The sequence below is a fragment of the Magnolia sinica genome, chromosome 10 (assembly GCF_029962835.1).
Source record: "Magnolia sinica isolate HGM2019 chromosome 10, MsV1, whole genome shotgun sequence".
NCBI lineage: Eukaryota > Viridiplantae > Streptophyta > Magnoliopsida > Magnoliales > Magnoliaceae > Magnolia > Magnolia sinica.
Genome location: NC_080582.1, coordinates 14,523,797 through 14,812,154, shown reverse-complemented (window position 1 = coordinate 14,812,154; position 288,358 = coordinate 14,523,797). Strand labels below are relative to the sequence as shown.

The window sequence follows — 288,358 nt, the reverse complement described above, 5'->3', positions numbered from 1 at the left end:
GTTGTTGGGCTGGGTGTTTTGAAGAAGCGACCATAACTTGCTGATGCAAACTGCAAGAGTTTTTTTTTTTTTTTTTTTTTTTAAATTATTTGTATTAATGAATGTAAATAAAGAAAATGATAAAAACGGAAACTCTCTTTTTTTGTAGCCAGACTTGTCTTATGAGCATGGTTTATGTTTTACTGCTTTGGTCGACAGGGATCAGACACTTGACTTTTCCATTGTTTATCCTATACGACTTTTGAATTGATTTTTGAAGATTTTTGAAAATCCTTAAGAGTACGTAGTGGGAATCAATGTCTCTTAGCTTGGGCTATGCTTGATAATTCTAAAAACATCGCGGTCTTCACGTCTTTGACTTCGGATACGAATTTGTTGCCGTGATTGGAGTGTCTTGTTGTTTGTTTTTTTTTTTCTTTTCTTGCCGTTCTTACCTGTAACGCTCTTGCGAGTTTTCGTTACGTCTGACTTAGCCCGTCATTTTTGCTTGTGGCGCCCTTTTAGGTTTTCACCATGTCCCGGGTATTTGCTCTTGCTTGCCCCTTGGCAGCTGTGCCTTTTTGCCCCTGGCACCCTTGCAGGTTTTCAACAGGTCCGCCATGTATCCGCTGTTTTTACCTGAGGCGCCCTTGCGGGTTTTCACCTCATCCATTTTGCTTAGCCACTTTTTTTTTTTTTTTAAATTATTATTTATTTTTTGATCTGAAAACTCTCTATGTTGGCCGATAATGATTTCTTGGGCAATGAGAGGCTTTGGAATGCTTTCTAAGATCAATTTAAAAAAAAAAAAAACCAGGGAGCAAGGCTGATGGTTTTTTTTTTTTTTGGGCAATTTGATTTGTTATATGTACATACGTCTTTTTTGTGTCCTATTTTATTGCTAAGGGTAATTGGGTAGGGAATTGTAAGATTCGATCTCAAGAAACCTTTCCTTAGCTTACTCGTTATCCGTAGTGTATTTTGACATGATCGGCATTGATGGGCTCAGCTAAATCCTCTCCTTCCATGTTAGTGAGGCGAAGTGCACCTCCAAGGAGCACTTCCCTACAACGAACGGGCCTTCCCAGGTGGGTTTGAATTTGCCTCTTGGGTTAGGTAGATGAGGAGGTAGAATCTTCTTCATTACCACGTCTCCTATTCTGAATGTTTTTGTACGGACTTGTTTGTTGTAAGCTTGTGCTATCCTTGTTTGGTAAGCTTGGGAATGACATAAAGCTCACATGCGTTTTTCGTTTGCCAGATGCAACTGATCATAACGATCTTGTAGCCACTCTCCCTCTTCCATTTCACTTTCTAATAGAATACGTAATGAGGGAATTTCGACTTCAATCGGTAGAACATCCTTCATTCCATATGAGAGTTCGTATGGAGTGTGGCCCGTTGCGGTGTGTATGGATGTTCGATAAGCCCAAAGTGCATATGGGAGCATTTCTGACCAGTCGTGATATGTTTTCACCATTTTTTCGAGGATACGAACGAGTGTTTTGTTGGCTGCTTCCACCCCTCCATTCATTTGCGGGCAATAGGGGCTGGATCGATGCCTTTTGACTTTAAATTGCTCGAGGAAGTTCTCCACCTTTCGGTTCACAAAAGGCGTCCCGTTGTCTGTGATAATGGCGTGTGGGATTCCATATCGGCTGATGATGTTGTTCTTTAGGAACCGTACCACGTGAGGTGTTGATGGTGGTAAAAGATACTGCTTCCACCCACTTGGTAAAATAGGCGACTGCTACCAGGTTGTAGTCGTAGCCGTTGGATGCTTTGGGGCTGATTTTGCCAATGATGTCGATGCCCCACATTGAAAACTGCTAGGGTGTGGTCGGGTTATATAACTTCGAAGCAGGCGCATTGATTCGATTTGCATGTTCTTGGCATTTAAAACATGTCCTAACGTGTTGGCAACAGTCGGACTCCATAGTTAGCTAGTAGTATTGTAATCGTAGGATTTTCTTGGCCATCATGTGTCCGTTCATATGTGGGCCGCAGATTCTGTCGTGGATCTCAGACATGATTTTTGTGGCTTCTGCCTCGTTCACACATCGCAATAAGACCTGGTTAAAGGATCGTTTGTATAAGATGCCACTGTTAATAGTAAACTATGTGGCTAATCGTTGGATCGTACGACAGTCCGTTGGCGTGGCGCTTTCCGGGTATACCCAATCTTTCATGTATTTCTTGATATCGGTATACCAAGGTTGCTTGTCAGGTGCGTTTTAGCTTCTTCATTCTGCAGGTAGAACGCTGGATCTTCTTGTACTTCGACTGTAAGTTCCCATTGTGTTGCTCCCTTGGGAATGTCTAGCATAGATGCTAATGTGGCCAAGGCATCGGCAAATTGGTTCTTGGCACGTGGCATGTATGTAAAAGTGACTTTACAAAATTTGTCGATGAGATTCTCGAGATAAATGTGGTACGGAATCAGCTTCTCGTCCTTCGTCTTCCAGTCACCGTTCGTTTGATTGATGATGAGCTGAGAGTCACCGAAGACCCTTAGCTTTTTCATCCCCAAAATGATTGCTTCTTTTAAGCCTGCTATGCATGCCTTGTACTCGACTATGTTGTTTGTGCACCCTAAGGATAACCTTCTCGAAACAGGGATGGGGATGTCATCTGAAGAGTAGAGGATTGCCTCTATTTCGCTTCCTTTAGCGTTAGTTGCACCGTCGAAGTATAAGGTCCATTCATCTGCCTCTGCTCCTTCTCCCTCAAGGAATAGGATGTCCTCATCAGGGAAGAAGGTCTTCAATGGCTGATAGTCGGGTAGGGAGTGTGCTGCGAGATGGTCGGCCAAAGCTTGCCCCTTGATTGCTTTCTGAGTGACATAAGTGATGTCAAACTCGGAAAGTAACAATTGCCACTTTGCGATTTTTCCAGTTAGAGCCGGTTTCTTGAACAGGTACTTCAATGGATCCATTCGTGCGAGTTGGAGGATTGGATAAGCGATCATGTATTGACGAAGGCGTTGGGTGGCCCAAACGAGGGCAAGGCATGTCTTTTCGATTTACGAGTATCGGGACTCATAATTAGTGAATCGACGGCAATGATAGTGGATTGCTCGCTTCTTTCTTCCCGTGTCGTCATGTTGGCCAAGGACGGCGTTTGAGATATATAGTAGTAGGGGCCGTCCGGGCACTGGTGGGACTAGCACTGGTAGGTCTAGCAAATACTTCTTGATTCTGTCGAAGGCTTCTTGACAATCTTCGTTCCATTCATTTGGCGTGTTTTTGCGGAGCAGCTTGAATATGGGCTCGCATATGGGTGTAAGCTGGGCAATGAAGCGACTGATATTCTGGACTCTGCCCAAGAATCCCCGAATTTCTTTCTCATTTTTGGAGGTGACATCTTCAGAATTGCTTTTGTCTTTGATTCGTCGACTCGGATGCCATCTTCGCTGACGATGAAACCGAGCAACTTGCCACTGGTTTCCTCGAAGACACTTTTGCGGATTAAGGTGGAGCTTGAACTTTTCCAAATGGTTGAAGAGTTTTTCAAGGTCCTTGAAATGCCCCTCAGTGCTTTGAGACTTGATCATATCATCCACATAGACTTCCAGCTCCTTGTTCATCACGTCGTGGAATAGTGCCGTCATGGCTCGCTGGTATGTTGCTTCGGCATTTTTCAACCCGAATGGCATGACTCGGTAGCAAAAGGTTCCCCACGATGTGATGAATGATGTCTTTTCACAGTCTTCTGCGGCTATTTTGATTTAGTTGTAGCTAGAGAAACAGTCCATGAAAGAGAAGATTTTGTAACCTGCCGTCCTTTTGACTAGAGTGTCAATGTGGGGCAGTGGGAAGTCATCCTTCGGACTGGCTTTATTGAGGTCGTGGAAGTCGATGCACATCTGAACCTTGCCGTCTTTCTTGGGAACAAAAACAATGTTGGCTAGCCATTCCGGATAGTTGGATACTACCAGGAAACTGGCGTTGTATTGCTTGATTACTTATTCATGTATTTTCAGGATCCTCTTAGGTCGCATTCTCCTTAATTTCTGCTTGACCGGCTTGATTTTGGGCTTCGTGGGTAGACGATGTACTACCAGATCTTCATCGAGTCCAGACATATTTTCGCAGGTGAAGGTAAAGTTTGATAACCGTGGTTTTAAAAACTCGATCATCCTCTTCTTGTAGCTCGGAGATAAAGATTTCCCAATGTGTACTTCCCAAGGATTCTCGAGGGTTCGGAGATTGACCACCTCGAAATCGTTAGGTGCAACGTTGGCTTTTGAATCGAACTTATTGAGGAGATCCTCAAGTTCGGGAGTCGGATCATCATTTCCCTTGTCCTTGACCTCTTCTAAACCTATGAGTTCGAAGTCTAGCTCTATGTCAAAGTCATAGATGTCAACTTCGACTTCATGCAGCTCTTCGGATGAGTCTGGCACTTTATTGCTTGTGGTTTTTGAAAAGTTATCTGATTTTTGGCTATTTTGAATATTTTTTTATGTTTATGGTTTTTGTAAATTTTCTTCTGTTTTTAGGTTTTGTGGATTATCTATTGTTTTTCGCTTTTGATGGTTTTCTATTGTTTTTGGTTTTTGAGGATTTTCTATTGTTTTTTGTTTTTGAAGGTTTTTCAGATTTTTTGGTGTTTTAATTTTTTCAAACATTGAGCAAGCATGCGTTTTGAACCAATGTCTATCCTGGTCTTGCTCGGGGTGCAAATGTCTATTTACAAGGACGTTTTTTTTTTCCAGACCGGCACTCTGAGAAGATTGACCGGCCGATTCAAATGTCATGGGAGTGGTGAACCAGTTGGAGCCTTGCACACTCTCTCCTTGAGAGGCGGGGTTTTGGGATGTAGTGGGTTGATTTTCTCTATTGTGCCCAATCATCATGATGTAGCGAGGGCTGGGTTCTGACTCGGTGTCAGATTCATTGGACCTTCCTTCATTCCCTGTGTCATGGAGCTCTTCGAGTTGTTGTAACTCTAGTGGGACCATCGTTGTGGTCCAATCAAGAGAGGGTAGTTCATGCCCCTTGCCCAGTTGTTGCTTGGGCAACTCAGTGAGGGTGAGACTATTGTCGTGACCTGGTGGGTCTGACTGGATTTTGACTTGGATGGATGACTCCGGCGCTAACAAATTGGATTGGTGTGAAATGGGAGGGATGTCTCATCTCTTGGCCCTTCCGCCTCCTCTCGGTATCTACCTCCTTTGGTTTTTCTGGTGAAGGAGACTCATATCCTAGTCCTGCCTTTTCTACTCTTTCTTGAACCTCAATTACCTTGGCGGTATCTTTGTGTTCAAGCTGGTAGTTCAGGATTTGACACTCGGCTGGAGTGAAAATATAGTTTGATTTTAAAGGACATACTGTTGGGACGTGATTTACCGCTTCGAACTGAAAGCTGCAATATAGGTTGTCTCTGTCCGATTTCCATGTGTCAATAAATGGGATGTTAGGTTCCCCCTGAAGATTTGTTTCAGTGGGAAAAAGTGGTTCAGGATCTGCCAGAATGCATAGCAGCTTATTCCCATGGATGTACTTGACCCTCTAGTGAAGAGTTGATGGTACGACCCCAACTTCGTGAAGCCAAGGTTGACCAAGGAGAAGATTGAATGGTGAAGGACGTCCGAAACCTGAAAGGAAATGGTGGACGTATTGGGGCCAATTTGTAGTCCAAGATTAGCTTCTCTTTGTGCTTGTCTTCAGGAATTATCGAATGCTCTCACATTCATATCGCTTGGCCTGAACATAGATGGATTTAGTCCCAAATACAAGGCAGTCCAAAGTGGACAAACATTCAAACTTGAACCATTATCAATCAATACCAGTGGGATGCTTTTGTCCTTATGACGAACGGTTATATTTAATGACCTGGCATGGTCGTGGCCTTCTAGTGGCAACTCGTCATCTGAGAAAGTTATGGCTCGGGGCGCAAGGAGTTGCCCTATCATGTGCGCGACCATTTCAGGTGGAGCTTCTCGGGAGATATGCACATCGTTTAGAGTTTTAACAAAAATCTCCAGGTGTGTTTGCGATGTACAAAGGAGTTCCCAAATGGATATTTGTGCTGGGATGGTTTTCAGCTGGGTCGCTATATCGTATGCGGTGTTGACCTCGTGTATCGTTCCAGCCAAAGGTCCCTTAGGATCTCCTCTGAGTTCTTTTCGAAAGCATCTCCCATTAGGATGCATGTTTCCCACCTCAGAGCATTTTGGGTAACACTAGAGGACTGCCTTGTTGTCTGAGACCAGTTCCATCCTTCCTTGAAGAATCAAAGGAGGTAAAGATTTTAGAGGAGTAGAGGGTTAGCGATAACAGATGTGTGGTTCAATTGAGAAGCCAACGATGCCCTTATGAATATTAGGGGTTATGAAAGAGGGCCTTCCTGGATTGTCTAGCCGGATCTAGCGAGTTTGTGTGGCATGTAAAACGGGGGAGGATGTCGTTTTTGTGCAGCAATGGGTAGATGGTATGGGACATGACTGGGCATGGGCAATGGAGCCTTCCCCATAAGGACGACTGGTTGGTGGACCCCTGACTGGTGGGGGTTGTTGGCTTGTGTTGACGTAGGGGCTCTTCCTTGTAGGACCAATGGTTGATCCCATTTTTGTTCCACGTGATGAGGAGGACTGGGATGAGGTTCAGGAGCCTTCCCTTGAAGGACCAACAGAGGAGGGGGTAATGCCCCTTGCAGAATGAGTGGAGGAATCTCAATGTCATAGCTTTTGGCTGAGAATACTTGGAAAACATGGGGGGAATATTCTCCCTGGATGGCATTGACGGTGGGGGTGCTAGAAGTATTAGGGCATGCTTGATGCTGTGGCAGAGGATTTTGGAGTATATTATTGCTGTTAGCAGCAGCTGTTTCAGGGGGCGTGATCGTGATCGTGATCGTGATCTGGTTTTGATTGATCAAGTTTTGGACGTGTTTCAAGGAGAAACAAAGTTCTGTGGCATGACCCCGCCCTTGATGAAATGCGCAATACTCATTTTCTTTGTAATTTGGAGGCAACAGGTTTGGCGGTGGTTTAGGTTGGAGAGGTGCTAAGAGTTGCCTTTAGATGAGTGTGGTGAGAATGTTCGTGTATGATTGGGCCAATGGTGTAAATTGCCTAGACACCCGCGCCGCACCCGTTTGCCTGTTCTGGTTTGTGTATCGCGGATTCCACCTAGGTTGCTGCTGCTGAGGTTGGTATTGTTGTTCCTACGAAGGATTTCTTGGCATTCCTTGTGCGGAGGCAACGACATTGTTAGTTTCCGCTGGATGAGGAGCGGCCATATCTCTTTTTCTTACACTGTATTTGCCTGTCTTTTCTTCAAGTTTCTTTTTTTTTTTTTTTTCCTGTACTGAGGTAGACTGGTGGGGCCATGGTGCAATTGTGCCGGTTCCTATTCCGGTCTCCACTTGTTCCCCTGCACGGATTAGCCGAGTAAAATTGGCATACGGGTATGAAATCAGATATCCTGATATATTTGGATTGGCCGAATGGACAATCATAGAGATCTGTTCTTCTTCGTCGATTGGTGTTTTCATTCGTGCGGCCATGGCTCCCCATCGCCCTGCGTATGTAAACAATGTTTCGTCACTCCTTTGCCTAAGGGCTGCCAAGTCTGACCTTCGGGGTGCTACATTTAGATTGTACACCAAACGATCTACAAAGGCATGGGACAATTGTTCCAATGTTCGAATCTTGTGATAGTCCAAAGACGTGTACTAATATAATGCATCACCCCTTAGGGATTTTTGGAACAGATGGATTAATGCCCCATCATCTTCTGCTATGGCATCAAGTTCACTATAGAAAGCCTTTAAATGTGCAGCGGGCATCCCATGCCGTTGTATCGTTGAAACTTGGATACCTCGAAGTTTGCAGGTACCCTAGCATCGGGAAATGGGCAAAGATCCCTAAATTTTGTGGATGGGAGTTCCACCTCATGTTGTTTTTGAAGTTCATTTTGCATGCCCCTTAGCTGAATCTCGAAGTGTTCTCGAAGTTGATCAAATTCATTTGGTTGAGACAAAGGAGGTCGTGTCCCTTCTGGCATTCGATTAGCCTCTTCTTCATAATGGTCGACTTCTTCGATGTTCCTGTGTTCCTCGGTCAGAGGGATTAAATGCATGGTTGGGTGAGGGAATTGAAATGCGGTGTCGCCTAGAGGGCGAGCTTGGTTGGATGGATATCCATGAACAGTAGGAATTTGCTGCTGTTGAAACAAATTCCCACTGGGGGAAGGTTGTTGGAATTGACTAGACTGTGATTGACTAGAATGAGCCGGTTGACTCCTGTCAGGGGGAGGGTATTCTGGAGTTTGAATTGCTGTGACAGGTGGGTTTTGAAAGTGAACCCGCTTTCCATTAAGGGGAACGGGTTGAAATTGATTGATGGTTGGGGCTGACAGACTTACATAGATGCTTGGTGGACGCATGTTGTGAATGAGTGGTAAAATTTCCGCATGAATGCGGTTCACAATGTTCTCTACCTTATTCAAGCCGCGAGCGAGATCAGTCATCGAGGGAGTGGATGTGGCCGATTGAGAGGCTAATGGCCTTGGTGAATCTGGAGGAGTTGGGGGATTGTCACCTTGAGTTGACATTGCTGCTTGTGCACGGGTTCGGATGATGCTTCGAAAAGCACGTGATGATTGTGCCGAAAATACGCCCGTCCAATATATGAAATCGGTTGTTTGCAATTTGACCAATGGTCTGCTTTTGATGATATTAGGATAATTGGAAACGTCGTCTGATAAACTTTTCATTGCAACTGAAATCATCTCAATTAGATCCCGTTTGACTAGTTTAAAGCGCGGCCAAAGTTTTTTCGATTTTAGTCACTCGGTAATGCATGATTTTGATAAATGGGCCAGATCTTCCTTATCATGACTCGGATTGGAGGAAACTTAAGTTTGTTAGGAAGATCATTTAACCACCTTTCCAATGAATCACAAATCATCCTAATCAATCAGGATTTGCCTCCAATAATACAATGGCTATTCTATATATCAGGACGACTGTAGTTTTCCCTGATTTTGAAGATATGACCTCTTATACCTCATCACAACACTATTCGGAAAGACTAAACGACACAAAGAGTGATCCATGGGTAGAGAGTATTCGTTTTATCCATTTTTGCATGTCGGTTGTGTCATAAAGAGAGTTTCAGGGGTTTTGGAGTTTGGATGCTTGGTCATGACTCAATCGCTACTGGATTTGGTGTTAGCTGATCGGGTCCGTTGGTTGTCTTTGGCACGTGCCGAGTTTGCTCCCAGTTTGCTCCCAAGTGGGGTGTCTACAATAATATATTACACTTTAAACGTTCGAAGGTGGGCACCCACAATCCAGGGCGGGTGCTCACAGCATGGCCTGATATAGTGGGTCATCCGCAACAGATGCCAATGCTATATAAGGCACCCGGGTCACACAGACAGAAGAGGATAGAGAGACAGGGCACAGAGAATTAAGTAGAAATAAGGATGGAGAGAGAGAGAAACAGAGAGTGAGAAGAGAGAAAATAGAGAGTAGAAAGAGAGAAAATTACAGAGAGGGTCTGAGGGTTGGAGTTTTCCTGGAGATATTACTCAAAGTGCCTTAAAAATTTCCAACGTGTTGATATGCTGCCCAACACAGGAGACAAAAATGGCCATCAAATGAGTCAAAAAAGCTATGAATTTGTCCATCTCTATTTAATTTGTATTCCACTTCACATTTCAACTGCATTAATTACATCCACATTTTATTCTGCACTATTTTCCATTTTCTATTTTTCACTTTATTTGCCTGCTTTGGATCTTAAATTCTGTGAAGTAAGGCTAGTTAACATTTTATCTCATTTACTGCATTTTACTTTATTTGCCTACCCAGGGCCACTTGGCTCTATGATATAAGGCTAGATAAATTTTTTTCCTATCTCTGCCTGCCCTGCCCACCTGGGTTATGCGAAGCATGGCCAAGTATAAAATGTCGAAATTCCATTAAAGCCCCAAAAACTGCAAATCTTGTGAAGTAGAGACCGCACATGGTGCGGGCGGAAAAGGGTGCTTAAACCCTTCCTCTTCTGTCACCGAGGCCCTTACTCAGAATCTACTGCCGCAGACCAACCACGGGAGTCACTTGAGTTGGAAAATCATAAGATTCCCCGACTCCTAAGCGATTCTACAGTTCCTAGCCTGCCGTAGATTTTATGATTCATTTGGCTAGTGGCGACTCCAAATCAAATGTTTTTTTACACACGAGTCAATAGCACACATCTCCTATAGTAACAAAATCAATATGAAAGCCAACAAAATGAGGGCACTGCCAAACTCGTGCGCGCGTGTGGGGGGAGGCGGCGTTCACAGCCCCACTTTGACATACATGCCCTTTCTGATAAACAATTGTGCTGGATGTATTCGAGTGTTGACTTTTGGAATAAGCATGATTCTGTGAAGTTGCTGGTTTTTCCAGTAGCCCTTTGCTCTCTCGATTGTTTGTAATGTTGGCAACAAGTTTGCCTTTGACTTGCACTATGCTGTCACCACCTTGGTTTTAGATATCAGTTTTGGAGTGCGACTCATCCAGTTTAGAAACCCATACAACTTGCTGAAACTGATGTGGCTCGTCTGGTTTTGGACAAGTTTCTTGACTGATGCTGAAATTGATACAACATGTTCAGTTTTGAATGAATACGCAATTGGTAATGGTTGTACATCTCTTACAGAGTTGGTACTATGAACGGTCCCATCAACTGGTGGAGGGTGTCAATGGGGCGAGGAAATGAGCTTCTATTGAAAAAGAAACTAAAAACCTATGCATCTGGTGGGTGTATCCCATCCAGGTTCTTCAAAGTCATCTTCAGAAGTGCCTGGCATGCTACTTTAAGCTGGGCGACTGGTTGGACGTGTTTCCTGGATCTACATAGGTGTAGGTACCCCAGCCTAGCTAGCAATGCTCTAGGGTCAAGGAACTGGGTCCATTACCATTTTAATGCCCTGTAATAAGAGGTAGACGGAGAAAGACGGGGGTTGTGATCATCGAATTGTGTTTTACTGATTGGTGAGCGAATCTTCTCTAGTCTCTAATTCTGTCTCTACAAATCTAGTAAATCTGCTGCTCCTTTGAGCCTCTGCTACATAGAATGCTACAGTAGCAGACTACAATATAGAATGCTACAGTAGTAGACTACAATACTTATTCAGGGTTTATTTAGTGTTTTCCACTCGTAAAAGATATATGGCTTTGATTAGAATAAACGAAGGTCTAAGTTTTTTTTGTTTTTGTTTTTGTTTTTTTTTTTTAAAAATTATTCTGTAATTGCTGGATTTTGAAGATATATGGAGAATTCCCCCTTTCTTGTGAGTTGGGTTAATTTATGATTGGTTTTCTTTCTCGACTATCCATTTCAGTTGTGATTTTGTTTTGAGGGATCATGGGTGAATCTGAGGATAATTTGAACAATCAGCCCTAGTTTGCACCTGAAAATTCTCTTATTAGCTTTGCTTGTTGTGTAAGATGTGATTGAGGAAACAAGTTTTATGTTTTCTTGCGATATTTGGTTTTACACTTGGGTTATGATATGCACTTGCACAGCTGTAAACGTTTATTTTTGGGTATTTACCAAAGCCCTTTGTTTGGTGCATGCATGGGTTTGTTCTTTTCTTTACTAGATAATAGTCTACTTTCATGAAAGCAAAGCACAATGATGAGCTTTACTCTCTGCATTTGATGTGGAAGGACAAAATGGTTTTTAAAGTTCTTGATTGCTTTGCTTAATGATTATCATGCCTCTGTGGATGTGGGCCATATGATTGTGCGGCCAACCTGGTCTTTAGTTTTATCCATGTGTCCCTTATTTATTATTAAGTGCATTTAATATGCATATGTCATATTATAAATGGGTGAGGGGTATTATTTGGCATTTTTGCTTTTTTGACAATATAAAAAGGGAAAGAGTTTGGACTTACAACCCTAGTGTGTTTTTTTTTTGGCATCCTCTTTTTCCCATCTCATTTCTTTCTCTTTTCTTTTCCTTTTATTTTACATAACTCTACATAGTATTAGAGCGGGTTTCATTATGATTTACACCACTTTTTTTTTTTTTCTTTTATCTCATAAATGCTTTCTTTTCTTTTCCTCTTTGCTCTTTTAAGGTTTATTCTTTTTTTGTGTGGCAGGCCTTCATTGTGGTCTACATGTGAGAGTGTGAATGGTATGTTTGTGATCATCGCTTTTGTGTTCGATTGAAATGTGTGAGTTGATTGTTCGTCAGGTGTGGTGTGTACAACGTGTGGAGCATGCAATTGGAGAGTTCTTAGATGTGGAAGAGTTAGCTTGCATCCATGTAAGCACTTTCTTATTCTCTTTAATTTTTCTAATTGAAATAAAGTGTGATTGAAGATTTGGGTTTCTAAATCCATATGATTTTCTAGAGTTTCAAATAACTTGCTATAAAACTTTAAATAACTTATCATAAAACTAAATGAAGCAAATTATCTCTAGTGGTCTAAATCTATCCGAGTGTTTTTTGCGACCAAAGGCAAATTAAAATATTTGATTGTGGAGAAACCAAGTTGAAAGTGATAGCACGTACAGTTAGTGGATTTAGGAAAATGCTCAAATAATGACGTGGTTGTGGAATAGTATGGAAACATCTGTTAGTGAAAATGTGATGTTTTCAAATACGGCAAATGAGGTGTGTGATGCGTTACAAGAGATGTATTCATCCGATAAAAAAAATCTCTCATACATATCAGTTGTTTGAAGAGATTTTTGCACTTCAACAAGGGGATAAGTATCTTGGTGAAATATTATTTGAAACTCAAAGTAATGTGGGAGGAGATGAATGTGTATCAACTACTTGCTAATGATTTGGAGAAACAACGTTGACAACGTGAGGAGTTTCATGTGGCTAAATTCATATTTGGCTTGAAACCAAAACATGAGCTAGTGTGTGTGCATATCTTGGGTGGCAAAGTATGTTCCATCCTTAAAAGGAGCTTATGTTCACCTTCAACGTGTATCACTTGGCTCTATGGGTAGAGCCAGTGATAATTTTGCTTTGAAATTATTTGTTAGACGAGGTAGAGGTGGTTATTGTGGTGGCTAAGGTAATTGATCAAGGAGGTGGCAAAGGTAATCAAGGTGGTCGTGGTGATGCAACAAGAGGTCGTGTTAGAGGTCATGGACCTAAAAAGTGTACTCACCGCGAGCTTATAAATCACATTGTTAATAAATGGGACATGGGAAGTCAGTTGGGCAAATGAGGCATCGTATTTTGAAGAGAGTAGTGGGTCTCATTCTGTTGATTCTACTCCTACAACTCGATAGACAAGTACATTTGATGACATAGACATGCTTACCAAAGATGAATACTTTAAGTTAGTGACAAATCAACCCATCTCTATCGCTACTTCCACAACCACATTCATGAACTAAGGTATGACTTGTTTAGGGTTCTAGTCCTCTACTCCATGAATTATTGACTTTGGAGCTTCTAATCATATGATAGGTAGTCTAGTGCCCTTTACTTTATTAATACATTATTGCCAAGTTCATTAGTCTCTTTGGGAGACGGTGCCTAGTCTAAAGTGTGTGAAATGGGTATTGTTCATCCAAATTCCTTTCTTTCATTGTCATCAATTCTGTATGTACTTAAATTTAATTTTAGCTTCATGTATGTTAGTAAACTCATAAAATCACTTAACTGCTCTATGATATTCTATCCTTCACATCGTATTTTCCAAGATGTAAAGACGATGAAGTTGATTGGTGGAGGACATGAACATTGTGTGTTTTACTATCTTGACTGTGAAGTCATTGGAGTAGTAGTTCAAAACAACATTTCTCCTCAATGAGTGATATTGTCGTCTTGGTCACCCACTTTTTAAGATTCTCAAAACTGTCATTCCTTTATTATTGCAATATTGCCTATGTCAGCTTTAGAATGTCAAGTGTTTGAGTTTGGTAAGCATCATCCTTTGGTTCATTCAGATATTTGGGGACTTGTTCGAGTTTTAGTGTGTTAGGGTATAAGTATTTTGTAACATTTGTTGATGATTTTTCAAGAATGATTTGGCTTTATTTAATGAAAAGTTAGATATGAATTGGTCTATATTTTTAAGATCTTTCGTATGGAAGTAGATAATCAATTTAACTCCAGAGCGTGTGTGTTTCATTTAGATAATGCTAATGAGAATATATCCATTCTTTTAGCTTTTATTTATTTGAAAATGGTTGCATCAAACATTATGTGCCTCCACAACAAAATGGTGTTGTAGAATGGAAAAACTGTCATTTGCTTGAGATGTCATGTGCCCTGTTGATTCATATAAATGTCCAAAAAGTTTTTGAAGTGATGCAGTTTTAAGCGTGCTATTTGATCAATAGAATGCCCTCTATTATCTTGACGAGTCAATCCCCTCGTGCAAATTTGTTTTCAGGCCATTGGCGACGTCATATCAATACATTGGCAATATTATCGAAATATCATCGATACACTGGCGATATGACACCTGGAATTTATACAATTGAAAATATTGGTAATATCGATACATTGGCAATACAAGCAACATCTAGAATTTACACAGTAAAAAATATTAACGATATCAATACATCGATGATACTCAGCGATACATTACCAATACCTGGAATTCCTGATACTACCAGTGATATTGGTATCGCTACCAGTGTTATTAGTATCGTCGAGCTAGAGATACAAATAATATTGGGGATTTTTCGATAATATCGGGGATACTTCAAACAATGACCGCAATTGCATTGCTAAAGGGATTTCGACCAATTCTTTTCATTTTTTTGGACTGAAAAGGCGATTTAGGTGTTGAAATCGAGATAGGGGAGCGTGTGGTGAGTTTTTGCTAATTTAAATTATTTTTTCTTGTTTAAATTTGTTGGAAGTTGTGGAATTAAGTTAGTTATTCATGATTTTACATGTTTCGCACATTCAATCATGGATTTTGACCTTCGATTTTTTGAATTTGGAGAAAATAGGAACCCATTTAACTTGCAATTAGAGTGTAAAAATATCATGTGAGAGTGCTTAAAGGCTGATTTACAGATTGACGGAACTTTTTGGAACTTTCAAAAGATTATTTTTTAATTAAAAATAATCGGAAAAAAATAAATAAATTACTCATGCCTCGGTGGTGGATTCACACGAGTTTCAACACGAGGTTATGGGTTCGAGTACCCACTGTGGTATGAGTGCGTGGGTGTGTAAAATAAATAAATAAATTGTTTGAAAAAAAATTACATTGATCAAATGTTACTTATGTACATATGAGTGCTGATCTTAACATCAGCTGCACTCATTTATTTACTTCAAAAAAATTATTATTTTTAAATTATAAATATAATTTTAAAAATATATATATTAAATATATGCACTGTATGTTGAAGGACAAATTTGGTTTTTGAATGTATTGATTGTGATTTCATACATGTCGTTTATGATTTATTTTATATGAACTGATTTTGAATATAGTCGCGTCACTTTTGTCAAACAGTGCAGAGTTTAGGACCCTATACAAAGGAACTTAGGATGTGTAGTACTGGTTTTTTATGATCTTTTGAGTTCTAAGCATGTATTAATAGCTATTATAATATCTCCTGAAGTTTCATTGAAAAATTCGAGCAATATTCTGATGTTTCCCAAAGACAACAATACATTAAGCGATACACCTGATATTTCCCCTGCAATGCCTAATATGTTTCCATATCCCAAGGCTGTGATATATGCATTGATACTGACATGGAAACACTGCTCATATCTATTAGATATAACAGGAGTAAAGAGGGGCAAATTTTCCAGCATTTAGTTTCCTGAGAGACTAAAAAGCTTGTTTTACTTAAGGACATGAAAAGGGTTTTAGACTGAAACGATGGGCATGCTGGTAATTTGGAGAAGCTATTTGGCTGTTAGAAGATGCTTCCTCTCTTTACAATGAGAAAAGCTTTGATAATCTGGCAAAGTATGATAGTTGATACAATGGCATTAATAAATTTGTGCAAGTGGCATGTAATGAACTCAAAATAAACCATACAATCGTGGGTCCATTTGAATCTCTTAAACAGAGGATTGCATTGATTTGATTTCTGTTTGGTGGATGTTGAATGAACAGTTGAAATAAAAACAATTAACGGCACAATATTCAAGAAATAGATGTTTATGGTGAGCTATTTAAAGTGGGTCTTGGACGGTTTGAACTACTACTATGTAAAAACTGCCCCTTCACCAATTCCCACTTTTTTTACACCCCACTCCGTCTATTTATTACACCCGCACTCTCTTTACCATTACGTGATACGGACTGATATGGGGCTGATACATTAATTTTCCTTTAAAGGAAACTTTGACCATTACAAGGCCGCATGGCCTGCATGGTATCTGTCATACAGCTGGTTGTTACCATTTCTGAATACCTTGCTCACATGCACGGTATGTGCTATATCTTCTATTATCTTTTAAGGTTACTCCACAATATTTGTTGATCAAGAAGTTTTATGTTTCTAATTCTCATCGATCTTGTTTCTGTTCTTTGTTTTTGGAAAATTATGATTTTGTTTGCAACTCAACTCCTGCCATTGTTATGTAATAATGTGATGCATTTTCTCACAGAAAAGATTGTCAGGGGCAGTGACACGTCCAACTTCAGCTTCTAATGCATCCATTTGGAATAAAATGCTTGGTTACTTGCCTGTAGCCAAAAACCATAGAGCATCAGAGCCATCAATTCCATTCGTGCCCCTCAATTCTCAAAACAAGAGAAATCAAAAGAGACAGCTAAGATGGTAGGGATTGAAACCAACAAAACAGCTAGTATCAGAAATGCAACAGAAGCGAGCAGTCAGGTCTAGTTTCAGCAGCTGGTGAATCCTTTTGCAAATGCATCTAACAGCGATCAAAAGTTGAAAGAGAAGATGAAGGCAGGACGAGAGAAGATGGAATCGAATACAACTGCCAGTGAGGGGAGTGTTAAGGAAGATACAGTTTCAACGGCTTACGAATCCTTTCAAAAAGGAAAAACTAGGGAGGAAACTAGGAGCGGGCCGGTTTAGCACCTTTGCCACAAAAGAACCAGCCCTGAGAAAGAATGGATATGCCTTGCATTGCACACCGCACTCGAGCTTCATGCAATTGTTGAGTTTCTGCTATTGCCACGAAGTAACAAAATCGTGATATGATTAAGATCATTGACATGAATGATGGCAGATATTTCAATGGTGATGATGTAAAGTTTGCTATGTTTAGCCATTCATTGTATGACTGGAAATCTACTGTTAGATGTGCTTGTATGGGTGCAGCTCATGTAATGAAATGCTTGAGAAATAACAAAGAAAAATGCTGTTGTCCCATCATTCCCAGAGCTTTTAAGTAACACTTGAGATAGAAATGTAAAATCTGCATTTGTTCCTCAGTCATTATTGACCGGTCATGATGCAAAGATCGAACTGAGCTGATGATCCCAACCATCTGATTTAAGAGCTTGAAAGTTAGGAACCCTAGATCAAAGGTTGTAAATCTAGTACAAGCACTGTAAGACTTGTCCGAGTTGACTCAGACCTGATTAGAACAGATCCCTTTTGACACTTCGATTCAGCAATGAAAACAGGGGTGACTTGGTGGTGTGTTGACGTCACCAAGTTCTGTGGGCCCGATCATGAGGTATGTGTTATATCCAAACTGTCCATTTCGTGAGATTGTTGCAAGGCTCGAGCCCAAAAATAAGACAGATCCAAAGATCAAGTGGACCACACTATAGAAAGCAGTGAGAGATTGAACGGATACCATTGAAACCTTCATGGGGTCACCGAAGTATTGGATCAATCTGAGATTTGTTTTTTCTCCCTTCATCCACGTCTGTGTTACCTTATGAGCAGATTGGATGGAAAATAAATATCATTGTGGGCCCTACGAATGCTTTAACACCGGAATAATTGTCCCCACTGCTATTTGTGGTGTGGTCCACTTGATCTTTGGATATGACTCATTTTTGGGTTTATGCTCTAAAATGATCTCGCCAAATGGATGGATGGTGTGGATATAATAAATACATCATTGTGGGGCTCACATAAATTTGATTTTCTTTCCATCCTCAGCTTTGCACGCCACGTACACACACCATTGAGGTCGGTGGTGTGTGGTACACCAGCCAATCCACAACTAGGATGAGGTGAGTGTGTCATGGAATGGCCAGCTCCACTCAGCTCTCAGACCTAACAAGTTGAGTCAGTCCTTTACTGAGTCACCCCTGACTTTGACTTAAGACCCGATGACTCAGTTTGAGTCAACGAGTCTTGAAACAACGGTCAATATCGAGTAGAGATACAAAATACATCCAATCATCATGTTGAAACGTCCAATGGGACCTAACTTGTCTTGCTTATGATTTCTAAGCACCTTTATAATTTTGAGAATTTGGGGTCAAGATCCGGTAATCCAGACCGTTGGTCTGTGATTGGCTCCAATAGTCTCTACGAATTCAAGATCCAGATACCACTGTTTTGATTCTCTTCCTAACCATCCGGTAATCCAGACCGTTGGTCTGTTTTGTTTCTCTTCCTAACCATCCAGATACCACTGTTTTGTTTCTCTTCCTAAAGGAAAACATTCTTCTTTTGAAGAGTCTATCCATGGTGAGAAAGCACTGTAGCTTGCGTATGCAAAAAATAAGGTGGCCACAGTAGTTTGCTCCTCCGATTGATTCTATTGAAAAGGGTAATTTGGTCATTTAGATAAATTCCAGGGGTTGAAATAAATCTGGCCACGCATAAGGTAGGGCGCGGATTGTTCCCAACTCCACCGGTACCTAGCCAGGGACGCTGATTAGATACTGACAATGTCAGTAGGGAGATTGGGTGCTGAAGTGACGTCACTAAGTTGTGTGGACCCTACCATGATGTATGCGTGGGACCAACACCGTACATCTATTTGAAGAGATCATTTTATGGAATGAGACAAATAATGAGGCAGATCCAAAGCTCAAGTGGATCCCACCATAGAAAACACTGGGGACAGTAACATCCACCGTTCAAAAGTTCTTAGGGGTTATAGAAGTTTCTGATCAAGCTTATATTTGTGTTTTAACTTCCTCTATCTCTATCTTAACTTATGAACAGGTTGGATCTCAAAAATAAATCATGGTGGGCCTTAGAAATGTTTCAACAGTGAGTGTCACTGCCCCCACTGTTTTCTGTGGTGGGTGCACTTGAGATTTAGATCTACCTCATTCTTTGTTTCATGCCATAAAATGATCTCTTTCTGTGGTGGGTGCACTTGAGATTTAGATCTACCTCATTCTTTGTTTCATGCCATATAAAATGATCTCTCCAAATGGATGTACGGTATGGATATAACACATACATCATGGTGGGGCCACCGAGCTTGGTGACGTCACTTCAGTAGCCATTTGGCTACCGATATTGTCAGTATCTAATCTGCGTCCCGGTCCTGTCAGTGGCTCAGTGGAGTCCGCCATTATGTATATGTTTCATACACCCCATCCATCCGTTTCTACGGACCTAGAAAAGGGGCAAATTCAAGTGGACCACACCATAGGAAGCAGTTGGGATTGAATTCCAATTACTGAAAACTTCTTTTAAGGCCCACCCTAATATTTATTTGCCATCCAACATGTTCATAAGGTCGTCACATATACTTGTATGAAGGAAAAACATAAATATTAGCTTGATGGGAAATTTCTGTGCACCCCATGAAAATTTTAATGATAAGCTTTCAATCTACACTACTTCATATGGTGTGGTCCACTTGAGTACTAAATATATCTATATTTTGGGCTCATGCCTTAAAATGATATGTTGAATGGATGGATGGTGTGGATAAAACATATATATCATGGTAACCCCATGGAGACCCCGACAGGGACTTCTTTCTATCTCTGGCTAGGTCCTGATGGGAAGTGGTTTGTGTCCAGCTAGAGGTGGGCATCGAGCCGAGTCGAGTCGAGGTGGGCCAAGCTTGGCTTGGCTTGTCCATGATGTACTCGAGTTCGAGCTCGAGCTCGAGCTTAGCCTCGAGCTCAACATTGAAGCTTGGCTTGTTTGCCAAAGCTGTCGAGTCGAGTTCGAGTCAAGCTAGTGGTTCGAGTCGAGCTCGAGCTCGAGCTTGTTGGGTGAGAGAGTAATGGATTCTGTTCTTGATCCTCCTCCATTGATGAAAAATTTAAAAATCTTAAGGGAATCAAAGCAAAACCCGATGAAAAAACCAAACAAAGCTTCAAATCGGATGAGGAAACTTGTAAGAATTGATCTGTTCTTGATCTTCTTCTACCAGCAGAAATCCAAATACTAGAAAAGAAACAGAGCAAAACACAGATCAGAAATCTAAGTAAAGAGATCTAGCCAATCAGATCATTGGATTTCCTTGAAGCTCTAACAAATCTGAGAAGAACCCATCTCGAATTTTTTGGGCTTCTCGCCTAAGAAGTAAATCTCAAGAGATTGAAATCATAATATTGTGGAGCTGAAATGAAAATCAGTGGTGGTGGTCAGGGCAAGAGTGCGGCTGGCAGTGGGCAGAGAAAGAGAAGAAAGGGAAAGGGAATGGGGTGCGTGCGATCGGGTAAAGACTCTAGGGTTTGTTTTTTATTTTTTTATTTTTAAGTTTAAACTTGAAACTTATATTAATATTTTATATATATATATATATATATATATATAATATTTAATATTTAATATATTTATTAATCGAGTCGAGTCGAGCTCGAGTTCGAGCTTCGAGTCGAGTCGAGTTCGAGTCGAGTTGAGTTGAAATAGCCCCTGGTCGAACTTGGCTTGAACTCAACTCGAGCTTCAAATAATTAGCTTGGCATGGCTTGAATCGGCCATTCAAGCCGAGTCAATCCGAGCTGACTCGGGCCGAGTCGAGCGAGTTTTTCGAGCTAGCTTTACTTGTGAACAGCCCTATGTCCAGCCCCCGACTCTACATAAATCAGTTCTGGCAGGGCTATGTTGTCCACTATGATGTATTGTATTTTTGTTGTTTATAGATCATTTTATATTATCAGCTGAAAATTGAAACAGATCTAAAGCTCAATTGGACCTTGTTGTTTATTTGCCATCCAAATTGTTCATGAAATCACATGGAGCTGAATGAAGAAAAAATAATAATTTCTCAACTTTATCCAAAACTTCCGCAGACCCACGGAGTTTTAATGATGTGCCATGAATCCCCACCATATGTTTAACTTGTGCCTTGGATATTTGTCTCAACTTTAATCTCTTATGTGAAAATGATCTTGAAAAATTGATGAACACCATGAATAAATTCCATAGAGGACCCCACAGAGACATTGCCTAGGCTGATTCCGTCAAGGTGGGGCAGGACGCAATCCACTCTCAAATAAATTCTCACAGCTTATTGACTCCCAAGTCTCCCCTGGGACGATTTTCTACTATTTCAGGCGGTTTGTTGGAAGGGGATTTGACTGGTGGCCTTATTTAGCTTTGAAACTCACGTGGGGTTTTTGGTCAATGTGAGGTGGTTGTGAAAGGAACCTGTAAGGATGAGAATAAGGAATTTTAATTATTGAATCCATTTTTTTCATTTTTCGGTTGATGAAAATACTTATCAACTATATCTGCTCTTGGTACGGCTTTCCGTATACATGACCTTATCTAGAACCCGATGGCTAATCTAATTCGTTCATTTTAATTGGACTGTCGTGAATTCACAGGTGAGTTTTCTTTATATATATATTAAAGATGTCTTTTGCCCACGAGTATACTAATTTTTGTGCATTAATACCGAAAATTTTCCTTCAGTGTGGTCCATCTATGATGAAATTTGATATCAATCTTGAGCTGAGGCCGTGAAATTAAAACTCTCTACTTATGAACAGGTTGAATTTGACTCAAGACAACCAAGTTGGCCCCACATTAGACGTAGATAGGTTTAAAAACGTGAGATGCTTGCCGCACAAAGCCAAATGACCGTTTCTTCTTCTTCTTCTTCTTTAAAAAAAAAAAAAAAAATTTTTTGGTTTTTTTTGCCACTCCCTCCCTAGGACCACAAGAAGCCAAAGTTTCTTCAACAGTTGGTAATCCTACATTTTCATATGTTTGGAGTGCTGCAAGCATCGATTTCACACAAGGGGTTTTGCCACTCCCTAGGACCACAAGAAGCCAAAGTTTCTTCAACAGTTGGTAATCCTACATTTTCATATGTTTGGAGTGCTGCAAGCATCGATTTCACACAAGGGGGAAGACGGTTGTCGTAGCTGGGCACTACTAGTGATGTAGCATCCCTCCAACTTTGACAGGTGGGTCCCACTCCTCATGTGAATGCTTGTCTTAAGTATGGTTTGGCTGCTGGTGCTTTGAATTTTGAATGGGCATAAATTTGAGCTTCAGTTGGGCCCATCTTTGATTTGGACTTTACTCGGTGAGATTATTGAGCTGGCTAAGTAAGTTAACTGGGTGAGTTGACTCATTGGATTGACTCAATAGATTGACTCGTAGTTTGGTTTTAAGGTTAGATTTGAACTTGGGAATTAAGGTTTTCGGGTTTTAAGTTAGGCTTGGATTAGGGTTTAACATTTTAGGTTAGACTTGGATTAAAGTTTAGGGTTTAGGGTTCGGCTTGCATTAGGGTTTAGGATTTCCGTCCATCTATCGTAGGTACGGTTTCATTTCCTAACATTAGCTGTTGAAATGAATGGCTAGCGTGAATGTAGGGAACATACTTCTCAGATCCACCCATTACCACGCGGTAGACCGAGTCAGTTTCAAATCCAAGATCACGGATAAATTGCCACGTGGCATGTGTGTATTAAAAAAACGAAGAAAGAAGCGTGCCGTGTAGCACGGCTGCTTTAGCAACCAGATTCTACGATAATACCATCTCAACCAAAGCTTGCTTTCTCTCAGGAGGTTGACCACGACACCCTGGATTCGATTTTAAAAGGACGCGGATTTTCAGCAATTGGGCTACATATAAGAAAAAAGTGAGAAGAGATACTTACAATTGAAATCTTTTTCTTTTGTTTTTTCACACGCACACAGTTAGGCCGTACTGGGATTTCACCACCTATTGGCAATTGAACCCTTGACCAGGTGGTCTACCCCCAGAGCAAGAGCAAGGACCCACTTACAATTGAAATCTTATCCTCAAGGTCCATGGTGATGTTTATATGTCATTTATAGAGTTAAAAGGCTATTTCTACATAGATATATTCAAAATACAAAAATATTAAACTGATTCAGAACTTCTTACTGGCCCATGAATGCCCCCACAGTGGATAGTCAATCTTTGTTATTTCCTGTCATGCGACTCAATTGAATTTTGGATTTGCCTCATTTTTTTGAGAACGGATTGGCTACTTCCCTGCCACTATAGGCCGGTGGTAGGTGCTCGTGGGCCCACAATGATGTATGTGGATCATCCATGCCGTCCATCTATTGTTATAAATCATCTTCGGGTATCTAACAAAAAATGAGGTATATTCCAATCTCAAATGGACCACATTACAGGAGACAAAAACTTTTATCACCCCCTAAAAGTTTTGGATCAAGCTGATCTTTGTTTTTTCCCTTTATCTAGGTTTGTATGACCTAATCAACAGATTGGATGTCAAATAAACAATACAATGGGCCATAGGAGTATTTTAATGGTGGATATCCACTCACTATTGTTTTCTCGTGGTGTGGTCCACCGGAGACTTATATCCCTCTCATTTTTGGGATCAATAAAATGATCTATAAAAATGGATGAACGGCATGAATGAAATACATACATCGTAGTCGGGTCTACATAGAACCGACCACCACCACCTGGCTGGTAGCAGGGGGAGTAGCCAATCCGTTCCCCATTTTTTGGGCCTATATTGTAAGTATGAGCGCGTGGATTAGGTGCTATCCCCTTGTGTTTCGAGCTCAGGACAGGGGAAGGCTCTGGGGCCACTGAGGGGCCACTACGATGTATGAACTTTATCCACACTGTCTATTCATTTTTTAATATTATTTAAGAATATTATCTAAAAGTTATTTATTTTTTAATATTGTTTAAGAATATTATCTAAAAATTAGCGAAGATCGAAGTCTCAAATGAGCCACATGGTAGTGGTTAAATTACTACAGTTGAAAAATTCTTAAGGACCACGGAAGTTTTAGATCAAGATGATATTTATTTTTTTCACTTCATACAGGTGTATATAACCATATCAAGGGGTTAGATGGAAAATAAACAAGACAATGGGCCGTAGGAGGGTTTCATTGATGGGCAACCTTAGCACCGCTTCTTCCTATGGTGTAGTCCACTTAAGCCTTGGATCTGCCTTATTTTTTATTTAATACTGTAGAATGGTATGAAAAAAGGGATGGACAGTGTGGATAGGATTCATAGATAACGGTGGCCTCTCACTGACCCTGGGAGCCTCCACTGTAGTATGAACCTAATCCGTGCCCGTAGTATGATATAAAATAATATCTTACCAGACTCTGTGGATTTCTCACGAACATCATGGTGGGGCGATTTAGCTTAAGGCCTGTTTGATTTTTCAATGCAAGTGTAGATACCGGTAAATGGCTAATTAGGACACTCAATGTTTAAAAAGTTTTGAGAATTCCTACCTCGAAAACCGGTTCAAAAGTGTTAGTTAATTTTTTTTTTTTTGACCTCACAGTGATGTACGTCACATATCTGCTCCGTACATCTGTTTTACCACAACATTTTGACATATTAACCGAAAAATTATGTAAATCCAATACTCAAGTAGCCCACATCAAAAGAAACAGTAGCCCTTATTGTCTGAGTGTTTAAGAAAATTATTACCCCCTTTGCAGGGTATGGAAAATCAAGCAAGCCCTTGTTGTCAAAGGCATCTGACTGTTTAAGAAAATGAGGTAGATGGAAAACTCACATTCTCCGCACAACTAGAAAAAGTAGTCATGGAAGACATAGGTCCCAGAAATATGGGATTTTTTCCTCCCTTCGCGTGGGGATCACCTTAACAATGGTTTAGATGACATATACGATTGGCCCCAATAACATGTTGGAATATTTGGTTGAATTAAATAGACTATTAAAATCGAGAACCAAAAAAGGAAAATAAAATTTTGAGAAAGAAGAACTTATTGAATTGAGTCGAGGCGTGACTGAGTCACTCCGCTTGAAATCGAATTTGCTCCCCTTGGACAGCGTCCCAAGTGCAACAGGTTTCCAGAGCAATCGACCTCCAGGATACAATGACTATGACCCGGTCTCAGCGGTGCATTCACTGTACACGGGCTCAAACCATTTGCAGTTTAATCCGAAAGTGTTGAGTTGACTCAGCGATGAACTCAGTAGAAAAATGCTTAAAACCGAATATCAGAGAGCGTTTTATAAGAGAAGAATTTTTTGTATTTTTGAAACTGGAATCGGTAGTCTTTATATAGACTCCGAAGTGGTGCATAAGCATTCTTTACAAAAGGTTAGGTCCGTTGGGTTTAAACCTAACAGGGGTGACCAACCGGAAGGGATGCATCTCTCTAGTTTAAAACGAAAAAGCGCAAGTGCGAGTACCCATACACACACCCACGCGAGTACACTCACACCGCACCCGCACCCGCACGCGCGCCCACACTCAGCCCAGTCTATCCCGTTGTCTCGCATCGCGTTGCGCTCGCGCACGCTGACACGGACACGGACACGGACTCGGACTCGGACTCGGCTTAGCACGGCACGGCTCGGCTCGGCACGCTCGCATGTGTGGTTAATGACATATATTAAAGCTATTGGCATAGCCCCCCCCACAGGAACAAATTCACATGCTATAAGACCCGTGTCCTAGTCCGTACCGTTCTGTTAACTTCCGGGTCCTTCCGGTCGAATTTCGGCAACCTTCGCACCGTATCCGACAATTGCCTACAATCCTAAGCCGAGTCCTGCATACCGAAGACGGCTTGACCCGAAACTTGTACCTTAGCGACTGTGCCGTCGTCGCGGTTTCAACGCCGCGACTCGCGCATTGAACCAATACCCAGGCCAGGAGATGTAGGCCAGCGTTTGTTTCGAAGAAACGCCGTGCGTTGCGAATATCGAGGGAATCTCTATGATATGTCCCATCAATCAATCAATTAATCTCTGCAGAGAGCACGCAGGCGCAGGCGGCGGACGGTTGGGCTAGCCCTCACGACCCCAATTGTGGGCCCCACTGTGATGCGTTTTGAACATCGACACCATGCATTTGATGGGTCACCTCGAACCAGGAGGCCACCCTAAAAATCAGCCGTATACGGAACTCAGGTGGGCCACACCATCTAAAATCATGTGAAGACATGCCTAAAACATATAAAATCACTTGGTGGGGCCTACCTAAAATTTGGATGCGGTTGAAACTTGGTCTGAACCCTCAACCAAGTGGGACGCACCAAATGAGTGGGTTGGATTTGTGAACCGGTGGGCTCCCTGTCCACGTGATATAAAAAAAAAATCACGGTGGGGTCCCTGACCGTGTGACCCTGTCAATAGGTTGCATGGCAAATAAACTTTACGGTGGGCCCCAGTCCCACCCAGGTCCACGTGGCCTTGTGAACAAATTGGATGTAAATAAACGTTATGGTGGGCCATGGTCCACGTGACCTTATGTACAGGTTGGATGTAAATAAACATTAAGGTGGGTCCTGGTCCACGTGACCTTATGCACAGATTGGATGTAAATAAACATTACAGTGGGCCCAGGTTGGGTGGAAAATAAACATTACTATGGGCCCTAGGTCTGAGTGACCTTATCAATGGGTTGGATGGAAAATAAACATTATGGTAGGCCCCACATGGGACCCACTTGTGTATGTATTGTGATCCACATCCTCTATTAGTGTGGGCTCCATCATGATGCATGTGTTTCATCCAAACCGTCCAACCATTTTGGAGATAATTTAAGGCTCATTGTTGAGGCCCATCTTGATGTATTGGTGGTCCTTATTGAGGCCCACCTTAAATTGTAAAAGGCCCATATTATGAGGCCCATTGTGACGTATGCAAGGCTCATGTGATTAGGCCCAGCTTGATGTATTTGTGGCCCGCCCACTAAGGCCCACTTGAGATATATGAATCCATGGTTTGAGGCCCATTTGATGTATTTGGGCTCACGGTTCGAGGCCCAATAAGATGTATATAAGGCCTATTGTAGTGTGATTCCTCCACGGTATAAGTGTTGATTTTATAGCGGGCTATACCTTGGGAGCAATGATGGTTTGATGTCCACATTGCAATGATGATGTTGGTTGAATGTCCGCATTATCACTCTCTCCCTAGGGCCTATTAATAGGCCATACCTATAGCATATAGGCCGTCTAGGCCCATCTTCATTTTGATCAGAGCCCATCACCACATAACATGTATAGTATAGATCCATGATTTATGATCATACGCTTTATATGTATGCCTGATATGAGAAGTGACTGATCATAGCATATGCCTTCGGGCAGATCGTTTATGGGCTCCCTGACAAGTGGAGTTGCCCCACATGAGCGCTCGGTACGCGCAGGATTGTTGCATGTCTGATAGTATGATTCATGTACTTGCATTAGTGTAATTGTGATTACTATATACCCTAGTGACATCAGGGCCATAGCCTCCACAGACACATCGTGGGTGGCTGGATTGGATACCGAAAATATTATTACTAAGCATCGGGGTGCCATAGATGTTCCTGGATAAAAATTTCTAAACCCGATGGTACCAAAGGATGACTCCAATGTCGAGACCGAGTGGATATATGAGCGCACGAGGGCCGAATACCAGGAGGCCACGTCTCCCACTGTGTCGTGGTCGGTTGGAAATGAGTGTGGCCTTACTCGCCCGAGGGTAGGGGGTAATACTAGGCTGAGTTTGACTAGCTCGTAAATGAGTCCGTTATCGACGTGCCGAATAGGTATTGACAGACTATTGGGTAGGCGGATAGTGAGATTTTTTACGCTCACTTGGACTGTGCGGCTAGGAGAGCGATATTGCCATTTGGAGTGTACTGAACCTCGGTGATTATCCAAAATGAGAACTGTACTGATACATGATGAAGATTGGCATGCTTGAGTTGCATCTCGCATCGCATGGCCGTGTTATGGCCGATAGCATTCATATCTTGCACCGCATAGCCTTGGTACGGCTGATTGCATTCATGTACTCATCGCCATGATTCCGCATTACTCTGACCTTGCATTCTGAGCACGCTTATATTGTGCACACACTTACACCACCCTCTAAGCTTTATATAAGCTTATGCACGATTGATGCGTGCAGGTGACGCCAGGACGCACCCGTAGCCTTGTTGCAGCAGGAGCGTGCAGTGGAGCTTTTGGAGTTTCCGTTATTTTTATTATATTGTATTCCCCTTTCATACGCCTTGTACTTAAAAGTTTTTTTTATCATAGTGGATTTTGTGATGGTGTTCTTGTGGTTATTGTTCGTGGGTTATGCTTATGGTGAATCAGAATGATGATTATACATCCTCCTTGTAGCATCCCAGGATCGGAACCTGGTGTATGGGTACCGAGAGTCGAGAATGGGGTACTACGGAGGCTGTCAGCGCCGGATTCGGCGATCGAGAATTTTGTGAGCCCGATTTTCGAGTTCGAGGAGTGACACATGCCCCCTGAAAGGGGCTCAAGCCTTAGGTAAAAAGACTATCTTATATACAAGATAGTTTACTTTGTCAAAATCCGATGTGGGACAAAACCCACAACTCAAAAGTACTACAACTTTTAAAAAATGGGGGAAATCACCGAAAATTTGAAAATTTAAATTTTAATATTATTTTAAAACAAAATATAACAATCCCCCACATGTTTTAAAATAAAACTTTTTCGGATTAAAGCGTAATAGTTGTGCAATGGTGCCGGTGTCATCATAGACTTGAACCGACATTAGAGTAAGCAAGACAGGTCTACAGGAATCAGGTAACACCGTAGTCTTGAACCTGAATCCTTTTAATGTAGATCGCAAGTACATGCCACTCACACAACTCTTCTTCTGCAAGTGATTCTGTGGTTCAGTGCGTTTCGGTCATACACCATTACCTGAATTTCATGAGTGCTCTAGAGAATTCGCCTAGATTCTCATAGGAAGCGGCCTCCACCTCCACAACCATATAGGTGAATTCCATCAAGTGTATTCAGCAACTGTATACACCACCAAATATATGACTATGGATTCATTAAGAGTTCTAAAAACTCATCCTTCTGTGTTGCTGCTCGCACTGTACACCATAGAAGGAGCTCATATAACTCAGTGCAATCATCTACCTCGTGTCTTGTTGTTTACCCATTGAACCTATCTCATGGGATCTCCACTTGTATAGGTTGGGTTGTCGACACTGACAACTCATATATTAGGCTCAGCCTCATTCCCTTCGACGTATCATTGACTAACCTTTTAGATAGTTCTTTGGTTAGAGGATCTGCTAGATTCTTTTCTGATCTCACAAAGTTAATGGATATGACTCCATCACGCAACATGTGTTTCATTATGTTGTGTCTAAGTCTAATATGTCTGCCTTTTCCATTATATATTTTACTCTTTGCTTTTGCTATAGCTGCTTGACAGTCACAATGAATAGACACGGCCGATACAGGCTTTGGCCACAATGGATATCAGCTAAGAGATTTCTAAGCCACTCGGCTTCTGTTCCAGCCTTTTCTAAGGCAATAAACTCGGATTCTATACTCGACCGAGCGATACATGTCTGCTTGGTAGACTTCCAAGAGACTGCTCCTCCACCCAAAGTGAAGACATATTTACTTGTAGATTTTGTCTCATCTGAATCACTGATCCAGTTAGCATCACTATATCCTTCTAATACAGCAGGATAACCGATATAATGTAAACCATAGGTCATACTGCCTTTTAGGTATCTTAAAATCCTAGATAAGGCATTCCAATGCACTTTTTCAGGGTTATATGTATATCTACTTAGCCTTCCTACTGCAAAAGATATGTCTGGTCTAGTGCAGTTTGTTAGATACATAAAGCTACCAATTATTCTGGAATATTCCAATTGAGACACACTATTTTCTGTATTCTTCATGAGAGTCATACTATAATAATAAGGAGTACTAACAGGTAAACAGTCCAAATGGTTAAACTTTCTCAATATCTTTTCAATGTAATGAGATTGTGATAATATAATAATACTATTTTTTCTGGTTACTTCAATACCTAAGATTACACTAGCCTCTCCTAAGTATTTCATGTCAAACTTAGATAACAAGAATTTCTTAGTTGCATTAACTAATTTAATATTAGTTCCAAAAATAAACATATTATCAACATAAAAACATATAATAACATAATCATTTCCAGAAATTTTACTATATACACATCTATCTACATCATTTCTACGATAACCATTTGATTTCAAAACACCATCAAATTTTTCATGCCATTGTTTATGATTCTGTTTTAAACCATATATTGATTTAATTAGTTTACATACTTTATTTTCTTTACCTGATATTTTATAATCCCCAGGTTGCTCCATATATATTTCTTCTTCTAAGTCTCCATTTAGGAAAGCTGTCTTAACGTCCATCTGGTGTACCACTAGTTTATATATAGAGGCTATCGCTATTAAGACTCTAATAGTTGTAATCCTAGTTACAGGGGAATATGTATCAAAGTAATCTATTATTTCCTTTTGTTTAAAGCTTTTCTCTACCAACATAGCCTTAAACTTATCAATAGTTTCATCTGGTTTTAGTTTCTTTCTGAACACCCATTTACAGCCTATTGGTTTGTTTCCAGGTGGTAGGTCTACAAGTTCCCATGTGTTATTAGATATAATAGATTCTAACTCATCATTTATTGCTTCCTTCCAAAAGGTTACATCTGGAGAGTTAATTACTTCTATATAAGTTGTAGGATCATCTTCTACTAAGAAGGTGAAAAAACCATTTCATAGGTTAGTTTCTCTTCTAACCCTAATACTTTTTCTTGGTTGTATCTCTTCTACTACTTTCTCGTAAGTATTTTTACTAGTAGACGCAATATCTGATTCATTAACTTCTTCTATTCCTATAGATTTAGATTTCATAGGGAATACGTTCTCAAAAAACTCTGCATCCCTAGCTTCTATGATTGTATTAGGATCTAGAATATTATCCTTAGTTTTTAAAACAGAAAACCTATAAGCCGCACTGTTTTGTGCGTACCCTATAAATACACAGTCGGTCGTTTTAGGACCTAACTTTCTTTTCTTAGTTTCAGGCAATCCTACTTTACTAAGACACCCCATACTTTAATATATTTATAACTAGGAACATGATTCTTCCAAAGTTCATATGGTGTTAGTTCAGAAGATTTAGAAGGAATCCTATTTAAGATATAACAAGTAGATAAAATTACTTCTCCCCACATATTTGAGGGTAAGCCTGAACTGTTTAACATGACATTCATCATCTCTTTTAGAGTTCGATTCTTACGTTCTACTATTCCATTCTGTTCTGGTGTATAAGGAGCTGTAGTTTCGTGAACTATTCCATTCTTTTCACATAATTCTTTAAATTGAGAAGATTCATATTCACCTCCTCTATCTGTTCTAAGTCTTTTAATTTTTATATTTAACTGATTTTCAACTTCAAGTTTGTATTTAGAAAAAGCATCTAAAGCTTCATCTTTATTTCTTAACAAATATAGTCTAGTGAACCTAGAGTAGTCATCTATAAAAGTTATATAATATCTTTTTCCACCTCTAGACATGTGATTTCTAAAATCACCTAAGTACTGTGTATTAACTCTAATAGAATAGATGATCTTTCTATTTGTTTAAAGGATTTTCTAATGAATTTTGATTCGACACATGTTTTACATTTATTGAATCCTTCATTAGATATATTAGGTAATAAACCTAATCTTTTCATTTTCTTTAAAGATACTATATTAACATGACCTAATCTACTATGCCATAGATAAAAAGGTTTAATGATATAAACAGAACTGAATGTCTTCTTATTATTATCATTGGATACATTTATAATGAATAAACCATCACTATAGTACCCCTTACCAACAAAGGTTCCATTCTTAGTTATTATAAGCTTATCTGAATCAAATACTAACTTAACACCAGCCTTATTGAGGAGTGAATCAGAGACCAAGTTTCTTCTAATGTCAGGCACATGTAAGACATCATTCAACATTAGAGTCTTTCCAGAAGTGAGTTTCAGAAGTACTTTCCATTTCCCTATAACTGGAGATGTTCTTGCATTACTCATGAACACCTGTTCATCATCTCCTGATACTTGGTAGGAGGTAAACATGCTACGATCCTTACACACGTGCCTAGTTGCACCAGTGTCTAGCACCCACTCCAAGTTGTTTACAAGGAAGACTTCTAACACCACAGCTACTACCATGTTAGACTCATTGCCTGTTTCTGTAAGATTAACCTGCGGTTTATCTTTATTTTTCTTAAGCCTACAGGTTTTGACATGATGCTCAGGCTTTCCACAGTTGTAGCAGTTTCCTTTTTTCTTGAATTGATTGTTTGCATTCTTCTTTTTGAGCCTGCATTCATTTGCATAATGTTCAGGTTTGCCACAGTTATGACAGTTGCCATTTTTCTTATTATTTGCCCGACTTGATTTCACAAGATTCGCCTTTGAATCTATCTCATTTTTATTTTCTTTTTGGTCCCTGATTCTATTGGCCTCCTCTATTCGTATGTGTACGATAGTGGTTTCTAAAGAAACACCGTTCTTTTTATGTTTAATTCTATTCTTATATTCTTTCCAGGAGGGCGGTAACTTTTCTATTAGCGCTCCTGATAGAAACACTTCATCCAACTTAATTCTCTCTGTCGATAGTTCGTGAACTAGACTTTGAAAATCGTGAATCTGATTTGTGACAGGTATATCATCTGTCATTTCATAATGAAGGAAATTAGCAATTGCATGTTTCTTAGCGCTTGCATCTTCTAATATGTATTTTTTTTCCAAAGCAGTCCATATGTTTTTAGTAGACACGTAAGAAGCATACACATCATATAGTTCGTTGGATAAAGAGTTTAGAATATAGTTTTTACAATTATTTTCATCTGTTACTTCAGTTTGATTTGCTGGATCTATAGTAAATGATTCAGATAAAATGTATGAAACTTCTAGGGTGGACAGAGCGAACATCAGTTTTTGTTTCCGCCGTTTAAATGATTGTTCAGCGAACAGTTCGATTTTGGCTAACTCATTAGAAGCATTTATTGTTACTGTAGCCATAGTCTATATAATTCAACAATTTCGATTTCAAGATTGTTGGAATATTTGGTTGAATTAAATAGACTATTAAAATCGAGAACCAAAAAAGGAAAATAAAATTTTGAGAAAGAAGAACTTATTGAATTGAGTCGAGGCGTGACTGAGTCACTCGGCTTGAAATCGAATTTGCTCCCATTGGACAGCGTCCCAAGTGCAACAGGTTTCTAGAGCAATCGACCTCCAGGATACAATGACTATGACTCGATCCCAGTGGTGGACTCACTGTACACAGGCTCGAACCACTTGTAGTTTAATCCAAAAGTTCTGAGTTGACTCAACGATGAACTTAGTAGGAAAATGTTTAAAACCGAATATCAGAGAGCGTTTTATAAGAGAAGAATTTTTTATATTTTTAAAACTGGAATTGGTAGTCTTTATATAGACTCCGAAGTGGTGCATAAGCACCCTTTACAAAAGGTTAGGTCCGTTGGGTTTAAACCCAACAGGGGCAACCAACTGGAAGGGACACATCTCTCTGATTTAAAATGAAAAAGCGCAAGTGCGAGTACCCATACACACACCCACGCGAGTACACTCACATCACACCCGCACCCGCACCCACACCCAGCCCAGCCCATCCCGTCCCGTCCCGTCCCGTCGCGTCGCGTCGCGCACACGGACGCAGACTCGGACTCGGCTCGGCTTGGCATGGCACGGCTCGACTCGGCTCGGCGCGCGCGCGTGTGTGGTCAATGGCATAAATTAGAGCTATTGGCATAGCCCCCTACAGGATCAAATTCACATGCCCCTAAAAGGGGCTCAAGCCTTAGGCAAAAAGACTATCTTATATACAAGATAGTTTGCTTTGTCAAATCCGATGTGGGACAAAACCCACAACTCAAAAGTACCACAACTTTTAAAAAATGAAGGGAAATCACTGAAAATTTGAAAATTCAAATTTTAATATTATTTTAAAACAAAATATAACATAACATTTCAACGGTGGGCGTCCTATCCCACTGTTTCTTATGGTGTGCTCCGCATGCGTCCAGTAGGTCACTTTCCGTCCGTTTTACAATGAAGATGGATTACACATAAATGAAGAATGGGATTATTAAAAATAATAACCAATGGCCAGAATTGGACTTACATGCGTTGATAACAAGATGAGTGGTAGCTATTCATTTCTAACATTTAGATAGATAGATTGTGTGTCCCACGGGGCGGTGGACGCACTCCATCCATCGCGCATTGCATATGCAGTGACACTATACGCGTTCCAGCCTTTTTGCGGATTGCGTACTAGAGTTGGGCATTTCATACCCGAACCGGTGGATCTGGCCCGATCAGACCCGATCCGACCCAATTCGAACAGAACTGATGGTCAGGATCGATTAGGATCGGGTAGCGTAATCCAGATCCAAATTCTTTTCAGGTCAAATCTTGATAGGCCCTGCTCCGAAGCGACCCGATCCGATTGAATCCGATTCGGACCGACTTGATCTGGACCGTGTGTGTATATATATATATATATATATATATATATATATATTACTTTTATCGCCTGGGTTTTACGTTCGGCTCCAAAAAACCCCGCCCAATCCCGTCAACTCTATCTCTCTATCTCTCTCTATCTCAATATATCTGTGATTCTCTCTCCATATCTGGCTCTCTATTTCTGTTGAAGAAGAAGGCGAGAAGAAGGTTTTGGCAAAAATGAGGTTGGATGGATTGTGCCAGGCAAATGCAACAAATGCCATTAATGGCATTGCCCCACCTCCCATCTCGGGCAGCTCATGGGCACTGCTTCCCAAAGAGAGAGTAGAGAGAGTAGATGAGAGAGATTGCATGGAGATATAGTAGGTGAAGTTCGTTTTTTCTCCGTTGCGACTTAGCAGGTGAAGCGAGATAGTCATGGTTTGTCGATTTGGGATGAGAGCCCAAAAGAGAGCGGTTGGATTTCTCTGCTGGAGAGAGATATACACGAGGTATGTTTTATATCTAAACCATCCATCCATTTGGCGAGCTCATTTTAAGGTTTTGGATATGCATCAATTTTAGGTTCAACCACTAAAATGATATGAAAAAACGAATGGACGGCGTGGATAAATCACATGCATTCGAGGTGGGCCCCAATAGAGTTTACTCAGTATAATATGACGATTCGCCGGTGTACCACACAACGCTTTATAGCTAGCTGGAATCGGATTGCGTACTAAGTTACTCAGTACGCTCTTATCATACTGAGTAAACTTTGTTGGGCCCATCGTGAATGCATGTAGTTTATCCATGCCGTCCATCTGTTTTTCCAAATCATTTTAGGGGTTGAGACCAAAATTTAAATATATCAAAAGCTCAAGTGGACCATACCACAGGAAACAGTGGAAGTATTGATTTCCACCATTGAAACATTCCTAAGGCCCACTGTGGTGTTTATTTGTCATCCAACCAGTTAATGAGATCATAAAGACATGGATGAAGGGAAAAAACAAATATAAGGTTGATCTAAAACTTCTATGGCCCCTAAGAACTTTTCAATGGTAGATGGTCAATTCACACTTTTTCATGCGGTGTGTTGCTTTTTTGATATCCTTCATTTTTGGGCTGAGCTCTTAAAATTATTTGGTAAAATGGATAGACAGAGCGGATGAAATGCATGAATGACAGTAGGGCCCACAAGGTTTACTCAGCGTACTGAGTTACTCAGTACGCAATCCGCTTCCATAGCTAGCTATAGCTAGCTGTAGGTATGTGTCGTGCCAAGACGGATGCAGATTTCCTGCAAAAGGAAGTTGCTACGCTGGGAACCCATGTGGGAACCACTGCAATGTTTGTGCAAAATCCTCTCCATCCATACGTTTTGTGAGTTCATTTCAGTACATGAGGCTAAAAATGAACCGTATCCAATGCGCAAGTGGGCCGAAAAGGTGATAATTGAACGTCCATAGTTAAAATATTCGTGGGGCCACAAACGTTTTGAATCATGCTAATATTTGTTTTTTCAGTTCATCCCAGTGGGAATGACGTTATTAACGGTATGAATGTCATGTAAACATCACCGTCGAACCCAGGGAGGTTTCAACTGTAGGAATTTACCTAACCACCTTTTCCTTTAATATGGCCCACTTAAGTCTTGGATTCTGTTCACTTTTGGTCTCATGTTCTAAAATGATCTTAAAAAACGGATGAACGGAGTGGATTCCTGAAAAACATCACAGTGGGCCCCACCTACGATCCCAGCACAGGAACTGTATGCGAAAGGCTTCCATAGGAAATCCGCATCCCTGCTAGCGTGCCGTGCACGTAAATACAGGCCAGCTGTACTCTCAAGCTCCAAGTTATACGAACGGCTCAAATGAAATCTACATTACATGGGCCCCACAATGATGTATTTATTATATTTATACCGTTTATTCATTTTTTGTGATCATTTTAAAGTATTTGGAGAAAAAATGAATCATATCTAAAGCTCAAATGGACCACATCGAGAATAGCAGCAAGGATAATGATTTTCACCGTTGAAAAATTCGATCCTTACCCAATCCGATCCGACTCGGTTTCCTTGACCGAGTCGGAGTCGGTTCGGGTCAGGCCAAGCACATAACGGATCTGTTCGGGTAAGGTGTTCCGGACTCGGTCCCGGATCGGATCGGATTCAGATCAGTCCAGGCAGCTTTCGGACCCAACCGAGTTGGACCAAATCCGATCCGACTCGGTCTGATGCCCAGCTCTATTGCATACTGACAATGTCAGTAGCAAGGTGTCTACTGACAATGTTCCGTGAGCCCTGTGTGATATATATGTGTTTTATCCAAGCCGTTTATCTATTTTTGAAGATCATTACATACGGTGATCCAAAAAATGAGGGACATCCAAATCTCGAGTCTACCACACTACAAGAAAACAACAGCCTATCTCAAAGTAATGTGTATTTGTCATCTAACCCGCATACCTAGATGAAGAGTAAAAAAAAATATATCAATTTAATTCAAAACTTTTGTGGGCCCTAAAAAGTTTTTAACGGTGAGTGTTCAATCACATCTCTTTAATGTGGGGTGGTGCATATGAGATTCATTTTTGGGCTCATGCTATCAGTCTTGGGAAAGCATCCATTCTTCCTAGGCAAGTTTGACACAGATTGTGTACTACCCCTGCCGGTCTCTAGCTCCGAATGGGTAGTTTTGTGGGTGGGCCCATCGTGTTGTATCTATACATCCAAGCTGTCTATCCCTTTTCTCAGATTATTTTAAGGCATCAAAACAAAATTGAAGCAGATCCAATGGTCAGATGGACCACACCACAGATGACTATTGCATTTAATGCAATTGGCATTTAATTCTTTGTGCATTATAATGCAACCAAGCTTATTATTTCATGTGGTCCACTTGAGCGTTAGATATGCCTCATTTTTATGTTCATGCCTTAAAATAATATGAGAAAAGAGATTGATAGCTTGGATGTACAGATACATTACGGTGGGCCCATCCATAGAACTATCTGTTCGGAGCTAGGGACGGGCAGGGTAGTACGCAATCCATGTCCAGGACGCAGATTGCGGACGGGCACTACCTCCGCCGGGCCCTACCTCCGACATGGGTTGTTTTGTGGGTGGCCCAACTTGATGTATTTGTACATCCAAGCTTTCAATCCCTTTTCTCATGTTATTTTAAGGCATCAACACAAAATAAGCCAGATCCAATGCCCACGTAGACCACACCAAATAATAAGCTTGGTTGCATTAAAATGCACGTTGGGAGCTAGGGACGGCGGGGGTAGTACGCAATCCGCGTCCGGCGAGATAAGAAACCGAACAGCCACGTGGATGCTTTTTGCCCGTAGGAAAGGCATTGGTTAGTGGCAGGATTTGACAGGGTATGCAGAATGGTTCATCTGATGACTTAACTAGCGAGGATTTTTGGACAAAACATTTACTGCGAGGCCACCTGATGAACGGTCAGATGTTGCACAGACATTTCATGTCAGCACGTGTGAGGCAATTGCGTTTGTTCGGTACTAAAAAAAACATTCCTCTGCTTTAATTATTGAAACCAAGAAGAAAAAGTCGGCACTCGGCAGTCATGTCTATCAGCGTTCATGCGGGAGGGACACGGTGTAGTGTGGACATCCCTAAGTTCTGTGGCCCCACCATGATGTATATATTATATCCACACCGTCTGTCCATTTTACAGGATATTTTAATTCATGAACCAAAAAATTAGGGAGATCAGGAGCTCAAGTGGACCACACCAAAGAAAGCAGTGGGGAAAATAACTCCCACCGTTGAAACTTTCCTAGGGCTCATCATGATGTTTACTTCTCATCCAGGCCGTTCATAAGGTTACACAGACCTGTACCAAGGAAAAAAAAAAAACAAGTATCAGACCGATCCAAAACTTCAGTGACCCCAGGAAGTTTTCAATAGTATACGTTCAATCCCCATTGCTCTATGTGGTGTGGTCCACTTGAGCCTAAGATCTGTCTATTTTTAGTTTCTCGAAAAATGGATGGACAGTTTGGATGGAACAAATAATTCATGGTGGGCCCAACTTATGTGGGCCCACATGATGTATTGGTGGCACACGACACAGTCACTTAAAAAAATAATATAAGCATCAAATATCAGGGCAAAATAAATATATTAAATTCTGAGAACAGCTGTATCCAAGTCACTGTGTTAAAAAATCACACTGGCAGCCGAGGGACTTAAACAATAGATGAGAGAGGAAGGAAAGAGATGAGAGAGAAAAATGTTAAAAAAGGTTTTATTGGAACGGGAGAAAAGGAGTCGGGTTGAAAATTCCCAAGGTCAACCAAACATTAATAAATGTAAAAACACAATTACCAGCTCCTTTAATACTTATGTAGCTTCGAGAAGCTTTTAATGGTAGGCATTTAATTCTGACTGTTTATTCTATAATGGTATACTTGAGATTTGAATGGTTCAATTCCAACCACATGTTCTAAAATGAGCTAGTAACATAAATGGACAACACATTTGACTGGGTCCTAACTCAGTAGTCACTCAGTCTACCTATAAAGTGTCTTATCCACCCTATCTATATATTTTACTATCTCATTTTAAGGTATGATACCGAAATCTAAAAATATACAAAGCTCAGTGTATCATGCCACAAGATAATGTGAATTAAATACTTACCATTTAAATCTTAACGGGCCACAAAGTTTTGAATCAACTTGATATTTGTGTTTTCCTTTTCCAACCATGCCTGTGTGACATTATTAATAGGTTGGATGACAAGTAACAATATTGTTAGCCTTTTAGGGTTTGTTTGGCACAGTGGATTGGAGGGGATTGGAGGGGGGTTTCAAATCCCCCTAGTTGTTTGGCAGCATAAGGGCTTATTTGGCCAAGTAGATTAGAAGGGATTAGACGATAGATCTCGAGATTGGCCAGGCGTGCCAGACAGACACAAGATCTGATCCCAGGATATAGCGATCCCATGGATCTTAAAACAATCCTTCAAATCAATAATACAACCAACAATTTTTACTTTATATATATATATGGGACATGTGACCGAATTCGACTTGTGAAATCAGCAATATTGGGGATAACATACATACAATTTCACAATTGCCAAACAATTCAAACAATACATGCATCAACTTGATCCAAAACTTTTACGGACCCACGAAGTTTTAATGATGTGCGTTGAATCCACACCATATGCTTAAATTGTGCCTTGAATATTTGTCTCAACTTTAATCTCATATGTGACAACGATCTTGAAAAATTGATGAACACCATGAATAAATTCCATAGAGGGCCCCACAAAGACATTGCCTAAACTGATTCCGTCTAGGTGGGGCAGGACGCAATCCATTCTCTAATAAATTCTTGCAGCTTTTCCTACTGCAAGCGGATCGGCTGTTGCTCGAAGACGAGCGCTGACGCTCCTCAAACTCGGAGTTTACGAACGGTTCAAAAGAGATCAAAGTTACATGGGCCCCACAGTTATATATTTATTATATCCACAACGTTCATCCATATTTCGAGATCATTTCGGAGAATTATCAAAAAAAAATAAAAAAAATCATATCCATAGATCAACTGGACCACACCACAAAGAGCAGTGGGAAAATTGATTTTCACCATTAAAAATTTTGTAGGGCCCACCATAACATTTATTTTCCATCCAATCTATTCATAAGGTCATAAAGACCTGGATGAAAAGTAAAAACAAATTTCATAATGATCCAAAACTTCTATGACCCTTAAAATGGTTTCAATGGTAGACGTTCAATCCCCCACTGTCTTTTATAATGTGGCCTACTTGATTGTTAGATATGTCTTATGTTTCGTCTCAAGCCTTAATACGGGCTCGCCAAATAGATGGGAACGGATTGGTTACTCCCCCTGAACACCAGCCAATGGCTGGTGGTCGGTGCTCTGTGGGGCCCACCATGATGTATGTGTTTCATCCATGCTGTCCCTCTATTTTTACAGATCATTTTACGGTATGAGACAAAAAAAAATGAGGTATATCCCAATCTCAATTGGACCACATTACAAGAAACAGTGTTGAATGTGCGTCGACCATTAAAAACATTTTGAGGACCGTAAAAGTTTTGGATCAAGCTGATTTTTGTTTTTTCGTTTCATTTGGGCCTGTATGACCTAATCAACAGATTAGATTTCAAATAAACAGTACAATGGGCCTTAAGAGGATTTTAATGGTGGATATCCAATCACTATTGTTTTCATGTGGTGTGGTCCACCTGAGATTTATATACCTGTATTAAGCTTTTAGATATTTAAAAATGGATGAAACAAATACATCACCGTCGGGCTCAAAGAGCACCGACCACCAGCCCCAGGGCTAGTGTCAGGGGGAGTAGCCAATCCGTTCCCAAATAGATGGACCGTTTGGATATAACACATACCTCGTGATGGGACCCACAAAAGCAGTGGGGACTGCACCAGGAGAAAGTAAAAAAAAAAAAGGTTGGAGGGCTGGACCAGTGTACTCATTCCGAAGCCCAAGAAAATCCCCTAGTCAGCATATGGGACCCACATTGCCATCCATCCGTTTCCCCAGTCCAAGTCTCAGGTGGACCAATCCACATGAAACAGTGGTGATTGAGTACCTCACCGTTAAAAATTCCAAAGGACCCACTGTAAGGTTTTCATGATGTTTATTTGCAATCCAACCGGTTGATAGTATAAATAAGATCTGGATGAAGTGAAAAATGCAAAGATTAGCTTGATCCAAAACTTTCTTGATTCACAAAGATTTTAATGGTCATTCATCACTATTTCTAATGGTATGGTCCACTTGATATTTGGATCTTCTTAAGGATTGGAATCCATTCCTTAAATGATATGGAAAAACAGATGGACAGCATGATTATACAAAATATACATCAAGGTGGGCCCCACATGGTTAGGATAACACCCACTGACTTGTTACCTGGGTAACAGCTAATCCTCCCGAGAATTTTTTTTTTAAAAAAATGGATGGTTGTAAGAAGAGAACCTTCTTTTGATGGGACCCACTTTTCTTTCTTTCTTTCCTTTTTTTTTTTTTTTTTTCAATTCCTTCAACCGCGAGCATCCAAAGTTTCTTCAACAGTTGATAATTTTACATTTTCATACGTTTGGATACGGGTGCACATTTAACCGGTAGAACCGTGGAACCGGACCGGAACCGTTGGATCGGTCCTGTTTGGTCTGGTTCTGGACAGCACCGGTTCCAGTTCCGGTTCCAAAATTGCAAGAACCTTTGGATACAGTTCGGTTCCAGTCTAGGGGCATGTAGAACCAAACCGAACCGTTAACCGAACCGTGGAACCGATCCGTTGAACCGTGGCCCAGAACCGTGGATCTGAACCTTGGATCGGAACCGTTGATCCAGAACCATTCCATTTTTTATTTCTTATACCTTGCTTCCTCGGCCCATTTACAGCCCTACTAATCCCATCGTTCATGTATGACTATCATAATGGCATTATGATATTGTTATCGCTTTCAACTATAGTTGTTTCTCCTTTATCGCCTTCATTGCTAGTCGCAACACATTTATTGTTGATTATAACATCTTCAAGGTTTTAGAGATGCAGTAGTGTTGCTTGTGACTGGCCTCAAATAACTCTTGAGCAGGAACAGATCGTTGGGTTGAAGCTACGCTGAAGCTACTATGCCACTAACTGCCAGGCCTGCCAGCAACAACACCGTACATAAACACAAACCTGCTTGTAAGTCATTACAGCAAGTTCAAAATTCCAACTTGTTCCCTTTAAGCCCTTATGACACCTACTGCAGTGAACAGCTCCTTAGAGATGCCTGCTGTTGATGCACCAGAAATCAAAGCCATCTTCTAGTGGCCCACCTTTATTTTATAGATGTATATTGAAGCCAACCATCACTGCCTCTATCTGCCTCGGATCCGTCCTGAGCAGCCACTAGTTTTTTGTTTCTTTTTCAAAGACAACAGCAGCACCATCATTCACCTCAAATTAGTACAAACACCAAATCAACCCAGGCACGGAATTACACACACATGAACGATGGGATTTTTTTTTCACCTTTTTTTCTTTTGTTGAATTTTCTAAAAACCCAGAACCATGGAACCGAACCAGTTTTCACGCTCCGGTTCTGGTTTGGTTCTAGTTTGCTAATGGTCCGGGTCCGGTTCCGAAAATCCCAGAACCATTAGGAACAGTTCGGTTCCGATTTTACCTCAGAACTGGACCGAACCGACCCGTGTGCACCCCTACATTTGGAGGGCTATGAACATTGCTTTCACACAAGAGGAAGACAGTTGTCGCAAGCTGGAGTGCCACGTCACCAGTGCTAGATAGGCACTGTTAGTAATGTGGCATCCCTCTTACTTTGACAGGTAGGTCCCACTCCTCGTGTGAAGGCCCTGTATTAAGTGGCGTTTGGTTGCTGCGTGCCCTGAATTTTGAATGGGTTTTGATTGGAGCTTTAGTTGGGTCCATCTTTTGTTTGGACTTTACCAGTGAGATGACTAGATTGGTTAGGTGAGTTGATTGGATGAGTTGACTCGGTGAGTTCACTCATCAGATTGACTCAATAGGTTGACTAGGTTTTTCTTATAGTTTGATTTTAAGGTTAGATTTAACCTTGGGAATCAAGGTTTTTGGGTTTTAAGTTAGGCTTGGATTAGGGTTTAGAGTTTTAGGTTAGACTTGGATTAAAGTTTAGGGTTTTGGGTTAGGCTTGGATTAAAGTTTAGGGTTTTGGGTTAGACTTGGATTAGGGTTTTGGGTTAGGCTTGGATTAGAGTTTAAGATTTCCGTTTATGTTATATGGACCTTCTCAAGAGAGTTCTTCAACTCGCTGGGTGCCCGTTGAAGAGAACTATTATTCATATTGTATTGTAATTATAGTCGTGGTTGTCATGTTATATAGGTCATGGTTGTTGCATGTTTTACTAAGAAGAGAAGCTAAAGCTGCCCTCTTACTTCTCTAGTCAGAATATCGTTCATCTGTTTTTTACCGATCATTTTAAGGCTGACAACCGCGACCCAAAACAATATGAAGAACATTTCTCTTCAATGGGCACCCGGCGAACTGAAAAACTCTGTTGAGAAGGTCCATATAACATGGTCGAAAATTGTCTTCAGAATTTTTTGTGGACGCCGGAGTTTAGAAATTGTCTTCAAAATTTTCTGTGGAGGCTGTTGATCTTCAGGAAGATTGTCAACATCCCTAAGGAAAGGGAATGATTCTGGTTCGAATTAGCTTGTGAAAATAGTTTGAAATCAAGTACCACTTTTATAGGCTACTCAACCAATGGTTAAGATGCTGATTCCGAAGGGATTACGGGGAAGTAGCGACATTAATACGATTTCCTGAAAAAGAATGTGCTACTGATTACAAAGGATCATGCTGATTCCGAAGGGAAGGGTTGTGGTTTTCATACACACGAGGTTGTGGTTCACAACCACGACCCAGTGTGTATGACAACCACGACCTCGTCGTGTGATCGTGGTTAACATACACATTGGATTATAGTTTTTATCCACGTTGGATTGTGAATCAGGGAAAAACGGATTGGCAACCACGACCCGTGAACATGAGAACCATGACCCATGTTATATGGACATTCTCAACAAAGTTTTTCAGCTCGCTGGGTGTCTATTGAAGAGAGTGACAAGGATGATAAAAGTGAGGAGGATGATAATATCTCCATTTGCAAACTTAAGTGGAAGAAACTTGCAGAGTTGTGTGATAGTATTGAAAAACCATCAAAATCTCTTACATGAGTCGTGGTTGTCATGTTATATGGGTGGTGGTTGTCATGTTATATAGGTCGCGGTTATTGCATGTTCACCACAACCCATATAACATGATAACTACGACCCATGACATCCACGACTCATATAACATGACAACCACGACCCATGAGTTTGGTCCTTCCCCATGCGCAAAAAAGGGTTCTCTTCAATGTTGGATGACAACCATGATCCAACATGGATTAAAACCACGATACATCGTGGTTGTCATCCAACGTTGGATCGTGGATCAAGGAAAAACAGAATGGACGATAAAGATCTTACAACCACAACTCTTACCAAAGCTAGCCTGCCATTTTTCAAATATGAGATGACTATTGATAGACTGCAAGAGCAGAAAATGCAGGCTATATGGGTCGTGGTTGTCATGAGGCAAGGGTCATGGTTGTCATGTTATATGGGTTGTAGTTGTCATGGATCGTAGTTATCATGTTATGTGGGTCGTGGTTGTCATGTTATATGGGTCGCGGTTGTCATGTTAAGCCCAAGGCCTATAAAATGAAGACTACGACCCATATAACATGACAACCACGACCCTTGTAAGGGTTGTGGTTGTCATGTTATATGGGTCGTAGTTCTCATTTTAGGGCCAATGCCTATAAAACGAAGGCTACAACCCATATAACATGATGCAACCTATGCGACTATATAGATATCGTTTGCACGACTATGGCGCGACTTGCACTAACTTAGTGACTATATGGGATAAACATACATAAGATCCTTATCGTCCATTAGATGAAATATTTACATCGTGGATACGAAATTTCATTTAAATATAAATCTTAAATGGACTATAACGTAGAAATGACTATTGATAGACTGCAGGAGCAGGAAATGCAGGTTATATGGGTTGTGATTGTCATATTATATGGGTCGTAGTTGTCATGTTATATGGGTTGTGGTTTCACATAGGGTTGTGGTTGTTAATGACGATCCAATATGGATGATAATCAAGATCCAGTACAACTGTGAACCACGACCCATATAAAATGACAATTACGACCCATGACATCTGACAATCACGACCCTTCTAACATGACGTGATTGATCCATATTGGATCGTCATTGACAACCACATCGTGGTTCTCATATTATATGGGTCATGGTTCTCATGTTAAATGGTTGTGGTTGTAATGTGGTAAAGGATAGCCATTGGTACAATAGCCTAAGGACCACAATGGGGTGATCCGTTCCATCCACCTTGTCGGCCAGCTCGTTATGGGCCAAAAAAGTTAGCACACGAGCTCTGGATTATACATATACATCAATGTGGGCCCATATGGGTCGTTGTTTGCATGGGTCGTAGTTGTCATGTTATATAGGTCGTGGTTGTCATGTTGCATGGATCGTGGTATTCACGTGTTCACTTCATCTCTACCAAACCATTGGTACCATAGTTTAAGGCCCACAATGAGGTGATCTGATCCATCTACCTTATCAGCCAGTTCACTATGGGCCAAAAAAGTCTTGACATGGGCAGTGTACACTTCTAAAAACATCACACTGAGCCTGAAAAGTTTCAACAGTCACAATTATTTTTTATTATGTGGGCCACGCGAGGACTAGATCGAGCTGATATTTGGGCCTTAGCCCTAAAATAACATAGCAAGAAGGATGGGCAGCATGGATGAAACACATACATGGTGGTGGGGCCCACAAACCACCGAGCACTCGCCATTGGCTAGTGGTATGGGTAGTAGCCAATTTGTCACTTTCTCGGGTTTTGAAAAAGAAGGTAACTTTTTATTCACTCCAGGACCGTATTACTTCTGAACCAAGGACATGGCATTTTTATCTGAAATAATATCCAGAAGTTGTCAGAAGGCCACTCTTGGGATATATGGAAAGTCGCAGCTTTCTAAGTAATTTTTCCAAACTTCGAGGCCACTTCGGTCAAAATCCCTTCTCACAAACATCACAGTGGGGCGACTTAGCCTTAGAGCTGGGCATTGGTCCGGATCGGATCGGATTGGGTCTAACTCGGTCCAATCCGAAATCTCAGTGGCCTGACTTGAAATTGATCTGATCCAGTACCGAGTCCAGGTCACCTGACTCGGACCGATCCGAAATATGTTTTGTTTGGTCCGATCCGAGTTTGACTCGGTTAGGAAACCGAGTCGGATCGAATTAGGCACGGTTCACATTGGTCAGATTAAAACAAAAGGATACTGTTTCTCTCCATCTCTGTCTGTTCGAGATCATCCTCGAGGAGTTCTTCTTGTGTTTGAGTCATGGCGAGCTTTTGGTTTCACCCGGGCCAAATGTGCATTCTCATTCGGAAAAAAAGGGGGGTTTCGGGCAAACCCGAACACTGACTACCTTTGCCCTCTCTACACAGACAAAACTTCACCAGATCTCATACCTAAGAGAAAGAAAAGAAGGAAAGAAGTGGATTCCATCATCCAGCAGCCAATGTTGGACCTGATCTCAGAGCAAAAAAAGGGATGGAGAGAAACCCTAACTTCACATCTTCCGCTGCCCCTGACTTCCACCACACGGAAATATCGACCTAATGTCGGAGTCGACCGCTACCACGATGGAGATTTTTAAGGGTTTGAAGAAATCTGTCTCTCTACGGGATGTGGGCTTGAGCATCAATCACAGACAGAAGCAACTGTTGTATTACTTATATCTTGGGATGTTGTGTTGATATTACTTATATCCAGTCCGGGTCGGATTGGTCCGAATGGGATCTACTCGGATTGGATTCCGGATCGGGTCAGGTTGGATTAGGGCCAACCTGGACTCGACCCGAAAGAATTCAGATATGAATGGGGCTACCCGATCCGCATCAATCCAGATCGTCTATGTTATGATCGGGTTGGAACGGGTCGGATCCACCGCATGGATCTGTTTTGGAATGCTCTACTTAGCTTACTGTCAAAGACCATCTGACTATTTAAGAAGATGAGGCAGATCGAAAACTCACATGCTCCGCACCACTAGAAAAAGTGGTCATGGAAGACTTAGGTCCCGGAAATCTACGATCAGGCTGACATGTGTTTTTCCCCCTCATCCAAGTGGGGATCACCTTAACAACGGTTTAGATGACATAAACGATTGTCCCCAGTAACATTTCAACGATGGGGTGGGCGTTCAATCCCACTGTTTCTTATGGTGTGCTCCACATGTTTCCAGTAGGTCGCTTCCTGTCCTTTTTACAATGATTTTAGACACGGGAGTTGCTAATTGCGCTGACCAATCACAAGTGCTTCGCACGTGATAATGTGAAATGGGTATATGAAATCGGGCCGTCCATTAGGTGGGCGTCAATGATAACATTTGTAACTTAAAAAATTCTGTGTTAGTTCGATCAAGATGGGTTACACATAAATGAAGAATGGGATTATTAGAAATAATAACCAACGGCCAGAGATCGACTTACATGCGTTGATAACAAGATGAGTGGTAGCTATTCATTTCTAATATTTCGATACATAAACTGCGTGTCCCACGGGGCAGTGGATGCACTCCATCCATTGCTCGGTGCATGTGCAGTAACACCATTAGAGGTGGGCATGTTGGACCCGATCTGACGGATCCGACCTGACTCGGTACCGTTCCGAACAGAACCGATGGCATACATTGACCTGATCGAGTCTGTCCATCCAGATCAAATCGTTTTTTGAATCAGGTTCGGATAGTAGTGTATCCGAACAGAACCGATCCGAAAATCCGGACTGAAAGGGTCCGAACTGACCCGACCAGGGGATATAAATATCCCTTTATTTTACAAAATATCCTTGTATCTTTGGCTTTTCGTTTGGCGCCAAGAAAACCCGCCGAACATACACTTAGCCCCAACTCTCTCTCTATCTCTCTTTATATCTGTCTCTCTCTTTATATTTGTCTCTCCCTTTCTGTTGAAGATGAAGGCGAGTAGAAGACTAGTTAGATTTGCCGTAGATCAAATACCTCTCTTTCTGCCGTTAGATTTTGGAGATTTCTCTGTTGGAGAGATATGCACTGAGATACGATGGATAGCTGTGGACGGAAGAGAGAAAGAGAAAAAGACTGATAGCAAACATTGATCGAAGAAGGTCGGCGTATAGTTGTTTACAGGCGTCGTCTTGACAGCCAGACCCAAAGATGGAAGCGGATTGGCTAGTGTAACATTAGCAAGTTCTGTGGCTCTAATCACGAGGTATGTGTTATATCCAAACCGTCCATCCATTTGGCAATATCATATTAAGGGTTGGGACAAAAATAAAACAGATCTAACCATTAAGTGGACCACATTATGGAAAGCAGCAAGGTATTGAACGTCTACCATTGAAACCCTTTATGGGTTCACAGAAGTTTTGTATCAACATGAAATTTGTTTTTCCACTTCATTCAGGTCTTTGTGACCTTAAGAACAGATTGGATGGAAAAGAAACATTATGGTGGCCCTACAAATTGTTTAACAGTGAAAATCATCATCTCTGCTGCAATTTATGGTGTGGTCCAGATGATCTTTGGATCTGATTCATTTTTTGGATAATGCTCTAAAATGATCTCTAAAAATAGATGAACGGTGTAGATATAGTAAATAGGTCATTGTGGGGCCATGTAACGTGGATCTCCTTTGAACCGTTCGTACAACTCGGAGCTCGAGGAGCGTCAGTGCTCGTCTTCGCATGACACGTGCCTAGATCAGCAAGCTAGCTGGTGCTAGTTGTACTTGGAGGGAGACAGATTTGCTACTCCCCCCTCGTGGCTGATGGTCGGTGCTCTGTGGGCCCCACCATGATGTACGTGTTTCATCCATTCCGTTCATCCATTTTTACAGATCATTTTAGAGCTTGATAAAAAAAGTATAGGGATATAAATCTTAGGTGGGCCACACCACAACAAAACAATAATGAATGGATATTCACCATTAAAATCCTCCAAAGGCCCACGGTACTGTTTATTTGAAATCCAATCGGTGGATTTGGTCATAAAGACCCATATGAAGGGAAAAAATAAATATAAGCTTGATCCAAAACTTTTAGTGCCCCCAAAACATTTTTAATGGTCAAAATTCATTCAACACTGTTTCCTGTAATGTGGTCCACTTAAGATTGAGATATACTTCATTTTTTTTCATATCATAAAATGATATATAAAAATAGATGGACGACATGGATGACACACATACATCATGGTGGGCCCCATAGAACACCGACTACTAGCCACTTGGGAGTTACCATTTACAAAGCTTCTTCAAGAAGTTATCTCTGTTGTGTAAAGCTTCATTGAGAAGCTATCTGTGGTGTAAAGCTTCTTCAATAAGCTAACCATCCAATTTTTTTCCTACTGAGTAAATTATGTGGGGCTCATTTTGAACTTTTTTTAGTTTATCCACACCGTCCATCAGTTTTTATCCGAACCTTACTCAATCCGATCCGACTCGGTTTTTTTGACCGAGTCGGAGTCGGATCGATTCAGTCCATTACGAGTTCGGATCTGTTCGAGTTAAATGACCCGGATCCGGTCCTAAATCGGATCGAGTTCGGGTCGGGACCTACAAATTTCGAACTTGGTCGAGTTGGACCAAATCCGATCCGACTCGGTCCGATGCCCAGCTCTAGACACCATCGGCATCGCCTCTTCGTAGGTAAGAGAAAGAAAAAGGCAGCCAGGTGGATGCTTTTTAGCCATAGGAAGGGCGTTGATTATGTGGATCCGATTAACCAACAACCATCCTGGCAGGATTGTTTTTTAAAATTAGCTGGTTAATACACTCTACTGTCAGTTAACACTCACGTCATTGTTAGCCACCCCCGCTATGGATTGATACCAAGACCTTAGCGTTGAAACGCACTCAGTCTGCCACTTCAGCTATGGATCCGGTGTATCGTGGCAGGATTTGACTGGAAACGGAAGGGCTACTCCCCCTCACACGGCGGTCGGAACCCTGTGGGCCCTACCATGATATATGTGTTTCGTCCATTCGGTTCATCCATTTTTACATATCATTTTATTGCTTGATCCAAAAAATGAGAGGGATATAAATCTTAGGTGGACCACACCACATGAAAACAATAGTGATTGGATATCAACCATTAAAATCCTCTTAAGGCCCACTATACTGTTTATTTGACATCCAATTTGTTGATTAGGTCATACAGGCCCAGATGAAGAGAAAAAACAAATATAAGCTTGATCCAAAACTTTCATGGCCCCCAAGATGTTTTTAATGGTCGACCCTCGTTCAATAGTGTTTTCTGTAATGTGGTCCACTTGATATTTGGGTATACGTCATTTTTGAATCATACCGTAAAATGATCTGTAAAAACGGATGAATAGCATGGATGAAACAAATACATCATGGTGGGGCTCACATAGCATCGACCACCAGCCATTGGCTGGTGTCGGGGGAGTAGCCAATCCGTTCCCGATTTGACTGAGTATGCAGAGCGGCTCACCTGATGAGTTAACTAGCCAGGATTTTTGGACAAAACATTTACTGCGAGGCCCACCTGATGAACGGTCCGATGTTGCACAGACATTTCATGTTAGCACGTGCGAGGCGATTGTGTTTGTTCGGAGCTAAAAAAACATTTCTCTACTTTATTGAAATTCGAGAAGAAAAAGCCGGCAGTCATGTCCGTCAGCGTTCATACGGAAGAGACGCGGTGTGGTGTAACACACGATGTGACCAAGTCCTGTGGGCCCTACCATAATGTATATATTATATCAACACCGTTTATCCATTTTGCAAGATCATTTTAATTTATGAACCAAAACATTAGGCAGATCAAATGCTCAAGGGGGGACCACGCCACAGAAAGCAGTGGGGACAATGATTTCCACCGTTGAAACCTTCCTAGGGCCTTCATAACGTTTACTTTCCATCCAACCCGTTCATAAGGTTACACAGACCTGGATGAAGGGAAAAAACAAATATTAAATTGACCAAAACTTCTGTGACCCCGGGAAGGTTTCAATGGTATACTTTCATTCCCCACTGCTCTATCTGATGTGGGCCACTTGAGCCTAGGATCTGTCTATTTTTAAGCTAAGCACTTAAAAGATCTCAAGAAATGGACAGACAGTTTGGATAGAACACATACGTCCTTGGGCGAACATCCGACCTATGTGGGCCCGCATGATGTAAAGCAGGTACCGGTAGTTTTGTCGCCACACAACACTGTTACTTACAAAAATAATATAAGCAGGTTGGAAAATGTAAAAAGAGGTTTTAATGGAAAGCTAGACAAGGAGTCTAAGTTGAAAACCTAGGCCCTGTTCCCGGACATGAATGAAGGGAAAAATACAGATATCAGCATATTTGAAGTTTTCAATGGTAGGCTTTCATGTTCCACTTTTCTTGTGCTGCGGTGTACTTTTAAGGCCTGTTTGGCCGGACCGATCCTACGGTCTTCGGGCGATGGGATTCAAAAAACATCATTATTACCCATGGCACGGACTGTTCCTATTATCATGGGAAAAGCTAAATTTCCTTTTTTGTTTGTAATACGCCGGTACATTGAAAGGATATACCCACTATCATTTGAAACTTTTGACAATAACACACATGTGTTATATCTAAACCGTTCATTTGTTTTGTAACCTCATTTTATGGCATGGGCCTAAAAATGAGCAAATCCAAAACTTATGTGGCCCAAAAAAAGTTTTCAACGATAAGTATTCAATCCCCATTGCTTTCTATGGTGGGGTCCACTTGAGCTTTAAAGCTACCTGATTTTTTGGCCCATGCTCTAAAATAATCTTGAAAAATGGGTGGGCGGTGTGGATATAGCACACACATCATGGTGGGACTTACACAACTTGCTAACATTGAGTGATATTAGCACGGACCCGATACGATTCCATCTAGCCTACTTCCAAGCTTTTCCACTCTTCCCAAACATGGAGTGGAATTGGCACAGGACCGGATGCAATTCCATGCACCTAACCCCATCTAATCCAGCCGGCCAAACAGGCCCTAGCTTTGGATATGGTTCAATTTAGGTCTCATGTCATAAAATGAGCTTGTAAAATGGATGAACGGCGTGGATAAGACACATACATCATCGTGGACTCTACGAGGTTACTCAGTTCATTGGATTGCCTACATCATGATTCAGTACTCACTCAGTCACCGGATAAACTCTATGGGGCCCACCATGAGTTATGTATCTTATCCACCCCATCTATGCGTTTTAACAGCTCATTTTGGGTTATGAACCCAAAATTGAAGAATATCCAAAGCTCACGTGGACCACACCACTGGTGGCTGTGAATTGAATACCTACCATTGAAATCTTAATAGGGCCCACAAAGTTTTGAATCAAGCTGATATTTGTGTTTTCCCTTCATCCATATTTGTGTGATATTATGAACAGGTTGGATGACAAATAAACATCACTTATGAGCCTTAGGAAGGTTTTTACTGTGGACATCATTATCCCCACTGTTTCCAGTGGTGGGGTCCACTTGAACTTCTGATATGTTTCAATCTCAACCCCTAAAATACGCTTTAAAAACGTATAGACGGCGTGGATAATCCAGTTATATTCATGTTGAGCCCAAAAAGTTTACTCATTACTACAAAATGTAGTGAGTACGCAATCCCGTATTCCCATTTTCCCTCTCATCTTTCCAGAACGTTGCATTGCAGTTGAATAGAGAATTCAAAAGAGAAGGAAGAAAAATATTAAGGATTAAACACCAGCTTTGACTCTATGAATCGAACCTGAAAAGTCTTACCTACCATATACCAAATACCAGCTTGGACTCTATAAATCGAGCATTCTTCTCCTTCTCTGGCAACTCTTTGCCAGATCTGTCTCCTCTTAGAAGCTGATTGATGTCTCGATCACCCCTTCAAGAGGTAAAATCCACTCCACTCAATTTTTGTAACTGTTCTTCAAATTTCATCACAAATCAATAACTAGGGTTTTGATGTTTGCAGGAAGGGGGTTTTCATCGAGATTTAGGAAGTGGTGGGGTCCATGTTCCGGGGCCGTCAGGAAGCCAACGGAACCCCCCACATCTGAACCTTCCACCACCGTCGTTGAAAATGATTATTGAGATCGGCACTATGGTAGGGGCGATCTTTGGGTTCCTCTGGAACTTCAACTATGATAACAAAGTCGTGAACGATTTATTCCATCAGCATCCGAGGACCTACGACTCTATTGTCATTATCGGTGCAGTAATCTTCTTCGTCTGCTTCAATTGGCTTATGATGAGGCTGGGTAGCGTCACGCATCTCATGGACAGATATTTCGCCCTCGCTGTCGCGCTTCTTATATTGCTTGCCATCACATTGATTATGAATGCCATGCTCCCCAACAAGTACAGTTGGATCGTATGGATCTTCTTCGCAGTAACCGTCTGGATCACGTCGGTTATGCAAGGATGGACGGACAAGATTCGCACATTGGTTATGGAAGGGTGTGAGTGTGCTATACGATGGACGGACAAGATTCGCATGTTGGTTATGCAAGGGTGTGAGTGTGCTACCCGATGGAAGGACAGGATTCGCAGGTTGGTTGTGGAAAGGTATAAGCGGGCCACCCAATGGACAGACAAGATTTCCCTCTTTTAACATCTGTTGAATCCTTCAAATTTCTCTCTCAGACTTTAAACGTGTATAGATTGCTAATTTATGATTGTTGCTCTTGTAGAGTGGAACCAGCTAGACGGTCTGAGTGATGCTCATCGTCAAATTCATATGAGATTTCTACGCTGACGGATTGTTAGTACAGGTATGACCCAATTAACCTATTTAAGTTTAGATTTGTTGACAAGTCTAATAATATGATCATCAATGCCAAGTACTAGATAGGTTTTCTTTCTAAAATGTGGAGAAATGTTTTACTCAATTGCAATCTCCGTGCCAAAACCCTTGGACAGGCCCATCCCACGGGATTAGATTGTAATAGGGTGGATTGCATTCAATGATGACTGTGTCAGTGGATTGCAGGGGGATTGCTAAATCCAGGGAATCTACCACCGAGTATGTTTGGCCCGCCTGGTCAATCCCGGGATTACGCCCAGCCAATCCTTTCCAATTTGTTTATCCAAACATGTCTCAGGCAAAAATCATAGGATTAGGTGGGATTAGGAGGAATTGGGTGGATTTCAAGGTAATGATGGTGACGTCAGTGGATTGCTGGCAATCTTGTGGGGTTGCTCCAATCCAGGCAGAATTTCATCGTGCTTGTTTGGCACGCCCGGCCAATCCCAAGATTACTCCTTCCAATCCCTTCTAATACAAGTTAATCCAATCCAGCCTGCCCGACCTAAGGGCCTGTTTGGCCGGCTGGATTAGATGGGCTTAGGTGGGATGGAATTGCATCCGGTCCTGTGCCAATTCCACTCCATGTTTGGGGAGAGTAGAAAAGCTTGGAAGTAGGCTAGATGGAATCGTATCGGTCCCGTGCTAATATCACTCAATGTTAGCAAGTTGTGTAGGTCCCACCATGATGTGTGGGCTATATCCACACCGTCCACCTATTTTTAGAGATCATTTTAGAGCATGGGCTAAAAAATCAGGTAGATCTAAAGCTCAAGTGGATCCCACCATAGAAAGCAATGGGGATTGAATACTTACCGTTGAAAACTTCTTTGGGGCCACATAAGTTTTGGATCTGCCTCATTTTTAGGCCCATGCCATAAAATGAGGTTACAAAACAAATGAACGGTTTAGATATAACACATGTATGTTATTGTCAATAGTTTCAAATGATGGTGGGTATATCCTTTCAATATATCACTGTATTACAAACAAAAAAGGGAATTAAGCTTATCCCATGGCAACAGGGAACAGTCCCTGCCATGGGCAATAATGATGTTTTTTGAATCCCATCCCACCTAATGCCGTGGGATCGGTCTGGCCAAACAGGCCCTAAATAAGTAGGTGATTTTGTTGATCGTAAGAGCGAGAGTAAGAGAAAATTGTAAAGGGAATTTGAAGAAAGATAATTGGATTTATGGGAAGATAGGGCACTTTAAAGATTAGTGAGATGCATAGCATAAAGTAGAGATAGTGGAGGGATGGATTAAGGTTGATATCACGCCCCGAGGTCTGGTGCCCGGGTTGGCTGGACCCCGATCCTGCATCCCAAGACATGACTTGAATATAATATAAACATAAATCTCTATTCATCATATAATATAATTCGACACAACATACACTTCCTTAACATCAATATTAAAATATCTAATCACCACCATTAAAATCTCAATTGTTCTTTCACTATAACTCTTCTTATAATGAATTTGAACCTGAAAAGGGAAACTAGACTAGACAGACACAAATAAAAGGTTAAAACTCTACTCCACTCGCTCCCTTGACTTGATCTTGATCCCGAAATTGAATTCTCCAAAGGGTGAGCTTATACGCACTCAGTAAGAAAATTCTTACAAGTTAAAAAAAATTAATATATTTCAAAAGTAGTACAAGTTCCAAAAAACATTATGTTCTAAAAATGGCAAATTTTCAAATATGACAAGTTTCCAAATATAATAGACTCACAAATATTGTTAGTACACACCCATGTCAGTACACACACTCCATTTTAGCCACCCCCACTAGGGATCGATACCAAGACCTCAAGTGTTGAAACGAGGTATCTGCACTCAGTCTGCCAGTTGAGCTGTGGATCTGGGTATTAAATAATACAATATTGTTAGAATCATGAATAATCGCAAGAAAGAGCTAGAATTCGATGCTAACAGAAATCATCAAATCAAATCAATTAGTGCATGAATGCAGTGTACAAAAAATGTTCCATCATTCACAAGTACGAATCATCAAAACAATGGGGCCTTTTTATCCACAGTAGGTCAAAACTCTCTTAACCGTGAACTTTTGTAGTTTCTATTATGCTCATTCATGTGAACTCATACCGAGGGACACAATCAGTTCGTTCAGGAAAAATGTACCTGCTTTCTTGTGTAAGTGACACACGTTCACTACACTTGGGCCAAGGTAGGCCAAGAAGATCCGATTGGGGTTTAAGGCTGTTTCAATCTTAGGATTCCAAAGCACTTTTATTTTGCTTTATGGGATTTTCAACCTAAGAGACAATATATCGCCCCTGCTATTGGATGGTGTTCCAAAAATTCATGATCAGTCCTCAATATAAGAACTTTTTAAAAATAAAACTTTTCTAAAATGGACTTTTCATAAATAAACTTACCAAAATAGAATTTCCATGATCAAAACTTTCTAAATCCAAGTCTTCCATAAACATACTTTCTAAAGATAGAATTTTCAAAATATTTATTTCATTAATTTATTTTTTCCAAAGCAAACCTTTCATATTCATATATACCATTCCATGATTATTTTCAAATCATGATAAAAATTAACTTCCATCAACATACATGCTTAACCAAGCAAGAATCCAAACCCTTTCAACACATAGACGAAATATGCACGGATTTATAAAAATTCCAGCAAGAAAAGACTTAATAAATCATTGTTGGACTTTAGAGAATTTGAAATAATTTTTTTTTTTACAATTAGGGGTCGTTTGGCATCTCTACTAATAAGACCTTTTTTGCTTGTTTTTTTTTTTTTTTAAAAAAGCTCTTATCTTGAAAATAGATTGTTTGGTAAAGCTCTAATTTTAGAGCTTAATTTTTTAGAAACTAGCAAAAAAGTTTTTAAAAAATAAGTGATGGGGATGTCACTTTTTCTTTAAGAGCTTATTTAGCTCAAGCGGTTAGACATTTTTGATTAATTTATGAACAAGTTTGTTTTTAAACTTTTGAAGTAATTACTATCTTGCTCTCTTCTCTACTCTTTACAATCTCTCTAAAGTGGGCCCACATGATGAACAACCCATATTGAAGCTAGGGCTCCACATGATGAATTTACCACATCAAGGTGGCCCACATAATGCACGGTCACATCAAATGTCGGACCCACATAGTGGATGCCTTACTTTAAAGTGTGGCCCCACATGCAAGGTATTCCGTATCGGTAACGGTGGCCGTAGCGGTCACCACCATTACCGATACAGGGCCACGACCACCGTTACCGATATGGGTATTGGCCATAACGGCCGATACGAGGGCATAACGACCAATACAACCCGTAACGGTTGAAAATTTTCTTTTGCTCATAAAAATCTAAAAAATACATCTAGAAAATCTAGAATAATGTAAATATTCTAAATATATATTCATTTTTTGTTTTGAACATGTTTATGGTAGTGTAATGGTCCACACTTTGGTGAGAGTGTTGTATCGGGTTGTCTAGTGAATTTGTGAACATGATTATATCTCTAATGTTTACACATCACAACTAAGCACTAGAACTAGAAATTAGAAAAAAAGCATAAATACTACTTTTTCAATAATAAAAAAAAGAGGCCCTTGGAGCTTCTATTTGCTCAAATTACTTTAATCTATGATTTTAATATTAAAAACTATAGTAAGAGTGCTCAAAATCTATTGTAAAATGACTTAGGAGAATTTTTGGAATGAGAAAAGTGAAAAAATGAGAAGAAAATTTGATTTAAATAGAAAAAAAAGTGGCCGTTTTTCGACCATTAAGGGAGTAATGGTCGTTATGCCCTGTAATGGCTTATATGGTCCTAAAAAACCAACTGCTCCATTTCACCCCCTATCATGTAATGGTCATATCCATTGCCTATACGTATCAGCCTTTACGGGCGAATCATAACGGATACGGAACGCTTGACCCACATGATAGATGACACATATCAAAGGTGGGAGGACCCACATAATGGATGGTGGATATTGAAGGTGGGACCACAAATGTCACGACCCTAAATCTAGTGTTGGTAATCCAAGATTACTAGACACCAAATTTTGGTTGACAGCCTCCGTATAACTCCGATTTTGGGACTTCCAACTATCACTTACTAAGTCCCATAAGCGGGGTTCCACAAGGAGGATTTCTGAAAATAAAGACAACAAACATGTATCATTTCTCAAATTTCATCATGTTCGACATATGTTACTGTGTACAACTGAGCACATCAAGGCAAAGCTAAAATCTATACCATATTATATTTACTATATCTAATGTACATATTCAGGGTATTATAAAAAAAATATATACACCGATATGTACAAAACAAAAAGGACAACTAGAGTCTGTAGCCTCTACTCCTGTAGCTCTTTACTCTCACCTGTAAAAAAAAATAGAAAGCAAAGCTTGAGCTACTAAGCCCTATGAGTGCGTGGGTGCAGTGAAAACACATGTTTCATGTCATGCTCATATAATGCACAGGCTTTCTGGCTCGATAACAATAAAATAAAGATACAATGAATACTCTTTCAACGTTTTCACAACTTTTCACATTTCTTAATTAGATCACCAGGGTCTAAAACAGAGGTGGGACTCGCATATGATTACTACCCACTTGTGTAGACGTTTCCACCGTGGTCAACTACAAAGGTGGGACTACATAGTGCACGGGCCGAACTAGTCTAACGCACTTGTGTTAAACCTCACTATTTGCCTAATGGCAATAAGTAATAAGTCGCTTGACAAAACGATAGCGGGCAATTTACAAGCTCGTCACACACAACCTATCTTTGCTTGCCCACAAGCAGGTCAAGTTAAACCTCTCAACCAATCGACACACGTCGGTAGGAGTCGCTGCTTACTTTGGTATTTCGGCATTCCAGCGTTCTGTTCTTCCACCCGGTCTAAGCATTGGTCGCTCCCAATGGTACCAATCGGGGTTTATGGACTTTCACCCATGGACCCTCTAATCATGTTCTGTCGAATTACACATTTTCTGTATGGTGTCCAACTCAGGTTATAATAAAGTATGTTTCATCGCATTTACAATCACCATATGCATAAGTCTACACACAAGCACAATATGTCATGGTTTTCAAGGCAAACATAGGACGACATTCCTCATATGGTCTCCTCATACATTGAAGTTCCTTATAGGAGTCTCATGTAATACATCATGTATTTAGATAGTTTACATACTCATCATAGACACATCATGTGTCGTAACACAACCCACTATAATCACCATATCATGATATGAATCATTCACTCTCAATCATACAATGATACAACAATTATGAATCATGCATATGATATGCACATGACTTAGCCAATATAAATTCAATCCAGGATTTATTCTGCTATAAGACTTCATGCCACAAGTATGCTTTTTCTCAAGAATTAACTACATCAAAAGGATGAAAGATATTTCTTTTAAACATTTTGTCAAACAGGTAGCAGGCGAACGTTGTAAGGGACAAAGAGAGAAACCGTTAGAAATACGTATGACTTTAAACAAAACTAAATTATCTCTATCATCTAATCTTCCATTAATAACCTAATCAACTAACTTAGAAAATCCAGCCATAACCTTAAGAAAATCTAGCAATAACCTAACGAATTTAAATTAGAAAAGCTAGTTTTCTATAAGGCTTTGAAAGAAAATCCAACAATAAATTAACTAACTCCATTAGAAATTTTAGCAATAACCTAACCCTAAATCAGAAAATCTCATCTTTTATAGGGCTTTCAAGAAAATTCAGCAATACCTAATTTGAAATCAGAAAATTCAGCAATACCTAACCCTAAAACAGAAAATCCAGCAATTATCTAACCTTAAAACAGAAATTCCAGCATTCTACTAACCCTAAATGAAAATCCAGCGAAAACCTAACCCTAAAACAGAAAATTTAGCAATTATCTAACCTTAAAACAGAAATTCTAGCAATAGGGTTTTGAAGGAAACTCCAATGTACACATATGCGTGCTCCTAATCTATGCACTCACCTGTAACTATGAGAGGATTGGTGTAACGTCTTAAAATTCGGGGGTCGAGTAGAAACCCAACTCCCGAGTTCCAACGCATCACTTATGCAACCTAGATAATGATGATTTACATGTTGTCTGTATTAGCACGTTAAACATGAGTGGGATTAGACCAAAATAGCATATCATACTATAGAGACAGTTTAAATTAGTAAGCGGAAGACTCTGATAAAGGTATAGAGTGGGTATAAATCTCAGAGTATGATCATGTCACCAGGCTAAATGTATATACATGTATAATCTCAAAATACACAAAATGAATATACATGTGCGGTCCAAAATATAAAAATTATTGAGTGTAGTGGCATCTAATCAGCATCCCTGTAGCCTCGATGATCAGGACACGACTCACATGAACCCGCCCGATAACTGCATATAGGAGAATGCCTCCTTATCATCCTCAAAATCTGGCTTCGCCTCATAGGCATCGCCATCACCTGCAGCTAAGACAGAGTCTGGTTGGTGTTTTAAAACACTGTCCCAGAGTGGGAGTGAGTGATCAACTCAGTGGATTTATAAGGCAAAGGTTAACATGCTATCAATTCAGTCAAGCAGTAATGATAAAACAATATAACAACCAAGTCCTAAGTACTCTGGTTAATGCAAGGATGATATGTATTAATGATGCATGCCCTCTCCTGCACTCCCTCTGCGAACTTCATCTCACGGTCACGGCATGCACCACTCTGGACACGTGCAACTTCCTCGCCAAAGCACCGTGTAATGCAATTTATGTTATGGTTGTGTGAATCAAGTAGTTTATTAGGTTTATTCATACAACAGATTGGGAAGCTAAGGTACCTCCCTTTTGTATCACTTACCCAAATGATGATCCATCTAGGGTCGTCAGTCCTAGTTAGTCACATACGATAGATAGTTCCAGGTCGCTACGGAGAGGCTCGTCACCTCAATGCAGACCTAGTTTATACCCGAGATTGCTATGGAAAGGCTCATCATCTTAACGTAGGCCAAGGGTATGCTCGAGGTCACTAAGGCTTCGTCATCTGATCGTAGGCCGACAGCTCGAATACAGTGTCCCATACCACCGTATTCGGCTCACGAGTCTGGGTTACTCACTGGTCACTACGGGGAGGCTCGTCAACCCCAGCGTAAGCCGACAACTCAACTACGGTGTCCCATACCACTATGCCCGGCTCAGGAGTCTTAGCGGATCGAGGTACCATGGTTAAACGGACTTTCCACTGGTAAGTTTTGGTACCTTAGATTTAAGCAGTAGCGTCCTTACATGGTGAACATATATCGGGCCAAACGGGTTACTTGACAAGCTCGACTGGTATGAGCTAGCGAGCTAGCGCACATTGAGTTGATCGACATGAAGTGTGTGAGAACTCCGTGTGGCCTAACCACCGTCGACAACTAAAGTATGACTCAGATTCATCGAGCACGTCTTACATGGCGAAACGACCTCGGCCACTGATTCGAGAGTTGTTACCGATTGCCCAGACTACATCGTAGTCCCAATCACAGTCAGATACAAGAAGTAAACATATATGATAGTCATACGGCATGTAACAACGAGATCCAACATAAACAACATTTGAGCATATGGTTCAACATTCATAACATAATATCCTACATATACATTTGTTACACCAGGCATACAATTTAAATGGAAGCTACCTGAAGGGAAGCATACATATAACTAAGGTGGCTGAGAATCCCATCTCAACAACCCTTGTAAATACAAATCATCAAGCAATTATTCATATAGGCATTTCGTCAAACACTTAGACTACTCCTTTCAACATACATGATGTATGTTGATTTTAACATATATAGGACAATTCCTTCCACCAAGGAGTTGTCACGTATACAACAATCACATATCTACGATGAATAATCATGGAAAGCACGATTTCAAATCCTATATTCAAACAATCATTTCAACAAACACATGGAATGCACCTTTTTTAAACATAGTTCATACATATACATATATATATGTGTAAAGCGAGGGGAACGTCGTATCTAAGAATGTGAGATATCAATCAAGTCAGTCATAAATCATTAACTAACATTGAAAGCCTTGAAAACCATAACCTAAACGTTTATAGTCCGTACCTTACGCCAGTAAACTCGTAACGAACTCAGTTTAAATTCTCAGTTCTCGTCTACAGTACAATGACAACCTATAGTATGAAATAGGTTAGCTATTTCATCATATGTTCTATTTGAATCCCTAAAACGGGTTAGGATTAGGATTTCTTACCCAAGAACGGAGTCGGAATCGCCAGAATAGCGATACAGACAGGCCAATTCAGCACATGGAGCGATGGGATTGGATCCCAAGAACTCTCTCCCACTTTCTCTCTCACTTGCTCTCTCTTTCCTTCTTTCTTTGCTCTCTTCTCTCTCCTAGGGTTGCAAACCCTTATATAGGCCCAGAACTGATGGGAATCGCCCCAGGGCTATGGTATACTCAGGCTATAACCAAATGACGTCCGTTTTGATCCAACGGAGCACTTCTGAAGGCCCCTTTTCTGCATACGGTCTGGGAAAAATTCCTCGACATTGGATCTAGGTCAGGCTAAGGTTTTGGTCCGATTAGAAATATAGATCGACCGTGGCAGACCCGTTTCAATTCAACGGTCACCAGGACTCGATCAGGGCCACAGTACACTGACATGTGTATGAAATTTTTCCTGATCCAAGGGTGTAATTGGGTCAAATTCTGACGGTTTGAATCCTTAGATTTGACCTGCAAGCGAACGGTCCAATTCACTTAAGTTTGGGTTCGTTTTCTAAAGATATTTGCATTTCTCACACACTTTATTCTGGGCTCAAGTTGTGCGTTTCTGGATACTATTAGGACTTGATTTCTGAGATAGTTGTCAAGCCCAGTAAGGCGGTCATATTCGTATAGTTTTGCGGCCATCGGACTTTCAACATGCGGTCCAGGTCCAATACGGAGCTTCAATGTGCTTCCGAGAGCAACCAGATTTAGAGATTGATTCTAGGTTTCAGGATAAAGTAGCGTTAATGATTCTACTCGTTTTGGGTCTTACAGATCGTATTTAAAGTGATTATTGCTAATTTCACAGGTAATCTAGTTTAACACTTAGTTAATTCTCGTCTAATTTCTAAAGGATTTGATCCTGAGTGATTTCTGCCTGAGGTGGTACTCGGGTCTTAGTACGAATTTTTTCAAGACGTTACAATTGGTTCTCAACCTCAGCTTTTATGTCATTTTCTTCTTTTTCTTCTTCTCAACTTCACACTCAACAAGAATGAGTGCTAGAAAATGGAATGTTACAAGAGGGTTTTCATATGTATGGACTTGAAAATGGTTTTAAATTAGCTTTTGTTTAAAAAGGAGGGTTATGGGATGTTTGTGATGATTTTGAAAAGTTTAAGCTTATAGTAGTAATATAATAATGTTATTTAAGTAATTTGAACTAACGTATTTCAAGGAGTTTAAAAACATTGAGGTCATTTAAGTATATTTTCTCAAAATATATATGTACATATCTATGCATAACTTACAATCCGGGTATTCTATTGACATGCCGTTTTCGCCAGTAACTCCGTAACTTGACTATGGCCACAACGGTTAGGTTCTCGGACCTAACGGATTTTGAAAACTCATTGGTGGGGCTCCGTCAGATAAAATAAGGATAAAATTGTTATTTCTCAGATTGTTTAATTTTAAGTCCGTATCTTACCATTCGGACATTGGGTTGAAATACAGCTTGCAGATCGATAACAGAATAACATTATGATCAAGTCAAAACATTCTCGGGGCACATGGACTTACAGCCAACGGCTATTCAGTGTGTGAACTAGATTTCAGGGCCTCGGGTCTTACACTCTCTCCTTCTTAAAAAATTTCATCCTCGAAATTTCAAAACATATCCGGTTATAACCGTACAATACAATAATAACCATATCATATTTATATGTACCTAGGAATCAAATAGATGAGGGTAAACGTATCTTTGCTTCCCGTTCCCAGGTTGCTTTTTCTACAGAATGATAAACCCATTGGACTTTCACTAAGAGAATGACTATAGTACGAAGAACTCGTTCTTTTCAATCCACGATACAAATTGGCTGCTCGATATAGGATGCATCTTCACGAACTGCTAAGGATTGTCAGTCAATAACAGGTACTATTATCTTCAAATCACATTTACGGAACATCGAGACGTGAAAAACATTATGAACTCCAGATAATTGGGGTGACAAAGTGAGACGATAAGCTATGGTGCCAACTCGTTTAACAATATCAAAGGGTCATATAAACCTCAAGGCTAACTTTCCCTTAACACTAAATCATACTACACCTTTCACGGGTGAAACTCAGAGATATACACGGTCTCCCTTGACAAACTTTAAGGGTCTATGCCGACGATCTGCAAAACTCTTCTGCCGACTTTGAGGTGTAAGCATACGTTGTCGAATAAGATCAATCTTTTCAGACATTTTCCGGACAACATCAGGACCTAAAAGACATCGCTCACCAATCTCAGTCCAATAACTTGGGGACCTACAAGGTCTACCATATAACGCCTTATAGGGTGTCATGCCAATAATAGCCTGAAAACTATTTTTATACGCAAATTCTGCTAACGGCAAGTGATCGTCTCAACTACTAGAGATATCTAAGGCACATGATCTAAGCATGTCCTCGAGAATCTGGTTAACTCTTTCAGACTGCCCATCTATTTGTGGATGATATGTTGTGCTAAAGCTTAAAGTCATCCCCATTGCTTTTTGAAAACTATTCCAAAACTTTGATGTAAACCTCAGATCTTGGTCATACAATCGAAACAGGTACACCATTTAATCTAATAATTTCGTTTATAAACAAACTTGTGAGCCGATCTTTAGACCAAGAAATACGAATAGGAAGAAAGTGGGCTATCTTTGTCAAATGGTCTACAATAATCTATATAGCATCATGTCGACGTAAGGTTCTTGGTAAACCCACAATGAAATCCATAGTTACATGTTCCCACTTCCATACTAGTATCTCCAAAGGTTGCAATTCCCCTGCAGGCTTTTGGTGCTCTACCTTTACTCATTTGTAAATGTCACACTCTGATACATGCCTAGCAACTTCACGTTTCATCCAGTCCACCAAAATTGTCTTTTCATGTCCTTATACATCTTCGTAGATCCTAGGTAGATAGTAAATTGAGGCGATGTGCCTCATCCATAATGGTCGTCTTCAATTCTGAGATATCTGGAACATATAACCTGCTCTGAAATCGAAGTCCACCATCCAAACCTATTTGCCACTCCGATTGACTTTTTCCTATTATCACATCTTTACAAAACAACACCCATTAATCAAACTATTGGGCTTCTATTACTTGGGATATCAAAGAGGGCTGAATTGTCAAGTTTGCTAATTATACAACTTAGGACTGTAGAGTCATCTCAAAATCAAATTCAGCTATATCTTCTACCATTTTCCACTCTCGCATCATCAATTGTGTCACTTGAGTCTGTGGTTGATGACTTAAAGCATCTGCCACCACATTAGCTTTTCCTGGGTGGTACTGAAGATCAAAATCATAGTCTTTCATCCATTCCATCCAACGTCTCTGCCTTATATTCAATTCGGCTTGGGAAAAGAGATATTTCAGGCTCTTATGATCTGAAAAGAGTTCGAACCTAACCCCATACAAGTAATGCCTCCATACTTTTAGGGTAAAAACTACCGCTGCTAACTCTAGGTTATGAGCGGGATAATTCTGCTTATAAGGCCTAAGTTGACGAGTTGCATATGCTACTACATTGCCCTGTTGCATTAGGACACACCCCAAACTTATAAGCGAGGCATCTGTATAAACAATGAATCCCTCACTCCCAGATGGAAGAGTGAGAATCGGTGTCGTCGTAAAACGAGTTTTTAATTCCGTGAATGCCCGCTCACAGGCTCCATTCCACACAAACATTGCATCCTTTCGAGTCAATCGAGTCAGTGGGGCAGCTATATGAGAAAATTCTTTAACAAAACGTCTGTAATACCCTGCTAGACCTAAGAAACTCCAAATCTCATATGCATTCTTCGGCTGTTTCCATCGTAAAACTGCTTCAACCTTAGTTGGATCAACTGAAACTCCATTCTTCGAAACTGTGTGCCCTAAAAATTCATTTCTTCCTACCAAAACTCACATTTTTCCAGTTTAGCATATAGCTGGTGGGCACAAAGGGTTTGTAACGTCATCTCTAAGTGACACTCATGATCTTCCCTTGTCTTTGAATATATTAAAATATCATAAATAAAAACAATAATAAACTGGTCCAAATAAAGACGGAATGCCTCATTCATCAACTGCACAAATACTGCAGGTGCATTAGTCAGACCAAATGACATGACCTGAAATTCAAATTGTCCATAACGAGTCACAAAAGCTGTCTTCGGGATATCCTCCTCCCGAGCTCGAATCTAATGATACCCAGACCGTAAATCTATCTTTGAGAAATACTACGCACCACTCAACTGATCGAATAAATCATCTATTCTTGGGATACTTATTTCTAATTGTAACCTTATTAAGTCCTCTATAATCGACACACATCCATAAAGAACCATCATTCTTCTTTACAAAAAGCACAGGCGCTCCCCAAGGTGAAGTACTCAGGCGAATGAACTCCAATCGATATAATTCATCTATCTGTCTTTATAACTCATGCAACTCTAACGGTGCCATACAATAAGGGTCTCTGGATATAGGGGCAGTGCGAAGGATAAGATCTATTCAAAATTCTGTACGTCTAACAGGTGGCAAACCTAGAATTTCCTAAAAAACATCTGAAAAATCACGTAATACCAGCAACTGTTCAATACATACCCCTTTGGACTCTTTATGAATACAGGACATTAAAGTCTCTATAAACTTGTCTTTAGGATCAATCACAAACTGAAATTGAGGTTGGTCAGGTATAAAAAAGGTAACTGTCTTAGTTGTATATTCCAACACTGCATGGTATTTAGATAACCAATCCATTCCCAAAATCACATCATACTCTAACAACTCCAAAATATAACAATCGATTGGAAGGGCATACTCTGTTATGTAAACAGGACAGTCTTGACATATAGAACTCAACACCATTCTTTTCCCTAAAAGAGTCAAGAGCTCTAATCCCTTAGTCATCGATGTTCTCGGCAATTCCAATGACTGACAAAAACTATCTGCTATAAATGAATGTAATGCGCCAGAATAAAAAAGGACGTGTGCAAAAAGGGATGATACTACAAGTATACCTTCTATGACTCCTCCCTTAGTCTGAGAATCTCTCTTCTAGATTGCATAAATATGAGGTTGCATTTGAAGGGGTAAGGGTTGTCTACCTTGCTGCCACTGTGACTGCTGTTAAGATTGTTATTGTTGGGGCCTATATTGTGTCCTATATGGTGGCCTTTGCTATTGGGGCTACTGATGTCTAGGTGGTTGATATGGCTGCTATTTTTGCGGATTGGTATAATCCTTTTTACGGTGCCCTACACCACCACAATTATAAAAGGCTCCGAAAAACTGTCTCTGAGTAACAGACGGTGATACTGGGGATCTGACATTAGGTCTGGCTGCATTATCATATCTAACTATAGGCCTCTTTGGGGATGAAAAGGGCTGAAAACTACTACCACTCTCTGAAATAAATCTCCTCTTCCTTTGCTGATTAGAAGTAGATGGATGCGTACTTTGTTGTTGGTTCCAATTAGACTCAAAAATCTGTGTCTTCGATACTACCTCAAGAGTCGACAACTCAAACCCTCTAACTCGAGATCGCAAACTAGGACGCAAACCATCCTCAAATTTCCTCACCTTTAAATCATCATTGACTACTAAATGTGGAGCAAAACGAGATAATTCTATAAAACGAGCCTCATAGTCAGCAACAGACATCTCACCCCGAACCAAAGAATCAAATTCATGTGCTTTCTGATGACGAACAGCTATGGGAAAAAACTTACAATCGAACTGGTCTTTAAATGCTTCCCATGTCCACACAAATTTTGGATCTACTGAATGAACAACTGACTTCCACCATTGTTCTGCCTCTCATTGCAATTGATAAGTTGCTAAGGTAGCACATTGCTTGGAAGTACAACCCATAACTTGAAAAAGTTTCTCTATTTCTGACTTCCATAACTCAGCTGCCATAAGATCTAGCTTGCTAGAAAAACAAGGTAGATCTAGACGTCTAAAATCCATAAAAAGAGGATTAGCCCGCTCCTGCGCTGATGTCTCAGGAGTATAACCAGATCGCTGCTTTTGATTAGCCGTTATAGTTAACATAGGCTGCAACAGTTGTTGAAGTTGTGTTGCAGGAACAAGTATAATTGGATCTGGAACAGATTTTGACGTAGATTTTGACTTAGACTTCGGTTGCACTGGAGGAGTCTGAATTCTTTCTAAGCGGCATCCTATAGATAAAATACTGAATTAGCCTAAAAAGAACAAGTAAACCTATACAATATAGACAACAATAAATAACCATACAACTCATCTACTTCATAAAGCATGAACCTAGTAACTCTAACACAACAACCTATAGTAAATACATTATGATTTATGCAGATATTTCCCAGATCATGCTCTGATACCATTTTCTGTCACGACCCTAAATCTAGTGTTAGTAATCCATGATTACTAGACACCAAATTTTGGTTGACAGCCTCAGTAGAACTCTGATTTTGGGACTTCCAACTATCACTTACTAAGTCTCATAAGCGAGGTTTCACAAGGAGGATTTCTGAAAATAAAGATGACAAACATGTATCATTTCTCAAATTTCATCATATTCAACATATGTAACTATGTACAACAGAGCACATCAAGGAAAAGCCAAAACATAAACCATATCATATTTACTATACCTAATGTACATATTCAGGGTATTACAAAAAAATATATACACTGATATGTACAAAACAAAAAGGACAACTGAAGTCTGTAGCCTCTACTCTTACAACTCCTTGCTCTCACCTTTAAAAAAAATAGAAAGGAAAGCTTGAGCTACTAAGCCCAGTGAGTGCGTGGGTGCAGTGAAAATGCAAGTTTCATATCATGCTCATATAATGCACAGGCTTTTTGGCTTGATAACAATAAAATAAAGATATAATGCATACTCTTTCAACGTTTCCACAACTTTTCACATTTCTCAATTGGATCACCAGGGTCTAAAACAGAGGTGGGATTCGCATATGATTACTACCTACTTGTGTAGACTTTTTCACTGGGACTGCATAGTTCACAGGCCGAACTAATCTAACCCACTTGCGTTAAACCTCACTATCTGTCTTATGGCAAGAAGTAATAAGTTGTTTGGCAAAACAATAGCACACAGTTTACGACCTTGTCACACACAACCTATCTTTGCTTTCCCATAAGCAGGTCAGGTCAAATCTCTCAACCAATCGACACACGTCAGTGGGAGTCACTGCTTACTTTGGTATTTCGGCATTCCAGCGCTCGGTTCTTCCACCCAATCTAAGCATTGGTCACTCTTAATCGTATCAATCGGGGTTTAGTGACTTTCACCCACGAACCCTCTAATCATGTCCTGTCGAATTACACATTTTCGGTGTGGTGTCCAACTCAAGTTATAACAAAGTATGTTTCATCGCATTTATAATCACCATATGCATAAGTCCACACACAAGCACAATATGTCATGGTTTTCAAGGCAAGCATAGGATGACCTTCCTCATGTGGTCTCCTCATACATTTAAGTTCCTCATAGGGGTCTCATGTAATATATCATGTATCTAGACGGTTTACATACTCATCATATACACATCATGTGTCGCAACACAACCCACTATGATCACCATATCATGATATGAATCATTCACTCTCAATCATACAATGATACAACAACTATGAATCATGCATATGATATGCACATGACTTAGCCAATCTAAATCTAATTCAGGATTTATTCTACCATAAGACTTCATGCCACAAGCATGCTTTTTCTTAAGAATTAACTACATCAAAAGGATGAAGGATATTTGTTTTAAACATTTTGTCAAACAGGTAGCGAGCGGACGTTGTAAGAGATAAAGAGAGAAACCGTTAGAAATACGTATGACTTTAAACAAAACTAAATCAGCTCTATCATCTAATCTTCCATTAATAACCTAATAAACTAACTCAGAAAATCCAGCCATAACCTTAAGAAAATCCAGCAATAACCTAACGAATTTAAATCAGAAAAGCTAGTCTTCTATAAGGCTTTGAAAGAAAATTCAGCAATAAATTAACCAACTCCATCAGAAATTCCAGCAACAACCTAACCCTAAATCAAAAAATCTCATCTTTTATAGGGCTTTCAAGAAAATTCGGCAATACCTAATTCGAAATCAGAAAATTCAGCAATACCTAACGCTAAAACAGAAAATCCAACAATTATCTAACCTCAGAACAGAAATTTCAGCAATCTACTAACCCTAAATGAAAATTCAGCGAAAACCTAACCCTAAAACAAAAAATTCAGCAATTATCTAACCTTACAACAGAAATTTCAGCAATAGGGTTTTGAAGGAAACCCCAACATACACATATGCGTGCTCCTAATCTATGCACTCACCTGTAACTATTAGAGGATTGGCTCTCAACCTCAGCTTCTATTTCCTTTTCTTCTTTTTCTTCTTCTCAACTTCACACTCAACAAGAAAGAGTGCTGGAAAATGGAATGTTACAGGAGGGTTTTTATATGTATGGACTTGAAAATGGTTTTAAATTAGCTTTTGTCTAAAAAGGAGGGTTATGAGATGTTTTGTGATGATTTTGAAAAGTTTAAGCTTATAGTAGCAATATAACAATGTTATTTAAGTAATTTGAACTAACGTATTCCAAGGAGTTTAAAAACATCGACATCATTTGAGTATATTTTCTCAAAATATACATGTACATATCTATGCATAACTTACAATCCGGGTGTCCTATTGACATGCCGTTTTCACCAGTAACTTCGTAACTTGACTACGGCCACAATGGTTAAGATCTCGGACCTAACGAATTTTGAAAACTCAATGGTAGGGCTCCGCCAGATAAAATAAGGATATAATTGTCATTTCTCAGATTATTTAATTTTAAGTCTGTATCTTACAATTCGGAGATTAGGTTGAAATACGGCTTGCGGATCGAAAACAGAACAACATTATGATCAAGTCAAAATATTCTCAGGGCCCACGGACTTACAGCCAACGGCTATCCAGTGTGCAAACCAGATTTTAGGGCTTCGGATCTTACACTCTCCCCTTCTTAAAAAATTTCACCCTCGAAATTTCAAAACATATCCGGTTATAACAATACAATACAACAATAACCATATCATATTTATACGTACTTATGAATCAAATAGATGAGGGTAACGATTGTGTATCTCTGCTTCCCGTTCCTAGGTTACTTCTTCTACAGAATGATAACCCCATTGTACTTTCACTAAGGAAATGACTTTAGTATGAAGAACTTGTTCTTTTCTATCCACGACACAAATTGGTTGCTTGATATAGGATGTATCTTCCCGAACTGCTAAGGATTGTCAGTCAATAACAAGTACTATTATCTTCGGATCACATTTACAGTGCATCGAGACGTGAAAAATATTATGTAAGACCCGTACCCTAGACCATACCATTCCATAGGCTTCCACGGTCCTTCCAGATGAATTTCGATAATCCTTGACCCGTATCCAATGTTTGCGTGTGATCTTAAGCCGAGTCCTGCATACCAAAGTCAGCTTGACTCGAAACTTGTATCTTAGCGACCGCGCCGTCGCCACGGTTCCAACGTCGTGACTCGCACACCGAACTGATACCCGGGCTAGAAGATGTGAGCCCATGTCCATTTTAAGGAAAACATCGCGGTGTGAATTTCGAGAGAATCTCTACAACATATCCCATCAATCAATCAATCAATATCAAGTATAAGCAACCCATTCCTTCCCATTCTCAAAGTTAACTCTCTCTCTCTCTCTCCACCCATCCCTTTCTTACAAACCCATCACTCATCACACATCATCCCATCCCTTTTCACCCGTCACTTCCCTCTTTCTCTCATTCCCTCTCTTCACTCGCAAGAAACCCAAAAATTTTTCATACGTCCAAGCCTCCCTAAGCTCTCTCCCAAATGCTAAGTGTGGCCCATCCTCTCATCTCTCATCCCCACCATCAAAACTCAATCAACCACCATCAAAAGTGAAGGCAAGGAACATAGGAGTCCAAGAGATCTAGGAGAAGGCCTAGAGGTGGGTGATCCACCGTTGATTCTTATTTTAGGGTCCACTTGTTGGTGGGACCCATTTTGATGTATGTAATGTAACCATGAGGGGCCCATAGTGGCGAGGTCCCTCTCTCTCTCTCTCTCTCTTTCTTTGTATGATGAAGATGATGAAGGGGTGTGTGGCCCATCTGGTGTGTGTCCCACCATGAAGTGTATATTTTATCCATGACATTTACCTTCATGGGACCCACCTGACGGATGTGTTGGATCTACACTGTCCAGCCCATTAGCGGGCCTAGATGGAAGGAAAAACACAAATACCATGTTGATCCAAATCGGTGGGCCACATCCATGTGGGACCCACCATGATGCCTGTGTTTATCCACGCCGTCCAGCATCCCTGGACGCTGGACGTGAGGGCGGCTAACATGGAGTGCGTGTACTGACATGGGTACGTACTAACAGCTAACAAAAAAATATAGCTTTTGGGTGGACTACTCATGTAGGCCCCACCTTGATGTATGTATATAATCCACGTCGTCCATCCCATTACTCAACCCATTTTGGGCGTTGAGTCGAAAAATGAGTCCAATCTGATCATCCGGTAGGCCATAGCATAGAAAACAGTGGCCTTACATTAAAATCCACTCCGATGTTTCTACACACCAAAACACATCGCATACTGGGCTCATTTGGTCGATCATGAGCCGTAGAATCCAATGGGTGGAGTAGATCCACCTGATGCGGGCCTTACCACGGAAAAACCGCAGAATAGCAGAAAAAATAAAAAAAAAGCATGCAGCCGTAGGTGCTGTTGCTGTCAGTAGCGTCCTACTCTACTGCGCCATGGACGCAATGGCTTGGGACCGTTGGGTCCCATCCGTGGGCCCCACCATGATGTGTGTAGAACATCTACTCCGTACATTTGGTAGGTCCCCTTTAGTACAGTGGGCCACCCAAAAATCAGCCTTATGTGGAGCTCAAGTGGCCCACGTCACAGGAAATAGTGTTGATTTAACGTCTGCCATTGAAACCCTTTTTGGGCATCACAGAAGTTTTGGTTCACTATGAAATTTGTTTTTCCTCTTCTTCAGGGTACGTGTGACCCTATCAACAGATTGGATGATAGATAAACATTACAGTGGGCCCCAAGTCTGTGTGACCTTATCCACTGGTTGGGTGGAAAATAAACATTACGATAGGCCCCAAATATCTGTGACCTTATCCACAGCTTGGGTGGAAAATAAACATTATGGTGGGCCCCACATGGGACCCACTGATGTATGTATTGTATCCACACCTTTCATCAATGTGGATCTCCACTATGAGGTATGTGATTTATCTATGTTGTCCATCCCAATGGGACCCACCATGATGCATGTATTGCATCCAAACCGTCCAACCATTTTTGAAATAAAATTTTAAGTCTTGAGACTAAAAATAAGACAGATCTAGGATCAGGTGGACCACATTATAGGAACCAGTGGGTTTGAATGTCCACCATTAAAAAAAAAAAACTCTTGGGGCTACCATGTTTAAACCAAAATGGTATTTGTTTTTCCTCTAGATCCAGGCCTTTGTGACCTTATGAATAGGTTGGATGGGAAATAAACCTTATGATGGGGCCCACTAGAATTTAATCATGGAAAAATCATTATCTCCACTATGGTCCAGTTGATCTTTTGATATGATTCATTTTATATATATTGATTCCTAAAAATAGATGAGTCGGGTTCAGCCTATTTGAACTCGGCCCATTCAACTCGGCCCTTTCGACTTGGCCCAGTTGATTTGGCACTTTGTTTCGGCCCATTTGATTAGGCCCGTTGTTAAGGCCCACCTTGATATATACGAGACCCATGTTATGAGGCCCATTTGATGTATTGGAGGCCCATGGGTCGAGGCCCAATGGGATGCACATGAGGCTCATTGTAATGTGATTCCACCATGGTTTATGTGTTGACCTTTATAACGGGCTATGCCTTGGGAGCAATGATGGTTTGACGCCCACATTGTAAGTACAATGTCGGTTAAATGTCCGCATTGTAACTCTCCCTAGGGCCTGATGATAGGTTCATACTTGTTGTGCGTTGGTCGTCTAGGCCCACCTTCATTGTGGAGACAGTTCATCACTATATAACATGCTAGTATAACTTCATGATTCATTTCCATACGCATCATATGTATGCTTGGTATGAGGAGTGACGGATCATAGCACATGTCTTCAGACAAATTGTTTATGGGCTCCCTGATAAGTGGAGTTGCCCTACATGAGCGCGTGGTACAGGCAGGATTGTTGCATGTCTGGTAGGGTGATTCATGCACTTACATTTATGTGATTGTGATTATTGTATGCCCTAGCGACATCAGGGTCATAGCCTCTATAGACACATCGTGAGTGGCTGAATTGGATACTGAAAATTACTGTTTCTAGCATCAGGGTGCCATAGATGTCCCTGGGTGAAAATCCTTAAACCCGATGGTACCAGAGGATGACTCCAACATCGAGACTGAGTGGATACATGAGCGCGCGAGGGCTGTATACCAGTAGGTCACGTCTCCCACTGTGTCGTGGTCGGTTAGAAAGGGGTGTGACCTTATCCGCCTGAGTGAGGGGGCAATTTATAGGTTAAGTTTGACCAGCTTGAGGAATGTGTTTGTTATCGACGAGCCGGGCCCAATATTAGCAGGCGGATAGTGAGGTCTTTTCCACTCTCCCAGTTGTGCATTCGGATAGGGGCGGCAAGCTAGTGTAGAGTGTACTAGACTCCGGTGATTATCCAGAATGAGAACTGTAGTGATATTTGATGAGGATTGGTATGCTTGAGTTGCATCTCGCATCGCATAGTCTGTTATGGCCAATAGCATTCATACCTTACACCGCATAGCCTTGGTACGACTAATTACATTCATATAACCATCAGCATGATTCCGCATTACTCTGGCATTGTATTCTGAGCACGTTCATATTATGCACACACTTACACCGCCCTCTAAGCTTTTTATAAGCTTATGCATGATTGATGCGTGCAGGTGACGCTAGGACATAGCCATAGTCTTGCCGCAGTTAGAGCATACAGTCGAGCTTCTGGAGTTTTTGTTACTTATCTTGTATTTCCTTTTCATACGCATTGTACTCAAAGTTTTTGATCATAGTAGATTTTATGATGGTGTTCTTGTGGTTATTATTCGTGGGTTATGCTTTTGGTTATACTTATATTGAATCAAAATCATATTTAAAATCCTCCTTGTAAGATCTCAGGATTGGAACCTGGTGTATGGGTGCCGGGAGCCGAAAATGGGGTACAACGGAGGCTGTTGGCGCCAGATTCGGTGATCAAAATTTTTATGAGCCCGGTTTCTGAGTTCGGGGCATGACACATTATGAATTCCAGATAATTGGGGTGGCAAAGTGAGACGATAAGCTATGGTGCCAACTCGTTCAACAATATCAAAGGGTCCTATAAACCTCGGGGCTAACTTTCCCTTAACACCAAATTGTACTACAGCTTTCACGGGTGAAACTCGGAGATATACACGGTCTCCCTCGACAAAATCTAAGGGTCTACGTCGGTGATCTGCAAAACTCTTCTGCCAACTTTGAGTTGTAAGCATACGTTGTCGAATAAGATCAATCTTTTCAGACGTTTTCCAGACAACATCAGGACCTAAAAGACATTGCTCACAAATCTCAGTCCAATAACTTGGGGACCTACAAGGTCTACCATATAATGCCTCATAGGGTGTCATGCCAATAGTAGCCTGAAAACTATTGTTATACACAAATTCTGCTAACGGCAAGTGGTCGTCCCAACTACCAGCAAAATCTAAGGCACATGATCTAAGCATGTCCTCGAGAATCTGGTTAGCTCTTTCGGACTGCCCATCTGTTTGTAGATGATATGCTGTGTTAAAGCTTAAAGTCATCCCCATTGCTTTTTGAAAACTGTTCCAAAACTTTGATGTAAACCTCGGATCTTGGTCAGATACAATCGAAATAGGTACACCATGTAATCTAACAATTTTGTTTATAAACAAACTTGTGAGCCTATCTTTAGACCAATAAATACAAATAGGAAGAAAGTGGACTGTCTTTGTCAAACGGTGTACAATAACCCATATAACATCATGTCGACGTAAGGTTCTTTGTAAACCCACAATGAAATCCATATTTACATGTTCCCACTTCCATACTAGTATCTCCAAAGGTTGCAATTCCCCTGCAGGCTTTTGGTGCTCTGCCTTTTCTCGTTTGCAAACGTCACACTCTGACACATGCCTAACAACTTCACATTTCATTCCAGTCCACCAAAATTGTCTTTTCATGTCCTCATATATCTTCGTAGATCCTGGGTGGATAGTAAATTGAGTGCGATGTGCCTCATCCATAATGGTCGTCTTCAATTCTGAGATATCTTAAACATATAACCTGCCCTGAAACCGAAGTCCACCATCCAAACCTATCTGCCACTCCGGTTAACTTTTTCCTATTATCACATCTTTACAAAACAACGCCCATTAATCAAACTATTGGGCTTCTATTACTTGGGATATCAAAGAGGGCTGAATCGTCAAGTTTGCTAATTGTACAATTGAGGACTGTAGAGTCATCTGAAAATCAAATTCAACTATATCTTATACTATTTTTCACTCTCACATCATCAATTATGCCACTTGGGTCTATGTCTGATGACTTAATCCGCCACCACATTAGCTTTTCCTAGGTGGTACTGAGGATCAAAATCATCGTCTTTCATCCATTCCATCCAACGTCTCTGCCTCATATTCAATTTAGCTTAGGAAAAGAGATAGTTCAAGCTCTTATGATCCGAAAAGAGTTCGAACCTAACCCCATACAAGTAATGCTTCCATACTTTTAGGGCAAAAACTACCGCTGGTAACACTAGGTCGTGTGCGGGATAGTTCTGCTCATGAGGCCTAAGTTGACGAGTTGCTATGCTACCACCTCACCTTGTTGCATTAGGATACACCCCAAACCTATAAGCAAGTCATCTGTATAAACAAGGAATCCCTCACTCCTAAATGGAAGAGTGAGAATCGGTGCCATCGTAATACGAGTTTTTAATTCCGCGAATGCCTACTCACAGGCTCCACTCCAAACAAACATTGAATCCTTTCGAGTCAATCGAGTCAGTGGGGCAACTATACGAGAAAATTCTTTAACAAAACATATGTAATACCCTGCTAGACCTAAGAAACTCCAAATCTTAGATGCATTCTTCGGCTGTTTCCATTGTAAAATTGCTTCAACCTTAGCTGGATCAACTGAAACTATATTCATCGAAACTATGTGCCCCAAAAATTTTACTTCTTCCTGCTAAAACTCACATTTTTCCAGTTTAGCATATAGTTGGTGGGCACCAAGGGTTTGCAACATCATCTCTAAGTGACACTCATGATCTTCCCTTGTCTTTGAATATATTAAAATATCATCAATAAAAACAACAATAAACTGGTCCAAATAAGGATGGAATACCTCATTCATCAACTGCATAAATACTGCAGGTGCATTAGTCAGACCAAATGACATGACCTGAAATTCAAATTGTCTATAACGAGTTACAAAAGTTGTCTTCGGGATATCCTCCTCCCGAGCCTGAATCTGATGATACTCAGACTGTAAATCTATCTTCGAGAAATACTATGCACCACTCAACTGATCAAATAAATCATCTATTCTTGGGAGTGGATACTTGTTTCTAATCATAACCTTATTAAGTCCTCTATAATCGACACACAACCGTAAAGAACCATCATTCTTCTTTACAAAAAGAACAGGCGCTCCCTAAGGTGAAGTACTCGGGCGAATAAACTCCAAACGACGTAATTCATCTATCTGTCTTTGCAACTCATGCAACTCTAATGGTGCCATACGATAAGAGGCTCTAGATATAGGGGCAGTGCCAAGGATAAGATCTATTCAAAATTCTATACGTCTAACGGGTGGCAAACCTGAAATTTTCTGAAAAATATCTGAAAAATCACGTACTACCAGCAACTGTTCAATACATACCCCTTTGGACTCTTTATGAATATAGGACATCAAAGTCTCTATAAACTTGTCTTTAAGATCAGCCACAAACTGAAATTGAGGTTGGTCAGGTATAAAAAAGGTGACTGTCTTAGCTGTACAGTCCAACACTACATGGTACTTGGATAACCAGTCCATTCCCAAAATCACATCATACTCTAACAACTCCAAAACATAACAATCAATTGGAAGGGCATACTTTGCTATGTAAACATGACAGTCCTGACATATAGAACTCAACACCATTCTTTTCCCTAAAGGAGTCAAGAGCTCTAATCCCTTGGTCATTGATGTTCTCGGCAATTCCAATGACTGACAAAAACTATCTGCTATAAATGAATGTGATGCACCAGAATAAAAAAGGACACGTGCAAAAAGGGATGATACTACAAGTATACCTTATATGATTCCTCCCTTAGTTTGAGAATTTCTCTTCTGGATTACATAAACTCAAGGTTGCATCTGAAGGGGTAAGGGTTGTCTACCTTGATGCTGTTGTGACTGTTGTTGAGATTGTTGTTGTTGGGGCCTATATTGTGTCCTATATGGTGGCCTTTGCTACTGGGGCTGCTGATGTCTAGGTGGTTGATATGGCTGCTGTTTCTACGGATTGGTACAATCCTTTTTACGGAGCCCTACACCACCACAATTATAACAGGCTCCGAAAAACTGTCGCTGAGTAACAGACGGTGATAATGGGGATCTGACGTTAGGTCTGGCTGCATTATCATATCTAACTATAGGCCTCTTTGGGTATGAAAAGGGCTAAAAACAGCTACCACTCTCTGAAATAAATCTCATCTTCCTTTGCTGATTAGAAGTAGATGGATGCGTACTTTGTTGTTGGTTCCAATTAGACTAAAAAATCCGTGTCTTCGCTACTACCTCAAGAGTCGATAACTCAAACCCTCTAACTCGAGATCGCAAACTAGGACGCAAACCATCCTCAAATTTCCTCACCTTTAAATCATCATTGGCTACTAAATGTGGAGCAAAACGAGATAATTCTATAAAATGAACCTCATAGTCAGCAACAGACATCTCACCCCGAACCAAAGAATCAAATTCATGTGCTTTCTAACGACGAACAGCTATGGGGAAAAACTTACGATCGAACTGGTCTTTAAATGCTTCCCATGTCCACACAAATTTTGGATCTACTGAACGAACAACTGACTTCCACCATTGTTCTGCCTCTCCTTGCAATTGATAAGTTGCTAAGGTAACACATTGCTTGGAAGTACAACCCATAATTAAAAAAGTTTCTCTATTTCTGACTTCCATAACTCAGCTGCCATAAGATCTGACTTGCTAGAAAAACAAGGTAGATATAGACGTCTAAAATCCATAAAAAGAGCACTGGCCCGCTCCTGCGCTGATGTCTCAGGAGTATAACTAGATCGCTGCTTTTGATTAGCCGTTATAGTTGACATAGTCTACAACAGTTGTTGAAGTTGTGTTGCAGGAATAGGTATAATTGGATCTGGAGCAGATTTTGACGTAGATTTTGACTTAAACTTGGGTTTCACTGGAGAAGTCTGAATAAGATTCTTTCTAGGCGGCATCCTATAGATGAAACACCGAATTAGCCTAAAAAGAACAAGTAAAACTATACCATATACACAATAATAAATAACCATACAACTTCTCTACTTCACAAAGCATGAACCTAACAATTCTAACACAACAACCTATAGTAAATACATTTTGATTTATGCAGATATTTCCCAGATCATGCTCTGATACCATTTTCTGTCATGACCCTAAATCTAGTGTTGGTAATCCATGATTACTAGACACCAAATTTTGGTTGACAGCCTTCGTAGAACTCCAATTTTGGGACTTCCAACTATCACTTACTTAGTCCCATAAGCGGGGTTCCATAAGGAAGATTTTTGAAAATAAAGACAACAAACATGTATCATTTCTCAAATTTCATCATATTCCACATATGTTACTATGTACAACTGAGCACATCAAGGCAAAGCCAAAACATAAACCATATCATATTTACTATACCTAATGTACATATTCAGGGTATTACAAAAAAATATATACACTGATATGTACAAAACAAAAAGGACAACTGGAGTCTGTAGCCTCTACTCCTGTAGCTCCTTACTCTCACCTGTAAAAAAAATAAAAAGGAAAGCTTGAGCTACTTAGCCTAGTGAGTGCATGGGTGCAGTGAAAATGCATATTTCATGTCATGCTCATATAATGCACAGGCTTTCTGGCTCGATAACAATAAAATAAAGATACAATGCATACTCTTTCAACGTTTCCACAACTTTTCACATTTTCCAATTGGATCACCATGGTTTAAAACAGAGGTGGGACTCGCATATGATTACTACCCACTTGTGTAGACTTTTCCACCGTGGTCAACTACAAAGGTGAGACTACTAGGGGTGCACATCGAACCATAACCGGACTGAACCGTTGGATCGGTCCGGTTTGGTCCAGTTCTAGGATGCTAACGGTCCGGTTCCGGTTCCCAAATTCCCAAAACCATTGATTACGGATTGGTTCCATTTTAGGGCCCTATAGAACCGAACTGAACTGTGCTACGAACCGTAGATCCGAGCATTCGTTTTTAAAGAAATAATAATAAACCCTAAAGTTCCCATTTTCCTATACCTTCGTTGCATCTCCTCTCCAAAAACCCAAACCCTAGATCTTACCTTCTTTGAATCTACTCTCCAAAACCCCCAACCCTAGACCTCACCTTCTCGTCTCTCCTTTAGGGTTTAAGGTCTTGAATCTCAGAGAGATCGAATGTTGTTGCAGATGGATTGGCAAGGGCAAAAGCTATCAGAGTTGTTGATACATATCATGCTCGTCACCTTTGTTGTAGTCGCATTTGTTGTGGGCTACTCCATCGGTTCTTACCAGACCATGCTACTAATCTATGCCAGTGGTGTCATTCTGACGACACTAGTCATTCCCAACTGGCCATGGTTCAATCATCATCCACTGAATTAGTTGGACCCCATTGAAGAGGAACGGAATCCAAAGCCTCAGCCATTGGCTTCGAAGAAGAAACCATCTTCTAAGCATCATCAAAAGTAGGTCTTGAAATGGAACTTGATTTATTGTGGTTTTCAATTTTATGCAAAGCCGTAGTTGGACTCTCGATCTTTAGTTGTTGTTTTAGTACTATATGATAGCAGAAAGAAACATCTTTGCAATATTATTCGCTTTAATAATTGGAAAGCATATGAAACAGATAGGTTTTGATATATAGAAAAAAAAAACTGTGGAACCGATCCGGAACCGAACCGCTTTTCACGGTCCGGTTCCGGTTCGGTTCTATGGTGCTAACAGTCTGGTTCTAGTTCCAAAAACTGTGGAACCATTAGGAACGGTTCGGTTCTAGTTTCACCCCAGAACCGGACCAAACCGACCCGTGTGCACCCCTAGGGACTACATAATTCATGGGCCGAACTAATCTAACCCACTTGTGTTAAACCTCACTATCTGCCTAACGATGAGAAGTAATAAGTCGTCTAGCAAAATAATAGTGAACAATTTACGAGCTCGTCACACACAACCTATCTTTGCTTGCCCATAAGCAGGTCAAGTCAAACCTCTCAACCAATCGGCACACGTCGGTGGGAGTCGCTACCTACTTTGGTATTTCGGTATTCCAGCACTCTGTTCTTCCACCCGGTTTAAGCATTGGTCGCTCCCAATGGTACCAATCGGGATTTAGGGACTTTCACCCACGGACCCTCTAATCATGTCCTGTCGAATTACACATTTCTGGTGTAGTGTCCAACTCAAGTTATAACAAAGTATGTTTCATGCATTTACAATCACCATATGCATAAGTCCACACACAAGCACAATATGTCATGGTTTTCAAGGCAAACATAGGACGACCTTCCTCATGTGGTCTCCTCATACATTTAAGTTCCTCATAGGGGTCTCATGTAATACATCATGTATCTAGACGGTTTACTTACTCATCATAGACGCATCGTGTGTCACAACACAACCCACTATGATCACCATATCATGATATGAATCATTCACTCTCAATCATACAATGATACAACAACTATGAATCATGCATATGATATGCACATGACTTAGCCAATCTAAATCCAATCCAGGATTTATTCTACTATAAGACTTCATGCCACAAGCATGCTTTTTCTTAAGAATTAACTACATCAAAAGGATGAAGGATATTTTTTTTAAACATTTTTGTCAAACAGGTAACGGGCAGACATTGTCAGGGACAAAGAGAGAAACCATTAGAAATACATATGACTTTAAACAAAACTAAATCATCTCTATCATCTATAATCTTCCATTAATAACCTAATTAACTAACTCAGAAAATCCAGCCATAACCTTAAGAAAATCCAGCAATAACCTAACGAATTTAAATCAGAAAAGCTAGTCTTCTATAGGGCTTTGAAAGAAAATCCAGTAATAAATTAACCAACTCCATCAGAAATTCCGGCAATAACCTAACCCTAAATCAGAAAATCTCATCTTTTACAGGGCTTTCAAGAAAATTCAGCAATACCTAATTCGAAATCAGAAAATTCAGCAATACATAACCCTAAAACAGAAAATCCAGCAATTATCTAACCTTAAAACAAAAATTCCAGCATTCTACTAACCCTAAATAAAAATCCAGCGAAAACCTAACCCTAAAACAGAAAATCCAGCAATTATCTAACCTTAAAACAGAAATTCCAGCAATAGGGTTTGAAGGAAACCCCAACGTACACATATGCGTGCCCCTAATCTATGCACTCACCTGTAACTATCAGAGGATTGACTCTCAACCTCAGCTTCTATGTCCTTTTCTTCTTTTTCTTCTTCTCAACTTCACACTCAACAAGAATGAGTGCTGGAAAATGGAATGTTACAAGAGGGTTTTCATATGTATGGACTTGAAAATGGTTTTAAATTAGTTTTTGTCTAAAAAGGAGGGTTATAGGATGTTTTGTGATGATTTTGAAAAGTTTAAGCTTATAGTAGCAATATAACAATGTTATTTAAGTAATTTGAACTAACATATTTTAAGGAGTTTAAAAACATCGAGGTCATTTGAGTATATTTTCTCAAAATATACATGTACATATCTATGCATAACTTACAATCCGGGTGTCCTATTGACATGCCGTTTTCACCAGTAACTCCGTAACTTAACTACAGCCACAACGGTTAGGCTCTCGGACCTAACGGATTTTGAAAACTCGATGGTGGGGCTCCGCCAGATAAAATAAGGACATAATTGTCATTTCTTAGATTGTTTAATTTTAAGTCTGTATCTTACAATTCGGATATTAGGTTGGAATATGGCTTGCGAATCGATAATAGAACAACATTATGATCAAGTCAAAACATTCTCGGGGCCCACGGACTTACAGCCAACGGCTATCCAGTGTGCGAACTAGATTTCGGAGCCTCAGGTCTTACAACATGATAGAAGGTTGACATCAAAGGTGGCCTCACATGATGAATGGCCCATATTGAAGGTTGGGCCCCACATGATGGATGATTCATAGCAAAGGTGAGACCCACATGATGGATGGTGAGCATCAAAGGTGGATCCCACATGATGGACTATCCACATCAAGGGGGTCCCACATGATGGACGGTCCTTAGCAAAGATGGGTCCCACATGATGAATGGTGGACATCAAAGGTGTGCCTACATGATAAACGACCCATATTGAAGGTGCCCCCACATTATGAGTGGTCCACATCAAGGTAAGCCCACATAATACTCAGTTCACATCCAAGATGTCCCACATGATGGATGACCCACATCAAAGTGTGGCCTAGCATGCTGGACCATCCACATTAAGTGGGCCCCACTTGATGGATGGTCCACATCAAAGGTGGGATCCACATGATGGATGATGGACATCAAAGGTGGGCCCACATGATGGATGGTTGACATCAAAGGTGGGATAACATGATGAATGACCCATATTGAAGGTGGGGCCCTACATAATGAATGGTCCACATCAAGGTGGCCCACATAATGGATGGAGTGGGCCTCACATGATGGATGACCCACATCAAAGTGTGGCCCCCTGTGATGGATTGTCCACATCAAGTGGGCCACCCTAATGGACGTTCCACATCTAAGGTCTTGTATGATGGATGGCCCATATCCAAAGTGGCCTAACATGATGGATGATCCACATAAACGGTGCGCCCCACATGACAGATGGTAGCCATCAAAAGTGGGGCCCACATGATGGACAACTTACTTTGAAGGTGGGGTCCACATGATGGATATATCAAATGTGGATTCCACATCATGAGTAGTGGACATTAAGGGTCCCACATAAAGGAGAATTATCATTGATATTAATAGTGGGCCCCACATGATGGATGACCTACATCAAGGTGGGTCCCATATAATGGACGGTCCACGTCAAAGGTCAACCAAAACAACCATTTGGATTGCTCTTATAATGAAGTTGTTGTAATCTTTAAAAATGATATCAACGATCCCTAAAAAATGCTCTTATTTGAACGTTTTACTAAACATACTTATTTCAAATAAGAGATTTTTATGGTTTTGAAATTGTGATTTACCGAACGAGCTTATTTAAAACAAGAGTTAGAATAAAAAGAGCTTATTAGAGTAGCTCTTATTTGAAAAGCTCTTATTAAATTAGAGTACAGATATCAAACGAGCCCTTAGTATATTTCACATCATAGTTATAAGATCACAATTATTGAACAACACGTCATAGTTTTCAAGTCCGATCACTTGAAAATTGTCCATCACTATCCCTAACCTAATTTGGATTTAAAGAAATTTATTAATTAACCCTAGCTAGAATTCTAGAGAATTGGGGGAAACTTCTTAGGTTTACAGGAAATTGTGCATAATCTCCATATTCAGGTGAATTCGGCATAGCATCCATATATTTATTGTCCACAAATCTAGCACTTAGGGATTTTATAAAAATTTCTCTATTCTAACATGGATTCCAACATGATCGGATAGGTTTAGTGCATGCTTAACAGTTAAAATTGGATTAATTTATGAATGAATGGGTGACTTTATATGCATGAGTGGTGAGAATGAACATATAGACACACATACATATATATTTACACACATAATTATATAATTAACAATCTGCTACATAGATCAATGGCTAACAGTAGACAAGTCTAACATGCATATCAATAGGTCACACCTAACACAATTTGATGGATGCATAGCCGATCATGTATATACATTGATGAATGGATAGATCTATGCATGTGTGCTTGGATGAATGCAAGTGCACGTTTATTCATGTAAATGAATGCATACAAAAATCTTAGGTCATTACATTCTACACCATTTAAAAGAATTTTGTCCTCAAAATTCAAGCATGCTTGCCATGTGAACGAAAGAGGACGCACCTCTCTAATCTACGGTGTGTGTAAGTATCCACTATATTTCATGTGATTTAAGTTTCTGTGTGCACAAGTGTGTATGATTGCCTACAAGAATCTGGGTTATTATAGTTGATGACCTAGTTTGATACTTTGGTTTATGGACCTAGTTATTGTTGTCTGCTTGTTTGGGAAATGGAAGTTCTAATCATTTTCCTCCTGATATTACTGCTACTCTATACTTAACTAAGCCTTAAATGTGTGATTCATGATGTGGATATGCTATAATTGGTTTTCTCCACTCTCCAAGGGGATTCTTCATTAGGGATCGGGTACTAAATACTATCCATAGACCTTGGAGAGATACTGCGCACATGTGGTTCAGTTCCATTGATTACATATAAAATATAACTCTATTGATGCCTCTGATGATGTCTAATGAGTGGAAAGCATGAGTCTGTACAATATACCAACCTTCAACTAATGACATATCCTAATCTTCTTAGAGGATGGGTGTCACCGCCTATGATCTAGATAGCGCTGATGAGAGGACTGATTTTGATTGTATTACTCGATGATACATGTTGAATTACAACTGTGCTGAAATCCCGTAATTGCAAGCCTATATGGATGAACGATATGTTGATCTCTCCCTGATTGTGAGCACCAGGAAGAGATGTTGATCACTTGATGTGATATGGGTACCATTTCTTCCTCTCACTGTCCTTATTTTCCACATATAAATGTTCATTGACATGGACTAACAAACTGTTAAACTGTTCTTTGGGCAGCAGATATGAAGGAAGGAGGAAAGTGAAGGCAAGGTCAAGCGCATATCAGTTAGGAGTGAGGAGGGGTACAGGCTACTAGTATTAATGGAGGATTGGTTTAGGGTTGTTGACTTGTATAATGTTTTAGTTTTTGAACCTTATCCATTTTCTTGATAAATGACATTTTGATTATTATTATGACTGGTTTTTATTATTATTGCTCTTGGTAATTGTTATTTCAATGCACTTTTCTTATATTATGTACATGTGTGTGTGATTCATGTAGTGGATATGAGGTGATTGATTTTTCTCAACTCTTCAAGGGATTCTTGCGTTATGGATCATATTCTGGATTTCATCCATAAAGCTTGAAGAGATACCACAAATCCATCATTCAATTCCATTGATGCCTTTACTTGTATCATTTGGTGATATATGTCGAATCCCAAATGTGTTGGCATTCCACAACCGTGTGTATATGTGAATGAATGACATGTTGATCTTATACTGATTGTAAGCACTGGGGAGAGATGTTGATCAGTTGATGTGATAAGGTTACATTACCAGGTTGGTCGCTTTTCCTACCATGATTGGTTGGATCTAAGGGTTTACTCAAATGAAACCAATTGAGAGTGTTACTTGGGAACACATGTTGAGAGGCAAGTCTTGCTTGCTCACATAGGTTCCCAAAATATACTGATGTACACATGGAAATACTGATAATGGTATGTCTTGGTTAGTAGGAGGAAAAACCACACACCTCAATCACCCTGACCTATGATGGAGGTTGTTCATGTTAGAACAACCTCATGTTTCCACATGAGTGGATGAAGTGCTTCTTGCAATGACATGATGTGACTATAGCATACTTATGTCGCTTGCATGATGATAACGGTCGATCAAGCATGTGACATGCTGGGTAGTTCCATGACGATCCAAGTGTGCTTATCTGGCACAATATTACTCCCTCATTTATCATGGAGTTCTTGGTTGAAATCCTGATCATAAAGGATAAAAAGGCAAGCATGCAAGACAATGATTGAACTAGGTAGCTGCGTTTCTTTGACAGTGAAAGTTAACTTCTGAGAGACTATGTGAACTTTAACAAGATTAGTATGATTCCGTAATCTTCTTGGCTAAGGAGTTCTAGCTCGACATGTATGCTTAACGGATTTGAGCACAGATAGGTTTTAAGGAAAGTGAGAGATTGTTGGAGTACATACCCTAAGAAACCAATGTGAGCCCTAATCCACTAGCCATGTGGATGAGACATGCTATTATACATTAGTGTGTAGCGTTACCTTGTGTGTATGTATATATGGATTAGTTGAGTGAGTCCACTACACCAAAAAAGGCATTTAGAAACAGGTAGTTCTGTGGTTCTAAAACGGATTAAAGTCGCGACAAATGTAGAACTGTTTTAAACACAAATCCCTAATTCCAGCCCCAATCCCCTCACTCCCGACCCTCCCGGACCTCTTGCGCGATCTCTCCCTCTCTCCCGCTCCCCATTCCTGACTCTCCCTCTCGTTATCTCTCCCTCTCGATCTCTCTCCCCATTCGTCTCCCACTCTCTCACGGATGATCTCCCTTCGTCTCGATCTCTCTCCCTCTCTCTTTCGCTCCCTTCTCTCTTTCTCTTTCACTCTCTCTATTTCCCTCTCTCCCTCTCCCTTCAATAGAAATAGCTTCATTGATCCGATTGAGCTTCTGAAGATCAGATTTCACAGGTGTGGAGCGGCTGGAGTTCGGATATGGTCCGTTCTCTAAAGAGTCCTCTTGGTACAAGGCTTCTGCACTTTGGAGAGGTATCATTTCCACACAAGAAGAAGTCCTACAAGGTGTCGACTTTCAGTTAGGTAAGGGGTCCAAAATTCCGTTTTGGAAAGATAGATGGGTGGAGAAAGTCCCGCTTAACGAGAAATTCCCGATAATTCTCTCTTGCCCCTAACCCAGCGGTTACGGTCACTGATTGCTATGTTGTGTCTGCTGGTAAGATAATCTGGTCTGTGGAATGCAGGAGAAACCTCCAAGATTGGGAGATCCAGGAGTTTGAGGACCTCATTGACTGAATTTACAAGGCCTATCCTAACCCATTACTCGATGATATGCTGATGTGGAGGAATTCCAAAACTAGCAGGTTCTCGGTTAGTTCATTCTATCTTCAGCTGGACAGAGTTCCTCTCTCCGTCGACTCTCAGTGTAAGCAAATTTGGAAATACTCGGCCCCGCCCAAGATTATAGCATTCGGTTGATTGGTTAGTAAGAAGAGGATCCTAACGGTGGATAATCTAAGGAAGAAAGGGATGTGTTTGGTTAACATCTGTTTGTGCTGCAGGAAGATGGAGGAATCAGTTGATCACCTTTTACTCCACTATCCCTTTATCTCGTCCATTTGGGCTGACTTTTGTGCTCGTTTTAGTATCAGCTGGTGCTCCCCCGACTTCATTGTCTCCCTTTTCACGCTTGGCATGGGGCGAAGCTAGGCTAACTTTGGTATAGGCTGTGGAGAATGGCCCTTCTTGCCATTTGGTGGTCTGTTTGGGAGGAAAGGAATGGCAGATGTTTTCGTGACTCTGCAAATTCTGCTACCTGTGTTTCGTCTAGAGCTAAGTCTTTAATTATAGAGTGGGCTGGTCATGTAGAATCCCTGAAGGATTCCGATTTACTATTTCTTGGTGTGTATCTCTGTCTGCTCTCTCAGCAGATTAGCTAGCTGCTCCCTTTGTCTCATCTTTTTCTTTTCTTTTCTTTTAATACAATTTGCATCATCTTTCAAAAAAAAAAAAAAAAACTCTTCTTGGTTTTTAATGGTGGGTGTTAAAAGACCACTATTTCTTGTGGTCCATGGGAGATTTAAATCTGTTTCATTTTTTGCCCATGTCTTAAAATGAGCTGGCCAAACAGATAACCAGTGTAGATATACAACACATACATCAAAGTCCCCACGGTCAGGTCCCTCCCACATTGTTGATTCTAGGTCGCAGCCAAGTACCGTCCAAATCTATCCGTTTGTTTTTTTTTTTCTATTATTAAAGGTTGTTCTTTTATTTTCTTACTTTTGGCAAATTTATTCCATCCTTGTTTGGGAGCTTTTCGGTCGCACTGATGGAGGGAATGGATGCTACTCTGGCAGAATCCGGTGAATTGTTCGCGTTCAGCTGCCACTTTGGATGTATGACATAAAGGATCAAATGATTGGATGGCTCCGATTGGTATGAGTGTGACTGTTGAATTTAAACGGCTAGCATTTCTGTTAGTCATTTTGCTGGCCAAATCCAGTGTAATTTGGAGGTTTGTGTTGAGGGTACAGATATGTCACATCTGTAATGGAATTGGATTGGGTGGTGACCCATACTTGCTACGGTTGCAGCTTTTAGCTCTTGTATTTTGACTTGAAAGAAACACGGCTGTGTTTTGTTCTCTCTCTCTCTCTCTCTCTCTTTCTCTTCCCTTTCGACAGTCTTTTGATCTATTTTGGCTATTAGACTGGAATCTTAGATTTAGTTAGTCATGTACAAGTTGTTTATATATTGGATCTAGTCTGTGCCTTAGAGAATGAGATGCTTTTGAGAATACAGAAGCTCAAATATTTTAAAAAAAATACAGGTTGCAATTGAAAAATAAAAATAAAAAATTACTCACCTACACTACGGATTGCACGGCTTTAAACCTAAGCTTATCAAATCTTTGTAACCCTTTGGAAGACCTCTTCCGACGCTTGCATAGATTTTTATCGGCATTTTTCCATTGCTAAAAACCGTGCTTTGAAATAGTTTTACTGGCACTGGGACAAACTTTTGCCTTTTTTTGACTTTTCTAGTTATTACCGGCAGCTAGCAGAATGCGCTGGTAAAAACAGAATAGGCGCCGGTAAAAATCTACTAAATCACGGTGACCTAAAAGCATCAGGAAAGGGTGATTAAGCACTAGTAAAGCATTTACCGACACACCCATTTGCCGGCGCTTTCTGAACGCCGCTAAAAGTTTTACCCGTGCTTTTTTTTTTTTTTTTTGTTGTAGTGTGAGTTTGGATCTAAAATTTTAACCAATTGAATGGGTTTGCATCTAAAAGTTCGACCCAAATTACTATTATTATTAGTCCCTTTAAAATCAATCTGACTTGACCTAACTTGAATCCAAGCTTTTAAAATGAGTTTGAATTGAGTCACACTAAAATGGATTCCAACCCAACTCAAGTTAGACCTAATTCTCAACTCGACCTACTAAAAAATATAAATTACATATATAGGATTCTTTTTTTCTTATGGGCTAGTCGTCCATAGTAATAGTTCACCACCTTTTCTTTCTAAAACATGGTTACCCATTTACTATTTGTAATAATCTAAACATGAAAGATAAAGATTAAACGAAAAACCATGACAGTAGAACTATTTTAAATGTTTAATTTTACCTATTGAATGTGGACCTCTACCTATTTTATTTATTTATTTTATAAAAAAAGATCATCACCCCTAATTGATGGTACAGAACATTATTTGTTTAAAAACTCAATTGTAATTTATATACCTGACTCCAACCTAACTCATGTTATAAATGGGTCGAGTCTAGGTCCAAGAAAACCTTTAATGGGTCTGCTATTTTTTACTTCGACTCCACCTAGACCCAACCCAATTTCTAGGTCTAAAAATCTGTCTAGATTCTTAGATGCGTAGGGTCTGAGCCCATGAATACGACAGGACTTGCACTCTTGCTCTAAAAAATCTTTCTATTTGTAAGCCATGGTCCTATGAAAATTATGCTACAACCAATTTATAATCATCCATCTGCCAATTAATTTAACTAGGTGTTGTTTCAGCTACCATCTGCTCCTCAATTTCTTATATGCAAGTGCACCGTACATGTGGGGCCCATTAGTATTTAACTCACGTTTATTTTTATGTGAGTAGCCCCAAAACTGCGTCAGTGGTGGACAAGCTTTGTGAGCCTGCCATTATCCCCGTTGTCCATTCATTTTGCTAAATCATTTCAAGGGAGCTTAAAAATAAGCAGATCCAAAACCTAAGTGGACTACATTACATGAAATAGTGGGGATTGAACGGCTACAGCTTCTTGGGACCTATCGCATTATTTATTTGCTATCCAATCCATTTATAAAGTCACATAAACCTGGATGAATGGAAAACACAAATATATGTTTCATCTAAAACTTCCATAACCCTCCAGAAGTTCTTAATGGTAAACATTCAGTCTCATTATTTTCTGTAGTGTCGTCCACTTGAGCTTTGAATCTACCTTATTTTTGGGCATAAGATGGTAAAATGACGGGACAGCTATATACACATCAATTCATGGTGGGCCCACAAATAGGAAATTTTTATTTTCCAGCATTGTGATTGGTTCATATCATCATTGACATTGTGGGCGTTGCTGCGTTAAATGTAGTGGCCCAATTATATTACAATTTTCTGTTTGTAACAAACAATGGATCCATATTCGGTCCAAATAAGTTGGCTTTGCGGGGGATAGGGCTAATCATGATGTTGAACCATGTCATAAAGAAGCACGGATTAAGTGAGGCCCTGATCATGGCCCCACCTTGATGTATGTGTTGAATATTCATGTTGTCCATTTGTCTTTGCAGATCATTTTTGGGAATTACAAAAAAATGAAGCAGATCCAAATCTTAGGTGGACCACACTAGAGGAAAACAATGTTGATTGAATGTCCATCGTTAAAAGCTTCCTATGACACACTGTAACGTTTACTTGCCATCCAATCATACGATAACGGCACACTTACCTAGGTGAAGGGAAAGGAGAGATAGATAGCATCTTGATTTAAAACTTTAGCAGCCCAAGAAGTTTTTAATGGTGGGAATTCAATCCCTACTTTGTGGTCCACCTGAGATTTGGATCTACCTCATTTTTAAGACCATACCCTAATATGATGGGGGAAAATGGATGGATGGCATGGATATACAACACATATATCGAGGTGGGCCCGGGACTCAACCATTAAGCTATCATCCTTGCCTCGAAAACTGATTGGCTACTCCTTGCTACTAGCCCGCTGGCTGATGGTCGGTGATCTGTGGGCCCGACCATGATGTTGTATTTCATCCATTTTTACATATCATTATAGGGCTTGATCCCAAAAATTAGAGGGATATAAATCTCAAGTGGACCACACTAAAGGAAAACAATAGTGATTGGATATCCACCATTAAAATTCTCCTAAGGCCCAACGTACTATTTATTTGAAATCCAATCTGTTGATTAGGTTATACAGACCTAGATGAAGGATAAAAACAAAGATCAACTTGATCCAAAACTTTATGGGCCCCAAAAAAAATTTAATGGTCGACGTTCATTCAACATTGTTTCCTTTAATGTGGTCCACTTGAGATTGGGATATACCTCATTTTTTTTTATCATACTCTAAAATGATCTAGAAAAATAGATGGACAGCATGGATGAAACACATACATCATGGTGGGCCCATAGAGCACTGACCATAAGCCATTGGCAGGTGGCGAGGGAGTATCTAATGCGCCTCCCCTGGTCTCACCTAATCCCATCCGTATAGTAAAGGGTCTGTGTGGCCACTATCATGGGCATTGCTATGTGGGCCCACCATTTTGCATTGACATCCAAAGCGGATTGCGTAGTGAGGTCCACCGTGATTTATATATTTTATCCACTCGTTCCATCCATTTTAATGGATAATTTTACGGCCTTAGCCCCCCAAAAAAAAAGCATATATAAAGCTCAAATGTACCACACTATCGGAAACAATGTGAATTGAAAATCTACCGTTGAAAAAATCTTGAGGGCCACGAAAGTTTTGGATCAAGGTTAAATATATGTTTTCTCTTTCATCCATGTTTTTGTGATCTTATGAACAGGTTGGATGACAAACAAACATCACTGTGGGGCCAGAAAGGTTTCAATGATGGAAATCATTATTCCCACTGTTTCCTGTGATATGGTCAACTTCAGCTTTGGATATGGTTAAATTTTGGTCTCAACCCCTTAAATGATCTGGGAAAATGGATGGACGACGTGGATAAACCACATACATTCATGGTGAGCCCAACATAGTTTACTCAGTACGATAAGAGCCTATTGAGTAACGGTACGCAATCCTACGCGAATTAGCTACTAGCGAGACTCGCTAATGAAGTGACGTCACCAAGTTCTGTGGTCCACACCGTGATGTAAGTTTTGAATCTACACCACTCATCCGTTTGGAGAGATCATATTAGGGTAGGATAGGTTAGCTCTAAAGCTCAAGAGGACCCCACCATAGAAAACAATGGGGAGAGTGACACCCACCATTAAAAAGTTATAAGGGCCACAAAAGTTTTCGATCAAAATAATATTTGTGTTTTCCCTTCTTTCATGTCTTCTTTAACACATGAACAGTTCGATCTCAAATAAACATCATAGTGGACCTTCGGAAGGTTTCAACAGTGGGCGTCACTCTCACCACTGTTTTCTGTTGTGGGGTCCACCCCAGCCTTGGATCTGCCTCGTTCTTTGGACCATACCCTAAAATGATCTATCCAAATGTATGGACGGTGAGGATACAACACATACATCATGGTGGGGCCCACAGAACTTGGTGACGTCACTTCAGTAGCGAGTATCGCTACTCAACCTGTCAGCATCCAATCCGCATCCGACTCCTCATTGGACGCGGAGTTCTTGCGAAAGTCTTCGGCAGGGAGTTCCAGCATGGGAAACTTAGGTGGGGCCCACCGTGATGTTTGTGATAAATCTACCTCGTCCATTCGTTTTCCATTTGTGATAAAATTAGGAGATGGGACCAAAAATGAACCCGATCGAAGACTCAATTGATTCGAAAACGCGGGGATTGAATGTCCACTCTTGAAATATTTGTGGAGCCAAATAAGTTTTGAATCAGTATAATATATATATATATATATATATATATATATATTTGAGTTCATCCCAGTAGGAATGACGTTATGAACGGTATGGATGGCTTGTAAACATCACTGTCGATCCCAGACAGGCTTGAACGGTTGAAATTTCCCCAAGTACCTCTTCCATTTGTGCAGCCCACCTGAGTCTTGGATACTGTTCAATCTTTGTCTAAAGTCTTAAAATGAGCTAAAAATTGGATGGATGGAATAGATTTCACACCAACATCATGTTGGGCCCCACCTAGGTTTCCAACACAGGAACTTCTGGGAAATCCGCTTCCCTCTTCTCTCTTTCCGACGCGAATTTACTACAAAAACCTTTCGCATGAAGTTACTTCGCAACGATGCATTGTGAGGTCCACCATGATGTTTACCAGAAATCCAACCCATCCATTAATTTTTTGAGATAATTTTAAGACATGTGACTAAAAATGAGGAGTATCCAAAATTCAGGTGGGCCATACGAGATGAAACATTGGAGGAAGGAACGCCTATCGTTGAGACCTTCCTAGGCTCCACCTTGATGTTTATATGCCATCCAAACCGTTTATTAGGTCATTTTCACCGAGATGAAGTGAAATCACAAAAAACTTAGACATATACAAAACTATTGTGGCCATATAAATGTTTCAATGGTGTTCACTAAATCTCCTCTATTTCCTCTCGTGTGGCCCACTTGAGTTTTGAATCCACCTCACTTTTGGTTTAATTTCCTAAAATGATCTCGAAAAAATGGATGGACGGATTGGATATCTGACACACATGGCAGTGGGTCCCACATCAAGAATCCTTGCGCAGGAACTTCCTGCTAAAGGTTTCGCGCTTCCCTCTTCACTCTCTCAACGCACATTGCACAGTCTATATAAATGTAAAACTACCATATTCTTTTATTAAAACTACCATATTCTTTTATTTTAAAACCATACAATCCAATTACGTGTTTTTTTTACTATGACAATGCTTGCCATATTTTTCATCTTCATCTTCGTCTATTTTCCTTCTCTCTCCCTCTCTCTCCCTTTAGATACCACCATTGTTCCTGGACGCTTCCAACAGCTCGATCTAGGTGGTGGCTGGGCCAGAGAGTATAGCCTTCGATCCATTGGGCCACGGTCCTTATATGGGTGTCTCAGACGGTCGAGTTCTTAAATGGCAAGGCGCAGCAAGCGGCTGGACTGAGTTTGCGGTCACTTCACTGTATAGGTAACATTGGACATTTGTAATTATCAGCAAATGTGTATCTTGATGTTGCACTAGATTTTGTACATGTGGGGCCCATGGTTTGATCATTTAAAACTTTCATCTAATGGGCCACGTTGAGGATGGGGGATGAAAGAAAAAATCAAGTTGATCCAAAACTCAAGTGGGCTACACTACATGAATGGCACGTGGATGCCCACCATTAAGAACCTTCCAGATTGTGTGGGGGATCCACTGTGTTTTCTTACGTGCTATCCAATCCAGGCGCCAAATAGGTGAATTGGGGGTTACAGCTTAGTCCCTGATTGTGGGGCCCACCTTCATATGTGTGTTGTACATCGACGCTGTCCATCCCTTCTTTTAGCTCGCTTTATGCCATGGCCAAAAAATATAGCTGATCCAAATCTCAAGTGGACCACCCCACAGAAAACAGTGTTTGTTGACCATTGAAAATTTCTTGTGGGGCCCAAAAGTTGGCGATCTAAGCTGATATTTGTGTTTCTGCTTCATTCATGTCTCTGTGATCTTATCAACAAATTGGATGGCAAATAAACATTATGATGGGCCTAGGAAATTTTGTTTCGTGGGCATTCAATGACAACCATTTCATGTGGTGTGATCCACTTGAGATTTGGATCTGCTTCATCCATGGACCATCAAATAAACAGTCTAGAACTGTAAGAGCTGGCCCCATTAGTACAATCTGGGAAAATGAGTACATTTGTCGAATCCTAGGGCTAAAGATTATATAGTGCCAAAGAGAACTGGGTTCTTACAAGTGGGCCCGTTGTTCTCTGATCTGGACCTTTGATCTGATTTTCCCTGGCATGGATGGGACATGCATGTACTCATATGGAGGATCATATGCTTTTGTTTTGTTGCGATCAGGAATGAGGAGTGCAATGGCCATGAAAACCCTTGGTTAGAAGACACATGTGGTAGGCCACTAGGCTTGCAATTCAGTAAGGCCACCGGCGATCTGTACATTGCGGATGCTTATCACGGGCTCCTTGTGGTGAGGCCCATTGGAGGATTGGCCACCCAGCTAGCCAGTGGGGCCCAAGGGGTCCCCTTTCGCTTCACCAACGGTCTGGATATTGACCAGGCGACCATGATTGTTTATTTCATGGACTCTAGCATGATATACACAAGGAGGTACTATTCCATCGCTCATACCAATTGCTGCATTTTCTATATCAAGCTTGAAGATTACTTCTTTCTTGCTTGACCGATGCCACATATCTAAGCATTTATCAGCAATTAGAGCAATTTTCATTATTTCTAGTTCTTTACTATCTAGTTCTTGGATTATTATTTCTCTAAAAGCGCTTTGTATTTCACTTCACACTTTCTAAGATCTCTTTCTTCCAATCTTTAATCTTTTCTTTCAAGAGCTTTAGCTTCCGAAATAGCTTGAAACCGGCAAAATTTTCTATTGAGAATGATTCCCCTCACTCTTTTACAAGAACCAAGAAACTTTTAGTTTGGATCCACATTAATTTAAATTGAAATGGGCATGGCCCCCAGTTCTCTTCTTCTAAGGAGGCAACAGGATTGGACAGTACTTATCGAATACTAGACGAGGGAGGCCTCTTTAATGTACTAGAGGGAACTTCTCCACCTAATCCAATGACAATAAAAATTTGTCAAGCTTTGATTTGATAGGATTGCCTAATCATTGGTCTATATGAACATCACCATGTACATGGAAGGAAATTAAATATTACATCTTTTATGATAAAGCAAAAATATTTGGACAATTCTCTACTATTTTTATACTATTTCTTTAGCCCAATAAGATTTTTATAGAGATGCATTACCATATACATGGGATGAAATTGAATATTACATGTATCTCTAGCTATTGATAACTTCAGTTAGACCATAATTCATCAAACCTTTTCTCTTGTAGGGACAACACATTGGTCACAATAAGCAGCGATCAGACAGGAAGATTGTTGAAATACGATCCATGGAGCAAAAAGGTGACTGTGTTGCTTAAAGGCCTCGTCTACCCAAATGGGGTGGCAATTACTAAGGATAGCACATTCCTCCTCATCGAAGGGACCAGCACTCAAAGAATAATGAGGTTTTGGCTTCAGGGTTCTAAAGCCGAAGCTCTTGAAGTTTTCGCCCAGCTATCAGGATACCCAGATAACATCAAAAGGAACCCTAGAGGAGAATTTTGGGTAGCTATCGCATCCATCAACGGTGTGATTGGAATGTGTTTTAATGAGAAGGGTGAGATCATGGAGGTGTTAAATTATAAATTTGGAAAGATTACTTCACGTCTTAGTGAAGTAGGAGAAAACAATGGGAGCTTATGGTTGGGATCTGTGGTCGCGCCCGATGTTGGCATTACAAGCTTTAGACACTTGTATAGTTAATTTCCTAGTAATGTGGTTAATTACAACATTTGTTTATGTTTTCAATGTTGCCATTTACAAGCTTTAAACACTTTAATTTGCTAGTAATGTGGTTAATTATAACATTTGTTTATGTTTTCTTAAAATTATATTTTGTTCAATTTATTGAAATATTGAACCTATGCTCATGGTTTGAGTTAGTTGCATATTAGACTCTAAAACTCACTAACTCGACTTGAAATCAAGTTGAAGTGAGTCGCTCACTTACTCGAGGAGTTGTTCTTGGCAGAGACCTTTGGATGGTTTGAAGAAACTGGAAATCTTATAATTGACTAAGAGGTCAAGAGCTTCAAGAAAATCTTGTAAATGCAATTGCAGAGGCTTATTGGCCAAAGGTGTGACAACTTCTTTTTTTTGACTTCGTGATCTCAAGAATCATGCAGAAGAGAGAGCTACCAAAGGCTTGCAGATTCTCTCTCCCTTTCCATGAACTCGCATACTAAATTAAGAATATCTTCCCCCACAATTTCCTAGAAGAATGTGAAAAAACTGCTCGAGTAGCCATCTAGTCTCGACACACTATCTTGAGGAATAGAAAATGTTGCTGCCTTCATTTATTCCATATCCAGAGCATGCAAAAGGTCTTCATTATATTGGTCTGGAACTAAGCTAGGCATGCTGCTAAGGATATCATATGTTAGACCAATACCTTCTGATGTATAAAGGGAGCTGTAGAACCTGGCTACTTTTGTCTCTATCTTTGACTGAGATTCCAAAGTAACTTCCAATTCTATCTTTATCCTATTTACAAATAATCAATGTTGCTTCTCCATGATGGAGTCGTGAAAGAATCTTCTCCATGACAGAGTCGTGAAAGAATCTATTGTTGAATTCTCCTTCCGACAGCCACTGGTTTCTAGAGTTTTACTTTCAGAAGATATCCTCCTGAAGGAGAGCCATAACCAGCTTGGATTTTGCATCCTCAAGGGCCGTACCTCGTTCCTTTGATCTTGACAATGAGAGATCATGTTCAGCCTTCAAAACTGCATCATTTACGACCCCAACACTTTGGAAAATTTCTCCAAACTCATTGTTCCATTCCCTCAGCTTAGATTCCAACTTCTTCATGTTCTGAAAGACTTTGATGGTCAGTAATGCAAACAACACTATCTCCCATATTTCCTTCACCACCTCTTTAAATCCGATGTGGTTTGTCCACAATATCTGAAATCTAAATGGCTTCGAGGAGCTGTCCACTACTCCCTTCACAGGCACCAGAATAGGAGAGTGATCAGATAAGAGATGAGAGAGGTGAGAGACTTTAAAGGGAGAGATTCCCTTACCCACTCACTCCATGTTAACTAGTGCCCTATCAAGTCTTACTCATGCTCTCCTATGACCTTGTCTGTTATTACACCAAGTAAACCTTGAGCCTTCAAAACCCGCCTCCCTTCAACATCCAATTGACATTAAAATCACTACAAACTAGCCATGGACCCGTGATCCAGCTGCCCAAGGTTTGCATTTCTGCTCTTGCGCCTTGATCGTGGAACTTTGCTCGGAGGCTTCTATCAAATCCCAATTCCTTTGCTGCATAAGGTAAGTTAGAGATATTAACCGTAGGCTCTTGAAGCATAAGAATACAAGCCTTACTATTTCTCACCAAACGTCATATCACCAGCCTACGCTTGCGTTGGTCAATTCCAAATTTTCATCCAATTCCCAATTTTTTCTTCATCAACAGCCTTTTATCTTTATTTCTAGTGCCCCTTGCCGGCTCTAATTCATTCTCTTTTTTATAGTAGAGTTGAAGAGGATATGCTCCAAGGAATCCCCATTATTTGAAAAGCCCAGAAATTAGCCAACCACAACTTGAATTTGAATGTTACTACAGTCGTGCAAGCGCAAAACTCAAATAATATGCCCTTGTACACATCCACCAAAAAAACGCAGGGGGTAGGGGATTGTAACGCCCTGAAAATTGGGGGTCGAGCAAAACTCTACTCCCGAGTTCCAACGCATCACTTATGCAACATAAATAATGATGATTGAATGTTGTCCATATTAGTGCATTTAAACATGAGTGTGATTATACTAAAACAGCATATCATACTCCAGAGTTAATGTAATTTAACAAGCTGTAGACTGAAATATATGCATTTAATTATAAAAACGTTTCACAAATTTTGGAGTATAAGTATGAAACCGGGCTAAATATATACATGTATTGTTTCTAAACATGTAAAATGCAAGAAGTAAATGTGTTAAACTAAACAAGTATCCCAGTAGTCCCTGTGCATCGGTATAAGATCTACATAGATCCGCCCGATAGTTGAACATAGGAGAATTCTTCCTCCTCACATATGAAGTCCAACTTTGCTGTATAGACCTCACCATCACCTGCATCTAAATCAGAGTCTGGGTGATATTTAAAACACCGTCCCAAGTAGGAATGAGTAGCTAATTCAGTGAAACTATAAAAGCAAAGGTTAACATGTTACAATTCAGTCAAGCAGTAATGATAAAGCAGTACAACAATTATGTCCTAAGTACTCTTGTTAATACAAGAATGGTATGTGATAATGATGCATGCCCTCGCCTACACTCCCTCAGCGACTTCATTTCACGTTCGCGCATGGCATCCTCCCGAAACGTGCGCTTCCTCGCCAAAGCACATGCAATGCGGTGCATGATCGTGTTAACCAATACTTAATTAGGTTTATTTATACAGCAGGATTGGGAAGTTAAGGCACCTCCCTTTATATCATTTACTTAAATAATGATCCATCTAGGGTCGTCAATCCTAGTTAATTACATACGATAGGCAGTTCTAGGTCGCTACAGAGAGGCTCGTTACCATCAACGCAGGCCTAGTTTATACTTGAGGTTACTACGGAAAGGCTAGTCACCTTAGTGTAGTCCTAGTGTATACTCAAGGTCACTACGGGCTCGTCACCTGATCGTAAGCCGACAGCTCGAATATAGTGTCCCATACCACTGTATTTGGCTCACGAGTTTGGTTTGCTCACTGGTTACTACTGGGAGGCTCCTTGCCCCAGCGTAGGCCGACATCTCGACCACGGTTCCCATACCACCATGCCCGGCTCATGAGTCTTAGCAGATCATGGTACCAACGTTAAACGGGCTTTTCACTGGTAAGTTTGGTACCTTAAGTTTAAGCAGTAGCATCCATACATGGTGAACATATATTAAGCCAATCGGGTTACTTAACAAGCTCGACTGGTACGAGCATACGTTGAATTAATCGACATGGAGCGCATAAGCACTTCGTATGGCCTAACCACTGTTGATAAGCAGCATATGACTCGGATTCATCGGGCGTATCCATCGTGGCTAAATAGTTTGGCCACCGATCGTGCACCATTACCGATTGCTTGGACTACACTGTAGCCCCAAGCACACTCCGAACACAATAAGCATTCATGTTTGATAGTCAAGATAGCATGTAGCAACCCATTCAAATGTAAATCTTATATAAGCATTTTAACGATCACTTAGAGAACATGTCAACATATATAGGCATTCATCCATAAAGCACATAGTAGTAAGACAGGTTCTATAAAGGAAACTGTAACTATAGATAAGGTCATTGAGAATCTCATCTCAATGCCCTCATTACATGCATTTTCAACAAGCATTTCCTCATTCAAGCATTTTATCAAACACTTAGGCTACACATATCACACATATGTAATAAATTAGTAAAACACATATTACGGCAAATCCTTTCACATAGGAGTTGCCACATGCATAACATTCATGTATTTACAATCAATAATCATGGCGAACACACATCCAAATTCCATATTCATTCAAACCTTTCAACAAACACATGGAATGCATTATAAATCATCATAGTTTATATATAGGCCTGATATACGGAAAACCTCGTATCTAAGCATATGTGATAGCAATCAAGTCAATCATAAATCATTGCTGATATTGAAAGCCTTGAAAACCATAACCTAAACGTTTATAGTCTGCACCTTTCGCCGGTAAACTCTTATCGAACTCAGTTTGTACACTAAGTCTTTGTCTATGACACAACGACAACCTATAGCATGAAATAGGTTAGATATTCCACCATCTGCTTTATTTGAATCCCTAAAACAGGTTAGGGTTAGGATTTCTCACCTAAAAACAGAATCGGAATCGCTAGTATAGCGACACGGAAGCAGTGGTTAGGCACGTGGAGTGGTGGGGTCGAATCCCAGGGACAAACTCCAACTCTCTCTCTCACTTTCTCTCTCTTTCCTTCTCTTTTTGCTCTATTCTCTGTCCTAGGGTTTAAAAATTCTTATGGAATGAGAGAGAGAGAGAGGGTTTAAGGCCCTTATATAGGCCCAGAACTGACCTCAATGGCCTCAGGGCCATGGTATACTTAGGTTATAGCCAAATAGCGACTGTTTCGATCCAACAGAGCTCTTCTGGAGGCCCCTTTCCTGCATACGGTCTGGAAAAAGTTTCCTGACATTGGATCTAAGTCAAGTTAAGTTTTCGGTCTGATCAGATTTACAGATCGATCGCAGAGGACCAGTTTCAGTTCAACGGTCACCGTTACTCGATCAGGGCCACAAGTGCACTGACATGTGTTGAAAATTTTCTCTGATCTGAGGGTGTAGTTGGGTCAGAATCTGACGGTCTGAAACCTTAGATTTGGCCTGCAAGCGAACGACTCAATTCACTTAAGTTTCAGTTCATTTTCTAAAGATATTTGCATTTCTCACACACTTTGCTCTGGGCTCAAGTTATGCGTTTCTGGATATTATTAGGACTTGATTTTTGAGATGGTCGTCAAGCCCAACAAGGCGGTTATAACCGTATAGTTTTGCAGTAATCGAACTTTCGACGCGTGGTCCAGGTCCGATAGGAGTTTCAAGATGCTCCCAAGAGCAACTGGGTTTTGAGATTGCTCCAAGGTTTTTAGGTAATGTAGCGTTAGCGATTCTACTAGTTTTGAGTCTTACAGTTCATATTGAAAGTGGTTCGAGCTAATTTCACAATTAATTTAGTTTAGTACTTAACTAAATTCCATCCAAATTACAACAGAATAAGGTCCTAGGGTAGGAGAGGCTGATCTTTCCAAATAACCTATTTATTTTGTGAGGTTCCATAAGGTTAATGGTCAAAAGCCCATTTTATTTATGTATTTACTATTTACAGTAAGTTTTAGTTTAAGTATTTTTCTTCATCATTTAAACTTTAGGATTTGTGTCTAATGTGAAAGTACTTGGAAAAATCTGAAGAACAAGGTGGTGAAAGGTGAGATTTTGAAGGAAATGGGTTAAAAAGGGATTTTAGACTTTGGGATTGAGTTTTTGAGAAGTAAATAGGGTGTTATGATCGACCCATTGCCTAAGGATGTCTATCTCCAAGTTGGCAAAAATCTGGGATGTTACAATTTACCCCCCCTTAAAAAAATAATTTCATTCTTGAAATTGGCTAAGCGTAATAAGTAAAGATTTTATTATTATATTTGCCTAAGTTTTATTAATTTCAAGTTTATATGCGCGGTAGGGTGTATACTGTCTATTCTAGTCTGGTACATTTTAATCTACCCCCCTTAAAAACTTATCTCTTTATCTTTTGCTTATGCCCTGATGGTTTGCTACAATTTATTTCTTTATCTATTTGGAGTCTTGACGACGATTCCCATCTATTTAGAGTAAGATATATATTTTCAATGGTCGACCAATACGGAGAGACGGTTGTAGTGGGCTTGATCCTGATACATCGATCACTTACCTGACCAGGGTAGAAGGCTCATCGTATCCCTTCCTAGTCCTGGTAGATCCTAGTCTTCTGCTCGGTCAAAGCAGTGAGTCCATTGGTAGTCACCCAGGATTGAGAATTGGGCCAAGCCGCGAATGCTTCGCAGTTGTATATTTTAGTAGCTCCGTAGTCCGATCACTCTAAAAGCTTAGGGAAGGCCCATCACTGAAAGGTTCAAATTTTCTATTTATAAGGTTGCCCTTTAGGTCTTGGTCTAAGAGAGTCCTCGTCTTAATCTATGTCCAAGATAGGGGTTAATAAACACCTTAATAGATCATCCTAAAAGGGTTTCTAATCATATAGAGTTGGCCAAGGCTTCTATTATGTTCGTATTTAACGCGTGGATTTGTGGATACACTGACCTCAGCTCATACCCATTGTTATGAATTATTTTAATACTTAAATCCTAATTGCTGTTATTCCAGTAACTTCATTGTTAACATTCTAAGGAAGGTTCAACTCCTATTTAATGACCATTTAGTGACCTAACCTTTCATCTAACCTGGATCAATTTCCTTCGATCCTGGGCCGGTGGGGCAAGGGCTCCTCACGTTTCTGCTGCGCCACTTTGATCCAATGGATGTACAGACTGACTTAACTAGATTAGGCTCATAATGTTCTACCCCCCTTAAAAATTATTATTATTATTTTTTCTCAAGACTTAAGAATCTATGTCCTGATCCGTATGTCGAAACAAGGTGTAATTTAGGATCCTTGATATAAAATAAGAAACGATCACTCAATACATTGGTTTTCCTTTCATCGATGATGTGTACTATGGCATTGGTACCTATGGTTATAGAAATGAGTTAAAAATGATGGGTGATGTGGTTGATTCAAGGGACGGGTGTGAGTTTGTGGCAAGATGCCTAATTCTACCAAAGGACTCTTACTACGGTCCCGACTTACCCTCTTTAATCATATCTAGTTTAATACCGTAATATAATCTATACATTATTAGTACACAAGGAATTCAGACAAAATAGGTTAACGGGCAGACTATCTTTCTAAATTCATATGCACAATATAGATGCCAGAATTGTCTATGACTCGGGACCCTATTCCTAATTGTCTGTTGCCCATTTGAGAAATTTCTTAGGCCTAAAAAGGAAAAAAATCTCTATCGGTTATATATTCTTAACACTTCTCAAAGGTGAAAAAAATATAAACGTTTGGTTGTAAGTGGTCGGGCCAACACAGAAGGAAAGTTGTGTAGTGGGTCTAAGCCGGTTACTTAGAGAAGCTTATAAGTATCAAGGGGATCCGATGAAGGAATGAGGTCTCCCTCCAACCTAATCAACCCTACTAACTAAGTCTATCCTTTAATCATTTTAGCATAATCAGTCTTTTACATTCCTTAGTATAACCAGTAGCCTAGTCTTAATTTAGGAGTAGCGGTATAGTTGTAATCCGAAGTTTATGCTCATGCACTAGATGATTTCATACCATTTCTAATACAAGAAATTGTTTTATCGCTTAGGGTCAAAAGTTGTCTAATTGAAATTGAGTTGCCTGGACTTGAATTTAACTGTGCTCAAGCACTTCACATATGCCCGTACTAGTTAGAGAGGTCCTAGGGTTCACGTTATTAATTTATCGGATTTCTTATATTGTCAGATTTTATATAATCCTTATTCCTAAGGTCCTAGGGTAGTTCTATACCCTTTTTCGGTACTTTTAGTTAGTATATTATTTTAATTATTTTTATAATTATTCTTCATCAAGTATACTTCATCTCCATCCAATTTCATTTGATTTTGTTTTGTGAAAAAATTCTAAAAATTCTAGAAGCAGCAGCTGTCCAAACTAATGATTTTTGGATAGTTGTCACAACGACCTATTTCTAATTATATTAAAATTTTTACTATATTTTTTACTTATTTTTATATGAAACTAAACTTATCAAGCTTCAATATGAATTTTGAATCACCTAAATCGGAGTTATATTGAGGGAGATATGATTTTTCGAAGTCGGACGAAAAGTGTAGGAAAATTACAGAAAACGGGCCGCCCGACCCGCTGTCCAAAATCGGGGATGCCATCCCCAGTCGCTGGACAGTGGGGGGATGCCTCCCCAAATTGGAGATGTTATCCCCTCCTGGGGACACCGGATGTGAACGGGACCCACCCGGATCCCTCCGATTTGCATCGTTTGGGCCCCCCGAGTCCGTTTGAAGCGTTTTCGGGTCCCATCTCGCTTATATTCACACTTTTCGGGTTCTTTGTATGTGGAATACACCAAATTATTGTCTAAACTCGTCGATTGACGGTCTAGAAAGGAAATAGGATCATCTCATATGAGCACAGACACCTACAGGTCAAATTTCAACGGTCAGTTTCTCATATCAACAGTCAGTTTCATCGACGGGCGAAACCTGGAATCCTATGACTGTTTCTACATTTCATCGCCCCCTCCTAAGTCAGAGTGCATTAGAGTGCATAGTGTTACCATAACCCAAGCCCAGTTTAATCCAAATCATGCTCTAATACCATCTTGTAACGCCCTGAAAATCGAGGGTCGAGAAAAGCTCTACTCTCGAGTTCCAACGCATCACTTATGCAACATAGATAATGATGATTGAATGTTGTCCATATTAGTGTATTTAAACATGAGTGAGATTATACTAAAACAACATATCATACTCCAGAGTTAATGTAATTTGGCAAGCGGAAGACTGAAATATATGCATTTAATTATGAAAACGTTTCATAAATTTTGGAGTATGAGTATGGAACCGGGCTAAATATATACATGTATTGTTTCTAAACATGTAAAATGCAAGAAGTAAATGTGTTCAACTAAACAAGTATCCCAGTAGTCCCTGCGCATCGGTATGAGATCTACATAGATCCGCTCGATAGTTGAACGTGAGAGAATCCTTCCTCCTCGCTTACGAAATCCAACTCTGCTGTATAGACCTCACCATCACCTGCATCTAAACTAGAGTCTGGGTGGTGTTTAAAACATCGTCCCAGGTGGAAATGAGTAGCTAATTCAGTGGAACTATAAAGCAAAGGTTAACATGTTATCAATTCAGTCAAGCAGTAATGATAAAGTAATACAACAATCATGTCCTAAGTACTCTTGTTAATGTAAGAATGGTATGTGATAATGATACATGCCCTCGTCTACACTCCCTGAGCAACTTCATCTCACGTTTGCGCATGACATCCTCCCGAAACATGCGCTTCCTCGCCAAAGCACATGCAATGCGGTGCATGATCGTGTTAGCTAATACTTAATTAGGTTTATTTATACAGTAGGATTAGAAAGCTAAGGCACCTCCCTTTATATCATTTACTCATACAATGATCCATCTAGGGCTGTCAATCCTAGTTAATCGCATACTATAGGCAGTTCTAGGTCACTACGGAGAGGCTCGTCACCATCAGCGCAGGCCTAGTTTATACTCGAGGTTACTACGAAAAGGCTAGTCACCTTAGTGTACTCCTAGTGTATACTCGAGGTCACTACGGGCTCATTACCTGATCGTAGGCCGACAGCTCGAATACAGTGTCCCATACCACTGTATTTGGCTCACAAGTTTGGTTTGCTCACTGGTTACTACGGGGAGGCTCCTCGCCCCAGCGTAGGCTGACATCTCGACCATGGTGTCCCATACCACCATGCCCGGCTCGTGAGTCTTAGCGAATCATGGTACCAAGGTTAAACGGGCTTTTCACTGGTAAGTTTGGTACCTTAGGTTCAAGCAGTAGCGTCCATACATGGTGAACATACATTAGGCCAATCGGGTTACTTGAAAAGCTCGACTGGTACGAGCGTACGTTGAATTAATTGACATGGAGCACATAAGCACTCCGCGTGGCCTAACCACTGTCGACAAGCAGCGTACGACTCGGATTCATCGGGCGTATCCATCGTGGCTAAACAGTTTGGCCACCGATCGTGCACCATTACCGATTGCCTGGACTACACCATAGCCCACGCACACTCCGAACACAATAAGGATTCATGTTTGATAGTCAAGATAGCATGTAGCAACCCATTCAAATGTAAATCTTATATAAGCATTTTAAACGATCACTTAGAGAACATGTCAACATACATACGCATTCATCCATAAAGCATATAGTATTAAGACAGGTTCTATAAAGGAAACTGTAACTATAGATAAGGTCATTGAGAATCCCATCTCAATGCCCTCATTACATGCATTTTCAACAAGCATTTCCTCATTCAAGCATTTTATCAAACACTTAGGCTACACATATCACACATATGTAATAAATTAGTAAAACACATTTACGGCAAATCCTTTCACATAGGAGTTGCCACATGCACAACAGTCATGTATTTACAATAAATAATCATGGCGAACACACATCCAAATTTCATATTCATTCAAACCTTTCAACAAACATATGGAATGCATTATAGATCATTATAGTTTATATATAGGCTTGATATACAGAAAACCTCCTATCTAAGCATATGTGATAGTAATCAAGTCAATAATAAATCATTGCTGACATTGAAAGCCTTGAAAACCATAACCTAAACGTTTATTGTACGCACCTTTCGCCGGTAGACTCGTATCGAACTCAGTTTGTACACCAAGTCTTTATCTACGGCACAACAGCAACCTATAGCATGAAATAGGTTAGCTATTCCACCATCTGCTTTATTTGAATCCCTAAAACAGGTTAGGGTTAGAATTTCTCACTTGAAAACGGAATCGGAATCGCCGGTATAGCGACACGAAAGCAGTGGTTAGGCACGTGGAGTGGTGGGATCGAATCCCAGGGACAAACTCCAACTCTCTCTCTCTCTCTCACTTTCTCTCTCTTTCCTTCTCTTTTTGCTCTATTCTCTGTCCTAAGGTTTAAAAATTCTTATAGAATGAGAGAGAGAGGGTTTAAGGCCCTTATATAGGCCCAGAACTGACCTCAATGGCCCCAGGGCCATGGTATACTTAGGTTATAGCTAAATAGTGACTGTTTCGATCCAACGGAGCTCTTTTGGAGGCCCCTTTCCTGCATACGGTATGGGAAAAGTTTCCTGACATTGGATCTAGGTCAAGTTAAGTTTTCGGTCTGATTGGATTTACAGATCGACCGTGGAGGACTAGTTTTAGTTCAACGGTCACCGTTACTCGATCAGGGCCACAAGTGCACTGACATGTGTTGGAAATTTTTCCTGATCCGAGGGTGTAGTTGGGTCAGAATCTGACGGTCTGAAACCTTAGATTTGGCCTGCAAGCAAATGACTCAATTCACTTAAGTTTCAGTTCATTTTCTAAAGATATTCGTGTTTCTCACACACTTCACTCTGGGCTCAAGTTGTGCGTTTCTGGATATTATTAGGACTTTATTTCCGAGATGGTCGTCAAGCCCAACAAGGCGGTCATAACCATATAGTTTTGCGGTAATCGGACTTTCGACGCACGGTCCAGGTCCGATACGGAGTTTCAAGATACTCCCGAGAGCAACTGGGTTTTGAGATTGCTCCTAGGTTTTCAGGTAATGTAGCGTTAGCGATTCTACTAGTTTTGGGTCTTGCAGTTCATATTTAAAGTGGTTTGAACTAATTTCATAATTAATTTAGTTTAGTACTTAACTAAATTCCATCCTAATTACGACAGAATAAGGTCCTAGGGTAGGAGAGGCTGATCTTTCCAAATAACTTATTCATTTTGTGAGATTTCATAAGGTTAATGGTCAAAAGCCCATTTTATTTATGTATTTACTATTTACAATAAGTTTTAGTTTAAGTATTGTTCTTCATCATTTAAACTTTAGGATTTGTGTCTAATGTGAAAGTACTTAGAAAAATCTGAAGAACAAGGTGGTGAAAGGTGAGATTTTGAAGGAAATGGGTTAAAAATGGATTTTATACTTTGAGATTGAGTTTTTAAGAAGTCAATAGGGTGTTATGATCGACCCATTGCCTAAGGACGTCTATCTCCAAGTTGGCAAAAATTCGGAATGTTACAGGGATGTTATGAAGGACATTCCATCTAGTTAAAGGATCCAAGCATGTTCTTATGACCCATAAGACTAAATGTTCCAAGTCAGCAACTAGTCAATGGCCGTAAATAAATGAAAATCTAACAGACACCAAAATTATTAGGTGATAACCAACTCTCCTCTTCTCTCATGTAATGAAATGCTCACCGAACATATTCATGGGCCCGTGAAACAATATCTCCCTCTGTACACAACAGCCTGTACTCGAAGCTTTCCTGCAAAAATAGACAGAGGAACCAAACCAATCACGTCAGCTGATACTCCAAATAACAGCATAGTTTTACAGAACCAAATAACTCATTAGAATGAAAAAAATTCAAATATGTCTATCCACCCAGTGAACAACAAGCTTAGTAGCAAATTTCTAATAGTTTATATGATTTGTAAAAATCAATGTTCTGCCACCAAATGTTAATGGGATGGTAGACAGTAAAATAGTACATGAGAATCAACAATGACCATAACAAAGCCCAAACGCATAAAGGTGGATAAACTACGTTGAGATTGATCTCTGAAATACAGTTCCCCATTGCATGATAAAAATAAATAGATCGCCAACTTTAATATCTCTATATCATTACTGAATAAAAATAGAAAAAACAATAAAGAATTGAATAGTCTGACATACTCTTTCCCCTTCTTCAGACTTAATCAAGGCTAAAACTGAAAGTATTTCAGTTGGGTATTTCTGCAATTTGTAAAAACAATTATGAGCTTGACCAATGATTTCTAAAAGAAATAGTACGGAATAGAGACACCCAAATAAAGGGCTAGTACCTTCAAATCCGAATCTGCCATTGTTTCATAAAATACTAATGGGAATGAATGAATTTCAGATGCTTTGAAACAGATATTATTGAGCTTGTTGTCACCATAATCATAAGTTAATGTTTGGAATTGTTATATTGCACTGGCAGTTCGATATAGTTCACCTGTTTTATCTAGTGCAATTTGTGGTAATCCTAACGTTTTCAGCAATATTTATGGGGGCCCTTAAGAAGCAATGACCATTGGACTTTTCCGACCTTATGGTTAATAAATAATACAAGGGGCCATAGTAAGAGCAAATATATGATGGTTGGGATCTCAAAATCTAGAAGATTTTTAATTTGCTTATCCCTAATCCACTCTGCATTAAATAACATCGATGGTCTAGATCAATGAAAAATTGGTACCACTAATATGAAATGGGCGCTTAGGATTCTATTCCTATTGTGATTTATTAACACTCTATGGTGTTATTTGGATTTGGGCAAACTTGTGCTGCAACAAGCAGTTAGAATAACTGTACATGTCCATGATTTGTTTAACTCCTTTGACGGGAACTGCATTTTTGGATTAGTTATGGTTATATGACCACTAGACCATGGATTGGGCATCTTTGATGGAGAGTGGAACTACTTGTCAATATCAGTTTATGTTTTGGATGCCCGTGAAGATTTACACTTATTCATGCAGTTATGTGACATGTTCCAAAGTGTCACGTGTACAATCATCCAAGTTCAAGCATCCCAGTGTGCATGTGTCATCATCAATCTTCTTCTTCTTCTTCTTTTTTTTTCCCAAAAAGTGGGGACTAGCCCCCTGTATCTTTGTTAATTTGAAACAAGGATGTACAGATTGAACTTTCGGGTGGGCTACACAATTACATTGGGCCTCACCTATCATTTTGCCTAATTGGCAAATGGAAAAAAGGAGAAAAAGGAAAGAAGGAACTGGAGGAGAAGGAACTGCTTCAAGCGAGGAAAATCTGGATTTCGCTGAAGTCAGGGACCCGCAACTGTCCCATATTAGCATCAATAGGAGGGACTCATGCAACTGGTTGGCCCTGCTGCACAGCACACAGCCAAACACCTACATGCCGCTAGCTGCAAAGCTTCATTCCACCTCAATCTTCAGCCTCAACCAAACTGCCATCAATCATCAGCCTAGTAGCACACCCCCAGTCAAGCATCAGTCCTATTAGAATGTCGTTGCAGCCAGTCATCCCCAGCAATGGCGTCTCAGACAGACAGTCCTGAATCATGTGCAGAAAAACAGGGGCCCATCTGCAGGAAAAATTTAGAGATTCTCAGCCCACTCCCTTCTCAGTTATCTTGCTCATAATCAGTCCTACACCCGCTTTATCCAGCACTAGAGAGCCTCTAATGCTTTTTGGAAGGGCAGCTTTGTTACAATAGAGCTTGTTTGGGCACCTGTCTCTTGCGATCTTCGCCAGACCACCTGCAACCGAATTACCTTCTCGGAGGGTGTGAGAAAAAAGCAGGTTGAGAGGCCGAATCAATCTTTGAATGATGCCCATATGGTACCATATGCTTTAGCATCCTGAGACTCGTGGGTTTGTGGCCGCTTCTACAATGATTCGGGAGTCAGTTTCAACTATGATGTCGGATAAACCCATCGCTTCGCAGTACTTTAGCCTGTCATCATCAATCTTTGAGCACTAAAAAATGTGGCACTTGTGCACATGTGCAAACATGCCACCAACCAATCGAGTTTGACAAACAAGGGATGAAACTACTCCTTATTGAATCAAAAACTCTCTGTCCATCCGAATCCCCCTGTCGAGCAAGACCCTATCCACATCTGGTTATGGTAAGCAAGTCTATTAGTACACTTAACTTGTTTATTTAAGGCGAATAACTTCAACCATAGTGAGAGCGATGCTCTGTCTTTTGGTATGAACTTCATAGAGCTTCTAAGTCATAACTCAAAGCTAGTGCATTAAGCAAGTCCAGTGCTATTGGGTTAGAGAATTCCCTCATCTAAACAAGTATAGACCATGGAAACTTATTGCTATTAGGGTCTGCAACCATTTGATTCATTGCTTCTGTCTTGTAACCTTTAGGCCTGGTAGTAACAACCTGTCCATGACCCTACTAACCTTGACAGCATGCTGTGGATTGCTGATCATACAGAGCTTGCCTAAATCCAAACAGGCCCCATGATTCCTTTTAAATTTGTATGAGAGAATACCAAAATAATTGAGATCTGGTAAGGAAATGAAAGTTTCGAGAATGTTTGTCCTAGTTTAATTGGAGTGGGCCATTCACCTGGTGCATGACCATTGACTGGTAAGAGTACCCAAGGTTCTTGACTGAAGACTTAACATTCGCCTACAACATTCTATGCTTATCTACAAGATCTACAAGCGTGTGGCATTTGTGTTTCATTGGTTAGAATTTTACCTTTTCGTTTTACGATTATCTTTTTATTATAAAAAGTTTCATTGGTTAGATTTTACCTTTTCCTTTTACGATTATCTTTTTATTATAAAAAGTCTACTGTGGTACTGATGAATTTATCCAATTTTTTGGGCATCTTCTTCCACATACTTAAATGCTGCCGTCACTTTTTTCTTAGCAGTGCACACCCACAATAAACGAGCACCGGTATCTTCACTGTTTGGATTAGGTTAGAATTTTTTTTTTTGACACTTCCATCCACTAATAAGGACTTTGATTATTTAATTTCCTATACATATAAGTGTTAACGCAATATCTACTTCTTCATTTACCTCTTCTAGAAGTTTTGGTTTTTCTGCTCAATCGTGGTTAATCCAACTGTCCGGTTGTGATCCACCAAGTTACTAGTATGTATGTGTTAAATGCAACACAATTGTGGTGAAAACAACCTCTTGAGCCTCACAATGATGTGTTGATGACATCCACTTCGGCCATCATGGACACCCTCCCATGTTTGGCTAGGGGCCCAAAATCATGTCAATCCATGACTTGGGCTACACCATAGGGAACTTGAGAGTGCACACCCTCCTCCCAATCATTCTTGCTTGTGTGGCCTGAGTCATGGATTGGCCTGATTTTTGGGCCCATGGCCAAACAAGAGAGAGCATATGTGATGGATAGAGTGAATGTCATTAACACATCATGGTGAGACTCACACAACTCATTTGCACTATAATTATAGTGAAAACATTTGCACTAAACAAAGGTTGAAGGTGTTCTGAGTAATTCCAACTGCTCAAAGTCTCTCTCTCTCTCTCTCTCTCTCTCTCTCTCTCTCTCTCTCTCTCTCTATGCAATGAGATTCAAACCAATTCAGATGTTCTAAAATACATCTATATTAATCCCTTGCAAGCTTTGAAATGCCAGTGAATTGTGCCTTAAACAATGACCATTTTCTCGAAACGACTTGCTTGACACTGCATTCCTCATAATGGCTACAAGTTCTTAGAATGCCTGCTTGTTACCATGGGCAAAGGCTAAAGATGGGGTTCTTACAGATATATGTAATCTGGTTTTGTTTTTTTGAAAATTTCCAATAAATAGCATTATATATATATATATATATATATATAGATCTAAGCCTGATGTTATCAACTTTAGCTTATCGCGTTGTTCAAATGTTGTTTTCTGCCATACCTCTGTTTTGATCTTTGATATCTGAATTAGTTACAAATCTCAGTTGAAATATACACGTAACATGAACACATTCATACATATGTACATTATGTAAAAGACCACCCCAAGTTTTTTACCCCTTTAATGGTTAATTGAATGGTTGACATGTATCTTGACCATATCACTACAAGAGCAAAAGCTTCATGAAGATTTCTATGGTTAGCTAGTCTCATGAGTAGTAGATCAAGCCACAGGTGAGCAGACACAAGTTTCAGACAATCAAATCATATCTGCAATCTTAGATCCATGGATAGAAGTCTCCATCTACTCTTGGATATCATACATAGCCCAAGGAACCAAGAAAAGGTCATCCAAATGTCACCATACATTGACCACTAAAATGGCTCAAAAGCTGGCAAGCAACTGGCCCAGCCACACAACTAAATCTAAGCCACTGGCGTTGGTCACACAACTAGGGCCATGGAGAAAAACATTGGTCACACAGACAGAATCCGAGTAACCAGCTCTGGTCATGCAACCAGAGCTCAAGAGACCAGCCTCGTCATTCAACCCAGGTTGGGCCAGCACGGTCTGATTGTGCTGCTTGACCCCATGATTGCTATTTAGAGGTTGGTTTCCAATGGTTGCAACCACCAAGAACATGGGATTGTGCAATTCCCCTTTTGCTTGCTAACACATCTATTGGAGGGCAATAAACATTCCCTCTTTCAAACAAAAAAAAAAACAAAAAAAAAAAAGGAAGAAGAAAAAGAAGGAGAAAAAATTGCGATGCTTCTGCTTGATTGACAATCTTCGACAGACCACAAATCGCGAATTCTTCAAATCATGTTCCCATTGTGATTTATTACAGTCTATGGTGTTGTTTGGATTTGGGCAAATTTGTGCTGCAACAGGCAGTTAGAATAACGATACATGTTCATGATCTGTCTAACTCCTTTGTACGTGGGAAGTGATGCATTTTTGGAAGTCAGAAGAAGAGAACTATTGGATTGTATGTAAATCCCCTGATTCGTACCCACTGGTAGTATGACTCTCTCTCCCCTTTGATTCTGCTTCATTTATCATCCATTAAAACCATGGAAATATTTTATTATTGATTTATTTATTTTTGCAGGGATCCCAAAGCTAGTTTTTATGCTACTTAGCTTTTCATTTGTAAACTGAGATGAGCTGAAGCTTTTCTGTATTTGAGACAACCCAAAAGGGTTGAATATATAGAGATTACAGTCATCCATACAAGGAAAATAATAAACTCAGAATCCTCTATACAAGGTATACTAGCTATACAAGATATACAAGATATACAAGGCATGTGAGCCTGTCTAACATCCCCCCTCAAACTAATGCTGGTCATCGACAAGTAAAAGTTTGCCAACTAGAAATGAGTGATGTGCAGAAGTGAGGGACTTGGTGAGAATGTCTGCAATCTGATCATGGGATGCAACATGTGGAAGAGAAATGAGCCCAGACTGAAATTTCTCGCGGATAAAGTGACAGTCAACTTCAATATGCTTCGTCTGTTCATGAAAAACCGGGTTAGAGACAATCCGAATGACACTTAAATTATCAACATGGAGTGTAGTAGGATTCTACAGAGGAACACCCGAGTCGGAAAGAAGTCCACGTAACCAGACAAGCTCACTACACGCAGCGGACATCGCCCGATATTCGGCTTCTGTGCTTGATTTGGAAACAGTGGCCTACTTCTTACACTTCCAAGAGATGAGAGAAGTGCCGAGAAAAACACAGTAGCTAGTGGTAGATCATCGTGTGATAGCGCAACCTGCCCAATCAGCATCCGAATAAGCACAAAGATCTAGAGTCGCCGTGGAGGAGAAGAATAGCGATTGATCTAGAGTTCCACGTAAGTACCGTAGGATGCCCAACACCGCAGTTATATGAAGAGTCCGAGGAGCAGAAATAAACTGACTAATGACTTGAACAGCATAGGCAATATCAGGGTGAGTCATGGTTAAGTAAACCAGACTCCCAACCAAACGGCGGTATAAGTCGGGACGTGTAAGCAAATCACCATCATCACGGCCATATTGAACGTTAAGTTCTAAGGGAGTCTGAACTGTCTTCTGATCCGTCAATGATGCCAAGGCGAGAAGATCCTTGGTATATTTACGCTGGCTGACCAGGATCTCACGTTTAAAACGTGAAATTTCAAGCCCAAGAAAATATGTGAGATAGCCGAGGTCCTTCATTTTGAAGGAGGATTGCAGAACTTCCTTTAAAACCAAGATGCTAGTAGCATCACTACGAGTCAGAAGTAGGTCATCAACATAGACAAGGACAATGACAATTCCGCGAGCAGTGGTGCGCAAAAATAAGGATGGGTCATGACCACTTTGAGTAAAGCTGGCACCTGTAACAACATCGTGAAAGTATTGGAACCATGCCCGAGGTGCCCGTTTGAGGCCATACAGGGCTTTCTTCAGGCGACATACCTTATTGTCAGGGATTAAGGAAACAGGAGGAGGTTTCAAATATACTATTTCTTGAAAGTCTCCATGAGGAAAAGCATTTTTCACATCCATCTGAGAAAGTGGCCAAGAGCGGACGGACGATATTGTCAGAAGAGTACGAACAGTTTTCATCTTAGCCACAGGAGCGAATGTCTTATCGTAATCAATTCCGTATTCCTGTTTGTATCCCTGAGTGACAAGTCGAGCCTTGTATCTATCTAATGATCCATCATACTTGAGCTTAATAGAATAAATCCATTTGCTACCAATTAACTGTTGGTCAGCGGGTCGAGTGACAATGTCCCATGTATGATTATCATCTAATGCCACAAGTTCTTCTGTCATAGCCTTCTTCCAACAATCATGAGTGGTTGCCTAAGAGTATGAAGTAGGAATAGAAACAGTATCCAGAGTAGCATTCATGGCAGGCATAGAGCATATCAAGCGATCAGGCGCTTGATGTACACGATCAGAATGACGTACCGAGGTAGGTTCAGGATCTGCAACAGGTACAGTAGGTTCGGGTTGAGTAATAGGTAGCGGATCTGTACATGGTCAACGCGAGTAAACCTGCAACGGACGAGGGAGAGTACTCGAGGCAAAAGGAATATCAGGAAAGGTGGTTAGACCGGGAGATTTTGGGGCGTGTGAAGGAGGAAGAGCTGAATGAAAGGCAATATATTTAAGAAAAACAACATGTCGTGAAACCCGAACACGACATGCGACCTGATCATAACATCGAAAACCCTTCTAAGTTTCTCCAAATCCCAAGTACATACATTTGATCGATTTTGGAGATATTTTATTATGCTCACGTGAAGCCAAGTGAACATAACAAACACAACCAAAAACACGAAATGTGGAATATGTAGGAGGTAAGTCGTTGAGAACAAAGTATGGAGATTTACTGTTCAGAACATTGGTTGGCATTCGGTTAATCAAGTAGATTGAATGTAACATTGCTTCCGCCCAGAAAGAATGAGGAACACTCATAGCTGTCATCAGGGTGTTGGCAGTTTCAACAATATGACAATTTTTTCGTTCAGTCACCCCGTTCTGTTGTGGAGTATCAGAACAGGTGGTTTGATGAATAATCCCATGACTCTGAAGAAATGTACGAAAATCAGTTGAGAGATATTCCCCCCTGAGTCAGAGCGAAGAGTTTGTATTGGAACCCGAAATTGAGTCTTCATCATCGAGTGAAATATCTTAAATTTTTCAAAAACCTGTGACTTCGAGTGCAGAAAGTAAATCCAGGTGTAACGTGTGAAATCATCAATGAATATAACATAGTAACGTAACCCAGAGAGAGACATAATAGGTGAAGAACCCTAGACATCTGTATGCACTAGTTCAAACATAGAAGATGATTTTGTAATACTTAGAGGAAAAGGAATACACTTACTTTTTGAAAGACAACAAGATGAGCAAGAATAATCCAAATCATTTTTATTAAGAAAAACAATCCCTAACATGCCAGAAGAAAATAACTGAATTAATCGATTGGAATATGGATGACCCAGGCAAAAGAGCCACAGTTTCCACAATTTATTTGCCGAACAAATATTTGATGAAGATGCAGAAAAGAAACAATGAGCCAGAGTGACAGATCGATCAAAGTCCAGCACTTACAGACGACCATGCCGCCTACCCATCCCAAGTACCTTTCCCGTTGCCAGATCCTGTACAAAACAACAGTTGGGAAGAAATATGACTAAGCAGTTATTAGCTGTGAGTTGACCAACTGAAATTAAATTGGAGGAGAGGTTTGGAACATGAAACACATCATGAAGGGTGAACTGGCGATGAGCAGAAGGAGAGAAAGTCAATGATCCAACGGACTGAATAGGTAATCTAGTGCCATCTGCAGTAGAAATAGCCTGATTTCCGGTGTACGGACGAATATCACGAAGATGAGATACATCACCAGTTATATGATTGGAAGCACCCGAATCGAAGAACCATGTAGAAGATGATTGGGATATACCTGACATCCCGGCCGCAGAAAGAGCCTGAACGATTTGCTGGAGCATTGCAGGAGTCAAAGGTGATAAAAGACCTTCAACAGAAATAGTAGATGCAGAATCACTAATAGACGGCTCAGAAGAAATAGTGGTAGCAGTAGCAGAAAGATCACGACCACAACCACGACCACAACCACCACGTCCACGGTCAAAAGAAGATGCATAGGCACGTGTACGGCAGTCCTGAATACCATGACCAGTTCGTCGACAATAAGGGCACCATTCTTTATATTGAGCAACAACATGACCCACCTTATTGCAGCCGCGACAAGTCAAAGGAATGGAACCACGTATAGTAGTGGACACAGTAAGCACCATATCAGATGATCCCGGAGTTGAGGAAGGAAGAGAGAGAACTTTCAGTCATTATTCCTCAGCTAATAAATCATTAATAACCGAATTCATGGAAGGAAGAGGGCTACGGTTCAAGAAAGCAGCCCGACAATGCTCAAATTCCGGACGCAGCTTCATAAGAAATTGTCTTACTTGCGCACTCTCGCGCATAGATTGGAATATCTTAAAGTCATGAGGAAATGTTGGATCCATCATAGCCATCTCTGTCCAAATAGTGACAATTTTGGAGTAAAATGATTGAATATTGTCATCACCCTGAGTAAGGTTAACGAGATCTTGTTCCAGGTGATATAAACGGGCCGCATTACTCTATTGATAAATTGTCTGGAGATGCTCCCACATTGCCTTAGCAGTGCGATGAGGTGTGAGGCCAATAGCAATAGACCGATCGACCGAATCGAGAATCCAGGAAAAAATCCGTCCATTGTTCATGTCCCAATCAGCTAATTTGTCGGCATCTGTGGAAGTGGGGATAGGAACAGATCCATCAATGAGTCCCCACAAACTACGAACCTTGAGGAAGTTCTGAAAATGGATGGCCCATAGAGAATAGTTGGTACCATCAAAACTACAACGTGGGGCCTCTGTACGTGATGAGTTCTTGTCCATTGATTGGAAGTAATGTAAAGCACACAAGGAGTTGCAACAGAAGGAAAAAAGTTATAGATGTACCATACAGCAACAACAACAACAACAATAGGTTCTGGATCTGGAGCTGAATTGGGATCTGGAACTGGATCTGAATCTGGTTCTGGATCTGGAGCGAGATGATCAGAGGGGCACTGGAGCGGATCGGATCTGGATCTGGATCGGGACGAACAGAGGATCGGGACCAACAGCAACAGGTTCAGATCTGGATCTGGATTGGGACGACGCAGATGCACAAATGGGTCGAGCAGAGACACCGGACAACGTAGATGCATAGACGCAGATGCACAGATGCAGAGGAATCGAGCAAAGGGACTGGACGATTCAAAGGGCAGAGGGGCCGGATGAGTAGAGGGGTCGTCGGACGACGCAGTAGGGGCCGCCGGACGAGCAAGTACAGTGGCCGGACGCAGCAGGGATGGTCGGACGACACAGCAGGGGTGGCCAGATGACGCAGGGGCGGTTGGACGGGCAGTGACAGTGGCTGGACGCAGCAGGGATGGGGGCCGGACACAGCAGGGGTAGTTACTGGACGACGCAGAGGCGGTTTTGGATCAATGGGGCTTTGATACCATGTAAACTGAGAGGAGCTGAAGCTTTTCTGTATTTGAGACAACCCAAAGGAGTTGAATATATAGAGATTACAGTCATCCATACAAGGAAAATAATAAACTCAGAATCCTCTATACAAGGTATATTAGCTATACAAGATATACAAGGCATGTGAGCCTGTCTAACATCATTTCCCCTTGCATCTTCTGATTTAGGAGCTGAGACTCCCGAAAATGAGTTTATAATGAACTACCTACATCTCTCACAGGTTCATTGTCTGCTTCTCTACTAGATGTGTAATGCTAGCAGTTGATGTGCATCTGCAGACACCAAAGAAATCAGCGCACATGCTGACCTGTCACAACTGCATGAGATTCAAGCCATTCATTAGGATGGCATGCCTTGTCTCAATGATAGACTGGTCAACTCATCAGGTGGGCCACATGAACAAATTACAGTCAGTTACAGAATGGATAACAGATGGTCTACATTCAATGTGCATGTGCTGTTCACATGGGTGCATTCACTGCAGGATCTACCTGATGAGTGGCTTGGAGTTATATACATGTGTCATGTGTGGTGCTTGTTTAGCATTGGGAGATGCATGTGCATGGAGCAAAGCTCTAGCTAAGTTATTAATCTGTTGGGTATTCAAACCACCTCGCAGACTCAAGAGAAAGATTGAAGACAGAAGTAGACACCACAGTACTAGATGATGAGGCTTTCAACATGGAAGCAGCGCTTGACAGATACATCTTAAGGCTTATCCCAGCTGTTGCAACAGTAAGAATTTAAAGATTAAAGATAAAAGATTTCACAATGGAAAATGAATGATCTTTCTAGGCTCATGATATGAAAGCTGTTCTTGACTGGATGAGTTGTTATTTCAGGTGATAAAGTGCTATGGAACTTGCCGGACTACTGTTACAAGTAGCCGAGGGGTGCGATCAAGCTTGTTACTTCCCTGAAGCTTCCGATTTCAGCAGAGTGGTTAAATGGAATACTAGAGGTAGGCATGTCCTTTACTTGTTCATCAGTTCATTATGGAGTAAACCATGACTGATTCTAGCTGCACATTATTATTTCATCTCCATTATATGGAAGGAATGTGATGTCTACCCCCTGGAGTAGGATTTGGATTCCACACTGCATATGTTCCAGTACTGGAATGTCTGACGTCCATGCCATTCATCTGGTGGGTTCTGTCGTCAGGTGGTCACCTGCAGAAATGGATGGCTAATCAGGATGGACCCAACCATGTTCGACAAATCGGTGTTCCCCATGCTGACCAGACCAGCCTAGTACATACCGGGCTCACCTTATAAATGGCTCAGATCTTGCACATGTTTCACATTGGCATGTGTGGGGAGAGTAGGATTTGTTCTCCTATTCCCTTTTCTCATATCCAGTGATTGCAACATTCCCAGTATGGGCTATATATTGGTTAATAATATCGATGTCCAACAGTGCCAATACAAAATTGGGTTGTAGTTGGGGAACTTAGAGTATCGATTAATGTATCGATTATATCTCGATGCATTACGATATTCTAAAATTCGTTGTTATAAGTTTCTTGTTATCATCAATATATATCACACGTATCAGCGATATCGCACTTGCGTCGGTCTTACTGTGAAAAAATTTGAAAACTTCACCAAAAATCCACAAAAAATGATTTTTTCTAAACTTTTTTGCTAGGATTATGTTGTTAAGGAGATCTTGACAAATCCTTTTCATTTGTTTGGAGAGAGAAGAAGATTTGGATTCATAAATCAAAATCGGAGAGCATGTGGTCCCAGAAACTCAATCGATAAGTTTTTTTCTAATTTAAATTGGTTGGAATTTGTGTAGTAAAGTTAGTAATCCATGATTTTGTATGTTTTGCATGTTCAATTATGGATTTTAACCTTTGATTTTTAAATTGGGAAAAATGGGGGAATTCTGATTTCACCCATTTAACTTGTAATTAGAGTGGAAAAAGCAGGTGAGAGTCTTTGAAGGCTGATTTACAGATTACAGGTTGGACATCTTTCCTGGATCTACATAGGTGTAGGCACCCCAGCCTAGCTGTGCTTAGATGCAATTTAGTTCCCAAGCAGCTGCCTCTAGTGATGCTCTAGGGTCAAGTAACTAGGTCAATTACCATTTTAATGCCCTGTAGTAAGAGGTAGATAGAGAAAGGCCAGGGTTGTGATCATCAAATTGTGTTTTACTGATTGGTGAGGAATCTTCTCTAGTCTCTAATTCTGTTTCTACAAATTTAGTAAATCTGCTGATCCTCTGCTACATAGAATGCTACAGTAGCGGACTACAATACTTATTCAGGGCTTATTTAGTGTTTTCCACTTGTAAAAAATATACGGCTTTGATTAGAATAAACAAAGGGCTAAGTTTTTTTTTTTTTTTTTTAAATTCTGTAATTGCTGGATTTATGATTGGTTTTCTTTCTCGACTATCCATTTCAGTTGTGATTTTGTTTTGTGGGATCATGGGTGAATCAGAGGATAATTTGAACAATCAGCCCTAGTTTGCACCTGAAAATTCTCTTATTAGCTTTGCTTGTTGTGTAATTTGTGATTGAGCACACAAGTTTTTTGTTTTCTTGTGATATTTAGTTTTACACTTGGGTTATGATATGCACTCACAGCTGTAAACGTTCATTTTACATTGACCAGATGTTATGTACTTATGAGTGCTGATCTAACATCAGCTGCACTTATTTATTTACTTCAAAAAAAAAAAAAAAATTGTTAAAATTATAAATATAATTTTAAATATATATTTTTTCAATATATGCACTATATAGTGAAGGAAAAATTTGGCTTTTGAATGTATTGATTGTGTTTTCATACATGTCTTTTAAGATTTATATTATATGAACTGATTTTGAATATAATTGCATCACTTTTGTCAAACAGGGCAGAGTTTAGGACCCTATACCAAGGAACTTATGACATGTAGTACTGGTTTTTTATGATCTTTTGAGTTCTAAGCATGTATTAATGTTGATCATGTGTATTAATGCCGATTATAACATCTCCTGAAGTTTCACTGAAATATTCGACCAATTTTCCGATGTTTCCTAAAGACAACAATACATTACGCGATACACATGGTATTTCCCATGCAATGCCTAATATGTTTCCATATCCCAAGGGTGTGATATATGCATTGATACCAACACTGAAAACATTGCTCATATCTACTATATATAACGGGAGTAATCGGGGCCAAAATTTCCAGCATTTAGTTTCCTGAGAGGCTAAAAACATGTGTTACTTAAGTACATGAAAAGGGTTTTAGACTGAAACGATGGGCATGCAGGTAATTTGGAGAAGCTATTTGGCTGTTAGAAGATGCTTCCTTTCTCTTTACAATGAGAAAAGCTTTGATAATCTGGCAAAGTATGATAGTTGATACAATGGCATTAATAAATTTGTGCGAGTGGCATGTAATGAACTCAAAATAAACCATACAAATCGTGGGTCCATTTGAATCTCTTAAACAGAGGATTGCATTGATTTGATTTCTGTTTGGTGGATGTTGAATGAACGGTTGAAATAAAAACAATTAACAGCACAAAATTCAAGAAATAGATGTTTATGGTGAGCTATTTGAAGTGGATCCAACCTGGTGGTCTTGGACAGTTTGAACTATTACTCTTTTAAAACTGCGCCTCCACCAATTCCCACTTTTCTTACACACCACTCCCTCTTTTTATTACCCCTGCACTCTCTCTTTACCATTACGTGATATGGGGCTGTAACACCCGACCTGTAAAAAGGGCCTTTAAAGGACTGATATGAGGCTGATACATTCTATTTCCCTTAAAGGAAGCTTTGACCATTACAAGGCTGCACGGCATTGTATGTGCTACACAATATCTGTCATACAGCTGGCTGTTACCATTTCTGAATACCTTGCTCCACATGCATTGTATGTGCTATATCTACTAGTGTGTTTAACGTAACTCCACAATATTTGTTGATCATGGAGCTTTATGTTTCTAATTCTCATTGATCTTGTTTCTGTTCTTCGTTTTTGGAAATTTTCGATTTTGTTTGCAAGCCAACTCCTGCTATTGTTATGTTGTGTAATAATGTGATGCATTTTCTTACAGGAAAGATTTTCCGGGGCATTGACATGTCCAACTTCAGCTTCTAATCATTGCGTACCATTTCCAAAAACCATAGAGCATCAGAACCTTCGATTCCATTCCTGCCCCTCAATTCTCAAAACGAGAAATCAAAAGAGAAGGCTAAGATGGGAGGGATTGAAACCAACAAAAACAGCTGGTATTGGAAATGCAACAGAAGCGAGCAGTCAGGTCTAGTTTCAGCCACAGTGATGAGAAGTTGAAAGAGAACATGAAATTGAATACGACTGCCAGTGAGGGGAGTGCTAAGGAAGATACAGTTTCAACAGCTTACGAATCCTTTCAAAAAGGCATCTAACAACCAGGAGAAGTTGTCTCTTTTCGAGTCTCTCAAGAAGATGAAGAAGGTCAGCTATGTTAGAAAAAACAAGGGAGGGAAATAGGAGCGGGCCAGTTTAGCACCTTTGCCACAAAAGAACCAGCCCTGAGAAAGAATGGATATGCCTTGCATTGTTCACCGTACTTGAGCTTCATGCAATTGTTGAGTTTCTATTATTGCCATGAAGTAACAAAATGGTGATATGATTGAGATCATCAACGTGAATGATGGCAGATATTTCAATGGTGATTATGTAAAGTTCACTATGTTTAGCCATTCATTGTATGGCTGGAAATCTACTGTTAGATGTGCTTGTATGGGTGCAGCTCATGTAATGAAATGCTTGAGAAATAACAAATAAAAATGCTGTTGTTCCATCATTCCCAGAGCTTTTTAATAACATTTGAGACAGAAATGTCAAATCTACATTTGTTCCTCGTCGTTATTGACTGGTCATGATGCAAAGATCGAACTGAGCTGATGATCTCAACCATCTGATTTAAGAGCATGAAAGTTAGGAACTCTAGATCAAGGTTGTAAGTCTAGTATAAGCATTGTGCAACTTGTCCGAGCTGACTCAGACCTGATTAGAACAGATCCCTTTTGACACTGCGATTCTATAATGAAAACAGGGGTGACTCAGATCAACTTAACCAAGTTACCTCAACTTGGGAAGCGGAGTGGCTCGTGTACCACACACCACCGACCTCAGTGGTGTGTTGAAGTCACTAAGTTCTGTGGGCCCAACCAAGAGGTATGTTTTATATCTAAACTGTCCATCCATTTGGCGAGATTTTTGTAAGGCTTGAACCCAAAATAAGATAGATCTAAAGATCAAGTGGACCACACTGCATAAAGCAATGAGAGATTGAACGTCTACCATTGAAACCTTCGTGTGAAGTCACAGAAGTATTGGATCAATCTTAGATTTATTTTTTTTCCTTCATCCACGTCTCTGTTACCTTATGAACGGATTAGATGGAAAATAAACATCATGGTGGGCCCTACCAATGCTTTAACGCGGGGAATAATTGTCCCACTGCTATTTGTGGTGTGGTCCACTTGATCTTTGGATATAACTCATTTTTGGGTCCGTATTATAAAATAACCTCTCCAAATGGATGGACGGTGCGTATATAATAAATACATCATTGTGAGGCTCATGCAACTTTGATTTCCTTTCCACCGTTAGTACGGGCTCGAGAAGCTCAGGCGTTTGGCTTTGCACGCCACGTACACACACCATTAAGGACGGTGGTGTGTGGTACACCAGCCAATCCGCTTCCCTCAATCAGGATGAGTGGTGAGTGTGTCATGGAAGGGAAATCTCCACTCAGCTCTCAGACCTAACTAGTTGAGTCGATCCTTTACTGAGTTACCCCTCACTTTTGACTTAAGAGTTAATACCCAATGACTCAGTTTTAGTCAACGAGTCTTGAAACAACGGTCTAGATCGAGTAGAGATACAAAATACGTCCAATCATCATATCGAAACGTCCAAAGAGACCAAACTTGTCTTGCTTATGATTTCGAAGCACCTTTATAATTTTGAGAATTGGGGGTCAAGATCCGGTAATCCAGACCGTTGGTATGTAATTTGCTCCAATAGTACTCTCTACAAATTCAAGATCCAGATGCCACTGTTTTGTTTCTCTTCCTAACTATCCATATTTGGGCAAAAAAAGCCAAAGGAAAACATTCTTCGTTTGAAGAGTCTATCCATGGTGAGAAAGCACAGATATATGGTCTAGATTACCAGATCATGGGACCCACTTTTTAGAACTGTAGCTTGTGTTTGCAAAAGTGGGGTGGCCACACTAGTTTTCTCCGATTGATTCTATTGAAAAGGGTACGCCGGTCATTTAGATGAATTCCAGAGGTTGCAATAAATCTGGCCACGCATAGGGTAGGGCCCACCATGATGTATATGTTTTATCCCTGCCATCCATCCATTTCTACAAATTATTTTAGGGAATGAGACTAAAAAGGAAGCAGTTCGAATGATCAAGTGGACCACATCACAAGAAGCAGTGGGGATTGAATTCCTGCCGGTGAAAACTTCCTAGGGCCCGCCATGATTTTTATTTGCCATCTAACATGTTCATAAGGTCATGTAGACCTGTATGAAGGGAAAACATAAATATCAGTTTAATACAAAATTTCTGTGCACCCCATGTAATTTTTAATGATAAGCTTTCAATCTACACTGGTGGTCCACTTGAGTATTAAATATATCTCTATTTTAGAATCGTGCCCTAAAATAATATGTCAAAATGGATGGATGGTGTGAATAAAACATATACATCATAGTGAGCCCCTGACAGAGACGTCTGTCTTGTGTCCAGCCCCGCCTCTAAGTAAATCGGTTCAGGCAGGGCTATGTGGGGGCGGCTATGATGTATTTGGATTCTTGCTGTTCATAAATCATTTTATATTATCAGCTCAAAATTGAGATAGATCTAAGGCTCAATTGGATCTTATGTTTATTAGCCATCCAAACTGTTCATAAAATCACACATAGAGCTGAATGAGGAAAAATAAATAAAAATTTCTCAACTTGATCACCATATGTTTCACTTGTGCCTAACCTCATATGTGAAAATGATCTTGAAAAATTGATGAACACCATGAATAAATTCCATAGAGGGCCCCACAAAGACATTGCCTAGACTGATTCCGTCCAGGTGGGGAGGGACGCAATCCGCTCTTAAATAAATTCTTGCAGCTTATTGACTTTCAAGTCTCCCTTGGGACGATTTTCTACGATTGATTTCAGGCACTGGCCATGTGGCCTTATTTAGTTATGAACCTCACGTGGGGTTTTCGGTCAATGTGAGGTGGTTGTGGTTTCAATTATTGAATTCATTTGTATTTTTTTTTCATTTTTTGATTGACGGAAATACCTATCAACTATATATCTACTTCTGGTATGGCTGTCCGTATACATGACCTCATTTAGAACTAAAATTCTGCTCACCCCATGGCTAATCTAATTCGTTCATTCTAATTGGACTGTCATAAACCCGTGGGGTGAGTTTTCTTAGTATTTTTAAAAAAGATATCTGTGGCCAACTAGCTAGTAAAGTAATTTTGTGTGTTAATGCTGAAAATTTTCCTTTGGTGTGGTCCATTTATGATGAAATTTGATATCATTCTTGAGCGGATGATGTGAAATTAAAACTCTTTACTTGTGGACGGGTTGGATTTAACTCAAGACAACCCAGTTGGTCCCACATTAACTGTAGAAAGGTTAAAAAACATGGGGCCCTCACCACACAAGGCCATATGACCGATTCTTTTTCTTTCTGTTTTTTTTAAATTTTTATTTATTTTTATTTATTTTTTTTTCACTTGACCACAAGAAGCCAAAGATTCTTCGACAGTTGGTGATTCAACATTTTCATACGTTCGGAAGGCTACTAGCGTCAATTTCACACAAGTGGAAGACAGTTGTCGAAAGCTGGAGGAGTGCGACGTTACCAGCGCTTGCTGGGCACTGTTAGTGATGTGGCATTCCTCTTACTTTGATAAGTGGGTCCCACTCCTCACGTGAAGGCCTTGTCTTAAGTGGTTTTTGGTTGCTGCGTGCCCTGAATTTTAAATGAGCTTAGATAGGTGAGTTGGCTTGGTGAGTTCACTCATTCGGATGAGCTTAACTGGTTGATTAGGTTTTTTTTATAGTTTGGTTTTAAGGTTAGATTTAAACTTGGGATCAAGGTTTTTGGGTTTTAAGTTAGACTTGGATTAGAATTTAGGGTTTTAGGTTAGGCTTGGATTAGAATTTAGGATTTTAGGTTAGGCTTGGATTAGGGTTTAGGGTTTTCATCCATCTTTCATCGGATTGTCAACCTTAGGGCCCGTTTGGCCGGGTGGATTGAAAGGGATTGAATGGTATTAGGGTGGATGGCGTGGATTTTTAGGTAATGATGGTGTTGTCAGTGGATTGTCTTGAGCTACGTGAGATAGCTAAATCCCTGGATTGCTATATCCATTCTGTTTGGCACACTTGGCCAATCTCGGGGTTAAACCTTCTCATCCCTTCCAATCCCTCAAACCAAACACAGCCTAGGCAAATTTGAATGGATTAGATGGAATTTAAAGGTAATAATGGTGTTTTCGGTGGATTGTCTTAAGATTCATGGGATTGGGATCAGAACACGGACCTTGTTTGGCACGCCAATCCCAGGATTTAACTTTCAATCCCTTCCAATCCGACCGGCCAAACGGGCCCTTAGGTGGGGTGCCTATGGTTGCATTTCCTAAAATTAGCTGTTGAAAATGGATGGCTAGCGTGGATGTAGGGAACATACATCTCAGTGGCCCCACAGTTAAGGATCCACCTATTGCCACGTGGTAGACCGACTCAGTTTCAAATCAGAGGTCACGGATAAATTGCCACGTGGTGTGTATAAAGAAAAAAAAAGGTTCCTTGCAACGGCTGCTTATTCAACCATAAGATTCTGCTAGATCAGCATCTCAATCAAACTTCCTTTCTTTTCACGCAACAGGCTTTCTGAAAGTTCCTCCTGAGGGTTTTCTCGTACTTGTGACAAAACAACCTCGAAATATCGGAAGATATTGGCAAGAACTCGTGAGGCACGTGCCATTTTGCAGGCTGCACCGCCTCCACGCGTGTCTGACGTTATTGCTGTCTGGGCCGTGTTTCGGTCAAAACGGCTCGTGACGGCGTTAAGTGAAGGCCGTTCCTGGCCGCAGCTCTTGGTGGACAGCGTCTCGAAATCAACAGCAAAACGGTCGCCGTTCACATATGGACCGGAATTCGATTCACTGCAATATGCACCCAAGCTCTGTGGGGACCATTGTCTTGAGCATGACATCCACTCCGTCCATCAGGTGAGATGATCTATTATAGTCCACGAGAACTAAACTCAGGCCGATCAACAACTAACGTGGGCCACACCACACGGATTAATGGTGATGGAGATATTGGCGAGAACTCGTGAGACACGTGTCATGTTGCACCGCGTCCACACGTGTCTGACGTTACTGCTGTCTGGGCCGTGCATTCAGTCAAAACGGTCAGTGACGGCGTTAAGTCAAGGCCGTTGCTAGCCGCAGCTCCTTGTTGACAGCGTCTCCAAACAACAGCAAACCACTGTCTTGGGCGTGAAATCGCGGGGAACACTGTCGTGAGCGTGACGGCAGTCATGTCTGTCAGCGTTCATACAGGAGGGACACCGCCACACGAAATCACAAAGTTCTTTGTGTAGACCCATCATGATGTATGTATTATACCCACACAGTTTGGCCATTTTTCAAGATCATTCCAATGAATGAACCAAAAAAAATTAGGAAGATCAAAATCTCAAGTGGACCACGCCACAGAAGGCAGGGGGACAATGATTCCCACCGTTGAAACCTTCCTAGCCCATCATGATGTTTAAGCCTGAGGCACCGGCCACCCGCTTGAGGTAAACGATGTAGCCCTGTGGAGCCCACCATGATGTATATGTTTTATGGAAACAGATTGGCTACTCCCCCTGCCACAGCCCGGTGGCTGATGGTAAGTGCTCTATGGCCCTACCATGATGTATGTGTTTCATCCATTTTTACATATTATTTTAGGGTTTAATCCGAAAATCGAGAGGGATATAAATCTCAGTGGACCACACCGCAGTAAAACAGTAATGATTGGATATCCACCATTAAAATCCTCCTAAGGCACAATGTACTGTTTATTTGACATCCAATCTGTTGATTAGGTCATACAGGCCCAGATGAAGGGGGAAAACAAATATCAGTTTGATCCAAAGCTTTTATGGCACAGAACATTTTTAATGGTCAACGCTCATTCAATACTGTTTCCTATAATGTGGTGCACTTGAGAGTTGTATACAGTCATTTTTGGCATCAGACCATAAAACGATATATAAAAATAGATGGACGGAATGGATGAAACACATACATCATTTTGGGGCTCACAAAGCACCGACCACCAGCCAATGGCTGGTGGCAGAGGGAGTAGCCAATCCGTCTCCATGTTTTATCTACGCGGTACATCCGTCTCGCCAGCTACAGTGTACCACACCATAGAAAACGGTGAGATTGAACTGCCACCGTTGAAAATTTATCGGGGCCAAGAAGTTTTGGATGAATACCTGGAAGAAGGGAAAAATAAAATATCAGGTTGGATGACAAATAAACACTACTTTGAGGAAGGTTTTTACGGTGGACATAATTATCCCCACTGTTTCCAGTGGTGTGGTCCATTTGAATTTCGGATATGTTTCAATCTTGTAATTAACCCCTAAAATAATCTAAAAAAACGGGATAGACGGTGTGGATAACTCATTTACATTCATGATGGGCCCACTAAAGTTTACTCTGTACGATAGAGCTACTGGATATGCAATCCCATTTAGCTCTCATCTTGCTACAACGTTACAGTTGAACTTAACAGAGTGAAAAAGAGAGGGAAGAAAAGGATTAGGATTAAACAAAGGTCCCACACACACGCTTTCAATTGCCCAATCATTTTTAATCAGTAGAATTGTAAAAACCAAAGATTTCAACAGTAAAATTGACTTTTTGATATGTTGTTTTCATCACAGGAAACATCTTCCAAGAAATTCCATGGAAAATGCTTAAATCTTTCTCCTTATTTCGACTATATAAATCTTAGAAGCTGATTGATGTCTCCTAATTCTTTCTTTCCTTATTCTTCATCAAATCTGTCTCCTCTTAGAAGCTGATTGATGTCTCAATTTCCCCTTCATCAGGTAAAATCCACTCCACTCAATTTTTGTAATTGTTGTTCAAATTTCATCACAGATCAATAACTAGGGTTTTGATGTTTGCAGGAAGGGGGCTCTCATCGAGATTTAGAAAGTGGTGGGGTCCATGTTCCGGGGCCATCAAGAAGCCAATGGAACCCTGCACATCTGAACCTTGCACCACCGTCGTCAGAAATGATTATTACGATCATCTGTATGGTATGGATGATCTTGGGGTTCCTCTTGAACCTCAACTATCCAATCAACGGTGGTGATTTCAACAAAGTCCTGAACGCTTTATTCCATCAGAATCCGATCTCCTTCTACTTTATTGTCATTATCGGTACAGCAGCCTTCTACTTAACGTCGGCGTGGTTGATGATGATAGTGGGTAGATTCCGGCCTCCCATGGCCAGAAATCTCGCCCTCGTTATCCTGCTTCTTGGAGTGCTGTCCGTCACAGTGTTACTGAATGCTCTGCTCTCCAACAAGTTCAGTTGGATTTTATGGATCTTCTTCGCAGTAACCATCTGGATCACGTTGGTTATGGAAGGGTGTGAGCGTGCTATACGATGGACGGACAAGATTCGCATGTTGGTTATGCAAGGGTGTGATCGTGCTACCCGATGGACGGACAAGATTCGCACGTCAGTTGTGGAAGGGTATAAGTGGGCCACCCAGTAGACAGACAAGATTTCGCCCTTTAACATCTGTTGAATCCTTCAAATTTCTCTCTCAGACTTTAAACGTGTATAGATTGCTAATTTGTGATTGTTGCTCTTGTAGAGTGGAACGAGCTAGACAGTCTCAGTGATGCTCATCGTCAAATTCATATGAGATTTCTACGCTGACGGTTCATTTGTACAGGTACAACCTAACCTATTTAAGTTTAGATTTGTTGAGAAGTCTAATAATATGATCATCAATGCCAAGTACTAGATAGACAGGTTTTCTTTCTAAAATGTGGAGAAATGTTTTACTTAATTGCAATCTCCGTGCAAAAACCCTAAATAAGTAGGTGATTTTGTTGATCATAAGAGCAAGAGTAAGAGAAAATTGTAAAGGGAATTTGAAGAAAGACAATTGGCTTTATGGGAAGATAGGGCACTTTAAACATTAGTGAGATGCATAGCATAAAGTAGAGATCGTGGAGGGATGGATTAAGGTTGATATCACGCCCCGAAGTCTGGTGCCCGGGTTGGCCGGACCCCGATCCTGCATCCCAGGACATGACTTGAATATAATATAAACATAAATCTCTATTCATCATATAATATAATTCTACACAACATACGCTTCCTTAATATAAATATTAAAATATCTAATCACCACCATCTAAAATCTCAATTGTTCTTCCACTATAACTCTTCTCATAATGAATTTAAACCTGAGAAGGGAAACTAGACTAGACAGACACAAATAAAAGGTTAAAACTCTACTCCACTCGCTCCCTTGACTTGATCTTGATCCTGAAATTGAATTCTCGAAAGGGTGAGCTTATACGCACTCAATAAGAAAATTCTTACAAGTTTTAAAAAATTAATATATTTCAAAAGTAGTGCGAGTTCAAAAAACATTATGTTCTAAAAATGGCAAGTTTTCAAATGTAGTAACTTTTCAAATATGACAAGTTTCCAAATATGATAGATTCACAAATATGGTTTATTCATTTTTTTTTTTAATATAAAAACTAGCACTTAAACAAAAAAGAATAATACAATATGGTTAGAATCATGAATGTTCGCAAGAAAGAGCTAGAATTCGATGCTAACAGAAATAATCAAATCAAATCAAATAGTGCATGAATGCAGTGTACAAAAAATGTTCCATCATTCACAAGTACGAATCATCAAAACGATGGGGCCTTTTTATCACCAGTAGGTCTCTCTTAACCATGAACTTTTGTAGTTTCTCTTACGCTCATTCATGTGAACTCACAGTGAGGGACACAATCAGTTCGTTCAGGAAAAATCTACCTGCTTTCTTATGTAAGTGACACACGTTCACCACACTTGGGCCAAGGTAGGCCAAGAAGATCCGATTGGGGTTTAAGGCTGTTTCAATCTTAGGATTCCAAAGCACTTTTATTTTGCTTTATGGGATTTTCAACCTAAGAGACAATATGTCGCCCTGATATTTGATGGTGTTCCAAAAATTCATGATCAGTCCTCGATATAAGAACTTTCTAAAAATAAAACTTTTCTAAAATGGACTTTTCATAAATAAACTTACCAAAAATAGAATTTCCATGATCAAAACTTTCTAAATCCAAGTCTTCCATAAACATACTTTCTAAAGATAGAATTTTCAAAATATTTATTTCATTAATTTATTTTTTCCAAAGCAAACCTTTCATATTCATATACCATTCCATGATTATTTTCAAATCATGATAAAAATTAACTTCCATCAACATACATGCTTAACCAAGCAAGAATCCAAACCCTTTCAACACATAGACGAAACATGCATGGATTTATAAAAATTCCAGCAACAAAAGACTTAATAAATCATTGTTGGACTTTAGAGAATTTGAAATAATTTTTTTTATTTTTATTTTTACAATTAGGGGTCATTTTGCATCTCTACTAATAAGAGCTTATTTGCTTATTTTAAAAAAAAATAAGCTCTTATCTTGAAAATAGATTGTTTGGTAAAGCTCTAATTTTAGAGCTTAATTTTTTAGAAACTAGCAAAAAAGTTCTTAAAAAATAAGTGACGGGGATGTCACTTTTTCTTGAAGAGCTTATTTAGCTCAAGCGGTTAGACATTTTTGATTAATTTATGAACAAGTTTGTCTTTAAACTTTTTAAGTATTCCTATCTTGCTCTCTTCTCTACTCTTTACAATCTCTCTAAAGTGGGCCGACATGATGAACAACCCATAGTGAAGCTGGGGCTCCACATGATGAATGTACCACATCAAGGTGGCCCACATACTGCACGGTCACATCAAATGTGGGACCCACATAGTGGATGCCTCACTTTAAAGTGTGGCCCCACATGCAAGGTATTCCGTATCAGTAATGGTGGCCGTAGCAGTCACCACCATTACCGATATGGGTATTGGCCGTAACGGCCGATACGAGGGCGTAACGGCCGATATGAGGGTGTAACGACCTTTACGACCTCCGTAACGGTTGAAAATTTTCTTCTGCCCAGAAAAATCTGAAAAAAATATCTAGAAAATCTAGAATAATGTAAATATTCTAAATATATATATTCATTTTTTGTTTTGAACATGTTTATGGTAGTGTAATGGTCCACTCTTTGGTAAGAGTATTGTATCAGGTTGTCTAGTTACTTTGTGAACATGATTATATCTCTAATGTTTACACATCACAATTAAGCACTAGAACTAGAAATTAGAAAAAAGAAAAAGAAAAAAGAAGCATAAATACTACTTTTTCAATTAAAAAAAGAAAAAGAAAAAGAAGCCATTGGAGCTTCTATTTGCTCAAATTACTTCAATATATGGTTTTAATATTAAAAACTATAGTAAGAGTGCTCAAAATCTATTGTAAAATGACTTAGGAGAATTTTTGGCATGAGAGAAGTGAAAAAATGAGAAGAAAATTTGATTTAAATAGAAACAAAAAAGTGGCCGTTTTTCGACCAGTAAGGGAGAAACGGTCGTTATGCCCTATAATGGCCTATATAGTCCTAAAAAACCAACTGCCCCATTTCACTCCCGTATCATTTAACGGTCATGGCCGTTGCTTATACGTATCGGCCTTTACAGGCGAATCGTAACAGATACGGAACACCTTGCCCACATGATAGATGACACAGATCAAAGGTGGGAGGACCCACATAATGGATGGTGGATATTGAAGGTGGGACCACATGATAGAAGGTTAACATCAAAGGTGGCCTCACATGATGAATGGTCCATATTGAAGGTTGGGCCCCACATGATGGATGATCCATAGCAAAGGTGGGACCCACATGATGGATGGTGAGCATCAAAGGTGGATCCCACATGATGGACTATCCACATCAAGTGGGTCCCACATGATGGACGGTCCTTAGCAAAGGTGGGTCCCACATGATGAATGGTGGACATCAAAGGTGGGCCTACATGATGAACGACCCGTATTGAAGGTGCCCCCACATTATGAGTGGTCCACATCAAGGTAAGCCCACATAATACTCGGTTCACATCCAACGTGTCCCACATGATGGATGATCCACATCAAAGTGTGGCCTAGCATGATGGACCATCCACATTAAGTGGGCCCCACTTGATGGATGGTCAACATCAAAGGTGGGATCCACATGATGGATGATGGACATCAAAGGTGGGCCCACATGATGGATGGTTGACATCAAAGGTGGGATAACATGATGAATGACCCATATTGAAGGTGGGGCCCTACATAATGAATGGTCCAGATCAAGGTGGCCCACATAATGGATAGAGTGGGCCTCACATGATGGATAACCCACATCAAAGAGTGGCCCCCTGTGATGGATTGTCCACATCAAGTGGGCCACCCTAATGGACGTTCCACATCCAAGATCTTGCATGATGGATGGCCCATATCCAAAGTTGCCTAACATGATGGATAATCCACATAAACGGTGCGCCGCACATGACGGATGGTAGCCATCAAAAGTGGGGCCCACTTGATGGACAACTTACTTTGAAGCAGTGTTTCAAATAGCGCCCGTAGCGTAGCGGTAGCGTACGCTACGTAGCGTAGCGTGGCTGTAGCGCTACGTAGCGTCCCAAATAGCGTAAATCCCCTGTAGCGTACGCTACGGGGGTCGTAGCGTACGCTACAGCTATGTAGCGCGTAGTGTCCGTAGCGTAAGCTACAATGTATTTTTTTACTGTTTTATTTTTTTATCCTTTTTTTCACGTTTTCTTTGTTTCTAATGTTGAAGAATGTAACATTTGCATTCTACTTGATACTTTTAATCTATGGGATTTTTATTTCTTTTCATAATTGTGACTTGTGGTTTCAATTAGACATTATTAATTAAAGTGGTTAGCTTAGAAAATTGTTGATGTGATAATTATGTAATTTGGCTTATATATGTGGATTGGCTTTTGATAAATGATAACTAATAACTTTTTTGAACATGCTTATAATTTATAAAATGAATCATCTTTTAGGCATTTTTACATTTTTTTTTCTTTTTTTTTTTCACTATTTATTATATTTGTCCTATTTTTAAATTTAAAAAATAGAAGTATTGTGTAGCTTACGCTACACGCTACGTATTTACGCTACACGCTATAGAGGGCTAAGCGCTACGCATCACGCTACCGCTATTTAAAACACTGCTTTGAAGGTGGGGTCCACATGATGGATACATCAAATGTGGATTCCACATCATGAGTAGTGGACATTGAGGGTCCCACATAAAGGAGAATTATCATTGATATTGATAGTGGGCCCCACATGATGGATGACCTACATCAAGGTGGGTCCCATATAATGGACGGTCCACGTCAAAGGTCAACCAAAACAACCATTTGGATTGCTCTTATAATGAAGTTGTTGTAATCTTTAAAAATGATGTCAACTACCCCTAAAAAAAGCTTTTATTTCAACGTTTTACTAAACATGCTTATTTCAAATAAAAGCCTTTCATGGTTTTGAAATTGCGAACGAGCTTATTTAAAACAAGAGTTAGAATAAAAAGAGCTTATTAGAGTAGCTCTTATTAGATTAGAGTACAGATACCAAATGAGCCCTTAGTATGTTTCACATCATAGTTATAACTTATAAGATCACAACTATTGAACAACTCATCATAGTTTTCAAGTCCAATCACTTGAAAAATGTCCATCACTATCCCTAACCTAATTAGGATTTAAAGCAATTTATTAATTAACCCTAGAATTCTAGAGAATTGGGGGAAAGAACCCTAGACTTCTTAGGTTTACAGGAAATTGTGCATAATCTCCATGTTCAGGTGAATTCGGCATAGCATCCGTATATTTATTGTCCACAAATCTTGCACTTAGGGATTTTATAAAAATTTCTCTATTCTAACATGGATTCCAACATGATCGGGTAGGTTTAGTGCATGCTTAACAGTTAAAATTGGATTAATTTATGAATGAATGGGTGACTTTGTATGCATGAGTGGTGAGAATGAACATATAGACACACATAATTATATAATTAATCAATCTGCTACATAGATCAATGGTTAACAATAGACAGGTCTAACATGCATATCAATAGTCACACCTAGCACAATTTGATAGATGCATAGCCGATCATGTATATACATTGATGAATGGATAGATCTATGCATGTGCGCTTGGATGAATGCAAGTGCACGTTTATGCATGTAAATGAATGCATACAAAAATCTTAGGTCATTACATTCTACCCCATTTAAAAGAATTTTGTCCTCAAAATTCAAGCATGCTTACCATGTGAACAAAAGAGGATGCACTCTCTAATCTACGGTGTGTGTAAGTATCCACTATATTTCATGTGATTTAAGTTTGTGTGTGCACAAGTGTGTATGATTGCCTACAAGAATCTGGGTTATTATAGTTGATGACCTAGTTTGATACTTTGGTTTATGGACCTAGTTATTGTTGTCCGCTTGTTTGAGAAATGGATGTTCTAATCGTTTTCCTCCTGATATTACTGCTACTCTATACTTTAGTAAGCCTTAAATGTGTGATTCATGATGTGGATATGCTATAATTGGTTTTCTCCACTCTCCAAGGGAATTCTTCATCAGGGATCGGGTACTAAATACTATCCATAGCCCTCGGAGAGATACTGCACACATGTGGTTCAATTCCATTGATGACATATAAAATATAACTCTATTGATGCCTCTGATGATGTCTAATGAGTGGAAAGCATGAGTCCGTACAATATACCAACCTTCAACTAATGACATATCCTGATCTTCTTAGAGGAAGGGTGTCACCACCTATGATCTAGATAGCGCTGATGAGAGGACTGATTTTGATTGTATCACTCGATGATACATGTTGAATTACAAGTGTGCTGAAATCCTGTAATTGCAAGCATATATGGATGAACGATATGTTGATCTCACCCTGATTGTGAGCACCAGGAAGCAATGTTGATCACTTGATGTGATATGGGTACCATTTCTTCCTCTCACTGTCCTTATTTTCCACATATAAATGTTCATTGACATGGACTAACAAACTGTTAAACTGTTCTTTGGGCAGCAGATATGAAGGAAGGAGGAAAGTGAAGGCAAGGTCAAGCGCATATCGGTTAGGAGTGAGGAGGGGTACAGGCTACAAGTATAGTGAAGGGTAGTATTAATGGAGGATTGGTTTAGGGTTGTTGACTTGTATAATGTTTTATAATGTGTTAGTTTTTGAACCTTATACATTTTCTTGATAAATGACAGTTTGATTATTATTATGACTGGTTTTTATTATTATTGCTCTTGGTAATTGTTATTTCAATGCACTTTTCTTATATTATGTACATGTGTGTGTGATTCATGTAGTGGATTTGAGGTGATTGATTTTTCTCAACTCTTCAAGAGATTCTTGCGTTATGGATCATATTCTGGATTCCATCCATAAAGCTTGAAGAGATACCACAAATCCATCATTCAATTCCATTGATGCCTTTACTTGTATCATTTGGTGATATATGTTGAATCCCAAATGTGTTGGCATCCCACAACCGTGTGTATATGTGAATGAATGGCATGTTGATCTTATACTGATTGTAAGCACTGGGGAGAGATGTTGATCAGTTGATGTGATAAGGGTACATTACCAGGTTGGTCGCTTTTCCTACCATGATTGGTTGGATCTGAGGCTTTACTCAAATGAAACCAATTGAGAGTGTTACTTGGGAACACATGTTGAAAGGCAAGTCTTGCTTGCTCACATAGGTTCCCAAAATATATTGATGTACACATGGAAATACTGATAATGGTATGTCTTGGTTAGTGGGAGGAAAAACCACACACCTCAATAACCCTGACCTATGATGGAGGTTGTTCATGTTAGAACAAGCTCATGTTTCCACATGAGTGGATGAAGTGCTTCTCGCGATGACATGATGTGACTATAGCATACTTATGTCGCTTGCATGACGATAACGGTCGATCAAGCATGTGACATGCTGGGTAGTTCCATGACGATACAAGTGTGCTTATATGGCACAAGATTACTCCCTCATTTATCATGGAGTTCTTGGTTGAAATCCTGATCATAAAGGATAAAAAGGCAAGCATGTAAGACAATGATTGAACTAGGTATATGTAGCTGCGTTTCTTTGACAGTGAAAGTTACCTTCTAAGAGACTGTGTGAACTTTAACAAGATTAGTATGATTCCGTAATCTTCTTGGCTAAGGAGTTCTAGTTCGACATGTATGAGTGAGTCCACTACACCAAAAAAGCCATTTAGGAACGGGTAGTTCTTTGGTTCTAAAACAGATTAAAGCCGCGCCAAATGTGGAACTATTTTAAACCGTTTCAGAACCAACACAAATCCCTAATTCCAGCCCCAATCCCTAACCCCAGCTCCAATCCCCTCACTCCCGACCCTCCCGGCCCTCTTGCGCGATCTCTCCCTCTCTCCCGCTCCCCATTCCTAACCCTCCCTCTCGATATCTCTCCCTCACTCCGTCACTCCCTCCCTCTCGATATCTCTCCCTCACTCCGTCACTCCCTCCCTCTCGATCTCTCTCCCCATCTATCTCCCGCTCCCTCATAGATGATCTCCCTCCGTCTCGATCTCTTTCCCTCTCTCTATCGCTCCCTTCTTTCTTTCTCTCTCACTCTCTCTATTTCCCTCTCCCTCTCCCTTCAACAGAAACAACTTCATTGATCCGATCGAGCTTCTGAAGATTGGATTTCGCAGGTGTGGAGCAGCTGGAGTTCGGATATGGTCCGTACGCTTAGGGATCTCCATCCATAAGGTGCGCCCGCTTAGGTATTTTCCAGAAATTGATGCAAAATTGTCCAGAGATGATAAGTTTAGGTTCAGGTATGATGGTGCTGAGAATGGAGTTTCAGATGAAGGAATTATTTTGTCCTGATTCTCAGCATCAGGTACGTTTGGACGATGTTATGAACTATTGGCAGTGGGTCCCTGTGGAATCGAGGAAGCTCTGTGAGGAGTCAAAGAACTTCTTGGATTCGGAGTAGTTATCCCATGAGGAAGATGATGATCAACCTCATCACTTCCCTCCCTGTGCCATAGCTCCAAAATATCCATTTATCAGGTGGCTAGGAGTGGCTAGGATCATCAAAGCGGAGCTACATTTGAGCCTAGCAAAACCCCATGTGGGGTCCTCTAGGTGGAAAATCCAAACTGATGATCAGGCTATTTGATTGAAAGAAAATGGTTTCCTAGTGGTGATTTGCAACAGAAAATGTCCAGTGCAAGCTGTTGTACTTAAAATCACACCCTTTTGTTTTTCAATGCATATAATCTTTCCTTAATCTCATATAAATATGAAAAATGATGATTTATAAAATGAGTATTATCGGTTACAAATGAATAGAAGAAGAAGAAAAAAAAAATACATAAATGAATGAATCGAATTTGTAGATTTGTATTTTGGTTTCTCTCTCTAATTCTGCTGGGTGTTGCTGCTTTTGGGAGGAAAGCCTTGTGGAAATCACTCTGAATCGCTGCAGTAGTCATAGATCGTGTAATTCTTCTGCACCCATCTCAGCCTCTCTTCCCCTGTTGAATCTAACTCTTGGTTCAGCCATCCGTTGTCAGTAGATTGAGCCTTTGAATCACACGAAGACACGCCCGATGACCACACACATGCATTGGCGTTGAAATTTCTATAACCTTAGCTTGAATCTATTCTATTCCAAGGATTAGATGACAAGGTATCCAAATTTATAACCTTAGCTCCTAGTTGCTAGAAGGTTATCTTAACTTTGTAAAGAAATCAGAGCAGTCACTTGTATGGAGAATTTGTCTTTGACTATTCTTGGGTTGATGCTACTACAACTATGACGCTTAATATGCCTAATTTGAATTGTAGTCACTTGTAGTTCTAGTTTTCTTCATCAGATATTTGTACACCATATATGTGGCTTGAATTTGTACTTTCTCCATTTTCTTCTCTCTCTCTCTCTCTCTCTCTCTCTCTCTCTTCATATTGCTTCTTAAAGATTAGAGGAAGAGAAAGGGGTTTGAGGAGATTTTCTAGAAACTCGAGCGGAAGAGATAGATCCCTTTCTTGAATTCCTCTATTCTGAAGTTTTGTCGCTAAAAATCTTTGTTTTTTCCAGTTGAACTATGTTGGGATTTGTGCTGCGGAATCACACAGATCTAGATCTAGGATAGCAATACAATGACACCAAGCACACATAAGAGAACACAGATTTAACGTGAAAAACCCTTAAGGGAAAAAAACCATGGCACAAAGCGACAGATCTCCACTATGAAAATAGAAATTACAAAGAGAGAGGACTTACCCGATTCGAACAACCTCGAATCTCACCCTTGCTACACCCTTTGATTTCCCTAGAACCCCTTTAGAAAGCCTTAGAATTATTTCCCATACCCTAGAAAAGCCCTAAGAACACCTATTTATAGTTTAGGCAACTTCCCTTTCGCATCTCAGTTGCGAAAGGACTCAGATTTAAGGCATACCGCAACAATCTCCACCCTGTCTTCAATCTTCAACCGTGTAGCTTCTTGACCTCTTCTCTTATTTCTGCATCATATCATAACTTCTCTTGCACACTCCGTCTTCCTTTTACACCATCGTCAAGCCCAGAGAAGTTTTACAGACCTTGAACTTCTCTACAGGAACGATCTAGGAGAGCATGTCCATTGGATCAGAATCCACATGCCCAACCATCTTTGCTCCTATCTTCTTAAAAGGAAAGACGTAGTCTTCTTACCATCTCACCGCTACCCAATATTGCTTGCCGGGGTACTTGCTCACAACACTGCACTGACAGCCTGTGAAATAACCGGTCTAATCCAGACCATGGCATACACTACCAACCGCATTCGAATAAGGCTAATGAGATATCCTGCTTTTCCTCATCTGTTTTGGGACATGTCCTGAGGAAAACTTGAGGAGAGACATGCAGGGAACACTCTCCGGCTTTACCTGACCCATCACATCCTTGATCAATACCTACACACAAGGTATTTCTCCTGTGATTACCAAAGCCTACTTCTCCTTCAGTCTCAATGCCGAGAACCATCTTTGCAACCCCCTGATCCTTCATCTTGAATGTCCCCTTAACCGAGTCTTCAGTACATTGATTTCAGACATGTCATAATTGATGATCTACATGTCATCAATCCCTGACTCATCATGAAGGAATCAAACCACTGCGTAGACGACAGGTCGAACCACGACCTCCTGCAAAGTCTTTTCTCAGCCCCTTTAATTTCGAACTGCTCTGGTTGCTTCATGTAGATCTGCTCTTCACTTTTTCTTACAGAAGTGCAGACTCCACATCCATCCTTCCAACTCAAGATCACATTGGCCAACCAGCGCCAATCACGGATCAAATAAACACTTGTTATACCATCGGCGCGAATATATCTGAGAAGCCAATCGCTTCTCTCCGAGCATAACCCTTCGCTACCAACCTCGCCCTGTATCTATGTTATATCCTCCTGAAGATCCACCTGCATCCAACCACTCTCCGGCCCACTGGAAGCTCCACCCGCTCCCATATGTCGGTGTGGTACAACGAATCCATCATATCGCCCATAGTCACCTTTCACTTCTCAGCATCAGGCTCACCTAGAGCCATCTGAATAGAAGATAAATCCCCTGCGATATTGGAGTCATCCATGTACCTCGAAGATATCCTGCAATCATGCCGTGTGATTCTTCTCACAGGTGGCTGCTCCACCTGCTCTGTATTCCTGTCCACGCATCTCAGCCTTCTTACCCTGCCCGCTCATATGGCCATGCCCAACATGCCACACACATGCAGAGGTGGAATCCGCTACATCCACTGCAGCTCCACCTTTTGAAGTGCTCCTGATCAACCTGTACAAGTTACCGAGTCGTTGCGCTTTCATGATTACCTATGCCCCCTTAGATACCTTAAGAGCACTATCAATACCTATGTACTTGCATCATTTTGCCTCAAGTACACCAAGAGAAATCAGATTCTATTTCAAATCAAGAACATGTCTGACATCAGTCAAGGTACGCTCCACCCCATCAAACATCCTGATGCGCACCGTACCAACAGCCACAACATTACAGGCAAAGCCATTGCCCATAAACACCTGTCCACCATCGCACTCCCTGTAGCTGGCGAACCAACTCCGATGAGGAGTCATGTGAAAAGATGCCCCTGTGTCTAGCATCCACTCATCCTTACGATTATCGTATGGCCGCCTGATAGTAGACACAGACAAAACATTACCATCACATCCACTCAATCCATCTGACGTGGCAGCGTTGGCCTCCCTGTATGAAGCCTCAGAATCTTCTCTCTTCGATTTTGGATTTTCATAATCCTTCTTTACATGTCCTTCATTCCCACAATTCCAGCACTTTACTTTTCCTTTGCCCTTGCCCTTGGATTTGGATTTAGAATCTGAAGAACCTGTACCTTATTCAGAATTCCTACCCCTTATAAACAGTGCATCAGAAGATGTACCTATGTCACCGTTTATCTTTCTCATAGCCTTCCCTTGAAGGGCTGAGATAACGGTATCGACACTCAGGGTTTTATTCGTGCTGCACATAGTGTCCTTGAATGACTCATACGACGCCGAAAGAGAATTCAGCAACATACATGCCTGTTCTTCATCTTTCATCACTTCCTCCATATCTAACAATTTGCAAACTAATTTATTAAAGTTGCTGATGTGAGCCTCCAGATCTCCACCCTCTGCCATCTTGAAGTTATACCACTACTGCTTCAAGTGTAGACGATTTTTAGAAGATTTTTTCGCATAGACATCCTCTAACTTTGGCCATAACTTAGCCGCAGTTTTCTCCTTCATGACATTGTAGAGAACCTCATCTGTGAGACATAAACGGATCAATGATAAAGCTTTCTTATCAAGAGTATTCCAATCATCATCAGTCATAGTAGACTTTCGCTCCTCGAGAGCACCATCTTCGCCTTACTTGATTAAGGAACTCATCATCTTGATCTTCCATAACTCAAAATTATTTTTCCCTGAGTACTTCTCAATCTCATACCTAGTACTTCCCATTATTACTAATCCTGCAGCTTCAAATCTGTGCCCCAATGATTGCTCTGATACCCCTTGTTGGGATTTGTGCTGCAGAATCACACAGATCTAGATCTAAGATAGCAATACAATGACACCAAGCACACACAAGAGAACACAGATTTAACATGGAAAACCCTTACGAGCCACGGCACAAAGTGACAGATCTCCGCTATGAAAATAGAAATTACAAAGAGAGAGGACTTACCCGATTCGAACAACCTCGAATCTCATCCTTGCTACACCCTTTGATTTCCCTAGAATCCCTTTAGAAAGCCTTAAAATTATTTCTCATACCCTAGAAAAGCCCTAGGAACACTTATTTATAGTTTAGGCAATTTCCCTTTCGCATCCCAGTTGCGAAAGGACTCAGATTTAAGACATACCGCAACAAACTATAGGAGATTCAGGCAAAAAGAGGTCTTCATAACTCTGTATTTCCAGCTGTAAGTAGAGTTTGGAAATTTCTTTCTGTGGAAAATAGGATTTCCGCAATTTTAACTTTCGTGACCAGAGTTCTTTTGGTTCCTCGTTTTCCATTAGAAGTGTAGGAAGAGAAATTTCAAGGAAATTTAGAATTTTGTTTCTTTAGAGAAGCTTGAGGGTTTTGTGATTGATGTCTGAAATGGGAGCAAAATGGGATCGTTTGAGATCAATGACTATGATCGCTAAAAATCTTTATCCAAATGCAGACTTTTCTTTTGCTCCTGTGTATCTCTAAAAACAGGTTCTTGCAAGTGTAATGGCCCAAAAACTCGACATTTGTTTTGACACGGTACCCTATGACCCATCTTGCTAAACATTAGATCAGCTTTCTGTGCCATTTCCTCTTAAGAATGTCCACATGATGGGAAGCCTATGCAGTTTGTGTCAGCAGTTTATGGGCTGCCCAAACAGTTCCCATGGTTTTGGAAATGGGATGTATGCCCAAACATAACCTTTGCACAATCAAACCAGGAACTAGCAGCCTCCTCTCTTGCTATATCTCTAACTTCCCAGTAGCACTATTCTCACTCAATTTTCCAAGGTGAACAGAATTTGGTTGGCCCCATGTCAATACATATCAATATTACGTAGTTTGAAGACTTGCTGGGATGACCCAAATTCGCATCTGTTGAATTTTAAGCTGGTTTACGTTTGTCTTGTTCATTTCTTTTTCATCTCCATTCCCATTTTAGCTTTTGCGAAGTCCAATTATTGGTATTAGTTCAGCTCCATATATCATATCCCCAGTCGTGGTCCTTCAGTCATGGGATAAGAAGTGTAAATCTGTTGGTGCCCCTGTCATGAATATATTTGGGGCTGACATAGCCTGAGTTCTTGCTTATCTTTGTGCTTGCAGTTGGTTGATTTCGTTTTGGCCTTTTGGGCTTCTAAGAATTCTACTCCTTGCTTATCTAAACTATATAATTGTGCCATGCATTGTTTCTTATAAGTCCTATTGTTGTTATGGACTATGGAATAGTCACCGGGCTGCTGTAAGTTTGGTCATTTGTTTTGAAATTAAGAAAGATATAGTTTAAGTTGTTTGTTAACATGCTTAATCAGGTGAACGTCATGGGATGTACAAGCAACCTGGTAATGATGGGCAATGTTCAAAACTCGAAGTTGACTCAGAACTTGGTCTTTCAGTTTCTGAGTTCCACTTAATTGCGTCATTGAAGAACTGATGGAATTTTTATGAATTGCAAGATTCAAAAATCAACCTGTTCATTTCCTTTCTGGTAAGATTGGAGTTTTCACTTGGTACTTGGAACTCGATTGAACCTAGTTGACCTGAGATATTCTAGGTGAATCCATGAGTTTTTAAGCATTGCCTTCAGGACTGTACAAGTGGATAAATACTTTTTGAATATGAAGCACTTACGATTTCTAAGACATGCCTATCAGATCTAGCGAGCTTGGTTTAGCTATGAACAATTTCAACCTTGTTCCCAGAGTGCTATAAATCCTCATGTTTGCCTAGCAATTACCTTTTTGTGATATTAGCTAACACTTGCAACATAGAGCAAAAAATTGGTTAACAAATGAGAATGGGAATGGTTATGTTAGATTTCCTTTTGAATTTTCATTTGGCACTCTCCTAGAATGTCTGCAATGACACATTGCCCATTGCCATGGATTATATCCAGTTCCCCTCCATTTATTCCTTATGTGACTATGTCCCTGGAACATCGTAGATGTCCCACCTCATATGAGTTCCATGCCATTTGTCTCAAGTCTTGATCTTTGTTCCTGCAGGGATGCAGTTTACCCCAAACCAAAACAAAACCCAAATTCCACTCTAATTTGACTAAAAAATCATGCTAATCCCGGTAATTCAGCTTGAAAATGAGGACTATGGGAACCAGCCAGTTTTGGTTTGGGGCCCCACATACACATGTTATGGGTCTCTTCAGCTAGAGAGAACTATTTCCGCTAGCCAAAACGGAATTTTTTATTTGTTTATTGGGAAGCTCTCTAGGTAGTGGAAATACTTTTTCTGCCAGTTTCTCTGGCCTCTAGTACCCAATTGTTGCAATCTTTGGGACTATTTTGAAGTCCCTTAGATAAGCTTTCCAATGAGCCCTAGATCATACCAAAACCGAGGTCCGAGCACGAAGTTATGATCAAAACAGTTGAAGGGTCACATGAATTCTTTGTATTTTAATAGAATTTACTATATTGCCATTGAAAATTTCAGATCCCGAGCTCCTTTCCGTCCAAAATTCTAAATCAATTTCCACCAAAATCACCCTTAGGACTCTTAGTTAGCCACAACCAATCCTCTAAATCACAAAATATACCCCTCTCCTCTCTCTCTCTGAAAGGTGTATGCCTGTAACTACCTAGCCTAGGAAAATTCCAATCTATCCTGTCAAGCAATAAGATCTAGACATTTGACCTCATCTACAAATTCAGATTGTCTTGGAATCTTCCCTATAGCTAAAATTCCCTCCAAACTTCTTCAGATTACCATCTTACCTCCAAATAAACAGCTCCCTTTTAGTTCACTAACCATCTATGTACTAAGACAATCTTCCTTGTAACTAAGGTTCCCTCCGAACTTATTCAGATTTCCATCTTACCTCCAAATAAACAGCTCCCTTTGATGCCACTTACCAACCATCTACGAACTAAATATACTTTAGGGAGCCCCCTATATTCCTTCAAATTACCACCCAGCCATCCTAGATCCCTATAATAGACCCTCCCAACTCAGAAAGAAGGGTCCTTCCTCTTTGAATTCTAAAAATATAGCCTAGGAGATCTTCCCTCACAGCCCTTTTCATCACCCCTTAGAATTCTTGCAAGAACAAGGAGAATTAATAAAAAAATCAGAGAAAATGACAAGGCCTGGGGTTCTGGCCCTAGATCTAGTGGCGTTGGATTAATAAAAAGTCAGAGAAAATGACAAGGCCAGGGGTTTTGGTCCTAAATCTAGTGGCGTTGGAGATTTATAGCTTCAAGAGGGCAATGGAGTATGCCTTAGGCTTTCGACCTTGAGATACAACTTTGGTAACATCTCTCTAGCAAAATCTACTTTATCTCTAGATCTCACCATTCTCCAAGCAAAAAATAAAGAAATCGATGAAAGCAAGAAAAAGACCCTCCGAAGAAGATCAAAGATTGTTGGAATCAGAGCTCGAGAAGACAGCCCCACATCAACAAGCCTTTCTTTTTCTCTTCATTTCCTGCCATTGACACCTCTTTTCTATTAATTTTATTCTTTTCGGCAGTCATCCATCAATATCGCTGGATCCATATGCAAATATGTTTTGTCTTCTGTTGGCTGTTTCAGAAAACAGAACAACCATAATTGACAGGTGGATATTGTCTAGTTGGTATAACATGGCTGGAGTAAGAGATTGTTGTTGACACAGATTCTTAGAAAGATGCAAATTAAAGAAGACTAAGTATCCTTTGATAATTTATTTAAAGTAAAATAAAAGATTTTTCTTTTATTTCTTTCTTATCTGTCAGTACATTAGGTTTATTATTGGAAAAGCTTTATTTAAACTGGAGGATGCATTCTATCATGAAAAATTTCCAGGCAGAAGTGGCTATGAAGCAATTGGAGAACCTTAACCCCACCATTACGAAACAAGTTATGCCTTAGGTTGGGCAACTTTCTCCCCTGTATGTGGATTTAGCTAAGGGAAGAGAAGATTGCATTCCTAGACTAGAAGAAACTCGTCGACTGGTATGTAGAATCTCTAAACTCTATTTAATACATTCAAAATTTCCAAAAATTGGTTGTAGATCTGTTTTAGTTTGTTAAGATGCCATTTTTTCTACATTCAAATGCTTTAAAAAAGGGTTCAGTTTGATCTTATTGAGTTTTGAACAAGAAACTAGGGATGTGAGTCCTTCAAATAATGGTTTCAGAACATGAACATGCTAAAATCCATGTTCCTTGCAGCACACTGGTGAATGCCTATGTTGCATTGTCTAATTGATGAGAGAAGTGATTTGGTCCAATGTTTCTCAATGCAGTCTGACATTGTGAATCCCAGCTTAACTGCTGCACCGAATTTCAGTTTTGTCCATTGCCCCTTTTGATTAGGGGTTGTGCTGCACAAAATTTCAGTTTTGTACCTATTTATGTGAATTAATCTTTTCCCTATTCTCCTGCTTTGATTATATACTATTACATTGCCTTTTCTCATATTTGTGTAATGTCATTGTAACTGGTTCTGAGGCTTATATAGTGGCTAGGTCTTTAAGATTGAAAAAGGCTGGGGGTATGTTTTTTGTGGAGAATCATGCCAATGTCTTCTTCTTCTTCTTTTTTTTTTTTAAATACTTTTCCTGATCTTGAATGAGTGATTTCATTTACACATTAACCAGTCATGTTCAACTTTGCTTTGACGTTATTCGCAGGCTGCTTTGCAGGTATCCATGGAGAGATTGCAGTGTCAAAACATGAACACTGGTCCTTATTAGCACCTCTTCCTCTTGAAATGGTTATATCTGTTGGGCAGAAAGCTAAGGAAGAATCTTGGAACCAAGGCTAGTCATTGCATTTTTATGCATAGTGTCTTTTCACCTTCTCTGAGGGTTTAGAACCAAATTTTATTTCTATTCTGCGATTTCTTTCATGTATAGTGTGCCTTAGCTACAATTATGTTAACTTCTTCATAATTTTATCAATGAACAGGGAATGATGATCCTGAAAGGCAGAATAAACTTGTGTGGGATTTGTCTGATCTTACTGGGGAAGGCAATATCGAGAGCATGCTTTCAGTTGAAAACGGCTTAAGGGAACTTGCCTCTTTGAAGGTCTTTTATCTTCAATGTTTGACATTTTTACCCCCCTATAATTTTGTTTTTATTTGAATGTTAATATTTCTGTTTCCTTTTCTATATTGCTTATAATAACTAGATCTTTTTCTCTTATTTGGGATGCTATTTTCAAGGTTGAAGATGCTGTTGTGCTTGCAATGGCTTACCATCGATGCCCAAATTTGGTTCGACAATCAACCTTAGGTTGGTTTGTCATTTGCAAATGGCATATGTCTAAAAGTATATCTGTAGTTGAAATACTGTCACTCACCAACTTTTTGGACAGCACACGCTTACACCTATCCTATTATAGATGTTTTTTTTTTTTCATTCTTTGAATTGGTTTTGTAGATGTTTTAGCTATGGTGTTGATGTTCATGGTAGTGTTTGATGATTGATGTGGGTGAGTTCTTTTTCATTTTCTTTGCTGATTATTGATCCTCTTTCCTCTTCTTCATGTGTGTTTGGAATGGTTCTATGAATGGAACAGATCATCCTATACACCACACCATCAGGGGTTTTATATTGGTTATAGTTTAGTTAATTTTTGTTTCGAGTTGGAAATTTTTTTATTTACTTCTTTTCATTCTTTAAGCATTCCCAATCTGTCATTCTAATCTCCAGTTTTTGTGTGTTTTGCAGCTAGAAAGTATTTGTGAGAACACAATGGTCATGGACATCAAGCAAAACCAGCCTTCAAACTTTTCTCCTATCATTCGCTCACGGGAGTGGTCCAATATTGGGGGCCGTACATCTATGGAAGACATCAAGCAAAGCCAGCCTTCAAACTTTTCTCCTATCCATGTTGCACGTGTTACAGTTTATTGGCATGACATAGCTCTTGCTGTGAATACAGTGGTCCAAGCAAGGGATCTTTGGCAGGTAACCTTGTATATTCGTACATGCGTACATACATGTGGAATGATACGTTAGAGCTATGTGGGTCCCACTGTGATGTGTGTATGATGGGGATATCATGCGCATGCACGCCTCCCCCCTACGCACGTACCCAAGGAAAAGGAGGGCCCCACCGTCGATCTGCCTCGATAACGACATACAGGGAGGGCCTCCTAATTAGAAGACGGAGTTTTGGTTCAAGAGAGTGGGACCGGTAGTCAAGTAAAGCCCATCATGGGATCTCATGATTGTGGCCCACTAGTCGGATTAAATTCATACTTTAGGTTTTGCTTATTTATATTATTTAGAACATCATGAACGCTTTAGATTTTTTTTTATTGGTTTTTATTTTAATTTACTTCATCGCCAAGTAATAGGTTGTGCACATGAAGCGAGTTTTGGGGTATAGGGTTTTCTTATAAATAGGCACCCCTTGTAGTTCTTTTAATTCAATGAAAATTAATAAAAATTGCTACGTTTTCTTGCTCCTTTCTGAGTTATGAAAACCTAATTGGGTGTGAAGCCCTCCCTTCTTCAAAGGGCTAACTACCGTGGTGCGAAGCCACATCTATCCCGATTTGCCCCCACCTTCTTCCATCCATATTTCTCTTCTTCTACAAGCATTCCATCTGCAAATCCATCAATAGTTGCAGCTGTTTTTCTCTCTACAGCAGATTTTCAGAATCTGGCCCTGCAGGAGGGTTGAAATTTCGGCGGAGCACCACGCACAAACCGTACATTGGATCGAACTGAAATTTGGAGGTTTTGGAGTCCATCCCTGGCTGACCAAGGCCAAGGTGGCCTTTTTCTGAATAGTAGGCCCCACACACGTGCGGCTGTCATCACACATATACATCATGGGTGGGCCCCATCACATGTGCCACAAGAAAGACAAGATTTTTGGCTAAAAATTAATCTGGTCTTCCCAATAGGTGGGTGGTAGAAAATTTCACTCTAGTTTTCCACAGCAGTACATTCGTTTTCTAAACTGTGGCCCACCTGAATAGTGGACTGCCCATTCTCAACATGTGGGGCCCATGGTTCAAGACCATTGTTGTGAAAAATAGTAAATCTATTAGTGCATCTGTCATGAATATATTCTTGTGTCTGTTATGGGTTTTACTATTGTATCTGTTACGAGAATCTGTTTGTAGTTCCGCACAGCAAGTCGATAATATTCTAGGGACTCTTTCTAGCTCTCTGAAATTCATTGGTCCTTTGTTAAATGTCAGTGGATGAACTGGAGGGGTTGGCTACCAGTAGCCATTGCTTTGCCTTGGCAGACGATCAATGGACGCACATGGTTAAGAATTCATCATTTTTGTTTATTTAGTTCTTTCACTACTTTGGCATGTTCATTTATTCAGGACATTCTTTTCCTCATTTTGTTTTTCCTCGAGTAAAACCTTGCATGGATAGTCTTAGACCTTATTTACTGATCTCTTGTGAGTGTTATACTCTGATTAATGTATTATTTTATAATTAATTCATACATGCATACATATTTGTCATTTATGCGGTTGTTTATTTTTGGAGCATAGACTGCATCTTCTACGCTAGTTTGTGCTGAAAGTAGAAAACTAGGACCATATTGTGGCTTATTCTCACCAGGGAAGAAGCGTTAGAATTGGCTACCAATGTTCTAGTTTAGAATATCATATCTTTCATCTTTTTCTCATCTTCCTTGAGAGTTTGCTCCATGTTTTATTATACCCTATTATTTCATTATTTTGAAGTTCTTTTTGTTGTTTCTATTATCATGTACAGGTTTTTTGGTTTAAAACCGTTCCTAAATGAGAAAAAAAATACCGTTCCCAAAAATTAACCATCCCTCATTTTTGCAACGCCATACTTAGCCACGGTTGAAAACCGTTCCTAAATGGTTTAGGAACGCTTTTCAACCATTCCTAAAGAGGGATTTTGGTGTAGTGGTCCTTTAGAGTAGTCCTTGGAAACTAATGATTGGATACTACTATCATTAACCAAGAAGAGTTATGATCCATAGATTTTAGTACCTTGTATAGACCATGGCCATCAACCCTACTTAGAACTTCTGTGGCTAGAATAAATATAGCCCTAAGTTGAGTTTTATATTAGAGTTTTGAACTCAAGATCTCTAATTAAGAGAGAGGTCTTTGACCAACAAGTAAAGCACCACATAATTACATGTTCTTTCATTATTTATATTGGAGAATGTGGCATATGCAGCCCATGTGGAGGGAGGGAGGAAGGAAGAGAGAAATTGAGACTGTCATGTGGAACAAACGTGCATCAGATCCACGCAGTCAGTGGCAGTCACATTTTCACCATGGATCTTGAAATTCAGTAAAATTCAAAAGTTACAAGACTACACTGCAGGGAACAATGTTCATGTAAAATCCACCTCAACCATTAGCTAAGTTACCCAATGCTACACCCAGAGCTCTTAAATCAGCCCCATCAGTGGTTCAGATAGACCGCATGATTAAAAACAATCTGCAAAGAATGCTTACCAACTGTGAGCCTGGTAACAATCAACTAGTGTCGCAAGGAAATCTGCACCGTCAATCATCTTCATCGACGAGCTTGATGCTGTGGGAGGAAAGCATGGTAGAAGTTTCAATGATGAACGAGACCAAACATTAAACCAGGCAATTCTTAACCTTCTACTGTTGATGCACCACCATTTTTTTTTTGGAACATGTTTGAGATCCAGACCATTCATTAGGTGGGCCCCATGTTAATTTTCTGTCGACCAGAAAATTGGCTGATCTGGTCATCAGGTTGGCTGCGTTCGTACATCAGATGTGGAGCGCTGGTCAATTTTCCAATCATCCATTTATTTTGTATACATGTTGCCCACCTTATAACCAGAACAGCCTGATTTTCAGGCCAGGTACAGAACATAAATGCTGGGGCCACATGATGAATGGCCCAGATGTGGCACACACATTGGCAAGAGTAGGATGGAGAAGCCTGCTTTCACAAGTAGCCTCCTAATGTCTCTTTCAAAATTTCTGTCGGTAAACCTCTGTCCTACTATTACAAGTAGCTTTCACATCTATTTGTAATTTGAGTTGGGGAAATGTGTTTGTTTTTCAGTTGCTGACAGAAATGGATGGATTTGAGTCAGACGTGAAGGTGGTTGTTATTGCAGCAACAAATCGACCCGAAGCATTAGATCCAGCTCTCTGCCGGCCCAGCTGCTTCTCTAGGAAGGTGTTTGCAGGAGAACCAGATGCAGATGGAAGGAAAAAGATTTTGGCTATACATTTTAGGGGAGTTCCATTAGAAGAAGACCCACAACTTATTTGCAATTTGGTTGCATCTCTCACCCCAGGCTTTGTAGGTGCTGATCTAGCAAACATCGTCAATGAAGCGGCTTTGCTCGCTGCTCTCAGAGGTGAGTTTGAAACCTTAATAACCTCATTTTTGGAAATTAATCAGATTATCGGTGGTCTATTGGTTTTCTTAAAGGTATTGTATGGAGCTCAAAAGAAACTGTGTTTTTGTCTGACCAACAATGCTAAAGTGGTGCCTGCCTTTTGGCAACTGGCGGGCGGATCATGATGTGCATGCCCTAATTTCTCTCCTATCAGATGATTAGATCCTTCGATGGTGACTAGAAAATCAACAATTATGACCAATGATCTACATTTAATGTGGACATTATCGGATGGTTACAATCATCCAATGGGGGAGACTTGTAGAGTATCGTTTCACATCCATGATGTGGCCCATCATGTGAATGGTTTGGATCACCAAAAAGGTAGGCATCATAGGTACAGTTTGTAGATAGAAAATTGTATTGTTCTTCTTTATGTAGCTGCAGTGCTGTCTGCTTGATTCACTCGTGGAACCTCAGAGAATTTTCTTGTTGCCGCTTGCGCAAGAATCATAGTTTGCCTATAACTGTGGTTGAATTGACTTATGAAACATCATTTTTAGTCCTTAGTTGCACGAAATGTGAGGGAATCATAGTGGATTCAAGAGCAATTAATGGGGAAGCGTTTGTTTCAAAATGTTAGAAAGCGCCGACACCTAAGAAATGGGAGCAGCACCTTAGGAAGAAGGTTTTCACGAGTACTCTAGTCATAAGACCAGGTAGGTGAATTATACTCAACGAATAAATCTGACCACTTTTAGATTTTGGTGCTTGAACATGCCAACACTAATATTTTCATTTTCATCTTGCTGTAAATCTATTGTAACTGGAAGGCAAATCAGGCTTTGTAATGGAAAGGAGATTCTCCTTTGGGTCATTTAAGAAATGAAAATAAGAGGATGGCAGGCAATCAGGGGATTGCTTATGTTTGATGGATCAAACATAATTGCATAGATGGATTTTTGGATTGCATGGGCCAAATGAAATAGATTAATGTTGGCATTGCCTTTCTCTATGTTTTTTTATGCAAGACACCATGTTAAGTGTTTTATGCATTTTGTTTGGCAAACAGTGTTGTAGACAATTATTCAGGATATGCCTGTTGGTCTATAGCGAGCAGACAAAATGTGGGAAGCAAGTAGGTCTTATTTGAAATTCAAAGATGCTTGAAATTACAGCTGTCAATGGGTCAGGCTGGCTAGTCAGGCTTCGATCCTGGCCCAGTTCAGGCTGGGCTTGGGCTGGAATCGTAGGACTGAGGGATGGGCCAGGGCCTAAAATTTAGGCCCGTTTAATAACTAGGCTGGGCTTGGGATTTGTCTAAGAGCCCGTCAGCCCAGCCTGGACCAGCCCTTTTAGGATTTTAAGGGCATTTTTGTCATATATCATGGACAATGGGCATGCTTAATGAACAGCCCAGATGTTGCACAAAAGTGGGTGCCTAGGCTTGAGAGCTTGGGATGGATTTGAGCGCGGGCCATGCATAATCATCAAGGGCCAGGATCGGGCCTGTTTGTTTTGGCCTGGCACAGGCCTAGGCTAGGATTACGCCTAGGTTTTACTTTGCAGGCCAGGCTTGGACAGACCTCAGCCCAGTCCAAACCCCGCAGGTTGACAGTCCTGCTTGAAATGCATGTGGTATAGCTTTGAGACAGTCATGTTTGAAGGGGCTTAGTTGGGTAGATGATCGCTGTTAGTTTCTTGTCTGGTTGATATTTCAGTTTTTAGTTTCCAGGAAGTAATGAGAACTAGCCCTTTTTCCCGCATTTTGAATCATTTTAGTTGCTTATGGTAGTGTAAGCAAGGGCGAAACTGGAAGCTTAAAATTAAAATTTACTTGTTCTCATAACTGAAAAGGAAGCATGTTGTCAGTTGTCACGGTTTGAATGGCACTCCTTGGACCCTTTGTGGATGAGTCAACCATCCACCCAAGTGTTAGCCTAGCTAGTTGGAAGGAAAAAAGCATGCAAAAGAGAGTGAGAAGGAAGAAGATTTTTGTATTACCACAAGCTTGAGTGCTTACAAGTTCGGAGGTGCCCTCGAATGACGAACCCTCCTAATTATAGGTCTAGTATCATTCTAGCCATCTCACATCAATGGCTAGGAGGAAACCATGCAACATTCATTAGATAATCAGGAATACTCTGCAGCTCTTCTATGCTATTCTACATTCATCTAGCTGCAAAGTCTCCCTAGAGAACTGTAGAACATTTTAGAGACCCTACACTTTTATACAAGACTATCCTACTCTAGAAGGCTACATGTTATGGAGAAGGCTGAGCCAAAATGGCTAAGTCCATGGAATAGCCTCTATTAAATGTTTGGTCTGTGACAGTGTGGAGACATGCTGCTTATTCAGAAGAGGATTAGTGAAAGTCATAAAAGTTGCTCCATTTTCCTGAATATTTGTATTTGAATCAGTTTAGTTGCTTATGGGAGCTAAGTCTAGCAATGGGCCAGCCCCGGGCCCAGCAAATTCAAAATTTTGAATTGGGCCGTCCCAAAGACCCAGCCTGACTAGTTCAAAATCCTGGCCCATGCCCATCCCATTTCCAGGCCTGATGGGTGCATTTGGAGCCAGGACAAAGCCGGAAGTCCAAAAATTAAAATTTACTTACTCGCATAACTGATGAGATGGTATTGGAAGACATTTTTTTTAAAATTATTATTTTTTTTTTTTCAGTTTGTACAGGTGTGGCCCATGATTTAGTCGGTCAAGCCATTGTTATGATTGGACCTTGCCCAAAAAATCATCCTCGATAGGAAACCCTAACCCTTCAGTTATTGACATGCAAATAGACGTTAGGAGAAGAAATATAGCAAGGGTTCATGTTCAACAAACAAAAAGATGAAAATTTGGATGGATAGGATTTTCCGATCTGGGATTTTTTGGGGCATGGTCTATCCACAATGGGGTCCATCAGATTAATAGTTTGGATCACTGAACTATGGGCTCCTCTTGTAAGAAAATGAAAACCCGAGGCTGCTTTGTATATGCTATGGTCAAGGATCATATAATTCCTCATTAACATTTTTATGTGAAGGAGACCCTCAGCCATGCTATGAAACTTTGGGAAGAGTGATTGAGCAAAGACTAAGGCATCAGACAGACGTATCAGAAAAATCAGTTTGGTTTTGTGCAATGGAGGTCTACCACTAAAGCTATTTTCCTACTTAATATATTGATAGAGAAATATAGGAAGACGAGGAAGGATCTCCACATGGTCTTCATTGACTTATTGAAAACTTATGATAGGGTCCCTAGAGAGTTTATCTAGTGGGTGTTTGGAAAGAACGGAGTTTCAAGAGGATATATTGACATGATTGAAGATACGTACGATGGCGTAGTAACAATTAACAAATGTGAGGATAACTAGTGGAGTGACAAGTGAGTTGCCATTATTGTAGGCTTGCGCCAGGGGTCGGCATTGAGTCTGTAACTTTTTGTGTTGTTTGTGGACAAATTAATGAGCCATTTGTTGGAAGAGATCCCATGGTGTATGTTGTTTGCAGATGACATAGTTTTGATTGACAAGTTGAGGGTATGGAAGGGTGCTTTAAAATCTGAAGGATTTAAAATTTGTTGGACTCAAAACAGAGTAAATGGAGTGCAATTCTATTAACAATAGGAGTGAACGAGGAATTATTTTTTATTTTATTTACTTTTTAGAAGTAACGCAATTTTATTAAAAAGCCCACTAAGCAAAAGCTAAGGCAGGGAACTAGGAATTAGTTAAGATTGTTGATTATGAAGTTTCCCAAAATGACCGCTTTTGATCTCTTTGGTTGATAATTCATGAGAGTGGAGAGTTTGAGAAGGATGTTGCCCCAGAAATCAAGCTGGATGGAAGAAAGGAGATGTGCATGTTGTATTTAAAATGAATCTTAAATAATAAAGTGTGTTTCAAAATTTTCCTTCTCGTTTCTTTTGGTTTGTAAAAAGGTGTTTTGTCTTTAGTAACCCTCTTTGTCCCCCATTAGAAATGATTAAGGAAACTTTCATGTATATAAGAGGGGACTTTTAAATAGGGCTTAAGCCCATTTCAAGGGCCATGCGAATTTGGTCATGTGGGGCCGCTACACCATTAGCCCTGACCTATGCTTTAGAACACGCGCGCATGCCGAGCCGGGCTGGGTCTGGGTCTGGGTCTATGTGCAGATTGAGAGTACGCTTGCATCTTCGATTTTGCGAGAGTATACTCGCACTTTCATATGCAACTATTTGGGTGGTCGCACCAGTTGGGTTTAAATCCAACGGACTTAACCATTGAAATGGTGCTTTAAGCACCTAATCGAAGTCTATAAATAGGCTTACTCCTATTTGGTTTCATTCATTCACAGAAAACAAATTTCCCTCTCTGATTCTTCAAAATAAGTTTCTAGTTTATTGTTGTTTTACAATTGAGTTCGTCACCGAGTAATCTCACTTCGGTTTAAGTTTTGCATGCTAGTTCAAGCTCATATACAATGAGTGCACCATTAGGACCAGGTCATAGTCATTGTATCCTAGAGGCTAATCACCCATGATTCCTGTTGCAGTTGGGATGCGGTCCAAGGAGCGCAAATTTGGTTTCAAGTTGAGTGACTCGGTCATGCCTCGACCCAAAACAATAAGTTTTCTTTACTCCATTTTATTTTCCTGTTTTTTTTTTATATTAAATATTTCTATATATTGTTTTCTGCACAATCTCCAATGGTTCCTTTGGAGTTTAATGTGATGATCGTCTACCGCTCAACTTGAAAGGGAAATTTTGTATGATGGCTATAAGATCAACCATGCTTAATGCTTTATGGGACAAAATGTTGGGTAGTTAAGGAACAACATATTCGTAGGATGAGTGTAGCTAAAATGAGGACATTGAGATGGATGAGTGGTGAGCAATGTTTTCTGTATCGTTACCGTTTAATATATTGCACCATTGGGATGTGGACACATATTGATTATCACACGAGCTACGTTGGTTGTATCACGTAATTTATCATTGATGTTAGGAAACATTGGGAAATTGGTCGAAATTTTCAATGAAACTTCAAGAATTATTAAAAAAGATGCCAATATACACTCAGAAATGAAAAAAAAAAAAAACAAGTGCACACAATAGGTTTCATTTGTATAGGATCCTAATCTATGTGCTTTTTGACTGAACTGATCCAATTATATTCAAAGTCAATTTATAAAATTTATAAATGTAAGAAGACATGTATAGAAACATAAGCATTACATTCAGGGTCCTCGCTCTTATTCCAGTGGTAGACTCTCAGGAGTTTCAACACCTGGTTGAGGGTTCAAGTACCCATTGGTGGTGAAATCCCACTACGGCGTGAGTGCGTGGTGGTGTGTGTGCATGTGTAAAAAAAAAAAAGCATTACATTCAAAAGCAAAAGAATGAGTAGAAAACTAGAAATATATATATATATATATATATATATATAAACATTGATGATTTTATTACTAAAAGGCTGAAGCCACAAATGTACAACTATAAAAAGCAAAAAGATTAACAATTCCCTCCAGCACTCCATAAAGTGAGGAATGATGTTTGATGTTAGCGCTCATTCCATCACATGAGATTTTGCCCTACGAAAAACCTCCAACGTCTACCCCTTACGATTTTTGAAACATTGATTGTTCCTCTCAAGCCATAAAGCTCAAATATCTAATAACAAGCATAGATGCCAATTTTTTCTCCCAATCTTCCCTATTCCCCCACCATGCCACATTTGAAGGAAGTTATCAATAGATCCCGCAAATAACCATGCTCCTCCGAATAAATTGAAGTAGTTATTCCACATTTCTCTCACGAACGGGCATTGGACAAACAGATTATCTACCGTTTCCTCGACTTGTAAGCATAGCAGGCAAGCATTCGACAAGATGAAGCCTCTTCTACAAAGCTTATTTACTGTTAGCACATTCCTCCTCCCTATAGCCACGCGAGTGCCACCACTTTGAAGGAGTACCATATCGCCAAACAAATATTGTTGGACAAACATTGGAGATAGAATCCTCTCCTATGGATTTCCCAAAAAAAAAAAACAAAATATATATTTTTTTAACAATTTTAATTATTTTTCAATTATAATTAAAAAAATTTCCAAAAATCCCCAAATTTCCAAGAATGCATAGATCGGGTTATATACATGTTTGATTTTGTGTTTGGACACTAAGGTTGCAACTGATTTGGAAAATTTTGAAAAGAAAAAAAAATTTTCCCCTATTTTCTGCAACTTGGCTCATCTCCCCCTAAATATTAAAATCGAAGCTCAAAATATATAATTTTCATGCAAAACATGAAGAATCATGGATTTCTTACCCATTGATACTTTTTTTTTTGAAAGGTAACATTATTAGGGTTTGAGCCCTATATTACTCACATACACTACACTGTCTCTACCAATTCATCTAATGAGCAAGGGGACCATTTGACACTATTTACAACATATAAAAACAAAAAAAAAAAATGAATTAAAAAAAATACACACCTTTTATAATCCGGCCCCAAGAAGTTTTGGACGCGATTTTGGAGAAAGTTCAAAGATTTTCTTCCAACAAACTAGAGTGAATGGTCAAAATCACCTTACAATGTACTAGTAATAAGTTTTTTTTAAGAGATTTTTTTGTGAATTTGTAAGGATTTTTCAGACAAACAGTGCAATTTTCCTTTTATCCCTTTTGATATCATTGTATTACACAATACATTAGTATTTATAAAGGGGGAGTGTGGATATTTTGTCCAATATCTTGATATCCACAACATATTGCACTATATTGCATGATACCATAAGTAATGGATATTAAAGATTGGTTTCTTATCGGCCAGTTGAGATAACAAATATATCGTGGAATATATCAATGATATCGCAAGATACTGAGGGCCTATTTGGTCCGTGGGATTAAATGGTATGGAATTGTATTAGATGGGATTAACACCATTATTGAACAACGATTGCATGTTTGGAATTGCCATGGTATTTTGGCCATCCAATCTCCATGTTTGGTATAAAAATCTTGCTATCGGAAAAACACTAGATTAAGCAAAATCCTGTTCGGTGGACCACAGAATTGTAATCAACTAACCAAATTCACAATGGATGTTGGTCACTTGTACACGTATATAACTAGAATGTCATGTGTAAAGGGTGTATATGGATGAACGGCATGTGTAAAACACATGCATCAATGTGGGGACCATGTGTAGTGGATTTCAAAATCCACCGGAAATCCCGCATGGGACCAATTGCTATTCCATCCCACCTAATCACAACCCTTCCCGTCCTCCCCAAACGCTGGATGGAATTTGCACGGGACCAAATGCAATTCCATCCTAGCTAATCCCATTTAAGCCCATGTACCAAACACGCCCTAAAAACACTGGTGGTAAGAAAATGAAGGATAGAATTAAAAATGAATGCATTCGATGGAATTTAAGAGTAACACCAATAGGAAATAAGATGAGGGAAAGTAGACTTAGATGGTTTGGTCACGTGCAATGGAGACTAAGAACTGTGGTGGTTAGGAGTGAATTGGTACAAGTTGAAAGCTCTAAAAGGGCAAGGGAAATGTCCAAAAGAATGTGGGTGGAGGTAGTAAGAAAAGACTTGATCACCTTGGACTAACTTATGGCCATTGATAGAGTGGAATGGTGGAAAAGGATTCATGTAGGCGTAGCTGACACTTATTAGTTGGGATAAGGCATAGATGATGATGATGATGATGTGACCTCGCTATTTATAGTTGCTTCTTCCGACAATAGGACATCATCATCACAGTCATTCCTTATAGTTAGATTGCAGTACATACAATTGTGCTACAAACATTTCCAACAAGGTCATCTTCAAGTACAGTTAGAGATTGACCACCCAGAGTATGCTGATATTTAATAACAATCTCTCATAGCACTACGAATTTTTCACATTGTAAATAATATCTAATGCAACCATTTTTATCTAGCTAAAATATAGGACTTTATAGCCCAAAAAATCTGCATTTTAAACACAAGATATAAGTACAGCTATTTTCTTCTCTAAGCCTTTAGTAACTGCGAAACAAAAATGTTGGAAGAGGAAATTATTATAAGAAAAAGGTGTGAAGTTTTGAGGGCTCCAATTGAATGTGGGGAACAAATATCAAAATCCTCTCCTTCCGGAACCTTTCTGTACCTTTAGTGATAGAATAGTACAAAATTGCATTATCATATCAAGAAGAGAGTCTGTAAATACTATAGTGACTCCTTAAAAGTATATCAACGCTAATAATAACATGATAGGCTGCTTTTTGATGCAGTAGTTTATAATAAATGCATTAATTAATCTCAAAGTAAAAAGACATTTTTTACTATGGGAAATGTTCCTAGAAGGTCAACCTTAAGGTCGAGTTCTACGGGCACCACCATGTGTGTTGGAAATTCTCTCCATTCATCAGATATGTCACCCCCCCGTCCCCCCGTTAGACCTAGAGCCCAAAATCTAGCCCAAGCCATTACTTAGATGGACCACACAATAGGAAACTGTTGAGAATCAATATCAACCCATCAAAACCTTTCTGATTGTTTGTGGAGCCCACCAAGATTTGGTTTAGACATCCAACCCCATCCATTGTGTGTTCCACCTAGATAAGAGATTCCACCAAATTTCAGGCCATTCCAAAACTCATGTGGGCCCCACAGTGATTTTTAGATGTTTTAGGCATGATTTTGCACTGTTCCAGATGATGAGGCCCACTGAGTTTCGGATACCACTGATATTTTGGGGTATCCCATGTTTAGGAGGGGAATCACCAAATGCTTGATTCAGATACCACATACACATCACAGTGGTGCCCATGTAGCTCAACCTTACCATAACATATGGTAAGATTTGACCTTAAGAGGAACATTTCCCTTTTTCTACTACAATATTGATTTAGGTATATGGTTGTAGGGTCAATTCGGGAATTTTGGTAAAAGCCACGTGGGTTAGGCCATCATGCAGCATCTCCTTATAATACAATGGATGCTTACGTTGTAGATGGAAATGAGTAGGTCGATGCAAGTAAGAAACAGTGTCAAGAGAGGCCAGGCTCTATGAGCGAGAAGGTGGATTTTGTTTTAACTGATATATGTATTGAATTCGATGCATGATCTTTCCCCAGTAGGTTCTTGTCGTCTGCTTAAAGGAGATCAGAAGAGGAAAGATTAATCCCCCACATTTCCATTCTTTCTATCTCTCCAGCATTCCATGCCATTGAATTCTTACTAAATATAGGTGGGATCTTTCATGCCACAATGCACAATCAACTAGCGAAGCTAGTTGATTTTCTGTGTCCTAAGTCATCAAATATGGTTTGTTTTTCTTCTTCTTCTTGTTGTTGTTGTTGCTATTGTTGTTGTTGTTTTTATTATTATTGTTGTTGTAATGCATTAGTGAAGGAAATTTATTTGCTCTAGTCAGATATAGATAAAGAGAATTACCAAATTGGATGTTGCTGCCACTATTGTTGTTGTAATGTAGTTAGTGAAACAAATTGATTTGTTTATGTCAGGAAATCAACAGAGTTACCAAATAGGTTGTTGATGGTGGCGTTAGAGCCTGAGAGACGTTGTTGCTGAGTGCAAGGTATTAAAAACAGTTACATAATGATTGCGGTGGTAACCCTTATGTGTTATGGGGCCATTAACGGCAATTATGGAAAAAATGGCCTGTAATTATTATTTTTATTATTATTATTTTCCAAAAATGGGTTGTAGCGGCCGTTGCAGCCCATATCATAATAGTAATGGCGGTAGCTGTTACGGCCACCATTACCGTTATTGAATACCTTGCATGGGTTTCTACAACGTGTTCTGGCTTTCATGCTTTACGAGTGAGGGCCATTGTTCAGGGATTTGATCCATTGATATGATGAACCTCACTATAAATGGCCCATGCAGCAAAATCCCCCAGATTGGAACATTCTAGCCTGTAATATCCCGGATTTTTGCCAACTTGGAGTTGGATGTCCTTAGGCAATGGGTCGATCCTAACACCTTATTAACTTCTTATAACTCAATCCCAATGTCTCAAATCCCCTTTTAACTCATTTCCTTCAAAAACATCTCACCTTTCACCACCTTATTCTTCAAATTTTTCTAAGTACTTTTATATTAGACACTAATCCTAAAGTTTAAATGATGAAGAACAATACTTAAACTAAAATTTACTGTAAATAGTAAATATATAAATAAAATGGGCTTTTTACCATTAACCTTAGGGAACATCACAAAATAAATAGGTTGTTTGGATAGATCAACTTCTCCTACCCTAGGACCTTATTTTGTTGTAATTAGGGCGAAATTTAGTTAAGTACAAAACTAAATAATTGATGGATTTGGCTTGAACTACTTTTTATACGAACTGCAAGACCCAAAACCATTAGAATCGTTAACCCAATATTACCTAGAAATCTAGGATCAATCTCAAAACCCGGTTGCTCTCGGGAGTATCTTGAAACTCCGTATCAGACATGGACCACGCGTCGAAAGTCCGATTACTGGGAAACTATACGGTTATGATCGCCTTACTGGGCTTGACAACCATCCCGGAAATCAAGTCCAAATAGTATCCCAAAACACACAACTTGAGCCCAGAGCGACGTGTGAGAAACGCAAATATCTTTAAAAAATGAACTAAAACTTAAGTGATTTAGGCCGTTCGCCAGCAGGCCAAATTTAAGGTTTTAGGCCATCAGATTCTGACCTAACTATACCCTTAGATCAGGAAAATTTCCCTACACATGTCAGTGTACTTGTGGCTCTGATCTAGTGGCCATGACCGTTGAACTGAAACTGGTCCTCCACGGTCTATCCACTAATCCGATCGAACCAAAATATTAACCTGCCATAGATCCATTGTAAAGGAACTTTCTCTAGACCATGTGCGGAAAAGGGACCTTCAGAAGAACCCCGTTGGCCCGAAACAGTCGACTTTTGGCTATAACCTAAGTATACCATAGCCCTAGGGCCATTACCATCAGTTATGGGCCTATATAAGGACCTAAACCCACCCCTCTCTCATTCCATACGAAATTTGAAACCCTAGGAGAGAAAAGAGAGAAAAAGAGAAGGAAAGAGTGAGGAGAAGAGAGAGAAAGTGAGAGATCTTCGCTGGGATTCGATCCCACCACTCCGCTTGCTGAATTGCCTCTTCCTTGTCGCTACACCGGTGATTCCGATTCCGTTCTTGGGTAAGAAATCCTAACCCTAATCTGATTTAGGAATCCAAATAGTAGAATCAGCGAAATAGCTAACCTATTTTGTGATTCAGGTAGCCGTTGTGCCGTAGACAAAGACGTAATGATCGAACTGAGTTCGATACGAGTTTACCGATGAAAGGCGCGGACTATAAATGTTTAGGTTATGGTTTTCAAGGCTTTCAATATCAATTAATGATTTATGACTGACTTGATTGCTATCACATGTGCTTAGATACGATGTTTTCCGTATATTATGCATATATATAAACTATGTTGATTATAATGCATTTTATGTGTTTGTTGAAATGTTTGAATGGATATGGAATTTGGATTTGTGCTTGCCATGATTATGAATTGTAAATATATGATTGTTGTATGTGTGACAACTCCTTTGTAAAAGGACTTATCATAATATATGTTATAACTAATTTATTACATGCATGTTGACATGTGTAGTCTAAGTGTTTGATAAAATGCCTGAATGAGAAAATGTTGGCTGAAATGTGTTTAAGGAGGGTATTGAGATAGAATTCTCAATTACCTTATCTTTAGTTACATTTCCTTCATGTAACCTATCTTACTACTACGTGCTTTATGGATGAAATGTTACGTATGATAACACGTGTGCTATGTGTTTGTCAAAATGCTCAAATGAGATTTATATTTGAATTGTTTGTCACATGCTATTTTGACTATCACATATGAATGCCTAAAGTGTTTGAGTATGATTGGGACTATTGCGTAGTCTAGGCAATCAGTAATGATTCCTGAATGAGTGGCCGAACTAGTCTCGCCACATTGGATAAGTTTGATGAATCCAAGTCGTACGATGATTGTCGACAGTGGTACCATGTCGACCAATTCAGCGTACGCTCATACCAATCGAACTTGTCAAGTAACCCGATTGGCCTATCATGTGTTTACCATGTATGAACACTACTACTTGAATCTAAGGTACCAACTTACCAGTGCAAAGCCCGTTTAACCTTGGTACCACGATCCGCTAAGACTCATGAGCCGGGCATGGTGGTATGGGACACCATGGTCGAGCTGTCGGCCTACGCTGGGGTGACGAGCCTCCCCGTAGTGTCCAGTGAGCAACCCAAACTCGTGAGCCGAATTCGGTGGTATGGGACACTGTATTCGAACTGTCGGCCTACCCCGATGCAGCCTAGCTGTGGTCCCCAGTCGGGTTGGTGACGAGCCTTCGAAAATGGACTGCCAGTTGGTAGGGCATCGGTGGAGTAACCTCGAGTATACACTAGGACTACGCTAAGGTGACGAGCCTTTTCGTAGTGACCTCGAGTATAAACAGGCCTACGCGGATGGTGACGAGCCTCCCGTAGTGACCTGAACTTGCCTATCGTATGTGATTGACTAGGATTGACGACCCTAGATGGATCATTGTTTGGGTAATGATATAAGGGAGGTACCTTAGCTTCCCGAATCTGCTGTATGAATAAGCCTAAATAAGAACTTGGCTAACACGATCATGCACCGCATTGCATGTGCTTTGGCGAGGAAGCGCACGTTTACCGGGAGTGTTGCATGCGCAATCATGAGATGATGTCGCTGAGGGAGTGCAGGCGAGGGCATTCATCATTGTCGCATACCATCCTTGCATTAACAAGAGTACTTATGACATGATTGTTGTACTGCTTTATCATTACTGTTTGACTGAATTGATAACATGTTAACTTTTGCTTTATAATTCCACTGAATTAGCTACTCATTCCCACCTGGGACGATGTTTTAAAACACCACCCAGACTCTGTTGTAGCTGAAATGGGCTTCATGGACGAGGAGGAAGAATTCTCCTATGTTCAGCTATTAGGCGGGTCCTCGTAGACCTTGTTCTGATTCGACGGGATTACAGGGATTATATGAATTAGTTTGACATGTATATTTTTTTGTATTTTGTATATTGTGGATCAACACATGTATATATTTAGCCTGGTAACATACTCATACTCTAGGAATTGAGAAACATTGCTATACATTATATACTTATCTCAGTCTTTCGCTTGCTTAATTATCTCTGGAGTATGATATGATGTTTTAGTATAATCTCACTCATGTTTAATGCACTAATGTGGACAACATTTTAACATCATTTTCTATGTTGCATAAGTGATGCGTTGGAACTCGGGAGTTGAGTTTTTGCTCGACCCCCGATTTTTGGGGCGTTACATTACCACTGAATACTCTTGGTTAAATGTAGACTGATGCTGCATTTTCTTTCTTAACCGTCTATTTGTTGGCCACTTGTGGAAGGATCATGATTTTTTTCCATCTAGGGGAATTTTAGTTCATGGGTCATAGTCAGTGGGACCCAAATCATTTGGATCACTAAACCATGGACCCCACTTTCACAAAAACTAAAAACCCGAATGGTACTGTACAAATTGCTGATCGAACATCATATGACTAAATGCGACATGGTATGACATTGAAAATGAATAATCGATAGTTTTTGGCACCATGTTCTCCACATGTATTGTTGTTCTCTTGCTTTTAAGAAAAATTTCATTTTCGCTTAATCAAGAAAAAAAAAATAATAATGCCCTTTTCTTCATAAGAAATTCATTTCATCTTTACATTTTCATAGGTGGTGTGAAGGTAAATCGGGAAGATGTTATGGTGGCAATAGAAAGAGCGAAGTTCGAGAACAATGATAAGCAATTGACTCCGAGTACTATCGGCAAGGAGCTCGGGAGACTGTTTTATTGGATGCCATCTTCCATCAGAAGTAATGACCCAAGAGCGGATGGCTTGGAAGGCTACCAGACATTGAGCTGATGTTACTACTGACCATGAGGTATGTTCTCCAGTGCTTCTATATGTACAATCTGCCTCGAATGGAATGTGTCAAATGCAACTAGTTGTAGATGAGAAAACCATAGCTGCTTGTTGGGCCACCATTAATGCAGGGGCATTTCACACCAGGCTCGAGTGGGGTAGCCCGTGGGATGCGGGGACACACTCGGGGTGGGTGGCCCATGTGATTTGGGGCCCACGAGCCCACGAGGGGGGTTCGGCTGAGGTCCTAACCCATGAGATGTGGGGCCTATGCTATGAGATAAAGGGATTAATTCTCCATGCTCTAACAGTTCGAGCTTTTAGAGCAAGTGGTTAATTGTCCTGCATTAAATTTGGTATCAGAGCGGGAGGTCTCGTGTTCGAGACTCCTCACCGGGGGTGATTAATGCAGGGGCATTTCACACCGGGCTCAAGTGGGGTAGCCTGTGGGATGCGGGGACACACTTGGGGTGGACAGCCCATGTGATTTGGGGCCCACGAGCCCACAAGGGGGGTTTGGCCGAGGTCCTGGGCTATGAGATAAAGGGATTAATTCGCCATGTTCTAATAGTTCGAGCTTTTGGAGCAAGTGGTGGTCCACCAGATTGTTGGATTGTTTGGTTTTTGGGGTACCCCATGTTCATGGGGAGGTGACTCTTCCAGATGAGTTAGATGTCATACACACTACATACTATAATGGGCCCCACTTACAACTAGTTGCTAAGCTTTCTCATCCACTACTAGTTGGTGAGACATTCCCATTCTTAAAAGGTTTTAGCATCATGAATTTAGTAAAGGCCGTTAAGATTTGAACCAACAAGCTTTCTCTCACAACCAAAATCAACAGACTGGACAATTTCAGTTAAAGGCCTATTTGGTTACCCGTAAATGCTTGTAACCAGTGGTAAAGAAGTAGTCATGACTTGCTTCGGTATTTGCTAAGAGTAAAGACGTTGCCAGGAAGTGTTCATAAAAAGAGAGCTCGATTACCTCACCTAAACTCTGTAGGCCCCACCACGATGTATGTCTTTCATCCACACTGTCCATTCATTTTGTCCGATCATTTTAGGGCCTGAGCCAAAAAATGAGGTAGATCCAAAACTTATGTAGCCCCTAAGAATTTTTCAATGGTAAACTTTCAATCTCCATTGTTTTCTATGGCATGGTCCGCTTGAGCTTTGGATCTGCCTCATCTTTGGGTTCATGCCCTCAAATGATCTTTAAAAAATGAATGGACGGTGTGGATGAAACACAAACATCATGGTCGGGCACACCTATTAAAGGTTGAGTTTTGCCCAATTTCTGACGTGAAATGAACCTTAAAACAAACAGCATACACTTGCCATAATTACTAATTTACCACCCTTTTGCATGCATTTACTGATAACAAAACAGGCCCTAAATGATAAAGATCCATTTGGCTCATGGCCACATACAAGTGGAGAAAAATAGTTTGTGATTTTGGAAAGGAACTTCTATTCTTAGCAGAATTTCCAAATATCATGAAATGAGGCTCTTTTGTGTTGTATTGGAAAGAAAGAGCTCCCTCATGCCCACATATCTTTTTATGGTTTTGGAATTTTACCAAAGGCCTGTTTGGCCGGCCTTAAAAATGAGTTAATCTCATTTTAGTTAATTGTAATTTTGTATTAGAGATCATATTTCTTTTTGTTAAAGATTAAAAATAATTTTAATAGTGAACAGTTGTGATCTCTAATACAGAATCATGATTTAACTAAAATGAGGTGAACTCGAGTCTACCAAACAGGCTCTGAAGGGTCTGTTTTGGTCTGGGATCCCACAAAATCAGGATTAGGCCCAATTCTGATCCCACAAAATCCCTCCAATTGAGACCATTACTCCTATCTTCAAATTTTCCCATCATCTAGATCAGTTACATAAAAACCTTAACCAGATCTAAATGGTATGGTCCCTGAAAACTGACTTGGAATCCATTGAAGCATGCTATACATGCTCGTAATGAGCACCAATCGAGTGGGTCCCACGATCTCTACACAAGATGAGAGGCCCTAAACATGTACACAATCAGACGGATCAGATTGGTTGGCGGCCCATAGGTATGGTTTGGGCCTATCAGTTGGATAATCTGCAGATGGATCCCAAACATGTGGCTGATAAGTGCATTGCTCAAAGAACTGTCTGTGCCATCTATGGACCCCACATACCTATCCATACGATCTGTACAAAATCAATAAATCTGTGTAGGAGGATACCCACTGTATTCGAAAACAGATTATACACAATTCATGAATCCGACCGTCCTGCAACAGCCAAGTCATGTCACGTAGCTGAACCATGTACAACATCATAACCACCCATCAAGAGCCCTTCACTGTATATGATGGCTCCTTGAATTCAAATGATGCACTTGGGAGTCCCATATTCAATTCAATCCATCCAACTTCTGTTAGTTGGAATAATATAGGATAATGGCCTAGATGGAACTTCTCACCTCTGCCCAGGTGGGCTGGTGGTGGGTCACACAGTTGTGGTTTGTGTTTCTTTTTTCTTTTTGTTTGCTTGTTGGTACACCCCACTGTCAGTTCACACTTCACTGTTAGCCACCCCCACTAGGGAATCGATACCAAGACCTCAGTGTTGAAATGAGGTATCTTTCACTCAGTCTACCACTTGAGCTATGGATCAGTTGTGGTTTGTGTTTCTTAATAGAGGGAGTTGCTTAATGCACAGGTATGAGATGTGGCTGAGGTTGTAGCTGCTGTTGTGGCCGTCCATTTTCTTTGGCTGTGGTGAGGGAAGATTCATCGGATTCCTAATGTACCACAACAAAATAGTGAATTTTGGAGCATAAAGTGTTACGTCTGCTGAGGAAGTTGTGCTCTTGCCCCATGCGAGCTCTAAGCTATTCATTAGAGGGGCTCATCAGTGTTATGTGCTGCAGCATGATCATCAGATGGTCCACATGTGTAGCCATTGACGAGTTTCAAAAATCATCATTTTTTCCATATATAATGTGGCCCACCTGATGCCAAGCCTGACATGATTTTTGGTTCGTCGGTAATTTGCTGGGGTCTACCTGGTGAACAGCCTAGATCCTGCTTGTAGGTTTGGAAAACGGGAGCTACCTGTTGTTGGAGCCTGTGTTGAATTATAGTCAGTGCTCTTGCCATTATATAAACTGGAACAAGAAGTCCAACAGTCCTCAACAATAGCAGCTGTTTGTCAGATAAAAAGAGAGGATCAAAACATTATAATTCAAGGATGAATGCTAACATCGGATGTTATCTGTACTTCCATCAGGTGGGTCCCATCACTAACATGCCCTGGCCCAAAAATCAGGCCAGTCAGCTCATCAGGTGGGCCACACATGCAAATCTAATGTGGATTGTTTCTTAAACATGCAGACCCAAATGCTGAGCAGAGAATCCTATTTCCAGGCAAGGGCCCATCTAATGCAGATGAATCAGTTGTTATTATTGACCCTAAATGCAGAAAAGGCGGTGACCAGTGCAATGGTTTTTTGGCAACTGAAGTTGTTCTCCATTCCATCAATGGTGATTGCAGTCAAGCTGAAGCAATGCGAGCTATCAACTCTGACGTCAGAGAAGACAACCGTCTTTCAGCCATCCCTGGGTCATCGTGTCTCTCTTTTAGTGAAGATCTTAGTTGTATTGAAGCTGGTTGGCAGGTATCCTTGTTAGTTCAATACCAGGAAAAAAATTAGAAAGAGAAAGAAATTCGTTTACTATAAATTTGAATTATATCATTGTCAGTCCAATACTATGAATTAAAAACAAATAAAAAATAAATAAACCCTTGTGTTAACAATGCAAAAACAGGTCAGCCCAGATATTTTTGGAGATAACAACACAAGGCTCTTCACTTATTGGACTGTAAGTTTATGCTTCTTTCATTTTTTTTAGTCTTTTATTGCCCTTTATTATGATTCATGTTTCCTTTACAAGTGATGAGCTCTCTCAAATGACATGGGTTATTTGTATTTTATTAGTTTCTATTGGAAGTTGGGTCTCAAGTAACATGGATTTTTTGTCTCTCATTTTCTTTTCTTTTTTTTGCTCCCCTTTCTCCACTCCCTGTAGTAACATGTGCATGTACTCCTTTTCTCCTTTTTAGAGGTTTTGACTACTCATTTTCCTTTCTGTTATGCAACTGTAACACCAATCAGCTTTTCTGCAGTCACAATTCCATTTTCTAAACCTTGCTACATTAAATTTTTTCCTTCAAATCAGTTAGTGATTTTTTTTTAATATATATTTTTAACTCTTTTTGCAAAAAATCACTAAAGTGATTTGGGTGATCTCTTGTTTTGGTTAATGTCTGTTAGATCGGCATGGTGTTTGTATGGAAAAAAATAATTTTTTAAACTAAAAAAAAATTAAAAACAAAAAATAATGAAAGAAGGAAAGAAAGAAAAAACTTTCGAAAGTATTGCCATTGCCAGTGGATTTTGGGCTGGTGTGGAGAGTCTAACTCATTTGCAGGATGTGTTGGCCAAGGAAGGTGTAGCTTGCCAAAATCAGTGCATCCGAAACCATTATAAACCATCGATCATAGTGAAGTTACTCCAAGCAGTTCAAAACAAGAAACTTGGTGGTTTCACTATTTCCTGCAAATCGATTTTTCTGAACATCAAGAGGCTATATTTCCCCCTTTCAGCATACTCTAGATGAGGTAACCTTTTGGCACTGCATTGCTACTTTCTTAGTCTATCAAATGATGTTATATGAAGTTGTCAATTTTTACCAATGGCTAGTTGTTGGAATCAACTCTCTTCAAATTGAGTTGAATTCTAAGATTGCAAGTGGCCAAACTGGGCATACTTGGATGCTTAAAATGTAAATCATATGTTTTTTTCTAATCCATTCTATTATTTAGTTCATTAAACAATTTCCAGCTAAGTAATTATGGGACTAATGTTAAGTCTATGATAATGATGATCCCAAATCTGATTCATCTAAAAATCTTTGTTTGGTTATTTTTGCACAATGGATGTCAGTTCCGCTTCTGCATTGTATAAGATTGTTCTGCACTTTCTTTTAGGAAATCAATATTACGCTTACATTTTAAAACCTGGATTGGATTTTGACCTGTTTCCATTGTTAAATTGGTACCAAATGGTTCAACCGCACATAAAAAAAACTTCTGATGTCTAGTTAAATAAACATATAAAATACAACCTATCATGCAACAAAAGTGCATGTAGCAGAGTGATTGGGATTCTAACCTCCTAACTATGTGTGGTCAATGGTTCCACTTATAAAGAAGAAGAAGAAGAAGACGAAGAAAACAGGGCGTTCTGTCCCTACCTCCTGCTTGGATGACTCCTTACCTAAAATTTGAAAAGAAATCAGTGTGATTTAGCAACTGAATGAGATGTGCTTTTGCTGCAGTCGGGAGTAGGTATCCGAATTCAACCGAGAGTATATAATCCAAAGATCAAAGGTATAGGATCTTCCAATCTTCTAAAACTTAGGGGAATTCTCTATCTCCTTGGTTAAGCATTGCACCTTGGTAAATAGCATTCAATACTACAGTTTTCCAGTCTGTCTACCTGGATTTGCCTCTCACTAGTTGTTGGCACCTTTTAACAAAAGATACGTATAGCACAATTCTCAACCGCTTCTTTTAACACCTAGCATTATACTTTAGACTTCGAGACTTAAAGTGAGCAATTGACATTCTTTGCACAATGGCCATGCAAGCAACATTTTCTTGAAAAAGCTATTCCAAAAATGTTTATTTGTAATTATACTCTTTTGTCAACTAATTTTGATTGGAATTATATTGAGGGAAGTTTTAGGAAAGGGCAACACACACAGAGAGGATTCCCATATTATATTGTGCCAATGGACTATTATCGACACGACTGCACTCAAGCTGCTACTAAGCTGGGATTGTGACTGAACTTTTCCTCCATTATAAGACTTCTCCTTAAAAAATCATCACCCATCTTTCTAACAGATCTGCTTCCTAGCTGTTTGTACTTGCTAAAATATTGAAATTGATGCTTGCCCAACTCTATACATGAATTGCTTCCTGTCATATTTCGTGCAACCATATTTCAGATTTTTCTCCAGGTGGAAATTAATTTAGATGGTTCTCTTGAAAGCACCTTTATTTCTTTCTTTGTTTTAGAGTGCATCCTAGAGACATTTGTATTAGACTGAATTGATGGAAGGATTGAATGTCATTAAAACATCTCAATAGGCCCTGCATGTCAATTTGTATGTTCAGCTTTTTTTTTTTCTTTTAACCATCTTTTGCATCTATCATTTTTTTTAACCTCTATGCATTCCATATCAAAAAAAAAAAAATTACAATCGAAGGGAAATATTTCGGGATACCACAGGAAAAAAAATCTAGTGGCAGCCTATCGTAAGGGACTGAAAAACAATGAACAATAATATTTCAGTCTACCGCTGGAAAAATTTGTATGTTCAGCTTATCCTAGAGACATTTGTATCAGACTATGAATTGAATTGGCAAAATTTAATCATAGTGGAAATGCCAAAGACACATGATGCCACAGGTGAGTGCAGAATGCTAGTAGTAGACTAGTCATCCCTACTTTATCGCTTAGCATCCTCATAAACACAGCATGCGATCGATACTTGAGTCACCAATAATCTGTTTACTGAAGCCACACAACTACAATCTACAGGTCAGAAGATAGTGAAAGCTTTTAGACTTTGGGAAAAACAAATTACATGTGGCTTTAAAAGTAGGTGTTAGAATACATCTATGACTGTCAATTCACACAGTAGCTTCATGAATGTAACACACAACTACTCAAAATGAAGCTAATGCACCAATTTTTCTTTACTTAATGCCTTTAAACATTTGTTCCAGCAATGATCACAATGATGCATTTGAAGGACTATGTTTTAGGCAGTTGCATTGATAGGGACATTCATATTGCATTGTAGTGTCTTGCTTTTTGAGCTAATGTGTGACGGCTATTTCTGCTTTGCAGTGCTATTGGCCAAAATCTATAAACAAGTACTTATGTTTGGGAGATTTTCTTTGCGGTTCTCATTTCTATATGTGGCTTGGTTTTATTTTCACTTCTCATTGGTAATATGCACGTTAGTACTAATTCTCATTTCCATCTGTGGCTTGGTTTTATTTTCAATTCTCCTTGGCAATATGCCGGTAACTAATTCCTCAACCATCTCATGGCCAACATTAATTTGAGTCAGCATAAACCTTTGGATCCTCTTTTAAAAAGGTATATTGGCTCTAATCCAACTCCCAAGCCCACAAATAAATTCAGCCCACAAATGTATTTCTTGCAATATTTCAAAATCTGAATGATATTGGTCACATTGCTGACAGTAACATTGGTTTCTAATATGGGCTGCCTTGCAATTCTATTTGTCATTGAATTGTTCTTACTCTTATGTTTTATATTTACTTGATATGGATTTATTGATAGTTTACAGCAATGATTATTGTATTTTTCAAAACAGCGGTACTAATTCCCTACTTGAATTGTTAGGATTACCTTCACTCCAACCATCCAGCATTATAGCATGGCAACAGTTATTGGACTGTGTCTGCGAGTTAAGATGATGCGCTGTTTACCTCCACATTTCAAGGTCAGTTAGTGCACCTAATCCCATCTTGACAAGGCTAAGATTTCATCATCTGCTGCAAGGTTGAACTTGGAAGAAGCCCATTTATACTGTCACTTTCTTTTTGAGGAATAACAAAGCTTAATAACAGATACTTATATGTGGTTTAATCTGTCATCAATTAATCCATGTTATAATATTTTTGTCAAAGGTATTCTGTTTTGCCATTTGTATCTAAATGTGAATTCTTTTCTTGCTTTCTTTGTGGTTTTGTCATTTTTTCTGTTCCCATTTCAATTTCTAAAAAATCATCTTTTAGTTGATGGTTGACAATTACCTATTGAATTAGCACCATTTATCCTACTGAGATTTATATTTCCTTTCATCATGCTCAATGTATTTAGACTCAAACTGTCCTTGTAGGGAATCTTTTGGAGAATTGAATTCCATCGTGGGGGGCAAAAGCTAATCATTCCTATAAGCTAAATCTCATCATGTGCACCCTGCACTAATTTATCTTTACCCTTCATGGTTGCTTAAATGCTCTAGAATTAAGTTTGACGATCCGGCTTCTACCCATGTTTGCATGTGTGGAGACATTGGAAGTTGTTCACACCCCAAGTATAGGGTTGTGATGTAGTAATAATCTCGGTAAGACCGAGGTCGAATCCACGGGGACTATACCTTGTACATAATCTGAGAGTAACTCGAACTAGAACTAGGCAAAGATAGAGCTGGGCAATCCTGACCCGATCCGGTGGATCCGACCCGATCCGACCAGATCTAACCTGATCCGACAGCCTGGATCAGTCAGGATCGAGTCGGGCAATCCAGATCTAAAATCGTTTCGGGTCGAGTTCGGATCAATACTAATCCGGACTGATCCGATCCGGAATCCAATCCGTTAAGTGAAATGCATGGAAATGACCGTTAAGTGAAGCAAATTGACCGTGAAATGCATGGAAATGACCATGAAATGAAGGGAATTGACCGTAAAATGCATTGAATTGACAGTGAAGTAAAGGGAAATGACCATGAAATGAAACGAAATGGCCGGAATTGACCGTGAAATGCATGGAAATGATCGTGAAGTGAAGGGTATTGACCATGAAATGCATGGAAATGACCGTGAAGTGAAGGGAATTGACCTTGAAATGCATTGAAATGATCGTGAAATGAAACGGAATCGCCAGAATTGACTATGAAATGCAAGGAAATGACCGTGATGTGAAGCGAATTGACCGTGAAATGCATGGAAATGACCGTAAAGTGAAGGGAATTGACTGTGAAATTAAACAGAATTGCTGGAAATGACCGTTAAATACATGGAAATGACCGTGAAGTGAAGCGAATTGACCATGAAATGCATGGAAATGACCATGAAGTGAAGCGAATTGACTGTGAAATGCATGGAATTGACCGTGAAATGAAGGGAATTGACCGTAAAATGCATTGAATTGACCGTGAAATGCATGGAAATGACCGTTAAGTGAAGCAAATTGACCGTGAAATGCATGGAATTGACCATGAAATGAAGGGAATTGACCGTAAAATGCATTGAATTGACAGTGAAGTAAAGGGAAATGACCATGAAATGAAACGAAATGGCCGGAATTGACCGTGAAATGCATGGAAATGATCGTGAAGTGAAGGGTATTGACCATGAAATGCATGGAAATGACCGTGAAGTGAAGGGAATTGACCTTGAAATGCATTGAAATGATCGTGAAATGAAACGGAATCGCCAGAATTGACTATGAAATGCAAGGAAATGACCGTGATGTGAAGCGAATTGACCGTGAAATGCATGGAAATGACCGTAAAGTGAAGGGAATTGACTGTGAAATTAAACAGAATTGCTGGAAATGACCGTTAAATACATGGAAATGACCGTGAAGTGAAGCGAATTGACCATGAAATGCATGGAAATGACCATGAAGTGAAGCGAATTGACTGTGAAATGCATGGAATTGACCGTGAAATGAAGGGAATTGACCGTAAAATGCATTGAATTGACCGTGAAATGAAATGGAATCGTCGGAATTGACAGTGAAATGCATGGAAATGACCGTGAAGTGAAGGGAATTGACCATGAAATGCATGGAAATGACCGTGAAGTAAGGGAATTGAACTTGAAATAAAACGGAATCGCCGGAATTGACCGTGAAATGCATGGAAATGACCGTGAAGTTAAGGGGATTGACCGTGCAATGAAACGGAATTGCCGAAAATGACTGTGAAATGCATGGAAATGACCGTGAAGTGAAGGGAATTGACCGTGAAATGCATGAAAATGACTGTGAAATGGAACAGAATCGCCGGAAATGACGGTGAAATGTATGGAAATGATGGTGAAGTGAAGCGAATTGACCGTGAAATGCATGGAAATGATCGTGACGTGAAGGGAATTGACCGTTAAATGCATGGAAATGACCGTGAAATGAAACGGAATCACCGGAATTGACGGTGAAATGCATGGATATGACCATGAAGTGAAGCGAATTGACCATGAAATGCATGGAAATGACCGTGAAGTGAAGGGAATGATCGTGAAATGCATGGAAATGACCGTTAAGTGAAGCAAATTGACCGTGAAATGCATGGAATTGACCATGAAATGAAGGGAATTGACCGTAAAATGCATTGAATTGACAGTGAAGTAAAGGGAAATGACCATGAAATGAAACGAAATGGCCGGAATTGACCGTGAAATGCATGGAAATGATCGTGAAGTGAAGGGTATTGACCATGAAATGCATGGAAATGACCGTGAAGTGAAGGGAATTGACCTTGAAATGCATTGAAATGATCGTGAAATGAAACAGAATCGCCAGAATTGACTATGAAATGCAAGGAAATGACCGTGATGTGAAGCGAATTGACCGTGAAATGCATGGAAATGACCGTAAAGTGAAGGGAATTGACTGTGAAATTAAACAGAATTGCTGGAAATGACCGTTAAATACATGGAAATGACCGTGAAGTGAAGCGAATTGACCATGAAATGCATGGAAATGACCATGAAGTGAAGCGAATTAGTGAAATGCATGGAATTGACCGTGAAATGAAGGGAATTGACCGTAAAATGCATTGAATCGACCGTGAAATGAAATGGAATCGTCGGAATTGTGATGAAATGCATGGAAATGACCGTGAAGTGAAGGGAATTGACCATGAAATGCATGGAAATGACCGTGAAGTAAGGGAATTGAACTTGAAATAAAACGGAATCGCCGGAATTGACCGTGAAATGCATGGAAATGACCGTGAAGTTAAGGGGATTGACCGTGCAATGAAACGGAATTGCCGAAAATGACTGTGAAATGCATGGAAATGACCGTGAAGTGAAGGGAATTGACCGTGAAATGCATGAAAATGACTGTGAAATGGAACAGAATCGCCGGAAATGACGGTGAAATGTATGGAAATGATGGTGAAGTGAAGCGAATTGACCGTGAAATGCATGGAAATGATCGTGACGTGAAGGGAATTGACCGTTAAATGCATGGAAATGACCGTGAAATGAAACGGAATCACCGGAATTGACGGTGAAATGCATGGATATGACCATGAAGTGAAGCGAATTGACCATGAAATGCATGGAAATGACCGTGAAGTGAAGGGAATTGACCATGAAATGCATAGAAATGACCGTGAAATGAAACGGAATCGCCAAAAATGACCGTGAAATGCCTGGAAATGACCATGAAGTGAAGCGAATTGACCGTGAAATGCATGGAAATGACCGTGAAGTGAAGGGAACTGACCGTGAAATGCATGGAAATGACCATGAAGTGAAGCGAATTGATCATGAAATGCATGGAAATGACCGTGAAGTGAAGGGAATTGACCGTGAAATGCATGGAAATGACCGTAAAATGAAACGGAATCACCGGAAATGACCTTGAAATGCATGGAAATGACCGTGAAGTGAAGGGAATTGGCCGTGAAATGCATGGAAATGACTGTGAAATAAAATGGAATCGCCAGAAATGACCGTGAAGGAGAATTCTCTCTTTCATTTGGATACGACTCATTTTTGGAGTCTTTTTATAAAATGATCTAAGCTCGTGGATATAATAAACACATCATTTTGATCTCTCCAAATGGATGAATTGTGTAGATATAATAAATACATCATTGTGGGCCAATGTAACTTTGATTTCCTTTTCACTTGTCACACAACACAGGCATCCGGCTTTGGATTGGTTGGTGTACCACACACCAGCCAATTAATGCACAGGCATTTTCACATCCGGCTTGAGTGGGGTCGCCTGTGGGATGCAAGGGCACACTCGGGGTGGGTGGGGCCCACGAGAAAGGTCTTGTGGTCGAGACTCTTCACCAGGGGTGATTAATGCATATTTCGCATCGGGCTCGAGTGGGTAGCCTGTGAGATGTGGGGATACACTCGGAGTGGCCGACTCGTGTGAGACGATACCCATGTGATTTGGGGCCCATGAGGGAGTTCGGCCTAAGTCCTAACCCATGACATGTGGGGCCTGAGCCATGAGATAAAGAGATTAATTCGCCATGCTCTAACAGTTCGAGCTTTTAGAGCAAATGGTTAATTATCCTGCATCAAATTAGTATTAGATTGCCACCCGTGAATAACTAGTAGTCTGTGCTATTTGAGCCCCACCATGATGTATATGTTTCATCCATGCCGTCCATCTATTTTTTAAAATAATTTTAATGTATGAACTCAAAAATGAGGTATATCCCATTCTCAAGTGGACCACATTATAAGAAGCAGTGTTGATTGAATGTTGACCATTAAAAAAAATTGGACAAAAAAGTTTTGGATCAAGCTGTTCTTTTTCCTTCAACTACGTCTGTATGACCTAATCAACAAATTGAATGTCAAATAAACAGTACAATGGACCTTAGGAGAATTTTAATGGTGGATATCCAAATCAATATTGTTTTCCTGTGGTGCCGTCCACCTTAGATTTATTTCCCTCTTATTTTTTTTTATATCAAGCACTAAAATGATCCATAAAAATGGATGACAAGCATGGATAAAAGACATGCTTCGTAATGATCCATAAAAATGGATGAAAAGCATGGATAAAAGACATACTTCATGGTGGGGCTGCAGACAACAGACAACTAGCCACCGGGCCAGTGGCAAGGGCAGTAACCAATCGGTTTCGGTGTGATTGGTGAGTAATACGCCATGGTTTTCTGTAGGGGGTCCACCCCAGCCTTGGATCTGCCTCGTTCTTTGGACCACCAATTGTACGAACGGTGAGGATAAAACACATACATTATGGTGGGGCCCACAGAACTTGGTGACGTCACTAGCGAGCATGGCTACAAACTGAGTATCCCATCTGCGTCCGGCTCATTACTGACGCGGATTTCCTGCGAAAGCCGGCGGGAAGTTTCTGCGTGGGAAACTTAGGTGGGGCCCACCGTGATGTTTATGATAAATCTAATTCATTCGTTTTTTAAGCGCGTTTTAGGACATGTGACAAAAAATGAAACTGATCCAAGATTCGAGTGATCCGAAAATGTGAGGATTGAACGTCCACAGTTGAAATATTCGTGGGGCCAAATAAGTTTTGAATCAGGATAATAATTGTTTTTTAAGTTAATCCCAATAGAAATGATGTTATGAATGGTATGGATGGCCTTTAAACATAACTGTCAAGCCCAGAGAGGTTTCAACGGTTGAAATTTCAATAAGTACATTTTTCATTTGTGCAGCCCACTTCTGTGTTGGATCCGATTCAATCTTTGCCTCGAGTAGTAAAATGAGCTAAAAAAGTGGATGGACGGGATAGATTTCTCACGAACATCACGTTGCCCCCACCTAGGTTTCCAGCGCAAAACTTCCGGAGGGAATCCGAAACGGATTGGCTACTCCCTGTGCCACCAGGCCGGTGGGCGGTGGCTGGTGGTCGGTGCTCTGTGAGCCCTACCATGATGTATTTGTTTCATTCATTCCATTCATCCATTTTTAAAGATCCTTTCAAGATTTGATCTCAAAAATCATAGGGATATAAATCAAAGATGGGCCACACCACATGAAAACAATAGTGATATGATATCCACCATTAAAATCCTCTTAAGGCGCACTGTACTGTTTATTTGACATCCAATCTATTAATTAGGGATTTTGAATTCCAAATCAGTAATTAGAGATTTTAATTCTTAAATTGAACAATTAGGAATTTCGAATTCCCAATTTGGCAATTAAAGATTTAGATTCCCAAATCATAAATAAAAAATTAGGTATTTCAACTTCTAAATCCGACAGTCAGGGATTTTGATTCCCTAATCGACAATTAGGGATTTCGATTACCAAATCACACTACTAGGATTTCAATACCCAAATGCCTATCCATTTTTCCAATTCATCCTATGGCATGAGCACAAAATGGGGCAGATCAAAGTCTCAAGTGGACCACAGAAAATAGATGGCATCGTTTGTCCATGTGACCTTATCAGCCGGTCGGATGACAAAAAACATTACAGTGGGCTTTAGGGAGTTTTTAATGGTGGGCGTTCAATCAACAATGGTTTTCCTGTGGTGTGGTCCACCTGAGATTTGGATCTACCTCATTTTAACGTCATGCCCTTAATTGATATGAAAAAAATAAAATAAAATGGATGGACGGCGATAAAACACATAAATCATGGTGGGCCCACAGCACCGACCAGTACCGAATCCGAATCCCCTTTTATCGACGCAACAGCCCCCAGAGAAGCCGGACGGAAATATAGACGATTCCGGCACACGGGTGTTACACTGGCCGGACGATGGAACCGGAGAGAGAGAGAGAGAGAGAGAGAGAGAGAGAGATATGGGAGGAGCTGCTGTAGAGAGATGTGAGATATGGGAGGAGCTGCTGTAGAGAGGTGCGTCTCCCTTTCCATGAAATTCGAATTTTTCGACGGTTAGCCTGTAAAGTGAAACCCACCCCTTCCCACCTTTGAATGCTCTCCCATTCCAAAGCCAAACTCCTTCAATACCTCACCTTTGCATCTTTTAAACAATGCACCCAAATCCATGCACAGATGATCATAACTGGGAGGGCTCGCCGCCCACCCGCAATCTCTCATCTATTGAGATCGCTCGTGGATCTCGACACCTGCAATCTCCCCTACGCCCTCGCCATCTTTCGTCAGATTCCGGGCCCCACCACATTCTTATGGAATACCATCATCAGGGCCTGTTCAAGACACGGCGCCCCGCAAGAATCCATCTCTTTTTATCTCGAAATGTGCCGCAACAGCGTGGTTCCAGATAACTACACCTTCCAGTTCTTGTTCAAGGCCTGTGCTCTGTGTTTTTCGTTCAGAGCAGGGCAGGCGATCCACGGTAATCATATTAAGGTATTTGATGCATCTGATGTTTTCGTGGGGAATTCTCTGATTCATATGTACTCGGAGTTTGGATGGGTTGATGTCGCCCGACGAGTTTTTGATGAAATGGGTCAGAAGAATGTGGTGTCGTGGACGGTGATGGTTGGTGGTTATGTGAAAATTGGAGACATGGGGAAGGCTCTGAGGGTGTTTGATGAAATGCCTGAGAGAAACGTGGTTTCTTGGACTAGCATGATTGCTGGTTATGTTCAGAATGATCTCGCAGAAGAAGCTGTTGGGTTTTTTAAAAGGATGGTGGTGGATGGTGTTAAACCGGATGCTGTTGCGATGGTTTCAGTGCTCTCCGCTTGCACGCAATTAGGGGATTTGGATTTGGGCAAATGGGTTCATCAGTTTGTTGATAGAGAGAAGATCAGCATTACTCAAAATTTGGGTGTTGCTTTGATTGATATGTACACAAAGTGTGGAGATGTAAATGCTGCGCGCCAGGTTTTCGATAGAAGGGTTTGGAAGATTGTAGCTGCTTGGAATGCCATGATCAATGGTTACTGTAAATTAGGTGATTTTGAAAATGCTCGTTTGCTTTTTGATCAAATGGGCCAGCGTGATCTCATCACATTCAATTCGATGATCACAGGCTACATCCAAAGCAGTAGCTTCATGGAGGCCTTATTATTGTTCTCAGAGTTGCGGGCTTCGGATTTGAAGCCCGATAAGTTCACGATGGTGGGTCTGCTCACTGCTTGTGCGAACTTGGGTGTGCTCGATCAGGGGAAGTGTTTGCATACTTTAATCGAGGAAAGTCCAATTGAATCAGATGTTTTCCTTGGGACGGCACTTGTAGACATGTATGCAAAGTGTGGGAGGATAGATCAAGCCATATTGGTCTTTAATAGAATGCATGAGAAGGATGTGTTAGCTTGGACCGCAATGATTTCAGGCCTGGCAATGCATGGTGATGGGAAATCTGCTCTCACCCACTTTTCGCTGATGCAAAAGGAAGGGATTCAGCCTAATAGAGTGACATATATTGGTGTTCTAAATGGCTGCAGCCATTCGGGCCTCGTTCAAGAAGGTCGGCAGCATTTCAGTGAGATGACATCTTTGTACAACATAGAGCCTGAGGTTGAACACTATGGATGCATGGTTGATCTTCTCGGCCGTGCCGGTTACCTAGAGGAAGCAGATGAGTTTGTTCAAAACATGCCGATGGAACCAAATGCCGTTATATGGGGGTCGTTGTTAGGTGCTAGTAGAGTTTATAACAATGTCACTTTTGCTGAAAATGCAGCAAAGCATCTTCTTGTTCTAGAGCCTGATAAGGATGCTGTATATGTACTCCTATACAATGTATATGCGAGTACGGGAAGATGGGCCAATGCCGCCCAGATCAGGGGCATGATGGAAGAGAAGGGGATAAAAAAGATAGCTGGGTGTAGTTCCATTGTGGTGGATGGGCAAATACATGAATTCACTGCAGGCGATAGATCGCATTCTCAATTCGAGGAAATCCAAATGATGATCGGTGAAATGGCAAAGCAACTGAAATTAGTAGGGCATGAGCCAGGCACATCGGAAATCTCACTGGATATTGATGAGGAGGAAAAGGAAGATGCTTTGTTTAATCACAGTGAAAAGATGGCTATTGCTTTTGGGATCATGAGATTAGGGGTCAATCTGCCTATTCATGTACTTAAGAATCTACGAGTGTGCAGAGATTGTCACTCTGCAATCAAGTTAATTGCTAAGATTTGGAATAGAGAGATTGTAGTTAGAGACCGGAGTCGGTTCCACCATTTTAGAGATGGGTGTTGTTCCTGCAAGGATTTTTGGTGAAATCTAACCGAAACAATTCTTAAGATTGCAATAGCTTACCATTTTTAACTCAAAGTGGAACATTCATTGTGGCAGAACATTATTCATCTCTAGTATATATAATGCGAGCAAAAGTGGACCACTTTCCCACACAATTAGTCATTTGGGAGTTGGAACTTTGAGATTTAATAGGGCATTAGAAGGGATTTACAACATAGTTGAGAGTATTTAGAGAATTTTAAACTCTGCATGCTTATCAACCAACAATTCGGATGTTACCCGTGTTGTGTCGCCAGTGGCGGTGATTTTACGCACTCCCGTGCATCGCTCGCATTTGGACTTATTTATTTATTTATTTTTTATTTATTTTTTAATGTGCCCGCACCATTTCTCTCCCTTCCCTTTGTGTAGCCATTTTGCCCATACTCCCTTTTCTAAATGTAGGCCGCATCCCTTCTCTTTGCTCATTGCCATCGCTGCTCTCTCTCCAGGTTCTTCATGTAGCCTGAATCCTCGCCTCAATTGCATGTTGAAAAAGAAATGAACAAACGGAAGGGGCGAAATGAAGGAAAACATAACTTAAAAATAGGCTTAAGGCACATTACAATGTCGTTATCTTTAAGACAACATTTGCACTCTGCACGACTGTAGTAAATCCACTTCTAGAATACTATAACATTCCTCTTTCGAACTAGAGAAATTTGGGCTTCAACCGACAAAACCGAAAACTGCAACCCGAACACACTTCTACAATGTGCATCCCCAACTACTTTACGTTTTTGCAATTTACACCTAGACATTTTTACTTTTTTGCAATTTACACGCTTGATTTATATAATATCTGCAAAATTTTCCAAAACAACTTAAAACAAGAAACTGATGGAGAATATGATGGAGAGAGAGGAGATTATTGAGGTGTTGGAATGACCTACAATTTTTTTATATAGATATAGAAAGATACTTTTAAATCCCTTTCATGAAAAGTCACATGACATCTTTTCATTTAATCATAACTTTCAACATACAATTTGAATTTAAACTGTTCCGTTTCATCAAAAGTCACCAAGATCAACAGTTATTATGGTTGGATTTTATTTTATTTTGGAAAAAAAAGTACAACAATTCCTTATTATTTTTCAAAATAAAGATGCACAGTATGTGCGTAAGATATATGTATAGCAGCAGGTATCTTATGGATTTGAACCTTCACTTAATATAGACACATCAAAGTTGCATCAGAATCCTTAGTGATTGTGGTCTTGAACTAAGTATTCTATGTGAAACAACTGATTATGTCATGCACATATTTTCAGTAGTAGTGTGTTCTAAAATTGGTAGCACATTAATGATGCTCGATTATGGATTCATGAGTTCATGAGAGCTATCAAAACTCTTGAACATCAGGAAGTAGACTCACTTCCAATAACAATACAAGGGAGCCCTTATGAATGTCTTTGTAATAATAGCACTATTAAAAGAATTGACTAAGAGAAAATACTCATCCTCCTTTTTATCATTACTTGTACTAGTACTATAGATACATTTAAGAAGGAGATAGCTAAGCGTTCTTGGGGCGTCACTTCAGCTACTTCCTATGAGGTACTTTACTTATTGAACCTATTAATTTAGGTTATGTTTCCCTTATCTGGTATTTGTGATATTAACTTAGGTCCCATTTCTCTTTATGTTTACTGAAAACGTCTCTTATTAGTCCCTTGGTGAGTGGGTTCACTAGATTATATATGGATTGCATATTTTGAATTGTTATAACGCCATCACCAAGCATCCACTATACAAAACTATCTTAGATTAATTTGTCAAGATTGTTCATTATAAGTCTTGTATGTCATTGACAGTATTGAACTATTAGAATCGATAGAGACAGGTGGCAAAGTCTTACCAATGATGGTATTTCCAATAATAGGTTTTGCAACAATTCTATTTCTTTGCTACTAGCCGTCAAAGTTATGACTTTATATTTCATGGTAATGCTTCTTGGGTTCCTAACAAATGACGACTCTTCCAAGTATAAAAAGTCATTCATTGGTAGATTTGGATTCATTAGAGTGAACTATTCAACTTGCATCATATTCCTCAAGCACACTGACTAACTAGAAAAGTGCAAGTCATAATTACTAATTTTCTTTAAGTATCCAAGTACTCTAGAAACAACATTTAAAATGATTTAAACTTAGATTATTGGTAAACCTACTTAATTTAGCTATTGCAAAAGCAATATTAGGTCTTGTAGATATCATGGCATACATAAGAATACTAATCACCTTTGAATACTCTAATTGAAATATACTATGGTCTTAGTTTGTAAGTAACTTGATGTTAGAATCAAAAGAAGTAGAAAAACTTTATGAGTATCTTTTCAATATAATGTGAATGAGACAGAGTCATACCGTTCTTATTCCTTATTAGCTTGATAGTTGAAATCACATTTGCTCCATCCATATCTTTTATGTCAAAACTAGATGATAAGAATCTTTTAGTTTTTTGTTACTTTTAAACATGCGTTAGAGATTGACATATCATCTGCATATATGTATTTACTCTTTCATTATGAGAAAATTTTAAATGGATGTTAGAGCAACTAAAACTCATATAGTTAATATCCTGACTGCTGAAGTATAGGTGTCGAAGAAGTTGACACCTTGCCTTAATGTAAATCTTCTAGCTAATAGTCTAGTCTTAAATCTTTTTGTGGTTTCGTTTTTTCCTAATTTTCTTTTGAATATCCATTTATAACTTATTTATTTTAATCTTGGAGGCAGATTCGCTAATTTCAATATCCCGTTATGTATTATAAAATCCATCTTAGCGTTTACAGCATCCTTCTAAAAAGAAACATCCTAATATCCAACCCCTGTCCAATCTTGATTTTACCCAAATAAATTGGTTTTCATCCAAAGAATCGAAAGGGTTTGATGAGATATACGCTAGGAATGAATTAGAAGTAAAAAATATGGAGAGAGAGAGAGAGAGAGAGAGAGAGAGAGGAACTTTAAGGGGATTTTATTATTATTATTATTATTTTTGCGGGGTCTGTTATTGCTGATACCACTTCCATGTTAACTGGTGATAACTTATAAATATCATGATATCATTGACACATACCAATATCTCACAACAATATTAGCAATATTAGGAATTTCTGATACTAAAGCCGGGTGTGCATCACTTAACTGTGATACGATGATATCAAGATTGCATACATTGATCGTACGGTATGGGGAGCAATGAATTGACTATGTGCCTCAAAATATCTCCTGTGTTGGATTATCCGGCAAATGGACAGTTCGGCAACTAACCCACATTTGAGAAGAACAATCACAGGCTACGATTTTCAATAGGAAGATTGGGCCATGACCTATTCAAAGCTTGGCAAACCAGGTGACGGGATTGCTGGTAGACCCTCAAACCACAAGCACGGTTTGGCCAAGCATCGAAAAACCTTCACAATGACAATACGAGAATGTTTTTAGTATTGATTGTTAGAGGGATTGATTTCATGTCTTGTCACATATTCCTTGACCTCATATATGATGTGATTATCATGCTTTATTTTTTCATTCCATTGCTCTAGTTAATCTGTCTTTTAATTTCATGGCATCGTATTTGGTTAGATCATTCCATCCTGCATCCGGTTAAAATTGATAAGAGAATCAAGATAGGTACATTCTTCGAACTTGACTTCTACCTTCTGTTGATAAAAGGAGAAAAAGAAAATATGATAAGGAAAATCAAGATGATGTGAGATATTTTGTTTTTTATTTTTCACTTAGAATGATTAGAAATAAGATGAGAAATTATTATTTTACATGTTTTCATGTAAAAATATGGGTTCGAAGCTATGAGTTAGGGATTTGGGAAAATTGGAAAATATTGTTTTTTTTTTTTCACTTAGAACGAGCTCATCTGTTTCCTCTAGGTAACCGGCACGGCCGAGAAGATCAACCATGCATCCATAGTGTTCAACCTCAGGCTCTATGTCTCCTGGTCAAGGGTTCGAGTACCCATAGGAGGTGAAATTCCACCAGCGTGAGTGTGTGGGGTGTGTGTGCGTTTGTAAAAAAAAAAAAAAAAAACCCTCAGGCTCTATGTTGTACAAAGATGTGACAACTTTTTTTTTTTTTTTTTGACTTAGTGATCTCAAGAATCATGCAAAAGAGAGAGCTACCAAAGGCTAGCTGTTACAGGTTGGACATCTTTCCTGGATCTACATAGGTGTAGGCACCCCAGCCTAGCTGTGCTTAGATGCAATCTAGGTCCCAAGCAGCTGCCTCTAGTGATGCTCTAGGGTCAAGGAACTAGGACAATTTCCTTTTTAATGACCTGTAGTAAGAGGTAGATGGAGAAAGGCTAGGGTTGTGATCATCAAATTGTGTTTTAGTGATTGGTGAGAGAATCTTCTCTAGTCTCTAATTCTGTCTCTACAAATTTAGTAAATCTGCTGCCCCTTTGAGCCTCTGCTACATAGAATGCTACAGTAGCAGACTACAATACTTATTCAAGGCTTATTTAGTGTTTTCCACTTGTAAAAAATATATGGCTTTGATTAGAATAAACAAAGGGCTAAGTTTTTTTTTTTTCCGTAATTGCTGGACTTATGATTGGTTTTCTTTCTCGACTATCCATTTCAGTTGTGATTTTGTTTTGTGGGATCATGGGTGAATCAGAGGATAATTTGAACAATCAGCCCTAGTTTGCACCTGAAAATTCTCTTATTAGGTTTGCTTGTTGTGTAAAATGTGATTGAGCACACAAGTTTTATGTTTTCTTGTGATATTCAGTTTTACACGTGGGTTATGATATGCACTTACAGCTGTAAACGTTCATTTTTACATTGACCAGATGTTATGTACTTTGAGTGCTGATCTAACATCAGCTGCACTTAATTATTTACTTCAAAATTTTTTTTAAAAAAATTTGTTAAAATTATAAATATAATTTTCAATATATGCCCTATGTAGTGAAGGACAAATTTGACTTTTGAATGTATTGATTGTGTTTTCATACATGTCTTTTTAAGATTTATATTATATGAACTGATTTTGAATATACTTGCATCACTTTTGCCAAACAGGGCAGAGTTTAGGACCCTATACAAAGGAACTTATGACGTGTAGTACTGGTTTTTTATGATCTTTTGAGTTCTAAGCATGTATTAATGTCGATTATGTGTATTAATGCCGATTATAACGTCTCTTAAAAATTCGACCAATTTTCCGATGTTTCCTAAAGACAACAATACATTACGCGATACACACGGTATTTCCCATGCAATGCCTAATATGTTTCCATATCCCAAGGGTGTGATATATGCATCGATACCGACACTGAAAACACTGCTCATATCTACTATATATAACGGGAGTAATCGGGGCCACAATTTCCAGCATTTAGTTTCCTGAGAGGCTAAAAACATGTGTTACGTAAGTACATAAAAAGGGTTTTAGACTGAAAAGATGGGCATGCAGGTAATTTGGAGAAGCTATTTGGCTGTTAGAAGATGCTTCCTTTCTCTTTGCAATGAGAAAAGCTTTGATAATCTGGCAAAGTATGATAGTTGATACAATGGCATTAATAAATTTGTGCAAGTGGCATGTAATGAACTCAAGATAAACCATACAAATCGTGGGTCCATTTGAATATCTTAAACAGAGGATTGCATTGATTTGATTTCTGTTTGGTGGATGTTGAATGAGCAGTTGAAATAAAAACAATTCACGGCACAAAATTCAAGAAATAGATGTTTATGGTGAGCTATTTGAAGTGGATCCAACCTGGTGGTCTTGGACAGTTTGAACTATTACTATTTTAAAACTGCCCCTCCACCTATTCCCACTTTTCTTACACTCCACTCCCTCTATTTATTACCCCTGCACTCTCTCTTTACCATTACGTGCTATGGGGCTGTAACACCCGACCTGTAAAAAGGGCCTTTAAAGGACTGATATGGGGGCTGATACATTCTATTTCCTTTAAAGGAAGCTTTGACCATTACAAGGCTGCACGGCCTGCGTGGTATCTGTCATACAGCCGGCTGTTACCATTTCTGAATACCTTGCTCCACATGCATTGTATGTGCTATGTCTACTAGTATGTTTAATGTTACTCCACAATATTTGTTGATCATGGAGCTTTATGTTTCTAATTCTCATAGATCTTGTTTCTGTTCTTCATTTTTGGAAATTTTCAATTTTGTTTGCAAGCCAACTCCTGCTATTGTTATGTTGTGTAATAATGTGATGCATTTTCTTACAGGAAAGATTTTCAGGGCATTGATATGTCCAACTTCAGCTTCTAATCATTGCGTACCATAGCCAAAAACCATAGAGCATCAGAACCTTTGATTCCATTCCTGCCCGTCAATTCTCAAAACGAGAAATCAAAAGAGAAGGCTAAGATGGGAGGGATTGAAACCAACAAAAACAGCTGGTATTGGAAATGCAACAGAAGCGAGCAGTTAGGTCTAGTTTCAGCCACTGGCAAATCCTTTTGCAAAAGCATCTAACAGTGATGAGAAGTTAAAAGAGAAGATGAAATTGAGTACAACTGCCAGTGAGGGGAGTGCTAAGGAAGATACAGTTTCAATGGTTTACGAATCCTTTCAAAAAGGCATCTAACAACCAGGAGAAGTTGTCTCTTTTCGAGTCTCTCAAGAAGATGAAGGTCAGCTATTTTAGACAAAACAAGGGAGGGAAGTAGGAGCGGACCAGTTTAGCACCTTTGCCACAAAAGAACCAGCCCTGAGAAAGAACGGATATGCCTTGCATTGCTCACTGCACTTGAGCTTCATGCAATTGTCGAGTTTTTGTTATTGCCATGAAGTAACAAAATGGTGATATGATTGAGATCATTGACATGAATGATGACAGATTTTTCAATGGTGATTATGTAAAGGTTGCTATGTTTAGCCATTCATTGTATGGCTGGAAATCTACTATTAGATGTGCTTGTATGGGTGCAGCTCATGTAATGAAGTGCTTGAGCAATAACAAAGAAAAATGCTGTTGTTCCATCATTACTAGAGCTTTTAAATAACATTTGAGACAGAAATGTAAAGTCTGCATTTGTTCCTCTTCATTAGTGACTGGTCATGATGCAAAGATCAAATTGAGCTGAAGATCCTAACCATCTGATTTAATAGCATGAAAGTTAGGAACTGTAGATCAAGGTTTTAAGTCTATTATAAAGTGCTGTGCGACTTATCCGAGTTGACTCAGACCTGATTAGAACAGATTCCTTTTGATACTGCAATTCAGCAATGAAAACAGGGGTGACTCGATCAACTTAACCAGGTTACCTTAACTGGGGAAGCGGATTGGCTGGTGTACCACACACCACGGACCTCAGTGGTGTGTTGACCTAACCAAGTTCGGTGGGCCCGACCATGAGGCATGTGTTATATCCAAATTGTTCATCCATTTGGCGAGATTGTTGTAAAGGTTGAGCCTAAAATTAAGATAGATCCAAATATCAAGTGGACCACATTGCAGAAAGCAGTGAGAGATTAAACGTCTACCATTGAAACCTTTATGGAGTCTAGGGCTGTACATGAGTCGAGCTAGCTCGAAAAGCTTGCTTGACTCAGCTTGAAAGGCCGACTCGGGGCGAGTCAAGCTTATTTTCTAAAGCTCGAGTTGAGTTTGAGCCGAGTTAGATCATGGTGCATTTCAACTCGACTCAACTCTAAGCTTGAGCTCGACTCGGCTCGAGTAATATATATATATATATATAACTTAAAACGAAAAAATAAAAGAGTAAAAACTTAGAAGTATAAAAAAAATAAAAATAAAAATAAAAAACCCTACCCGTCCCATTCCCTCTCTTTCTTTCCCTCTCTTTGTTTTTTTAGCGAAAAATATAATAAATTGATATATTAACAAGCTCGACTAGACTTGAGGTAAACTCAACTCGACTCAAACCATTAGCTTGACTTGAACTTGACTCGACAACTTTAGCAAACAAGCCAAGCTTCAATGTTAAGCTCGAACTCGAGTATTGCATAGACGAGTCGAGCCGAGCTTGACCCACCTCAACTCGACTCAGCTTGATGTACAGCCCTACATGGAGTCACGGAAGTATTGGATCAATTTGAGATTTGTTCTTTTTTTTTTTTCCCTTCATCGTCGTCTATGTTACCTTATGAATAGATTGGATGGAAAATAAACATGATGGTGGGCCCTACAAGTTCTTTAATGCTGGGATCATTGTCCCGCTGCTATTTGTAGTGTGGTCCACTTAATCTTTGGATACGACTCATTTTTGGGGTCTTTCTATAAAGTGATCTAAGCTTAATGGATGGACTAATAAATACATCATTTTGATCTCTCCAATTGGATAAACCATGTAGATATAATAAATACATCATTGGGGGCCCATGTAACTTTGATTTCCTTTTCACCTGTCAGAGCACAGGCGTCCCACTTTGGATTGGCTGGTGTACCACACACCAGCCATATAGCTGGTGTAGATACGTGTGGTGCGAAGGCGTGCGCCGACACTCCTCGAGCTCCGAGTTGTCCGAACCTCTCAAAAGAAGATCAAAATTACATGAGCCCCAGGATGATGTATTTATTATATCCAAACTGTTCGTCCGTTGTTTGAGATAATTTTAGAGCATTATACAAAAATTGAATCATATCCAGAGCTCAGATGGACGACACCAAAAATAACAGCGAGGATAATGATTTTCACCGTTAAAAAATTCGTAGGCCCCCATAACATTTATTTTGCATCCAATCTGTTAATAAGGTCACAAATATACAGATGGAGAGGAAAAACAAATTAAATTTCATATTGATCTAAAACTTCTATGACTCCCAAAAGAGTTTTAATGATAGACGATTCAATCCCCCACTGCTTTTTGCAGTGTGGTCCAATTGATCTTTAGATCTGTCTTATTTTTCGGTTCAAGCATTAAGATAAGTTAACCAAATGGATGGACGGTATGGATATAACACATACCTCATGATGAGACCCACATAACTTGCTGACGTCGATACACCAGCTATATAGCTGGTGTGTGGTACACCAGCCAATCCGCTTCCCCAATCCACTTGCCATCCGTTTCCGGATGGGAAACGGATTGGCTACGCCCCTGCCAGGCTGCCACCAGTCCGGTGGGTGGTGGTCGGTGGCCTGTGGGCCCCACCATGATGTATGCATTTCATCCATTCTGTTCATCCATTTTTACAGGTCATTTCAGGGCTTGATCCAAAAAATGAGAGGGATATAAATATCAGGTGGATTACACCACAAGAAAACACTAGTGATTGGATATCCTCCATTAAAACCCTCGTATGGCCCAATGTACTGTTTATTTGAAATCCAATCTGTTTATTAGGTCATACAGGCACAGATGAAGAGTAAAAACAAATATCAGCTTGATCCAAAACTTTTATGACCCCCGAAAAGTTTTTAATGGTCAACGCTTATTCAACACTGTTTCCTGTAATGTGGTCCGCTTGAGATTTTATATATCTTAATTTTGGTTTTATTTCATAAAATGATCTGAAAAAATATATGGACGGCATGGATGAAACACATACATCATGGTGGGGCCCACAGAGCATCGACCACCAGCCATTGGCCTGCGGCTGGGGTGTAGCCAATCCGTTTCTGGACGCAGATTTACTGCGAGAGCCTTTCGTAGGAAGTTCATGCGCTGGAAACTTAGGTGAGGCCACAGTGATATTTGTGATAAATCTACTTCGTCCAATCATTTTTTAATCTCATTTTAGGACATGGGGCCAAAAATGAACCTGATCGAAGACTCGAGTGATCCTAAAACATGAGGATTGAAGGTCCACAGTTGAAATATTCGTGGGGCCAAATAAGTATTGAATCAGTATAATATTTGTTTTTTCAGTTCATGCCAGTAGTAATGACGTTGTGAACGGTATGGATGGCCTGTAAACATCACTGTCGAGCCCAGGGAAGTTTCAACGGTTGAAATTTCCCTAACCACCTTTTCCATTTGTGCGGCCCACTCGAGTCTTGGATCCTGTTCAATATTTGTCTCACCTACTAAAATGAACTAAAAAAACGGATGGACAGGATAGATTTCTCACAAACATCACGTTGGCCCAACCTAGTTTTCCAGCGCAGGAACTTCCTGCGAAAGGCTTTCGCAGTAAATCCGCTTCCCTCGTCACTCCCCTTCTCTGTTTCTCTACCTAGTCTCATGAAACGCACGTCACACCATCTATATATACGTAAAAGCTATCGTATTTTTTTCCTGTGTGAAATCTATACAATCCATTACGTGTTTCTTACTATTACAAACTATGACAATGCTCGCCATCTTTTTCATCTTTGTCTTCTTCTGTTTTCCTTCTCTCTCCCTCTCTCTCCCTTTAGTTATCACCATCGAGCCTGGACGCTTCCAACAGCTCGATCTAGGCGGTCTCGCTGGGCCAGAGAGCATAGTCTTCGATCCAATGGGCAACGGTCCTTATACGGGTGTCTCAGACGGTCGAGTTCTTAAATGGCAAGGCGCAGCCCGCGGCTGGACTGAGTTTGCAGTCACTTCACCACGCAGGTAACAATTGACAGTTGCGATTATCAGCAAACTTGCATCTTGATGCTGCACTAGATTTTGTACATGTGGGGCCCATGGTTTGATCATTCAAAACTTTCATCTAATGGGCCACATAAAGGATGGGGGATGAAAGAAAAAATCAGGTGGATCCAAAACTCAAGTGGGCTACACTACATGAATGGCACGTGGATGCCCACCATTAAGAACCTTCCAGATTGTGTGTGGGATCCACTCTGTTTTCTTACGTGCTATCCAATCCAGGCGCGAATTCGGTGAATCCGGGGTAACAGCTTAGTCCCTGACCGTGGGGCCCACCTTGATGTATGTGTTGTACATCCACGCTGTCCATCCCTTCTTTTAGCCCGTTTTATGGCATGTCCAAGAAATTCAGCTGATCCAAATCTCGGGTGGACCATGCCACAGAAAACAGTGATTATTGACCATTAAAAACATCTTGTGGGGCCCAAAAGTTGGAGATCTAAGCTGATATTTGTGCTTCTGCTTCATTCATGTCTATGTGACCTTATCAACAGATTGGATGGCAAATGAACATTATGATGGGCCCTAGGGAATTTTTTTTTATTGGCATTCAATGACAATTGTTTTCATGTGGTGTGATCCAGTTGAGATTTGGATATGCTTCATTTATGGACCATGCCCTAAAATGAGCTGAAAATTTGATGGAACGGAGTGGATATACAAAACATACATCAAGATGGACCCACAGTAGGGACTCACCCACTAAGCTGTTTACGGCCGGTCGATCCCAGATCCACCGAGGCGGGTGGGACCCCTGACTATGGGTACGGATGGTGCATACACCGAAATCCCCCAGATTGGAAGATCCTATCCGTAGAATGTTTGACCTTTTCTTGGTTGAATGTGAATTGCTTCTGTATTTTATTCCCAAACTACTTATATGTTGGCCACCTATTTATGGATATCCATTTGGGATATCACTTGGGCAATCCAAACTGGGGGTCTCTTTTCAACCTTCGATTTGCATGCACCAGCTTAAAAGGTAGTGTAGTTTTATTGAGGGAGCATTTGGATCATTATCCATCCACCATCCCACCATTAGATAAACGGTCTAGATCTATAAGAGCCGGCCCCATTAGTATAATTTGGGAACACGAGTACATTTGTCAAATCCTCGGGCCAAAGTTATATAGTGCCAAAGAGAACTGGGTTCTTACAGGTGAGCCCGTTGTTCTCTGATCTGGACCTTTAATCTGATTTTCCCTGGCATGGATGGGACATGCACGTACTCGTATGGAGGATCATATGCTTTTGTTTTGTTGCGATTAGGAATGAGGAGTGCAACGGCCATAAAAACCCTTGGTTAGAAGACATGTGCGGTAGGCCACTAGGCTTGCAATTCAGTAAGGCCACCGGCGATCTGTACATTGCGGATGCCTATCACGGGCTCTTTGTGGTGGGGCCCACTGGAGGATTGGCCACCCAGCTAGCCAGTGGGGCCCAAGGGGTCCCCTTTCACTTCACCAACGGTCTGGATATTGACCAGGCGACCGGGATTGTTTATTTCACGGACTCTAGCATGATATACACAAGGAGGTACTATTCCATCACTCATACCAACTACTGCATTTTCTATATCAAGTTTGAAGATTACTTCTTTCTTGCTTGACCGATGCCGAATATCTAAGCATTTATGAGCAATTAGAGCAATTTTCGTAATTTGTTTACCTTCCTTAAATGTCCCTTGAGGTTTGAATATTACCTTTAATAGTACCACTTGGAACATTGAAGCCAGAATTTTCACTAAAATATTTTAAGAACCTTTGAGAAGCTAATTGGCACCCTCACACCCTTCTTCTTTAGAATAAGAGCAATGAAAGTTGCTCTCAATTCTAAAGCTAGATAGACTCCTACAAATTAATTTACAAAGCTCTTCAGAGTCCAACTTCACTGCCTAAAAGAATTTAGAAGAACATAATTGGAAAGCCATCTAAGCTGGGGGGGGGGGGGGGGGGTTATCGCTGCCTAGCTCCTTCATTGCCGATTTGAGTTCTTCCTCCGATATTGGCTTTTTCATACCATTTTACCTCTTCTTGAGAGATTTTATTGAAATGAGGATTGTTAAGGTGCCGTGGCTCTAATTAATCTTTTACAAAGAGATTTTTCTAGAAATTGACAATCGCGATGCTCACGCTGGCTTTGCTATCTTTTATTTTACCATTCACCAATAAGTTTTGAATCTTGTTTGAAGAAGCTTGGATGCTCACAATTACATGAAAGAATTTTTTATTGTTGTCCCCTTCTTTTAACCATGTAGCTTAGGAGTGTTGGTTCCATTTAATTTTTTCCTCTCTCAATTTCATATTGTATTTGGCTAGGTAGTCTTCCTTGTTGGCCATCTCCTCTTCTAACAAGGCAGTGCTTTCCTCTTTAATATCTAGTTCTTGGATTATTATTTATTTTAAGAGCGCTTCTTATTTCGCTTCACACTTTCTAAGACCTCTTTCTTCCAATCTTTAATCTTTTCTTTCAAGAGCTTTAGCTTCTGAAATAGCTTGAAACCGGCAAAATTTTCTATTGAGAATGATTCCCCTCACTCTTTTACAAGAACCAAGAAACTTTTAGTTTGGAGCCACGCTAATTTAAATTGAAATGGGCATGGCCCCCAGTTCTCTTCTTCTAAGGATGACAGGATTGGACAATACTTATCGAATACTAGGCAAGGGAGGCCTCTTTAATGTACTAGAGGGAACTTCTCCACCTAATCCAATTTGTCAAGCTTTGATTTGATAGGATTGCCTAATCATTGGTCTATATGAACATCACCATGTACATGGAAGGAAATTAAATATTACATCTTTTATGATGAAGCAAGAATATTTGGACAATTCTCTACTGTTTTTATATTATTTATTTCTTTATCCCAATAAGGATGAAATTGAATATTACATGTATCTCTAGCTATTGATAACTTCAGTTAGACCATAGTTCATCAAACATTTTCTCTTGCAGGGACAACACATTGGTCACTATAAGCGGGGATCGGACAGGAAGGTTGTTGAAATACGATCCACGGAGCAAAAAGGTGACCGTGTTGCTTAAAGGCCTCGTCTACCCAAATGGGGTGGCAATTAGTAAGGATAGCACATTCCTCCTCATCGTAGAGACTAGCACTCAAAGAATTTTGAGGTTTTGGCTTCAGGGTTCTACAGCTGGAGCCCCCCTTGAAGTTTTCGCCCAACTATCAGGATACCCAGATAACATCAAAAGAAACCCTAGAGGAGAATTTTGGGTAGCCGTCGCATCCATCAACGGTGTGATTGGAATCTCTTTTAATGAGAATGGTGAGATCACGAAGGTATTAAATGATAAATTCGGAAAAATTACTTCACGTCTTAGTGAAGTAGGAGAAAACAATGGGAGTTTATGGTTGGGATCTGTGGTCGCGCCCGATGTTGGCATTTACAAGCTTTAGACACTTGTATAGTTAATTTGCTAGTAATGTGGTTAATTATAACATTTATTTATGTTTTCAATGTTGCCATTTACAATTGTGGTGAAAACAACCTCTTGAGCCTCACAGTGATGTGTTGATGACAACCACTTCAGCCATCATGAACACCCTCCCATGTTTGGCCAAGGGCCCAAAATCATGTCAATCCATGACTTAGGTGGGCTACACCATAGGGAACACTTGAGAGTGCACACCCTCCTCCCAATCATTCTTGCTCGTGTGGCCCGAGTCATGGATTGGCCTGATTTTTGGGCCCTTGGCCAAACAAGAGAGAGCATACGTGATGGATAGATTGAATGTCATTAACACATCATGGTCAGACTCACACAACTCATTTGCACTATAATTATAGTGAAAACATTTCCACTAAGCAAAGGTTGAAGGTGTTCTGAGTAATTCCAACTGCTTGAAGTCTCTCTCTCTCTCTCTCTCTCTCTCTCTCTCTCTGCAATGAGATTCAAACCAACTCAGATGTTCTAAAATACATCTATATTAATCCCTTGCAAGCTTTGAAATGCCAGTGAATTGTGCCTTAAACAATGACCATTTTCTCGAAATGACTTGCTTGACACTGCATTCCTCATAATGGCTACAAGTTCATAGAACGCCTGCTTGTTACCATGGGCAAAGGCTAAATATGGGGTTCTTATAGATATATGTAATCTGGTTTTGTTTTTTTGTAAATTTCCAATAAATAGCATTATATATATATATATATATATATATATATATAGAGAGAGAGAGAGAGAGAGAGAGAGAGAGAGAGAGAGAGAGAAAGAGATCCAAGCCCGATGTTATCAACATTAGCTTATCGCGTTGTTCATATGTTGTTTTCTACCATACCTCTGTTTTGATCTTTGATATCTGAATTAATTACAAATCTCAGTTGAAATATACACGTAACATGAACACATTCATACATATGTACATTATGTAAAAGACCACCCCAAGTTTCTTACCCCTTTAATGGTTAATTGAATGGTTGACATGTATCTTGACCATATCACTACAAGAGCAAAAGCTTCATGAAGATTTCTATGGTTAGCTAGTCTCATGAGTAGTAGATCAAGCCACAGGTGAGCAGACACAAGTTTCAGACAATCGAATCATATCTGTGATCTTAGATCCATGGATAGAAGTCTCCATCTACTCTTGGATATCATACATAGCCCAAGGAACCAAGAAAAGGTCATCCAAATGTCACCATACATTGACCACTAAAATGGCTCAAAATCTGGCAAGCAACTGGCCCAGCCACACAACTAAATCTAAGCCACTAGCCTTGGTCGCACAACTAGGGCCATGGAGAAAAACGTTGGTCACACAGACAGAACCCGAGTGACCAGCTCTGGTCATGCAACCAGAGCTCAAGAGACCAGCCTTGTCATTCAACCCAGGTTGGGCCAACACTGATTGTGCTGCTTGACCCCATGATTGCTATTTAGAGGTTGGTTTCCAATGGTTGCAACCACCAAGAACATGGGATTGTGCAATCTCCCCTTCTGCTTGCTAACACATCGTTTAGAGGGCAATAAACATTCCCTCTTTCAAACAAACAAAAAAAAAAGGAAGAAGAAGAAAAAGAAGGAGAAAAAATTGTGATACTTGTGCTCGATTGACAATCTTCGACAGACCACAAATCGCGAATTCTTCAAATCATGACCACTCACGTCGTCTTTTAAATCTCTTGTTAATAACACTGTAAAAATGTTATAAATTGCTTAGGAAGAATAAATGACGAGAATCATACGTCTAATCTTCATTGGATTGAAGAATCACTTGTTTGAGATTAGGAACCCACTTTCTTACAATGCAGTTTTCTTTATTCAATGAAATCCTCTGTTTTTTTTCCCCCTTGTAAGATCTAAACTTTGATAAGTTTTCAAACCCCAAAATTCCTGATTAGAAACAAGTCTGTACAATCGAATATATACGCGCACATAGTTTGAATGTAAAGTGAATGGAACATAGATGATATTTAGAAGCTCATTCGACCAAAATTCTAGTTTCAATTGCTTTCTTATGGGTGGAAAAATGTAATTGAAGAAATAAGCAATGGAACATGTGCCAATGTGCCAGACTCATGTGCACAAGATGCAAACCATATACAAAGCTGGTTCTAAAATATGAGCATGCTCTCTTAAAGTGGCTTCTATGTGAACATGCTCTCTTTCTAGAGGCATGTACTGTTGGATTGCATTTTTTTGTAGTATAGCATTTAGAGGGAATTTGGAGGAGAGATCCGTTTTAGGCGGATTCCTTTGTCTGTGAAAGCTCGAATCCCAAGCTTGAGTTGGAAGCCTTAATATTCAATTTTTACAGAAAACCCATGTCAACCATGATTTTCTTCGTACCCAAACATGCCTGTAGGCAGCCAAACCCTGGAATCCTTTGTTATTTGTGAGCGATGGTTTCCATCCATTCAAACAACTCATGTTGTATGTTCTGATCATTGGACAAAATTCGACGGTACACATCCAGACACCTGTGTCTATCGAAATCACAGTCATGATTTAGTTATCACTCTATCATTGCCTTTCGCTTGTGACTTGATCGTGCAACTTTAGTCAGAGGCTCCTATGTCACCTGAGATGCAGTTTCATTTACTCAATACTCAAATCCCAATTCCTTTGCTACTTGAGGTAACTTAGAGAAGTTAACCATAGGCTCTTGAAGCATAAGAATACAAGCCTTACAATTTCTCACCAAACGACACAGATACAAAATCATTGGTGCATTCCCCATGCCCCTCGCATTCTAGGATATCATTTTAATCATCAGATACCCATCCTGATTGCACAACCTGAAGCCTATGCATGCATTGTCCAATTCCCAATTTTTGCCTCATCACCAGCCTTTTATCTTCCTTTCTAGTGTTCCTTGTCGGCCCTAATTCATCCTCTTTTTCATAGTAGAATTGAAGAGGATATGCTCCAAGGAATCCCCCTCATTTGAAAATCCCAGAAATTTGCCCAACTGCAACTTGAATTTGAATGTTACTACAGTCATGCAAGCAGGAAACTCAAATAATGTGCCGTTTCTACACATCCACCAAAAAAGATGCAGGGGGCAGGGGATGTAACCAAGGGCATTCCATCTATTTAATGGATCCAAGCAGGTTCTTATGACCCATAAGGTTATGGGCTCCAAGTCAGGAGTTCAAGTCAATGGCCATAAACAGATGAAAATATAACAGGCAACAAAATTATTAGGTGATAACCAGCTATCCTCATTCTCTTAGGTAATGAAATGCTTACTGAGCTTATCCATGGACCCATGAACAAATATCTCCCTCTGTACCCAACAATCTGTACTTGATGAGCGACTAGTGATTTCCAAAATAAATGGTATGGAATAGCATCATCTAAATAAAGGGCTAGTACCTTCAAATCTGAATCTGCCATCATTTCATAAAACGCTTTTAGTCCCATATTGGGGACGAATGAATTTCAGAGGCTTTTAAACAGAGATGTTATTGTGCTTGTTGTCATAAAAATCATAAGTTAATGTTTGGAATTGTAGTATTGCACTTGCAGTTCCAAATAGTTCCTGTGCTTTATCTATTACAATTTGTGGTAATCCTAACCTTTCAGCAATATTTATGGGGGTTCCTGAGAAGAAATGACCTTTCGACTTTTTAACCTTACGGTTAATAAATAATAGAATAAGGGGCCATGTTAAGAGAAAATATATGATGGTTGGAATCTCATAATCTGTATGATAACTTTTGCTCATCCCTGATCCACTCTGCATTGAATAACATCGGTGGTCTAGATCGATGAAATATTGGTCCCACTTTTATGAAATGGGTGCTCAGGATGCTATTCCCATTGTTATTTATTACAGTCCATGGTGTTGTTTGGATTTGGGCAAACTTGTGCTGCAGCAAGCAGTTAGAATAACCATACATGTTCATGATCTGTCTAACTCCTTTGTACGCGGGAAGTGCTGCATTTTTGGAAGTCAGAAAAAGAGAACTATTGGATTGTATGTAAATCCCCGGATTCGTACCCACTGGTAGTATGACTCTCTCTCCCCTTTGATTCCGCTTCATTTATCATCCATTAAAACCATGGAAATATTTTATTATTGATTTATTTATTTTTGCAGGTAATCCCAAAGCCAGTTTTTATGCTCCTTAGCTTTTCATTTCCCCTTGCATCATCTGATTTAGGAGCTGACACTCCCGAAAATGAGTTTATAATGAACTACCTACATCTCTCACAGGTTCATTGTTTGCTTCTTTACTAGATGTGTAATGCTAGCAGTTGATGTGCATCTGCAGACTCCAAAGAAATCAGCGCACATGCTGACGTGTCACAACTGCATGAGATTCAAGCCATTCGTTAAGATGGCATGCCTTGTCTCAATGATAGGCTGGTCAACTCATCAGGTGGGCCATGTGAACAAATTACAGTCAGTTACAGAATGGATAACAGATGGTCTACATTCAATGTGCATGTGCTAATCACATGGGTGCATTCTGAAAGCCGAGAGAAGCTGAAGCTTTTCTGTATTTGAGACAACCCAAAAAGGTTGAATATATAGAGATTACAGTCATCTATACAAGGAAAATAATAAAATCAAAATCTTCTACCTATGGAAATGAACTATACAAGGTATACTAGCTATACAAGGTATGTGAGCCTGTCTAACATCCCCCCTCAAACTAATGTGGGTCATCGATAAGTAATAGTTTACCAACTAGAAATGAGTGACGTGCAGAAGTGAGGGACTTGGTGAGAATGTCGGTAATCTGATCATAGGATGCAACATGTGGAAGAGAAATGAGCCTAGACTGAAATTTCTCGCGGATAAAGTGACAGTCAACTTCAATATGCTTCGTCCGTTCATGAAAAACCGGGTTAGAGGCAATCTGAATGACACTTAGATTATCAACATGGAGTGGAGTAGGATTCTGCAGAGGAACACCCAAGTCGGAAAGAAGTCCACGTAACCAAACAAGCTCACTACACGTAGCGAACATCGCCCGATACTCGGCTTCTGTGCTTGATTTGGAAACAGGGGCCTGCTTCTTACACTTCCAAGAGATGAGAGAAGTGCCGAGAAAAACACAATAGCCAGTGGTAGATCGTCATGTGAGAGCGCAACCGGCCCAATCAGCATCCGAATAAGCATAAAGGTCCAGAGTCGCCGTGGAGGAGAAGAATAGTGATCGATCTAGAGTTCCACGAAAGTACCGTAGGATACGCAACACCGCAATCATATGAAGAGTCCGAGGAGTAGAAACAAACTGACTGACGACTTAGACAGCGTACGCAATATCAGGGCGAGTCATACTTAAGTAAACCAAACTCCCAACCAAACGGCGGTATAAGTCGAACTGTGCAAGCAGATCACCATCATCATGGCCATATTAAACGTTAAGTTCTAAGGGAGTCTAAACTGTCTTCTGATCCGTCAATGATGCCAAGGCGAGAAGATCCTTAGTATAGTTACGTTGGCTGACCAGGACCCCACGTTTAGAACGTGAAATTTCAAGCCCAAGAAAGTATGTGAGATGGCCGAGGTCCTTCATCTTGAAGGAGGATTGCAGAACTTCATTTAAAACCGAGATGCCAGTAGCATCACTACCAGTCAGAAGTAGGTCATCAACATAGACGAGAACAATGACAATTCTGCGAGCAGTGGTGCGCAAAAATAATGATGGGTCATGACCACTTTGAGTAAAGCCAGCACCCGTAACAACATCGTGAAAGAGTTGGAACCATGCCCGAGGTGCCTGTTTGGGGCCATGCAGGGCTTTCTTCAGGCGACATACCTTATTGTCAGGGATTAAGGAGCCAGGAGGAGGTTTCAAATATACTGTTTCTTGGAGGTCTCCATGAAGAAAAACATTTTTCACATCCATCTAAGAAAGTGGCCAAGAGCGGACGGAAGATATTGCCAGAAGAGTACGAACAGTTTTCATCTTGGCCACGGGAGCAAATGTCTCATTGTAATCAATTCCATATTCCTGTTTGTATCCCTGAGCAACAAGTCGAGCTTTGTATCGATCCAATAATTCATCAGACTTGAGCTTGACAGAATAAATCCATTTGCTACCAATTAGCTATTGGTCAGCGGGTCGAGTGACAATGTCCCATGTATGATTACCATCCAATGCCGCAAGTTCTTCTGTTATAGCCTTCTTCCAAAAATCATGAGTGGCTGCTTGAGAGTATGAAGTAGGAATAAAAACAGTATCCAGAGTAGCATTCATGGCAGACATAGAGCATATCAAGCGATCAAGCGCTCAATGTACATGATCGGAACGACGTATCGAGGTAGGTTCAGGATCTGTAACAGGTACAGTAGGTTCAGGTTGAGTAATAGGTGATGGAGCTGTATTTGGTCGACGCAAGTAAACCTGCAATGGACGAGGGAGAGTACTCGAGGCAAAATGAATATTAGGAAAGGTGGTTAGACCAGGAGATGTTGGGGCGTGCGGAGGAGGAAGAGATTAATGAAAGGCAATATGTTCAAGAAAAACAACATGTCGTGAAACCCGAACACGACGTGCGACCGGATCATAACATCGAAAACCCTTCTGAGTTTCTCCAAATCCCAAGTACATACATTTGATCGATTTTGGAGATAGTTTATTACGCTCACGTGAAGCCAGGTGAACATAACAGACACAACCAAAAACACGAAATGTGGAATATGTAGGAGGTAAGCCGTTGAGAACAAAGTATGAAGATTTACTGTTCAGAACGTTGGTTGGCATCCGGTTAATCAAGTAGACTGAATGTAACATTGCTTCCGCAAAGAAAGAAGGAGGAACACTCATGGCTGTCATTAGGGTGTTAGCAGTTTCAACAATATGATGATTTTTTCGTTCAGCCACCCCGTTCTATTGTGGAGTATCAGAACAGGTGGTCTGATGAATAATCCCATGACTCTGAAGAAATGTACGAAAATTGGTTGACAGATATTCCCCCCCTGAGTCAAAGCGGAGAGTTTGTACTGGAACCCGAAATTGAGTCTTTACCATAGAGTGAAATATCTTGAATTTTTCAAAAACCTGTAACTTCGAGTGCAGAAAGTAAATCCAGGTGTAACGTGTGAAATCATCAATGAATATAACATAGTAACATAACCCAGAGAGAGACATAATAGGTGAAAGACCCTAGACATCTGTATGAACTAATTCAAACATAGAAATTGATTTTGTAATACTTAGGGCCTGTTTGATTTTCATCGTTTCACCGGGAAAAGGTAAATACCATGGAAATGGGTGATTGTTAACATTTCGCCTGTTTGAATATTCACGGAGATTTCACTTCTTGGAAACTGGTTCAAAAGTAGTAGTGGTCATTTTAGGACCCCATCTCGATGTATATGATATATCTGTTCCGTCCATCCATTTTATCACAAAATTTTGAAATATGAGGAGAAAAATAAGTTAGATCCAACACTCAACTGGCTCATACTAAAAGAAACAGTGGCCCCAAGAAGTTTTTAACGGTAAGCATTTAATTCACAGTTTTCTATGGCGTGGTCCACTTGAGCATTGGATATGTCTCATTTTTTGGCTCATATCATAAATTTATCTGACATAATGGATGAACGGTGTGGATATATGATATGCATCATGGTGGGACCCACAAATGTTTTTCAATATTTGCTACTTTTACCTCCAAACAGTAAGCTGTCAAATCAGTCACGGGGGAGTGTGCGGCAACTACGGAGGGAAATAATTATTACCATTTACCCTAGTATTTCCCATTTCTTTGAAAAACAAACAGGGCCTTAGAGAAAAAGGAATACACTTACTTTATGAAAGACAACAAGATGAACAAGAATAATCCAAATCGTTTTTATTAAGAGAAACGTTCCCTAACATGCCAAAAGAAAATAATTGAATTAACCGATCGGAATGTGGATAACTCAGGCGAAAGTGCCATAATTTCCATAATTTATTTGCTGAACAAATATCTGATGAAGATGGAGAAAAGAAACAATGAGTCGGAGTGATAGATGGATCAAAGTCTAGCACGTACAGACGACCATGCCGCCTACCCATCCCAAGTACCTTCCCCATTGTCAGATCCTGCACAAAACAACAATTGGGAAGAAATATGACTAAGCAGTTATTGGCTGTGAGTTGACCAACTAAAATTAAATTGGAGTAGAGGTTAGAGACATGAAACACATCATGAAGGGTGAACTAGCGATGAGCAGAAGGAGAGAAAGTCAATGATCCAACGGATTGAATAGGTAGTCTAGTGCCATCCGCAGTAGAAATAGCCTAATTTTCGGTATAGGGATGAATATCATGAAGATGGGATACAACACCAGTTATATGATTGGAAGCACCCGAATCGAAGAACCATGCAGAAAATGGGGATATACCTGACATCCCGGCTGCAGAAAGGGCCTGAACGATTTACTGGAGCATCGTAGGAGTCAAAGGTGATGAAAGACCTTCAGCAAAAATAGTAGATGGAGAATCACTAACAGACGGCTCGGAAGAAATACTGGCAGCAGTAGCAGAAAGAGCACGACCATGGCCACGACCACCACGTCCACGGTCAAAAGAAGATATATAGGCATGTGTACGGCAGTCCTGAATACCATGACCAGTCTGTGGACAATAAGCGCACCATTCTTTGCATTGAGCAATAACATAACCCACCTTGTTGCAGCCGCGACAAGTCAAAGGAGTGGAACCACGTGTTAATGTAGTGGTGGACACAGTAAGCACCATATCAGATGATCTCGGAGTTGAGGAAGGAAGAGAGAACTTTCAGTCGTTGTTCCTTAGCCAATAAATCATTAATAACCGAATTCAACGAAGGAGGGTTACGGTTCAAGAGAGCAGCCCGACAATGCTCAAATTCCAAATGCAGCTTCATAAGAAATTGTCTTGCTTGTACACTCTCGCGCATAGATTGAAATATCTTAAAGTCATGAGGAAATGTTGGATCCATCATAGCCATCTCTGTCTAAATAGTGACAATTTTGGAGTAAAATGATTGAATACTGTCATCACCCTGAGTAAGGTTAACGAGATCCTGTTCCAAGCGGTATAACCGGGCCGCATTACTCTATTGATAAATTGTCTGGAGATGCTCCCATATTGCCTTAGCAGTGCGATGAAGTTTGAGGCCAATAACAATGGACCGATCGACTAAATCGAGAATCCAGGTAATAATCCGTCCATTGTTCAAGTCCCAATCAACTAATTTGTCGGCATCTGTGGAAGTGGGGATAGGAACAGATCCATCAATGAGTCCTCACAAACCACGACCCTTGAGGAAGTTCTGAAAATGGATGGCCCATAGAGAATAGTTGGTACCATCAAAAATACAACGTGGGGCCTCTGTACGTGATGAGTCCTTGTCCATTGATCTGAAGTAATGTAAAGCATGCAAAGAGTTGCAGCAGAAGAAGGTGTTAGATGTACCGTGCAACAGGAGATACCCAAGCAATTGCAGTTTCTGGAGATGGCGCAATAACAACAGCAATAGGGGCTCTAGATCTGGAAAACTTAGATCTGGAGCAACAGTAACAGGGTTCGGACGAGCAGATTTGGAACAGGATGGAACAATAGCAACAACAACAGGGTTCGGACAGCAGATCTGGAGCAACAACAACAAGGTTCAGACGAGTAGATCTGGAGCAGGGTTCGGACGAGCAGATCTGAAGCAGAGGGGTCCCTGGACGACGCAGCAAGGGCGGTGATGTGGACATCACACGCACTCACGCTGCCCCCTTACGCACGTACATACGTAGAAGGAGGACCCCACCATCTATCTGGCTCGATGACGACGTCCAAGGAGGGCCTCCTAGCTAGAAGTCAAGTTTTAGTTCAGAAAAGTGGCCCGATAGTCAAGAAAAGCCCACCTTAGGATCTCATGATCGTGGCCCACTCATCGGATTGGTTTTATATTTTAGGTTTTGCTTATTATTATTATTTAGAACATCGTGAACGCTTTAGATTTCTTTGTTTCGTTTTTATTTTAGTTTATTTCATCGCCAAGTAATAGGTGTCGCACATGGTGCGAGTTTTTGAGTATAAGGTTCTCCCTATAAATAGGCACCCCTTGTATTTCTTTTCATTCATTGAAGTTAATAAAAAATTCCTACTTTATTTTTTTGCTCTCTTCGTGAGTTGTGGAAGAATTCAAAAGTGGGTGCGAAGCTCTCCCTTTTCGAATGATTAACTACCGTGGTGCGAAGCCGCATCAATCCCAATTCACCCCCATCTTCCATCATCTTTTTTTCCATCTTCCCCCACCATCCGTACTTCGAATTTGTCCTTTTGTTGCATCAAATTTCTTCATTACAACAGGTTTCTAGATTTCGGCTCGCAAGCGAGCTGAAACTTCGGCGGAGCACCACGCACAAACCGTACATCGGATCGAGCTGAGATTTGGGGGTTTTGGAGTCCATCCCTGGCCGACTAGGGCCAAGGTGGCCTTTTTCTGAATAATAGGCCCCACACACGTGCGGCCGGGATCACACGCACGTCCGTCTGGGCCATTGTTGTTGTCCACACGCGGGATCATCTTTTGGCTCAGGTTTTTATCCTCTTTTATCCTCTCATAGCCGTTTTTCATGAATCCTAACCCTAGATTATATGATCCCTAATTGATTTGCCCCTTTTCATCACCTTAGGGTTCCTTGAATTGAAATTAGGGAATCCCTTGGATTAGGGACTGATTTTTATGAATGAGTAGTTGATTTTATTTCCCTTTGACATCGTTTGGTTTATAATTTTTATTGGTCCAGTCCTAGCCTGTGTCGGCTTGGACCCCCATAGATTCCCCTTTTTAATTGTATGTTTGGATTTTCATGTGGGACGTGGAATTTGTGTGATTGTTTCTGAATTGGTAGGATCTAAGCCTGAAATCTTGCATATCATATTTAATTTTCCATGTCCTGCATCAAATTTGGTATCAGAGCTTAGGGTTCTTGTAGGGGAATTCATTACATGTTTAGGGTTTGGTTGTTTATGTCCATTACGCATCAATTCTCATCATATATGGCTGTTTAAAGGTCCATAAACCTTGAAATAAGCTGCTGAAATTTTTTGTTATCCCCTTATTTGAATTATTTTAGAAATTAACTTAGTTTTCTATTTCTAGGTTTAGGAACTTTCCTTTTCTCTCTTTTTTTTTTTTTATAAACTAATTTTTTAGAAACTTTCTTAATCTGTTTTTAGAAACTAATTTCCCTTCCTTTTTCTTTTTTAGAAACTAATTTACTTTCTTTTTTCTTTTTTAGAAACTATCTTACTTTCTATTTTTAGCAACTTTCCTTTTTTCTTTTTCTTTAGAAACTAGGTTGTTTTTTTTTTTTTTTTTTTAGAAGCTTTCCTAATTTGTTTCTTTAGAAACTTTCCTTTTTCATTTTTTAGAAACTAGGTCGATTCTTTAAAAAAAAAAAAAAATTCTTTTATTTTGACAACTATATTGCGGAAATTTGGTTGGCACCCTACACTAAACATGGAACAATTGCAAGAGTCACTAAACAAGTTGTCCCAGAAGTTGGAGTTTATGATTAAGCGCTTGGAAATAGACCAATACTTTGAGCAGCTTGATGAACGCATTGCCCGACTAAAGACCATCGCCAGGACAAACCCCACCATAGGATAGATGTCTAATCTCAGGCAGGTGGCCTGAAGGATAGACCAATGAATGGAGTTGGCCAAGGAATCAGTTATGGGCGTGCACCCGTATACCCACCCCATGAGGGACATCAAGACCACTATTTTGAGGAGTACAACATGTGCAGCCTTGTGACTGGAGAGAGTGCCCAGATGTTAGTGTAGAGTTACCCACTGAGGTCATTCCGGTAGTGGATGAGTTTCGTGATGTTTGTCCTGATGATCTACCAGATGAGTCCCCTAGGAGGGATATAGAGCACACCAAAACATGGGACACCGTAATACTTACAACCGAGTTTACTTTGAATAATTTTGTCGATAGGTCCACAGGTCTAAGTCCTCATGAAGTCGTTACTGATTATAAACCTAGGAAACTTATTGATCTTGTCCCTATGTCACTGTTCCATAGGCCATCAGAGTCTGCAGAGTCTTTTGTGCATCACATTCATTCATGGCATCAAGAAATCAGGCAGAAGATCATGACTAATAATGAACATTGCACATTTTCTGCAGACCAGTATAAATGTTTCAAAGGATTCAATATTGGGGACTCTGTGATGGTCTGCGTCAGGCCCAAGCAGTATCCTTCGAGTGTCGTTCGTAAGTTACACGCGTATAGCGCTGGACCCGTCAAAATTATAAAACGAAATGGTCTCAATGTGTATGAGGTAGATCTTCCACCTTCCATGGAAATTAGTTTCACATCCAATGTAGAGGATTTAGTTACTTTTCAGGGGACCACTGATACTTTGTCCGGCCCTTCGCCCACCCATCCCGATTCCCCATATTTATCCCTTGAACCATGGCCCCTTCCCAACCTATTTTTCCAGCCTCTACCTCCCATATCTACTTTTTCTAACCTTTCTTCCCAGCCTCTACCTCTCATACTTACCCTTCCTGACCCATTTTTCCAGCCTCTCCGTCCCATACCTATCCTTCCCAACCCATTTTTCCAGCCTCTACCTCCCATATCTATCCTTCCCAACCCATTTTTCCAGCCTCTACGTTCCATACCTACCTGTCCCGACCCATGTTCCCAGCCTCTACCTCTCATACCTACCCGTCCCGACCCATCTTCCCAGCCTTTACCACCCATACATATCCTTCCTGACTCATTTTTCCAGCCTCTATCTCCCATACCTAACTTTCACACACCCAAAAAGGAAATAGAGGATATCCTGGACCATCAGATAGTTTCAACGTCGGACGGCGGGTTTCAGAAGTACGTGGTTAAATGGAAGTCACAGCCAGCTTCAGACAACATGTGGCTCACTGAGGAGGAGCTTCAGAGACTTGATCCTGACATCTTGAAGCGGTTCAGGAGTTTTATTTCGCCAGTGGCGAAATCTTTGCAGCCGGGGAGAATTGATGGGGACATCACGCGCACTCACGCCGCCCCCCTACGCACGTACGTACGTAGAAGGAGGACCCCACCATCGATCTGGCTCGATGACGACGTCCAGAGAGAGCCTCCTAGCTAGAAGTCAAGTTTTGGTTCAGAAAAGTGGCCCGATAGTCAAGAAAAGCCCACCATAGGATCTCATGATCGTGGCCCACTCATTGGATTGGTTTTATATTTTAGGTTTTGCTTATTGTTATTATTTAGAACATCGTGAACGCTTTAGATTTCCTTGTTTGGTTTTTATTTTAGTTTACTTCATCGCCAAGTAATAGGTGTCGCACATGGTGCGAGTTTTTGGGTATAGGGTTCTCCTTATAAATAGGCACCCCTTGTAATTCTTTTCATTCATTGAAGTTAATAAAAAATTCTTACTTTATTTTTCTACTCTCTTTGTGAGTTGTGGAAGAATTCAAAAGTGGATGCGAAGCCCTCCCTTTTCGAAGGACTAACTACCGTGGTGCGAAGCCACATCGATCCCAATTCACCTCCATCTTTCATCATCTTTTTTTCCATCTTCCCCCACCATCCGTACTTCGAATTTGTCCTTTTATTTCATCAGATTTCTTCATTACAACATGTTTCCAGATTTCAGCCCGCAGGCGAGCTGAAACTTCGGCGGAGCACCACGCACAAACCGTACATCGGATCGAGCTGAGATTTGGGGGTTTTGGAGTCCATCCCTGGCCAACTAGGGCCCAGGTGGCCTTTTTCTGAATAGTAGGCCCACCACACGTGCGGCCGGGATCACACGCACGTCCGTCTGGGCCATTGTTGCTGTCCACACGCGGGATCATCTTTTGACTCAAGTTTTTATCCTCTTTTATCCTCTCATAGCCGTTTTTCATGAATCCTAATCCTAGATTACATGATCCCTAATTGATTTGCCCCTTTTTATCACCTTAGAGTTCCTTGAATTGAAATTAGGGAATCCCTTAGATTAGGGACTAATTTTTATGCATGAGTAGTTGATTTTATTTCCCTTTGACATCGTTTGGTTTATAATTTTTATTGGTCCAGTCCTAGCCTGTGTCGGCTTGGACCCGCATAGATTCCCCTTTTTAATTGTATGTTTGGATTTTCATGTGGGACGTGGAATTTTTATAATTGTTTCTGAATTGGTAGGATCTAAGCCTGAAATCTTGCATATCATATTTAATTTTCCATGTCCTGCATCAGGCGGTCGGACGACACAGGGGTGGTCGGACAAGCAGGGATAGTGGTCGGACACAGTAGGGATGGCCGGACATTGCAGCAGGGGCGGCCGGACGACGCAGGGCGGTCAAACGAGCAGGGACAGTGACCAAACGTAGCAGGGATGGAGGACGACACAGCAGGGGTGGTGACCGAACGACGCAGGAGCGGTTTCGGATCAGGGAAGCTCTGATACCATGAAAGCCGAGAGGAGCTGAAGCTTTTCTGTATTTGAGACAACCCAAAGAGGTTGAATATATAGAGATTACAGTCATCTATACAAGGAAAATAATAAAATTAGAATCTTCTACTTATGGAAATGAACTATACAAGGTATACTAGCTAAACAAGGTATGTGAGCCTGTCTAACACATTCACTGCAGGATCTACCTAATGAGTGGCTTGGAGTTATATACATGTGCCATGTGTGGTGCTTGTTTAGCATTGGGAGATGCATGTGTGCATGTAGCAAAGCTCTAGCTAAGTTATTAATCTGTTGGGTATTCAAACCACCTCGCAGATTCAAGAGAAAGATTGAAGACAGAAGTAGATACCACAGTACTAGATGATGAGGCTTTCAACATGGAAGCAGCGCTTGACAGACACATCTTAAGGCTTATCCCAGCTGCTGCAACAGTAAGAATTTAAAGATTAAAGATTAAAGATTTCACAATGGAAAATGAACGATCCTTCTGGGCTCATGATATGAAAGCTGTTCTTGACTGGATGAGTTGTTATTTCAGGTGACAAAGTGCTATGGAACTTGCCGGACTACTGTTACAAGTAGCCGAGGGGTGCGATCAAGCTTGTTACTTCCCTGAAGCTTCCGATTTCAGCAGAGTGGTTAAATGGAATACTAGAGGTAGGCATGTCCTTTACTTGTTCATCAGTTCATTATGGAGTAAACCATGACTGATTCTAGCTGCACATTATTATTTCATCTCCATTATATGGAAGGAATGTGATGTCTTACCCCTGGAGTAGGATTTGGATTCCACACTGCATATGTTCCAGTACTGGAATGTCTGACATCCATGCCATTTATCTGGTGGGTTCTGTTGTCAGGTGGTCACCCGAAGAAATGGATGGCTAATCAGGATGGACCCAACCATGTTTGACAAATCGGTGTTCCCCATGCTGACCAGATCAGCCTAGTACATACTGGGCTCACCTTATAAATGGCTCAGATCTTGCACACGTTTCACATTGGCATGTGTAGGGAGAGTAGGATTTGTTATCCTATTCCCTTTTCTCATATCCAGTGATTGCAACATTCCCAGTATGGGCTATATATTGGTTAATAATATCGATGTCCCACAGTGCTGATACAAAATGGGGTTGTAGTTGGGGAACTTAAGAGTATCGATTAATGTATCGATGATATCTCGATGCATTACGATATTCTAAAATTCGTTGTTATAAGTTTCTTGTTATCATCAATATATATCACACGTATCAGCGATATCGCACTTGCGTCGGTCTTACTGTGAAAAAATTTGAAAACTTCACCAAAAATCCGCAAAAAATGATTTTTTCTAAACTTTTTTGCTAGGATTATGTTGTTAAGGAGATCTTGACAAATCCTTTTCATTTGTTTGGAGAGAAAAGAAGATTTGGATTCATAAATCAAAATTGGTGAGCATGTGGTCCCAGAAACTCAATCGATAAGTTTTTTTCCAATTTAAATTGGTTGGAATTTGTGTAGTAAAGTTAGTAATCCATGATTTTGTATGTTTTGCATATTCAATTATGGATTTTAACCTTTGATTTTTAAATTGGGAAAAATGGGGAAATTCTGATTTCACCCATTTAACTTGTAATTAGAGTGGAAAAATCAGGTGAGAGTCTTTGAAGGCTGATTTACAGATTACAGGTTGGACATCTTTCCTGGATCTACATAGGTGTAGGCACCCCAGCCTAGCTGTGCTTAGATGCAATATAGTTCCCAAGCAGCTGCCTCTAGTGATGGTCTAGGATCAAGTAACTAGGTCAATTACCATTTTAATGCCCTGTAGTAAGAGGTAGATAGAGAAAGGCTAGGGTTGTGATCATCAAATTGTGTTTTACTGATTGGTGAGCGAATCTTCTCTAGTCTCTAATTCAGTCTCTACAAATTTAGTAAATCTGCTGATCCTCTGCTACATAGAATGCTACAGTATCAGACTACAATACTTATTCAGGGCTTATTTAGTGTTTTCCACTTGTAAAAAATATACGGCTTTGATTAGAATAAACAAAGGGCTAAGTGTTTTTTTTTTTAAAAAATAAAAATTCTGTAATTTCTGGATTTATGATTGGTTTTCTTTCTTGACTATCCATTTCAGTTGTGATTTTGTTTTGTGGGATCATGGGTGAATCAGAGGATAATTTGAACAATCAGCCCTAGTTTGCACCTGAAAATTCTCTTATTAGCTTTGCTTGTTGTGTAAGATGTGATTGAGCACACAAGTTTTTTGTTTTCTTGTGATATTTAGTTTTACACTTGGGTTATGATACGCACTTACAGCTGTAAACGTTCATTTTTACATTGACCAGATGTTATGTACTTATGAGTGCTGGTCTAACATCAGCTGCACTTTTTTATTTACTTCAAAAAAAAATGTTAAAATTATAAATATAATTTTAAATATATATATTTTCAATATATGCACTATATAGTGAAGGACAAGTTTGGCTTTTGAATGTATTGATTGTGTTTTCATACATGTCTTTTAAGATTTATATTATATGAGCTGATTTTGAATATAGTTGCATCACTTTTGTCAAACGGGGCAGAGTTTAGGACCCTATACAAAGGAACTTATGATGTGCAGTTGTTGAGGATCAAATATTGCATATCAGACCCCAGTTATTGCCTAGATTTACGAACATAGTACTGCTTAATGGTCTATTTTAATCGTGTTTGTTGTGCAAGGTGAATTCACAAGCTTGGACTGAAATAAGTGCTCAAAGCACAGATTTGACCCTCAGAATTCACCAAGGCAAGGGATGGACTCAAAGGGAACAAGATCGACGGATTTACATGCCAGAGATCCGAGAAAATCAAGAAACTGAAGCTCAAGTGGCCTAAAAGATGTCCAGAATGCGAGATCACTGGGTTTCCCACCATCCGATTGGCTTGAAACTGTATATATGGCCTAAGGACCATAAATTAACCGTAAAAGTCAAATTTCAGCCATTGGATCCCTTTGGAAGTGGCCCAATGGTCAGATCAGACCATGAATTTTCAATCCGGGACCCACTTGTGATCTTGACGTGCTTCGAATTTGGACTCAACCCATTATATGAGGTAAGAGATGGAATGGATGGAGAGGATTTCTCATAAACATCACATTGGGACCCACATACGTGAGGTGTGTGCACCGTGTACATGCACTGGAAGTGCACCGGACCACTGCGTTTGGTCAGAGTCGGTTTGACCGACTTTCCTTAAACAGAGAAACGAGTCTCTGTTTTCTCGTTACGCACGGACGTCCGTTGGCAGGATGCATGGCCCACCTTCATCATCTGGAAGGCTGATCCGATCCATCCAATGCACTCAAGAGGAGAAATCGACCGCACCTTAGAAGATCTTGGCCCAAGACCCGTCAGAATCTGCTCTCTTGCTCGCTGAAGGGTCGAATCATCACCAAACAATAGATCAGGTGGACCGCATCAAGAGACAGCCGAAACCATCCATTTCTAGTTGGTTTTTCATCCTACATCTAATGGACGGCTTGGATTTTCCCGTAAAAATCAACAGTGGGCCCCACCAACAGCACAGTGCAAGACGTGCAGGCCCTGTTTATGCATGTGACCTGCGGTCGATCCAGGTGGGCCACCATCGTTGACATATGGCTGATCCAGGCCATCCATATTATAGCTCATCTAAAAACGTCACGTTGTCTTTTTAAAGGAAAAGAAGGAAGATGAACCAGCAACTTTGGTCCAGATGTGTACGCGGCTATGCTTCGGAAAGGAAGTTTCCGCACCGACTTGGTTGTCTCCTGCGTAGGTTCTTCACCGCCTACTGCTGCAGAAAGTCTCTTCCTTACGCACTCCCAACTGACCGACTCTCGGCTGCTTATAAGAAGGAGAGAGAAAGAAGTGAGGAAGGAGGGCATTCCACGGCCGAGAAGTTGGCTTGCACGTATAAGAGAGAGACAGTAGAGTTAGATTTTATTTTTTATTTTTATGTTTTTCCTTGGTTTTAGCATGACCATGCTAGGCTAAACCTCTTAGCTAGGGCTAAGAGGTGAAGCTTGTAGCGTGATGGGAGAATTTATTCGTGTGCCTTTTGTTTAGATTGAATGGATTTTGATTTAATTTTATTATGGGAATATTTTTAGTTTTTAATGGTCTGTTGTGACTGAAATTACAATGGGTCTACGATGGCTTTAATTATTTCTTTTTCATTATTTTGATTATGATGTCAGGAAGCCCTATTGTTCGCCATCATCTCCTAGGCATGGTTGGATGTCGGTACCCTTTCTAACCTTCATATCATGTTGTTTGGTTGGTAATTAGTTTAATTTTGTTGTTGACTTTGTCTCCTGGGCATGGTTTGGTGATGGAATCCATTCTAATTCATATACCTTCCATCTCTTAAAAACTATATCAACGGAAGTTCTGTCTAATTTTCATGATTACACCCTTCAACTGGATGAAGATGGGCTTTAAGTCCAATTGAGTTTCTGATGCAGGCATAAGATCTCCCTGATCTCTATAAGTAGATCCTCTGAATCCCTAGTTTCTTTCCTCTGAATTTCTTAAGTTTTAGATCAGTATTTCACTATTATTCCTCAAAATCATTCGATTTAGATTTCATCTTAATCTAGTTCTAGTTCTAGTGAGTTTCAGATTACGTACAGGTTTCAGTCTCTTGGGATTCGACCTCGGTCTCACTGAGTTTATTACTACATTACAACCCTATACTTGGGGAGTGAACAAGTTTTTGGCGCCGTTGCCAGGGATTGACGGTTTCGATTCTTTGAAATTAATTAGTTTTAGAATTAGTTTGAGATTTGGATTTTACTAACTTTAGTTTTAGATTTTTATTTCTATTTGATTTCTAGAACTATTTTGTTTCCTGTTTTGTAGGATCCTGACATAAACTTCTAAATTGGTAATCCTTTTCTAATTCCTCTACTTTTTCTATTTTTAGAATTAGGGCTTGAGTTTTAGAAATTTTCTATTTCTAGTAGTTTTCTATTTTTAGGAAATAGTTTATTTTTAGAAACTTTCCTTTTTTTGTTTTTAGAAACTAGGTTAGTTATTTCCCTTTTTAGAAATTCTTTCTAATTTTAGAAACTAACTTTCTATTTTTTATTTTTAGTAACTTTTTAATTCTAACTCTTTTAGAATCTAACTTTGTTTCCTAATTTTATTTTTAGAAATTTTCTACTTGTAGACTTTTTTTTTTTAGAAACTAACTTTCCTATTTTGTAGGCTTTTAAGATAGAAATTTCTAATTCGGTAAGTTCTTTCTCTACTTTCAATTTTTCAGATCTGTTTTAGTAACTTACTTTCTAGTTTAGGACTTTCCTAATTTATTTTAGAAATTTCCACTTTCCTTTAGGAATTTCTTCTTTTAGAAACTAGTTTACTTCTATCTTTCTTTTTAAGGATTTTCTAATTCTAGACCTTCTCTTTAGAAACTGACTTGTTTTGTTTTCTTTTACAGGTTTTTAACTTAGGGACTCCAATTTGGTAACTTCTTTCCAACCCTCTCTTTCTTTTTAGATTTTCTTTTCCTTTCTTAGGATTAGGTTTCGAATTTGATTGAAGGCTGCGAGTGTTTCATGCCCAAGTGGGCCCGTGACAACACTCGACAACTCCTGACTGAAGGAGGATTGGTTGAGGGGTTAACTATCCATCGCAAGACTAGACACCACTCGAAATCCCCTGAGTTAATTGAAATGATGGCTAAAAACCAACCTCTTCTACCCCAACCTAGGGTAGAAGACATTCAGGATGAGAATGAGGTGCATCAAGCACCCCCGCCTCGTAGTTTATGAGATTATTTACAACCAGCGGGGGTGAGTACACCCTCATGCATGATTTTTCCTGAAAATATAGGACATATGGACATCGAGCCAGGGGTTATCCAACTCCTTTCTAAGTTCCATAGGCTTGAATCTGAAGAACCATATCTACATTTGAAAGAGTTTGATGAGATCATAGCCACTTTATATTTTCAAAATGTGTCTAAGGACACAGTCAGCCTGAAGCTCTTTCCTTTTTCCTTGAAGGAGAAGGCTAAGACGTGGTTACATTCACTGTGTCCTAGATCCATTAGCACATGGAATGATATGCAAAGGGAATTTATAAAGAAATTTTTTCCACATCATAAAACGATTACCATTAGAAAAGCAATCATGAACTTCACCCAAAAGGAGGATGAAACATTTTACCAATGTTGGGAAAGGTTCAAGGATTTGGTCAGTTCATGCCCACAACACGGCTTTGAAACATGGCGCATTACAAATTTTTTCTATGATGGACTGACATCTTCTATGCGCCAAATGGTCGAGACAATGTGTAATGGAGAATTCATTAATAAAAATGTCGACGAGGTATGGGATTACCTTGATAGTCTTGCTGAAAAAACACAATCATGGGATTATTACCCAAAATTGAACACCACGTCTAGGCCGACTCAATCTAAGGAGAAAGGTGGATTGTATCTCTTGAAAGAAGAGGATGATCTCAAGTATAAAGTGACTACGCTCATAAGAAAAGTTGAGGCCATGAAAGGAAAGAAGGATAAGGTTAATGAAAGTGTTTGCGGCATCTGTGATTGCAACATTCATACAACTGAAAACTGTCCTACGATACCCGCCTTTCGAGAAGTGTTGAATGAACAAACCAATGCCATAAATACCTATCAAAGACCTTTCAATGGACCGACCTCTATTACGTACAATCCTGGTTGGAAAAATCATCCAAACTTTAGTTGGAGAAATGGACAAACTGCTACCCCTCAAAGTTTCTTCAATCAAAATCCAAATCAAGGGAAACCTCAAAAAGAACCGGTTCAAAATTCTATGCAACAGCTAACCCAGGCAATGCGAGATTTTATGCAAAAGATGGATTCACGTATAACGGTTATAGAAAAGGGGATGCTTCCTGCACAACCCCCAACTATTGATTCATTGAAAAGTTAAATAACTTGTTCACTCCCCAAGTATAGGGTTGTGATGTAGTAATAAACTCGGTGAGACCGAGGTCGAATCCCAAGGGACTGAAACCTGTACGTTTATCTGAAACTAATTAAAATTAGAACTAGACTAAGATGAAATCTAAATCAGGTGAATATGAGTGAATAATGGTGAAATAGGAAACTAAAATTTGTAGAAATCAAAGGCGAGAAACTAGGGATTCAGAGGATCCACTTGTAGAGATCAGGGAGATTTATGCTTGATTCATGAACTCAACTAGACTTCGAGTCCTATCTTCATTGAGTTGGAAGATATACCACTAAAACACAATCTGAACTTCTCTTGATCTAGTTTTCAAAGAGATGAAAGGTATGAGAATTAGAGTCGATTCTATCACAAAACCATGCCCATGAGACAAAGTAAACAACAGAACTAAACCAATACACAACCAATCAAAAGATGTATGGATGTTAAGAAGGATTCCGTCATCCAACCATGTCCAAGGGGCAATGGTGAACAACAGGGCTTCCTAATTTCACAACAAAAAAATAAGGGAAAGAAAATACTCAAAGCCATCACAAATCCATTGTAATTTAAGTCACAACAAACCATTAAAAACTGAAAGCATTCCTATTAATCAACTAGAATCAAACGTCAGTTCATAAACATGAATCCAAGACGTAAAATCGCCCCATCATGCTACAAGCTTCACCTTCTTAGCCCTAGTTAAGGGGTTTAGCCCAACATAATTAGGTTGGATCTCATAAACATCATAAAACAGTAAAAGAAGAAAACAAATCTGAACTTTCTCTCTTTCTCTCTCTTGTGCATCCACGTCCCAAACCTAGATGCGATTCAAAAGATCCCACTGTCTCTGTCTTCTTTTTCTTTTATAGCCGTGAAAGACGGTGGAGAAACGCTAGCTGGAGTCGCTTTGCTGAGGTCGGTGACATTGCGTAAGGAGTTACGCACTCCTTTCGCAGGAACGTGCGCAGCTACACGTGAGAGTCCGGAATTTTTGCCCTTTTCTGGTATTTGTGACTTCCACAAACGACGTAAATAAAGACGTCCCTATGGACGATTTTGGCCCCTCTACACGATAGATGGTCTGGATCAAGTACCTGATGTACGATAGTGGCCCACCTGGATCAACCGCAGCTCTGTTGCGAAACAGAGCTTGCGCAGTCTTGCGCTGTGAAAGTCGGTGGGCCCATTATCGGTGTCTTCATGGAAATCCACTCGGTCCATTTGATTCACGTCGAAAAACCAGTCGGACGTGGTCCGTTTTGGATCGGATTCGATGTGACCCACAGAGTTTTTCATACTACCGTCCGTCCCCCGTTTGGATGGTTGAAATCCAATACAAGCTGTCTCTTAAAATTCCGTCAGCTAGGATTTGGTTAGACAACCCGTGGAATTCCAGTAGACGGTCCAGATCATCCGAATGGATGATAGGTGGGGCCCACAATCAACGTCCGGCAGTCCAGCGGTGAAGACGTTGTCTCCTTGCATGAGATGGATCGGGTCAAGGCAGTCAAAGCTGCCTTGATGTTTTGGTGCGGCGCAGGAGTGCACCGTACCATGCACTTGCAAAAAACAGGTGGGGTCCACTATGATGAATATGTAAGATCCGATCCATCCATTTGTTTTGTCAGCTCATTTAATGAGTTGAGCCCAAGATTGAGGCATATCCAGATATCAAGTGGGCCCTAAATCAGAGTTTTATGGGCTGATCTGTCCGTTGGGCCACTTCCACAAGGATCCAATGACTGAAATTCGACATGTACGGTTAATTTGGGTTCCTCAGGCCAGATATAAAGTTTCGAGCTAAACGGATGGTGGGAACCCTGTGATCTTGCATTCTGGACCAATTTCGGGCCACTTGAGCTTCAGTTTCTCGATTTTCTCGGATCTCTGGCATGTAAATCCGTTGATTTTGCTCCCCTGGGGTCCATCCCTTGCCTTGGTGATTCTGGAGTGTCAAATCCATGCATTTAGCACCCTTTTTCAGTCCAAGCTCGTAAATACACCTTGCATCACAAACACGATTAAATTGAGCTGCTAAACCTACCATGTTCGTAAATCTATATAAATAAATGGGGTCTAATATACAATATTTGACCCTCAACACAACCCCCAACCAGCATTTTGCTAGTCTCAAGCAAAGTATGCGAAAAATAAGTTGAGAATTACAGGACAATTTATATGAACTCGAGTGATTTTTGAAAAACAAATCAAATACTAGACTTTTAAGATTCATGAATGTTGGGCATTACTCTCTCCTGACCTCACGCGCTTGGTAAACTTCATAATCAAGTTCAAAATATTAATCCATCAATTAGAAAGAAATTTCTAAACATTGAGTCTCATGGGTGTATTGTGCAATCTCGGCTTATCATCCTTAAAATTCACTTCTTTATTTCAGGATATCATTGGTAACCAACAAGATAATTCATGATAACCAAAACTTAAACCAAAACTTACCTCACAGATCATCTTTTCATTTTTTATTTTTTTTAGCTTTTGATTTTTCTAGTAAAAGAAATGTCAAGAAGGGGAATCAAATCCTCACCTATAGAGAGCAAACCTACGGTGAAGACTGTACACCCAACTTTTTTCACATATCATTCATAGAGGATTAAATCTACACCTATAGGGAGCAAACCTATGGTGTAGACCATTTGCCCAATCCTTTCAATTTCTCAGGTTGGTTCCTTTCAAGCATAGTGATCACCAAGTTAATCCTTTAATATCGAACTGAACCCTTAATGTGCAAGCGAGATGTGTTTTGTGAAATCATGACTCAATCAATATTTAAAACCTCTAACCATGGATTAATAGTTCGAACTTAACTGTGAAATCTAACAAATAGCTGAATCCAAGAGTCATAAATTTCCAACATCACTTATCTTGTACTTCTAAATCCAAGATGGCCGTCAACATCACTTCGAATTCATACGAAATTTCAGAAAAATTTAAAAATTTTCACAATTTCTGCTCAAGACCAAGAAAACACTGATTAGGTAGCCTAATCTCCCACCCCCAACTAAAAATCTACATTGTCCTCAATGTAAAAGGTATGCTTGCAATGTACATGAGACAATGAAAGTAAATGAGAAGTGATGGGAAGATTGTACCTGGACGAGGGATTCAAGAAGCTTTTATATAAAGATCTCAGCATGAAAGCAAGTCAGCACAAGAGAGAAACCAACAAAACAACTATCCTAAAACAATGTAAAAAGTAAATTGACCTAGAACAACATAAAGCAAACTACCCTAGTCCTATGAAAACAGGAAACCTACCTATACCTCCATTAGACTAGGAGATCAATCCTGGTAAACAGGATCAGTCAGAGGCATGGACATGTCCTCTGCGTCAAATTTCTCGACAAATGGCTTTAGTCGATGATCATTTACTTTAAACTCCTTGCATTGTCGGGATCTCTTATCTCGACGGCCCCATGAGGATACGCAGTGATAATGGTAAAAGGGCCGGTCCAACTAGATCGAAGCTTACCTGGAAAGAGATCTAATCGAGAATTATACAAAAGGACTTTCTGATCAGGCGTGAATGATTTCCGTAGAATACATTGGTCATGAAACGCCTTCATTCTGTCCTTATAAATTCTCGAGTTCTCGTATGCATCGTTCCGGATTTCTTCGAGTATTTTCAACTGAAATTTGCATAGCGAGCCAGCGTTGTCCAGATTGAAATTCAATTTTTTGATTGCCCAGTAGGCTCTATGTTCAAACTCCACAAGCAAGTGGCAAGCCTTCCCATAGACAAGTCTAAAGGGAGACATTCTAATAGGGGTTTTAAACGCAGTACGGTAAGCCCATAAGGCGTCAGTCAAACGGATTGACCAATCCTTATGGTCAGAGTTAACTGTTTTCTCCAAAATTTGTTTGATCTCCTTATTGGAAATCTCAACTTGCCCACTTGTCTGTGGGTGATATGGGGTGCTCACCTTATGAGAGATATCGTATTTCTTCATTAAACTCTCGAATGGCCTATTACAAAAGTGTGAGCCCCCATCACTAATGATAGCTCGAGGCGTTCCGAATCGGGAAAGGATGTGCTCTTTTAGGAATTTAATGATCATGCGATGGTCATTCTTCCGACACGGAATCGCTTCAACCCATTTAGTGACATAGTCTACAGCGAGCAAAATATATAGATTTTCAAAAGATTGGGGGAATGGTCTCATGAAATCAATGCCCCAGCAATCAAATGCCTCGATGATAAGAATGGGATTCAAGGGCATCATATTTCGACGGGACAACGCTCCCAATTTCTGACAACGCTCACAAGCTTTGCAAAACTCATGAGTGTCCCTGAACATAGTGGGCTAGTAAAAGCCACACTGCAAAATCTTGGCTATGGTCTTTTTGGCAGAAAAGTGACCACCACAGGCCTGTGAATGACAGAAAGAGATGACATTCTGATGCTCAACTTCTAGCACACATCTCCTTAAAATTTGGTCTGGGTAATATTTAAATAAATATGGATCATCCCAGAAAAAGTTGCGCACCTCGGTGAAAAATTTCTTCTTATCTTGCACAGTCCAATGTGTCGGTATGGAACCTGTGGCAAAATAATTAGCAATATCAGCGAACCAAGGTGAATGGGAGACTTTGAACAATTGTTCATCAGGGAACATGTCATTGATATGTGTCGTTTCAAGGGAATCAGAGGGATTAAGGCGAGAAAGATGGTCAGCCACTACGTTCTCTACTCCCTTTTTATCTTTTATTTCTAGGTCAAATTCCTGGAGTAGGAGGATCCATCGTATCAGGCGGGGCTTAGCATCATTCTTAGACAGAAGATACTTGAGCGCCGCGTGATCAGTGTAAATAATGATCTTGGATCCGATCAAGTAGGACCGAAATTTGTCCAAAGCGAACACTACGGCCAAGAGTTCCTTTTCCGTAGTCGAGTAGTTCACTTGGGCAGGATTTAGAGTCTTACTCGCATAATGAATAACATAGGGTTTCTTATCTTTTCTCTGGCCTAGAACTGCCCCAAGCTCCCCACACGTCCAAAGACTTAGATATGGAATTTGACATAGAAATAAAAGATAAAAAGGGAGTAGAGAACGTAGTGGCTGACCATCTTTCTCGCCTTAATCCCTCTGATTCCCTTGAAACGACACATATCAATGACATATTCCCTGATTAACAATTGTTCAGAGTCTCCCATTCACCTTGGTTCGCTGATATTGTTAATTATCTTGCCACAGGTTCCATACCGACACATTGGACTGCACAAGATAAGAAGAAATTTTTCACTAAGGTGCGCAACTTTTTCTGGGATGATCCATATTTATTTAAATATTGCCCAGACCAAATCTTAAGGAGATGTGTGCCAGACGTTGAGCATCAGAGTGTCATCTCTTTCTGTCATTCACAAGCCTGTGGTGGTCACTTTTTTGTCAAAAAGACCATAGCCAAGATTTTGCAGTGTGGCTTTTACTGGCCCACTATGTTCAGGGACACTCATGAGTTTTGCAAAGCTTGTGAGCATTGTCAGAAATTGGGAGCGTTGTCCCGTCGAAATATGATGCCCTTGAATCCTATTCTTATCATCGAGGCATTTGATTGCTGGGGCATTGATTTCATAGGACCATTCCCCCAATCTTATAGAAATCTATATATTTTGTTCGCTGTAGACTATGTCACTAAATGGGTTGAAGCGATTCCGTGTCGGAATAATGACCATCGCACGGTCATTAAATTTCTAAAAGAGAACATCCTTTCCTGATTCGGAACGCCTCGAGCTATCATTAGTGATGGGGGCTCACACTTTTGTAATAGGCCATTCGAGAGTTTAATGAAGAAATACGGTATCTCTCATAAGGTGAGCACCCCATATCACCCACAGACAAGTGGACAAGTTGAGATTTATAATAGGGAGATCAAACACATTTTGGAGAAAACGGTTAACCCTGACCGTAAGGATTGGTCAATCCGATTGACCGATGCCTTATGGGCTTACCATACTACGTTTAAAACCCCTATTGGAATATCTCCTTTTAGACTTATCTATGGGAAGGCTTGCTACTTGCCTGTGGAGTTGGAACATAAAGCCTACTGGGCAATCAAAAAATTGAATTTCAATCTGGACAACGCTGTCTCGCTATGCAAACTTCAGTTGAATGAACTCGAAGAAATCTGGAATGACGTATACGAGAACTCGAGAATTTACAAGGACAAAATGAAGGCGTTTCATGACCAACGTTTTCTACGGAAATCATTCACACCTGGTCAGAAAGTCCTTTTGTATAATTCTCGATTACATCTCTTTCCAGGTAAGTTTCGATCTCGTTGGACTGGCCCTTACATTGTGGTCACTGAGTATCCTCATGGGGCCGTTGAGATAAGAGATCCAGACAATGGCAAGGAGTTTAAAGTAAATGGACATCGCTTAAAGCCATTTGTCGAGAAATTTGATTCAGAAGACATGTCCATACCTCTGACTGATCCTGTTTACCAGGATTGATCTCCTAGTCTGATGGAGGTATAGGTAAGTTTCCTGTTTTCATAGGACTAGGGTAGTTTGCTTTATGCTGTTCTAGGTTAATTCGCTTTCTACGTTGTTTTAGGATAGTTTTCTTTTGTTGATTTCTCTCTTGTGCTGACTTGCTTTCATGATGTGATCCTTGTGTAAAAACTTCTTTAATCCCTCGTCCAGGTACAATCTTCCCATCACTTCTCATTTACTTTCATTGTCTCATGTACATTGCAAGCATATCTTTTACATTGAGGACAATGTAGATTTTTAGTTGGGGGTGGGAGATTAGGCTACCTAATCAGTGTTTTCTTGGTCTTGAGCAGAAATTGTGAAAAATTTTAATTTTTTTTGGAATTTCGTATGAATTCGAAGTGATTTTGACGGCCATCTTGGATTTAGAATCACAAGATAAGTGATGTTGGAAATTTATGACTCTTGGATTCAGCTATTTGTTAGATTTCACAGTTAAGTTCGAACTATTAATCCATGGTTAGAGGTTTTAAATATTGATTGAGTCATGATTTCACAAAACACATCTCGCTTGCACATTAAGGGTTCAGTTCGATATTGAAGGATTAACTTGGTAATCACTAAACATGAAAGGAACCAACCTGAGAAAATTGAATGGATTAGGTGAACAGTCTTTACCATAGGTTTGCTCCCTATAAGTGAGGATTCAATTCCCCATGGATGATAATTGAAAAAGAGTTGGGTGTACAGTCTTTACCATAGGTTTGCTCCCTATAGGTGAGGATTTGATTCCCCTTCTTGGCGTTACTTTTAATGAAAAAATTAAAAATTTAAAGAATGAAAAGATGATGTGTGAGGCAAGTTTTGGTTATCATGAATTCTCTTATTAGTTACCAATGATATCCTTAAATAGAGAAGTGAATTTTAATATTGATAAGTCGAGATTAGACTATACATCCATGAAATTCAATGTTTAGAATTGTTCTAATTGATGGACTAATACTTTGAACTTAATTCTGAAGTTTACCGTGTGCTTGAGTCTAGGAGAGAATTATGCCCAACATTCATGAATCTTATATTTTTCGTATCTGAATCGTTTTTCCCAACATTCATGAATCTTAGATTTTTCGTATCTGAATCGTTTTCCCCAACATTCATGAATCTTAGATTTTTCGTATCTGAATCGTTTTTCAAAATATCACTCGGTTTCACAAGAATTGTCTCGTAATTCTCAACTTATTTTTCGCATACTTTGCTTGGGACTAGCAAAATGCTGGTTGGGGGTTGTGTTGAGGATCAAATATTACATATCAGACCCCAATTATTGCCTGGATTTACGGACATGGTACTGCTTAACGGTCTATTTTAATCGTGTTTGTTGTGCAAGGTGAATTCACAAGCTTGGACTGAAATAAGTGCTCAAAGCTCAGATTTGACGCTCAAAATTCACCAAGGCAAGGGATAGACTCAAAGGGAACAAGATCGACGGATTTACATGCCAGAGATCAAAGAAAATCAAGAAACTGAAGCTCAAGTGGCCTAAAAGATGTCCAGAATGCGAGATCACTGGGTTTCCCGCCATCCGATTGGCTTGAAACTGTATATATGGCCTAAGGACCATAAATTAACCGTAAAAGTCAAATTTCAGCCATTAGATCCCTTTGGAAGTGGCCCAATGGTCAGATCAGACCATGAATTATCAATCCGGGACCCACTTGTGATCTTGACGTGCTTCGAATTTGGACTCAACCCATTATATGAGGTAAGAGATGGAATGGACGGAGAGGATTTCTCATAAACATCACATTGGGACCCACATACGTGAGGTTTGTGCACCGTGTACATGCACTAGAAGTGCACCGGACCACTGCGTTTGGTCAGAGTCGGCTTGACTGACTCTCCTTAAACAGAGAAACGAGTCTCTGTTTTCTCGTTGCGCACGGACGTCCGTTGGGAGGATGTATGGCCCACCTTCATCATCTGGAAGGCTGATCCGATCCATCCGATGCACTCAGGAGGAGAAATCGACCACACCTTAGAAGATCTTGGCCCAAGACCCGTCAGAATCTGCTCTCTTGCTCGCTGAAGGGTCGAATCATCACCAAACAATAGATCAGGTGGACCGCATCAAGAGACAGCCGAAACCATCCATTCCAGTTGGTGTTTCGTCCTGCATCTAATGGACGGCTTGGATTTTCCCGCAAAAATCAACAGTGGGCCCCACCAACAGTACAGCGCAAGACGTGCAGGCCCTGTTTAAGCATGTGATCTGCGGTCGATCCAGGTGGGCCACCATCGTTGATCATATGGCTGATCCAGGCCATCCATATTATAGCTCATCTGAAAGCGTCCCACGGGACGTTGTCTTTTTAAAGGAAAAGAAGGAAGATGAACCAGCAACTTTGGTCCAGATGTGTATGCGGCTATGCTTCGGAAAGGAAGTTTCCGCACCGACTTGCCTGTCTCCTGCGTAGGTTCTTCACCGCCTACTGCTGCGGAAAGTCTCTTCCTTACGCACTCCCAGCTGACCGACTCTCGGCTGCTTATAAGAAGGAGAGAGAAAGAAGTGAGGAAGGAGGGCATTCCACGGCCGAGAAGTTGGCTTGCCCGTATAAGAGAGAGACAGTAGAGTTTGATTTTATTTTTTATTTTTATGTTTTTCTTTGGTTTTAGCATGACCATGCTAGGCTAAACCTCTTAGCTAGGGCTAAGAGGTGAAGCTTGTAGCGTGATGGGAGAATTTATGCGTGTGCCTTTTGTTTAGATTGAATGGATTTTGATTTAATTTTATTATGGGAATATTTTTAGTTTTTAATGGTCTGTTGTAACTGAAATTACAATGGGTCTGCGATGGCTCTAAGTATTTCTTTTTCATTATTTTGATTATGATGTCAGGAAGCCCTGTTGTTCGCTATCGTCTCCTAGGCATGGTTGGATGTCGGTACCGTTTCTAACCTTCATATCATGTTGTTTGGTTGGTAATTAGTTTAATTTTGTTGTTGACTTTGTCTCCTGGGCATGGTTTGGTGATGGAATCCATTCTAATTCATATACCTTCCATCTCTTAAAAACTATATCAACGGAAGTTCTGTCTAATTTTCATGATTACACCCTTCAACTGGATGAAGATGGGCTCTAAGTCCAATTGAGTTTCTGATGCAGGCATAAGATCTCCCTGATCTCTACAAGTGGATCCTCTGAATCCCTAGTTTCCTTCCTCTGAATTTCTTAAGTTTTAGATCAGTATTTCACTATTATTCCTCAAAATCATTCGATTTAGATTTCATCTTAATCTAGTTCTAGTTCTAGTGAGTTTTAGATTACGTACAGGTTTCAGTCCCTTGGGATTCGACCTCGGTCTCACCGAGTTTATTACTACATCACAACCCTATACTTGGGAAGTGAATAGTAGTACTGGTTTTTTATGATCTTTTGAGTTCTAAGCATGTATTAATGTCGATCATGTGTTTTAATGCCAATTATAACGTCTCCTGAAGTTTCATTGAAAAATTCGACCAATTTTCTGATGTTTCCTAAAGACAACAATACAATACGTGATACACAAGGTATTTCCCATGCAATGCCTAATTTGTTTCCATATCCCAAGGGTGTGATATATGCATCGATACCGACACTGAAAACACTGCTCATATCTACTATATATAATGGGAGTAATCGGGGGCAAAATTTCCAGCATTTAGTTTCCTGAGAAGCTAAAAACTTGTGTTACTTAAGTATATAAAAAGGGTTTTAGACTGAAACGATGGGCATACAGGTAATTCGGAGAAGCTATTTGGCTGTTAGAAGATGCTTCCTTTCTCTTTACAATGAGAAAAGCTTTGATAATCTGGCAAAGTATGATAGTTGATACAATGGCATTAATAAATTTGTGCAAGTGGCATGTAATGACCTCAAAATAAACCATGCAAATCGTGGGTCCATTTGAATATCTTACACAGAGGATTGCATTGATTTGATTTCTGTTTGGTGGATGTTGAATGAACAGTTGAAATAAAAACAATTCACGGCACAAAATTCAAGAAATAGATGTTTTTGGTGAGCTATTTGAAGTGGATCCAACCTGGTGGTCTCGGACAGTTTGAACTATTACTATTTTAAAACAGCCCCTCCACCGATTCCCACTTTTCTTACACACCACTCCCTCTATTTATTACCCCTGCACTCTCTCTTTACCATTACGTGATATGGGGCTGTAACATCCGACCTGTAAAAATGGCCTTTAAAGGACTGATATGAGGCTGATACATTCTATTTCCTTTAAAGGAAGCTTTGACCATTACAAGGCAGCACGGCCTGCGTGGTATCTGTCATACAGCCGGCTGTTACCATTTCTGAATACCTTGCTCCTCATGCATTGTATGTGCTACATCTACTAGTATGTTTAATGTTACTCCACAATATTTGTTGATCGTGGAGCTTTATGTTTCTAATTCTCATTGATCTTGTTTCTGTTATTCGTTTTTGGAAATTTTCGATTTTGTTTGCAAGCCAACTCCTGCTATTGTTATGTTGTGTAATAATGTGATGCATTTTCTTACAGGAAAGATTTTCAGGGGCATTGACATGTCCAACTTCAGCTTCTAATGCATCCATTGGGAATAAAATGTATGGTTAGTTATCTGTAGCCGAAAACCATAGAGCATCAGAACCATCAATTCCATTCCTGCCCCTCAATACTCAAAACGAGAGAAATCAAAAGAGAAGGCTAAGATGGTAGGTATGGAAATGCAACAGAAGCGAGCGGTCAGGTCTAGTTACAGCAGCTGGTGAATCCTTTTGCAAAGGCATTTAACAGCGATGAGAAGTGGAAAGAGAAGATGAAGGCAGGATGAGAGAAGATGGAATTGAATACAGCTGCCAGTGAGGGGAGTGCTAAGGAAGATACAGTTTCAACAGCTTATGAATCCTTTCAAAAAGGCATCTAACAACCAGGAGAAGTTTGTCTCTTTTCGAGTCTCTCAAGAAGATGAAGGTCAGCTACGTTAGAAAAAACAAGGGAGGGAAATAGGAGCGGGCCAGTTTAGCACCTTTGCCAGAAAACAACCAGCCCTGAGAAAGAATGGATATGCCTTGCATTGCTCACCACACTTGAGCTTCATGCAATTGTTGAGTTTCTGTTATTGCCATGAAGTAAAAAAATGGGGATATGATTGAGATCATCGACATGAATGATGACAAATATTTCAATGGTGATGATGTAAATTTTGCTATGTTTAGCCGTTCATTGTATGGCTGGCAATGTACTGTTAGACGTGCTTGTAAGGGTGCAGCTCATGTAATGAAATGCTTGAGAAATAAGAAAGAAAAATGTTGTTGTTCCATCATTACTAGAGCTTTTAAGTAACATTTGAGACAGAAATGTAAAATATGCATTTGTTCCTCGTCATTAGTGACCGGTCATGATGCAAAGATCGAACTGAGCTGAAGATCCTAACCATTTGATTTAATAGCATGAAAGTTAGGAACTGTAGATCAAGGTTTCAAGTCTATTATAAAGCGCTGTGCAGCTCGTCCAAGTTGACTCAGACCTGATTAGAACAGATCCCTTTTGACACTGCGATTCAGCAATGAAAACAGGGGTGACTTGATCAACTTAACTAGGTTACCTCAACTAGGGAAGCGGATTGGCTGGTGTACCACACACCACCGACCTCAGTGGTGTGTTGACCTAACAAAGTTCTATGGGCCTGACCATGAGGCATGTGTTGTATCCAAATTGTCCATCCATTTGGCGAGATTGTTGTAAAGCTTGAGCCTAAAATTAAGATAGATCCAAAGATCAAGTGGACCACTTTGCAGACCATTGAAACCTTCATGGAGTCTAGGGCTGTACACAAGTCGAGCTAGCTCGAAAGGCCGCTCGACTCAGTTTGAGTCAGCTCAGATTGACTCAGCTTGAAAGGCCGACTCGGGGCAAGTCGAGCTTATTTTCTAAAGCTCGAGTTGAGTTCAAGCTGAGTTAGATCATGTAATTGTAGGCACCCCTGCCTAGCTGTGCCTAGATGCAATCTAGTTCCCAAGCAGCTGCCTCTAGTGAAGCTCTAGGGTCAAGGAACTAGGTCGATTACCATTTTAATGCCCTGTAGTAAGAGGTAGATGGAGAAATGCGAGTGTTGTGATTATCAAATTGTGTTTTACTGATTGGTGAGCGAATCTTCTCTAGTCTCTAATTCTGTCTCTACAAATTTAGTAAATCTGCTGATCCTTTGAGCCTCTGCTACATAGAATGCTACAGTAGCAGACTACAATACTTATTCAGGGCTTATTTAGTGTTTTCCACTTGCAAAAAATATACGGCTTTGATTAGAATAAACAAAGGGCTAAGTTTTTTTTTTTTTTTTTAATTCTGTAATTGCTGGATTTATGATTGGTTTTCTTTCTCGGCAATCCATTTCAGTTGTGATTTTGTTTTGTGGGATCATGGGTGAATCAGAGGATAATTTGAACAATCAGCCCTAGTTTGCACCTGAAATGCTCTTATTAGCTTTGCTTGTTGTGTAAGATGTGATTGAGGACACAAGTTTTATGTTTTCTTGTGATATTTAGTTTTACACTTGGGTTATGATATGTAGTTTTACACTTGGGTTATGATATGCACTTACAGCTGTAAACGTTCATTTTTCCATTGACCAGATGTTATGTACTTATGAGTGCTGATCTAACATCAGCTGCACTTATTTATTTACTTTAAAAAAAATATTTTGTTAAAATTATAAATATAATTTTGAAATGTATATATTTTCAATATATGCACTATATAGTGAAGGGCAAATTTGATTTTTAAATGTATTGAATGTATTGATTGCTTTCATAGTGGTCATCTGTCGCTTTGTGCCATGGTTTTTTCCTGCAAAAGTTTTCCCACGTTAAATCTTTGTGTTCTTCTCCCTTTTGCTTACTCACATTGGATTGATATCCTAAATCCGACTTCGTGTGCTTCTGCAGTCCCCCAACAGGATTGAAACTAACAAAACAACTAGTATCGAAAATGCAACAGAAGCAAGCGGTCAGGTCTAGTTTCAGCAGCTGGCGAATCCTTTTGCAAAGGCATCTAACTGCGATGAGAAATTGGAAGAGAAGTCGAAGGCAGGACGAGAGGAGATGGAATTGAATACAACTGCCAGTGAGCATAGTGCTAAGGAAGATATAGTTTCAACAGCTTACGAATCCTTTCAAAAAGGCATCTAACAACCACGAAAAGTTGTCTCTGTTTGAGTCTCTCAAGAAGATGAAGAAGGTCGGCTATGTTAGGAAAAACAAGGGTGGAAAATAGGAGCAGGCTGGTTTAGCGCCTTTGCCAGAACCAGCCCTGAGAAAGAACGGATATATGCCTTGCATTGCTCACCACACTCGAGCTTCAAGCAATTGTTGAGTTTCTGTTATTGCCATGAAGTAACAAAATGGTGATATGATTGAGATCATCAAAATTAATGATGTCAGATATTTCAATGGTGATGATGTAAAGTTTGCTATGTTTAGCCATTCATTATATGGCTAGAAATCTACTGTTAGATGTGCTTGTATGGGTGCAGCTCATGTAATGAAATGCTTGAGAAATAACAAAGAAAAATACTGTTGTTCCATCATTCCCAGAGCTTTTTAAGTAACATTTGAGACAGAAATGTCAAATCTGCATTTGTTCCTCAGTCATTAGTGACTAGTCATGATGCAAAGATCGAACTGAGCTGAAGATCCTAACCATCAGATTTAATAGCATAAAAGTTAGGAACTATAGATCAAGGTTTTAAGTCTACTATAAAGCGTCGTGCTGACTTGTCCGAGTTGACCTAGACCTGATTAGAACAGATCCCTTTTGACACTGCAATTCAGCAATGAAACCAAGGGTGATTCGATCAACTTAACAAGTTACCTCATCTAGGGAAGCAGATTGGACGGTGTTGCACACACCACCAACCTCAGTGGTGTGTTTGTTAGACAGACTCACATACCTTGTATAACTAGTATAACTTGTATAGTTCATTTCCATAGGTAGAGGATTCTGCTTTTATTATTTTCCTTGTATAGATGACTGTAATCTCTATATATTCAACTCCTTTGGGTTGTCTCAAATATAGAAAAGCTTTCAGCTTCTCTCGGTTTACATGGTATCAGAGCTTCACTGATCTGAAACCGGCACCACCTGTCAGATCCAACCATCCTTGCGTCCGGCCACCATCCTTGATCGTCCGACCACCCCTGCATTGTCCGACCACCCCTACTGTGTCGTCCGACCACCCCTGCTGCGTCGTCCGACCACCCTTCTGCTCATTCAGCACCCCTGCGTCATCCGGCCCCTCTGCTCGTCTGGCCTAACTGCTCGTACAGCGCACATCTGCTCTCCGATCTCTATTCCAGATCTGTTGTTGTTCTAGATCTGCTCATCCGGCCTCTGTTCCAGATTTGTTCGTCCGATCTTTGTTCCAGAGCTGCTCGTCCGGCCTCTGTTCCAGATCTGCTCGTCCGATCTCTGTTCCAGATCTGTTTTTATTCCGCCAAATCCAAAGCCCCTGTTGTTATTCCAGATCTAGATCCAGATCCAGATCTGCTGTTATTCCTCCAGATCCAGATCTGTTGTTATTCCGCCAAGTCCAACGCCCCTGTTATTATTCCAGCTCCCGATCCAGATCTGTTGTTATTCTGCCAAATCTAGAAACTGCAATCCCTTGGGTATCTCCTGCTATACGGTACATCTAACACCTTCTTCTGCTGCAACTCTTTGCGTGCTTTCAATTATTTCAGATCAATGGATAAGAACTCATCTCGTACAGAGGCCCCATGTTGTAGTTTGGATGGTACCAACTATTCTCTATGGGCTATCCATTTTTAGAACTTCATTAAGGGTCGTGGCTTGTGAGGACTCATTGATGGATCTGTTCCTATCCCCACTTCCATAGATACCAACAAATTAGCTAATTAGGAAATGAACAATGGGCGGATTATTACCTGGATTCTCGATTCGGTCGATCGGTCCATTGTTGTTGGCCTCACACCTCATTGCACTGTTAAGGCAATGTGGGAACATCTCCAGACAATTTATCAATAGAGTAATGCGGCCCGGTTATACCGCCTGGAACAGGATCTCGTTAACCTTACTCAGGGTGACGACAATATTCAATCATTTTACTCTAAAATTGTCACCATTTGGACAGAGATGGCTATGATGGATCCAACATTTCCTCATGACTTAAACTATGTGCGAGAGTGTGCAAGTTCGACAATTTCTTATGAAGATGCATCCGGAATTTGAGCATTATCAGGCTGCTCTCTTAAACCGTAGCCCTACTCCTTCATTGAATTCAGTTATTAATAATTTATTAGCTGAGGAACAACAACTGAAAGTTCACTCTCTTCCTTTCTCAACTCCGGTATCATTGATATGCTGCTTGCTGTGTCCACCACTACACCAACACGTGGTTCCACTCCATTGACTTATCGCGACTACAACAAGGTGGGTCATGTTGTCGCTCAATGTAAAGAATTGTGCGCTTATTGTCGACCAACTGGTCATGGTATTTAAGACTGCCAAACATGTGCCTATGCATTTTCTTTCGGCCATGGTCGTGGTCGTGTTCTTTCTGCTACTGCTGTCACTATTTCTTTTGAGCCGTCTGTTAGTGATTCTGTATCTACCATTTCTATTGAAGGTCTTTCATCACCTTTGACTCCTACGATGCTCCAGCAAATCGTTCAGGCCCTTTCTGCGGCCGGTATGTCAGGTATATCCCCATCTTCTACATGATTCTTCGATTCGGGTGCTTCCAATCATATGTCTGGTGCTGTATCCTATCTTCGTGACATTCGTCCCCACACTGGAAATCAGGTTATTTCTACTGCGGATGGCACTAGACTACCTATTCAGTCAGTTGGATCATTGACTTTCTCTCCTTCTACTCATCGCCAATTCACCCTTCGTGATGTGTTTCATGTCCCTAACCTCTCTTCCAATTTAATTTCAGTTGGTCAACTCACATTCAATAACTGCTTAGTCATATTTCTTCCCAACTGTTGTTTTGTGCAAGATCTGGCAACGGGAAAAGTACTTGGGATGGGTAGGCGACATGGTCGTCTGTACATACTGGACTTTGATCCATCTGTCACTCCGGCTTGTTGTTTCTTTTCTCCATCTTCATTAGATATTTGTTCGACAAATAAATTGTGAAAACTGTGGCACTTTTGCCTGAGTCATCCACATTCCGATTAGTTAATTCTGTTATTTTCTTCTAGCATGTTAGGAAATATTTCTCTTAATAAAAAAGATTTGGATTATTTTTGTTCATCTTGTTGTTTTTCAAAAAGTAAGTGTATTCATTTTCCTTTAAGTACTACGAAATCATCTTCTATATTTGAACTAGTGCATACAGATGTCTGGGATCCTTCACCAATTATGTCTCTCTCTAGGTTATGATACTATGTTATATTCATTGATGATTTCACCCGTTATACCTTAATTTACTTTCTGCACTTCAAGTCACAGGTTTTTGAAAAATTCAAGATATTTCACTCTATAGTGGAGACTCAATTTCAGGTTCCCGTTCAAAATCTCCGCTTTGACTCAGGGGTTAACAGATTTTCGTATATTTCTTCAGGGGCATGGGATTATTCATCAGACCACCTGTTCTAATACTCCACAACAGAACGGGGTGGCTGAACGAAAAAATCTTCATATTGTTGAAACTGCCAACACCCTGATGACAGCTATGAGTGTTCCTCGTTCTTTCTGGGCGGAAGCAATGTTACATTCAGTCTACCTGATTAACCGGATGCTAACCAACATTCTGAATAGTAAATCTTCATACTTTGTTCTTAAAGGCTTACCTCCTGTATATTCCACATTTCATGTTTTTGGTTGTGTCTGTTATGTTCACCTGGCTTCCCATGAACGTAACAAACTATCTCCAAAATCGATCAAATGTATGTACTTGGGATTTAGAGAAACTCAGAAAGGTTTTCGATGTTATGATCCGGTTTCTCGTCATGTTCGGGTTTCACGACATGTTGTTTTTCTTGAACATGTTGCCTTTCATTCATCTCTTCCTCCTCCGCACGCCCTAAATTCTCCTAGTTTAACCATCTTTCTTAATATTCCTTTTGCCTCGAGTACTCTCCCTCATCCGTTGCAGGTTTACTCGCGTCGGCCACGTATAGCTCCACCACCTATTACTCAACCCGCACATATTGTACCTGTTGTTGATCCTGAACCTACCTCGATACGTCGTTCCAATCATGTACATCGAGCGCCAGATCGCTTGATATGCTCTATGTCTGCCATGACTGCTACTCTGGATACTGTTTCTATTTCTACTTCATACTCTCAGGCAGCCACTCATGATTGTTGGAAGAAGGCTATGGCAGAAGAAGTCGCAGCATTGGATGATAATCATACATGGGACGTTGTCACTCGACCCGCTAACCAATAGCTAATTGGTAGCAAATGGATTTATTCTATCAAGTTCAAGTATGATGGATCATTAGATCGATACAAGGCTTGAATTGTCACTCAGGGATACAAACGGGAATACCGAATTGATTATGATGAGACATTCGCTCCCGTGGCCAAGATGAAAACTATTCATACTCTTCTAGCAATATCTTTCGTTCGCTCTTGGCCACTTGCTCAGATTGATGTGAAAAATGCTTTTCTTCATGGAGACCTCCATGAAACCATTTATTTGAAACCTCCTTCTGGTTCTTTAATTCCTGACAATAAGGTATGTCGCCTGAAGAAAGCCCTGTATGGCCTCAAACAGGCACCTCGGGCATGGTTCTAACACTTTCACGATATTGTTACAGGTGCTGACTTTACTCAAAGTGGTCATGACCCTTCCTTATTTTTGTACGCCACTGTTCGCAGAATTGTCATTGTTCTCATCTATGTTGATGACCTATTTCTGACTGGTAGCGATACTACTGGCATTTCGGCTTTAAAGGAAGTTCTGCAATCATCCTTTAAGATGAAAGACCTCGGCCATCTCACATACTTTCTTGGGCTTAAATTTTCATGTTCTAAACGTGGGATCCTGGTCAGCCAGCGTAAATATACCAAGGATCTTCTCGCCTTAGCATCATTGACGAATCAGAAGACAGTTCAGACTCCTTTAGAACTTAACGTTCAATATGGTCGTGATGATGGTGATCTACTTGCACAGCCTGACTTATACCGCCGTTTGGTTGGGAGTTTGGTTTACTTAACTATGATTCATCCTGATATTGCCTACGCTGTCCAAGTCATCAGTCAGTTTGTTTCTGCTCCTCGGACTCTTCATATGACTGCGGTATTGTGCATCCTGCGGTACCTATGTGAAACTCTAGATCGATCACTATTCTTCTCCTCCATGGTGACTCTGGACCTTCGTGCTTATTCAGATGCTAATTGGGCCGGTTGTGTTCTCACACGAAGATCTACCACTGGTTATTGTGTTTTGCTTGGCACTTCTCACATCTCTTGAAAATGTAAGAAGCAGGCCACTATTTCCAAATCAAGTATAGAAGCCAAGTATCAGGCGATGTCCGCTGCGTGTAGTGAGCTTGTCTGGTTACATGGACTTCTTTCCGACTTGGGCATTCCTATGCAGAATCCTACTCCACTCCATGTCTACAATCTAAGTGCTATTTAGATTGCCTCTAACCCGGTTTTTCATGAACGGATAAAGCATATTGAAGTTGACTGTCACTTTATCCACAAGAAATTTCAGTCTCAGCTCATTTCCCTTCCACATGTTGCATCCCATAATCAGATTGCCGACATTCTCACCAAGTCCCTCACTTCTGCACGTCACTCATTTCTAGTTGGCAAACTCTTACTTGTCGATGACCAGCATTAGTTTGAGGGGGGATGTTAGATAGACTCACATACGTTGTATAGCTAGTATACCTTATATAGTTTGTTTCCATAGGTAGAGGATTCTGCTTTTATTATTTTCCTTGTATAGATAACTATAATCTCTATATATTCAACCCCTTTAGGTTGTCTCAAATACAGAAAAGCTTTCAGCTCCTCTCGGTTTACAGTGTTGACGTCACTAAGTTTTGTGGGCCTGACCATGAGGTATGTGTTATATCCAAACTATCCATCCATTTGGTGGGATTGTTGTAAGGCTTGAGCCTAAAAATAAGATAGATGAATTCAGATCTTCTGCTTAAAACAAACAGAAAATTTAAGCATCCTAATCCGTCCATGGCATCACTCACTTTGTTAGCATTGCTACATTAAATGTAGTGTGTGATGATGTGGCTCAATCAGATTGCAACAAACAGGAATTTCCTATTTGTGGCAAATAGAGGATCTAGATTCAAGATAGATCCGAAGATCAAGTGGACCATACAAGAGAATGTAGTGAGAGATTGAACGTCTACCATTGAAAGTTTCATGAGGTCACAAAAGTATTGGATCAATTTGGGATTTGTTTTTTTCCCTTCATCCACATCTGTGTTACCTTGTGAACAAATTGGATGGAAAATAAACATCATGGTGGGCCATATGAATGCTTTAACCTGTGAATCATTGTCCCCACTTTTATTTGTGGTGTGGTCCATTTGATTTTTGGATATAACTCATTTTTGAGGTCATGCTATAAAATAATCTCTCCAAATGGATGGACGGTGTGGATATAATAAATACACCATTGTGGGGCTCATGTAACTTTGATTTCCTTTCCACCGTTAGTACGGGCTTGAGGAGCTCAGGCGTTCATCTTTGCACGCCACGTACACACACCATTGAGGTTGGTGATGTGTGGTACATCAGCCAATCCACAACTGGATGAGTAGTGAATGCGTCATGGAAGGGCCAGCTGTGAGAATGTTGTGTATATGGGATTGTGTATGGGTTATTAGTTGTAATATACTATATATAAAAAAGCTCTAAATAAGCTTCCTTGTATAGTCTTGTAGAGTGGCTATTTAAATCCACCTTTGGGTTGAAGAAATATAGAAAAATATTCTCCAGATTCTTGAGTTTACATGATATCAGAGCAAGGTTTTTGAATCTGTCGCACGACCGGCGCTCCTCCATTGATTCCGACGACCCATCATCGATTCCGACGCTCCCCCATCGAGATTCCGGCAACCCCCATCGATTTTGCCGGCCCCTTCAGATCCATTGCAACAGCTCCCAATTTCTCAGATCCATTGAAACCCATCTCTAGCTCGCTACCTCTATCTTCATAGCTTGATCCATTGATCTGAGATCTGTTGAACCCATCAAGTCGATTATTCTCCATCGACGACAACGGCTCTACTTTTGCTCGTCGAATCCGATCCTGCTCACCAAGAAATCGGTGGTACATTTCTTCTTCATGGTTTTTCTTTCTTATAGCATCTATGAATCCCTCCGATAAGATCGAAACTATCCATATTCGGTTGGATAGGAAAAAAAATTTCCCTGTGGCAATTTCAATTCAAGCATTTTTTAGCCAAAAAGAGCCTATACGGCTATGTAGATGGTTCTACCGGCAAACCAAAAGATGAAAAGGAACTCTTATCTTGGACCACAAATAATTCGAAGGTGGTCAATTGGATCCTTAACAATGTTGAGAGCAAATTAACCTCATGTCATTCGAGACTGTATCTGAAATGTGGGCTTACTTAAAAATGTGTTATCAACAATCAAATCATGCTCGTCGCTATCAAGTAGAGTATGAGCTATCAAAATTAGAACAAGGAGCTCTGAGTTTACAAGATTTCTATTCTAAACTTACCTCCCTTTGTCATGAGATTCAACTTATGGATCTAGTTATTCTTATTACGGCGGTAGAAACAATAAAGATACTTCGCGACACAAGTAAATTGATGCAATTTCTGTATAAACTCCGTCTAGAGTTTGAACCAACCCAAGCCGCTCTGATGAACCGGCCTCAACTTCGATCTCTTGAGGCAGCTCTATCTAATCTGATGGCAAAAGAGATATGTTTGAAAACCCTTGCTTCTATGAGAGAGGTTGTTCCTGATACTGCCTTCATTACCCACAATTATTCAGGAAAGTCATGAGACATGTCAAAAGTTAAATGTTTTGAATGTAATGGATTTGGTCATGTGGCTATTTGTTGTCCCAACAAGAAAACAAATTTGAAACTCTCTGGACCAAGTACTCTATTTTGTCGCTATTGCAAACAAGAAAGACATGATATAGCTAACTCCCCAACTCGCCCTTCCCTATCTCCTCACTACCATCGACGTGGACGTGCAGTTCTAGCTCCCTCCGCTGAGAAGCCTGACTCTTCATCTATGGCCCCATCAGTGCAGCCTACTCTACTTTCTCCAGAACAAATTCAGCAAATCCTTCAAGCGATGGGTTCTTCAAGTTCGATAGGTAATATTGATCCTATAAATATTTGATATAGTGACTCAGGGACATCTAATCATATGACTGGTGACCCTTCCTGTCTAACTGATTGTGTCCCCTATAAAGGAATGAGTTCCATCCACACTACGGATGGGAGCCATTTACCTATCTCTCATATTGGGTCCTTGAAAGTCTCACCTTCATCATCTCGCAATTGCTTCCTTTGCAAAGTGTTTTATGTTCCTAAATTATCTGTTAACTTGATTTTGGTTGCTCAACTAGTAGCAAATAACCGTTTGGTTTTGTTTTCTTGGTCTGGTTGTTTCATACAGGATCTGGAAACAGGGAAGCTGATTGGGAAGGGTCATGAGAGAGGGAAGGTTATTTACTTTGGAGTTCGATCCCGGAGTTGTCTCATCGTGTTGTTTCTTTCTTCTATCTTCTCATGATATTTCTTTTACTAATAAATGCTGAAAACTTTAGCATAGTCGTTTAAGGCATCCAAATTCTAAAAATATGTTTTTCTTATTTAGATCTAGTCTTTTAAATGATGAAATCAATATTAGTCCCATTTCCATTTATATGAACTGTGTTAGTTGCAAAGTGTGTAAATCTACTACATTGTCATTTTCATTAAGTAACTCTCATACTCAGAATCTATTTGATCTCATTCATCCTGATGTTTGGGGTCCATCTCTCATCATGACTCCTTGTGGTTCGTTGTATTACATCATCTTTGTGGATGACTTTTCAAGGCACACTTGGATTTATTTTATGAAGCACAAGTTTGAAGCATTCTCATGTTACAAACAATTTTCCTCATATGTGGAGGCCCAATTTGCAAAGAAAATTAAAAATCTACGATCTGACTCTAGGGGAGAATATATGTCTTTTGAGTTTGAGACTTTTCTAAGTTTAAATGGTACTATACATCAACGAACGTGTCCTCACATACCGGAGCAGAATGGAGTAGCAGAACAAAAGAATTGGCACATTACTAAGGTAGCAACCACCATGATAGAATATGTACGTGTTCCAAAATTACTTTGGGCTGAAGCAAAATCAACAGTTGTGTATCTAATCAATCAATTACCTTCCAGTGTATTGGCTAACTGGAAAACTCTCACGTTCTTCCTTCATAATAAAGATCCATATTATAGTTGGTTAAGAGTGTTTGGATGCATTGCTTTTGTTCATCTTCCAGAATGAGAACGGGATAAACTTAGTCCCAGGGCAGTTAAATGTGTATTTCTTGTATATGGGGAGCATCAAAAAGGGGTTATGATCCATGTGCTCATTATTTTCGTATGTCTAGAAATGTCACATTTTTAAAAAATTTACTATACTATAAAGTTGTCCATGCATCTCTTCAGTTACCATTGTTCCATATTCCATTTCTCATATGTCATCATTTGAAGAAAACCATTCTCTACTTCCTTCTCCCACTCCTCTTTTGCAGGTCTACCAACACCGTGTAAAGCCTGTCTCTCTTGGGTCCTCTCACTTAGCTGCTCATGCTTCCAATCATGTGTCCTCTTCTCCTACGACGCAGGTAACTGTCCCACTTTCCACTACCATCCAATTATGTCGTTCCAGTCATCTGTCTATTCCTCCCTCTTTTTGCCTCCCATCGTGCTTTGTTTTCTAGATTAGATTCTTTGGTTGAACCTACTTCTTATTCTCAAGCATATACACAACTGTGTTGGGTAAAGGCTATGGATGATGAGCTTTAAGCACTCGAAGAGAATGCTACATGGACGCTGGTTCTGTTACCTGAGGGGAAGCAAGTGATCGGCAGCAAATGAGTATATACTGTAAAATTAAAATCTGATGGGAGCTTAGATCGATACAAAGCTCAGCTAGTGGCCAAGGACTATAAACAAGAATATGGAGTTGATTATGATGAGACATTTGCTCTAGTGGGAAAAATGAAAACGGCCCATTTCTTGATCGCTATAAGTTCTTCTAAAGGTTGGTAACTCAATCAACTCGATGTCAAGAATACTTTTCTACATGGGAATCTCAAAGAAGAAGTTTACTTGAAGCAACCTCCCGGTTATAAGTCCAAGGATCCACGCTTAGTTTGCAAGCTATCTAAAGTTTTATATGGACTTAAGCAAGCACCAAGAGCATGATTTGAAAATTTTCATGGGGTGTTAACCACAGCGGGCTATTCTCAAAGCCAATATGACTCATCACTATTTATTCTCAAGTCTGATTCAGGTCTTGTTGCTTTATTGGTCTATGTTGATGATATTCTCATCACAGGAAGTGATGCTCAAGGAATTGCAGATCTCAAATCCTTACTTCACTCCTCACTTCATAAAAAGGATATGGGGCCGTTAACATATTTATTGGGTCTTGAAATCTCTCATAATACTCAAGATTATCTCATGAGTCAACGAAAGTATACATATGATTTGATCAAGCTAGCAAACCTTATAGATAACAAGACTCATGAGACTCCTCTGGAATTAAATGTCGAGTATGAGAAATATGATGGAGATCTTCTCTCAGATGTTACATCTTATAGGCAGCTGATGGGGAGATTAGTCTATCTCACTATGTCTCGTATTGATATCACATATGCAGTTCATGTTGTTAGCCAATTTGTCAAGGCACCTTGCACATTGCATATGACGGCAGTTCATCGCATTATTCGATACCTTTGAGGTACCTTCAATCAAGCACTTCTCTTTCCATCATCGCATGATCTACGATAATCTGCTTACTCTGATGTAGACTGGGTAGGTTGTCCCATTTCACGATGGTCCACCACTAGCTATTGTGTTTTCTGGGGACAGTCATTGGTTAGCTGGAAGTGTAAAAAGCAAACCACGGTATCTAGATCCAGCATACAAGCTGAATACCATGCAATGGTTCTGGGGATTGTTGACAGATCTTAGGATTCATTTGTCTTTGCCGACTTCATTATATGCTAAAAATCTCAGTGCGATTCAGTTGGCTTTCAATCCAGTATTTCACGAGCGCACTAAACACATTGAAATTGACTGCCACTTTGTGAGAGAAAAATACACGGCTAGAATCATTTCTCTTCCTCATGTGACATCAAAGCTATAACTTGCTGATTTATTCACCAAAACCATGACCTCATCCCGTTATAGGTTTCTTCGTGGCAAACTGATGTTAGTTCGTTGTCCCACATCAATTTAAGGGGGGGTGTGAGAATATTGTATATATGGAATTGTGTCTGGGTTATTAATTGTAATATACTATGTATAGAAAAGCTCTAAATAAACTTCCATGTATAGTCTTGTAGAGTGGTTATTTAAACCCACCTTTGGGTTGAAGAAATATAAAAAAAAAAAACATTCTCCAGATTCTTGAGTTTACACCAGCTCCACTCAACTGTTGAGTCAGTCCTTTACTGAGTCACCCTTGACTTTGACTTAAGACCCAATGACTCGGTTTGAGTCAATGAGTCTTGAAACAATGGTCAAGATCGAGTAGAGATACAAAATACGTCCAATCATCATGTTGAAATGTCCAATGGGACCTTGCTTATGATTTTGAAGCTTTTGTGAAGTGGAGGTCATGGTTCGGTAATCCCGACCATTGGTCTATAATTTGCTCCAACAGTCTCTACGAACTCAAGGTACAGATACCATTGTTTTGTTTCTCTTCCCAACCATCCATATTTGGGCAAAAAATCCAAAGGAAAACATTCTTCTTTTGAAGAGTCTATCCATGGTGAGAAACACAGATCTATGGCCTAGATTACTAGATCATGGAACCCATTTATTAGAATTGTGCCTTGTGTACGCAAAATTAGGGTGGTTACACTAGTTTACTCCTTAAGATTGATTCTACTGAAAAGGGTACTTTAGTCATTTATAAATTCTAGTGGTTGAAATAAATCTGGCCACCGATAGGGCAGGGGGTGGATTGGGTACTACATGGATATGTTGGACCACAAGAATATATATCTCTTATCCACGTCGTCCATTCATTTTTTACATATTAATTTAAGACACTCTAAAGGATTGTTTAGCTCACAGTGTTATATGGGATTAGGTAAAATAGAATTGTATTTGGTACCGTGCAAATTCCACCATGTGTTTGGGGAGAATGGGAAAGACTAAACATAAAACATTTTCCAAATTTCGCATTAAGTGCAAAAATTCAGCGTTAACAAACAGTCCCTAGAATTAGGTTAAATGGATTTTCCTTTAATCTCTATTGGATTGGGATGATTCCCATCCAAATTTTTAAAAAGTTTTGTAGATATGAACAAGTTCTGTAGGTCCCATCATGATGTATGGACTATGTCCACACCGTCCACTTATTTTTCAATATCATTTTAGGGCATGGGCCCAAAAAACAAGTATATCTAAAGCTGGGGATTAACCGCCTACCATTGAAAACTTCTTAGGGGCTACTGGAGTTTCAGTTTAAGCTGATATTTGTGTTTTCCCTTCATCCAGGTCTATTTGACCTTATGAACAAGTTAGATGGCTAATAAACGTCACGGTGGACCCTAGGAAGATTTCAACGGTGGGCGTCATTCTCCCACAGTTTCCTATGTTCTGGTCCACAGATCCGCCTCATTTTTGGGCCCATGCCATAAAAATAAGTTGCAAAATGAATGGACTGTACAGATATAACACATATATGTTATTCTCAAAGATTCTAAATGATAGTTGATATATCTCTTCAATGGGCAACAAACTAACAACCCAATATCACCATGACACAAAGAGGGCATGGAGTTGTGTTTGTGTCATGGTATCCCATGATAATAGGGGGTAATCCCTGTCACATATAATTAGGGGTGTACACGAACCGAGCTAGCTCGGTTAGCTCGCTCGACTCGACTCGAAAAAGCTCGATTCAACTCGGTTCAAAGCTGAGTTTGAGCCGAGTCGAGCTGATTTTTTGAGCTCGAAAATGAGTTCGAGCCAACTTCGAGCAGGCCCCAGCTCGACTCAACTCGAATCAAATCCAGATCGAATCTAGATCGAATTGAACTCAGATCAAACCAGTTTGGTGACTCGGTTACTTTGCCATTGATATTGCTCACCAACTGTTTGATAAAATGACTCAACGAGATGTGGCTAGTGGTAAGGAAGGTTTGGCCGGTGGCAAGCAAGATATGTACATTAAACAAATACCATTTTTTTCTTTTTTTCTTTTTTGGTTTTTATGTTAGTAAGAAGGTGTTTGACAAAACACCTGTAAAACCATTGCCTCTGTTTGTAAAACGATGGGTTTTTTAAGTTGCAGTTCAGGTATTTGTGGAAATGCCTTAATGGCAAACTCGGCTTGATCTTGGCTAGAACTCGGCCCAAGCTAGCTCGAGCTGTTGACCGAACCGAGCCGAGCTGGCCAGTCAGGCTCGAGGACCGAGCCAAGCCGAGTTCGGGTTGAGGTCAGCTAGTGTTCAAGCTGAGGCCAGCTCGACTCGGTTCGACTCGATGTACACCCCTACATATAATAATTATACTTTTTTAATCACATACCACTTAACCCCATCTAATAGCATGCACCTGACACCCCTAAAAAGGAACCAGGTTGAAAGCTCAAGTGGACCACACCACGTAAAGTAGTGAGGATTGAATTCCGACATTTGAAAACTTTTTAGAGACTACATCAAACCTATTCATAAGGTCACATGAAGGAGAAACATAAATATCAGCTTCATCCAAAATTCTCTAAGTAAATTTTCAGTGATAACCTTTCAATCATCACCTGTGGTGTTATCCATTTGAGTATTAAATCTGTCTCTTTTTCTAGATCATGCCCTAAAATGATCTGTCGAAATAGATTAACAATGTCGATAAAACATATATATCATGCTAAGCCATAGGGGTGCACATCGAACCAGTAGAACCGTGGAACCAGACTGGAACCAACTAAACGGTCCGGTTTGGTCCAGTTCTAGAGTGCATCGGTTCTGGTTCCGGTTCCAAAAATTAAAGAACCATTTAGTTCGGTTCGGTTCCGGTTTGAGAGTATGTAGAACCGAACCGAACCGTGAATTTGAACCGTAGAACCAAACATGGAACTGAACCGTGGAACCAAACCTAGAACCGTGAGTTTACAATATATTTTAATTGTATATTTGACTCATGATTTATGATTTACAATGTACCATTTGATTGTTTTCATAAATGTATTTTTTCACATCATATACAATATCTAAACCATTGATTAAATGGATCACAATGTGAATGGACATGGGCTAAGTTATAAAATAGAACATGCAATTGGGCTGGATTATAAAAAGTCCAGAATCGTGGCACAGTTCAGTTCCAATTCGGTTCTAAAGTGCTAACGGTCCGGTTCTGGTTCCGAAAATCCTAGAACTATAAGGAATTGTCCGGTTCTAATTTCACCTCAAAACTGAACCAAACCGAATCGAACCATGTGCACCCCGAGCCTTGTGAGCCAGGAGCCCCTGACAAAATGTTTGTCTTTAGTTAGGTCATGATGAGAAGCAATTGCGTCCTGCCACCGCCTGGATGTAAATCGGTCCAGGCAGGGGATCTGTGAGGGCCACAGGTGGAAAGACTCAATTAGACTTGGATGTTTATTTGCCACTGTCATATGGAGCTTGATGAAGGGAAAGAACAAATCTCAACTTGATTTAAAACTTCTGCAGCCCATGAAATTTTTAACTGTGGACGTTCAATCTCCATCGTATGATTTACTAGTGAGTTGTATCTGTCTCTATTTTAGAATCATAATCTAAAATGAAATTGAAAAACTGATAAACGGCCATCTGCGTTCCTTCAACCATGCCTACCTGCTCCCAAACAAAATCTCACAGTTTATTGGCTCTTTTAGTCTCCCCGATTGGGGATGTCTTTCTACGTTTTCAGAATACCTCCAGCTGAAACGGATTGGCTACTCCCCCTGCCACCAGATCTGTGGGCCCTACCATGATGTTTATGTTTCATCCATGCCGTCCATCTATTTTTCTAGATCATTTTATGGTATGAGACAAAAAATGAGGTATATGCCAATCTCAAGTGGACCACATTACAGGAAACATTTTTGAATGAATGTTGACCATTAAAAAATTTTTAGGGGTTATAAAAGTTTTGGATCAAGATGATCTTTGTTTTTTCACTTCATCTAGGTCTGTATGACCTAATCAACAGATTGGATGTCAAATAAACAGTACAGTGGCCTTAAGAGGATTTTAATGGTGGATATCTAATCGATATTGTTTTCCCGTGGTGTGGTCCGCCTGAGATTTAACCCATAAAATCATCTGTAAAAATAGATGAACGGCGTGGATGAAACACATACATCATAGTGAGTCCCACGGAGCACCAACCACCAGCCACCGCCGGAGATTTATATCCCTCTCATTTCCATTCGGGGAGGGATGAAACACATGCATCGTGAAGCTCACGGGACGCGGATTCCCCACGAAAGGCGAGCCGATTGACTGCGCCTCTGCCGCACCTAACACGGTGCGGCTCTGACCGTGGCCCCACCGGGCGTGGATTAGCTACTGACAAGTTGACTAGCGAGCCTCTCCAATGAAGTGACGTCACCGAGTTATGTGAGCCCCACCATGATGTATGTTTTGTATCTATACCCTCCATCTATTTGGAGGGATCATTTTAGGGCATGAGACAAAGAATAAGTCAGATCCAAATCTCGAGTAGACCCACCACAGAAAATAGTGGAGAGAGTGACACCCACCGTCACAAACTTCAAAAGGCCACAAAAGTTTTAGATCAAGCTGATATTTGTGTTTTCCCTTCTTTCATGTGTGTGTTAACTTACAAACAGGTTGGATCTCAAATAAACATCGTGGTGGACCTTAGGAAGGTTTCAACGGTGGGCCTCACTTGCTCCACTCTTTTATGTGGTGGGGTTTACGCTAGGTTTGTGTATGCCTCGCTCTTTGTATCCTCCCTTAATATGCTCTCTACAAATGGATAGGCAGGGGGGATACAATGCATACATCCCAGTGAGGGCGGCGTGACTTGGTGACGTCACTTACGTAGAAAGTCTTGCTACTCAACCTTTCGGTAGCTAATCCGCGTCCGGCCCCAACTTGGACCACATCATTGAAAAGATTAAAAAGATTAGTGGGCGGTTTGGCTAATGAAGCTGCCAAGTGGCTAGTGGCCGGTGCTATGTGAGCCCCACCATGATCTATGTGTTTTATCCACACAAGTCATCCATTTTTACACATCATTGCAAATATTTATTCCATAAATGAGTAAGATCAAAATCTTACAGGACCACACCATGAGAAAACAGTATTAATTGAACGTCTACCATTTAAAACCTCCTAAGGCCTGCTGTAATGTTTATTTGACATCCAACCTATAGATTAGGTCATGCAGACCTGGATAAGGTATAAAATAAATAATAAAAAATAATTAAAAAAATAAAAAACTAAACTAAATATAAGCTTGATCCAAAACTTTTGTAGCCCCACATTGTTGATTGATTATAGCCCCAATCAATCAACACAGTGGCCCACTTGAGATTTTCATTTACCTCAATTTTATGTTAATACCATAAAATAATATGAAAAAAATGAATGGATAGCATAGATGAGACACATACATCATGTTGGGGTCTACATAGCACTGACCACTGGGGAGTAGTGAATCCGTTTATGAAAGAATAGTGATTGCCCGCCATTAAAAACTTCCTAGGGTCTTTGGCTAAAAACTTCAACCATGCCCATATGGCTTTTTGGACAGGCTAAAGTGTAATTAACCATCACAGTGGGTCTTAGGAAGGTTTCAATGATGGGTATTATTGTCATCGATGCTTCCTATGGTGTAGTCCACTTAAGCCTTCCATCTGCCTAATTTTAAGTCCGTAACAACTGATAGGGCAAAATGAATCTAAGGTGGAGATAAAACCCACAAATCATAATTGCCTATATGCGGGTTTTGTGGGGCACGCCTTCCATGGATCCTTCACCACAGGGCCTACTGTAATGTATGTGACTTACATTCAAGCCATTCATTTGTTTGAGAACTCATTTTAGAGTATGATGCCATAAATGAAGCATAATAAAATCGCACACGGACCATAGTACAAGACTATTAAGGGGGTGTTTGGCGCATAGAATTAGATGGTATTAAGTGGGATGTAATTGCTTTTTTTGCAATAAATACACTTGTATGTGGATTGTCTCTCAATGCCATGGGAGTAGGGGTGCACACGAACCGAGCTAACTCGGTTAGCTCGCTCTACTCAACTCGAAAAAGCTCAATTTGACTTGGTTCGAAGCTGAGTTCGAGCCGAATCGAGCTTATTTTTTTTAGCTCGAAAATGAGTTCGAGCCGAGTTCGAGCAGGCCCCAGCTCAACTCGACTCGGATCGAATCCAGCTCAAATCGAACTCGGATCGAACCAGTTCGGTGACTTGGTTACTTTGTCATTGATGTTGCTCACCAAGTGTTTAATAAAATGACTCAACGAAGTGTGGCTGGTGGCAAGGAAGGTATGTACATGAAACAAATATCCTTTTTTTCTTGGTTTTTATGTTGCTTAGAAGGTGTTTGATAAAATACCTGTAAAACCATTGCTTCTGTTTCACATATAGAGAGATTTTGAAGGTGCAGTCTAGGTGTTTGTGGAAATGCTTTAATGGCGAACTCGGCTCGATCTTGGCTCGAACTCAGCCCGAGCTGCTAATCGAACCAAGCCCTCGATGTACACCCCTACATGGGAGTGAGCTATTCACTTTCGTGTTTGGATCATATATGATGTAGGGCTTAAATACATACATTTGATTCATGTAGTGTTTGGTTGTACATGGAAAACAACTATCAGTCTCAAAAATCATGTTTGAAAACTACAATGAGAAGTAAGGTGGGGGCCACTTTAATGTTTGTGAGTAATCCACCCCGTCCATCCATTTTGTGAGATCATTTTAGGACATGTTACCAAAAGTCAAGCAAATCCAAAACTCAAGCGGGCTATAAGAGGTGGGGAAAGAATTTCCTACCGTTGAAACCTTTCTAAGTTCTACCTTGATGTTTATTTGTCATCCCAATCATTTATAAGTTCATACCTAGTGGAATGAACTGACAACATAGAAAATTTTATCATGATACAAAACTTTTGTGGCCACACGAATGTTTTAATGGTGGTCAATCAATCCCCACTGTTTTCTCTTGTGTGGCCCACTTGAGTTTTAAATCTACCTCATTTTTTGTCACTTACTTTAAAATGATCTTCTAAAACAAATGAAAGGAGTTGATTCCTCATAAATATCAAGGTGGGCCCCACCTTCCTTACCCGCGTAAGAACTTCCTAGCTAATGCTTTTAAAAAGAAATCCCATGGTTTTTACAAATCCTAGTTGAATTGGGAAAAGCCCTCCCTACATCATGCACAGGATCCAATGTTGGAAACTTATGATGAACTAAATAGGGATAATTTTTCAAACGAAGGAATTTAAAGTTCCGTTCCACTTAATACTATGTAATTCCATGCGCCAAACACCCCCAATTTATCATGGGCCACAAAAGTTCTAGCTAATATACGTTGTCTTTTCATCTAGGTCTTGTGACCTTATCAACAGATTAGATGACAAATAAACATTCAGATACCCTTCATGAGGTTTTTAATGGTGGAGATTTATTTAATCACGACTGTTTCCTATGATACGGTCCCTAAGTTTTGGATTTGTTTCTTCTTTTCTTTTCTTTTTTTTCTTTTTCATCGTTAATATTTTTTTCTCACCAAAATACACAGCCAAAGCTTCCTTGTTCTTGTCTTTGATTTTTTTCCTTCTTTTTTGTTGTGAAGAGTAGTTTTATAGATTGATTAAATGCTCAATTGGTGCAAAACTTGCCAACTGAATGAAGCAATCTTTTTATGAAATAGATTTTTGTTGAGTTTAATCTTGTTCCACTAGCAAGTGCTTTCCTCGGAAAGGTTCATGTTGCTCACATGCATGATGGCAAAAAAGTTGTTGTAAAGGTAATTTTTTGGTTTTCTTCCATTTGCATAGGCAACTAGAGCTTCAAATTCCAGATTGAAAATCTTTATGGCATAAATTTGAAACTTTTCATATTAAAGGTTACATTCTCTATGGCGTCCTATTGCTTTGTTTCTTTTTTTTGTTTGTTTGTTTATTTATTTATTTATTTTTGCATCAGGTGTGAAGAAGAAAGTTAATAAAGTAATATCTGCATTGAGGCAATGGACTCAAATTTCCTATGGTTTCAAAAAGAAAAAAAAGGTGTGTATCTAAACTGTTGTATTGTTACCTCTTTGATTTATTAGAAAGGCACTACAATAGGCATTAGGTGATTCTTTAAAATAAAACTCAATGACGCATTTGAGTTTCAAGAATGGTTAAATGGGAGCAATGAGAAATATGAATATGTCCAAAAGGAAATACTAGATGGTCCAAACAGTGGACCTAGCCTTTGGATGCTAATATATCTAAAGAGTCACTTTAATCCAAGGATCGTGTGATATAAACTTCCACTGTCTGAACTGTATGTCTCAAACTCAAGTGTGTTCCTAGCAAGTCTTTACAGGTGTTTTATTCTTGTAATCTTATTCCAGTTCTGATTCAACTGCTCCTATTGATCCAAACTATCCAAATTGTTTTGGTGATTCTTTTTTATTTTAATCTAGTGTTATTATTATTATTATTCTTATTATTATTATCATGGGTCATTTGTTTCATGTTTGGGAAAATATAGGGTTAAGTTAGTGAAGGATACTTTGCTACTAGTTTTGAAAGGGATAGGAGTCCTCTCTTGGGTTGCCATGGTTCACCAACTAGATGGTAAGTATTTACATGCTTTGTTCGTTTGTTATTAATTTTTGTTTTGTTCCCTATTTATTTTCTTTGTTGGTTTTTTTATTTTTCATGGCAATCCATCCACTTTTAGCATTTGTACTGAAAAGTGCATCTAAAGTGGGAGTTGGACGGATGTTGTTTGGCTGAGCTATGATTTGTTTATCATTTAGCCATTTGGGTTTGATATATGGATCCAATCGCATGCACAACACTTGGATAATTTGTCTTTAGATCTTGTGGTCTCATGTGAGAAATGTATGAGAATGTGCCCTTATAATGAATAAAGAGGAAGAGGATAGAGGGATTCCTTACAGTTGTGGTGGTTAGTCCTATTGCATCTGAGTGTGCATGCAAAAAGTCTCTCTTGGTCATGTCACTTTCCTACCATCTGTTTGTGCATTTGTTCAGCTGAATACAAGTGAATATCTTGTATCAATGCAAATACAGTTTCTTTGTTTTTCCTGCTCCAAATACACTTTGAATTAAAGTGAATATCTTGTATTAACTAGAGATGTGTGGCTACTTTTAATGGTTGATTAAAATAAATTTTTTTTATTGGTGTTATGATGTTCTTGTTCATTTTGCAGCTCTTATCTCATAAGATGTGAGAACATTTTGTCATCCTCGGATGTAAATGTAGAAAAAATGTTTTATTCTGAAGTGCCAGTTCAACAAAAATATCTATTTCTTTGTTCCTTGACAGGATAGATGAATCTAGCATAGATTTTGACTTCCTGAAACTTGGTGATGCCCCATTTTGAATGATAGCTGACACTAGTTTTTGTTTTCTGAAAACTACTATGAATCCTAATTTTTATTATTTCTTATTTTCTAAATGCAAATCTCTATTAGAGTCATCCCGGAATGGATATCTTGCAGCGATTTCAGAATCAGGTTATTCCTATGTGTCATTGTTCAAGCATTTCATTCCAACATCTATATTTGTATGTATGTGCAGTCAACTTACCATCTGAACATGTGGTCCATGTAATGTTGCAGGTGGTGCATCAATTTTCTCTCACATATATTGCTCTGCTGAAAGGATCATTCCTCGGTAACTTGATTTACACACCCTGTGATTTTACCAACCCATATAAATTAATCAGAACTATCAAAGAAAGGATTCTCATTGTTAGGCAATCATCTTAAAGGATTACAAGCATGCATAAGTGCTCAATTAGTTGTTGTAGCAAAGGAGCATGACGTCTATGGCGAATTCACATAATTAAAAGTGCCTTTTTTCATAATGATTCCGAGAGTATGGATAGATCATTTGCATAAGATTATGAAAGTTTAAGTTATTCTTTCCTTATTTGATAAGTTAACACTTTCTTTCTTCCAAATGGGTGTTCAATATGAGTTGGTGGATATGCTTGATCCTAGTGTATGATAATTTTTCACTCTAAAAGAATTGCAAGAGAGACAGGTCAGTTTGGTTTTACCAATATTAGTCATTTTTGTCTTTGCCTTAGGAGTGCTTTATAAGATATGGATTTATACTTATGTTTCGTTCTTTGCAGGCAAAGGCAATATAGGATCCAGAAATTTAGAACATTTTATCTGACCCCATCTTATGTGCAATATCAAACTGTAAGTTTTTGCCCACAAAAGATAACCTGAGGAGAAGGAAAATCGACAGAGAAGTGCAAGGTATTATGAGAAGAGGGAGATGGTTATTAAAATGGGAGATGCTCATATTGCTAATAGAATCTAATTTTAAAGAATCTCAAGATCAAGGGAACTCCAAGAGCATGACTATTGAAGATGTGATAGATGAGTGCAGACCACTTGGCAGGGCACGGGACCACGTCACATTTTTTTTAATGAGAAATATTAGCTCTATAGCTACAGATTTTTTGAAGCCGTAAGGTTTATAGCTACGGATTTAACCCATAGTTTTTGATACACCAAATTAGGGCCCAATTCTTTTTAGCCAATCAAGTAAATGCAGACCCTATGGACCTCTTTAGTTACAGATTATAATGATAGCCAAATATACTGTAGCCGATCTTACAACCGACCCCCAAGTGGGACAAGACACTGAATGGGGGTCGACCCGGTTCAATGTCCTCCCCACTGTCAAGGTTGGCTGCTAGATTGCTACGTTACCTATGGCTACAGTTATAATCCGTAGCCAAAGCGGGCACCCAAATCCATACTTATAAACCGAGTTACTTACAAAGCAGAGGTATTTTCATCCTCAAATTCACTGTCCGCACGTGCTAGTCTAAATTGGTATTTAAGTTTGTATTCCTTTATGAAAACCGCTAGACAAAAGGTATCATCTACGGTGATAAATTTCTCTAATCTAATTCCAAGCTTTTGCATTCTTCCCTAACATTGGGTCGAAATGGCTGGCGACGAAATCACCCTAATACCATTCAATCCCTTCCAATCCACCAGGCCAAACGGGCCCTTAATCTAACACCATGCGCCAAACGCTCCCTTGGTTTTTAAGAGACGGATCGGCTAGTCCCCCCGGTAGCCCCATGGTTGGTGGTCAGTGCATTGTGGGCTTACCATGATGTATGCTTTTCATCCATGCCGTTCATCCAATTTTATAGATCATTTTATGGGTTGATATTAAAAATTAGGGGATATAAATCTTAGGTGGACCACACCACAGGAAAACAATAGTGATTGGATATCCACCATTAAATCATTTTAAGGCCCACTGTACTGTTTATTTGACATCCAATCTTTTGATTAGGTCATACAGACCTAGATGAAGTGAAAAAACAAAGATTAGCTTGATACAAAACTTTTATGGCCCCCAAAAATTTTTTAATGGTCGACGCTCATTCCACATTATTCCTTATAACGTGGTCCACTTGAGATTAGGATATATCTCATTTTTGGTCTCATAGGCTAATATGATCCAGCAAAATAGCTGGACTGCATGGATGAAACACATGCATCATGGTGGGGCCCACATAGCACCGACCATCAGCCATTGGCTGGTGCCGGGGTGAGTAGCCAATCCGTTTCCTTTCATCCAGGCATACCGCACCAAATAAATCAGTTGGGATTGAACATATACCATTGAAAGCTTTTATAAAAGTTTTGGATCAATTTAATATTTGTTTTTCCCTTCATCCAGGTCTTTGTAACCTCAAGAATGGTTTGGATGGAAAATAAGCATCACGGTAGGCCCTAGGAATGTTTCAACGTAGGAATCCTTGTCCCATTCATTTCCGTGGTGTGGTCCACTTCAGCTATTGATCTTTCTATTTTTTTTTCATGCCCTGAAATGATATTTTAAAATAGATAGATGATGTGGATATAATACATACATCATGGTGGGGCCTGCAAAAACCTGATGACGTGGCGTGGTACACCATCAAATCCGCCGCCATTTCCATGTCCCTCGCTCATGAGACATGACTCTGGCTTTTTATTTATGAGTCCGGATCCTCTGTTGTCAGGTCAACAGAGAATTCCTAATACCCTAATTCTCATTGGTCCATGTCACCACTCACTAAAAAAATAAAAAAAATAAAAAACAGCTTCGGACGCTAAACCAGTAGGGTAACAGCAATTCTCTGTTGACCTGATAACAGAGGATCCCGACTCTCTATTCTTGGATATCAATAAAAGCAGATGAATGTTTTTAGCAGAAAGCAAACACAATCCCTCGTACGTACTGACATGAAATGTCTGTGTAACATCGGACCGTTTATTAGGTGGGCCTAGCTATAAATGTCTGGTCTAAATATTCATGATAGTTTACTAATTAGATTAGCCATCCAATCAAACAATGCCCCGTTAGGGACCACAATGATTTGGTGGTTATCCAAATCCACTGAATCAACGCATTTCCAGCCGTCTATCTATCTAAATATTAGAAATGAATGGGGGAGCGGTTTGGGTGGATACCGGATCCAGTGGGGACACTGTGATATATGTGCCTTAAATCCACACCATCCATCCATTTTGAAACCTCATTTTAGGTATGATTTCAAAAATGAAGCAGACCTAAATCCTACGTGGACCATACCACAGGATTGAATCCCGACCATTAAAAACTTCATGGGGCCATCGGAATGTTTACTTACCATCAAACCCGTTGATAAGTTCACAAAAACCTGGATTAAGGGACCAAACAAAAATCAGCTTAATCCAAAAATTTTGTAGTCTACGGGAAGATTTTACTCGTAAATTACCATTTACCACCGTATCCTGTATTGTGGTCCACCTGATACTTGAATCTGTTTCATTTTCGAGATCATGCCCATGCCCTACCCTTGTCTTGTTATCAACATGTGTATCGAATTCTGGCCGTTCATTATCATTTTTAATGATCTCGTTCTTCATTTGTGTAGCCCATCTTGACTGTCTTAAGTGATCTGAACACAGAATTTTCAAAGTTGCAAAGATTATCGTTGATACCCACCAGCTTGGTTTGGATGAAAGAAAAAGGTTAAAAAATAAAATTAAATAAATAAATAAATATAAAAAATGCAACGCCTGTGTCCAGAATCATTATTAAACGTATCATGCAATCCAAACCATGAGAAACGGTGAGATTGAACGCCCACCGTTGAAATGTTATTGGGACCTGTTATATGTCATCTAAACCGTAATTAAGGTGATCCCCACGCGGATGAGGTAAAAACACATGTTAGCCTGATCCAAGATTTCTAGGAAGAGAGTCTTCGATGCCCACTTTTGATTGTGGTGCGGGGCACCGAGTTTTCCATCTACGTATAAAGAGGTGGATGGCGCCTGGCGTGTGTATTACCGTTAGCAAGTTCTGTGGGTCCCATCATAGGGTATGTTTTATATCCAAACCGTCCATTCATTTGGTGAGCCTGTTGTAATGCTTGAGACTAAAAATAAGACAAATCTAAAGATAAATTGGACCACACTGAAAAATGCATAGGGGATTGAACATCTACCATTGAAACCCTTTTGGGATTCACAGACGTTTTGGATCAACATGAAAGTTGTTTTTTCCTCTTAATACAGGTATTTTTGACCTTATGAATATATTGGATGGAAAATAAACATTATGGTGGCCCTGTGAATTTTTTAACGGTGAAAATCATTATACCCGCTGCTATTTTTGGTGTGGTTGATTTGAGCTTCGGATATGATTCATTTTTTGGCTACTGCTCTAAAATTATCTTGAAAAATTGATGGACGGTGTGAATATAATAAATACATCATTGTGGGGCTCATATGACATTGATCTGATTTGAACCGTTCGTACAACTCGAGCAGCATCGGCGCTCGTCTCCGCACGACACGTACCTACATCAGCTATATAGCTGGTGTGTGGTACACCAGCAAATCCGCTTGCGAAACGGCGGCCGACTTGATGGTGTACGACGCCACCTCATCAGGTTTTGTAGGCCACAATGATGTATTTATTATATCCACACTGTCTATCTATTTTAAAATATCATTTTAGGGCATAAAAAAAATTTAGGCAGATCAATAGCTCAAGTGGACCACACCACGGAAATGAATGGGACATCGATTCCCACCGTTGAAACATTCCTAGGGCCTACCGTGATGTTTATTTTCTATCCAAACCATTCATAAGGTTACAAAGACCTCGATAAGGGATAAAACAAATATTGGATTGATCCAAAACTTCTATGACCCATGAAAGCTTTCAATGGTATACGTTCAATCCCCACTGATTTATTTGGTGTGGTCCACTTGAGCTTTGGATCTGTCTCATTTTTGGTTCGACCACTAGAACGATCTTTAAAACTGAATCGGTCGGTTTGGATGGAATACACGCGTCTTGGTAAGGCCCAAAGAACTTGGGGACGCAAACTCGCCACCGCCATGGTGCAAGGGACGTACTGGTATTTTTGACTGCATGCGACACACTGTCATGAAATAATAATACATGTGGTAAATATCAACTCAAAATGGGGCGGCTTAAGTGTTACCCGGTAAGGCGGACACCACAGGAAACAGTGGTGATTGAGTGCCTCACCGTCAAAAATTCTCAAGGGCCCATCGTAAGGTTTTTGTAATTTTATTTGTAATCCAACCGGTTGATAATGTCAAGAACTGAAAATACAAAGATCAGATTGTTCCAAAATTTTAGTTGCCCACAAAAAGTTTTTAATGATTAACTCACCACTTTTGGGTTAAACTGAGAGGGGTTTGAGCCCGCATACAATGAGTGTAATGGGTCATAGTCATTGTATCCTTCAGGTCAATTAATCTGGAAACCTATTATATTGGGAAGCTGTGTAAGGGGAGCAAATTCGATTTCAAGCCCAGTGACTCCTATCATGCATCAACTCAAATATATAAGTTTTCTATATTTATTTTTTTTTCTCGATTTTTAATAGTTTATTTAATTTAACCAAATATTCCAACATGCCTCACCATTAATAGTAAGGTTTTTGTAATTTTTTTTGTAATCCAACCAGTTGATAATGGCAAGAATTGAAAATACAAAGATCAAATTGATCCAAAATTTCAGTGGCCCACAAAAAGTTTTTAATGGCCATTAATCACCGTTTGTAATGGTATAGTCCATATGAGATTTAACCTTTTTAAGGTTTGAGATCGCGTACTAAGATGAGATGAAAAATGGATGGACAACTTAAATATACAACAAATAAATCAAAGTGGCCCCCAAATTGTTACGATAACGACCCAAATCCTCTACTTTCAAAATAAATTGGCTAAGTTCTATGAACAGCTTGCTTGTATCATTTTGTTGCTTACATCTAGCCAATTGTGTTTCACCTTCGAGTCCTCGGGTACTTGCAACTTGTGGGAGAAAGAGAAAACACAGGGGCGATCACTGATGACCCTCTGATGCCTACGTCAGGCAGGTAGGCTCTCATTTGACATAGTAGGATTGGGTAAATTATGCATACTTTTTTCTTGGGTAGGTGATGCATTTATACGTTAGTTCGACAGCTTGCGTATCTAAGTAGACATATGAGATATGCTGGAGAGGTCCTGCATTGGAGTTTGAATCTGTTCTCGAATATTTATACGATTTTGCCTAGGTCGGCGTGATCTACTGCTAGGATCCCGCTGGGCAGTCCTACCTATTTGTGGTGTGAGATTATCTTGGATTCTTCTATTCCGAGCTCAAGGTCGACACCCAAAGTTAAGGTAAAGTTTGAGGTCAAGGTCGACATGGAGGTCGAGATCGGTTCTCGAGGTCGAGGTCGATATCCAAGAGGTCTAGGTCGATAAATTCGTTGATGATTTATCGGGCCTTCTTGTCTGATTCATCTCCTCTGGCCCTTTGGTAGTCCAAAGAGTGCCATGTGTCTCATACATCAGGTTAACACAAGTTTACCCATAACAGTGGCTCCCTACTTCCGAGTCTCATGTCCATGAGCTTGAGAAGTAAGTTAATTTAAATTAATGTACAAGCGGGAGATTTTGCATATATGGAAGGTCGGCTCTTCCCGTGGGTATCCATTGGTTTTGTTGCCTGATGAATGCGGGAATTGGAATGGGACGGCGCATGTCGCTGCAATCGAAGAGGATATTATGGCAGTGATTCGTACGAAGAGATGCACATAAAGTGGTGACGCTTTGTCTCCGGACGACTTGTAAGCAAACACCCATCCTTGTCTGGGGTAATGGGGGCTGATGACGAACCCCGAGCTGCCACATTGTAACAACCTGGATTTTCACTGTTTTGAATTTTCAAAAATCCTTAAAAAATTTTTTATTAATTAACTTATAATATCACTTAAATGACCATTAACACTCAATGTGAGTCTATACAGGGGTGAAGCCAGTAAAGAATCGCACAAGTCCGATTAATCAACCGTAGGGAGCCAATAAATCCGCCCGATCACTTGAACATCAAGTTTAGCCCCATGATTTACTCATGTAGGGCCCAAATCTAACCGACCCATTATTAACCAATTAAGACAATCATAACTAAATTAAAGATCCAACCGAAGCCGAGTTAGATAAGGCCCGGATCTTGATTAATAGACCAAATCAATCCCGTTACTCTTTTAGCTTAAAACCGACGGCTTAGAGTAATCATGACCAAATCTCCACTTTCACTAATTATAAATAGGCCACTGATGTAGAGCGGGTCGCAGACAGTTACATGGCCAAGATGGATCAGAAAAGGCCCGGTCGACGACAGAAGTGATCCAGACCATCGAACTTTAAATCGGGCGTATCTTGCAATCCGAAATGAGTTAGCTGATGTAAAATATATGATTTTGGGGTAGAACGAGCTACTGAAGCCAACCAACCCCGCTATGCCGGGTTATGCAACCCGAAATTGCGAAAAACCCCTAGATCAATGGTCGTTTTCCTGTTTTAATTTCGTTTTTACTATAAATAGTAAGTTTTAGTTTGATTATAACTCTTCATCCGTCGGGCTTTAGGAGTTGCGCCCAACGTGAAAAGAGCTTAGAATAATTAGGAGAACGGTTTGGTGAAGCCAAATAGGACACTTACTATTTTTGGCCGAAAACCTTGCACACTAGTAGACATCACGACCGTCTATAAATAGTAAGTTTACTATTTATAGTAAGTCGCGGATTCTAGGAGTTTGAGTTGTAGTTTGATTCTAATTTCTTTTCCATTGCTTGGTACCCCTATTTAAAGGGTTGTGAACTCGTTTTTATTCATTAATTAATCAATTTCGAATTTATTAGAATTTATTTCTATTTTCTGCTTTCTTTCCTCGTGGATTCGAGAAGTCTCTGTGAGGAGTCCAGAGAAGCTCCGTGGATTCGGAGTAGTTATCCTCATCACGTTCATCCCTGCATCAGCTACACAATGAACATAGTTAATCCAAACTCTAATCATTACCCATGAGAAATCTCACTACTAAATTCATTCCGTAAATGCCCCAAATTTCTAAACAAGCTCTAGACCGCTCGTTGGCGGGCCACTAGTTCCAAAACTATAGAGAAACGTCCGTCTTACTGGGCTTGACGTCCATCGCAGGAGTTGGACCTATGTATTGTCCAGAACTGCTCAACTTGAGTCAAAGGACGAGTGCATGATGAGTGCGAATACCCTAAAGGAAGAAGCTGAAACTTAAGTGAATTGGGTCATCCACTCTCATACAAAGTTGAGAATTTCGAACCGTCGATTTGCGACCAAACTTCACACGTGGAGTAAGGATATTTCCTTGCTCATATCTGTATAAATGTGGCCCCGATCGACTATCGGTGACCATTGAACAGACTTCTAATCATATATGTCGATTGGTGCATCCAAATGACGGGCCGATCATGTCCACACGTAGATCATCATTAGGGCTAACTATCTTACGATGTATATTAATATGTACACCCCATAGTGGGCCCTAGAGCTTAGAAAAACCCTCGCATAAGGTTAGTATAGTAAAAACCCATCACTTGGGGTCTTTGACACCAAATCTGACAATATAAAAGGGCCTCATTTGGGGCACCTTTCTTCCCATACGATTTTCCATTTTCAAAGGGGAGAAAGAGAGGAAGAGGGAGAGAGTAAAGAGAGAAGAGAGAGAGCTAGGGAGAGTGAAGAAAGAGAGTGAAGGTGAGAGCAAGGTGGGCCTTAGATCGAGGTGGGGCCCAAGGAGATCAACCCTTTCAACCCCCTACCTCTTCTCTAAGGAGAAACCCTCCACCACGACTGCCCATCGTTCCATTGAATCATCTAGGTAAGATCCTTCACCCCTTTCTTGAAACCCTTGTGATAAGAAGGGTCTTGCTTGGGATTCTAACATACAAATACTTGCTTTAGGGATTCTGGCCGTTCAACCCCAAAAATCCATCTTCCTAGGTCGTCTTCCAAGCCTTCAACAATCCGGAGGTGCGGACTATTATCCTTAGGTGGCCTAGCACTAATTTTATTATGAATCTAATGATTTTGATTGCTTGGATGCTATATTTGAAAAATCTAGAGAAACCCTAGGATTTGGATGTTTGCTTGACGATTATATGGGATTGCTTGTTTGTTTAGTTCTCATTTGATATTGTTCGTGTTTCTCACATGATTAGGATACCATGGATGATCACTTGTTTTTGTCTTGCTTGATCTCTCATATGATGTGCCTTATAGCATGTATGATTTATTGATTCTTGTGCATTTTGGTTATAAGGGGTGTAGGGAGTGCTTAACTTCCTCACTAACCCACACAACACACACACACCTTGTTCATGATATTGCTAGCTTTATTTGCTAAGAAAAATTTGAATTTTATGTTGAGAAGCATGAGAACATTATGTTGTTATGCTAGATGGTACATTGGTACTTGTCTTGCTATGAATCACTATTCACACCTTTGGGTTAGTTAGGAACATGAGAAGAGCGGAGGTGGTTCCGTTGGTAGGACCGCCTTGAGGCTAAACCCATCGATTTGGGCGAGTGCATGTGGGCAACAGTAGTTAGACTACATAGGTCGCTTGCACCCGATGTCGTTCCGCCACATACTTGCTTGAACTCGTGCGGCCTAGTGTACGGGCTGACCAACCTTGTTTGTTAACTTTGTTTGCTCACATATGTATGAAATCTGGAACACCTTATAACCGTTGTAACCCATCAAAAATTAAATTAAAACTGGTCTACCACCTCGTGAGCGGGGCATGGTGGAATGAGACACTGTTTTCGAGCTGTCGGCCTACGTTGGGGTGTCGCGCCTCCCCGTAGTGACCGCGAGCGATCCCTTTCTCTCAGCACTCCCCACGTGCTTGAAGTCGGGGATGAGGAACCCGACGGGATCAAGGACCGCAGGGTCTCGACCTCACACATTGGGGGGCCTTAGCCTTACCACCAGCTCAGGGCATTGATTATATGAGGTGTATCAGATTCCCCAACCTGCTGGATGAATGGACTTAACTAAGAACTCTACTAACATGACCACATCGCATCGCACTAGTTAGGGTGGCGACTCGGCAGTCGAGGTCGCTCTGAGGGAGTGTTGGTCATATGCGATTGTTAGATGGAGTTGCTCGAGGGAGAGTTATGGCGAGGGCATGCATCATATCATCAGTCATGCATGCACATTAATAAGATTAATTAGAAATTTATGATTGATTATTTTTCATTAAATTCATATTATAACTAATGCTTGTTACAACTTAATACTAATAGCACCCATTGAGTTGATCACTCACTCCCACTCTGAGACGGTGTTTTAAAACACCAACCAGACATTTTCCTAAATGCAGGTGAGGCGGGGCTCGACGAGCCGAGCGAGGTGAGCAAGAATAAGGAAGAGGAGCTTCCCTGCTTCCAGACCTTCGTCAGATCCTTTTAGTTGAGTTTGGGCTACTGCAGGGTATAGACCAGGGCCCTAGTCGCTTTGGGTCATGTATGGGTGTGACTAGTTCTGTATTTAGATGATTTTAGATTCGTTGTCTGGATATTTTTATATTTAGTAGCAATTGATACTGTTTTATGACGTACTTATACTCCATGCCTTACTAAATCCTCCATTGTTTATGAATTATCTAAATGTAATCAAAATATGAAGCCCATTAGGGCATCCATGACACCCGGGGATTCGAGAACCGAGTTCTTACACGGCCCTAAAAAACCTGGGGTGTTACACACATGGAGAAGATCGTGCGCCGAGACATCTCTTCACATTCCAACATTCAATGATGGCATTAAATGTCATCCCCCCTGGATCTCTATAAATAAGGGTATAGCCTCATTCTTTTGCTTCACTGTTTCTGCGGAGTCCGAGCTGTACTGACTACTCTCTTTCCTCTTTTTTTTTCTTCTTCCGGGTCTGATCACTTAGTCATTTTCCGATACAATTTTTCATTGTACCTTTCATTCTTCATTGTCGTTCTTCTTATTTTCTTTTCTCGGCCATGTCGTCGGAGGGCTCTCAGAGTCTTTGTGTTAAGAGCTTTCCAAGGGGATTCTGTCCAGGAAAGTGTGGATTCCGGGCTAAATGCATCATTGAGTGAACCATCTCTAGTGATGGTAGCTTGGGAGGAGGAGGTTATACTGCCCCAAGCGGAGGCAACCTCTTCATCTTCTTAGGGATCGGTCTTGTCACTTGGGCCCTTTGGCTCGAGGCTCCGGTAGGAGGATCTGGTTTCCCACCAGTCGGAGTTTCAAATTCTTAACTCGGTGGGGCTGTGACTCCTCAAGGTTGGCAAACTTCTTAGTCATCCTCCCGAGGGGGATGTAGCCCTCTACATCATTTTCTTCCCTTGCGGTCTACAATTGCCTCTTCAGTCTCTTGTGAGAGAGGTAGTACATCGACTTAAGTTTGCCCTCGATCAGCTCAACCCTAACATGTGGCGAGCCATTTTTGGAAGTTATGTTTTGTGGCATCAGGTCAGGCACGCCGAGCTGACCACGGACGAGCTCTTGCACGTGTGTACAGGGCCATGAGCAGCTGAGGTCATCGAAGCTATTATTATTTTTCACCATGGCCAAGAAAAGGCCAAGCCCTTATCACCCAAATCCCTTCCTCTAACAAGGGCAGGAAGGACGAGTGGTTTTTCGCTTTGGGAGAGTGGGAGGTCCCAGCGGTGGAACGGGTAGACTGTGTTATCGGGTTCCTACTAAGTTCGCTTTCTCAGTCGGAACTTATGAGATGTGGCTTTTGGTCATTTAATTTGTTAATTGTGTTAACTTTTCTTGCTTAACCTGGTCGTATCTTCTCGCAGCTTTGCCGCAGAGTCAGCCGGAATTGACCCAACTGCAACTTCGTCCGATCAGGCTTGCACGAGAGCAAAGCTTGGTCAAGAGGAACTGGAGGAGGCTTATCACTCCAACCCTCTTAAAGCAGGTTGGTTTGTCGGTTGATACTGAGCTCAGGTAGGAATTCAACTGACAATGTCCTGGCAATATCATCGTCAGCTACTGCGGTCAATTTTACTAGGGTGTCGACCTTGAAGTTTTCTACATTGGGGACTAGAGTTACTTTGCATTTGTTAAATTTGCCGATGAACTTTTTTTGTTTTTCATAGATATGTGATCATCTTTTCCCCTAACCTAGTACTCCGCGACGACTTAATAGATGATAAGCTGGGAATCATTGTGAATCTTCAGGGCTTGGGCCCCTATTACTTTAGCCAACTTGAGCCCGACAAACAGTGCCTCGTACTCTGCTTCATTGTTGGAAGTTGGGAATCTAAATCCCAGAGTGTATTGGACGCATGTGGACGCATGTTTGGTCAGGTGCGACGATAATCAGACTTACCCCACTGCCTTTTGAGTTTGATGATTCGTCAACATAGAGAATCCATTCTCGCAGATTTGCTTATATCTCATTCTCGGCCTTTAGTGAGGATACGAGGTAGGTAAATTTGGTGATGAATTTAGTCACGACTTGCCCTTTGGTCGCGGCTCGGGATCAGTATATGACATTGAACTCACCAAAATCAATTGCCCACTTTTGCCATCATCCCTGACGCCTCAGGTTTTTTGAGCACTTGGCGGAGTGGTTGATAAGTTGAGATGATGATGGTATAGGCCTGAAAGTACTATCGAAGACGTCGCGATGATATAATTAAAGATAGCGCCAACTTATCTATGTCAGGGTACCGTGTCTCAGCCTAAACCAAGGCTTTGCTGACGTAGAATACAGGGAGTTATTTATTTGACCTCTCATACTAAGGCCGAGATGACTGCGGTGGTCAAGATGGACGACCAAGTACAACAACAATGGTTCCCTCAGTTCATGTTTGAAGAATAGTGGGGGTGACCCTAGGTACTCCTTAAGATGTTGGAACGCTCATTCGCAGAATTGGGTTTGATTTTCCCTTTAGTTGCTTGAAGAACGACATGCATACATCCGTGGCTCTAGACGAATCTGTTGAGGGCTGCTATTTTACCCATGAGGCACCGGATCTCCTTCATAGTCCTTGGGGGGGTTCATCTCCAAAAGTGTTCTATTCTTGTTGAGATTCGCTTCTATTCCTCTTTGATTGACTAGGAAGCCAATGAATTTTTCCGAGTTGATGTCAAAGGTACATTTATTCAAGTTTAAGTTTCATGGGTGATGTATTTACATGTTAGTCTAATAACTTGTGTATCTAAGTAGATCTATGAGATACGCTGAAAGGGTCCCATAACAAAATTTGAGTATATTCTCAAATATTTTTCTGATTATACCTCAATCAATGTGATTTTTGGTTAAGATCACGCTGGACAGTCTCACCTATATGTGGCGCGGGATTCTTTCAAATCCTTCTGTTCGGAGCTCAAAGTCGGCACCCAAGGTAGAAGTCGTGTTTGAAATCGAGGTCGAGTTCAGTTCCAGAGGTCAAGGTCGATGTCCAGGGGATCCGGGTAGGTGAATTCGTCGATGAGTTACTACTACTTTTTGATCGATTCATCGGGTTTGAATGAAACGTGAGATGCATTGGGTTGAAAGTCTCAGTCTACGTCTTCTTTTATAGTACTTATCCACTGAGGAAGTGGATTGGCCTGTGTACCCCACACCACCGGCCAGGCGGGGGTGAGTACGTGTCCTGCGAGAGATGACACCGGCGCTCGTCGACCTCGATTTGTATGAACGGTTAAAAGTAGATCAAAGTTACATGCCCCACAATGATGCATTTATTATATCCACACCGTTCATCCATTTGGCGAGACCATTTTAGAGCGTGATCCAAAAAAGATCATATCCAAAGATCAAGTGGACCACACCACAGATATCAGTAGAGATAATAATTATCACCGTTAAAACATCCATAGGGCCCACCATAACGTATATTTTCCATCAAATCTGTTCATAAGGTCACATAGACCTGGATGAAGAGGAAAAACAAATATCATATTGATCTAAAACTTCAGCGACCCCTGAAAGCGTTTCAATGGTAGACGGTCAATCCCCCACTACCTTTTGCAGTATGGTCCACTTGATCTTTAGATCTCTATTATTTTTAGACTCAAAACTTATGACGAGGTCGTCAAATGTACGGACGGGTTGGATATAACACATACCTCATAATGGGACCCACATAACTTGGTGACGTCAACACACCACCAGGTTGGTGGTGTTCGGTACACTCGTTACTCATCGGCAGGAAGCAGATTAGCTGTGTACCTCACCCAGCTTATAGCTGCTGTATTAACGTCAGCAGAGTCTGATCACGAGGTTTGTGTTATATCCAAACTGTCCATCCATTTGACGAGCTCTTCTTAAGTCTTGAGACGAAAATTAAGACAGATATAACTATCAAGTCGACCACACTGAAAAAAGCAGTGGGGATTGAACGTCCGCCATTGAAACTTTTTTGAGGTCACGGAAGTTTTAGATCAATATGAAATTTATGTCCAGATGATCTTTGGATATGATTCAGTTTTTGGATAATGCTCTAAAATGATCTCTAAAAATAGATGAACGGTGTAGATATAATAAATACATCACTGTGGGGCCATGTAACTTTGATCTCCTTTGAACCGTTCGTACCTACAGCAGCCACACACCAGCCACTCCGCTTCCTACTCAGCACGGAATTGGATTACGCTGCTGCTGAGCAGAGCAGAGTGCAAAAGCAAAAGAGAGGGAAGAAAAAGATTCGGATATCCAACAAATGTCTCACGCGCACGCTTCCAATTACCCAACCCTTTTTATTACCAGCAGTAAAATTGACTGACTTCTTCTGGTTGTGGCAAGAAATTCCACGAGAAAATGGAGAAACTTCGAAAGCCGGAAAAAACGCTCACCAATCTGTCTACTCTATAAATTCCGCACTCCTGCATATCCAACATGACCCATGTCAAACGCCGCAGTCTACTCTATAAATTAGACTGCTATAAATCAAACCTTGTATCATTCCTTCTTCATTCTTCATCCAATCTGTCTCCTCTTAGAAGCTGATTGATGAACCAATTTTCCCCTCATGAGGTAAATTCTAATCCATTCATTTTTTGTACTTGTTCTTCATATTTCATCACAAATCAATAATTAGGGTTTAGATTTTTGCAGAAAGGGGGCTCTCATTGTAAACGGTGAAACGAACTATACAAGGTATACAAGGCATGTCTAACACTCATCAAGATATCGAAAATGGCGGTGTCGACGTTCCGGGGCCGTCAGAGAGTCTGAAAATTGCACCACCGTCGTTGGAATTGATGATTACGATCATCAGTATAGTATGGATGATCGTGGCGTTCCTTTTGAATCTCGACTTTCCAATCAGTGATGGCAACAAAGTCCAGAACACTTTATACCATCAGTATAAGATGTCCTTCTACTTTATTGTTATGATCAGCGTCACAGCCTTCTACTCCACGTCCGTGTGGATGATGATGATAGTGGGTAGATGCCGGCCCCCCATAGCCAGAAATCTCATCCTCGTTATCTTGGTTCTTGGAGTACTAGCTTCCACAGTATTACTGTATGTCCTGCTACCAGAGAAGTCCAGTTGGATCGTATGGTTCTTCTTTGCACTGACCATCTGGGTCATGTTGATTATGCAAGAATGTGAGTGGGCCACCCAATTGAAGGGCAAGATTTGCAAGCCGGTTGAGGAAGGGTGTAAGTTGGCCACCCGATGGACCATAGACAAGATTCACACCCTTTATGGTTATCGTTTCTGTTGTCTACCTATTCGTAGTCCCAGTGTGAGTGGACGCAATTCCTATCTGTTGAATTTGCAGAATTTCTTTCCCAGACTTAAATTGTGTCTAGATTGCTAACTTATGATGGTTGCTTTTGTAGTGTAGAACGAGCCAGACAGTGGTAGTCATCCTCATCATCATATTCATATGAGATTTCTACGCCGATGGACCGTTTATACAGGTATGATCTAACCCATGCAATTTTGGATTTGTTGAGAAATCTAATATGATCATGGATGGGAGGTATTGGATAGATGGGTTTTGTTTCTAAAATGCAGAGAAATGTTCTGCTCAATTGCAATCTCCCTGCAAAAAACCCCCAAAGGAGTAGGTGACCTTGTTGATCATAAGGGCAAGAGTAAGAGAAAAGGTAAAGGGAATTTGAACAGGCTTTATGGGAAGATAGGGCACTTTAAGCATTAGTGAGAGGCATAAGCGTAGCATAAAGTAGAGATAGCGGATGGATGGATTAAGGTTGATATCACGCCCCAAAATCCAGCACCTGGGTTTACCAGACCCCGATCCTGCATCCTAGGACATGACTCAAATATAATATAAACATAAATTGCAATTCATTATACAATATCATTCCACACAACATACACTTCCTGTACAAATATTAAAATATCTAATCACAACCATCTAAAAACTCAACGTCTTCCCACTATAACTCTTCTTATAATGAATTTGAACTTGAAAAGGGAAACTAGACCTAGACAGACAAAAATAAAAGGCTTAGAACTCTGCTCCACTTGCTCCCCTGACTTGATCTTTATCCTGAAACTGAATTCCTAAAAGGGTGAGCTTATACGCGCCTAGTGAAAAAAATTCTTACAAGTTATATATATATATATATATCTTTCAAATCTAGTATGAGTTCAAAAAATATCATGTTCTAAATATGCAGATTTTCAAATACAGCAAGTTTCCAAATATGGTAGGCTCACAAATATAGCTTTTATTTATTTATTTATAGAAACTAGCACTTAAACAAAAATGAATAATACAATATGGTTAGAATCATGAATGATCGCAAGAAAGAGCTAGAATTCGATGCTAATAGAGATCATGATATCAAATCAAATGGTGCATGAATGCAGTCTACAAGAATTGTGCCATCATTAACAAGTACGGATCATCAAAACACCAGGGCCTTTTTATCATCAGCAGATCAAAACTCTCTTAACCGTGACCTTTTGCAGTTTCTATCATGCTCAATCATGTGAACTCATAGTGAGGGATACGATCAGCTCATTCAGGCAAAATCTACCTTCGTTCTTGTGTAAGTGACATACGATCACTACACCTAGGCCAAGGTAGGCCAAGAAGGTGAGATTAGGGTTTAAGGCTGTTTCAACCTCAGGATCACAGAGCCCTCTTATTTTGCTTTATGGGATTTTCAACCTATGTATTGTTAGTGTTTCAAAAATCCATGATCAATCTTCAGTATAAGAACTTTTTAAAAATGAGACTTCCCTAAAGTGGACTTTTCATTAAAAATAAAAATAAAAATAAAAAAACTTGCCAAAAATAGAATTTCCATGATCAAAAGTTTCTAAATCTAAACCTTCCCTGAATGTACTTTCTAAAGATAGAATTTTTAAAATATTTATTTCATTAACTTATTTTTTCCAAAGCTAACCTTTCTAATTCACATAGCATTCCATGATTATTTTCAAATCATGATAAAAATTAACTTCCATCACTTAACCAAGCAAAAATCCAAACCCTTTCAACACATAAACGAAATATGCATGGATTTCTAAAAATTTCAGCAACAAAAGACTTACTAAAATAATTGTTGGACTTTAGAGAATTTGAAATAAAAATCTTTATGATTAGTATATTTCACATCATAGTTATAAGATCACAACTATTGAACAATACATCATAGTTTTCAAGTCTGATCACTTGAAAAATGTGCATCACTATCCCTAACCTACTTGGGATTCAAAGTAATTTATTATTTAACCGTAGAATTCTAGAGAATTGGGGGAAAGAATCCTAGACTTCTTAGGTTTACAGGAAATTGTGCATAATCTCCATATTCGGGTGAATTCGGTGTAGCATCAGTATATTTATTGTCCAACGGATCTAGCATTTAGGGATTTTATAAAAATTTCTCTATTCCAACATGATCAGGTAGGTTTAGTACATGCTCAATGGTTAAAAGTGAACTAGTTTATGAATGAATATGTGACTTTATATGCATGAGTGGTGAGAATGAACATGTACACACACATACATATATTTATACATATAATTATATAATTACCAACTTTAAATTAATCTAAATCATAAGTGGGTCTGTTTGGTATATAGATCAATGGTTAACAATAGACAAGTCTAACATACATATAAACGGTTACACCTAGCATATATTGATGGATGCATAGCTGATCATGTATATGCATCACTGTTTTAAATATCGACAATATCGGCCGATACATCCCACGATATATCTTGTATCCCACCAATGCGATAAGAAATGCACAAGTAGTGCGATATATCCCACATGTTCGATCTAGTGAGCATTTTCGAATTTCGATGCTCTTATTTTCTATAAATCATGTTAAATTAGTGTCAGATTGTTACAAATTCATGATTTTTCATGTTCTGCATGAAAAATTATGGATTGGGAGCTTCGATTTCGAGATTTGGAGGAGATGGGCCGAGTTGTGAAAAATTGAAAAAAAATCTAAATTTCCCAATTTCTTGCAAATCGTTTGCAATCTTTGTGTTAAAACATCACATCAAACATGTCTATAACCTAATCTAGTGATTCTTCTTTTGCTTTTGAATGTATTGCTTGTGTTTCCACTTGTCTTCTTACAATTATAAATTATATGAATAGACATTGAATATACTTGCATCAATTCAGTTAGACAACGCATAAATTAGGATCCCATACAAAGAAAACCTATTATGTGTACTTGGTTATTGTAATGTTTTGATTTATAAGTGTGTATTGATGTCTTTTTTAATAATCACCGAACTTTCATCGAAAAATTCAACCAATTTCTCAATGTTTCCCCATGTTTCCAACAACAGTGATACATTACACGATGCAACCGATATATCCCATGCGATAACCGATATGTATCCGTATACCAAGAATGCAATACGCCACGCGATACCGATATTTCGAACACTAATATGCATTGATGAATGGATAGATCTATGCATGTGTGCTTGGATGAATGCAAGTGCACATTTATTCGTGTACAAGAATGAATACAAAAGTCCCAGGTTATTACATTCTACCCCCTTCAAAAGAATTTTGTCCTCAAAATTCAAGCGTGCTTACCATGTGAATGAAAGATGATGCTTCTCTCTAATCAACGGTGTGTCTAAGTGTTTGCTATATTTTGTGTGATGTAAGTTTGTGTGTGCACAAGCGTGTATGATTGCCTACAAGAATCTTGGTTATTATAGTTGATGACCTAGTTTGATACTTTGGTTTATGGACCTAGTCATTGTTGTCCGTTTGTTTGAGAAATGGAAGTTTTAATCGTTTATATGGTTGGTCATGATTTATCCTAATATTACTACTACTCTATACTTACTAAGCCTTATATGTGTGATTCATTATGTGGATATGTTATAATTGGTTTTCTCCTCTCTCCAAGGGAATTTTGAAATAGGGATCAGGTACTAAATACTATCCATAGACCTTGGAGAGATGCTGCGCACGTGTGGCTCAGTTCCATTGATGACATCTAAAATATAACTCCATTGATGCCTCTGATGATGTCTAATGAGTGGAAAGCATGAGTCTGCACAATATGCTAACCTTCAAGTAATTACATATCCTTATCTTCTTAGAGGATGGGTGTCACTGCCTATGATCTAGATAGTGCTGATGAGAGCAATGATTCTGATTGTATCACTCGATGATACATGTTGAAATACAAGTGTGTTGAAATCCCATAATTGCAAGCATATATGGATGAATGATATGTTGATCTTACCCTGATCGCGAGCACTAGGGACTAGGGAGAGATGTTGATCACTTAATGTGATCACGGTACGGTTCTTTCCTCTCGCTTTAGTTTCCACATATAAATGTTCATTGACATGGACTAACAAACTGTTAAACTGTTATTTGGGCAGAAGATATGAAGGAAGGAGGAGGAAAGTGAAGCCAAGGTTGAGCGCATATCGGTCAGGAGTGAGGAGGGGTACAAGCTACGACTATAGTAAAGAGTAGTATTAATGGACGACTGGTTTAGGGTCATTGACCAATATTATGTTTTAATTTTTGAACCTTTCCATTCTACTGAGAACCGATAGTTTGATAATTATTATGACTGGTTTTTACTATTATTGCTCCTGGTAATTGTTATTACAATGCACTTTGCTTATATTATGTACGTGTATGTGTGTGATTCACGTAGTGGATATAAGGTGATTGATTTTTCTCCACTCTTTAAGAGATTCTCGCATTATGGATTATATTCTGGATTCCATCCATAAAGCTTGAAGAGATACCACAAATCCATCATTCAATTCCATTGATGCCTTTACTTGTGTCATTTGATGATATATGTTGAATCACAAGTGTGTTGACATCCCACAACTGTGTATATGTGAATGAATGACATGTTGATATTATGCTGATTGTAACCACTGGGGAGAGATGTTGATCAGTTTATGTGATAAGGGTTCATTACTAGTGTGGTTGTTTTTCCTACCATGATTGGTTGGATCTAAGGCTTTACTAAAATGAAACCAATTGAAAAGTGTTACTTGGGAATAAATGTTGAAAGGCAAGTCTTACCTGCTGACAGAGGTTCCCAAAATATACTGATGTACGCATGGAAATACAGATAACTGTATGTCTTAGCCAGTAGGAGGAAAAACCACACACCGCAATAACCGTGATCTATGATGGAGGTTGTTCATGTTAAAACAACCTTATGTTTCCACATGAGTGGATGAAGTGCTTCTCGTGATGATATGATGCGACTATAGCATACCTATGTCTCTTGGAGGGTGATAATGGTCGATCAAGCATGTGACATGCTGGGTAGTTCCATGATGATCCAAGTGTGCATATATGGCACAAGATCACTCCCTCATGGATCATGAGGTTCTCGGTTGAACATGAGTTGTCGGGTGATCAAATCCTGATAATAAAGGATAAATAGGCAAGCATGTAAGACAATGATTGAACTAGGTATACGTAGCTGCGTTTCTTTGACAATGAAAGTTGCCTTTTGAGAGATTGTGTGAACTTTAATAGGATTAGTATGATTCCGTAATCTTCTTGGCTAAGGAGTTCTGGTTCAACAAGAATGCTTAATGGATTTGAGCATAGATTGGTTTTAGGGCAGGTGAGAGATTGTTGGAGTATATACCCTAAGAAACCTTGTGAGCCCTAATCCACTAGCCATGTGGGTGGGACATGCTATTATACCTTAGGTTGTAGTGTCACCTTGAAATTATGTACATATATGGGTTAGTTGAGGAGTGAGTCCTTGAGTGCTAGAGATTGGACACTACTGTCATTGACTGAGGAGAGTTGTGATTCATAGATTTTAGTACCTTATATAGACCATGATCGTCACAGATACATAGGACACACATGTGGACATTCATTTATGAGACATATTGGTAATCTTCTGTGAGGGAACTGACTTGGGTCAAGATGGACAATCTCCACCATCAAGTTGTCATCTTAGTGTTGTTGCGCCTTCACCCTTAACCCACATAAGACTGTAACTGTACTACAAATATAAGATCCAAGTCAAGACATTTAGAACCTACATTGGCTGAATTGTGTTCAAGTCACTGGTCTGGGGGCCGGGATACTTTTCTCAATTAGCTGAGATAAATCCTTCTTAGAGCTTCTGTGGCTAGAATAAATATAGCTCTAACTTGAGGAGTTCTTCTTCGTGGAGACCTATGGATGGCTTGAAGAAACCGAAAATCTTATAATTGACCAAGGGGTCAAGAGCTTCAAGAAAATCATCTATATGCAATTGTAGGGGCTTATTGGCTGAAAGTCTGACAATATATATATATATATATCTTAGGAATCATATAGATGAGAGAGCTACCAAAGGCTCGCAGATTCTCTCCCCTTCCATGAACTTGCATACTAAATTAAGAATATCTTCCCCCACAATTTTCTAGAAGAACGTGAAAAAACTGCTCAAGTAGCCATCTAGTCTCGACACACTATCTCGAGGAGTAGAAAATGTTGCCACCTTCACTTATTCCATATCCAAAGCGTGCAAAAGGTCTTCATTATATTGGTCTGGAACTAAGCTTGGGATGCTACTAAGGATGTCATCTGCTGGACCAACACCTTCTGATGTATAAATGGAACTGTAGAACCTGGCTACTTTTGTCTCTGTCTTTGACTGAGATTCCAAAATAACTCCCAATTCCGTCTTTATCCTGTTTACAAATAATCAACGTCGCTTCTCCATGACGGAGTCGTGAAAGAATCTTCTCCATGACAGAGTCGTGAAAGAATCTATTGTTGCATTCTCCTTTCAGCAGCCACTGGTTTCTTGACTTTTGCTTTCAGAAGATTTCTTCCTGAAGGAGAGCCGTAACCAGCTTGGATTTTGCATCCTCAAGGGCTGTACTACGTTCCTTTGATATGGACAACATGAGATCATGTTCAGCCTTCAAAGTTGCATCAGTTGCGACTCCGATGCTTCAGAAAATGTCCCCAAATTCCTTGTTTCATTCCCTCAACTAAGATTCCAACTTCTTCATTTTCAGAAAGACTTTGACAATCAGTGATGCAAACAACTCCGTCTCCCATATTTGCTTCACCACCTCTTTAAATCTGATTTGGTTTGTCCACATTATTTGAAATCTAAATGGCTTCGAGGAGCTGTCCACTAGTTCCTTCACAGGCACCAAAATAGGACAGCGATTGGATAAGAGATAAGAGAGGTGAGAGACTTTGAAGGTAGAGATTCCCTTACCCACTCCATGTTAACTTGTACCCACCCTATCAAGTCTTATTCATGCTCTCCTATGACCTTGTCTGTTATTATATTCATGCTCTCCTATGACCTTGTCTGTTATTACACTAAGTAAATCTTGAGCCTTCAAAACCCGCATCTACTATATGTCAACCTCATCTATAACTTGTTTGAATTCTTCCATAGCTCTAACTTCTGGATTGTTGCCCCAAGCCTCTCTTTAGCATCCAATTGACATTAAAATCACTACAAACTACTCATGGACCCGTGATCAAGCCTCCCCGGCTTTGCATTTCTACTCTTGCATCTTGATCGTGGAACTTTGCTCGGAGGCTTCTATCAAATCCCAATTCCTATGCTACTTAAGGGAACTTAGAAATTTTAAACATAGGCTCTTGAAGCATAAGAATACAAGCCTTACGATTTCTCTAGTGTTTTTTTAGGCATTCTCTTTTTCCCATCTCATTTGTTCCTCTTTTCTTTTCCTTTCAGTTTTACATAACTCTACATGGTATTAGAGTGGATTTCATTATGATTTACACCACTTTCTTTTCTTTTATATCATAAATTCTTCCTTTTCTTTTCCTATTTGCTCTTCTAAAGTTTATTCTTTTTTGTTTTTTAGTGTGGTAGGCCTTCGTAATGATCTGCATGTTAAGAGTGTGAATGGTATGTTCATGATCATCGCTCTTGTGTTTGATTGAAACGTGTGAGTTGATTGTTCGTCAGGTGTGGTGTGTACAATGTGTGGAGCTTGCAATTGGAGAGTTCTTAGATCGGGAAGAGTCAGCTTGCATCCGTGTAAGCACTTTGTTATTCTCTTTAATTTCTTATAATTGAAATTAAGGGTGATCAAAGATTTGGGTTTCTAAATCCATATGATTTTCTAGAGGTTCAAATAACTTGCTATAAAACTTTAAAAAACTTACCATAAAACTAAATTAAGCAAATTATCTTTAGTGGTCTAAATCTATCCGAGTGTTTTTTTTTTGCGACCAAAGGCAAATTAAAATATTTGATTGTGGTGAAACCAAGTTGAAAGTGATAGAACATACAATCAGTGGCTTTAGGAAAATGCTCAGATCATGACGTGGTTGTGGAACAGTATGGAAACATCTATTAGTGAAAATGTGATGTTTTCAGATATGACAAATGAGGTGTGTGATGTGTTACGAGAGATGTATTAATCCGATAAAAAAAATATCTCATACATATCATTGTTTGAATAGATTTTTGCATTTTAACAAGGAGATAAGTATCTTGGCTAAATATTATTCAAAACTCGAAGTAATGCGGGAGGAGATGCATGTGTATCAACTACTTATTAATGATCCGGAGAAACAACGTTGACAACGTGAGGATTTTCATGTTGCTAAATTCATGTTTGGCTTGAAACCAAAACATGAGCCAATGCGTGTGCATATCTTGGATGGCAAGGATGTTCCATCCCTAAAAGGAGTTTATGTTCACCTTCGATTTGTATAACTTGGCTCTATGGGTAGAGCAAGTGATAATTTTCATTTGACATTATTTGTTAGATGTGGAGATGAATGTGTATCAGCTACTTACTAATGATCTAGAGAAACAACGTTGACAACGTGAGGATTTTCATGTGGCTAAATTCATATTTGGCTTGAAACCAAGACATTAGCTAGTGCGTGTGCATATCTTGCAAGGATGTTCCATCCCTAAAAGGAGTTTATGTTCGCATTCAATGGGTATCACTTGGCTCTATGGGTAGAGCCAATGATAATTTTGATTTGACATTATTTGTTAGATGAGGTAGAGGTGGTGATTGTAGTGGCTAAGGTAATTAATCAAGGATGTGGCAAAGGTAATGAAGGTGGTCATAGTGATGCAACAAGGGGTCATGTTAGAGGTCGCGGACCTAAAAAGTGTACTCACTGTGGGCATACAAATCACATTGTTAATAAATGGGACATGGGAAGTTAGTTGGCCAAATGAGGCATCTTATTTTGAAGAGAGTAGTGGGTCTCGTTCTGTTGGTTCTACTCCTGCAATTCGTTAGACAAGTACATCTGATGACATAGTCATGCTTACCAAAGATGAATACTTCAAGTTATTGAAGAATCAATCCATCTCTGTCGCTACTTTCACTTAACCACACTCAACAACTCAAGTATGACTTCGATTCTAGTCCTCTATGCCATGAATTATTGACTTTGGAGCTTCTGATCATATGACATGTAGTCTAGTGTCCATTCCTTTATTGATACATTATTGCCGAGTTCATTAGTCTCTTTGGGAGATGGTGCCTAGTCTAAAGTGTGTGAAATGGGTATTGTTCATCCAAATTCCTTTCTTTCATTGTCATCAATTCTCTATGTACTTAAATTTAATTTTAGCTTCATGTCTATTAGTAAACTCAAAAAATCACTTAACTGCTCTATGGTATTCTATCCTTCACATCGTATTTTCCAAGATCTAAAGACGATGAAGTTTATTGGTGGAGGACATGAACATTGTGTGTTTTAGTATCTTAACTGTGAAGTCATTGGAGTAGTAGTGCAAAGCAACATTTGTCCTTACTAGTGATACTATCGTCTCGGTCACCCATTTTTGAAGATTCTCAAAAGTTCCATTCCTTTATTATTGCATTATTGGCTATGTCAACTTTAGAATATGAAGTGTTTGAATTAGGTTTAGCATCATCGAATCACTTTTCCACTACATGTGGAAAAGCACAGTCTAGTTTCATCTTCTTTGGTTCATTCAAATATTTGGGGACTTGATTGAGTTTTAGTGTGTGAGGGTATAAGTATTTTGTTACTTTTGTTGATGATTTTTCAAGAATGACTTGACTTTATCTAATGAAACGATAGATATGAATTGTTCTATATTTTAAAGATTTTTTGCATGGAAGTAGATAATCAATTTAACTCCAAAGTGTGTGTTTCATTTAGATAATGCTAATGAGAATATATCCAATTCTTTTAGCTTTTATTTATTTGAAAATGGTTGCATCAAACATTATGTGCCTCCACAACAAAATGGTGTTTTAGAACGGAAAAACCGTCATTTGCTTGAGATGTCACATGCCTTGATTCATATAAATGTCCACTTTTTTTTTTGAAGTGATGCAGTTTTAATAGCGTGCTATTTGATCAATAGAATGCCCTCTATTATATTGACGAGTTAGTTCCCTCATGCAATTTTGTTGTCAGGTCATTGTTCTGTATGCCCCACAATGTTTTTACATGTGTATGCTTTGTTCATCAATTAGAGTTGGGCCATGATAAATTAGACCTTAAAGCAATTAAATGTATTTTACTTGAGTATTCTACAATACAAAGGGGTTTTATAGGTGTTACAGTCTTCATCTTCGAAGACAATTTATTTGTGCCCATGTTGCATTCTTTGAGCCCACTCAATTCTTCTCAAATAAAGGTAAATCTCCTGACTTGGAAGCTTCACCATCTCATCCCTTAGTGTCCACGCATATTCTTGTTGAAGAAAACACTATCTAGTTGCCCATGTCCACTGGTTCGTCTATTCTTGATGGTGGCGAGAAAGAAGTTCGATGAGAAGAAGAAGAGAAGTTAATCATCTATTGAGTACGTTAGCATTTTCAATCCCAGGAAATCACATGGGAGTGGGAGGAAAAGGATGCGAGAGTCAAAAGTCATTGGAGCAAATGAGGCTAGAAGATTAACATTTTGAACCCCATCCAGCGAGTTGTGGCATTTCGTGTTCGTAAGGCTTCCTTCAGACCTTTGGCAAGGAGAAGCAAACCCCAACCTTCACTCCAGAGGTAAATCCCCAAGGTACGACTCGCGTGTCCCTTCCTACAATCTGTTGGGTACCTCTCTTTGGCAGAGGTTTTCACATGCATAGTCCTTCTTAGTAGGTGTTCTAGAGAGAGTTCTAGGGTTATTAGCAATCAGTACCCTGATTTCCCTTCCCATTCTTCTATCCCCAATTCCCCCGTCTCTCCTTCCCATAGTTGTGTCATTATGTCTTCCTATCTCGTAGGGGGTAGGCTGTCAGGCATCTTGGGTTAAGGTCCGGTTCCACTAGTGCAATCGGTTCATCTGGCTAAGGGTGATTGGACTCAGGTTGTGAGAAGAAAGTCTCAAGAGCTAAAGAATAGGGAGTAGAATCCTAGTAGCGTGAAGAAATCTCCTTACTCAGCTTTTGCAAGTTTCCCAACCCTCTCTGTTGCGAATTAGCCACAATCTTGGGATGAAAAAAATGCTATCTAGGGTCTTCTCCAAGGCAGGGAAAGTTAAGGAATCTGTAATCCCTAGGAGGAAAGGGTCCTCGAAACCGCAGGGTTTTGCTTTCGTTTTTCATGGCATTTATGGATGCCACCTCCTCTGCCATTGACATCCTTCTTCGGTCCACAGCTATAATGGCTGGCCCATCTTAGTGCAGATGGCTTGTTATGGACCACTTCATCTTCCTGCAGCCATGGTCCCAACCAAATGAATAGAGATGTCTCCCGATCGCAATGCATCGATGATATACCAATACACTTTTTGAAAATATCATTGTTATAAGTTTCTGATATTGTCGATACATTTGCACATATTGATGATATCGCACTTGTGTCGGTTCTATTTCAAAGAATTTGGGAAATTTGCCAAAAATCTACAAAAATCGATTTTCCTTTAAGTTTTTGTTTTATTTTATTTTAACACTGAGATCAGTTTTTGAAGTATCAGTATCACTAGAAACTATATTGATATTGCCGATAATCATAAATGTGGGGAACTGTGGGGGATATGGTGAAATTTTTAGTGAAACTTTAGGATATGCCAAAATACACATATATGGATATTTAGGATTTTTTTTTTTAAAAAAAAAAAATGAAAAAGATTGCATACATAATAAGTTTCCATTTAATAGGAGCCTAAAAGCATGTTCTTTCATAAGCAAGGTATTCAAAATTGGTTGCATAACGGTTACGGACGTTAAATAATGGTGACGGTCATAACCGTATGCATTATGGGGCCGAAACGGTCGTAAAGGCCGTTATAGAACAAACAAACTGTAGTGGCCATGTAATGGTCTTATAACAGTTTTTTTTTTTTTCAAGGGGAAAAAAAGGAGCCATAACAGCTGATATGGGGGTTGTAACAGCCTTACAACCCGTATCATAATGGTAATGGTGGTGGCCGTTATGGTCACCGTTATGGTTATGGAACACCTTGATCATTAGAAATCAATCCAACCTTCCCCATCTATCCATCCAACCATCCCATGTATCTATCCAACCATCCAACTTTCCATCGAACACCCATCGATATTTCAGAATATCGACGACACAATATTTCGCCATGAAATTATTGGCAACTGGAAAGGAAACGAAAGATTATGGTCTTGATTTTGCCCATGTTGTGATAACAATAATATCCCGATGTTATTGATATTATCATCGACAAATTGAACATTGCATAAAACCATGTGCCCATTAAAAAAAAAAAAAAAAATTAATATGGATTTTTTTAATAAACAGAATTTTGATGATATTATCAAAATATCGTTGAGAGACTGGCGATATGATACCTAGAATTTACACAATTGAAAATATTGGCGATACATTGGTGATATCGAAATACAAGCAACATCTAGAATTTACATGGATAAAAATATTAACGATATCAATACATTGGTGATACTCGACGATACATTGCCAATAACTGGAACTCTTGATACTATTGGTGTTATCGGTATCGCTACTAGTGTTATTAGTATCGTCGAGCTAGAGATACAGATAATATTGGGGATATTTTGATAATATCGGAGATACTTCAAACAATGACTGCGATTGCATTGCTAAAGGGATTTCAACCAATTCTTTTCATTTGTTTGGAGGGAAAAGGGAATTTGGGTGTTGAAATCGAGACTAGAGAGCATGTGGTGAGTTTTTGCTAATTTAAATTGTTTTCTCTTGTTTAAATTTGTTGGAATTTATGGAATTAAGTTAGTAATTCATGATTTTGCATGTTTTGCACTTTCAATTATCGATTTTGACCTTTGATTTTTGAATTTGGAGAAAATAGGCACCCATTTAGCTTGCAATTAGAGTGTAGTAGAAAAATCATGTGAGAGTGCTTAAAGGTTGATTTACAGATTGACAAAACTTTTGGGAACTTTCAAAAAATTATTTTTTAATTAAAAATAATTGAAAAATAAATAAATAAAATAAATTACTCATGCCTCGATGGTAGATTCACAAGAGTTTTGTCATGGGTTCAAGTACACATTGTGGTGAAATCCTACTGTGGTGCAAGTGCGTGGGTGTGTAAAATAAATAAATAAATTGTTTGAAAAAAATTACATTGACCAGATGTTACTCGTGTACTTATGAGTGCTGATCTCAACATCAGCTACACATTTATTTACTTCAATTTTTTTTAAAATTATAAATATAATTTTAAAAATATATATTTTTAATATATGCACTGTATAGTGAAGGACAAATTTGGCTTTTGAATGTATTGATTGTGTTTTCATACATGTCTTTTATGATTTATATTATATGAACTGATCTTGAATATAGTTGCATCACTTTTGTCAAACATCGCAGAGTTTAGGACCTTATACAAAGGAACTTATGATGTGTAGTACTGGTTTTTTATGATCTTTTGAGCTCTAAGTGTGTATTAATGCCTATTATAATATCTCCTGAAGTTTCATTGAAAAATTTGACCAATATTCCGATGTTTCCTAAAGACAACAGTACATTACGTGATACACGATATTTCCCATGCAATGCCTAATATGTTTCCATATCCCAAGGGTGTGATATATGCATCAATACTGACACTCGAGACACTGCTCATATCTATTATATATAATGGGAGTAAACAGGGGCAAATTTTCCAGCATTTAGTTTCCTGAGAGGCTAAAAGCTTGTGTTAATTAAGGACATGATAAAAGGTTTTAGACTGAAATGATGGGCATGCAGGTAATTTGGAGAAGTTATTTGGCTGTTAGAAGATGCTCCTCTCTCTTTACAATGAGAAATTCTCTTTACGATGAAAAAACCTTTGATAATCTGGCAAAGTATGATAGTCGATACATGGGCATTAATAAATTTGTGCAAGCGGCATGTAATGAACTCAAATAAACCATAAAAATCGTGGGTCCATTTGAATCTCTTAAACAGAGGATTGCATTGATTTGATTTCTGTTTGGTGGGTGTTGAATGAACAGTTGAAATAAAAACAATTAATGGCACAAAATTCAAGAAATAGATGTTTATGGTGAGCTATTTAAAGTGGATCCAACCTGGAGGTCTTGGACGGTTTGAACCATTACTATTTTTAAACTGCCCCTCCACCGATTCCCAGTTTTCTTACACACCACTCCCTCTATTTATTACCGCTGCACGCTCTCTTTACCATCACGTGATACGGGGCTGTAAAGCCCGACCTGTTAAAAGGCCTTTAAAGGACTGATACATTCTATTTCCTTTAAAGGAAGCTTTAAACATTACAAGGCCGCATGGCCTGCATGGTATCTGTCATATAGCGGCCGTTACCATTTCTAAATACCTTGCTCCACATGCATTGTATGTGCTATATCTACTAGTATGTTAAATGGTACTCCATAATGTTTGTTGATTCTGGAGATTTATGTTTCTAATTCTTATTGATCTTGTTTCTATTATTTGTTTTTGGAAAATTACGATTTTGTTTGCAAGCCAACTCCTGCCATTGTTATGTTATGTAATAAAGTGATGCATTTTCTTACAGGAAAGATTGTCAGGGGCAGTGACATGTCCAACTTCATCTTCTAATGCATCCATTGGGAATAAAACGCATGGTTACTTGCCTGCAGCCGAAAACCATAGAGCATCAGAACCATTGATTCCATTCCTGCCCTTCAATTCTCAAAATCAAAAGAGAAGGCTAAGATGGTAGTGATTGAAACCAACAAAACAGCTGGTATCGGAAATGCAACAGAAGCGAGCAGTCAGATCTAGTTTTGGCAGCTGGTGAATCCTTTTGCAAAGGCATCTAACACCGATGAGAAGTTGAAAGAGAAGAAAAAGGCTGGATGAGAAGATGGAATTGAATACAACTGCCAGTGAGGGGAGTGCTAAGGAAGACACAGTTTCAACGGCTTGTGAATCTTTTCAAAAAGGCATCTAACAACCAGGAGAAGTTCTCTGTTCGAGTCTCTCAAGAAGATGAAGGTCAGCTATTTTAGACAAAACAAGGGAGGAAAATAGGAGGGGGCCGGTTTAGCACCTTTGCCACAAAAGAACCAGCCCTGAGAAGGAATGGATATATGCTTGTATTGCTCACCCCACACGAGCTCCATGCAATTGTTGAGTTTCTGTTATTGCCATGAAGTAACAAAATCGTGATATGATTTAGGTCATCGACATGAATGATGACAGATATTTCAATGGTGATGATGTAAAGTTTGCTATGTTTATCAACACTTGTTAGCCATTCATTGTATGGCTGGAAATCTACTCTTAGATGTGCTTGTATGGGTGCAGCTCATGTATTGAAATGCTTGAGAAATAACAAAGAAAAATGCTGTCGTCCCATCATTCCGGGAATTTTAAGTAACATTTGATACAGAAATGTCAAATCTGCATTTGTTCCTCATCATTATCGACTGGTCATGATGCAAAGATCGAACTGGGCTGATGCTCCCAACCATCTGATTTAAGAGCATGAAAGTTGGGAACTGTAGATCAAGGTTGTAAGTCTAGTATAAGCACTGTGCGACTTGGCCAAGTTGACTCAAACATGATTAGAACAGATCTCTTTTGACACTGCGATTCAGCAATGAAAACAGTGGTGATTCGATCAACTTAGCACAGCTAGGGCTGGTGTACCACACAACACCGACCTCAGTGATGTGTTGACATCACCAAGTTCTGTGGGCCTGATCATGAGGTATGTGTTATATCCAAACTGTTCATCCATTTGGCGAGATTGTTACAAGTCTTGAGCCTAAAATTAAGATAGATTCCAAAGATCAAGTGGACCATACTGCAGAGCAGTGAGAGATTGAACGTCTACCATTGAAACCTTCATGGAGTCACAGAAGTATTGGATCAATATGAGATTTGTTTTTTTTTTTCCCTTCATCCATGTTACCTTATGAACGGATTTGTTGGAAAATAAAAATCATGGTGTGCCTCCTTACAAATGCTTTAACGCTGTGAATCATTGTCCCCACTTCTATTTGTGGTGTGGTTAATTTGATCTTTGGATATGACTCATTTTTCATGCTCTAAAATGATCTGGCCAAATGGATGGACAGTGTGAATATAATAAATATATCATTGTGGGGCCCACAACTTTGATTTCCTTTCCACCAAGGCGTTCTGCTTTGCACACCATTGAGGTCAGTGGTGTGTGGTATACCAGCCAATCCGCTTCCCTCAACTAGGATGAGCGGTGAGTGTATCATGGAAGGGCCAACTCCACTCAGCTCTCAGACCTAACTAGTTGACTCGGTCCTTTACTGAGTCACCCCTGACTTTGGCTTAAGACCCAATGACTGTCAAGATCGAGAATGAGACCAAACTTGTCTTGCTTATGATTTCGAAGCACCTTTCTAATTTTGAGAATTGGGGGGTCAAGATCCGGTAATCCAGACCGTTGGTCTGTAATTTGCCCCAATAGTGCTCTCTACGAATTCAAGATCCCGATACCACTGTTTTGTTTCTCTTCCTAACCATCCATATTTGGGAAAAAAAGCCAAAGGAAAACATTCTTCTTTTGAAGACTCTATCCATGGTGAGAAAGCACAGATCTATGGTCTAGATCACCAGATCTTGCAATTCACTTTTTAGAACTGTAGCTTGTGTATGCAAAAGTATGGTGGCCACACTAGTTTATTCCTAAGATTGGGTACTTCGGTCATTTATGAATTCTGGGGGTTGAAATAAATCTGGCCACGCATAGGGTAGGGCGCCGATTGTGTTCTGCCCCACCACGACCTACCTAGAGAGGGAAGGTCCCGTAAGGGGATCGGTGGGACTCACAACAATGTATATGTTTTATCCCAGCCGTCCATCCATTTTTACCTATCAATTTAGGACACTAATCCCAAAAGGAGGTAGATTGAAAGCTCAAGTGGACCATACCACAGGAATTAGTGGGGATTGAAATCCTACTGTTGAAAACTTCTTAGGAACTACCATGATGTTTATTTGACATCAAAACTATTAATAAGGTCACATGGACATGTATGAAGGAAAAAGCAAAAATATCATCATGATGCAAAATTCAATTCCCCCGTAGAAGTTTTCAGCAGTAAGCTTTCAATCCCCACATGTGGTGTGGTCCATTGAGCATTAAATCTGCCTCTTTTTCCAGCTAATGCCTTAAAATGATATGTCAAAATTGGTTTTTTATATGAATAAAACAGGTACATCATGGTGGGCCATGGAGCCCTGACAGGACCATCTGTCTATAGTTAGGTCACCATGAGAAGCAATTTCGTCCTCCCTCTGCCTATATGTAAATTAATCCACACGGGGGAGTTGTGGGGCCCACTGTGATGTATTGGTTTTACTCCGTTCATCTGTTTTTTGATCCTCAAAGTCAAAGGTGATAAGCCCAAAATTGAAACAAGTGAAAAGCCTCAATTGGACCTGGATGTTTATTTGCCACTCAAAATGTTCACAAGGGCACATGGAGCTGGATGAATGGAAAGAACAAATCTCAATCACGGACTGTGAAGTTTTTAACGGTGGATGTTCAATCTCCATTGTATGGCTTTCTAGTGCCTTGTATCTATCTCAATTTTAGACTTATATGCTTAAACTGGAAGCGGATTGCATAGTAACTGTGTGAGGTCCACCATGATTTATGTATTTTATCTGCTCTATCTATCCATTTTAGCAGATAATTTTAAGGCTTGAGCTCAAAACGAGGCATGTACAATGTTCAAATGGACCACACTACAGTAAACAGTTGAATTGAATGTCTACCGTTAAAAAGTTCTTGGGGCTAACATAAGTTTTAGATCAAGCTTATATTTGTGTTTTCCTTTCTTCCATTTTTGTATGATCTTATGAACAGGTTGGATGACAAATAAACATCAATGCAGGGCCTAAAAAGGTTTCAATGGTGGA

The 288,358-nt window shown here is 40.0% G+C and overlaps 7 protein-coding genes, 1 non-coding gene and 1 pseudogene across 42 annotated transcripts; 7 read left to right on the top strand and 2 right to left on the bottom strand.

Annotated features, from left to right (window-relative positions):
* Positions 1-2,164: 2,164 nt before the first annotated feature.
* LOC131217370 (uncharacterized) lies at positions 2,165-2,914 on the bottom strand. The gene has a single exon (XM_058212285.1). The coding sequence runs from the start codon at positions 2,912-2,914 to the stop codon at positions 2,165-2,167; it is 750 nt and encodes a 249-aa protein (XP_058068268.1).
* Positions 2,915-53,173: 50,259 nt separating this feature from the next.
* Positions 53,174-149,625, top strand: LOC131258043 (uncharacterized). 10 transcript variants are annotated; one of them, XR_009177822.1, is made up of 6 exons: positions 131,362-131,463; positions 131,545-132,119; positions 132,244-132,324; positions 138,643-138,729; positions 148,666-148,815; positions 149,496-149,625. XR_009177822.1 is itself a non-coding variant. In XM_058259082.1 (5 exons), exons 2-4 carry the CDS (start codon positions 131,440-131,442, stop codon positions 132,269-132,271), a joined length of 627 nt encoding a protein of 208 aa, XP_058115065.1. In that variant the 5' UTR covers positions 53,174-53,189; positions 131,399-131,439; the 3' UTR covers positions 132,272-132,324; positions 138,643-138,898. The 10 variants fall into 10 exon arrangements, 9 of the variants coding, with proteins under 9 accessions (XP_058115065.1, XP_058115072.1, XP_058115067.1 ...); XM_058259082.1 differs by lacking the exons at positions 148,666-148,815; positions 149,496-149,625 and adding an exon at positions 53,174-53,189 and having other exon boundaries at positions 131,399-131,463; positions 138,643-138,898; XM_058259089.1 differs by lacking the exon at positions 138,643-138,729 and having other exon boundaries at positions 149,508-149,625.
* LOC131258046 (signal peptidase complex subunit 1-like) lies at positions 81,020-81,608 on the top strand (annotated as a pseudogene).
* On the top strand, positions 95,385-231,710 carry LOC131258042 (protein STRICTOSIDINE SYNTHASE-LIKE 10-like). Of its 25 annotated transcripts, XR_009177804.1 has the most exons (7): positions 149,771-149,894; positions 150,032-150,101; positions 150,249-150,300; positions 150,540-150,779; positions 175,143-175,254; positions 175,668-175,767; positions 191,167-191,818. XR_009177804.1 is itself a non-coding variant. In XM_058259078.1 (5 exons), the coding sequence occupies exons 1-5, from the start codon at positions 171,427-171,429 to the stop codon at positions 231,405-231,407; spliced, it is 375 nt and encodes a 124-aa protein (XP_058115061.1). In that variant the 5' UTR covers positions 170,837-171,426; the 3' UTR covers positions 231,408-231,710. The 25 variants fall into 25 exon arrangements, 4 of the variants coding, with proteins under 4 accessions (XP_058115058.1, XP_058115061.1, XP_058115059.1 ...); XR_009177820.1 differs by lacking the exons at positions 149,771-149,894; positions 150,032-150,101; positions 150,249-150,300; ... (2 more) ...; positions 175,668-175,767; positions 191,167-191,818 and adding exons at positions 96,692-96,825; positions 120,517-120,682; positions 120,916-121,031; ... (1 more) ...; positions 121,947-122,467; positions 124,369-124,585; XR_009177816.1 differs by lacking the exons at positions 175,143-175,254; positions 191,167-191,818 and adding an exon at positions 231,333-231,710.
* On the top strand, positions 153,360-168,648 carry LOC131258045 (probable inactive ATP-dependent zinc metalloprotease FTSHI 3, chloroplastic). The gene is made up of 3 exons (XM_058259091.1): positions 153,360-153,501; positions 153,876-154,176; positions 167,976-168,648. The coding sequence occupies exons 2-3, from the start codon at positions 153,888-153,890 to the stop codon at positions 168,164-168,166; spliced, it is 480 nt and encodes a 159-aa protein (XP_058115074.1). The 5' UTR covers positions 153,360-153,501; positions 153,876-153,887; the 3' UTR covers positions 168,167-168,648.
* Positions 182,459-184,947, top strand: LOC131258040 (pentatricopeptide repeat-containing protein At3g62890-like). The gene is made up of 2 exons (XM_058259072.1): positions 182,459-182,580; positions 182,611-184,947. The coding sequence occupies exon 2, from the start codon at positions 182,689-182,691 to the stop codon at positions 184,912-184,914; it is 2,226 nt and encodes a 741-aa protein (XP_058115055.1). The 5' UTR covers positions 182,459-182,580; positions 182,611-182,688; the 3' UTR covers positions 184,915-184,947.
* LOC131258041 (protein STRICTOSIDINE SYNTHASE-LIKE 10-like) lies at positions 195,180-214,102 on the top strand. 2 transcript variants are annotated; one of them, XR_009177800.1, is made up of 4 exons: positions 196,917-197,023; positions 203,052-203,168; positions 213,672-213,787; positions 213,895-214,102. XR_009177800.1 is itself a non-coding variant. In XM_058259073.1 (3 exons), exons 1-3 carry the CDS (start codon positions 195,195-195,197, stop codon positions 198,900-198,902), a joined length of 984 nt encoding a protein of 327 aa, XP_058115056.1. In that variant the 5' UTR covers positions 195,180-195,194; the 3' UTR covers positions 198,903-198,971. The 2 variants fall into 2 exon arrangements, 1 of the variants encoding a protein (XP_058115056.1); XM_058259073.1 differs by lacking the exons at positions 203,052-203,168; positions 213,672-213,787; positions 213,895-214,102 and adding exons at positions 195,180-195,448; positions 198,440-198,971 and having other exon boundaries at positions 196,757-197,023.
* Positions 219,490-219,596, bottom strand: LOC131217911 (small nucleolar RNA R71). Its single transcript, XR_009157496.1, has one exon. It is a non-coding gene; the product is annotated as a small nucleolar RNA R71 (small nucleolar RNA).
* A 38,042-nt stretch (positions 231,711-269,752) lies between the features above and the next one.
* LOC131217369 (uncharacterized) lies at positions 269,753-274,660 on the top strand. The gene is made up of 3 exons (XM_058212284.1): positions 269,753-270,337; positions 270,435-270,515; positions 274,448-274,660. The coding sequence occupies exons 1-2, from the start codon at positions 269,753-269,755 to the stop codon at positions 270,483-270,485; spliced, it is 636 nt and encodes a 211-aa protein (XP_058068267.1). The 3' UTR covers positions 270,486-270,515; positions 274,448-274,660.
* The last annotated feature ends 13,698 nt before the right edge of the window (positions 274,661-288,358 follow it).

Coding starts and splice junctions, on each gene's coding strand:
- LOC131258040 (XM_058259072.1), top strand. CDS start 182,689: ATGCTCTCCCATTCCAAAGCCAAACTCCTTCAATACCTCACCTTTGCA.
- LOC131258043 (XM_058259089.1), top strand. CDS start 131,440: ATGTCTCAATTTCCCCTTCATCAG. Junction 131,464..131,544: donor CTCAATTTCCCCTTCATCAG/GTAAAATCCACT, acceptor TGATGTTTGCAG/GAAGGGGGCTCTCATCGAGA. Junction 132,120..132,243: donor CGCACGTCAGTTGTGGAAGG/GTATAAGTGGGC, acceptor TTGCTCTTGTAG/AGTGGAACGAGCTAGACAGT.
- LOC131258041 (XM_058259073.1), top strand. CDS start 195,195: ATGACAATGCTCGCCATCTTTTTCATCTTTGTCTTCTTCTGTTTTCCT. Junction 195,449..196,756: donor GCAGTCACTTCACCACGCAG/GTAACAATTGAC, acceptor TGTTGCGATTAG/GAATGAGGAGTGCAACGGCC. Junction 197,024..198,439: donor AGCATGATATACACAAGGAG/GTACTATTCCAT, acceptor TTTCTCTTGCAG/GGACAACACATTGGTCACTA.
- LOC131217370 (XM_058212285.1), bottom strand. CDS start 2,914: ATGGATCCATTGAAGTACCTGTTCAAGAAACCGGCTCTAACTGGAAAA.
- LOC131258045 (XM_058259091.1), top strand. CDS start 153,888: ATGGATGGATTTGAGTCAGACGTGAAGGTGGTTGTTATTGCAGCAACA. Junction 154,177..167,975: donor TTTGCTCGCTGCTCTCAGAG/GTGAGTTTGAAA, acceptor ACATTTTCATAG/GTGGTGTGAAGGTAAATCGG.
- LOC131258042 (XM_058259075.1), top strand. CDS start 95,591: ATGGGTGTCTCAGACGGTCGAGTTCTTAAATGGCAAGGCGCAGCAAGC. Junction 95,674..96,558: donor GCGGTCACTTCACTGTATAG/GTAACATTGGAC, acceptor TGTTGCGATCAG/GAATGAGGAGTGCAATGGCC. Junction 96,826..97,582: donor AGCATGATATACACAAGGAG/GTACTATTCCAT, acceptor TTTCTCTTGTAG/GGACAACACATTGGTCACAA.
- LOC131217369 (XM_058212284.1), top strand. CDS start 269,753: ATGTCTAACACTCATCAAGATATCGAAAATGGCGGTGTCGACGTTCCG. Junction 270,338..270,434: donor TACCTATTCGTAGTCCCAGT/GTGAGTGGACGC, acceptor TTGCTTTTGTAG/TGTAGAACGAGCCAGACAGT.